The 277,527-nt window shown below is 54.0% G+C and overlaps 11 protein-coding genes across 28 annotated transcripts; 5 read left to right on the top strand and 6 right to left on the bottom strand.

Annotated features, from left to right (window-relative positions):
• The first annotated feature begins 15,486 nt into the window (after positions 1 to 15,486).
• IER5L (immediate early response 5 like) lies at positions 15,487 to 17,127 on the top strand. The gene has a single exon (XM_026514162.4). The coding sequence runs from the start codon at positions 15,687 to 15,689 to the stop codon at positions 16,905 to 16,907; it is 1,221 nt and encodes a 406-aa protein (XP_026369947.1). The 5' UTR covers positions 15,487 to 15,686; the 3' UTR covers positions 16,908 to 17,127.
• An 18,934-nt stretch (positions 17,128 to 36,061) lies between these two features.
• Positions 36,062 to 65,178, bottom strand: PTPA (protein phosphatase 2 phosphatase activator). Of its 4 annotated transcripts, none has more exons than XM_048223394.2 (10): positions 64,975 to 65,178; positions 59,999 to 60,096; positions 56,987 to 57,073; positions 52,672 to 52,797; positions 50,736 to 50,853; positions 48,723 to 48,822; positions 47,708 to 47,832; positions 46,538 to 46,638; positions 41,642 to 41,749; positions 36,062 to 37,580 (listed from the first exon to the last, which is right to left on the bottom strand). In XM_048223394.2, the coding sequence occupies exons 1-10, from the start codon at positions 64,979 to 64,981 to the stop codon at positions 37,503 to 37,505; spliced, it is 948 nt and encodes a 315-aa protein (XP_048079351.1). In that variant the 5' UTR covers positions 64,982 to 65,178; the 3' UTR covers positions 36,062 to 37,502. The 4 variants fall into 4 exon arrangements, with proteins under 4 accessions (XP_048079351.1, XP_026369945.1, XP_044245602.1 ...); XM_026514160.4 differs by lacking the exon at positions 64,975 to 65,178 and adding an exon at positions 64,571 to 64,920; XM_044389667.3 differs by lacking the exon at positions 64,975 to 65,178 and adding an exon at positions 64,408 to 64,465.
• A 79-nt stretch (positions 65,179 to 65,257) lies between these two features.
• On the top strand, positions 65,258 to 79,090 carry CRAT (carnitine O-acetyltransferase). 3 transcript variants are annotated; one of them, XM_026514157.4, is made up of 15 exons: positions 65,258 to 65,559; positions 67,118 to 67,256; positions 67,934 to 68,197; positions 70,916 to 71,034; positions 72,187 to 72,240; positions 72,770 to 72,935; positions 73,334 to 73,508; positions 74,346 to 74,524; positions 75,049 to 75,149; positions 75,516 to 75,635; positions 75,821 to 75,943; positions 76,076 to 76,211; positions 76,593 to 76,655; positions 77,345 to 77,482; positions 78,199 to 79,090. In XM_026514157.4, the coding sequence occupies exons 2-15, from the start codon at positions 67,230 to 67,232 to the stop codon at positions 78,412 to 78,414; spliced, it is 1,881 nt and encodes a 626-aa protein (XP_026369942.3). In that variant the 5' UTR covers positions 65,258 to 65,559; positions 67,118 to 67,229; the 3' UTR covers positions 78,415 to 79,090. The 3 variants fall into 3 exon arrangements, with proteins under 3 accessions (XP_026369942.3, XP_048079350.2, XP_026369943.3); XM_048223393.2 differs by having other exon boundaries at positions 65,258 to 65,765; XM_026514158.4 differs by lacking the exon at positions 67,118 to 67,256.
• Positions 79,091 to 83,253: 4,163 nt separating this feature from the next.
• DOLPP1 (dolichyldiphosphatase 1) lies at positions 83,254 to 92,573 on the bottom strand. Its single transcript, XM_026514156.4, has 8 exons — positions 92,300 to 92,573; positions 88,709 to 88,809; positions 88,342 to 88,426; positions 88,148 to 88,247; positions 87,813 to 87,911; positions 87,159 to 87,287; positions 86,631 to 86,720; positions 83,254 to 84,723 (listed from the first exon to the last, which is right to left on the bottom strand). The coding sequence occupies exons 1-8, from the start codon at positions 92,373 to 92,375 to the stop codon at positions 84,687 to 84,689; spliced, it is 717 nt and encodes a 238-aa protein (XP_026369941.2). The 5' UTR covers positions 92,376 to 92,573; the 3' UTR covers positions 83,254 to 84,686.
• A 6,364-nt stretch (positions 92,574 to 98,937) lies between these two features.
• Positions 98,938 to 124,422, bottom strand: MIGA2 (mitoguardin 2). Of its 3 annotated transcripts, none has more exons than XM_026514155.4 (16): positions 124,318 to 124,422; positions 121,467 to 121,693; positions 120,345 to 120,555; positions 118,202 to 118,314; positions 117,238 to 117,355; positions 116,733 to 116,869; positions 110,925 to 111,042; positions 109,253 to 109,353; positions 108,545 to 108,660; positions 107,513 to 107,585; positions 107,261 to 107,347; positions 103,170 to 103,268; positions 102,711 to 102,845; positions 101,949 to 102,002; positions 101,097 to 101,213; positions 98,938 to 100,901 (listed from the first exon to the last, which is right to left on the bottom strand). In XM_026514155.4, exons 2-16 carry the CDS (start codon positions 121,560 to 121,562, stop codon positions 100,695 to 100,697), a joined length of 1,782 nt encoding a protein of 593 aa, XP_026369940.1. In that variant the 5' UTR covers positions 121,563 to 121,693; positions 124,318 to 124,422; the 3' UTR covers positions 98,938 to 100,694. The 3 variants fall into 3 exon arrangements, with proteins under 3 accessions (XP_026369940.1, XP_044245601.1, XP_048079349.1); XM_044389666.3 differs by lacking the exon at positions 124,318 to 124,422 and adding an exon at positions 123,344 to 123,430; XM_048223392.2 differs by lacking the exon at positions 98,938 to 100,901 and having other exon boundaries at positions 103,170 to 103,287; positions 124,318 to 124,371.
• A 2,948-nt stretch (positions 124,423 to 127,370) lies between these two features.
• SH3GLB2 (SH3 domain containing GRB2 like, endophilin B2) lies at positions 127,371 to 145,186 on the top strand. 3 transcript variants are annotated; one of them, XM_026514151.4, is made up of 12 exons: positions 127,371 to 127,518; positions 132,123 to 132,264; positions 133,088 to 133,216; positions 138,371 to 138,504; positions 138,783 to 138,875; positions 140,955 to 141,017; positions 141,995 to 142,144; positions 142,546 to 142,569; positions 143,049 to 143,138; positions 143,441 to 143,541; positions 143,923 to 144,163; positions 144,483 to 145,186. In XM_026514151.4, the coding sequence occupies exons 1-12, from the start codon at positions 127,456 to 127,458 to the stop codon at positions 144,588 to 144,590; spliced, it is 1,338 nt and encodes a 445-aa protein (XP_026369936.1). In that variant the 5' UTR covers positions 127,371 to 127,455; the 3' UTR covers positions 144,591 to 145,186. The 3 variants fall into 3 exon arrangements, with proteins under 3 accessions (XP_026369936.1, XP_026369938.1, XP_044245600.1); XM_026514153.4 differs by lacking the exon at positions 141,995 to 142,144 and having other exon boundaries at positions 127,372 to 127,518; XM_044389665.3 differs by lacking the exons at positions 140,955 to 141,017; positions 141,995 to 142,144 and having other exon boundaries at positions 127,372 to 127,518.
• Positions 145,187 to 146,009: 823 nt separating this feature from the next.
• On the bottom strand, positions 146,010 to 192,413 carry NUP188 (nucleoporin 188). The gene is made up of 44 exons (XM_026514149.4): positions 192,340 to 192,413; positions 186,245 to 186,299; positions 184,508 to 184,581; positions 181,651 to 181,735; positions 181,004 to 181,084; positions 180,481 to 180,525; positions 179,632 to 179,724; positions 179,360 to 179,479; positions 172,690 to 172,901; positions 171,230 to 171,344; positions 170,388 to 170,588; positions 169,375 to 169,464; positions 166,698 to 166,763; positions 165,612 to 165,731; positions 165,006 to 165,132; positions 164,025 to 164,177; positions 163,720 to 163,846; positions 163,421 to 163,508; positions 163,254 to 163,330; positions 162,563 to 162,677; positions 161,437 to 161,557; positions 161,244 to 161,310; positions 160,178 to 160,306; positions 159,721 to 159,860; positions 158,769 to 158,875; positions 156,793 to 156,999; positions 156,505 to 156,674; positions 155,723 to 155,792; positions 155,258 to 155,325; positions 154,633 to 154,828; positions 152,641 to 152,718; positions 152,261 to 152,346; positions 151,877 to 152,022; positions 151,212 to 151,393; positions 149,867 to 150,067; positions 149,584 to 149,676; positions 149,012 to 149,170; positions 148,665 to 148,802; positions 147,859 to 147,933; positions 147,543 to 147,776; positions 147,316 to 147,447; positions 146,983 to 147,056; positions 146,720 to 146,849; positions 146,010 to 146,579 (listed from the first exon to the last, which is right to left on the bottom strand). The coding sequence occupies exons 1-44, from the start codon at positions 192,369 to 192,371 to the stop codon at positions 146,403 to 146,405; spliced, it is 5,256 nt and encodes a 1,751-aa protein (XP_026369934.1). The 5' UTR covers positions 192,372 to 192,413; the 3' UTR covers positions 146,010 to 146,402.
• Positions 192,414 to 192,458: 45 nt separating this feature from the next.
• DOLK (dolichol kinase) lies at positions 192,459 to 194,559 on the top strand. Its single transcript, XM_026514129.4, has one exon. The coding sequence runs from the start codon at positions 192,789 to 192,791 to the stop codon at positions 194,403 to 194,405; it is 1,617 nt and encodes a 538-aa protein (XP_026369914.1). The 5' UTR covers positions 192,459 to 192,788; the 3' UTR covers positions 194,406 to 194,559.
• Positions 194,560 to 196,738: 2,179 nt separating this feature from the next.
• On the bottom strand, positions 196,739 to 210,699 carry PHYHD1 (phytanoyl-CoA dioxygenase domain containing 1). Of its 5 annotated transcripts, XM_044389662.3 has the most exons (12): positions 210,589 to 210,634; positions 206,979 to 207,042; positions 206,430 to 206,588; positions 202,897 to 202,978; positions 202,706 to 202,753; positions 201,042 to 201,097; positions 200,901 to 200,963; positions 200,256 to 200,277; positions 198,667 to 198,795; positions 198,441 to 198,557; positions 197,246 to 197,372; positions 196,739 to 197,141 (listed from the first exon to the last, which is right to left on the bottom strand). In XM_044389662.3, the coding sequence occupies exons 3-12, from the start codon at positions 206,526 to 206,528 to the stop codon at positions 197,096 to 197,098; spliced, it is 789 nt and encodes a 262-aa protein (XP_044245597.1). In that variant the 5' UTR covers positions 206,529 to 206,588; positions 206,979 to 207,042; positions 210,589 to 210,634; the 3' UTR covers positions 196,739 to 197,095. The 5 variants fall into 5 exon arrangements, with proteins under 5 accessions (XP_044245597.1, XP_044245596.1, XP_057169787.1 ...); XM_044389661.3 differs by lacking the exon at positions 206,979 to 207,042 and having other exon boundaries at positions 210,589 to 210,699; XM_057313804.1 differs by lacking the exon at positions 206,979 to 207,042 and having other exon boundaries at positions 206,430 to 206,542; positions 210,589 to 210,690.
• Positions 210,700 to 213,683: 2,984 nt separating this feature from the next.
• LRRC8A (leucine rich repeat containing 8 VRAC subunit A) lies at positions 213,684 to 240,975 on the bottom strand. Of its 5 annotated transcripts, XM_057313801.1 has the most exons (5): positions 238,532 to 239,678; positions 237,564 to 237,670; positions 237,248 to 237,449; positions 220,713 to 222,877; positions 213,684 to 215,603 (listed from the first exon to the last, which is right to left on the bottom strand). In XM_057313801.1, exons 4-5 carry the CDS (start codon positions 222,867 to 222,869, stop codon positions 215,328 to 215,330), a joined length of 2,433 nt encoding a protein of 810 aa, XP_057169784.1. In that variant the 5' UTR covers positions 222,870 to 222,877; positions 237,248 to 237,449; positions 237,564 to 237,670; positions 238,532 to 239,678; the 3' UTR covers positions 213,684 to 215,327. The 5 variants fall into 5 exon arrangements, with proteins under 5 accessions (XP_057169784.1, XP_048079348.1, XP_057169783.1 ...); XM_048223391.2 differs by lacking the exons at positions 237,248 to 237,449; positions 238,532 to 239,678 and adding an exon at positions 240,891 to 240,975; XM_057313800.1 differs by lacking the exon at positions 237,248 to 237,449 and having other exon boundaries at positions 238,532 to 239,677.
• A 227-nt stretch (positions 240,976 to 241,202) lies between these two features.
• Positions 241,203 to 276,120, top strand: KYAT1 (kynurenine aminotransferase 1). The gene is given in 16 exon segments (XM_048223210.2): positions 241,203 to 241,847; positions 243,389 to 243,599; positions 247,037 to 247,200; positions 266,760 to 266,818; positions 269,367 to 269,514; positions 271,479 to 271,628; positions 271,710 to 271,796; positions 272,039 to 272,167; positions 273,627 to 273,747; positions 274,094 to 274,170; positions 274,279 to 274,368; positions 274,477 to 274,569; positions 274,571 to 274,664; positions 274,778 to 274,857; positions 275,373 to 275,459; positions 275,561 to 276,120. Coding segments are annotated over 16 exon segments (1,764 nt in total). The 5' UTR covers positions 241,203 to 241,739; the 3' UTR covers positions 275,627 to 276,120.
• Positions 276,121 to 277,527: the final 1,407 nt, after the last annotated feature.

The raw sequence follows: 277,527 nt of genomic DNA, 5'->3' as shown, positions 1-277,527 counted from the left end.
CTGGTGAGAACCAGCCCAGCCGAGCGCGGGGCCCCGGCCCCGTGTCAGCTCCAAGAACAAGCAGAGCTTAGGGCACGTGCCCCTGCCTAAAGCCCGCATGCCCCCTCCCCTGCCCCGGAGGAGTAGGCGCCAAAGCGGCCCCCCAACAGCCTGGCACTTCTTCCCGCATCTCCCTCCTGCCCTGCATCTGCCTTCCCACCTCCCACCCCATCCCCCCCACCCCTCCCATGCACTCAGCCGCAGCCCAGCGGGCAGGTGACCTCTGCCTCCTCATTAAGGAGAGGTGGCCTCGGCCATCTGGTCCGGAGGGGGGCTGCTTTGGGAGTGAAGGACCAGGGTTCAAATCCCAGATCTTCCACCCACACGCTCAGGGACTGTGGGTGAGCCACTGAGGCTCCGTTTCCCCCTGTGACGAACGGGGCCGTGCGGGCATCAGCTGTCTCAGGGGGGATCATGAGAGGTCTGTGAGACGGTGTGTGACAAGCACCTGTTCTCAGCAAAGGGTGCAGTTTCCAACCTGGCGGGCTCTAGGGCTCACAGAGGGGCCTCAGAGACAAAGCCTGCCACATGGAAGCCTCCCACAGAAGAGGAGGGCCTGAGAGGAAGGCCTAGTCTTGGCCACCCCTGCCTCCACACCCCACAGCAGCTCATTTACAGGGGAGGCACTGGATGAAGGCCCAACCTGAACAGCGCATAAGCCACCACCAAAGCTAGACTGGCTGATGGGAAAAGTTCTGGGAATACAGCAGTCTAGAAACTCCTCCTCTTTGTCCTGACATATGCTGATGAGTCCTACTGGGCGCCGGGACACTGCCTCCAAGGCTGGTGAAAGAGCTCCGAGGATCTCCACAGAGCACACACCAGCTGCTTCCTCCTTCTTACTACAGAGAAAAGGTCGGAAGGTATGTGGCCCTCAAATGTGGGCTCCTTGAGAACAGAGACCCTATTTTCTGACCGGGTGTCTTGTTCACCCTCTTCTTCCATCCTAACAGAAACTAGCTTTTCAAGTAGGTAAATATGCTCAGATAAAATATTCACCTCCCAGCATCCTTTGTAGGAATGGGGAGTCACCTGCTGGGAACATTCAGGTAATTAGTTGTTTTTCTGCTAAAAAAGAGAAAATCACGTGGCAGGGGCCTTTTGTTCTTTGCCCTTCACTTTTCCCCAATCTTCGTCCTAATTTTCCTGCCTGGGATGCTGTCATGATTCCTGGAGGTGAAGCAGCCATTTTGTGCCATAAGGACAAAAGCCCCATGCTAGGGATGGTGGAGCAGGAAGCTGGAAGGACATCTCAAGAGGCTGCACCAGGTCTGACTGCATCCTGCAGGACTGTCTGGGTTCTGTGCTTAAGCCATCGCAGTCGGGGTTCTGTGCCATGCAGCTAACAGCAAATCCTGACTCATCACCAGGCCGCCCGGGAGACTCACGGTGCTCCACAGACGGGCCAGTGCAGGGCAGCCGCTTAATAAACATGAGTGAGGGGGCGCCTGGATGGCTCAGTCGTTGGGCGTCTGCCTTCGGCTCAGGGCGTGATGCCGGTGTTCTGGGATCGAGCCCCACATCAGGCTCCTCTGCTGGGAGCCTGCTTCTTGCTCTCCCACTCCCCCTGCTTGTGTTCCCTCTCTCGCTGGCTGTCTCTCTCTCTCTGTCAAGTAAATAAATAAATAAAATCTTTAAACAAAACAAAACAAAACATGAGTGAGCGCCACAGCGAACGGATGGATGACGCAGACCAGACCTCGAGGTGCCCTGCGCCTGACACAGCATCACCTAAACTGCAAAGACAAAAGCGGGGGACTGTCGGACAATCCCATCAGATCGAGGAGGCCTGGGTTCCTGGCCAGCCTCCCTCGGAGCCGTGCTGTGTGACCCAGAGCAAGTTCCTACCCTTCTCTGGGCCTCAGTTTTTCTATCTGAAAAATTAATGTGTGGGACTTTGGGTGGGTCTGCAAGGACAGTGGTCCCCATGGTTCTTTCCTTTCATTGTGGAGAGGGAGGAAGGGGGCTCCTCTCACCTTCGAATCCAAATTCCACAGAGGGGACAATAAAGAAGCTGGCAGGTTGGTTACTATCTGGGAAGGGCTGGCCTTGACCGAGCTTGCCCCCTGTGCCGAAGGCCGTGCATCGTCCCACTGAATCTTCATGCCGCCCCATGGTGTCCCTAGTATCTCCATTTAGCAAATGAATACGCGGAGGCTAAGGGGTTAACTCGCTTGACCCTCTCCGCCAGGTGAGCCTGTGGCAGGGCCGGGACTAGCAAGCTGGAGGGATGAGGAGGGACAGAACACTCATCCCCAGTTATGGGGGCAGAGGGAGGGAGACCCACAAGACATGAGGTCATTTTTCCCAAGGTCCCGGGAGGGGGGGGAGTCAGCAGGCAGTCCTGGAACTGGGCCCCAGGTCTTTCTGCCTCCAAAGTAAGTGCCCCTGATCACGGAACCACCCTCCCCGGAGGAGCTGGCCACAGAGGGCGGAAGGACAGAAGATTCCACAGACACCAGTGTGAACCCAACCGGTGCAGTCTTTTCTCTGCAGAGATGCTCAGAGCCGTGGGAAGGAAGAGAAGTGAAGGGTGCTGATGGGGACAGTTTGAAGGGGTGGAGCAGGGACAGGCTTGTATTCCAGAGAGGAGCGCTGGGCACTGTTCTCTGCAGGTGCGGGAGGCTGATTGTGTGTGTGCCCCCCCCCCCCATCAGACCATGAGCTGCTCTGGAATCTTCCTCAGGACTTGGCCAGTGCCCAGAGGAGGGAGAAAGGCTGAATGAGAGCCAGAAGGGTCTCCAAGCACCTCGGGGTGAGTGGAGAAAGGTGGCAGGAGCTCTCACAGGGTCCTAGCGTGGCTTCCTCCCTGGTTGGCTCTCACCTTTTCCCACCTCTCCCACGACTGCCACCCAGGCATTTTCTCCCCTTCCTCCCCCATCCCACAGCCCGACTGCCCCCAGAGGCGAGAAGTGCTGGATGGCAGGGGAGACCAGAGAGGAGTCTGGGGGGTGGGGTGGGTTAAACTTATGTTAGAGTCAGTGTACCTTACCCTTCCCCCCAAGTTCTGCATGATTAACAAGCCCTTGGGGGAGGGATGGGGGGCGGCGCCCAAGGTGCAGCCAGGTTTGAAAGCCTCTGACAACCTACACGGGTCTCAGTTTCCTTATCTGGAAAATGGGGGGGGGGGTGTGAAAGCCCCCCCCCCCACCTCCCCGACCCCTCCACCCCCACAGCATAGCAGTGAAAACGGCGAGATGGCGTGCGGGAGTGTTTTGCACAGGGGAAGAGCCCTGCAAATAAATGATGGTGACTACTATTCCACACACTGGACCAGTAAGCAGCCACAGCAATGAGGCCATGGCCCTGACCTCTATGTGGCCCAGGAAACGGCCGGGGGACTGCACAAGACCCGGAGGATCATTTCATTTGTGACAAGCTCACTGTGACCAAATAGTTGTTCAGTATCTCCCAGATCGTTTTTTAAAATGCAAATTTGATCAACAAAGAGGACAGCCTAATGCAGTAATTAGCAGAGGGGAAAAGCAGAAAAAAGGATAAACCAGAAAACCAAAAATCAGCCTCCTCCACCCACCCCAAACACGCCCAGCAGGAGTCAAATATTAATTAACTGCTTCTTCCACCCGGACCCCCTGTTTGCAGGATCTGTTCGTGTTTGTTATAACAAACACTGCAGGAGCCAGCCGACAAAACGGTCTCTCCAGAGGAGCCCAAAGTCGCCAACGGAACGGACACCTGGCTGGGCTGGCCCGGCCCTTGGGGAGTTTTCTCTTAAAACAAATGCACCCAATTTTCAGTTATTTGTATGATCCCAAGGAGTGGAAGGTGGTTACATTTACCAGGATTCTAAGTATTTGCAGGTTTTCGGGGCTGTCCAAAACTTGCCCTCTTGAAAATAATAGTTCCACAGAACTTTTAAATAATGATCATGGTATTAGGGCAATAAGTTCCGAAGTAAAACACATTCTCAGCACAGTGAAATAAAATTTTAAATTAATAGCTAGAGGGTCCTTTTTTTAAATCTAACTTGGTGGGGATTTGGAAACTCCATTCCAAAAAACTCTTGAGATAAAGAAGGAATTCAAAAGGACATTACATACTACTTAGATGTTTCATACTACTTGGACATTAGAAAAAATGAGAGCACTGAACGCTAAAGCAGGATGCAGCCAAAGCAATACTCAAAGGAAAATTCATATCCATAAATATACCTAAAACTTTCCTAGGGAAGAGTTTCCTTTAAAAAAAAAAAAAGTTGACTTATTCATCAAGCAGCCCTCAATAAGGGGAGAAATTTCTGCCTAGATTGTCTTGCCAAGTTTCCTTAAAGCTCATAAAACAGAAAGAATGCTAATATGTGGTTTTCTCTTCAAAAACTCTCCATCTCCAGACTTGAGGGTGGTGATGAATGAAGTTCCGGGAGTAGCAGAGATGTGTAGATATGCTCTGTGTTTGCTAGGTGCAGTAGGCAAGCCAAGAAAGCAAGCCAGAGAGAGCCCGTGATGCCTACAGAGAAACTTCACCCCCACTTCTGTTCTCATTCTTGACTGCCTTTGCCTTTGCTTCCAGATATGCTCTGGATAAGGAGCGTGAGGCCAAAGTTCTAGGCCCCGGTGCTTCCGTTCATTAGCTGTGCGACTTTCATCAAGTCCCTTAACATTTATGTAGGAGTCAGCTTTTTCCATGATGATGCTGTACAACAAACAGCCACAGACTCTCCTAGGCACGTGCTGCTTCTCGCAGGTGGTGGTCTGTGGGTTGACTGCAATTTGGCTTCTCTAGGCTGGACTCTACCAGGTAGTGCATTTTTTTTTTTAAGATTTTTTTATTTATTTATTCGACAGAGATAGAGACAGCCAGCGAGAGAGGGAACACAAGCAGGGGGAGTGGGAGAGGAAGAAGCAGGCTCATAGCGGAGGAGCCCGATGTGGGGCTCGAGCCCACAACGCCGGGATCACGCCTTGAGCTGAAGGCAGACGCTCAACCGCTGTGCCACCCAGGCACCCCTGTTTTTTGTTTTTTTAAGATTTTATTTGTTTATCTGACAGAGAGAGAGCGCGCGCATAAGCAGGGGGAGCAGCAGAGGGAGAGGGAGAAGCAGGCTCCCCACTGAGCAGGGAGCCCCATGCAGGACTTGATCCCAGGACCCTGGGATCATGACCTGACCCGAAGGCAGACGCTTAACCGATTGAGCCACCCAGGTGCCCCTCCATCAGGTGGTTCTGTTTCACTCTGTGGGTCAGTTGAACCTGGTCCCAGGCTGTGGGTTGGGTTCGAGTCTGTTCCATCTGTCTCCTCGTTCTTTTTGGATGAGAAGCTACACGGGACGTATTTTGTCATAACGTATCACAAAGATGCAAGATGGATGGCAAAGACAAGCACCCTAGGTCTCCGCTTAAGCATGCATTCTCTGCTCCCTATAGCCTGTTGGCCAAAGCAGGTCATATGGCCAAGGCTAAAGTCAGTGGAGCAGGGAAATCTATTCTGCCTCAAGGAGAATGGGATCGAATAATTGCTGACCAAATGCAATCTATCCAACTTTCTTAGCCTCAGTTTTCTTACCTATAAAATGAGGTTGATGAAAACTCCTACCTCATAGGGACAAAAGTCCTGAGCCCTGTTCTAAGCTAACTGTACCTGAACCCTGTGCTGGTTGGCACTAGACTTGGGTTATGTCCCACTGCTGCCCAGTGGGGGGATGGGGCTGTGAATCCTGAAGCTGGGATTGGAGCCAAGGCCACCCGAAACCACAGGGCTGTTCCTTGATGGAGCAGAGCTGGAACCTGTATTGGGAAGTTCACCACAGAGCCCACTACCAGCGCCATGCATGTTCTTGTCAACCATCAAATCTCGTTCCTGAGTTTCCCAATTTGCTTCAGTCTCACTAACACGTTCACTACGGGGATCCCCTCCCATTATCAGGCCCCTTCGGGTGCTCCATGCAAGGCTGGCAGCACTAATTCTCCCAGCTGCCTTTTCGGCTTCATTGGTATCTGAGTCCCTCTGGCCTGAGACTAGCCTGGTGGGCGTCCTCATCCAGACCCCTGGAGACTGAGAGACTCATGCAGACTATCTTTACGCCTGGGTCTCAGGCTAATCTTACGATTCCCCCGTCAGTCCAGCCTCATCTTCAAAATCACGAGGAAGCCAAAGGCAGGAGAATAGAGTTGTGAAACATTTGGACTCTGGGGAAGAGAAAACTCAGGTGCAAACCCTACTCTACTACTTTCTGACTGAATACGAGCAAAACAGGTAAGCTCTGTGCAGTTCGGCTCACTCATCTGGGAAATGGGGCTCATGACTGTATCACGTGGGCATCTGCACGGGATGGTGGAAGGATGGTTCAGAACACGGGCTCTGGAATGGGACGGCATGGGACTGGAACCCCAGTTCTTCTGATGAGGGATTCTAGAAAAGTTTTGGTCTTTTCATCTGTAAAATGGGGACGATACAACAAGCTGCCCGATGGGGTGCACGAGATCCCATGCTGTGGTCAGCCACTCGGTGCAGTGCCTACTGCATACTGAGTTCTCAACAAAGAATGGTTCCCCTCCCTCCTCGTGAACCCCAAAACATCACATTGTCTACCTTAATCAACATGGGACAGAACTAGTCATTAAAAGTGAAATGATGGGATATATCACATGGTGTGCTTAATGTTAACCAGTCCAGTGAGTAACTAGTAAAATATCCAGATTTCAGAGGTGGAAGATACAGGGTGGGGAGTGTCTTAGAAAAGATTAATTCAGTGTTTGATATGACAGGTGAGAAATCAACTTGTGGTTTCATGGAATAATGTTGTCTGATTTCATTACCTTGGGGTAGCCTTGTCTCCATGAGGATATGCAGACCACTGGAGAACACACTGTCCTTTCCCGTTCTCCTATGTCCCGTAAACGGTTTAACACATAATAGATACTCAACAAATATCTGTTGAAAGAGTGAATCGATCTATCCCATCATTCATCACAGAACCAATGAACGAATCAACAGTGCTGCTGGTTGGTTTAAGAACTCTGTTCACCGGGGTGCCTGGGTGTTATGGGATCGAGCCCCACATCAGGCTCTTCTGCTGTGAGCCTGCGTCTTCCTCTCCCACTCCCCCTGCTTGTGTTCCTTCTCTCGCTGGCTGTCTCTCTCTCTGTCGAATGAATAAATAAAATCTTAAAAAAAAAAGAACTCTGTTCACCACTAGGGGAAGGATAAGGGACTTCCCTGCTACACTGATATTTAAATATGTTTTTGTACACAGCTGATACATGTGAAGCTAAAACACTTGTGAATCAGGATCCTTTCACACAGGCAATGTTTGTTCATTGAACAAACACTAGTTTGACATGTTATCTGCTGGACCCTAAGCTGCCAAGCACAGAAACTGATGTCCCTTCCCTCAGTTTACAGTCTAGAGGAGGAGACAGACACACATATAAAACAATAAATAAATAAACATTTGCTTGCTGGCTGTGGGATGCATGATCCATGGACTGGTCAAAGCTCCCCTTTATCTTTCATCAAGGACTTCGTGTCAGGGACAACGCTGTGCGTTTACGGAACCTGTTGGCCGGCCAAGCACCTGAAGGCCATTTCCCAGCCTCCCTTGCAGCTAGGTGGTGTCAAGTCACTCCATTCTGGCCAATGGAAGGGAGGAATGACGATTCAGGCTTTGCTATAAAACATTCTGCACCGTCCTCTGACGCTACCAGCAAAAAAAAAATACATTTGCGTGGAACCACAGAACGGGAGGAGCTTGGAGGAAAGCTGTCTGACCCACACGGGAAAGAAACTTGTATTGGGGGGCGACTGGGTGGCACAGCGGTTAAGCGTCTGCCTTCGGCTCAGGGCGTGATCCCGGCATTCTGGGATCGAGCCCCACATCAGGCTCCTCCGCTATGAGCCTGCTTCTTCCTCTCCCACTCCCCCTGCTTGTGTTCCCTTTCTCACTGGCTGTCTCTGTCGAATAAATAAATAAAATCTTTAAAAAAAAAAAAACTTGTATTGGGTCTAGCCTCTAAGATTTCGGGAATGATTTCTTCCTGCAGCGGAGCCTAGCCCAACCCCGAACACTGAAAACCAGTAAAATCAAGCTGAAAATATGAACCAAAACATCATGGAAACTTCGCGGGTCCGCACAGATGACCATAAGCCACAGCTCTCAAAGTCCCAGCGGCCACCTTCTTCTTCCTGCGAGGTTCCTCCCCAGGTGGTGGGTTAGAAGAGCAGACCCTGAAGGGCAAACCAGTCTAGATTCCAGTCATGTAACCTCTCTGTGCCCCAGCCTCCCCATCTCTAAAATGGACATGATAATAAAAGTACCTCAGTCATAGATTCTATCATGAGGATTCAACAAGAAGTTTCGTGTAAATAACTTAGTGGCTAGTACACAGTAAGTGCTCAATAAAAAGGCTAAGAAGGGCCACTGGGAGCCACGACCAAGGACACAAAGCAGAGACGCACTTTGCTGCAGGTCCCAGGGTCACTGCTGGAGAAAGGCTCTGCCCCCCAGCACAGACCACAGGGCTCCATTCTCCTACCTGGAGCCTCTCCCCTTCCTGTCCCGCTCAGCCAAATTAATCCAGCTCCTTTGAGGTCACAGGCAGGGTTCCTGCTCACATTTCCACCCCTCCTGAGGCGGAGCTGTGTGTGTGTGAGAGAGAGAGAGAGAGAGAGAGAGAGTGTGTGTGTGTGTGTGTATGTGTGTGTCTTGGAGGGGGTGGGGGAAGGCAGGTGGAAGGGAGGAAAGAGCTGGGCTTTAGAGGACCCAATGTGCATCCTGCCCCCTTCTCCTCCACTCATTAGGAGGACCCTGCTCAGAAGCTTCTTGTCCCTGTGCCTTGCTGTCCTCAGCTGTATGACAAAGGTGATGATAGCACCTGGGTCCCCAAGGAGCTGGACGGGTTCACCGACAACATGGACATCAAGGGTCCCGCGGGGTGCCCTTTCACCAGCACAAGGTCCAGAACTGAAATCCTATTTAGCCCCATGTTTTAAAAAATAAAATAAATAAAATAAAAAGAATCTCAGGAGATGAATTGAGGACAGATGATCGGTACTCACTGGGCTGTCTCTCCCTCCCACACTCTCTTCACACTCACACACTCACACACACACTTGAGAAACGATTTTTTTTTTTTTTTGAGAAATGCTTTCAAAACAAAAACAAAAACTCTGCTTTGTTCCGTGTAAGCAGCATTAAAAATTCACCAGTTGTGGGGAGAGAGAGGGACAGGAGTGCAGCCTGAGCTCGGCACAGATTGCTGGAGAGTTTGGACCAGAGATGCAAGGACTTGGGATCTGGGGAGACTGTCAGAGAGAGGGCTGAGGTCTTGGAGACCTCTGCCCAGGGGGCCTGTGAGGCTGGTCACTTTCCCCCCCTCTAGTCCCCATCACAAAGCCCTGTTTACTCCCTTTACCGCCCTCATTGCCATCTTGTTTATTTATCTGCTCGTTTATTTCTTGTCTGCTTCCCATCTGGTCTGGAATGTAAGTAAGGTCCATGACAGCTGGGACCTCCGTGGTTCCAGGAGCTGATGCAGAGCCTGGCACACAGTAGGCACTTAATAGTTGTGAAAGAACAAAAGGGTAAGTCCATAAATGAGCAAATGGATGAATGGACAAGAGAGCAAGGGCGAGGCACGGTGGGTCAAGAATGGATGAAGACAGCCTTTCCCAAGCTTGGACCAGGGCCAGTACCCATGCAGCAACCCGGGGATGTGTGGCCCCAGAACAATTCTCTGGGCCTCAGTTTCCGCAACTGTAAAATGGGGATGATAGTAATCCCTACCTCATTCAATTGTTCAGAGGATTAATGGGAAAAAAAATCCATGGTAAACGTAATTCTGTGTCTGGCACGACGAGGTATAGTTTTATTCACCGAGTGGGGAGGTGGAAGAGGCAGGCGGCTCCACCCTAGCTCCCACCACTCAAATGAAACAGAATTCGAAGATTCAGTTCCTGAGCTCCAAGGAGCTTCTCACTCCTTAGAAACTCTCAGCTGAGCCCAGTGAGGGGACAAAGGTCTGCACTAAGTGAGTTATAAAAACAACTCCTCGCCAGGAGCCTCGGAGCAGCCCCCCACCTACCCACCCACACACCCGGCCAGGGCCGGTCCAGGATTAACTCTGGCCTGCCCAGCATGCTCAGCTTCGGGCAGGATTTTGAGAAAAGAGAAAAGAGGGAAGGGGGACGTCTCCCATTTCATTTCAATACTAATCCCTTTCACTAGGCAAAGCACTGTGGAGTCCCTTGCTGCCCACAGGACCTCCTGGAGGAAGGTGACAAGTGAGGGGACCGAGCCCCAAGAGAGGTGATACAGGCCAATCTGGAGCTAGCACCCATATCTCCTGCCCCCTCCCAGCCCCCACTCTGCCAGCTAGACCACCCCAGATGTCCAAAGCCCTGAACACACACACACACACACACACACACACACACACACACACACACCATCCTCATCCCAAAAGCAGCTAACCAGCAGGTCGGCCATAAAGGCTCCCAGCTGAGCCCTTGGCAGACATCACTAATCAATTGGGGCACAAGCCAAATCCCTTCTGACCCAGAGCTCCAGGCAGACACTACCAATCAATTGGAATTGGCCTGGGAGATTAAGAGGATCCTCAGCTCCGCTCTAGGCTGTGCCAGCTGCCCAGTGTTTCCCCCAGGGCTTAGCACAGCGCCTGCATATTGGCCAGCATTTTTAGTCCATGGTTATTGAGTGAATGAATGAATGAATGAATGAATGAATGAATGAACAAACAGACATCCAGCCTGTCCAGGTGCTTGGGCAGAGACCCTCATTGAGAGATCGCATCTGCCCTCTCTACACAGTCCATCAATAAGTATAGAATTTGTTCAAAAGGCCAGTAAATCCAGAAGGAATAGCGGGGGTCTCCACTCCTCTCCTGCTGCTATGCTTGTGGTGCTCCCACCTGTCCAGAGCCCTGGGATTGGAGTCACTTCCTCTTTCTGGTATGTGACCCCAGGCAAATCACCCAAGCTCTCTGCGCCTCAGCGGCTCCATCTACAAATTGAGGATTATACCCAAACCTGCCTCAAAGGCTGGTGTGGGGACTCAAGGATATCACCATGGAAAGCACTGGGCCCAGTGCCTGGCACAAAGCAAGAGCTCTGAAAAGCAGAGTTTCCATTCATCTTTCTCATCACACTTAAGGACCCCGAAGCCAGGGACTGCGATGTCTTTCTGCACACCGAGTCTGACGCCGAGGACCATGCTGGGCACACACTGACACTGGTGGGTCATTACCATCCACCGGGAAGGGTGACAGAATACAGGTTCTACGGGGACAGGAGGTGAGGGCTCCAGGACCCCAGCCGAGCTCCCCAGTATCCACCAACCACAGAACAGCTTTCTTGGGATGTGAACATGCCTCCCCACCTCCAAGTGCCACTAGCCCCTGGGCCTTGGAAAGGACTCAGTGGTGACCCCTGAAGTCAGCAGCACCCCACCACCTTCTCTGGCACTGCCTGCAGTCCCCAGACTCAATCCACAGGGACCAACACTCCAAGTCTCAGAGACAGTGAACTGTGGCAGCCAGGCACTGGGCCAGGAGGTGGGAGAGCTGGGTTCGAGCACCAGCTCCAGGCCGACACTCTCAGTGCATCCCTCCTCCTCTCTGGACCTCAGTTTACCCATGTGGAAATTAGAAATGGGAGTAGTCTGGTCTCTAGGCCCTTCTAACCCTAACGGTATCTCCTGGATACTTACGTTCATTGACTGATTTAGTCCACAAGCAATTATTGAGAGCCTACTGTGCCAAGCCTTGAGCTGGTCTCTGCTGGAACGCCCCTCCCCATCCTTGGCCTCCAAGGCTCAGCTTCCTGCAAGAAGCCCTCCCAGACCAGCTTTGGGGGCCCTCCCTCGCCCTCCTGCAGCCCTGTCCCTCTTCCTATCACGGACTTATCACTCTGTTTATCTAGTCTGCTTCCCTCTGAATTGTGGCCTCCTGAGGACAGGATCACATCTTATCCCCTGAGCATTTGCAGGGATTCCAGAGGACCGTCCTGGAAATAACTCTTGGGCAAATGAACAATGAACAATGAACACCTGAATTCTAAATCTCCCCCCTCTGACCAGGAACCTTCCTAGCCGCGCCTCCCTCCTGCGATCTGGGTAGCCAGAAAGAGCTCAGAAGGCACATGTAGCACTTTCAAGGCGTTAACTGCTCCGGCGTGGGGCTGACACCGCTGGGGGTTTGACGGGAGCCCAGGTCCCGATGGGTTCTGTACCCTGCTCCATGCTGTCCCAGCAGACACTCAGTAAATATTTAGGCATTAATTAACTTCCTCCAGGGAGCGGTGACTCAGTGCCAGATGTATCTCCCAGCTCCAGGGGGAGAGGTGAGTACCCGAACCTTTCTCAGGTGCCCAGACAAATAAGGCCAGTCTCCATCCTAAGAAGCCTTGTCTCACTCAGACCCGCCCTCCCGCACGGGGTGCCTGTCTGAGGGCCCCTCCACCTCACGCGGATGCACACAGGTGCTCATACACATGGGTCCACACTCACTGCCTTAAACAGTCTCTGGTTCTCTGCTTTGAGCCATTGAGCATCCGAACAGAAGCCTTTGTGTGTGACCCACCCATTCTACAAACATTTGTGAATCCCTACTGTGTGCCCCCAGCTTCACGGCTCCCCGGGGGGCATCAAATAGCCCAGCTGTTCCATTGCCTCCTCCAGCAACTGTTTTGTTACAACAGCTGTGGCAACGCCCCCCTCCCAGGCCACCCCAAAAAAGATCAAGAGTTTTTACGAAGTTGGACAACTGCTTTGCTGTCCCCACTGGCCCATCTCGATTCTTGAGAAGGAAAGGAAACCAAAGGAGTGTGGGCCATAGACAAGAGGGCCCAAAGGATGGGGTCACACAGATGGGCTGACCACCTCTTAGCTGATCTCCAGGAGTGAAAGAGCCTTAGCAGAGCTCACACTTGCCTTGGGCAGGGGTGAGTGGGGGCCTGGGAAGTGCCAAGAGGAGCCGCCTAAGTGAAGGGCCTAGCCCCTGCCTCCCTCCTGAGGCTAGAGAACCTACCTCCATCCCTACACTGATTCCCCATCTGGGCCCCCAGAGGCGTGTTTTGGGGTGCAGCTCTGAGACTGGCTGTGAATGACGAGCTGTGTCTGGGACAGATACTTGCTTCTTTGTGACTCCTGCAGACGCTGGTCCCAGAGCAGTTGTCCTGGAAGTGGCAGGTGTCGATTACATCAAGGTCACTTTTGCAGTGCGTGCGCTGAGGCCTGGGAACTGGACTCAGATCCACCGAGGGCCGAAGTAAGCAGCTGATTTCAAAGAAGCTAGAGTAAGACCAGGCCCACAAACAGTCCTGGGTTCAAATCCTCCCTCTACGCCTTCTTGGCTGTGTGATGGGACCATGAGCAAGAACCATACACTCTTAGTTTCTTCCAGTAAATTCTGGGCAAGGACAGAAGGAAGACCTGAAATCAGCATTAATAATCCCATTCTTGGACTCTTGCAACAGGCCAGACACCGCGAATCCCAGACCTGACTGTTGTATATGGAGTCCTCCCAGCCAGAAAACCAGATAGGACCTCCCACCTCCCTCCATCCTTCTCAAAGGTGAACTCCAAAAGTAAATAAATGAAACTTTGTGTGTCTTGAAAACAGCCCCTAAGGAAGTAAGGCGGCAATGGATTTTTTATTCCTACACATATTATCTCCTGGACAAATTTCACTTTTGTGTGTCCCTATCACCAGACCACCTCTTCCACAGAATGAAAGTAAAATGCCCTTTCTCTGCTGTCACCCTAAAATGTCCGTCCTGGCTTCTCTGGGTGGGGGTGGGGAGAAATGCTACCCAGTTGAAGGGCTTGGAGCAGACTGAGACGGCATGGAAAGGACAGAGTGCCCACCCTGGAACTGTGGGACTTCGGGCAAGTCCTGTCCGATGTCAGTGCCAAGTTCCCACACCTGAAAAATGGGGTAAATGCTCCCTAATTTTGTTTTCACCCTTGATGCCTGGCCCTGAGCAGATGCTGAACAGGGTTTGTTCAAACAAATCTGGGGAATTATTGAGACCGAAGAGAGACCCAGAAACTGGAGGATGGACTGGCTGGGTCTCTTCACTCCCACCCAGGGACAAAATAGGTGCTGAGGACAATGGGCCCAAGGAAAAGAGGGCACTCAGAAGAAGTTTGCTCCTGGGACCCCCACCTCCACCCCAGCCCCCACAAGGCCTGCCTAGCTCTAGCAGTCTCTGTAAGCCCAGTCCTCCTTTACAGGGCCAATGCAAGGACCTCATCCTCAGGCAAACCTTCTGGACCTCCCCACTCGAGCAGCAGTCACTCCCCTTCATGCCTCCCCATCCAGATGGAGAGCCCCCAGAAATGGCAATCCTCTCCCGCTGTTCTCTAACCTCTCAGTCCCCAGCTGGGAGGAGGTGGCCCAGGGATGGTTCAGGGCAAGAGGGAAACGGTGTTAAGGAAAGTTAAGTTGGAGAGTTCCTGGGCCCTTGTTATCCGCCTCCCTTCTGGAGCTCACAGTCCTGGCACAAATCCTAGCTCTGCACCCTGGAAGCTGTAGGATTCCACACGTCACCCCACTCCTCCGAGACTCAGGTCCCTGCTGTGCAGGCAGTCGCAGGGAGGGATGCAGGGTGTTTCTGGCAGGGGTCTGCCCCACACCAGGCACATAATAATAGTCCTCATTGTCATTATTATTAGTTAGGAAGGAAAGGAAAGGTTACAGAACTGGTGATAAGGACACTCCGTGCGGCTCAAAACGCCTTCGGACCTCAGCTGGTCTCTGGGGCATGCCCTCGGAGACCAAAATTCACCATGTTTTGGGTTTTCCCGTCAGACAAATGGGGAGAACGGCGCTTCCCCGAGCACTTCCCGAGACCCCTTGGCCAAAGAGGCAAGGGAGTCAGGCCCAATATTCTCTGCGGTTGAGGTACCTCCAAACCTTTCTCCCTTGAGGTTCCCCAAGGTCAGGTGGGCGGCCCCACTAGTCTCCTGCAGAGGCCTGGGTCCCGCGGGTCACCCGGGGTCGACAGGTGAAAAAAGGAGGTGTCGCGTGGCCGGGCGTGGGGAGTTGCGCGCACCTGCCGCAGGTGAGGCCCAGCGGTGCGGAAGAGGGAGGAGCCGTCGCCGCAGCGCTCAGGTGAGCCGACCCCCGGCTCCCAGGAGCTAGGCCGAGGGCGGCTGCGGGCTCCAACGTGGCGGCTACGAGGTGACCCAGGGTGCACACAGCGGCCCCAGCGGCTCCGAGTCCCGCGCGGCACCGCAGCCCCAGGAGAACATTCGAGGCAGCGGCGGCGTTGGAAGCCCGGGGTCCGTTCGGTATTTGAATAGCACAAAGGAACCGCCTTGGTCTGATTGGCTAGCCGAGTGGCCCCGGGGCGGGCAACGCCTGTCACTCGGGAGGCTCTGAGCATTCCTATTGGCTCATGTGGTGTGGGGCGGGGCCCGGACGCCCGGCTAAATAGCTGGGGCCGGGGCCGGCCGAGGCTCATTGCTTTGGCGCCGACTAGGGAGCACGAGCCCGCGGGTGGCGCGCAGCGCATGGTGGCGGCTCCTCTCGGAGCGCAGCCGACCCGCTGACCCGGGCTCCGTTTCCCTTGCCCGGCGCGCCCCGACGACCGGCTGGAGGCCGAAACAACAGCAGCCTTAAGAGCAGCAGCGGCCGCGGCTGCTCCGCCGCCACCGTCTCCGCGGGAGCATGGAGTGCGCCCTGGACGCCCAGAGCCTGATCAGCATCTCCCTGCGCAAGATCCACAGCTCCCGGACCCAGCGCGGCGGCATCAAGCTGCACAAGAACCTCCTGGTGTCCTACGTGCTCCGCAACGCGCGCCAGCTCTACCTGAGCGAGCGCTACGCCGAGCTCTACCGGCGCCAGCAGCAGCAGCAGCAGCAACAGCAGCAGCAACAGCAGCAGCCGCCCCACCACCAGCACCTCGCGTACGCGGCGCCCGGCATGCCGGCCAGCGCGGCCGACTTCGGCCCGCTCCAACTTGGCGGCGGCGGGGACGCGGAGGCGCGCGAGCCGGTCGCCCGGCACCAGCTGCACCAGCTCCACCAGCTCCACCAGCTGCACCTCCAGCAGCAGCTGCACCAGCACCAGCACCCGGCGCCCAGGGGCTGCGCGGCGGCGGCCGGGGCGCCCGCGGGCGGCGCGGGGGCGCTCTCGGAGCTGCCCGGGTGCGCAGCGCTCCAGCAGCCGCACGGCGCGCCCCACCGCGGGCAGCCCTTGGAGCCGCTGCAGCCGGGTCCTGCGCCGCTGCCGCCCCCCGCGCCCGCCGCGCTCTGCCCGCGGGACCCTCGCGCCTCGGCCGCCTGCTCCGCGCCCTCCGCGCCCCCAGCGGCCGCCCCTCAGGCCGCTGCTGGCGCCTCCCCGCCCGCCTCCCCGGCCCCCGCCTCCTCCCCAGGCTTCTACCGGGGCGCGTACCCGGCCCCCTCGGACTTCGGTGTGCATTGCAGCAGCCAGACCACCGTGCTGGACCTGGACACTCACGTGGTGACCACGGTGGAGAACGGCTACTTGCACCAGGACTGCTGCGCCTCCGCCCACTGCCCCTGCTGTGGCCAGGGCGCCCCAGGACCCGGCCTGGCGTCCGCCGCCGGCTGCAAGCGCAAGTATTACCCTGGCCAGGAGGAGGACGAAGACGACGAGGAGGACGCGGGCGACCTGGGAGCCGAACCCCCCGGGGGCGCCCCGTTCGCCCCCTGCAAGCGCGCCCGCTTCGAGGACTTCTGCCCAGACTCGTCCCCGGACGCGTCCAACATCTCAAACTTGATCTCCATCTTTGGCTCGGGCTTCTCGGGGCTGGTGAGCCGACAGCCGGACTCCTCCGAGCAGCCGCCGCCGCTCAACGGGCAGCTGTGCGCCAAGCAGGCGCTCGCCAGCCTCGGCGCCTGGACTCGAGCCATTGTCGCCTTCTAGGGACCCCCGAGGGCACGGGGACCCGGGGCCCCGCGGGGCTGGGGCCAGACAAAGACTCGGCCAAGGGGCGAGAGGAGGGAGCGAACGGGCGCCTGGCCACCGGGGCTGAGCTGGGGGCGAGCAGGGGGAGGCGGCTGATGTTTTATAAATTGTAAAATAAAAAAAAAAGAAATCTAAGATCTTGGACTTTATTTTTGCAGAGAGAAAAAGCGCCTATTTAAGTATGCTTTGTGTTTCTCCTACTCTTTTTTTTTTTTTTTTCTTTTTATTGTAGTGATTGCAGTGGTGTTGAGCGAGGAGCCAGCCACGTGAGGGAGGGCTGCTGCCCGGAGGAGGTGCCGGGTAGCCGGGGGTGAGGCAGGGCGCCCGGACTGCCGGGGCGCGCCGGGGGCGCAGCGCAGGAGGGCGCGGGGCCCGGGACGCCGATTCCAATCAGTTGTCAGACCCGGGAAGCCCGGCGCTCGGTTCTCCCGAGTCCCTCCATGGGGTGAGGAATGGGTCTTGTGAAATCCTGAGCAAAAACAAAGGCAAACTCTCTATCTCCGAAAGGGACGTTTGGGTCACATTTCCTCTCTGGGGGCGGCCTCCAAAGTTCTCAAAATGAGAAGGCAGAAATGAAAACACTTCAACTTTTTTTTTTTTTCTTTCCCGGGGCGGGTGTCTTGAACCCCTCCTCTCCCCGCCCCTCTGGCTTCGCTCTCTTCCCCTCCTCCACCCGTCTCCCGGACTCGGGGGTGGCGCCCGACACCCCGACACTCCCGGACACCGTTTGGGGAAGGGGTGGGGGGCGGGCACGGCGGACTACATTTCCCATCATGCCCAGCACTGCGGTCCTCACTAAACAAAAAAGGAAGTCGATTCCTTCACCTGGATCCCCGGCGGCCCCGAGGGAGGGAGGGGCCGGGACCGCCGACTGCGTTGGAGACTTTTCACTAAGTTCCCGGTCAGATGTGGTGTTTGTGTGTGTTTCTAAGTTGCGCTGTCCTGGTGAGGCTTCGGTTGCATTTCATGAAACCAGCATTGTTCGAGGCTGTGAGAACCCTGTCCTGTGTCTTCAGCTCGATAGATTTTGTTTAATTTAAAGCCTTTTGTTGTAAAAAGGTGGGGTTCATCTGCAGCTCCTCTGGTTCTCTGCCATCAGCACCATGTGGACTCCCAAAACAAGTTGCCAATCCTTCCTTTCTTGGCCCTTCTCCCTCATTCTTCTGTATTTTTGTGCATACTGAATTGTATATCACCGGGTAAAACTGTTCAGATGATTTGTTTAAATTTATAATCTTAATAAAAAGTCGATTACAGAGGATGGTGGTGTCTTGTTTTCAGATGGGCCTGGAGGTGGTGGGTAGAACAGGGGAAGGTGGAGAGAGACCCCTACCACCATGCAAATCTCAGCTCTCTGGGGCCTGGGCGGGCTGGATCTGCCCACATCCGCAGGCCCGGGGGTGGGAGCGGGATTGAGAGTGAGGGGATGTTGGTTGTTGGGGATGAAGCTAGTGCTGTGCGCCTCCCTAGCCGCTCTCCCCAGAGGGGCCTGCGCCCCGCGGGAACGGCCGCCCCCGGGGTCTCCAGCAGGAAGCCGAGCCTGCCTTCAGCACATTTCCTGCTCAGCCAGGGGCGCAGGGCCTGGTCGGCCTCAAGTCTGAGCTTTCTGCGGCCGGAGGAAGCAGCCAAGGGACGCCGGGGGGCTTCTGGGCCACCCACGCTCCCCGCCCCGCGCCTCCTCCCTCTCGTCCGCACGTCTCGGGCTGCAACTTGGGGAAGTTTTTTCCTTTTCCTTTTTTTTTTTTTTTTTTTTTTTTAAGTTGAGTTTGTTATCACTGCTCGGTGCCACTTGGTGGTGTGCTGGCGGCGTCTCCCTCCCTCCTCGCGCCCCTCCCCTCTCCCTCCCTCCTCCCGCCCGCTCGCCTCTCTTCCCTCCCCAGTGGATGGAGGCAGGAAGGCTCCAGGCGCGCTCTCCCCTCTGACCACCTACGGAATGACCTCAGAGTGGGAGAATGTGCCAAGGCCCCGAGGAAGCTCGCGTTCTCCCCAATGGAACCAAATTCACATCTGGAGCCACGGCTCAAGCCCGGGGGGGGGGGGCGCGGGGTGGTTCCAGCTTTGCAAATAGGGGATAGGAAAGAAAGCCTGAAAAAAAAAAAAAAAGAAAGAAAGAAAGAAAGAAAAGGGAGAAGGAAAAAAAAAAAGCGAAGTGGCAGCTTGCTCTCTGTTTGTTTGACAGTGTCTCTCGGTATCCCTCTGTCTCTGGCCGTCTCCCCAGTGTTCTCGCGCTCGCTTTCTCACCCCTGCGCTCCCCTTTCCGGCGCGAGCCACCCCGCAGGACGACTCGCGCCCCCCGCTCAGCCTTCACGCCTCCAGCAGCGACAGGAGGGGCCGCCGCCGAGAGGCCCCACCCCAGACTCTGAGAGGAGGACGCATGCCAGTCCCAGGGGCCCGCTCGGCTCCGGGTCCCCGTGTCGCGCAAGGCTTAATACTCGGGGACACTCCAGAGCGCGGGGGCCGCGAAGGTCCGCGATGGGGGTGGGGAAGAGAGAGACTACGGAGGCGTGAGTTACGGGGAGGAACGGCACCTTCACCCGCCCCCCGCCAAGGGCTGTTTTCTCGGCCTCCCACGGGAAGAGTCTGGAGCTGCTGGGGAGGGGGAACAGTGTGTCTCCCCGCTCCCCATTTTTTCCCTGCAAGTACGAGGAATAGCTGTTTGATGCACGGTTTTGCTTCAATCCACCAAGCCAGTTGCCAGAGCTCCCCCTAGCGCCACTTCCCGGGCGCTGCAGCGGCCGCGACTGGGAGTGGGCGAGGCACAGCCCCGGACGGCGGGGCTGCGGGGGGGCCGCTCCGCGCCCACCTGGGGCGCAGCGTCGCGTCGGGATCCAGCCCTGGCTGGAGCGGGAGCCCGGGGCCACGTGCGTCCCCATTCCAGGCCTGCGTCGAGGAGGGGCACGTGGTCTGTCGCCTTTGTTGGGAGCGCCGACCTGGGCACGGGAAGGGACCGGCCAAGGGGCTTGGGATCCCCCATACGTCGCCTGGATGCCTACGGCAGAGGAGTGTGGGTGGTAAGCTGCTAAATAAGAGCTCTGAACCCAGCAGGACCCCGGGACCTGCGTTCCCCTCCCTTTTGCCAGGTTTTATGAGCTTCGGCAATGCCAGGAGACTCAGGCACATTGGGATCTAACCGGCGGAGGGATGGGAACGGAGGGCTCTGAGAGCACCCAGAAGGGAGGTACCCTTCCCCCGTTATCTTTTTAGGGCCCAGACGTCCACGCAAAGGGTTAATGCCCTGACCATAATAATACGCAGTGACCCAAAACACAACCCACTGGCCATCGACATCTCACACTAGGACATTCCGTACAAAACAGTAACACAGGCACTTGCTACTATGCTGCATACCACACCGGGGGCCACACCTGGCCACACGGTCCCCCAACACAAGACATGCTAAGCAGCATTTTCATTCCACTCAAACCCCCAGGGTATCGCACAGCACGCAGCATGCCTGCCCAGAGCACCCCGAGAGACTAATATTCCTGTGCATAGCACAACGGAAAGGCTGGGGGGTGTGGGTGGAGAATACCTGGCCATGACAGTCCTTGGAAAGAGGGAAGGGGCAGGCACTCAGTCCATCCAGGAATCCATAGACCCAGATCCGCAGACAAGCCCCTCTTTCTCCAGTAAAAAGACCAAGCCAGACCCCACAAGAGCCCCCCAGGCAGGAGCTGGGGTGCTGGAGACAGGGAGAATAGAAGAGATTGGGGGGCCCAGGGAGTGATAAGGGGGAGCTTCCAGAGGACAGCAGCTCTGGAAGCCAGAACTCCAGCAAGCCACTCATCCCATCCCCCCAGGTTAACCAACACCATCACCACTACTATCACCTCTCTCTCTCTCTCTCTCTCTCTCTCTCTCACACACACACACACACACACACACACACCCCAGCTCCTAGAACACCACAGGTCCTCTGCCCTTGATACGTGGTGTAGGGTTGAGCCAGGCTCCAAGCTGTGCTCCCAGCACTGTGGGGCTATGAGATGACAGCCCGGATCCTCAGGGAGCTACAGGCTGCCCTCCAAAGAAGCCAGGGGCTGGGATGCCCTGGGTTCCCACGAGAGCCACTGTGCAGGGCGCTGAGATCTGAATGCTTTTATCGAGTGACCGTGTGTGTGCATGTGTGTGTGTGTCCATGATCCGGTGCGAGGCAAGCACACCAGGAGCTGTGTCTTTCAGCATCACCACTCACTGGCCACATATATTTACAGAGCCCCCACGCGGTGCCTAGCCTGTGCAGAGCCCTAAGCTGACCGCCTCAAAAGATACAGCAAATAAAAGAACAGCAAATCCCTGTCTATGGATTCACTCGTTTGATTTTCTCTGAGATAGATACTATTAGCATCCTTGTTTTAGGAATGAGAAAACTTGCCCAAAGTCACAGAATTAAGAAGTGGCCAGTCTTCCCATTGAAGTGCAGCGTCTAGTGGGGAGGAATTTATAACATATTACACTGTGAGCCAGTAATATTGATTAGTTTCAGCTGAACCTCAACTATCAGGTTGGGAGCACCCCCCTCCCACCACTTCATTGCTTCATGCTCTGGGACCCTGGGCAATGCATCGACGGACACACAGGACTGTGGTGTCTGTGTCCCACCCCGCCCAGGGCAGGGACTGACATAGTCCTTGGATTTTTCAGGACCCTTATGGTAGGGGACAGCAACCTTACTGGAACCAGCTCAAGCTAGAGGTGGTTAGAGATAACCACTCCCCTAGGGCAGACCCGCTTCTCAACACAGCGGTAGATGGCAGCTCCTGGCTTCCCATCTCGTAGCTTTGCCACCCAACAGGGACTGTCCTCTTCTCTTATTTTTAAGTCAGAAAATCTCAAGGAGGGACCCTGTCACGTCCCAAGCCTGTGTCCTGTGCCAAACCTGTGGCTAGGGTTGGAGGGTGGTTGGAGACCCAGGGCACAGGCACAGAGGCTTCGGGGCGTGTGCAGCCAACACAGCCAACAAGGAACGTTCTCCTTGCTCCTAGCCAGGATAACGAGGCTCCAGGGCCATCTGGTACCTCCCAGGTTTGCCACTCAGGAAAGGAGAGGGGAGGCTGCAGGCCCCCAGGACAGGGGGCGGGGTTCTCCCAGCAAGCTCCACGGCAGGGGCAGTGACAAGGGCCACTGGGCTGGAGCTCATATGTGGCCCCTGCTGGTGCTCCCAGATACAACAGCAGAGGCTTTGTGGGGGAAGCCAGGGTGTTGAAGGGGTGCTGGCCAGCGGGATGGAGAGGGAGGGGCCGTGCTCAGGTTATCGTGCCCACCTTTGTACACCCTGCTTGTGCAGTCTGGGGACATCTGGGTTATGGGTAACATTATCTCTTCTCATGTGCAGGTCAGAAAGGCTGACGAGGAGCTCTAAAATACTAACAACTATTACTAGGCGGGGACTTTCCAGAAGACCTTTGCTTGATCATTCATACATTTCCATATTTTCCAAATTTTCTGCAATGAGCATGTATCACTTTTCTATTTAGAAGGAAAAAACACACACCACATTTTTCAGAGAAAAAACGTGACGTGACAGGTGCTGTAATCGATGTACAGCCTGCTACCGAGCAGAGAGGGGGAGCCGCTCTATTCAACCTGTCTGGGGCAGGCCTACCCCCTGAGAAACAGAATACACACCAAAAACCCTTGATTCACCAGAATTCAGCCTCCTGCGCTCTGTCTTTGTTAAAAGAAGCGTGAGACAAAACGACAGCTCGAGAACGTTGTTGAGGAGGCGTTCTAGAGGGAGCCTTGTTCGTTCTCACCTCTGACCCCTGGCCCAGCTCCGCCCAGTCCTACCCATCCATCATCACCGAATGATTTGCTCCGAGTTTCTAGATTACCTGGCAGGGTAGGGAAGTAAGAGGCAAATGCGCTTGGGAGATGTTTTCAGCAACTTAGGCTGAAACCAAAGAGCGAGTGGCAAAACTCGGCCCAAAGAGCACTGGATCAGGAGTCTGGAGGCAGAGGGGCAGGTTCCGGCTCAGCCACAGGCCTGCCTTGACACCTGGGCTGAGTCACGCTCCTAGCAGGCCCACATTCCCTCACCTGTTGAGACAGAGCAAGAGGAGAGAAGTCCCCAAAGTGGAAAAAGCTGCCATTGCTTCCAGCCTTCCGATGAGCTGAGGCTTTATGTCTAATCACAGTAAGAAAAATGCAGGCAGCAGTTAACAGATGCCACATCTACCTGTGAGCCTGGTCATCTGCCTCACTCACTCATTCAAGAAATCTGTGCACTCAGGGCACCTGGGTGGCATTGTCGGTTAAGCGTCCAACTCTTGGTTTCAGCTCAGGTCCTGATCTGCGGGTGGTGAGACCCAGCCCCACGTTGGGCTCTGGGCGAGGCGTGGAGTCTGCTTAAAATTCTCTCTCCCTCTCCCTCTCCCTCTGCCCCTCCTGCTCGTTCTCTCTCTCTCTCTCTCTCAAATAGATAAGTAAATCTTAAAAAAAAAAAAATGAAAGAAAAGAAAAGAAATCCATGCATTCCAATCATTCAAATATTTACCAAGCACCTCTAGGTGCCAGGCACCGTGCTTGGCACGAAGGATGCTGCCGTGAACGAGACAGACAAGGGCCCTGCCCTCAGGGAGCTTACATTCTAGCAGGGAGACCGACAAGGAGCAAAGGAACAAATAAACACTAAGTTATGTGCTACAGGAACATAAAAACAGGATTGGGGAGAAGGGGGTGGGGCTACTTCGGATCTGGTGGTCACACCAGGCGACGACGGCTCAGCTGAGACCTGGATGGCTCAGCTCTATTCGTCAGGATAGGACAGGCTCTGCTGTCATAACAAATTAATCCGCAAATCTCAGAGATGTAACACAACGGAGATGGAGTTCTTGACCACGCAACACCCAGCTGAACTGACAACCCTCCGCAGCTACCGTCCTCCGTGAGGTGATTCGGTGATTCGGAAGTAGGGTCCCGCGGTCAGGAAGGGACTCCTCTCACCTCTACTCACAGCCCGTTGGCCCCAATTAGTCCCGGGGCCTTGCCTACCTGCAAGGGGCCTAGCGGGGGCGGTGCTTTCAGGGGGCCTGGGAAGGAGAGGAAAAGCGTGGGTGGCAGGGTGCTAGAAATCTCTACCACCGCCGGCTAGACAAACAACAGTGGAGGAGAGCTCCAGACAGAAGCAGCAGCAAGGGCAAAGACCAAACACAGGGACTACTTGGGCGTGTCCGAGGACCGGGAAGATGGCTGGAGTACCTGAGGCAGAGGGCAAGGGGGAGAGTGGCGAGAGACGGGACTGGAAGGGAAGGCAGGGACAGGAGGATGCACTTATGACCCACGGAGGAACCTCAAGCTGGGTCTGGCACACAGCAAGCACTCAAGAAAAGGTAGCGATTCCTGGTGTTCTAGAAACTTCTTTCCTTTCCCTAGGTCAGTGAGGGGAGGGTGTCGTGGTGGGGGGCGGGGGGAGGAGATAAGCCAGTACAACCACAGTCTGGGTCAGCTGCCCCAACCAGTTTCCCTGGTCATGCTGGGCAGGCTGGGTCTCCAGGCCAACTGGAGCTCTGTCCCCCTGCCTGATGGATTGAGCCCCATAGACACACCCATCCAAGGGACCCTTACAGCCAAGAGGGGGGGTGGGAGGGTCGTCCCAGAGCTGCACAAGGCGATGTGTGGCATCCTCTCCCCGGAAGTTGTAATATCAGACGAGCAAAGGCGGCCCAGCGCTGGTAAGGCCAAGCAACACGGGGCCCCCCCGGGACCACCGCCCCCCAGGGGTGCCTGCCCAAAGCCCAGCCTTGTGGTTCCAAGCCCAGCCTCCAGTGCCACACAGACCTGAATGCGAAGGGGGCTCCACCGCTTTCTAGGGAACAACAGGCTCTTCGCTTCCCTCTGCAGCCCTCCAGTCCCTTGTCTACAAAATGAGGACGTGCACGAGTGAGTGCTCACCTGAGCGCGGAGCCTTCCACGGCACCACACCTGGCATACAGCAGGTGCCCAATAAATGAGAGTTCTGATATCGTCACCAGTCCGCTCTGCCTAGAAAATAAATCTTCGCTGCAAAATACAGGACCATTTTTCTACTGACTCTCTCCTGTTGAACAAACCGATGACCAAAAAGGTGAGAAGATGCCCCTTCTTCCAGAGAGATCCAATCAAGCTCTTTTTACTCTGGGGCTGGGGAAGGAGGCCAGAGCAAGTGCCCTATGAACTTTGTTGAATTGTTTTTTTGGGGGTCTTTCCATAACTGGCACTCGTGTTTTCAAAAAGGTTAATCTCCAGGAAGGTGTCTGGGTGTCTTTAGGGCCTGGCTATGCCTGACAGTGAACATTTACTCAGTGTGTGTTTAACGATTTCATTCAGGACATAGGCTTGGAGATTGAATGAAGGGATGGACGGACGGATGGCTGAGGGAATGGGCTGTTTGTCCATTCCAAGGAGTGGTTTAAAGGCGAAACGGTGGGGCGCCTGGGTGGCTCAGTTGGTTAAGTTAACACAACGGAGCTCAGGTCATGATCCCAGGGTCCTGGGATTGAGTCCCACAGTCAGGCTCCTTGCTCAGCCTGCTTCTCCCTCTCCCTCTGCCTCCTCCCTCCTCCCTCCTGCTTGCTCTCTCTCTCTCTGTCAAATAAATTTAAAAAATCTTAAAAAAAAAAAAAAAAAGGCCAAACAGTTGGTGAGAGATTGCTTGCCTGCCTTCCCCTAGTCAGGCCCTTCTCACCCCCTTCCTTCTCGGTCTCTAACTCCTCCCCCTTCTTTCCTGAAGTTTCTTGAACATTCCCATGCACCCTTCCCACATTTATTCCCCCCACCCCCAGTTGCCATCCAGGGCACTGCGCGCACACACACACACACACACACACACATACACACACACACACCCACCCCAGGGTGAAACTTGAGGTTTTCCTTCAATGCTCACTTCACCCAGCCTGGGGAACGCTGGGAAGGCCGAGAAATAAAGCTCTTCTTTCCCCCCGGGAAAGAACTGGAGGTCTGAGACAGATAAATGACCTGGCTGAGAACAGAACAGGTCCACGTGGGGAGGCCAGTTCGATCTCTGACCCGCAGACATGCCAACTGGATGGACAGTCATAAAACTCCTTTAAGTCAAGAAAGGAATCCAGGTATCCGGATAGCCGGGCCGGGATCCTCCCCTCTGGGGGTCGTGCAGCCTTCAGGCCTCCGAAACTCAACTATGGCGGGCTTGAGCCGAGAAGGGACTAACCGGCTCGGGAACTGGGAAGTCCATGGGTGTTTAGCTGTGGGCACAGCTGGACCCAGAGGCTCACGTGATGTCACCAGGGCTTGCTCGCTGCCTCTTGGTGCTTCCTGTCTCTCCTCGGCCTCTCCTGAGGTTTGCTCTGAGGCGCGAGCAAGATGGCCACCGGCCAGGGCCAGCTTCACAGGCCTGGGACCAAGTACAGTCATCCGGGGCCTCACATTCAAAGGACCCCGTGCTTGGGGTTGAACGCTCTGCAGCTGCTGTCTTGAAATCCATAACCACTTATCTTTGAATCTGGGTTTGGTAAGTGAAGTCTGATGGGACAATGGAGCCAAGGACTAGGAGCTTCCAGCCATGGACTCGCCTGCCTCCTGCCTCCCTGGGACGGGTTCTCAGCTCCCCAGCCCTTCGCCCTGGCACCCCGGCCCTGCCTGGCCTCCCCCTCCTTGTGACCACTGCCACCTTCCACCCTGGGCCCAGGAACAGGGAGGGTTGGGGGAAGGGTATCACGGGCATGCCAGCAGCCATCATGGCCCTGGATTGACAGCACCACAGCGGGTCTGGCAGGCAGCCAGAGACCCTGTCTAGGCAGGGGCGAGCCTGTCACCTACCCTCATCCAGGGCCTGAGATCCCCGGATCGCCTCCGCTGTAGGTTGGGGGGGGGGGGGGGCTGGGGGAAGGGAAGGTGCCCGGTCAACTTCTCCAAGCCCCATCCCTAGACCAGCGCTAGAGACAGTCTGGCGTTGGTGGGAGGGGTATTTCAGCAACTGTCAGGCCTGAGGGAACAAGGGAGCAGGCACTTGGGGCACCCACGGCAGGGGTGGAGCCTGGGAAGGTCTGCAGTAGCCCCAAGGCCAAAGGCACTCCCTCAGCCAGCTCTGGAGAGCTGAGGACCCCCTCCTCCTCCTCTAAGCTTCTGAGTGCTTTGTGTTTCTCTTTTCTGGCCCCCCGCGAGGCACCCTCCCGGACAAGCCACAAAATAAAAATTGTATAATTCGGGGGATTCTGCACAGGAATTAAAGGCTCTGACATTTGCATTGTAGAACTGGCATTGCACAATATAGAGGAAGGGTAAAATTCATGCTAATCATTTAAAAATTTTTATTTTTCTTTCCTTAGAATGACATTAAACAGCAAATAAAAAACACCATGACAAGTGGAGTGCGAGCCGGTAGAAGGAAGTAACAGCATTCTATGTACTCTTAACGGTACTTCTCCCTGCTTTTTGAGCAAGGGGCCCTGCATTTTCTTTTGGCACCGGGCCCCACAATGACGCAAGCTGGCCCGGCCACTAGCATCCCCAGGACAACACTGTCCCAGCTTAGCAACCCTGGCAGAAGGGGTATCTCCATGGGGTCCCAGAGCTCCTGCACTGGAGTTGGGGGAGGGACGACCTGGTACACGGGGCTCCATCCAGCACCTGGTGTCCAGCTTCTTCTAGGATAGCTCCAGAGACGGGGAGTCTTACCCATTTATTCACCCAGGTATTAGGTACCTGCCCACTGTGGGGCAGCCACTGTTCCAGACCCTGGAGATTTCAGTGGGGACCACAGTAAACCTGCTTCCTGCCCTCCAACCGAGCATACATTCTACTGAGAGAAGGGATGGTAACCAAGTAAGCAAATCAATAGATAATAAGTTCAGATCATGATAAGTGTCATACAGGCAACTAGAACAGAGGGCAGGATGGAGAACAGCTGGCCTGGGGGGAGGCTCGCTCAGCAGCAACTCAGAGAAAGCAGGGGGGGCCCCTTGGAGGTGGCGGCATCTGAGCTGAGCCCTGAACAACCAGACAGAGCCACTGCTCACCACGAGACCTAAGCGTCCTAAGCAGAGGAACAGCAGGTACAAAGGTCCTGAGGCAGGAATGAGCTTGGTATCTGAGAGGGCAGGGGAGAGAACAGTGTGACTGGAGGGCAGGAAGCGGGGGAGAGTACGAGGGAGCGGAGGAGTCAGATCACGTGGTGGACGGTTGCACGCCAGCAGTGAGAAGCCACCTGAGGACTACGGTGGGACTTACCTTCTAGCAGCTCAGGGGGAACCGGGGTTTGGAGGGCCGAGTGGAGTCAGGAGACCAGAGAGGAGGCTGCCACACTGGTCCAGTAAGACCTGACGGTGGCTGAGATCGAGGCAGCCACAGTGCAGGTAAGGGAGAAGTGGACAGATTAGGGTGACACTTCGGAGAGGGACCTGGTAGGACCTGTGTGCGGGTTGAATTTGGGGGAAGGAGGAGAGGCTCAGGTGTAGATTTGGGGCCTGATGAAGGCTGTCCACTGAGATGGGCTGCCCGGACTTGGAGGACCACCAGGAGCCCACTGGCCAATAAGCAATTCCCACTAAGGCAGAGAAGTCTTCCTCTTGCCCAGCTGGAAGTGCCTCGTCGTGCTGATGACGGAGGAGCCACGGCAGACAAACCGTTTCCATCCTGACTCACGGGGTGAGCCGGAGACCTTGCGCCATCTCCCCTCCCCGCCCCCCTCCCCGTTTCCTCTTCCTACAACGGGAAAGTGATGCCACCTTCTCCGCTCACCACGGGGACCCCACGAGGGCACAGGGGCAGCACGTCTGGCAGGCTGACACGTGGCTTCCAGCCAGAACTGTCGCAATGGTCCTTGCGACCCTGCCTCTTCCTTGTGTTTGTGTGACTGGCCCTGCCTCCCAGAGAGACGTGCGGCTCTGGAAGTAGGTGCCTCTCAGACACGGCCAGGGTCCAGGGCCCGTCCTGGAGAGACTGGCTCTGCCGCAGGCGGAGAGGGAGGGCTCTCGGGCCACCCGAGTGGAGATGGCGCGAGGCAGCCAGGGCCACCCTGAGGTTTCAGGTAAGGCCCCGGAGTGTGTGCTACAACAGGACAGAGACCAGCACCTCCCCATCCAGCCAGTGACTTCACCCACCAGGGCCTCAGTGTCCGCCTCTGTGAAATGGGGACAGAGTTGGCCCATAGTGAGGATGAAGGGAGACATGCTTTTAAGCACTTCACCCGGGGCCAGACACACAGGCTGGGCTTAGGAACCACCAGCTCTAAGGCCTCCTGGGGACACCCCCCAGGTCAGGCTACAGGCAGCTTCTGGGGCCGAGGACAGCAGTGGCAGATGAGGACGGGGGGCCAGGAACGTGCATGGAGGACTCACCAGGCCGGTGTGGTCCAGGCTGGAGCTTGGGCCCGGGGTCAGCAGGCAGCACGGGGATGAGCCCTCCGGCTACAGCTCACAGCCTTCCCAGGGGTTCTCGCGGCTTGGGGTCCTCGTCCCACCCACAAGGAAGCCTCCCCTACCCTGTCCTCTTCAGGCCCATTGTTCCCTAAAGGCTCTCATGTGTCGTCCTAAAACCTCCATGAAGGACAGAAGGCCATCACTGAGCTCAGCAGTGAGGATGTCTGTGTTGGGGCCCAACAGCCTCGGTGGGCATCCTTCTTACCAAGGCTGTCCTTACCCCTCTGTGTCTCCATCCACACCCACCCGTGGTGGCTGGGGAAGATTACATGAGATAATGCAAAGAGAGAGAGAGAGAGAGAGAGAGAATGCAGGCAAAGCCTTGCATGAGTGTTTCCCCTTCAAAGCATCATGCAGTCACCCCCGTAAGACCATGTTTATTTGTCCCCCATTAACACCTAAGGAAACTGAGGCTCAGACAGGCTAAGCAACTGGCTCAAGGTCACACAGCGGGAAGTAGAGCCCACACACACTTCAACCCCACCCCTTGCTGAGGTGAGGGGGCAGACTCTAGAAGGGTCTGCCCAGAGAGCAGACCAACCCCAAAGTCCCCATGTGGAGGTCTGAGCTGTCTGGTCCCACTGAGGCTGGACTCCGGTTATCTGGGGCTGGGGCAGCGGCACGCTGCCTGCCTTTTCCGTGTCCCTTTGGAACAGCCTCCCCCTAGTCCCAAGCAAATCAGGAGGGAAAAGGGGTTTGTCCACGCCCGTATCTAGAGCTCAGCAAAGGTCCAGCTGGAGAGGGTGCTGAGTGTCCCGGAGTGGTGGTGGTGGCCAGAGGGGAGAGCCCTGGGACCCAAACCCGGGGCCCGGCTGGCTGCCGGGTGAGAGGGATGGCCCGCCCGCTTCTCTCTGCTCGTGGAACGCCGACTTCATGCCACGCACTGTGGACACGATCTCAGTGCCACGGTTCTGGGCTGCCATCCACACGCGCACACGACAGAAATGAGAGACTTGGAGAGGTGAAGACCCTGGTCCCAGGTCACGCAGATTTGCCCGAGTCCTGAGGCCTATCTACCACTGTGTTCCCTAAAGAGCTCGTCCTGTCCCGTACGTCTGGGGTGCTGGGCGCAGCGCCCTCGGTACCCCCTGCTCAGAGGGGGGTGGCAGATGAAGCTGGGGCTCCAGGCTGTGCCCCTTGGCTGAGAAGGGAAACCACCTGCCGCGGTATCGCAAGCATGAGGAAAATGGAACCACCCTTCCCTTGGTTTATCACCACGGCCACCCCTGTTCCAGGCCGTGGGCAGGAGAAAGTGCACCGCAACTCTGGGGTTGAATTCTGGACCCAATCCACGTGCGCTGGGGTCCTGAGAGCGGGGGCTGGCTCCCAGGGGTCACCACCAGCCCGGGCAGGATGCAGATGCCCAGACGCCCACCAGGGAACATGGCAGCCTTCCCTTGCTGAGTCCAGCCTGCTGGAGTCCTCATCGTCGGTCCTCAGTCCTCCAGTAGCTCTCCTCCTCCAGGAAGCCTGCCCACATATCCGAGTAGGGCTTCTCCTCCCTTCTCTCCCTCCTGCCTCCCCGCCCAAGGTACACCAGACTCGGCGCTCTTTAGGGGAAAACCTTTTTTATCAGTTTTTTTTTTCTTATTACAAAATAACATGTGGACATTGTAGAAAGATTTAAAAATCAACTACGAAAACCAACAGGCAAAGTTAAAGCTTACCCACAATTACTTTCTTTTGTAGTTCACTATCGTTTAACATTTTCATAACTGTTTTGGGGAGGAAGCAGGACAAGCAACAAGGATTTCCCAAAAACCCTCCCATACCCACCACCCGGAGATAAGCCCATTACAACCTGAGAAACAGCCTCCCGGCCCTTTCTCCATGTAGACGGACAGAGAGACAGATGGATCAAATACGTAGGTTTTTGCTGTTTTACGAAAAGGAGATCTACTTTCCCCACAGTCCTCGGAGCGGTTTTACCTGCTCAGTAACAAGCGAGTCCTAAGCGTCTTTCCAGAAGAATAAATGGGTGAGCGCATCCTCTGACGGCTCATTGTGCAACTGTTCCGTCCTGCTTCTAATACTCCCCAACTGTTGGACACACGGGGCACTGGGAACGCTTCATTAGGGTAAGTCGCGCTAAAATGTGCTCCGGGAGGCAGGGCCCGTCTGTCCCGTCACCGTAGCCCCCTGGCACCCGGCGCAGGGCTGGGAGCAGGAAAGGCTCCGGCGATGTTGGCCGAGTGAGCGAGGCAACGCCGGCCGCAGGGAGCAGCCTGGCAGCTCAGCCTGGACCGGGGCCTCCCCAGCCCCACGAGGACTCCGGGGCCTCAGCTGCGGAGGCCTTCAGGTTCCCCAGGGCTCTCCTCTCTCCCATTTTTCTCGGCCACTCGAGCCACCCCCTCACTTCTCCCCAGCCCACCACACTCCCGTCTCGGCCCCCGTGCCCTCCACACAGCTCCGAGGTCCCCACACACCCCAGCCTCAGTGCTGGCTGTGCGGCCTCCCTGCTGGGCTCTTCCGGGGGACGTGGCCCACTTCTGCACCCCCACCGCACCTCCACAGGAAGGCCCTGACTCATCACACCATTCAGAGCTGCCCCGAGTCCTGCAGCGTGCGGCCCCCTCCTAGGGTGGCTGGAGACAGGACGGACACACGCAAGGAGCAGCAATGGTGGGTGCTGAGTGTAGGCGGAGGGCCTCACCCCAACCAAGGAACCCCAAGTAAAGAGAAGCTGTGTCTGCGAACAGTCCCTCACCGCGCCCCGTCTTCCAGTTCAGTGGCCGTGCCTCCAACGTCCCCCCACTAAATGTCCTGGGGTGCTGCTGCCATACATGTCGCCCCCATAGCCAGGGTGTGCTGAGTGCTGGGACAGGCGGGTGGCCACGGGAGGTCTGGGGGCCAGGGGAGGACTCTCAGAGGAAGCGAGGCCTCAGCTGAGCTCTGAAGGATGACCAGGGGTTCCCAGTGGGCAGGGGGCCAGACGCTACGATTGGGTGGCCCAGGGAATCTGAGGAATGGAATGGAGGCCAGTGCAGCTGGGACCCAGAGCGCAGGGAAGGAGGGGAGCTGGAGCACAGGCAGAGCCCGGCAACAAGGATGCCTGGCGGTCCCTGCAGCCCAGGTTCCCCCGCTCCCCCGGGACTTGGGTCCCAGCAGCCCTGCCCGCCTCACCATCAGCCAGGCCCAAACGTCCACCCCACAGAGCTCCCCAAACGGAGCAGCCACTGCTGAGCACAGCCACCCCTACCCCAGGCACAGAGGGGCAGTCCCCAGGGTCGCTGACAACTCACCCCTTCCCTCGGCACCAAATCCTACCTGAACCTCCCCCTGCCCAGCCCACGGCTCTGTCTCCGCCCTGCACAGAGCCTTCAACATGTCTTTCCTGGGCCAAGTCCCAGCCCCATCGCTGGCACCCAGCTTCTGACCCAGACAGCTGTCAGAGTGTCCTAAAACCCAGTCTGGGAGTCGCTTGCTCTCTTTCTCACGCGCGCGCGTACACACACACACAGAGCACCCATTAAACATCTTTGCTGCTCACTAATATGACGTCTCCTGGTGCCTACCGTGTGCCAGTCTGAGCGGCACTGGGATGCAGCACCAAGCAGGTCCCTGTCTTCCTGTGGCCCATCTACTGGCGGACAAGACAGACACGAAGCACGTGCATTTTGCGGATAACTCGGCGCCGTGTGTCGTGTCAAGGGGATGTGTAGTGTCATGGGAGCCTCTTACAGAGGGGGCTCAGAGCCCTCTGCAGACGAGCCCCCATCTGCTTTCCCAGCTCTGCCTCCCGTGACCCACACCCCCACACCTCTGCTCACAACAGGCCCCCACCAGAATGCCCTCTGTCTCTGCCCATCATTCCAGGCCCCACTCAAATGCCACCTCCTCCCCAGAGCCTTCCCCGAGCTCCCCCCGGCGTCGATCAACCCACTTCCCCCACAGCTGGTCCAAGATCCCTCTGTTTCCCCCACTAGGTTGGAAATTTCTTTTCTTTTTTTTGGATTTTTTAAAGTCATCTCTACACACAACGTGGGGCTCGAACTCACAATCCAGAGATCAAGAGTCACGTGCTCCACAGCCTGAGCCAGCCGGGCGCCTCACGTTAGAAGTCTCTCAAACGCAGGATTCTCACCGTTTTCATCGCCACATACCTGCAAATGCCGTGTACATAGCCTGTGCTTACTGCTTGTTAGACTCAAGAACATGTCGCCCAACTTGGGGGCAGGTCTCAGGCGCGCCCAGCCCTCCCCTTTGTTGGCCTTGCAACCCCAGTCCTGCCAAGAGTTCTGCTAGGAAGGGGCCTCTGGCACCCACCCCCACGCACCCCTGTGAACACAGCCTCGGGCCCCATGAGCCAGGAGCACAGGTGCAGAGCTCCACTTGTTCTCTGGGGCCTCTCTGGCCCGACGCTCCCCCCTCCAGTGCTGGGAACCAGCCCCACACTCAGCTTGCCTTAGAGCCCAGGGACCCCCAGGGAGTGACAGCAACTCAGCCACCCTCCACCGAGAGCGGCGGGGCCCGAGGTGCGAGTGCCCGCCCGTCCCATCAGCCGGGTCCTGAGCCAGCTTGCCAGCCTGCACTGAAGCCTTTACTCGTGGGCTCAGCGTCCAACTGTCCCCTGCACACCCCCATCTCCTGCCCACCCCACCCCACAGGCAGTTGGTGGCAGAAGGCAATCCAGAACTAGGCAGGAGGCACAAGTCGGTGCGAGGGTCCGCCTTCCCTCCGCTAAGAAGGGACAAGCAGCCTGGCACCCTTTCAAGGCCTCGCTGCCGTCAGCCTCCCCTCCTCAGCACACAATGGACAGAGCCTGCAAACCGGCCTGATCAGCAGCCCCTTTGAGCCTTCCTGGACCTCGAGCCCCCCACCCACTCCGCCCACCTCTGCTACCTTTATAGCAGAGCTCTGTAAGAGGGAAGTGAGCGGTTGTGGCCAGGGACCTCACCTCTGCGCTTCTGTGAGCCCCTCGTGGGGCCTCATGAGGACGCAGGAAGCATGTGCACCTCCACGTCGATTCCCATCCCCTCCCCAGCCCTCTGCCACCCTGCCACCCATCCCACTGAAGCAGCCCTGAGCAAGGCACAAACACCCAGGACCCATTCCGTCCTCGTAGCCACAGGCCCAGGGCTCTGACCTCAGGGTGTTCCAGCCCCCCTCCCCTGCTGGTCTGCCCAGAACCGGGCAGCCCTCTTCTTGCCTTCATCCCCACTCCTGCCTTGGTGACCCCGGGGACCTGTCACTTGCTGACCACTCCCTAGTCTAGCAGCCCAGCCCCACTCCTGGCTCGAGATCGGCAGACCCGGATGCCTACTCCACGCCTCCTCTTACAAGCTAACAGGCACCCCCCGGGGCCCCCAACAGCAAATCCCTCTCTGCACGACTGCCCCACCTCAGTAAAGGGCTTCACTTGAGCCGCACAAGCCAAGAATCGGGGCTGCCCTGAGCTTCCCTCTTCCTGTTGGCGGTAGCTCTAAACACAGCCGAAAAGAGACCACCTCTCGCCACTTCCACACTGGCCCCTGACCCAGGCCACCATCCTCGTGCCCCCCAGCGTCCACTTCTCCTCTTGACCCACATACTCCAGGCCCTTCTCACGAGCCAGACCCTCCAGCAGCTCCCAGATGACCCTCGGAGACTAAATCGCCCACCTGTCAGTAAGGGCCTGTGAGGACCCTGCCCACCCGACCCCCCTGCGGTGCTGGGCTCCCAGCTGCTCCCCCTGCCCCCAGCCTGCGGCTCTCTCCACGACTCACGGTCCTCCGAGGGGTCTTTCCCAACCGTGTCGTTCAAGCCAACCCCGCCCGCCGCGCTCTCAACGAATTGCTGGTATTTCCTTCATAATACCCACCACCACCTAACATCCTGGTATTTGGGGGGCTGACCACTGTCATCCCCAAGAGAATAGGGAATACGCAGCCTACTAACCACCTGTGAAATGACTGAGTCCTCACAATCCATGGCCGAAGTAGCTTTATGCCTGCTTTCCAGATGAGGAAGCCAGGCTCAGTGATGACATCAACCCTGAGGGTCCCCCAGCTGGTAAGCAGCGCCGCGGGCCTTAGGTTGGCTCGGGTGGGCCTGACTTGAGGCAGGGCTCCTGGCCCCCAGGCTGTCCTGGGCAAGGCCTCCGAGGCTGGCAGAAGGGCCGAGGGCTCATCCTCTGAGACTGATCTGCAGACACAAGCCCACGAACAGGTGTGTCCAAGAAGCCTCAGGTACGGCGGCCCCCCGACTCCCCAACTCCAGCACAACAGGAAGAGAAGGGGTGGGGGGAGGACGATATAGAAGGTGCACCCCTAAAAGCCACAGGTACATGGCTTGCAGCAAAGTCCAGTCCAAAGGCTCCCCCGTCAAGCCTGGAGTCCAGACAGGCTGCCTTCACCTAGGAAAGCTGTGGTGACCATAGGCATTTGCTCTGTGCCAGGCCCTGGGCTGAGGTCCTCACATCTTCCACTCACTCCTGGCCGTCACCCTGTGATGGTCCCCATTTTGCAGATGAGGAAGCCGAGACTCAGAGAGATTCGGTAACTTACCCAAGACCTTCCCGCTGGGGGTGGGGACAGCCACGACCCGCCAGAGCGTGCTTGGGCAACCGCCGCACGTTCACTGGCTTCCCGGGGAAGGCTCAGCCCAGACGCCCACTGAGCCGGCCCCAGCCCCAGATGAAGGGGACCTGATGGGGAGATGATGGCCCCAGGGAAGGGGACCTGATGGGGAGACAAAGAGGCACGTGGAGAAGGAATAAACACGTGGCATGAAAAGACACACCTCACACAGGTGACAGGTGCAAAACAGAGGCTTTAATCCAAACAGCAATGAAAGCGCATGGGGCTAGGGGGGCACAAAGGGGGCAGGGCAAGAGGAGTCAGGAAGGCGGTGGTCTGGACCCTGGGAGGGAGGCCAGCACGGGGCCTCTCCTAGGAAAATGATTTCTGTGACTCTAGTGGTTCCTGTCCTGGCCTCTGCCCAGGCCATCGGGCCAGATGTGAGGGTCAAGCCCCTGAATTGTGCTTCTTGGGAGCTCCCCCTTCCCAAAGGGGATGTGGACCCAGATAGAGGGCAGGGGTAATGGAGAAGGACAGGCCTGGGCTTGGGCCAGGGAGAGCCCGCAAGAGGCTGGCCCAAGAGCAGTCCTAGAAGAAAACTCAGGACCTGGCATGCCAGCAACCCCTCATCCAGCCCAGCCCCTGCCATCCCTCAGGGCCAAAGCCTAGGCTTGGAGGGGCCATGGCTGCCTCATCCTGGAGAGCCAGTGGGTGAGTTCAGAGAGAGGGGAGGACAAGGGGGCTGCTTAGTGCTCCAGTGGCCCCTGACCCACTGCCCTGAAGGGCAGGGAAACAGGGCCAAAGGGCCCTGGAAAAGCAAGCAGCAGGGAGGAGGGAGCAGAACCTAAGATTCAGGAGGAATCCAGGTTCCCCACAACCACAGTGGGCTCCAGCCCCTCCCTGTGTCTCTGCCACCCCCTCCCAGCCTGAGAAACTTTGGAAGGGCAGGCCTCACCCAATCAGCCAGTGAGCAAGCCCTGCACCCAGGGCCTACTCAAAGAGCAGCTTCCAGAGGCCACCCTTGTAGAGAGCAATGGGAGTGGCAATGGCCAGGAAACCCAACAGAGCCAAAGGCCAAAGAACAGAGAAGCCAGGATGAGGCACTGGACACAGGCGCCAACAGACCCAGGGGGTAGCCACGAAAAGAAGCTGGGAGGGTCGTGGGCCAGAACAGCCAATGCTTCTCGGTCCCCAACCTCACCCCAGGCTGGCCGTCAGCCTCAGCCTCCAGCCTTCAGAACCCCCCAACTCCCACCCAAACATGGCTTAGGAAACCGACCCACCCCATGGGGAGCAACTGCTCCAAGCCCTAAAAAGGCAACAGGACCTAGGAAAGGAAAGCAATGGAAACCGCAAACCCCTCCCCCTCCCAGTGGTGCAGACCAGCCCAGGTCTCGACCGGGACTGGACAGGAGGGAAAGGAGGAGAGGAAGGCCAAGCGCGGGACTGGGGCCCAAGCACAGCCTCCCGCCATGGGGAAATGGGCCCCACTTTGGTCACTTCTCCCTTCACTTTGGGTCCCTCAGCCTTATGCCCTGAGCCTCCCTCAACCCCACGCTCACCACCCACCGCAGCAGACAGCCTCTCAGCAAACAGAAAGAACAGAGGGAGGGGTCAGGGAGTGACCGGAGCTGGGGCAGGGGAGGGCAGGCACAGGAGCTCTGGCGGCTCAGCCCCTAGCATGAGGTGACCGGATGGATGGGCAGCAAGCTCCCGAACTTGAAGTGCTGGATCACAGGAAACTTCTCCAGGCACTGCGAAGGGGAGGGGGAAGAACAGAGGTGAGGACGGCACTGCGCCCCCGTCAAGACGCACTCGGCCTCTCGGGCCTCCAAGGGACCCCTGGACAACTCTGGAGCTTCAGACCAGCATGGTTCCCAGACAGCGTCCAGCCAGGGCCCAGGAAGGGGGCCATCATGGGGGAGCTCCCAGGCCTTCAGGGAAAGGCAAGGCTTCCTACCTGTTTCTGACCACCCGCTCCCATCCAAAGACCCCGACTCCACGACAGTCAGACCCACCAAATAATAAGTGAGGGAGAGGGAGAGAGGAAGGGAAAGGGAAGGCAGCCCAACATCACGGGGCGGGGACATTGGGGGAGGGCAGGGAGCTGGGGACCAGACATGAAAAGAACCCTCCAGACCACAGGGGAGCCCCTAGCCCAGGCCCTGGTCCTGGAGAAGAGGGTGGGGACATTTGGACACAAGCTTAAGAAGGGTCCAAGACGCATTTTTCTGCAATCTTCAGTTCTCTGGACTGAGAAAGGCACTCTGGCCCTTCATAGTGAGACAGTAAGAGACAGTTAACGTCCCCCGACTCCCAGGGCAATTCCCAGCAGCCTTGTGCGTGAGGCAGACACGAACACTGAACAGGGGTATGGCCCTACTCCTTGAACCCAGCCCAGCCAGGGCCTCAGCCCAGGGCTCTGGTAGAGATGGGGAGATTGGCAAGGCCTACCACAGAAGCTGGCCTGGCCCACAGGCAGCCAGGCCCCAGCCCACACACCTCTGCCCTCTGACCCAGGCACTGCTTAGCACTACACGGGACCAGAAAAGGCAAGGGGGCCCCAGCTCCCAGCCTCCCCACACCAGTTCTGCTGTGCCTAACACAGGCCCTGGTCACTGGCTAGCTCAGCTCCGGGCAAGTGAGGATCCACCTTCTCTCATACCTTTGACCACAGAAAACCACCAGGATGGCTGGGTTGGAACATGACTTACAGCTCCAGATAGGGCAAGTCCTGCTCTGTGACTGGTCTTAATCTCCTCCTAACTTAGGGGGACAAAGGTGAGCCACGACCGGCCCAGGTCCCCTCACCTCAACAACCAGACGTGAAATGAGGTCTGGACCAGCTTTGTGTATGTCAGGTGGGGGACGGTCAAGGCCTAAAGGGGGCCCAGGAGGTGAGCAGGAGAAGGAAAATCTTTCTGTGTCGTGGAAGAAGGATGGAGAACTAAGCTCAGCTGGGAGCTAAGCTCAGTGTGGGAGCAGAGCTCCAGGCCACAGCCAGGCTGCTGGGCCTAAAGAAGAGAAAGTGGGGAGCAGGCGGGGGGGGGGGGGGGGACACAGCAGCAGCTCCAGGCCAGAGGCACAGGCAGCTGCCATTGTGCTTATGTCATCAAGGAAGTGGTGGGAGTTTGTAAAAGGGGGCCCCCAGGGCCCTGGAATTCCAGAAAGGGTCAAAGGTCAACCAGCTTCTAGCTCTCATTCAAGAGGAGCTGCAAAGGCCAGAGGCTTAGCAGGAGGGGGCGGGGGCAATTCTCTGCACTCTGCCTTCAGGGACCCAGAACAAGCTTCCCCAGGGCCCCGGGACAGGATAGGGGCTGGGCTAAAAGGCAAGGGGCTACTAGGGGCAAAGGAAGGCTAAGGCTTTAGGACCACAGCAGAAGGGAGCCTCCGGTCAGGCCTCTCCCAGCTAGCGGTGCCCGGGGCCCCCCACCGTGGACTGGAAGAGCAGCTCAGCCCAACCCGCACAGACCTTTCGGCTGGAGGCCCAGAGCTGGAAGCCCTTCCGGGTCCCGGTGTTTCAAGGGGGAGAAGGGGTTCTCCAGGCCCTGACAAGTGACAGCCCTCGGGAAAGACAGGCCCTGCCACCCACAAGGGCGCTGAACACATTTGGTTCCCCACTTCAGAGGGGTTAGGGGCAGAGCATGGATGCACACAGTGGGTCCCAAATCCTGAGGCCACCTAATGCCAGGCCTGGCCAGGCGTCCGTGGCAGCTCAGGGGACCAACTCCCCTCCAAGAGCCAACTCTGACTGTTGACCATGGCCTTGCTAACCCTGTTCCGCACTTCAAGACTGGTGGGCCTCGCGGGTCCTCCCCACGGACTGAGAACTGACCTGAAAACCCAAGTCCCTTTCCTTGGACCTCTGGGAAGGGAGCAGGCGATCCCACAGGCTCTCGGAGACCAGAAGACCAAGGGCTACCTGCTAGCAACTTATAAACGAGCGCCAAACATCACAGAGAGGCGGTGCCCCGAAGCCCCCAGTCAGTGGGCTCCAGCGCTGTCCTACAGGGAAGTCTGGCCACCACACAGCCCCCCGCAAGGCTGTCAGCTCACACCGCGCCTGCGCACATCCAGAGCTGGCGTTTCCCCTGTGTTCGGGAAGGGTGCTCTGTGATCCACTGGCGTTCCCTCGGTCTGGGCCTGAGCTGCACGGGCCGTCCTCCCGCACCCGCAGAAATCCCACAGCTGTTACCCCTGTTCTGTTTTGTTCCTGCGGTTGCACCACCATTTGGAATCTTAGCTCGCTCCTCCCTCATCCCCGGCAGCCTGGAGCTCCTCCTCTGGAAGGGGCAGGTGGGGGAAGGGGGCAGGGGCTCCTGCTCTGCCCTGAGGGCCATGCCCCCCACCCTCCACCCCAACCCCAAGGTAAGTTTAGAGTCACTCAAGTAAGAGCCATGCAGGAAGGACAGCACTTCAGACCCCAAGCAGGAAAGGCACGGGAGTCCTGCCTGTGCGTCCTGCCTGTGGCGTCCGGGAGCGGGGGTGGGAGCGGGGGTGGGAGGCCGGAGGGGCCGTGCACTCCTCCCATGCTGCACACAGCCCCCTGCAGTGCGGAGGGCTCAGCAGGGGGGATGAGTTCCCCATTGGCACCCACTGTGAGTCTGGCGGGGCAGGGGGCCGGGTGTCAGGAACAACAGGACACCCAGAGGGCGGTGACCCCGGTGCGCTCCAGACAGGGGACAGCGGGACTGGAGGGCCCAGTGGGCTAGCCCGGAAGGCGCCTGCGCAGCCCCAGCAAATGCGCCTCTCAGATTAGAGAGGTATGTGGGTTGGAACCTAAACACAGGATGTGAAGTCCAGAGGAAGGGGACCAGAGGGGGAGGGGGCGGAAGGGAGAGAGAGGGCCAGGCCCGGTCAGTTCCAGCGCCATTAACCCCTTCAGGGCCATGCAGAGGGAACAGGGCCAACTGAAAGCATCTGTACTACCCAACCACATCCAAGCCTCTAATACCCTCTCCTCCCTGCACCCCTGCACCCCTGCCCCCGCTATCGGGCTCTGAATAAGCTTTGAGTGTAACGAAGTAGACCCAGAGAACCAACCTCCCTCCCTCCGTGGGAGAGGGATGGCCAAGGGTCAAGAGATGGGCACCCACAGGACAACGTCGAAGACCACCAGCCTGAGGGCAAAAAGAGGGGACTTTGGAGACTCGTTACTCTAGGTGAGGGACTTCACATCCAGGCCCGTCCCTGGCCAAGGTCACGCAGCTCTGGCATTGGTGTGCACAGATGTGAAAGGAGCTAGCGGAAGGGACAGAATGGAAAGAAAATGTCTCCTCCCTACTTGCAAGGGAAAAAAAAGCCACCTCCTTGGTGGGGAAAAGGTGCCAAAGAGGAAAGAGGGCAGAGGACACCCTCAAGAGCTGGGCAGCTAACTCCCAGCAGGGGGAGCTCAGGGAAACCACCTCCTCGCCCCGCCTCTCCCATCAGAGAGCAGGAAGACCACCTGAAGTGATTGCTAGAAATGTCAGCTCTGGGCCTTCCCAGAGACCTCCCACCTGCCCAGGGATCAGACCCACCAAAGTCTGAGAAACACCAATTTTGATGGTGCCTGCAAAGCCTGTCCACTTTCGTGCCCCCATGGGAGAGCGAGCTGTGAAGGGCCTCTGGCCATCTGACGGAGCCCTGAGCAGCACGGCCTCGACTCAGTCACAGGCCAGAGCCGGGCCTCAGCCTAGTGATTCTCTGACTGCCCATCCCACAGATAGAGACTCTGAGGCCTGCCGCATCAGACGGGCTGGACCAAGCTCAGAGCAAAGCAGCAGATGGGGGGGCGGCAGCCCCAGGACCAGGAGCACCGGCCAGCCCTTCTCACCTCGGCCTTGTACATGCGGATCAGGCCCTGGTTCACTTTGGACCAGGAGGGCACGGCACTGATGTTCCACAGCTGGTTGGAGTGCTCTGCGAAGGGGCCTGTCTTCATCTGGAAAAGAGAATCCACAGCTGGAGAAGCAGGGCGCCTGGGAGCTCATCCCCCGGATCCCCACAGCAAGGTCGCACACATCCATGTGCACACGTGTGCACGCACACACAAGCACGTACAAACATGCGCGCACACTAAAGCACAGATGTGCGTGCATATGTATACACATATACACACGCACACGTGCACATGTGTGCTTGAGGACTTGACTGCATCATCGGGGGGGTACACACACACACACACACACACACACACAGGCACACATAAGTACCAGAGACGGTCTCTCTTGGTCTACAAGACCCACTGGGAAAATATAACCCCCAGAGTCATCCTCTTTCTTCCACAACCAAAAAAAGAGGGCCCGATTCCCACCACCCACCATATTCAGCAGCCTCAGAAAAATTAAATCTCAACCCAAGCCCCGGCTGGGACTCCGAGCAATTGCCCCCCAGCCACAGAGCACCCCACCAGGCCAGGGACCCACTCCCATTCAGACAAACAGTGGCAGCAGCCTCCCCGGCCCTCCCCAGCCCCACACACGGGGTGGGCTCTACCACCAGGTACTCAGGCTGCACCTGCCACAGGCAGAGCTGCAAGAGCCAGGGGAGGGGTGGGTTTGGGGGAAGCGCAGGGTGGGGAAGACCAAACCAGGCATCCAACTGCCCTCTGCATGGCAGGCAAAAGGGAGGGAGGAAAAGAGAGGCAGACGTGAGCCGGGGGGGCCTGCAGCAGATTCGGCAGGAAGGTCTGTTTAGAAAGCCAGCCCGACCCGGCTGGGAGGGAAGGAAAGGATGGCATCCACAGCAGCAAGGGACAGGCAGGAGCAGGGACAGCTCCACTCCTGTCCCTCCTCTTGCCGAGAGTCTGACCCTCCAGGAGGGAGAGAGACTCTGCAGCAAGCCCAGTGAAGTTCCCATGACAAGAGAAACCACAGCACTGAGACAAGGAGCCTTGTGCGCCTGCGTGCACCCCTCCACACAAGGCCCGCACATCTGCAGCTAGCAGGCACTTCAATCCCCCTCAACACTGCCCCCCCCCAGCTTATAAACAGCACTGATGCTGGCTGGGGGAATGGGGTTCAGCACCCTGAGCCCCAGGCTTCAGAAGAAAGAGTCTGAAAAGCAAAGAGGCTGAGCTGGCAAGGAAGCAGAGACTTGGACCCTGAGTAGGTGGAAGGTTCCAGAAGAGGCTGTGAGTGGAGGCGGGGCTGGGGGAGAGCTGTTCCAGGGAGAAAGAATGGGCTCAAAGCTCTCTCTCCATATTGGGCATAAGAATAAGGGCCCAGGAACTCATAACACCCCCACCGTTTGGCTGTGGACTCTCCAGGTGACCCACTCCCACACGCCTCTCACTTCTCCAATAAGGGCCTTGTACCAAACTGCAAGATTTAAGTCCAAAAAGCTGCCATTTACTGCTGTCACCTCCCTCCCCTGGCTAAAGTTCCCCAAAAGCCTGTCTCAACCCCCAGGTTCAGTAGCAAGGACAAAACCTTCCTCCAGCAGTGAGGCCACAGCCTAAGGGGGTAGACAGAGACAAGACCCACCCTGGTGGCCACAGGGCTTTTCCTGGGTCAGTGCCTACACCCACTATCTTTCCCCACCTCTCTCTTTCTAAGGCTCCTTCCTCCAGGATGGCTGCTGGTACCCAAAACCTATGCGGCCTAGCCTTCAAGAAGCTTTGTTCCAACCATCCCACTCAAGCAGGCTCCACCCCCAACTACCGGCCCTCCCTCTCGCCCCACCCCTTCCCCCAAAGCTCTCTGCCCTTTGGGGACCAGCGCCGGGCTCCAGTCCTCTCCTGCACACTTCCAGGCCCAGAGAGGTTCAGGGATCACTGGAGATGTGTAATCAGTTTCACTCTGCATAAGGCCCTGTGAACAAACCACCCCGGAGGAGCCCTGCTGGCCTCATCCCACAGCACAGCTCCAGAAGCCTGCTCAGCAAGGGCCCCGAGGCCAGGGCCAGCAGATGACTCTGGGAAACCAGAGGCTCTGCCTCGTGGGCCAGCCTCACCCGCTAGGGGCATGGGAGGGGACCCCAAAAGGCCTCTCTGGCCTGCTGGCAGAGCCCCAGTGGCCCTGCAGAAAGGCCGGAGATGCTATTTCTCTAGAGGGGCTGCCCCACCCCCCACCCCAACACCCCAGGCCTTGTGTCCCCAGGCCTCCCTAAGTCCTTCAGAAGGAGACTTTACAACTCTGGGGAAGGAAAACAGACGAGGGGGGAAAAAGGAATCGGGAGCGAGAAGACAAAAAAAAATTAGCTCATTCTAGCCACAAAGGGAGAAGAGAAAGAGCGAGAACGAGCAAGCAAGCTGCAGTCCCGCAGTGACCCCAGGGGAATCGTGTGAGTCAGAGCAGCCATATTGAGCAGGAAATTACTCACAGACGCTGCGTTCCTGCCTCTCCACTCCCAAGAGAATCGGCCTTTTGTAAATGGTTCCTCTGTCAGTAACTGAGGGGGGATGGGGGGAGGCTCTGCACAGCGCCTTCCTGTCAGCTCCTTCCCTTCCAGCTGAAATCTGATCCCTCCCTTCCCAAAACTCCAAATTTAGAAGCCAGATTGAAACTGAAATTCTTTTCCTGCCTGCCCTGGGCTCTTAAAGGCGCCAGGGCTGCATTTCCTGAGACAGCAGAAGCCCTGCAAGGTGGGGTCCCTCATCCGGGATCCCCAGGGCTACCAGGGCAGGTCCTGGGAGACAGGGAGGAGATGCCCGGTTCCATTTCCAACTTCTTGTTTTGTTTTTTTTTTCTCCTAGTTGCACCAGCCGTCCTGATCCCCAGGTCTCCAGAGGCAACACCGCCCTCTTCCAGCCCAAAGCACACAGCACTCTGCACAGGCCTCCAGGTCCCCTGTGTCCCGGTGGCAGGCCTTCAGCCTCCCTTGGTCAGGGTGAGCCAGGCCAGGTCACTCATTCCCGAACTGCGGGGCGGAAGGGGGCTGGGGTGGGCGTAGCCCAGATTCGAGCTGGGGAGAACTAGCAGAAAGGCAGCAGTCAGCACCCTCAGTGCCAGCCACGTCGCAGCGAGGCCAGGTGGATGAAAGAGAGCCCTCAGCCCTGCTAGCATTCGGTGTTCACCACCATGCCCAAACACCTAGACCCAAAGTGAAAACCAGGCCTTGCAGAGAAGGTGCAGAACAAGCAAAAACTCTAGGGTCTGCCTCTGCCTCTCCCCCAATTAAGTTGCTAAAGCCTTCTCCGAGTTCCATGTGCCTTTGGCGCCACCTAGTGGCCACTTCAGGATTTCCTCCAGCAGAGAAACCCGGTCCCAAACTTTGGAAAGCTTTTGCGTTTTTATACCAGTATAACCAACCAAACAAATAAAAATACAAAATTTTAACCTGGAATCAATTCCCATATTCCCTGAAGCCCGCCCTGGCCTTCTTCCTTGTTAGTCACGGACAGGGACCCAGGGGCTTGGCCAGCCGCCAGAGGGAGCCAGAACAGCTGAGCCTTTCACCCCCTTGTGAGCAAAGCAATGGCTCAGCCTAGAATGTGCACCCCTTCTCCCCACCCTGCTCCTCCGGCTCCTTCCAGGGTCTCCCAGGGCTCCCCAGATCCTCGCATTCCACTCTGGAAAGAGCATCACGTGACTGGCTCTTGAGGCAGTGAGCCAGGCTGCCCCGAGTCCTTCCGACCTTGGGCCTGCTACATTGCTGAAGGCAGCAAATCTGAGACTGAAGCAGTGGCCATCCAGCCATTGGTCCCGGCTCCATTTGCTGACTTGGGAAAACGTGTCGCGTCATTCCCCTCTGGCCTCTGGAGTTTGGCAGAGGCCTGAGCCGAATGCTGACCATGAGGAGCCTGGGGCAATGGCTGCTTCACCAGGCTTCTCCGTTGGATGGGGGCTCAGAACCGGAGCCAAGAGAGCAGTCCTGGTGGGGAGGGGACCCACAGCTGTGCCAGGAGTATCACTGGGCCCAGACGGGCATCTGGGCATTGGAAAGAGAATGGTGGCAAGACCCTCTCCAGACAGCAGAACCAGGGCACCCTCTGAAAGTTTGGGGGGAGGGAGAGAGGTACGCAGCAGGGAGGATGAAAGGCCCTGACACCTCCTGTGAGAGAGGCCCTATGAGCAGTGAATCCCCAAATTCTGTGCGGAGTCACCTGGCAAGTGTATTTAAATACAGGTTCCTGGCTCTTGTCCCCCAATATTCTTGATTCAGAAAGCTGGGGCTGGGCACAGGAATGTGGATTTTAACAAGCTCCCTGGGTGACCTCGAGGAAGTGGGAGACCCAGCCTTAGTTGGGCAACAGCACCCAGTTAAGAAACATCCCCTGCCAGGCAGGCTGGGGCCCAGGCCTGCTTGGCTCACCTCCAGGACCTCGTCTGGCCCAAGTTCTCAGGCACGGACCGAGATGTGTCCCTTCAGCAGAAACCTATCCCTGTTGTCCACGTGAGTCCCTCCACCTCCTGCAGTGGTTTCATCCCACACAGCCACATGCATGTGTCGGACAGGCCTTGTGGGTCCCACCCCCAGCCCCTCAGCCCAGCTGCATCAGTCACCAAGTCCGCAAGCGACAGAGTCTCAGTCCCTCAACTCGAGTCTCACGGAGTTCAGGAGTAACCCCAGACCACTGATTTGGGGGAGGAGATCCTGGATAGTCAGAAGCTGGCTTAACCTTTCATAGGCCTAGTGGGGCTTCCTTGTCCATAACCCACCTACTAGGGCCAGCCCTGCCACCTCCAGGAAAGAGCTCTGGCTCCTCTGTCCCACCCCAAAGCTACCAGTGTCAGTTCAACTCGACCTGGAGGCCGCCATGGGCTTCTCCCTCACCCCAGCCCCTTACCTCAGTGATAAACAGGATACACTCCAGGAACATGTAGTCCTTGTGGTTCTCGTTCACGGCCTTCTCATCGACAAAGTGCCTGGGCTCCAGATATGGGTGGTCTGGAACAGCAAGGAGCCCCAGAGTTCAGAACCAGCCACTCGCACCCACCGAGAACCTCAGCCCAGGGCAGTCTACACTCACCCACCGTGGGGCCACATCCCACCCATACGCCCTTAACACTTGACCTGCGAGAGCAATAAATGACGGGTGCGTGTATGTGCGGTGCAAACGTGTGTGCATGTGCGTGTGTGTGTCTGTTCTAGTGGAATGAGTGGTGGCTTTGCCTTTTTCTAGCCATGTGACCCTGAACCAGTGACCTCAGCCCTCTGAGGCTCGGCTTCCTCCTCTGTGCAGTGGGGCTATGAACAGCACCTCCCTTATCCCGCCTGCTGGCCGGACCACAGGAGAGCCCCGCACGGCCCGCGCACGTGAAGCGTTCGTCAGGGGCGGCCAGTCTCCTGCAGGCAAAGACCCTTCCCAGGGTCCTGAGAAGGTTCTGGGAGATAAGCTACCTAACGGGCTCCGAGCAAACACTCCAATACTCATGAATACTACTTTGGAGGCAGTTAATCCTATGCTGAAGCGGAAGTCACCACCCGACCCTCACCCACCGGAGATGCCAGGGAGCCGCCCCAGCCGGAAAAGGGGTGGCCGAGTGTGGGGAGCCAGCCAAGAAGGCCCACGGGAAGCGGCTCCCTGCCCCGCACTGGGTGGCTGCTCCCCGGCGGGCCCCCTTGCACACAGCTCGATAATAACGGCGGATGACGCCGGTCAGCGAGTCAAAAGAGCCCCTCATTTTTAACATAAAACCCCGCCGCCGCTGTCAGGAGCGGGGGCGCATTTCACGCCAGTCCATGGATGCGCCAGGCGAGCGCCCCTGCTCCAGCCCGTGTCACTTTCCATTATCTCGGCACACTCTGCCTCCGCCTCCCCTGGCCTGCCAGCGCGGGCTCGCAGCACAAGGTCGACAGCAAACAGCCTCCGTCAATAGCCGGTCTAATGCCTGCTTTACAAGCTGTCACTGTCTGCCCTGAGCAGCAGAGGCGAGGCGGGAAGGGAGGACGGGAGGGAGGACGGCGGTGGACAGAGCACACACCCGGGGAGGGGGGGTGGGGTCCCCTTCAGTACCTATCAGCTGTGAGCTGCCCCAGATGAAAGGCAGAAACTGAAAGTCGTCCAGGCCCCACACTCCCTGGCTGCCGGCCGGCTCCATCCTGTACGTCTTCTGGAGTTTCCGCATAACCTCGAGGTACCTGCCCAGGAGGGAGGGGAAGAACGAGGTAGCAAAAAGCAGAGAGACAGTCTCAACCCTTCTGCCACTGGGAACTCATGGAGGCCAGAAATAACCACCTAAGAGTGTACCTGGTCTCTATTTTCTATTACAACCTACACGTGTCAGTTATGCATCAGCTGGTGCTCTCAAAATTATGTCGCTTTATTTTTTTCTCCCACGCTCAGCCTTCTTTCGGCCCAGGAAGGGGGGGTTTAGCGCCATCAACTCCTAACAATGTGAGAGCCAGGGCAGGAGCCCCACGCTCCCGAACTCTGGCCTGCCCATGGGAAAGCTGTGGGGGACAGAGCAGACCATCTCCTGGGGCCTTCTGGCTCCCACCTTCCCTGTTCTCAGGGACTGTGTCAGCGTCACCCAGGCGCCCTGGCATCAGCATCGCCAGAGTCGGGCCCGGAATGGAACGTGCTGTCTGAGGCCTCTGGCTGGGTGGGGGGGCGGGGGAGCGGGTCAGATCCCGACTGCAGTGGGGTTCAGCTGGCTCTGTGACCTCAGGGATCAGAAGACAGCTGATTTCTCTGGGCCTCCGTTTCTTCATCTATAAAATGGAAATGACAGTCACTACTGCCTAGAGCTGTTGGGGGAATATAGGGAGGGAGCTGCGCGTGGAGTGTTCAGGACACAGCTCGACACAGCGAACGCCACGGGAGCATCAGCAGCTGGCATGTGACATTTCCTTCACTTGTCATTACTTGAATCTGAACCCATCAGAAGGCTTCTTGGATGCCCCATCCACGGCCAGGGCTCCATTAGGACAGGCCGAAAGAAGCAACAGCCACTCAGAAGAGCCCTCCAGCACCCTGTCCCGTCCGGAAGTGACAAGGAGGAGAGAGCCCTGCTGCGCTTCTCACTCACCGATTGAACACCTTGAAGACAATAGCTATCTGGTCGTCTACCCGGAGCACCCCAATCTTGCAGAGGCAGCAGAGGAAAGCGGCAAAGGCTGCTTCATGTCCTGGGGGAGAAACACAGCCGAGGTCGACAGTCTTCCAGAAAAAGGAGTGGGACTGTTCTTGTCTCACCAGACTCCAAATCACTGGGAACTGCCCCTCTACAGAGGGAGGTCAACATGGAGATAATGGGGCCTCCGCCCCTTCCAGAAAGACCCAGGCCCTTTTGAGAACTACCACTACTGTAATTCTAAAAGGCTGAGGCTGTGGACTTCTTAAACAGACATTTGCATTTTGTTTTGTCGGTTTAACTCACTCGTCAATTCCACGCTGTCTACGGCGCACCTACCACAAGGGCAGCCACTGTCCATACCAGGCACTAGGGAGACTACCCATGCCTCTGCTTGATAGTTTATGATCTATCAGAACAAAAACATTAAATAGACAATCACTTCTATAATTCTAGCTCTGGAGAAGGACAGGGTGATAACTGGAGGATATCACAGTGGGACCCTGACATAAGGATTCAAGAAGGTTTCCCTAAGGAAGTAATATTTAATCTGAAAGATGAGGAAGAGCTGGGAAGGCACTGGGTGTGAGGAAAGCAAAAGAGCAACCTAGCCAGAAGAAACAGCATGTGCAAAGGTCCTGAGGTGAGAAAAAAAAATGGGACAGGTTTGAAGAACACTAAGAAGGCCAGTATGGCTAAAGCAGAGAGGGCAAGGGAGAAAGCATAACGAGATGAGGCCGGCGACCAGAGAGGCCTTAACTGCCACGTAAAAAGCTCAGACTCAGTATCCTAAGAGCAACAGGAGCCACTGAAGGCTTCCAAGCAGGGAACACATGGTCACATTACAGGGTCAAAAGGCAGCCCCTTCCACGGGCTCCCTGGCTGGCTCAGTCGATAGAGCATGCGATTCCTGACCTCGGGGTTGTGAATTCAAGCCCCACGCTGGGTGCTGAGATTGCTTAAAAATAAATTCTTTAAAAAAAAAAAAAAAAAGCACCCCCTTCCTTTCCCAGTCATGTCAAAGAGGAATGGTCAGCACTACAGACACCAACGATCAGAACCTTGACTGAATACCATGGTTCATAGCATTGTAAAAAACTGTATTTGGAGGGAGGCAGGGAAAGAATATTTCAGCGACTTCCTGTCCCATCTCCGTAGAATGAAGGTGCCTCCAGGGCCTGGAAAGCTTGTGAGCTGTTCCCCTCACCTGCACTGTTTCTGATCTCCACCCGCCAGAGTCCCAGCCACCACTGCTCAGGGGCTCTTGCACACCTGACAGCGGAAGAAAAACCCACCCCCCCACCCGCTGACCTGGCCAGTCTCCCTTCAGTGTCCTTCCCTGTCGGAGCAGAAGACAACGCTTCCCGAGGACCCAGGTTCAAGGGGGCCCTTCTCCAGGCCTGCTGCCGTGGCCTGTGCTCCTAAGAGAGCAGCCGCTCTTGCACCTGCCACCTCAGGACAGGTCAGAAAGGTGGGCCTACCAAAGCAGGGTCCTCCTCAGCTGCCCCCCCCAGGACAACACTGCCCCTCTGAAGTGCCTGCATGCGCCCTCTCTCGGGGAACAAAGCAGCACACAGACACTGGGCTAGGGAGAGGGAGGGCCACAATGCTGCCAGAGGCTCCCGAGCGCTTTCATTTCTCAAGGCTCCGGTAAGGGGTCGCCTTGAGCTATAGTAAGTGCCCAATAAATTATTTTGCTGATGGTGATAAGCTCACAGAGACCCATCTTTACAGAGAACAGAAATCAGGGCGGCCCAGAGACACCATGCACATGGCATCAGCTCCCCCTGGTGGACTGAGACAGAGCTGCAGGAGCCGCACCCGGCCTCCCTGCACCCCGGGGACTGCACCCCAGCTGGCCCCAGAAGGCTGCTTGCTCCGAGGGCCCCGAGATAACCCGGAGCAAAGAGGAAGCAGCCCAAGAGGAGACTGCAGGGAAGCCAAGTAAACACCGGGAGCGGCAGGTACCTGTGCCATAGTCGATGCGTGTGGAGTTCCCCACTGACTCCTTTAGGTAAACAGCCACCTCGGGCACGGCCGCTGCCAGATGGGTGGGGACCACTGTGGCCACCAAGTTTTCTGCTTCCTGATAACACAAGAGACACAAAGTGGTGACAGCAGATTAGGCAGCGTCCTGGTGGGCAGGCACCCAGGAGCAGCACTGGGCTGGGGCTCCGCTGGCCATGCCAGGCCGGCCTGGCTCCCTGCTCTGACAGGCTACAGAAAGGTGAAGAGGGAGACGTTGACCCTGACGCCACAGAGCGACTACCCTGGGGTGGCTTTCCGTCTGCTGACCCTTCCTCCAGGGGACAGGAAGAAAGTGCAAAGAAGCCATTCAACTCCCCCATCTGGTATCACTGCCGTCCCTACAGGCACAATCTTTCTTCACATTCCCAGGGTAGCAGGAACGTGTGCCGTACGTCCACCAAAACATGCATACGAGAATGTTCGCAGCAGCCACAAAGCGGGAGCAACCCTCCACCGAAATGTCCACCGACCACAGACTGTGTGTGGTCAGGCGCCAGAACACCACACCGCAATGAAAAGCCCCCGCTGCTCTGCACAACATGGGTGACCCAGAGACAGAACATGGAACAAAAGAAGTCAGACGTTCATAAGAAGTTCAAAACAGGTGACACTGATCTATGGGACAAATATCAGAAGAGTTTGGCGGGGGGTGGGGGGGAGATCAACTTGAAAGGGGCACAAGGGCCCTGTCAGCGTGCTGGGAAGTTCTACAGCCTGACACAGGTGGTGGTGCAAGGGCCGAAACACACGCTAAAGACCCAGCAAACTGTACAGCTGCGATGTGGTCACTTTCCCGCAAGTTATGACTCGATAAAAGTCTTAAAAAAAAAAAAAAAAAAAGACCATGCGCCCTCTTAGAGTCCAGGCTGCTCTTAGGCAGGGACAGCATTTTGCTAGGGCCTTGGGACTCCCCTCCGCTCCAGGCAGAAACACTGGGCCAGAGAAATGAGGACCCAAGTTTCTCTAGGATCAGTCCATGGACACCTGGCAAGAAAATCTCCCGGAGACCTGAGGAAAACCTGGATTCCCGGGCCCCACCCTAGCCCTACAGACTGCTTTTCTAAGGACAGGGCCCATGATCCTGCATTTTTATTTTTTGCTCGCTTTGAACAGGTATCACTGTTACAGGATTCAAAAATAAACACATTAAAAAAATAAAAACACACTGAATTCTACTCCAGAAACCAATATTGTACTGCATGTTAACTACCTAAAATTTAAATAAAAATTAATAATTTTAAAAAATCAAAAAAAAAAAGTGCAATACTAAATTCTTTGGGATTTGCCAAGAAAAAAAAAAGTAAAAAGGTAAATAAATACACACATTGCAAAAGGGATGCACTGAGAAGTTTCTGTCCCCCTCCCCACTCTCTCCTGCCCTCAGAGAAGTCACAGCTTTATTATCCTTCCGGTGAGGTTTCTTTATGCAAAGTGAACAGCACAAACATATCTTTTCATTTTTCCCTCTTTCCTACCAAAAAGTAGCTCATCACGTGTCAGACCCCAGGTTCCTCTTCAACCAAACAACAACTCCCAGGCCGCCTTCCCCCGAGCTCCTAGTGCGCTCCCGGTCTTTCTCGTCGCTGCATAGCACTCCGGCCTAGATCTGCTAGCTTAGCCGACGGGGCCCTGCACATGGACACTTGGGGCATTTGAATCTGTTGCTAATGCAAACGATGACCTAATTAACAGCCCCCTGCAGAGGGCTGGGCATCCGCAGTGGTGACTCCCAGAAGATGGCAGGGGCAGAGGGTAAATGCATTTGTACTTTTGGTAAGTGGAATCGCCATTTTCACAAACTCCCCAGTGATTCTGAGGTGCCTGAAAGCTCCTGCACCCCGGCCCAGCCCCCAAGCACATCCCGTGGCAGCCTCACCTCATCGAGTTTGCCATACCAGGTCCTGTAGGCCTTGTTCCCAAATCGAGAGGGCTGGTCCACTGGAGGGGTCTCATCAATCCACCTGTCCAGCGTGTTGAGAAGGGCGACCAGTTTCTCGATGGCCTGTAGTAAGCAAAATAGAGAGGGCCAAGCCACAGTGACTAGTGGCCCCCAGCTAGAGCCACAAAGGGACGTCCCAACTGCTGCTGAACAGTGACCCGTAGGCATAGCATTAAGTGGTTAGCTGGGGAGATCATGCATTCCTACAGGATCAAGTTTTGAAATCCAACTGTCTGGGGGCGCCTGGATGGCTCAGTCAGTGAAGCGTCTGCCTTCAACTTGGGTTATGATCTCAGGGTCCTAGGATCGAACCCTATGTCGGTCTCCCTGCTCAGCGGGGAGTCGGCTTGTCCCTCTCCCTCTGCCCACCCCCCCGCTCATCCTCGCTGGCTCTCTCACAAATAAATAAAATCTTCAAAACACAGGCCGAAGGGCACACACTGTTTTGTAGCCTGCTCCATTTCCTCACGAGCCTCATTCCATGTCAACACGTAAACATATTTTTACAACAACCTTCAGTAAGTTAATAGTACCCCATCAGGCCAACATCCTGTAATTTGTTTACTGAATCCCTCCCTGTTAGATGTTTGGGTTATTCCCAATTGTTCTCTCCCACAAGCAGTCTGGGCTGTCCCCCTCTGCAGAAATGCTGGGTCAGAGGTCCGAACCTGTGTAATGCTTTGTAGGGCCACAGGGTCAGGGAGCCCACCCCCCTACACCTTTCGCACAGCAGGCAGGAACCAAGGGGTGGGACCGGTGCCACATGCCGGGGAAGCAGTAGCACACAGAATGTCACTCAACGAGGAAATCAGGTGAGGCCGACGATCTGAAACACAGGTCTGGAAGGGCAGCTAGTAAAGGCTCCTTCTGGGTATGGCTTACAGAAAAAATAGGCCACAACGAAAGGCTAGCGGAGGGCACAAAGCAGAGAGCAAGGGTGTTCAGAGCCAGGCAGCCCTGGGAAAGAAGACCTCGCCAAGAAGCAGGTCTTGCCTGTGTCTACTGGGCATGAACAGCACAAAGAGAGACCTAGCAGGTCGGTGCCCACATGTGTCGGACCTAGCAGGGTGGTGCCCGCATGAAAAGGTGTGAGAAGGAAGGCAAGGCTCGGCCAGGTCCGCTGCTGCATCGCGCAGGCTTCGCACAGGAGCGGTCCAAGAGCTGTGCGGGGAAGGAACGCGGACTTGAGCTAGTGGGATACCTGGCAGCCAGTGCCCGCGCCCCCGCACAGCTCCAGGAGGCACAAATCGCACTGCAGTCCATGTAAACCATGCTCCCTGGCATTGTGCAATGTGACAATGGCCTGCATGTTGCCATCGCTGACTGCCCCTTTCTCTACGCTTGGGGTGCGAGAGAGAGGCCAAGTTACCTGTAAGAGAGGAAGGCTCCCCGAATACCTGGCTGAGGCAGAGGGCCCAGCTGACATAAAGCTGCCCAGCTGAAATGTGAAGAAAGTGCTGCCAGAGCCCAGCTTTGGGAAGAACCAGGTCACCAGGAACTGATGAGGACAGAACAATCTTGACCCCATGCAGCAACTGGGACTCAGGAGCAATGAGGTCGTAAACCTGGCCCCAGGAAGCAACAGCCAGGCCCAATTCCCAGGTGACCTCAGTCTTGGGCAAGGCGCTGAAGGGGATAAAGAAGCTGCTGGGAGGCCACAGAAGCCAGGCCCCAGCTGCCAGCTCAGCTGGAGTAATGAATAATTAAAAGGCTCCTAGCTCCTCTTTCTGGAGAGGGCTTTTAGAATACAGGGGCTGCCTCTATTGTCTGACTGGCTAGGGCAGAGGGGTTTGCCCCCCTACCCCCACCCCATGGGCCAAACCCTCAGGAAGCACAGATAATAATTTGCACTACCCTCCCGCTCCCTAAACAGTGCTTCCTTTTGGATTTCAGGGGCCAGTAAAATTTTCTCCAAACCATTACTTGCCAGTGTTTTCTTTTTCTTTGCCCCCAACTTAAATATCAAACAGAACAACAGCAAAAAATAAAATAAATAAATAAATAAATAAATAAAATAAAAAGAAATAAGCCTCTTATCTACTCACAGTTTGCAAAACTCAAAAATTTGAACCCCCCACAGATTAGGACAGATGTAATCTCACACTGAATGAGAGCCTTCTAACCATGGGTCTAGCCAGTCTCACCACATTGCCCCTGCTTGTTCCCTTTGCGGCTGGTAGCTGGGAAGCTGCCACCTAAGACTGCTCCGTCTGCCCTCTCCCCGGCTGCCATCCCTGCAGGCGGAGGCAGGAGTGAGAGGAAACGGGAGCCCCAAGCAGCTGTGCAGGGGCCGGCCCCCCATCTGTGGGCTGAGACCACGTGCTGTGAGCCCTGCCTTCTGCTGCCCTGCCAGCTGTGGGCAGAAGCTGGGAGACCTCTGGAGACCAAACTGGTCACCTCTGTCCACCAAGTGACCGCCCTGGCTCTGGGATGAACCCCAGCTCAGGAAGAGCCCTGAACTGAAGCAATCACACCACGACTAGCTCACGGTAACAGCTAATAATGATAAAGTCATCAAGTATGTACCAGGCACTGTCCTAACAAGCCTACGTGTGGGATCCCACTGAATCCTCCCCAGGGGCTGTGAGTCAGGCTGCTGGCTCTTCCCCTCCACAGACGAGGAGACAGAGGGTCAGAGGGGACGAAGCCACTCAGCTTGGAAGGGAAAGGTTATCCAAACCCAGTCAGCCTGACTCCAGAAGCCAAGCACTTAGCCATGCTGCAATCCTGCCAGGAGAATAGCTCCGGAGCTAGGGCAACAACTGGCCGGCGTGGAGTCAACTATCAAAGTGTGAGGGGAAACTACGGAACCTCAGGGTCTGCTGGGGTAATTAGAACATCCCCCTGTAATTAGCCTTCCCCCGCCACACTCCCCATGCACTGAGCACAGCCAAGCTTCCCTCACCACAGGCTCAAGGACAAGCCCCCTCTCTCCCAACCCACGAACTCAATGGAAGACCAGCCCCCAAGGGAAGGAGGTCTATCCCCAGCACAGGTCCAGCTCCCCTCCGGTGACAGAACAAGCCCTCAGCCACCCCACAGCCAGGTAGGGCCCAGGAAGAGGCAGCTCTCCTGGGGCGGGGTATGAGGGACAGGTGGAGAGACCAGGCTGCGACAGGGCCAGGCCTGACCCAACAGGGTGGGATAAGGCACTGAGACACAGCTCAGGCCCTGGTGTCTGAGATAAGTGCTTCAAGGTGACTGTAAGCCAACTGGGCTAGGAACCCAAGAGCCCATTGGAAGCCGGGGACGCAACCCTAGGAAATGGCATCCGGCAAGAGCAAACACCCTGCAAGTCCACACCTCCCCACAACTCTTGTCCTCTCTCCACCAACAACCTATCTCCGAAACAGCAGCCAAAGAGCACCCACCCTGCAGTGCGTGCCCTCAACTCAGCATCCCCACTTCTAGGAATGACTCCTTAGGGAAGACCACCCACAGATCTATACGTAAGGATATTCAGAGCAGCGACATTTAGGGACATGACCTAAAAGTCCACAGTTAGGGGCTGTTTAAACAAATGAGGGCCAGCTGGATGAGGCAGCCATTTACGTGGGGGCGGGGCAGCGGGAGAGGAGGAGCTCAGAGGACAGGTGGGGGTGACGTTCCCCAAACTGTTCCCAGGGCCACCCTAGGGAGCTGGGCAGGAGGGGGAAGACAGAGAGAGGTCAGCTTTTTGTTCAGACACTCCTATTAGTGATCCCTTCAGTGAGGCACATTTACTTCGTTTGTAATCTTTGCTCGTTTAAAAAGGTCCATAAAAACACAAGTTAGCAAAAACACAGGCTATAAAACAGCATATTTATACCTTGATCCCAATTTTATAAATATACATCTACTGACACATTGGGGGAAAAAAAAAGATTAGAAATACAAACACCAAGAAGCGCCTGGGTGGCTCAGTCTGTTGAGCGTCTGACTCCTGGTTTCAGCTCAGGTCCTGATCTCAGGGTCCTGGGGTGGAGCCCGACCAGGATCCAGCCGCTGCGTCGGGCTGCATGCTCAGCGTGGAGTCTGCTTGTCCCTCTCTCCCCCAACTCGTGCGTATGCTCCCTCTCCCTCTCTCTCTCTCTCTCTCTCAAAGAAATATTTTTCCAAAAGAAAAGAAATACAAACACCAAAACGTCAGCCACACGTGTGCTTGGGCGGTCTTCTTTCCTGCACCGGCCTGTTGCGGGCCGCGAGCACACGTGACTCTCCCGAGCTATTCTGGGCAGGGCCCTGCCACAGCAGGCTCCCCGCTTGGGCCTACCTCAGAGACTTTGTACTCGAAGGTCAGCTTCTTCCCCTTCACACCTTCGTTGAGGGTGAGGATGAATCCGATGTAGTCGGCGTAGGCCTATCGAACAAAGCGGGGAGTGGAGATGCGGATGGGGAGAGGGGTGTCAGACCCCTGACCCTCCACACCGGGGCCAGCCCCCAGCTCCACCCAATTTCCAAAGAGCTCCAAGCTGTCCCCGGACCCCGGCCTGCCAGCAGGAGAAGTAGAATACCCCACCCATACCCTCCATCCTTAACAGCTGGAGAGCTGATGACCACAAGGACACCTGGACCTCAGCCACAGTTCACTGTTTTCTCACTACTCCTGCCAGGTGCGTCTTTACACAACCTCACAAGGTAAACACTGTCACTGTCCCCATTTTATAGATGAGGAAACCAAGGCTTCAGGAGAGGTGACTTGCCCAAGGTCTCCTAAGACCAAGAACTCATTAGGTGTGGAGCTAGGACCCCACAAGTCCTCCAAGTTACACTATACCACCAGGAATTGAAGGAATAGCAGCAAGGGTTCCTCCCCTGCTAGTCTTCCAGGTGTTTCCCCCGCCAGACAGGCCAGGCTGTCAGCCTGCAGTGCAGACCCCCTGGTCGCAGGAGAAGAAACTGTTTTCTGCCCATGGCCAGGTCTTCCAGCACACCCATCCTCAGCTTCCAACTGGGCATTCTCTTCCCTGTTGAGCTGCAGGTTACAACCAGCACAGGGATAAGAAAGCACTGAGGTGCAGGGCCCAGGAGCAAGGGACTTCTGTTTGGTCTCCTTTCTTCTTCATCTCTGTTGCCTCTCATTCTCTTCCTTCCTCCTTATCCAAGATGCCAGCAACAGCCACAGCAAGCCCCGAGAACTGACCATTCAGTATCTAGAAGGGAGCACTCCTGTACCAGGACCTTCCTACAGCCCGTGGAATGGCCACAAGTGGAAATGAGGGGTCACAGGGCAGGTCTGGGCCCTCATCCTGCCTGCAGCCAGTGTTCACAGTCATGCCTACAAACTACACCGGGACGCAGAGACAGGAAGCAGCAAGGGGCACTGTCACCCTCCACGGTCTCTGCTCCAACGCGGGCCCGAGTCTCTTGGTGACCTAAAGTTCAGGTCATGATTATAAACAAGACTGTGTGCAAAGTCTCCACCAACGCCCCCATCCTCTTCCCTGTGACAGTAACAACCCTGCCTGCAGCTCAGGACGGCTCACAAATGCCTCACGCTGGGCCAGGTGCTTTTTGGACCACCCATCTCGCGGTAGAAGAAACAGGCTTGCTCAGCTTAGGTACATTGCCTAAGTCACAAGAAGAGGCGTAGGCCTATCGAACTGGGCTTCAAGCTTTGACCTCTCTGACCCTAAGTCCATGCTCTTGGTTGCTGCACCCTACGGCCTAGTGAAACTGTGTGGACCATGGCAGAGAGTCACAAGTCAGGCCACGAACTTCAGTAGTGAGCTTCAGAGCCAGTGAAAGCCTTCTATCCAGTCGTTCAGCATATGCTCCATTAGAAAAAGTAACCAACACTCCCCAAAAAGCGTTGGTGCCCTCAGCAGGATCGACAAACTGCCTACAGAGGGCCAGATAGGGACCATTTTAGGCTCTGCAGGTCGTACAGTCTGGTTCACAAATTCTCAACTCCGCCCAACTCTGCCAGTTAGTGCAAAAGCAGCCACGGACAATACATGCACAAATGAGCCTTGCTGTGTTCCAGTAAAACTTTATTTATAAAAACAGGCAGAGGCCCGGATTAGGTGAGCAGGCAGTCGTTTGCTGACCTGTGGCCTAGAGCACAGTGACTCAAGCCATGGCTGTCTAGAGACGGGACCTGGGCGTCAACCTTGAATCTCATCCCAACCGCTTGCTAACTGTGCCATCTTGCTAAATGTCTTTATCTCCTGGCCTCACTTTTCTCACCTTCAAAATGGAGATGACCACTGAGCCTACTTCCCAGAGTTTTTGCAATGATTAAATGAGCTAAAAAATACCTGGCACATCATAAACACCCCATCGTCCCTGGAAAACACCCAGGGGGAAAGCAAGGAACTAAAGCCACAATTGGATTCAGCAAATCTGCAGGTTTCAGGGAAGATTCGTCCTTCTCAACCCAGGCGATCTGGCTCCCAGGCAACTGCTGACGAGGTCTGCAGTGGGGGAAGGGGTGCCGCTGGCATCTAGCAGGTGGAGGCCAGGGAAGGTACTAAACGTCCTACAATGCACAGGACAACCCCTTACAACAAAGAATCAGCCACCCGAAAATGTCAACAGTGCTGAGGTTTAGAAACCCTGAGGAATAACAACCAAGATGACGAAAGGACTCAAACCGTGTCCTTTGAGCAGCTGAAGAGACCAAGGTGTTTATCCTGGTGAAGATTCAGGGGGAGAACATAACTCAGAAAGGACATGATAAGCATCTGCAAATATTTAGAAGATGGGCTAATGAAAGAGGAGCCGGAAAGGCTGGCATGGTGTGGGCCCAATGTCAGCACAGCAGACTCCCAAAGAGATCCTGCCCTTGGGTACAAGTGACCCTCCGCACCCCAGCTGAGCAGACCAGGTGTGGGCACCTGGCTGGAGCTGGAACCAAGGCTTTCCCTGGGGGGTTGAAACTGGCTTTCTTTTTCTCAGTCCCAATCTTTCCACGGCCTATGCCAGAAGCCCGGGAGGTAGAAGCTGTTATTTTCTGCCCACCATTGGACCAAGTAGGACAAAAAGCTGGTCTGCACGCCCCCTTGCTCTAGGTCCCAGCTCCTAGGTATTTTTGGGCCGAGCCACCTCCCTGGCCTACGTTCCCATGAGATAGATAACCTCCTCTCTCTTAGACACATTGGCTCCGAGACCAGCTGTAACTTCTCCCCCTGAGAGAGAGGGACAGCCGGCTCCCCTGTCAGCTCTCTCCCTAGCTTCTAAAGCTCTGGTTCCAAGAGCAAGAAAGGTCAGGAACTCACTGTCTTTGAAAAAGCCCAAGTTCTTCACCCCAGCTCTGGCCCTACAGTGCAGACACCACTGGTACCTGAGAACGCTTCCATTTGCCCATGTCTGGAACTGTGTGGATCTCCTTTTTCGGAATGATGAAGTTCGGAGTGGCCGGAGGGATATCCTCCGAAGAATCTTGACAAAGAAAGCGAAGAAGCAAACAGATAAATAGAATTTTTCTCCCAACCCAATTTTCTCCCTTCTCTCTCTCTCCCCCTCCCACTCTCTCCCTCTCTCTCTTTCTGTCACACACACACACACACACACACACACACACACACACCTTTAAACCAAGACTCCAACCCCCAGTCCCCAGGGTAAATCAGATGCGTACTCCCAGGACAGTCAAGCCAAACCCACTGACCTCCTGCCTTTCCACCCTCAGCCTGGAGCCCTGAGATACCGAGGTACCAACGATCCCCTCAACAACTGACACGTTCCGTTGCTCCAGGGTGCTCACCTCCTGCTCCCTCTCCAGAGAATGGTTAGAAAAATAAAACCAAGTTGACCTTTTAGACAGAATCAGGAAATTCAAAAAAAGGGGGGGGGGGAATACAAACGGCCACCAATAAACATTTGAAAAAAACTGCCAACCTCTGAATAAGCAAAGAAGCGTAAATTAGATGAGATGGTTTTTCCAAATCAGGGTGGCAGATTAAAACCGTCTGGGACGGACTGGGGAAGGGCAAGCGGGAACTCTCCTGCACTGCTGGGGGGAGTCCTGGTAGAGTCCGCTGAGCAGGCAACTCAGCACTGGCTTTTGAAGTAAAAACCACACAGACCCATGGAGCCAACAGTGCTACTTGTAGGCATCGACCCTTCGGGTGCTCACAGAAATCCACCACTATGTGTATTAAGGCGCTTACTGCACGGAAAAAAGGTAGAAATAGCGCATATATCAATTGACAGGGCAATGGGTAAATAAGGATATGCCCACATAATGGAAATCTTCATAGCTTTTTAAAATAAAACCTAAATTACTGACATAGGAAAAGAGCCTAGAAGTTGATACGTGAGGAAAGAAAATTAAGCTGTATTATATATAATCTCATTACTGCACAAACCTCTGCATACTCGTATAAATAACATGTATATCTAGTAGCATATGCATGGAAAAATCTGAAGGATTAAACCCCTGAGTTAGTTAATAGTCATCTCTAGGAGGTAAGATGTATAAGGGACTTCCATCTCTAATTTACATATTGCTGTTAAAAACTAGCATACAATTATGGGGTGCTTGGGTGGCTCGGTCGGTTGAGCATCCAACTCTTGGTTTCAGCTCAGGTCAGGATCTCATGATCTCAGGGTCATGAGATGGAGCCCCGCAGCGGGCTCTTCGCTGGAGATGGAGCCTGCCTGAGATTCTCTCTCTCCCTCTCCTTCTACCCACCCCCACATTCGTGAGCCTGCGCGCGCGCGCTCTCTCTCTCTCTCTCTCTCCTCTTAAAAACAACAACAACAATAGCAACTAACAGACAGTAATTTTGTAATCAGGTAAAAAAAAACCCTATTTTAAATGGAGTTTCTATATTTGCAGAAGTTGGGGAAAGGTAAACACAGGGCAGTTCCACGTGCTGACCTAGAGGCAAACTTTGCACCAAAGTGGACTGCTTAGTATGAGTGGTCTCTCTTGCCAAAAATATGGGGCCCACGCTGCAGGATTCCCCTTACTCTGTGACACTGGGAAATACAAGCCCTCAGTGTCTTCTCCATAATTCCAAAATATAAAAAGTTCTCAAAACCCCAAGTTTTTAAAATAAGTTTGGCACAAATTCGTTTGGTACAAAACTTAAACCTAAATCAACACGGAGACATTTATAGGCTTTGCTGTTCCCTCTTAGGGAATTTAGGTTTTGCTGCAGAAGTATTTTTCTTTGATTATGGGGTGCTGCTTTCTGAAATCTGGGAAACTCTGAATTCCAAAATACATCTGGCCCCAAGGGTCCTGGACAGGGACTGTGGCTGAATCTACTACTGCAGATCTGTTGTATTAGTTAACACTTTCTTTTAAAAACCCAAGCTCTCCAGAAAGAGTCACTCAAGACATATGATAAATGTGTCCCCCTGCTGTCCTCCTAAAACCTAACTGACATGGCCTGCATAGAGAAAGGGGACAGGGGCCTAAGACGGTCCTGGAACATGTGACATTTGGGAGAATGAGGCATGCCTGGAGAGACCCTGAGGAAAGGGAAAGCTCTAGGATACTTGGAGACCTGAGGAGTAGGACAGAGAATTTGAGATGAGAGGAAGGCAAACCTCTGCCTAATTCAAAATTCAAACCAGAGCCCAAAACACAAATCAGAAACTCTCTTCCTCCTCCCACCTGTTCTACAAGCCCTGTTCCCAGAACCCAAAATTGAGGCCCCTACTATTAATAAATTACTACTTTAAGATGCTATTAAATACCGGTGCCTTGGTTGCTCAGTGGGTTAAGTGCCACTGCTCAGTGGCAGCTGCCTTTGGCTCAGGTCATGATCTCGGGGTCCTGGGATCGAGTCCCGCTTCTTTGGGCTCCCTACTCAGGGGGGGTCTGCTTCTCCCTCTTCCTCTACCTCCTCCCTCCTGTTCATACTTTGTCTCTTTCTCTCTCTATCAAATAAATAAATAAAATATTTTTTTAAAAAGCTATTAAATTAAAAGCTTTATAGGTCAGGCTGGTAACCTAACATCATTGCTTTTATGGGAAAATGTGTTCCACATTTCAAATAATCAACTTGCAAATGATCATTAGGAACAAAGAGCTCTTCTGTAAGTTCCCTGCCAGGGGAGAGCCTTTCTGAAGCAATTTCACAGGTGGGAAACCCTCCAAGCCAGGCCTGGTGGCAGGGGAATGGCTACCTTGTAGGAAGCATTGCAACAACCACTAATGAAACGTACACACGTGTTGTTACTGGAACATGCAATCTCAAATAAAAGAAACAAGCCTTCAAATCAGGGACTGTGATTGAGTCCCTCTGGCCTCAGACTCTAACCCAGACAAAGGTGCCATGGGACAGGTGGATACCCCACAAGCTCACAGTGTAAGATGGAAATATCTAGAGTTTTAGAGATGTTTCCTAATACCCCCCAAAATTATAAGGTAATACCATCTATCATTTGAAAGCCAGCCTACATGTTCAACCTGTACCACCTTTTAAAAGGACAACATTTCCTGACCGCCCCCCATGCCCCATGTTTTGCCCACATCATCTCTGGAACACACACTACAACTCTGTGGAGAAGGTATTAACAGCCCCATTTTCAGAGAGAAGCAAGGCTCAGAGAATGTGATCTCCAGGCAGAGCCAGGTCTGTACAACTCTAAAATCCAAGGTTTTCATCACTACACTGTCTGAGCGAAGTAGTTCTTTCTACTTGTTCCAAAATGTCCTGTTTCCAACTTCAAAAAAGGACCACCTCCCGGGACCTGGCTCTTTCCAGCCACAGATATCCTCCCTGAGCCTTCATCTCTTCCAGTGCATGGGCTGCCTCCCCAGCCACCCAACTTCGGAGACACATTCATCTCACTGGGAATTCTGGTTGGCTCCTATCTCTCACAGGCATTACCAGAACTTCTAAGGGCACAGCCACAGAAGTTTTGTACAAAATGAAGTAAACGTCTGGTTTCAAATGCCCTAAGAGTCCATACCCAGTTCTTTGTTCATCTACTGGGAGGCGGGGCGGGGAGACAGATGCCTTTTTTGGTCTTATTTCTCCTTCCTGACACCTTTCCAGGGATCCCAAAATGCAAGACAGTTAGAAGGAATATTCAAAGCGTTCAAAACATTAGCTGTGTTTGGCCAACCTATTCGCCCTGTCAGCATTTTAAATTATCTACGGTCAGTCCTTCCTAGCTCGGTGCCAGCGGTGGGTGTTAGCAAACCGCCTTCCCCTTCTCCAGGAAACAGGTCTCTATAAGAAGATCCTTTCCCTAGTACTTCCATCCCAGTTATTTGAGATGAACTAAAGCCAGGCTACAGTGTAAATAAGTTACAGATCGTGATGCTAGGAAGAGACTCATCTTGCACGATCAGCTTTTTTAAATTAGTGGTTTACACAACCAAGGGCAGTTTCTCTCTATAAATTTTCAGCCACCGAAACGAACTGCACAGCCCCGCCTCCAAGAGGGGAGAGGGTAGGTGGATGTGCGGTGGGGAGGGTGCGGAGGAGTCTGGAAACCGGGTGGAGGCAGGCCCAGGCCCACAGAGCACCACCCCTCACCCCCTGAGCAGGGGCTAATAAAGAAGGCAGCCACCAAAATCACTTTCGCCCCCATCCCTAGCAGCTTCCCCACCAGCTCAAGAGCTGACTTCAGCACGCGCAGCCCAGATGTGGAAAAGGCCCCCCCTTTTGGCCACGGCGCTGCCCACCCGGCCCTCGGGCTCCCCAAGTTCAGGTGTTGCGCCCCACCTGCCACCCCTTCGCTTCCAAGGGTCCTTGCCCGCCCCCAAATCCCCCCAACACGTACGTCTTCGGGGCCCAGCAGCTTCTGCCACTGGAGTTCCTCCACCTCCCGACCCGCCCCCTACCCCATCGCGGAGCCCCCCCCACACCACACCCCTTCCCCGCCCCCACGCCGGGCACCGCCCCCACGCCCCTACCCGACCCCCGCCGGGCTGGGGTCGTCCTACCTGGCGGCGACTGCCGCTCGCCCTCAGCCATCTTCCTCCCGCCGGGAGCCGGCCCGGATGCCTGCAGTCCCCTCTCACCTTTCACCCCCGCACCCCTTCCCTTTCCCCGGCTCCACCAGGCGCTCGGAGCTTTCTGAAGAGAAAGGAGCACCAGCCGGCTATAACCGAAAACCGAGAATTAAAGTCACCCCCGTGAAGACGACCGCCATGCTGGTGCGGGGCACTCAGGGAGCATGCCCAGCAACGGCCGGCTTGCGGCTGCGGGGCTCACGGGGAGGCGGCCGCCATGTTGGTGCGGGGCAGCTGGGAGCATGCGCGCCAACGGCCGGCTCGCCTCCCTACCAGCCAACGGTCCGCCGGGCTGTGGGAGCGCGGCAGCCATGCTTGTGCGGGGCGCTCCCCACCTGTCATCTTTGACCCTATCCCGAGGCAAATTAGAGGACGTTCCCTTATTGACAGGGTTGTGTTTTCCTGCCGCTCTGAGAGTACCGCTCAAGGACACCAAAAGGACCGAGAAGGGTGCACGCTACTGCCTCCAACAGCTTAGATAGCATTTGGAGGTGGGACGGCGAGCTGGACAGCAGCCTTTTTTGCCTCTCTTCCTGGGTCCCACAGCCTCGCGGGGTCTCGCGACCACTAACTGCGCCCTCGGCCCCGCCCCTGGCCAGCCCGGCCCAGCGCTGTGGCCCCGCCCCGCGCTTGCGGCTAGCGGCCCGGGCCCGCAACCGGCTGGTGGGCCCGCCCCTAGAATCCTACTACCCGGGGCCCCCAGCCCGCCGCCCGCCCGACGCGGTGGGTGGGCGCCGGGCCGCTTCTACCGGCCGGCGGCGGTGACGCGGCGACCTTGGCCCGGAGGCTCTAGCGGAGACCCACCGACGGCGGCGGGGGAGGGAAGCAGCGGCGTGGACTTTGCCTAGTGCGGAGGACCGAGCGGACTGCGTGTCCGCGGGCGGGCCGCAGAGATGTTGGCTTTCGCGGCCAGGACCGTGGTGAGTGCGGCGAGGAACCCGGGCGGGCGGGCCCTGGACGCGGCGGGCGGGCGGCGAGTTGGGCCAGACACGCCCTGAGCCGGAATGAAGAAAGAGGCCATGGAGGCGACGCGGCCGGGTGGCCACTGTCCTACCCGGCCGACAGCTGCTGGGGTTAGATCGGCAGGTGGACTAGCCCTGCTTGGCAGAGGAGACTGAGGCTCAAGGTCAGAGATCCGATCGAACCCACATCGTGTGGCCCTAAATTCCAACCACCCGGAAAAGGCAGTGGGGACCCTGGCTTCAGGCAGCACCTCCACCCTTAGACCCAGAGCCAAGTTGCCGAGACCGGGCGTCTTCCCCGGTTATTCCCTGACTCACACACCTGTCGCATGCTCAGCCTGAGCCATCTATGCCCAGGGCAGAGCCACTTCTCCAACCTCATCCAGTTGGTCAGTCTCCTTGGGCTTATCACATGGCCCTTGGGGAATTTTGTGTGGCCAGAGAAATTCATGTGGAGGCCTCAAGCTGGGCTTCTTAGAAGATCCTCTGAAACGGCAGGAGGCAGCAGGTGGCAGCCCCATACCCTTCATCTTCACTGTCCCTCCCCACCAACTTGTCCATGTCTACCCCAGAATCCTCCCCACAGGGCACCAAGGAGTATTGCCACTCTAATTTGAGTTCTTTTCCCCTCTACTCCAAGCATATCTCTGCTTGTATCTCCTTCTGTCTGTGCCAAGAAGGATGTTCAAACAGACACTACCTGGCCCAGAGGGCTGAGGGTGCCCATCCGCTGGCCCAGAAGCTCTTCCAGATCTCCCAGAACCCTAAGGCTCCACGTCACCCTTGCCAGTGACACCCGAGCAGTGCCCCCGTCTCACAGACATCTTCTTGGTCATCCTCCAGGACCTGCTGGGTGGCCTGATCACTTTACTGCTAGGGAAACTGAGGCAAGGAGAGACTTGGCCAGAACCCCCCAGATCTGGTGACTCAAATCTAGCAGAATCCCAAAATCAGCCTTCTCCTTCGGTTTATTTTTTAGTGCCCAAAGCCCTCCACTCTTGGCCCCCAGCTGAATGAGCCACAGCTCAAGAGAAGCAGGCTTTGCTGGAAGGGAGGCCCAGAAGGCTGCAAGAGTCCTGGAGGAAACCGGATGAGCTCTTAGCAGCCACTGGCCACTTAATGGCCCTTTCCCAGCGTCTGCTCTCTTGCACCAACCCCAATTTACAGGACCGATTTCAGGGTTGTGGTGTAACCTCAATGGCCAGGCAGCTTCTGCCTCCAGCCAAGTTTTCCATGATTAAACAAACCTACGCAGATTCCAACAGGTGGATTTTTAAATCCCTCCTGGCCCTGGCACCAGGCCCACCCAGAGAAGAGAAGAGAACATAGTCCAGGTTTCCTCCTACTCTAGTGCCTACTACCGGCCCCTTCACCTGCTCCCTCATCCTGCACTTCTGGCAGCTAGGGAGGGTGCCTGCCACAGCCACAACCCTAGATGCCACCCTAGCCACCAAAGCCATTGCCACTTCTGCCTCTGCCTCCCCCCTGAATCTTGGCTCTTGTCTTCTTTTTCTAGCCCGGGCAAGTGGCTGTCTCTTGCTAGGTTCTGCTCGCCCACTGGGTAGCACAGTTAGGCTTAGAGGCCCAGCCCAAGGCAGACAGACAGGGCAGAGAACCTCAGTCCTGCCATGGAGGACGGGCAGCAGAAAGAGAAGGTATGGAACGATCCTCTGCCACTTGCCTGCCCACTGCTGCCTATAGCCTCGGATCTTCTGTCTCTCTTTCTGCCCACCTCCAGGGTCTCCCAAACTTTCTCTGCTGTCTCTCACCCACCTACCAGGCCATTCAGCTCTTGCTTACCACAGCGCTACCCCTGTGCCGACTCTGTCCCCATCCCACAGATAAAAACCAAGCCCTGGCCCTTGCCCAAAGGTGCTATCATCATCCAGCTCTTTCTTTCTCTTTTTGCCTCTTATTTCTCAGCTTGGCAAGGGTGGGAGAAAAGGAGGTGGGGGGCCCCTGGGGGGAGCAGTCACCTCACGGCCTGCTGACTGGCTCATCCTACCAGAGTGAGAAAGGTGGGGCCTTGTTGCCTCCAGACAGGTGAGAGGTCACTCTCAGCTCTGCCACCCCCACCAGGTGCCATTCATCCCGACTTGGTTCCCTGGAGCCTCACCAGGATCATTGGCCACACACCCCCGCCCCCTGCATCTCCCAGCCCCTGGGAGGTGGAGACATACAGTTTGAGGGCTGGGAAACCAGGCAGGCACCACCCAAGAGGCCATCTCTGACCCCAGGGATTAGCACATAAGTGCCCAGGACCATAGCTGTGGGATTGCCAGGGCCTTCCAGAGCCAGTGAGAGAATGAACAGGGTGTTCTGCTGCCTGCAGGTGAAGCCCCTGGGCTTCCTCAAGCCCTCCTCCTTGGCGAAGGTCTCCAGCCGCCTCAAGGCCCACCAGGATTCGCTGCCTCGGCTGCCCGTGCCCGCGCTGCAGCAGTCCCTGGACCGTTACCTCCAGGCGCTGCAACCCATCGTGAGCGAGGAGGAGTGGGCCCAAACCAAGCAGCTGGTGGAAGAATTTCAGACCGCGGGGGGTGTCGGGGAGCGCCTGCAGAAGGGGCTGGAGCGCAGGGCCAGGAAGACGGAGAACTGGGTGAGTGGAGCTCCCTGTTCCCACACAGGCTGAGGGGCCCGGGGCCCTCTCAGAGGCTCAGGTCATGAAAGGATCCCTCGCTGTGGCCCGTTGCGGGCCTCACGCTGAATTTCCCAGGAACCAGCGACTCTGGCACATCCTTTCGTGCCACGAGGTTTCTTGAGGGCTTCCTCTGTGTCTCGCACTAGGCAGGGCCCTGAGTGAGCAAGGAGGACACAGTCCACGGTCCCTTGGGGCTGACATTCAAGGCGGGTGGGAAGCGAGGTGATTAAACAGCATACAGGCGAGTGGATGGGTTTCTTTCAGGCAGTGAAATTTGCTGGGAGAAAAAAGGGAGGGAGGAGAATGACGGTGACTTTGTTCTGAGTAGGCGGAGAGGAGATGGTGTTGCATCTGAGACAGAGAACAACCCCTGGCAAATGTGGGAAGAGCCTAGGTAGGGTGCCCGGCAGCAGAGGCCGCAATATAGCGCAATGGTCTGGGGCTGGGTGGGGGGGTGCATCAGAGGAAGGAATCTGGACTTGAGCTCCGTGGGAGGCGGCCGCAGGACGGCTCCAAGCCAGGCATTGGTGTTGCTCGGTGACAGATCAGATCGCCCTGGTTCTTTGGCCCCATCTGTCACGCAGGTGTGCGCAGCTCGTGTAAATGGGTCCACACTGATGCTGCGTGCGCTTTTCTGTATGCGTCTTACACCTCAACACCGAAAAGGAGCACCCCGACTGCTGGGAGGGAAGCGGGCCTGGGGGCGGGAGGCATGGGATGAGGCTGGCGCCGGAACCCCCGAGGCAGATGCGGGCAGGGAGAGGGCGGGTGAGTCAGTTCCCTCCGTCAGTTCCCTCCTTGCCGATGGGGACTGTGGGGGGAGCAGTCCTGACCTAAAGCAACTGCATGGGGGGGAAGAAGAGGGAGACTGGCCAAGACAGGGAGGGCCGAGGGGAGAGCAGTTCTGTGGGAGAGAACCAGAGCCGGGTTCTGGCCGTGTAAGGTGGGAGATGCTCTGAGTGGGGCAGGTAGAGGGGTGGGGGCTGCACACAGGGGGTGGGAGTCATCAGCTGGCAGGTAGCATGTACTGAGCCTCAGCAGGCACTTAGAGAGTCTGTGGTCTGGCAGTTTCTCCAACATTTTTAGCCCAGAACTCCTTCCCACAGAAGCTTCTAGCTAAAGGGGTAGGGGTATCCCCTTCTCCACTCACAGAGCCCTCATGCCCAGCAGATTCTCAGTGGCGGAATGCCCACACCTGTAGGATCGCCCTTATTTCCCAGCTCTGGCCAGAGCCCCTGAGGTCCCTGGTGGAGTGGCGGCCCCCTGGCTGAAGGGAATTCTTGTCTGCCCTTCCCTGATCCACAGATGAGGAAGCTGAGGCCCAGAGAGGGAGATTGAAAGCCCAGAGCCACGCAGCCGCTCTCAGGGAGGCCCCGAGCTACACAGGACGGTCTGGCTGACCAGGAGCCCTGTCCTCAGCCCACGTCGGCAGAGAGCCGTTGCTAATGGCTTGCTGTACAACCTGGGCAGGTCGTCCTCCCTCACCCCTTGCCAGGGGCCCACGGCTGGTGGCCGGGTGCCACAGGCCAGCAGTTCCCCAAGCAGAACCTGTGTGGTGAAGAGGCAGGTCCCACTGCCGTTTGAGAGGGGAGAGGAAACTGGGGGGGTGCAGGGGCCTTGGGATGGAGAGACCGGCCAGAGAGGTGTTTGAGGCATGTGCTTGCAGGGGCGGAGTGAAGAGGGATAGTCCAGTCAGCACGTAAGGCTCAAGGATGACAGTCAGTGGCAGTCTGCACAGCCCGGACACAGGAGCCTTCAACAACCTGTCCGTGCCTGGGCCCCAGAGAGACTGCTTGCCCGATGGAAATAGCGCCCCTTGGGCAGAGGACAGACCACCAGGTGGAGACAGGATGTGGCGCTCACGCCTCCTCTCGAGGGCGGTGATTTACCCTCGCAGGGAGCTTTCCCCAGATGGCCCTGGCCTTGGGACCCAAGGGAGTGTCTGCACCCCAGTCTGACACCAGCAAAACCCAGGCCAGGGAGGACCAGGGTCCCAAGGGCTACACTGCACTGAGCCCATGCACTCCTGGCTCCCTGGAGAAAGTCTACCCGGGACGGTCAAAAACACATTCATCAGACTTTGTAGATTTTTCCCTTTTCCCCTTTTTTGTCTATCCGGCATATATTTTTTTTTCTTTCTAAAAGTAGTAAAATCATTGACCAAAAGTGTGTAAGAGGTGTGCCTGGGTGGCTCAGTCAGTTACGCATCTGCCTTCGGCTCAGGTTATGATCCTGGGGTCCTGGGATCGAGCCCTGCATGGGGCTCGCTGCTCAGCAGAGAGCCTGCTTCTTCCTCTCCCTCTGCCTGCCGCTCCCTCTGCGTGTGCTCTCTTTCTCTGTGTCAAATAAATAAAATCTTAAAAAAAAAAAAAAAGGGTGTGTAAGAGAAAGGAAAATGATTCCCATTTCTGCCTCACCCCACCCCACCCCCAACTGCAGGTTTCCTGCCCTGTCTTTCTCTCTGGAATCTTTGGCTTGGCAGTATTGCCTGATTTCTCTTGCTAAGGAGGATTGCCTCAGGAGACGGGGAAACGATGGGGTGCTGCTGGTGGGTTGAAGGGAGTGGGGGGCTCTGGATCCGAGCATTCACTCTGAGGATCTGCGCTATATGGAGGGGGCAAATGGGGCCCAGCCAGGTCCCTGCCCATGCCTGACAGGTTCTGGTCCTTTTCCCAGCTGTCCGAATGGTGGCTCAAAACAGCCTACCTCCAGTACCGCCAGCCCCTGGTCATCTACTCCAACCCTGGTGTGGCCCTGCCCAAACAGGACTTTGTGGACCTGCAGGGACAGCTCCGGTGAGTGGCTGCGGCTGGGACAGGGCTCTGGGCATGTCCAGGGCCCTGACGTCCAATCCCCCAGGAGACTGCGGGGGCCCCAGTCCTAGTCATTATCTTTCATCCCTACGTGCAGCCTTATGAAGTTGGGAGTATGATCCCTATTTTACAGATGGGGAAACTGAGGCTCAGAGCATGAAAGGACTTGGCTGATCCTTTCAGGATTGGCTGATCCAGGCGAGAAAGCAGGGTCTTCCTGGTTGTAGAGCTTCATAACTGGTCACCACACTGTGGACCGTGTCCCCTCCCTCCCTCTAAACCTGAGGCTATCCCTCACCTCAGTTCTGACACTTCACCCCCCTCCTCTCTCTCTCCAGCTGGCCACAGGGGTGACCTTTATACACAGTCCCCTTTTCCACATTCGGCCATGTCACTTGCCCTGGCCTCTGTTCCAGTACTACCAGGGATAAAAATACCAGTGACAGGGATCTCCTGCCCAAGGACCAGCCACTCAAGGCTACCACCCACTTCTCTTAAAGGGACCAGGGCACCCCAAGAATTCTGGCTCAGACTTCAGCCCATGGTCCCCATGTTGAGAGCCAGGGGCAGCCCAGGTGTCAGGCATGATTGGCGTGGCCCAGACCATCCAAGGAGGAAGGTCAGGTTGAGCGAGGTGGCCTGGGAGACACAGAGACCCCAAAACAGGAAGGTACCTATCAGAGGAGACACCCTGAGCCACTGCCCTCCCATTCATACTCCCTGTCCCCCAAGGTCCCAGGTCCCTCTCTAAGTGATGCTTCAGAGAAGGGTGACCTCCTCCCAGGCTCCGGGCTGTGGCTCAGGACTTCAGGCCCTTTGTGGGTAGAAGCTTCCAGCACTGACGAGTAAACCAGCTATAATCGTACCTCCGTTCATTACACCTACATCCTGCCAGGGCTTGGCCGAAGTATCTCCCTGGGCCCTCAAAGAGCCCTGCCTCTAGCGATAAGAGAAAGCTGGCTCAGAAAGGCAAGCCCGGACTCAAACACAGGTTTTCTGCAAGCCGTGATTCAGGAGTGAAGCAGTCTGTCCTCTCCTTTGACTAGGCCCCTCCCTTCACACCATGGTTGTCCCTGATCAGGGACCTCCCACGAAGAGTCCACACGGCTTCTGATCTCTAATTGATTCCCCCAGGTTCGCTGCGAAATTCATCGAGGGCGTGCTGGATTTCAAGGCCATGGTTGACAAGTGAGCAGCCCGCCCCCGCCCCGCACGCCTAATTACCACAGCCACTCTAGCCCAGGCCCGGCAAGTCCCATCAGCAGACCGATGCCGGGCTGGCCCAGAGCTCCTCGCTTTCCCTTCCTGTTGGCGCAGCCTCTGTTGGGGTTGGGGAGACAGAGTGTGGGGATTGGGACACCTAGGTCCTCTGCTCCAGCTGCTGAGACGGCCACCTGGCCACATGGTCCCTACGGACCCCTGGAACTGGGGTCCCAGCCAAAGAGGCCCACAGAGGCTGATTGAGTGCTTCATCTGTGGCAAACTGAAGCACAGAAGGGGAAGGGAGTTTCCAGGGTGACCCCAGCAGGGCCCACCCAGGGTGGGACCCAGGCCTCCTGACACCACCCCCCGGCTCCTGCTGAGTAGGGGCAGGGACACCGCCTGCGTGAGCCCCCTTCTCAGCTGTGCCCAGCAGCAGCTCCCTGTCGGTCTTGTCCTCTTCCCCGTTTATTTGTCTGGCGGCCCCCTCACTGTCCCTCTGCCCCCCCCCCCGCAGCGAAGCCCTGCCCGTGGAGTACCTGGGGGGCAAACCGCTGTGCATGGAGCAGTACTATCAGATCCTCTCCTCCTGCCGCGTGCCGGGCCCCAAGCAGGACACCGTCATCAGCTTCAGCAAGACCAAGAAGCCGCCCATGCACATCACTGTGGTGCACAACTATCAAGTGGGTGGGCTCCCAGCCGGCTGCAGGGGAGGCGGGGGGCAGGGCCAAAGGTCAGCCGCCGCCCCCCCCCCCCCCCCCGCCCCGCATCGCACATGCCCGCGCGGCCCCAGGAACAGGCATCTCCTGGGCGTCTCCGCTGGGTGCCCCTCGAGGCCCCAGCCTGAGGGCAGCCAGGAGGGGCCGCGGGCCTGCCCAGCCTGGGAGAGAGCCATGCAGGGCCCTCTCCCCCTCTCATACCTGTGGCCTGGCTTTGTCCCCTCCGCGGGGCCTGGGCCGGCCGGCACTGACTATGACTTCCGGGCTGCCGAGGCCAGGAGGAGGTGGGGGTGGGAGGTAACTGCTGCCAGTCTGAGGCCCCCACCCGCCTCCCTTCTCTCCACTTGCCTGTGCCCGGATAGTTTTTTGAGCTGGACGTGTACCACAGCGATGGGACTCCCCTGACATCAGATCAGATCTTCGTGCAACTGGAGAAGATCTGGAATTCATCGCTGCAAACCAACAAAGAGCCCGTGGGCATCCTCACCTCCAACCACCGCAACTCCTGGGCCAAGGCATACAACACCCTCATCAAAGGTACCCCTGGGTGGGGGTGGAAGAAAGAAGAAAGGCCCCCACCAGGCCCTGTGTGGCCACATTTCTCACTGAATCCTCTCAACTCACAGTGGGTGTTTGCCCATTTCACAGATGAAGAAACTAAGGCTTGTTTGGGTTTAGTTTCCCTCTATTAAGTAGCAAGTTACAGTAACAGTCCGGGTCCTCTGGCTGCAGACCCCACCTCTGCCTCCACGTTCCTTCCAGATCCTGTGTTGGTCAGGGGCGTCGTCCCCAGAGCCAGACCCCCTGTGTTGGCCCCTAAGCCACACTGGCTCTCCACGTGACATGAGACTTCTGTTTCCTCATTTATTTTTTTTTTTTTAAAGATTTTATTTGGTTATGTACGAGAGTGAGAGGAGGGGCAGAGGGGGAAGGAGAGGGACAAGCAGACTCTCCGCTGAGCCCTGGGGTTCCATCTTAGATCTCACAACCCTGAGATCATGGCCGGAGCCAAAATCAAGAGTTGGGTGCTTAACTGACTGAGCCACCCAGGCGCCCCCCCCACCTTTTTTTTTTAAGTTTATTTTTATTTTGTTAGTAATGTCTACACCCAGTGTGGGGCTCGAACTCACAACCCTGAGATCAGGAGTCGTGTGCTCTTCCATCGAGCCAGCCAGGCCCCCTCTGTTCCCTCATTTCTAATGGGGGTCCAGTATTGGGCCCTGCCTCATGGGATGCCGGGGGGTTGCAGGGCCCTGTTGAGGGTAAAGCTCTGACGCCCACACCCAGCCCTAGGTGAATGCTCTGTCGGCCTCCAAGGCCTCCCCAGGCCTGACATTCAGCCCCACCCCGCACCCCTCCCGCCTGCCTCCACAGACAAGGTGAACCGGGAATCAGTGCGCTCCATCCAGAAGAGCATCTTCACCTTGTGCCTGGACGCCCCCGTGCCTCGGGTCTCCGACGACGTGTACCGCAACCACGTGGCCGGCCAGATGCTGCATGGCGGCGGGTGCCAGCTCAACAGCGGCAACCGCTGGTTCGACAAGACGCTGCAGGTGAGGACTCGGCGGGGCCGGGGCTCCCGCCCAGGACGCACACCCACGCTTGGCCCACTGCAGCCTCGGGACTTCCTGCCCCTCGCCTGGGCGTCCCTGGCCTCCCAGCTAGTAAAGCAGGCGGGCAGCCGGCAGGTGGATGTGGCTGTAATTACCGGGCGGGCGGCCTGTCATTACTGGGCCTGGCCCAGAGACCACTGTCACCCCTGCAGCACATCAGAGAGAGCCTGGGCTGTGGGGCCAGGCAGAGCGCGCGGTCGTGGCCGTGACTTTCCCTCTCTGCACCTGTAAAATGACTCCCGGGGAGGGTACTGCAGGGACAGAGTGAGGTGTATGAGTGTGGGACGTGCTTGCTGTGGCCTGGAATGGGCCCGAGGCCCCTGCTGAGCGTTCGCTGTTACTAATCACAATAGTAAGTCCGCCTAACCCCTGAGATGGCTTCAGAGAGGCGCTGCCCACGGACCCAGCCCGCAGACAGTGGCTCCAGGGCCCTGGGCCTGACGGCTCCCTGCTCCCCTCCACAGTTCATTGTGGCAGAAGACGGCTCCTGTGGCCTTGTTTATGAGCACGCAGCAGCGGAGGGGCCCCCCATCGTTGCCCTTGTGGACCACGTCATTGAGTTCACGTGAGTGTGGGTGTCCCACCCTCTACCCGGTTCCTTAGCTCCTTGTGGCAGGCGACACACGTAGGGGAACGCCATTCTCCCTTGTGCCTGGGAATCTGTTTCTTCAAAGGAGGCCAGAGGAAGGCCTGGGCTTAGAGTCTGTCGGACCCGGGTTTGAGTTCTGGCTCTGCCACTTCCTGGCTACGGGAGCTCGGACAAGTCCCTTCCCCTCTGCAGGCCTCCTCCGTGTGGCCACTGGAAAGCTGGAGCGAAGGCAGTTTTCTAAGGAGCAAACCCAGGGTCTTCCTAGGCTGGCTCCCTCCAGCCTCGGGGACCCGTGGCCCAGGGGATGGACCCAGGCTCCCGAGGCCCCCGTGTCCCATGCAGGAAGAAGCCCGAGCTCGTGCGGTCCCCCATGGTGCCCCTGCCCATGCCCAAGAAGCTGCGGTTCAACATCACTCCCGAGATCAAGAGCGACATTGAAAAGGCCAAGCAGAATCTCAGCATGTGAGCACCGGGCACGGGTGGCTTAAGTCACGTTAAAGGCCCAGGTCCCTGGGGCCTGCCAGGCTCCTGTTCCGGGTCTATCATCGTACCCGGCTGCTACTGAGACTGCTCTTGGGCCTTCCCTGGGGTTGGGAGGGGCTGCCGGGTGCCTGCCCCTCACCCCCCCCCCCCGCTCCGCCCCCCAGCATGATCCAGGACCTGGACATCATGGTGATGGTGTTCCACCACTTCGGGAAAGACTTCCCCAAGTCCGAGAAGCTGAGCCCGGATGCCTTCGTCCAGATGGCGCTGCAGCTGGCCTACTACAGGTGCGCCCCGTGCCCACCCCTCTCCCCCCCCACCCCTCCACCCCCATGGAGGAGGCACGAGGAGGCCTGAGGGTGGAGGCGGGCCACCTGCCGGGGGAAGGGGGCGGTGCTCAGCTCCTTCTCCCCCCCCAGGATCTACAAACAGGCCTGCGCCACCTACGAGAGTGCCTCCCTGCGCATGTTTCACCTGGGCCGGACCGACACCATCCGCTCGGCCTCCATGGACTCGCTGGCCTTCGTCAAAGCCATGGATGACCCCAGTGTGTCGGTGAGAGGTCTGGGGTAAGGGTGGGCAAGCTGGCCTCCCTTCCCGTCCACTCGGTCATTACACCACTGATGGCGCATCTACCGTCTTCCAGCCCTCCGGTGGGCTCCGCAAATCTCCCAGAAGGTGGGGTCATGAATTTGGCCCTGAGCTTCCTGGCAGCCAAAGACAAAAAGGAACCATTTGTTCCTTCACTTATCTGCGGCGAGCATCTGCCCCGTGGGTCAGGCCTTGGGGGAGGACGGACGAGAGCGATGGCTGTTCCCGTTCCTGCTCTCAGGGGTCAGGGGCGGCGGACTCCAGTGCTGGCTGGGACGTGGGCCACTGGGGTGTGGGCGGCAGGAACAGGGGAGGAACATGTGCTCCACCCCCCTCACCCCCTAGGAGTACCAGAGGGTGGAGCTTCTGCGGAAGGCCGTGCACGCCCACCGAGCCTACGCCGACCAGGTGACCGAATGACCTCGTGTCCCGGCTGTCCGTCTGCCTGTCCATCCCTGCAGCAAATGGCTGCTCACCTGTAGCACGAACCCCTCCTCCCCAAACCTTGGGGCACTCGGCGCACCTGGAGCAAGGCTGAATGTCCCCCTTTTAAAGCTGGAGAAACTCAGGCCGGGCCCAGTGACTTTGTTGGTCCCGAGTTAGCCTCCAGATGTTGCATCGTGCTCCCTCCTCAGTGGCCCCGGAGCCCACGATGCTGAGGGTTTGCAGGATCTGGCCAACAGCAGCGGTCCTGCCCTCTGACAGCTTGGGCGGTGGTCGGGAGGGTTCCCATCTGGCCCTGAGCCCCTGTGTGTGCCGGGCTCTGCCCATGTTCCATGCGGATGTCCATCTCAATCTCACTGCCACCTTGTAAGGGGAAATTCAGTGACCATCCCCATTTTATAGATGAAAACAGTGAGGCTCCAGGATGGGGCCAGGTCACCCAGCTGGAGGCCTGTGTTCTTAAATCCCTGGGCAGGTCGCTGGGCCTCGGCTTCCCCATCTGTAAAGTGAGGGCTCACCTGCCTGGACCCTCTGGTCTCGTGATTCCAAGGGACCACTGCGTGGAAGTGGCGTTGCTGCCATAGGCTTTTGAGGAAGGTCGGGGCACCCTCTGGGCCTGCGGCCCCTGCGCCTGACAGCTCCCCTTCTCACAGGCCATCCGGGGGGAGGCCTTCGACCGGCACCTGCTGGGCCTGAAGCTGCAGGCCATTGAGGACCTGGTGAGCATGCCCGACATCTTCATGGACACCTCCTACGCCATCGCTATGCACTTCAACCTCTCCACCAGTCAGGTGGGCCGCTGCCCCGGAGCCGTCCAGGCTTTCCTGCCCTCCGGGCCCCTGCCACTGCCATAGGTGCCCTGGGGTGGGATGGAACAGACCCCTTGGGGCCGGACAAAGCCTACGCTGAACAGAGCCAAGGTCCAGAACATGGTCAGACCTTGGTGGTGGCATGACCCATAGAGGCCACCCCATGTCCCTGCGGAAGCAGCTGAGTTCCAGTGGAAGAGCTGGCGCCAGGGGGCTGCACGGCAGCTCAGGGAGACTGAGAAGGAGTCAGAGTCCCTCCACGGGGGAGAATCAACTTCATTCATCCACTGGTCAGACACGAAGGAACATCTGAGTCATGCCATCCATGGCTGGGCACTGGGACACAGCAGGGACAGACCACCATCCCTGTCCCTGGGGACTCACAGTGTAGGCTAGAAGCACAGGGACGGAGGCAGTGACACCACCCCCCCAGGAAGTGCTGGGGGTCAGGGGAGGCTCAAGGAGGGAGCACTTAAAGCTCCCTCAGGAATGGCAAGGAAGGCTCCATAGAGGGTTGACTCCAGAACTGCACCCCAAAGGAGGAGGAGAAGTAAGGCATCTGCTGGAAAAGAGGAAGGGGCACCTCGGGCAGGGCACAGTTCGAGCAGAGACACAGAAGGGCCGGCTGGTGACACCGCGGTGGGGGGGAGGGGAGCTGGTGGGGTAGGACAAAAGCCTCCGTCCTGTGCTGTCTCCAGGTCCCTGCCAAGACAGACTGCGTCATGTTCTTTGGGCCCGTGGTCCCAGATGGCTATGGCGTCTGCTATAACCCCATGGAGGCTCACATCAACTTCTCCGTGTCGGCCTACAACAGCTGTGCCGAGACCAATGCTGCCCGCATGGCCCACTACCTGGAGAAGGCGCTCCTGGACATGCGCGCTCTGCTGCAGAGCCACCCCCGGGCCAAGCTGTGAGCTGTCGGGCCTGCCGGTGTCACAGCCCAGCCAACCCCAGGAGTGGGCCACCCACCAGGGTTCCGCTCCTTTGCTCCCTCCCCGCTGGACCCTGCCGAGCTAATGCAGGGATGGCTTCCCCCACCCAGCAGGGCCTGCAGGCCTGAGCCAGTGCCTTCCATGGGGTCTCCCCAGCATGTCCTGGGGCCTGGAACCTGGGCTGAATTCAGAGGCTGAGTAGGACATAAGGCCCAGGCGCCCGGCCCGTCACCCATGAGCCCGCCTACAGGGAAAGGAACCAGAAGAGCCCATCCCTCACCAGGGCAGCAGGCTGGGAAGTCCTTTTCTTGCTAGCTCAGCTCTAGCCCACTCCCTGCCCTCTACGCTGCTGGGCCGGTGTCTGTACCCCAATCCCCAGGCTCCCAAGGATCTAGAGGCGGGACTCTGTAGAGCCAGGGGCTCCGGGCCTCCCCGAGACGGAGGCTGGGGTGCAGGGTGTGCCGGTAAGGGAAACCCAAGGCCTCGACTCGCCCTGCACGGCAGTACCGTCTCCCCCGGGGGGGCTGCTGTGCTCTTTGGGATGATGTGGCCCGTGAGCCCTGACTCGCTCGCTTCCATTCAGCTTGATTCCTGAACCATGTCGATGGTTGTATCACAGTAACACGCAAGGTGATTAATAAAGGAGAATTTGTCGGTGGAGAGGTATTTCAGCCGAGGGGGCAGGCAAGGTGGGGCAGACGCTTTGCGTTCCCCCAACTTGCGCTGCACCTGGGAGCTGGTGTCCAAGCAGCCAGCGGGCCGGGCCCAAAGGCTCCCAGAGCAGCCAAGAGGAGGGTTCTCGGGCTTCGGCTAGGGAGCCGCAGGCCAGCGCCGACCTCAGGGCACTCAGCCAGGAATGGCGCCAGACCCGGGGCTGTCATCTCCACTGACTTGGGCCTCCCTGTCCCGTGGGCTGTGGGTGGGAACGACTCTCCCAGGGGGCTGTGGGGCCTCGTCGCCGCAGCTGTGGTGGGCTGGGCAGTGTGTAGCTGACACTCAAGGCCTTGTCCTGCTGCCCACCCCTCGCGCCACACACACACAGACACACACCCCTGAGCCAACAGCGCTGGCGGCCAAGCAGCCCTGCTCAGCCCGGCCCAGCCCCTAGGCGCGGCCAGGGCCTACCAGACACCAGGTCATGCGGCCAGCCGATCAGATACCTATACGTGCCTCCAACCCCCCACACCTCGCAGGGCAGGGTGTTCTGCCAAAATCAAGTCGGCTGTGTATGCAGAGAAGAGTCTCTCCTCAGAGGCACCCGTGAGACCCCCAGAGCAGGGGCCGAGGGGGTGCAGGTGGGAGAGGCCACGGAGCTTGTAAGGTGACCCGGCTGACTCGGGACAGTCACGTGAGGGGTAGATCCTCTGTTTTTCTCCATTTTGCAGATGCGGAAAACAAGCTCAGAGAGGTTAAGGTCACCAGGTCACTAAATGGCAGAGAGAGATTTCCAGAGGAGCCCCCGTAGCCAAGCAGCCAGCCCCGAAACCAAAGCCACGCAGACAACCCCAGGCCAGCGGGTGGAGGAGAAAGGAGCCCGGGGTGGAAACCGGCCCAGACTCGGGCCCGGAGCTGCTGATGGAGGAGGACAGAGGGCCCCAGCCCGGGAAGCACGGGAAGGTGCCGGCTGGACCGAGGCACTGACAGGTGGAACCAAGCTGTGCTAGGCACTGGGGACTGTCCGGCTGAGCCTCCTCACAGCCCCACCCCCCACACGGGGGGGGGGGCTCGGCGTCCCCGTTCTCTGGTGAGGCTAGGAGAGGGGATGCCCCCTGCGCAAAGTCCCAGGGAGCAAGAGGTGGGGCGGGGACGTGGGGAGGGGGAGGGGGACACACTCCTCAGGACCCCAGCACGGCCAGTAAGGTCGGGTGATGCCAAGGGAGGGGGTAGGGGAGCACCCTCCGCTCAGGGGCCATGAGCTTGAAGGCCTCCAAGAGAACCCCGCAGCACACAGCCTTTGCCGCTGGAGAGCTTCGGCTGACCCTTGGCTTCCCTGTGCCTGGGTGTCCTCGTCCCTGCGATGGAGGTGGGCCTGCTCCCCGCCCCCAGTGGACACTGCCTGCTCAGACACCCAGGACTCCCGAGGCTCGAGTTCTAAGAACTGCATGGGTCTGAAGAGAAGGCAAAACAACCCTTGAGGAGTGACGGTGGTCCCCTGCGCTTGAGCTGTTTCGGGGCTCCTGCTACAGAGGCTCGCTCAGTTCTCTGGGGCCGAAAGCACTGCTTGGAGAAGACGCATTTGGCACAGACACCCCCAAACAGTGTTAGAATGCTGGGGGTGGGGGCGCCTGGGTGGCGCAGTCATTAAGCGTCTGCCTTCGGCTCAGGGCGTGATCCTGGTGTTCTGGGATCGAGCCCCACATCAGGCTCCTCTGCTGGGAGCCTGCTTCTTCCTCTCCCACTCCCCCTGCTTGTGTTCCCTCTCTCACTGGCTGTCTCTATCTCTGTCGAATAAATAAATAAAATCTTAAAAAAAAAAAAGAAGAATGCTGGGGGTGGGCTGGGGGTGGACAGAAGGCAAAGGAACACTGATTTAGTCATCATTCCTGAGGGCATGGCACGTGGCCTCACACTCTGTGAGTGTTGGATGGGGGACAAGCAAGTGTTCTGAAGGTCTCTGAACACTTCCGGAGGCGTTGGGGATATCACGCATTCCTACAGGATCGAGTTTTGAAATCCAACTGCCTGGGGGCTCGGTCGGTGAAGCGTCTGACTTCGTTCCGCTCAGGTCATGATCTCAAGGTCCTGGGAGCGAGGCCCGTTCATACCCCCCACCCCTGCCCCGTCCCAAATAAAGAATACCTTTAAAAAAGAAATAAAAAATAAAACCAGCTGTCTGAATGTTACGCCAATGGACACTTCCGTCTTATGATGAAATTTCTAGGGAGAGCATCATGGGCTTAGCTAGTGGACCCAGGGGAGTGCTGGCCCCGGGAGCCAGCAGGCCCCGATAATGATGCAGACGGAGAACTCGGTGTGGGGGTGGTAGTGTTTTTTTGTGGGTTTTTTGCGAAGTTTGAGCAGAAAAGAATGGGTCTAAATAGATTTTGTGCAATACATTATTAAATTTGAATCTGTGACGCAATGAATGAATCAAAGATGACTTGTTTTTTACCTAGATCCCCTAAAAGTTTGTCCAGGTTGGCACAAACTTGCTTTGGGCTCTTTTCACTGGGCAAGTGCAGGGGCTGGAGCCTGCCAGGTGAGGTGAGGGCCAGACCCCCTAGGGCCCCATAAAGGGGGACTCTCCTAGGACAGTGAGGACGGTGTTTTGGGAAGATGCCGAGGAATCTTTGAAGGGGGCCTGGCTGGGCTGCAGATGAGGGGGCCATGGGTGGGGACTTCGCGGTCTCCAAGGAGGGACTGGTGGGGCCCTGGACCCAGAGCGGCCTGGCAGGTGGGACAAGTCAGACATCTGAAAGATGTTTATCAAGTATGACATAGAGTCCGCTAAGCTGGGGGCCCAGACTGAACGGGACAAGTCAGGCCGACTGAAGGTGGGGATAGTGGGCAGGGGTGGGGGGCTGTGAGTGGGGGTGAGACAGTGAGTCCACCTGGGACTCAGGGAACCCCCAGAGCTCACTGGATCGCCCCTTTCCTTTCTCCTCCCTGCCCGCTGACTTTTGTCCCACCTGTCCAGTTGGCTTGCTCTCTTCTGCTGTATCCAGTCTGCCTTATACCTACCTATTGGGTTGTTTCTTAGCTATTCTATTTTTCGCTTTTGATTCATTTTAACATCTGCCAGATCTTGCTTTAGTATCCTGTCCCCTATAGATATTTTAAGTTTGTCTTTTATTTCCTTAAAACAATAGAACAATCTAGTCTGTGCCTGATCATTCCAGTATCATCCTGGTGTTTACAGGTCTGCCTCCGTTGCCTGTTTTCTGCTGGTTCCTGGTCATGGCGCCACTTCCTTTCGTACCTGGCCGTCTCGGTCTATATTTTGCGCACCGTAATTTAAAAACTTGTTACACGGGGCGCCTGGGTGGCTCAGTTGGTGAAGCATCTGCCTTTGCCTCAGGTGATAATTCAGGGTCCTGGCATCGAGCCCCGTGTCAGGCTCTGCGCTCAGCGGGAGTCAGCTTGTCCCTCTCCCTCTGTCCTCACTTATGCTCTAATAAACAAAATCTTCAAAAACTATGCATACAAATAACTGAAGTCTTGGATAAAGTTTCCCCCCAGATTTGTTCGCTTCTGCCACATACCTGGGGTGACGTCAACTAACTGTCAACGTTCTGTGGACCCAGCAGGGATCCAAACCCAACCTCCAAGCTCATGTGAGGACAGACAGTTCTGATTCACCCTGATCCTGACTGAGGTGCTTTGTGAATCAAGGAAGGAGTAGACTCCCTGCCCCGGGCCAGCCGTTGGGGGGGGACCTGTGCCCACGTCACTCCCATAAGGCCTCCAAGCACCCCGCTCAGTCTGCAGCTGTACTTCCAGAGCAAGACACTCACTGAGTGAAACAGGGAGTGGAGACAGCAGAGGCTTAGGAAGGGCGCGCTGGCCCAGTCCTCACGGGCTGTCCCACGGAGAGGGAGCGAGGCCGAGGGCAGAGCCAGAGCCAGCCAGGACCACACAGCGGGGCAGAGCGGGGTTACCCAGGATTACCGAAGAGGGGAACTTGAGGTCTCCTCAGACACTGGTAGGAAATGTCACAGATGCTGTTCAAACCCCAGGTTTGGGGGCTGGAAGGGACTAGATGTCTTGGAGATGCTCATGATTTTATGGTGTTCACCACATCCGTGCCCCGCAGGGTCACACGTCCCCACGGCCACCCCCGAGTCTCTTCTCATGAGCTCAGGCAACATATGCTCGAGCCGCCAGAGTTCAAGATTTTATTTTAAAACAATAGTAAACAATTTCATTGATTTTTCTTAAATCAAACCACCTCACACTTGGCTTGTCTCAGGCAAAAAGTAAAAAATAAAAATAAGAAAGGAAGGGGAGGAAAATGTGGGGACTGACCAACCTTCCCCAGAAATAGGCCCCTGGTCCTGGCATCTGGAATGGCTTTTGGACACGGTCTTTAACAAATGAGAAAAGAAAGCACCAAAATATTGTGCTTCAGCAGCAGATTAGGAACCTCCACAAAGAAAAAGGGTGGGGACGGGGTGTGGAACACAGGGCCCGAGCAGCCTCCTTCAGTTCTAGAAACTTCCAAAGAGTCTGGAAGCATCTCCTCTCCACAACGCCATTTGAGAGTGACTTAAGAGATCGGGTTCCTTCAGGAGAAGCCGCCCTCCACACTGGACAGTGGGGATCTGTGCAACCACACCCCGGACACAGGCTTAAAGATGCCCGAGCAAGTGCCAGGCTTCTGGGAGGGCGTCGAGGACAAGGGAGTGCTGAGAGCACACAGGGGGGCGGGGGGGAGGGGAGGGGATGGGAGGTCAGAGACATCGGGCGCCCACGGCTCCGCTCCCCTCACCCGGCTCCTGGTTCCTCTGCACTCTGGGTGGAGTGGACAACGAACTGCTATGGACGGCAGGACAGAAAAAGAGCTGTAAACAGCCTGGGTTTGCTTACCCACATGTGCAGGCTCTTTTGTCAGAAGGGGACCATTGTCTTGGGGACAGGGGACCGGAGAAAGCCCTTGTGGTGCAGGGTCGATACGGGGAGAATACAATGATAGCAGCCGCCAGATGCGCGCTCTCTCGGGGCCCTGCCCCCCAGACAAGGAAACACTGAACAAGGTTCTGGAATGGCACTGGTGGCGGGGAGGGCGTGGGGGTGCTCCCCTCCTCCGGGGCCCCCATGCCACCTCTCTGTCCCGGGCAGCTGACCTTGGCCCCTCCTCTGTATGCAGGGCGACCGCGGCAGAGCAGGCAGGCCCTTCCGGCCCCGTCTCCAAAAGCCCGTCTGCCTTTGACAAAACCCCAGAATAAATAGTGTGTATTTGTCACGCCACCTGGATTCCCTGGCCCTGCGATCAGAGGCGCAAGCCCTCCTCTACACCACACCCCGGTGCCCGTGCCGAGGGCACTTTCCGCCCGACCAGCGGCTGGCAGCAGCACAGCGAGGGTCTCTGGCCGTGTGGCCCCCTGGCAGCAGGCCCTCCAGGGTCCTGGGTTGAGGGGCTGGCTCAGCCCTTTGGTCCACCTTGTTCATTAAAATTAAAATAAGAAAAAAAAGGCTCCACTTGGTGACTTGGGTCTGTAGAGTTCTCTGCTTCATCCCTCTGTCTGTCATTCTGTCCGTCCTGCAAGGCATCACGCAGGCCAGATCTGGAGGCTGGACCCAGCCACACTCACCGGTCACTGCAGTTTTGTCCCCAGCTTACGCTGTCTGTTCCTACAAAGTGGGGGTGGGGGTCAAATGTCAGGATGCTTAGGGGTCAAATGAGGGGACCCTTGGCATTCAGGGACCCACACCCTCAGCTGTCCCCTCCCTATCTATAGGCCCATCCAAATGGGTGATTGCCCACCCTGGTAGCCCCCGTGATGGACTCAAACTGGGCCAATCAGAGCTCCCTGCCCTGGGACCTGGGATCTAGGACCCAGAGAGGATCACGGTCTCAGGCTGGGCCTATAACCCAGATGTCTCAGTTCTGGAGTTCAGGAACCCAGCCAAGACACAGGGCAGAGGTGGGCCAGGGATGAGACCTGAGGCCAGAGGGACGTGGCTGGAGTCCAGCTAATGCTGGGGATTACAGATAAGCTGACACAAGCAGGGTTCTGTTATATTAGCCAAAACAGACACAAAACGGTTCTCCACCTGGAGCGACACAAGCCAAGGTGCAAGCACGGACTTGATGTTCTACGGGGGATTTGAGTACCTGGTTGGGGGAAGGGCTACATCCACGATGGGCCCGGGAACCTGAGGGAAGCAGGGACAATCTCCCCCATTTTCTAGACGGGCCGGCTGAGACTCAGAAAGAAAAATGGATGGACTTATCTAAAGACTCATTTAAGACTCAGAAAACTAACTGCACCCACACGTCCTGCATGATGTGGCCCCAGCCCCATCCCCTGCTCTGTCCCCTCATTCCCTGGGCTCCAATATCACCTGCCTCTGTTTGGGGGACTCACCTTGGTGAGTCCCCCAAACAGGCTTTGTCCTGCCTTAGAAGCTTTGCAGGTGCTGTTGCCTCTGCTGAGAGCACGCTCTTGCCAACCCTACTTCAATAGGCCCACTCTTTCTCCACGCTCAGGCCCGCCTCCCCTGGGAAGCCGGCACAACCGCCCTGCCCTCCCCCAGCCCCCAATCAGGATCCTGTCACGAGCTCTCAGGCCCAGGACACAGATCACACAGACAGGTGCTCCATTCCTCATGTGCCTCCTGCCTGCCGTGACTGTCTCCTCTGTGCTACCCCCTCCCCCAGCACATGGCCTGGCCCAGAGCAGGTGCACGTGGAAATTCTGGCTGATGAGAGCAGGTGGCGGCCAGCCAGGTGGGGCCAGGTCGGTTGCCTGGGCCAGCTGGGGCCCTTCCATCATTAATGGGATTGTCGGCCCTAACCCCCTCAAATCCCCTTTCCTCATGGATCCAGGGGTTTACCCTTAAGCTCGTTAGGGTAATTTGGACCTTGATGCACCAGACACATTTCCTGGATGCTGCAACACCGCGCCCCGGGCCCACCCCAGGGTTCTTCTCACCAGCATGTCAGGACACCTCCCAGGCTTACTCTGGAGTCTCACCTCACCTCAGCTCCCCCTCTGAACATGGGGAGAAATCAGGCCTTCCCCAGCCCTGCTGGTACCCCACCCAGGATCTGGGGCGAGGGGAGAGGGAGAGCCGAGTCAGGAGGCTCCAAGCCCAGCTTTGTTCCAACTTGCTATGCATCCACGGGCAGCCCCGACTCCCTGTGCCTCAGTTTACCCATTTGTAGGAAAGTATCTGGACTGAACAACTCCAAGGGATATCCACATACAGCCACCCTGAGAATCTCGGCCGCCCAGCTCTCTGGTTCTGGGCCACAGAGGCTAAAAGCACAGCTCTGGGCCAGACAGCCAGGTTCCCCGCCCAGCTCCCACACCCACCATCTGCAAGTCCCCAGTCAAGCGACCCCTCCTCTCTTCTCTGAGCCTCAGTTTTTCAGCAGTAAAATGGGGCTCAGGGGAAGGTTCAGTGAGGCAGTGCAAGAAAAGTGCTGAGGCAAGTGGCTGGCTATTGGGGAGCCCTCCAAAAAGGGGGGCAGTGGCCGATGTGGGGCTCTGTCCCACTGAGGCAGGACCCAGTGACTGCTGGCCCCAACTCACCTGGCTTCTGCCCGGGTTACTGTGTACTCAAACCACAGTACGTTGGGAATGAGGCTCGTGTCTCGGATTAGGAAGAACTCAGAGACAGGCCTGGAGAAACAGACATCCAGAAAGCCAGGACCACATTAGGACATGAGCCTGTCACCAAGCCAAACATCCCCCCACCCCAGTGCCCAAGGCTGGCAATGCACCCTCCCCCACTGTTCAGAGAGTCTTTGCCTGGCCTGTGACCCAGGAGCCACCGAGAGACCCAGACGTGTCACCTGTGTGATACCCAAGCAGCAGCGCTGCCTCACGGTACACACAGCCCAGCAGGCCTCGGGCTGCTTCCTAGGTCCCTGAGAGCACAGGTGTGGAGGACGGCCCCTTGGCTTCTGGGCCTGAAGAAACCACCGGGGGAGGAGGACGCCAGGCAAGCAGGGCCCACAGCCCATGCCCGCTCGAGACGGGGACACTAGGGCCCTCCCAGGGAGCCGGAGGCTGGGGACAGAGGCGGGTGGGGCAGCCCCAGGGCCAGGAGGTAGTTACCAGGCTGCTATCCTAGGGAACAGCGGGGTGAGGACCTCCTGGGTGAAGGCGAACCAGGCGACGGCCATGAGGCTCCCAGCAATGCCCCCATAGAGCACCTGGCTCCACGTGTGGTACAGCAGGTAGACCCTGGGCCAAGGACAAAGGCAAGTTCATGAGACCCAACTGGGCACGGGCCTGCACAATCCCCCCAAGCCCAAGCGCTGGCTTCCCGGGGACCTGTGTGTGCAGACAGGACAGACTCCTGTGAAAACGCACAGCCTCCGATCTACTTCCAGAAGGAGCTGCTCCTTCCAACAGCTGCTCCCCCAACCACAGAAGTGAAGGGATGGTTTGGCTGGGATATGTGTCCCTTCTGCCCAGCCTTCAGCTCTGAGTTTGTCTGCAAGAAGCTCCTCCGGGACACTGGGAACAGATGGCTGACATGTGCAGGTGTCCCCAGAACCTTGGGCTCAGCCAGGAGGAGAGAGCAAGGACTGGGCTGGAAGGGGGAGCGGAGCCCTAGCCCTTTAAAACGAGAGGCCTGGGACCCCTTTCCCAGCCCCGCTCTACAGGCTCTGGAACTCGGGTCCATACGGAGGTCCAGTAGGGACCACAAATCCAGCAAGACCCCAGTGGGCAGGGTGGGGGTAGGGGCTCTCCCTCCCTCCATACCTGCTATAGGAGACTAGAAAGGCCGCGGTGAGGAGACCCAGGGAGAGCACGTGCCTCCACAGCAAGTCCAGGAACCTGGCGTTGTTTGTTTGGTGCATTCTGGGAAAACAGGCCTGTCAGACGGCCTCAGCCCACCGCCTGGAGCCCAGGCCCCCCAAACAGCCCCTGGTCCCATCCAAATGCTGCCTGGGCACCTTCTCCTTGTCTGCAGCTCCTCCCACCCTTGACAGAGGCCAAGCCCCTGTCCAAAGGGAGTCCAAAGAGCTAAGAGTGAGTCCCTGGCAGTGGCCAGCCTGGGCCAGTTCAGGGCCACCCCGGCCAGGGCAGACTCTCACCTTAAATACAGGAAAAGGAAGGAATAGACGGAGAAGAACCACATAAATTGGGAATGGCTGGAGGGCATCCCGTACTTGGTGCCCACTGCCATGTGGGGGCCTGGGAGAGAGAGAACACAGCAGGATGGGAGGATGCAGGCCTCCCTGGCATGTCCCGACCGGGGAACCCCCAGACCCCACGGCCCGGGCCCTACCTCCACAGGGCCGCGGCTCCTGGATGACGTGTTTGATCAGCCAGTTGACCCCCTCGTTCAGCGCCAGGCCCCCCAGGAACGAAATCTGCCAGGGAGACGTGTGGTCAGCCGGGCCTCTGTGTGCTTGCTGGCCACCACCCAGGCCCAGAGACTGCGGAATCTGCCCGAACCTCCCAGCCCAACTAGTGAACAACCCAGAACCGGCCAGGAGGCACTGCACACCTCAAGAAAGGGGGAGGCAGGGAAGGGAAAGCAAAGCACCCAGGATGAAATGGTGCAGCCCCCCTCCCCGGCGTGGGGGCTGGGGGGGAGCACTGGAGGAGCAGCGGAGGGCCGGGCAGGGACCGGCGGGGACCGGCTTACTCACCGTGTGCAGCTCCCGCTTGAATATGATGAGGGTCACGAAACCAACAATGACGAAGACAGGGCTGAGGCTCAGGTAGGCAAGGAGGTGGCCAGAGAGATCACCTGGGGTGGGGCAGGTGGGTACAGGGAGAACAGGATGACGACAGAGCACGGCAAGCAGAAGAGGGGCCAGCACCCCGCAAGTCAAGTGGGGCCTGAGCCAGAAAGGCGGCCCCAGGAGGGCCTGAAGGGCAGGACCAGGCAGCTGTGGAAGCCTCAGTCTACCAGGTGACCACACCAACCCAGTCATGGGCATGATGGGCCAGTGTCTGTTCACTGAGCCCTCCTGGTCATAGATCATTAGTTTAAAGCTGGTGCCTGCGCTGGCCCCATTCTGTAAATGAAGAAACTGAGTCCCACAGGGATTACAGGACTTGCCCAAGGCCACACAGCCAGAAAGAGGTGCGGTCTGGCCTAAAATCCAAGTCTCTGGCCTGAGTCATACTAGTAAACCCATTACCCTGCCAAAGCAGGAATTTGAACCCGGCTTGGTCCGACCTCAGAGGCCAGGTCCTGTACCAGGAGGCAGGCCGGCAGGCACATGGGAGCCTCTGGATCGCAGCGCTGTGCTGAGGCTGCCGCAGCCAAGCCCTGGGCCTCCCACGGAACCTGGGAGTCTCTGGACACTGCAGAGTCTGTCAGGGACCAAGTGAGGCTGCTTTGCCCAATATGGCAGCCTCTCCACTGGCAAGAAATTGGCTACCTACTGCCTGCTTTTTACCCTCCTTACAGGCCAGGAAAGGGGGCTGTGCAGGGATCAGGAGCCCCTTAGAGAGCTGAGGACACTGAAGCCAAGAGGCAAGAGCCACGTCCCCTCTTGGGTAAGGGCAGGGCTGACACGGAGCCCAAAGACTGCCCTCAGCATTAGAGACAAGGTGGCTGTGTGGCTGCTCCAGCGTCAGACGGTATGCATGGTTCACGGTTCAGTTCCTGGGCCAATGAAAAGGGGACAGGAGCACCCACGTTCTAAAGCTGTGGGAGCTTTGATGCAGCAAGGCCCGTGAGACCAGCTCAGCCCCTGGCACCCAGGACGCTTCCATGTTGGGAGAACCTAGCATGGGAAACAGCCCACACCACCAGCCTGGCCTCACACAGGCAGCAGGAAGGTGCCCACACGGGCGGAGCCCAGATTCCAGGCTGAAGAGATGGTGACACACCTGGCCTCACTCACATCTACCCACGGTACGACTGGCTGGGAACTGGCATGGGCTAAAGGGCCAGCAAGTGCCACTGCTGCCCCAGGCCCACTGGGTGACACTAGGTGAGGCCCTCCCCTTTCTGGGTGAGGCCTGTCTCCTCATCCCCATGATGGCCTGGTCCCTTCCAGCTCTAAGATTCCAGGTCTCTCGGCTGCCCAGCTGATGCCCCAAGCACCAGGTTGTGAGGACAGGGAGTAGCTGGTGCCCCAAAACCTTTGACCATCTCTATGGCCTGCCCCACAGCCAATGCTACCCTCGGGCCTTCCTGCAGATGCCATAGAGACTCTGGCCTCGCCACTCTCTGATCTAAGCCCCTGTGTGGCTCCCTCTGCCCTTGGGATGAGTCCCACCTCAGCCCAGCTCATCAGGCCCTGCACAGTCCTGGCCCTGCTTCCCTCCCACCTCTGCTCCAGTTCCCAGGAAGAGAACTCTGGTTCCCTGAATGCTCCCTATCCTGTCCCACTTCTGGCCTTGGCACACACAGGCTCCAACTGAGATGCTGTCTGGGTTAATGCAACATAAATTAAGTAGCCCCCACAGCAGCAAACAAAACAAAACAAACAAAACAAAACAACCTGTTCCTGCCATTGCAGAGCTGTCAGTCTGTGGGGGTGTCTGTAACCAGGGCATGGCTCATGAAGCACTCGCTAGCGTAGCTATGGGGCCAGTATCTGTCTCTCCCTCTCCACAGTAGGCTGCAGGAGAGCAGGGACGGGGTCTCTACACCCTGCTCAATCCCCCAAGTCCAGCACAGCACCTGGCACTTACCTAGGCTCAAAAACGATGCTACATGAGTAGAGAAGGGACGAAGGAAGCAAGGATCAGTGTGGTGAGGGCACAAAAGGGGCCACAGAAGAGTTAACAAGGGACCAGGCCTCGAACGAGGCCCCCAGGTTCACCCAGGTCCCTCCCCCAGGCACTCACAGTCCCAGCAAAGGGTCCCTTGTCACAGCCTGGGTCATGCTGCTCATGAACGCCAGGTTCCTTCTTCTGGTTTGTGAGCACTAGAGAAGCTACTCTGAGGCCAGGGAGGGGAAATAGGAAAGTGCTGAGGCCTTCAAGTCCCTTCCCCTCTCCAGGCCTTGGTTTCCTCCTGTAAAGTGGGTTTTTTTTTTTTCACAGTCCATAGGGCAGAGAGTATATGGGCCTTCACCATTCCAAACCCAGAGCTAGCCCAGGGCCTAGCACTCAGGAAGTGCTCAGTGAATACCGGCTGAATGAATGATGCATAAATGGTGGGCAGGCAGGCAGGGCACAGGCCTGACAGGGCCACCCTGCCCCCAATATAAGCCAGAACACCTAGCATCAAAGTTCCCAGGCATCCAGCCCTGGGGCCCTCAATGGGGCCAGGTACTCATATCTCTACGATGGAGAGCAGCGTGAGCAGGCCGTTCTTGGGGCAACCAGACCTCAATGAGGGGCCCCCAGCTTCACCCAACACTCAATCATCCTACTCAGGGAGGGTGGGATGGGTCCTGGAAAGGTGAGATGATATTCACTGCAGTTACATATTGAAAGTTCACTGTGTGCCAGGCATCGCACTCAACATGTCTCACATCACCGCTAGAAAGAAGGCACTGTGATCAGTCCCACTTTAGAGATGAACTAACCGAGGCACGGGGAGGTGAGGTCATTTGCACCAGGCCTCAGCCTGAACCGGAGCCCAGATACTTTTGAACCTAAGGCCCAAGCTCTGCACCACTCTACTAGCCTCCAGAATGGTCGCTAAAGGACCTCTCAGCTGGAAAAACCTGCACTTTTAGAGATGTATCTGATTGGGAAACTCCAGAAGTCAGATCCCACGGGCTGCCAGTCCCCTAACCCGGCCCGCTTTGTTGTGGGGCAGTACCCTGCTCAGGGCGTGGCACAAGTACTCAAACAACGAATAGCTTCCCGACCTCGGTTTGCACACTCCTAGCAGTGGGGAGCTCTTTGCAGCCTAAAAGCGCTGTCTGAAGGAAAGAGGCACTCCCTGCACGCCGAGGAGGGAGTCTGGCCTCTCGGCCTCCAAGGAGGGCAGGGAAGAAGGGCCCAGGTCCAGGCCAGTCATCCGTTCCCGCCTCACGCAGACCCCAGCCCCATTACAGCCCACCCGCGTCCCGGGACCCGGGGGAGCGGCCCGGCCGCGCAGCCGCAGAGTGCGCGAAAGAGCCGCTCACAATTTCGCCCAGCTCATCGCCGCACCACTGCGCCTGCGCGGCGCGCGCGCCGGCCGAGCCCCTCCAAGCCTCACTATTTGACAGTTCCCACCCGGGTCCCCCGGAGCCCCCTCCGCGGGCTCGCGCGGGCTGGAGCGCCCGGGTCTGACGGGCCGGCCCCAGGAAGGCGTTCTCCGAAACGGGGCCGCCTTTTACCTGTAGGATATTCGACGTGGGTGAGGGTCACCGGCCGCCATGAAGCGGGGAGCGAGCACTGTCCGTCCGCTGCCATCTTACCCGGAGACCGGGCTTCGCCGAGCAGCCAATGGGGAGTCAGGGGGGCGGTGGTCCTGACCTATCACGCCGGGGAGGCGCCGCGTGTCCAATCGGAGGCCGATACAGGTAGCGGCGCAGCCATTTAGCGTGCCGGCCCTGAGGCTGACCCGAATGGCGAATCAGGGAGCGGAGCCCCGGAGCATGCGAGCCGACTGAGCCGGCGTCCAATCCAGGGCGAGCACAGGTAGGAGCCTGGCCAATCACAAAAAAGGAGGGTTCCGGCACAAAACAGAGAGCAGAACAGCCAATCACAAGGTGAAGCGGGCTCACAGTGTGAGCAGGGCGGGCCAATCAGGCGCCAGCTTGGGGGGCGTGTTGAAGTTTGGTGGGAGTTTTGGTTTGGCTGGGACCTGTGCGGAGTGGAGGCTTCCCCGGTACCCCAAGCCCAGCCAGGGTTGGCTGGAGCTGGGCTCCCGTCAGAGCGCACGCTCGAAGCGGAGAGACAACCTCGGCAGGTTGGGGTCTGAGCCGACCCACTTTTAATTATGAGTAAACTGAGGCCAAAGACCCGGTTACTGACCGGCGACCGGTCAAGTCCCACAAAGCGGACAACCCTTGTGTTAAAAGTGTGTGGGGTGGAGGAAGGACCCTTAGTCGAACCACAGTCGGTGCCCTAAATGCTTTACAGAATGGAAGCTTAACTGAAATTGAGAAAGTCTCCTTCCTTCTTTCATTGAATTAACAAAGGTGTTTTGATTCAGTCACATTTTTTCTGCTTTAGGCGTCTTAGGAGCATTTTAAACAAGAAGCCGGTTTTCCACCTACACCTCAGTTTCCCCGAAACATTCCTCTCGGTGGCCACAAGGCCCTGCGTGAACAGCCACGCCTTCCCACCCACCTCTCCTGCCAGATCGAATTACTCAGCCCAGCCAAGATGCCCGGCCCCCTCTCGTCTCCCAGCCTTGGCACAGGCTCTTCTGCTGCCTGGAAAGCATCTCCCCTCCTGCCCCACTTCGCCGGGCTCAGGTGTCTGCCCCAAGTCTGGCTCAGGTGTCTGTTCTCAGAGGTTTCCATGGCCAGGTGAGAGGCCTCCACTGGGTTCCCAGTTGCATCTCCTCTTCGACCTCAGTGCTGACCACGCTGGACCACTACTGTCTGTCTCCCAGTAAGCAGTGGTTCCCTGATTTCATGCAGCACCAAGATCAGCTTGTAGAAATGCAGGTTCCTGGGTCCCACTGGGGCCTGGGTGGACCCAGTAGATCTGAGTGGGAGCCACGGAGTCTGCATTTCTATGTGCTCTGGGGGCTCTGATATACGTAGTTCCAGCCACAAGTGGAGAAGCCTGGGCAACATGAAGACAGGGCCTGGGGGCACCTGGGTGGTTAAGCGGCTGCCTTCAACTCAGGCCATGATCCCAGAATGCCAGGACTGAGTCCTGCATTTGGCTCCCTGCTCAGCGGGGAGACTGCTTCTCTCTCCCCCTCCCCCTGCTCTCTTGTGCGCGCTCTCTCTCTCAAATAAATAAAATCTTAAAAGAAAAAAAAAAAAAGACAGGGCCTGTTACATATTTGAGCCTGGCCCAGACTAGTGCTAGAACAAGTGCTCGATAAATAGCGTAAGTCCTCGTGAGAAGTGACAAGAAAGCGCGCAGAGTGGCTCACTCGGCCACAACCATGGGCTGGGCTGAGGAGTCGGGGCTGGGGGGGTGGTGGTAACTCAACCCACCAGCATGCCAGGAGGGCCCCCGGGGCCGTCTCAACGGTACTCAGATCCCACCCAGCCCAGCCTGGGCTTGTCTGGGTCAGCTGGCTTCATCAGCCTGTCACCTGAGCTCGGCTCCCTCAAGCACTGCCATTATTAGCCTGTGAGAAGCAGGAGGTGTGAGGAGGGGGCTGTGAGTTTCCCAGAATGATTCCCTGGCACAGGGCAGCCGTCCTGAGCCTGGCCGCGTTGCCCCTCCCTGGCTGGCAGCCATTCCACTGAGGAGCAAATAGGCCTAGAGGGGCAGCGCCCCTGAACCCAAGCCTGTCTGACGCCAGAGTCCTCTCACCTCAGGGAGAGTGTTCTGGAGGAAGTGATGAGGACAAGGAATTATAAAATGAGAGGGCGTTATTCAGAGTGGCATTTTCCCAGCAGAGGAAACAGTACAAGCAAGTGTCCTGACCCAGGAGTGTGGCGGGTGGAAAGGGCAAGAGAGAGGGAGGGGGACAGAGGCTGGGGGAGGAGGGCTGCCAAGTGCCTGGCCACCCCAAACTTTGAGGGTCACCACCAGTGGTGAGGACAAAGCAGAGCTCGGAAGAGTGGGTTGGTTGGTTGGTTGGTTGGGCTTTGCTTCTTAAAAAAAAAAAAAAAATTAAGGGGCCCCTGGGTGGGCTCAGTTGGTGAGGCAACTGCCTTCGGCTCAGGTCATGATCCTGGAGTCCCAGGATCGAGTCCTGCATTGGGCTCCCTGCTCGGTGGGGAGTCTGCTTCTCCCTGTGACCCTCCTCCTGTCATGCTCTCTCTGTCTCATTCTTTCTGTCTCATTCTCTCTCTCCCTCTCTCTCTCAAATAAATAAAATCCTTTAAAAAATTAAAATATAACATTCATATAGGAAATTCCAGAAATCGGACGTGTACAGCTTGTTGAAGTTTCACAAGCTAAGCAACCCTCAGACCAACAACCAGGACCCGAGGAGCCCTGGACACCCTGTCCAGTCATCCTAGTGTGACCGCCATCCCGATTTCTAACCCCGTACATTAGGTGGGTCTGAATTTTGTACTTTCTATAAGCAGAATCATACAGCAGGTACTTTTTGCTTGGGTCTTCTTTCGCTAGCATTGTGTTTGCGAGCTTTATCCACGCTGTGTCCTCTAGTTCTAATGCGTTCCCTCTCGCTGTGCGGCATTCCATGGTGTGAACACACCACACACCACACTTTATTTTCCATTCGACTCACGACGGACGTTTGGGATGTTTCTAGGTTTAGGGAGTTAGGAGCAGTGCTGCTCAGAACATTGTGCATATCTTTGGTGTACCAGTTAGGACCTTTCTGATGGAGATATGCCTGGGAGCCATGGCAGGGTCCCAGAGATGGCAGAGATGACAGGTCCGACCTGCCAAGTGGACGAGAGGCTGCGCAGTGCAGATGTGCACGCTGCAACGAGACGCACGGGAGACTGCAGGAACCTGAGCCTCCTCCCTGAGCTGAGAGGTGGACCAGCAAGGTCCCTGCTGTCGCTCTAAGCAAACTGGGAGGTGTCCCACCCTTAGTCACTTGCACTATTGTCACGACACCCAGCAAGGCAGCGCTGAATGGTCCCTGTTTATAGCTGAGGACAAGTGAGGCTCTTGACAGTCCCCCCAATTGCCAGGTCACTGGGCTAATGTGTGTCAGAGGCAGGATTCAAATCCAGGTCCTCCTGATGGGCAGGTGTGGGTTCTGAACCGGCATCCCGGGAGCCCAACGGCTGGCTTCCCCTTCCCACTCGCCCCAAGGAGTCCTCAGATGAGTCCTGAGACCCAGGCTTTTCCAGAGTCCCCAGCTGTCCCAGGCAGGGCTGGCCTTTCCTCCAGCGGGGAGTTCACAGACAGGGCAGCCCTCCGGTTAGAGGCACAAAGGCGAACTCGGGGCACCGTACCCCACCTGCAGTGGTTTGTGCTTGAAGTCTTTTAGGAAACTCCCCATCTCTGGGCCTGTTTCCCCAAAATGGATCTGTTGCTGGCCGCTAGATGAGAGGTTCATTCATTCACTTGAGAAACGGAGCTCCTGGCCAGTGCCAGGCCAGGCATCAGGGATGAATAGTGAACGTGACTGGTGGCGCGCCGTCCTCAGAGAACTCATTCCAGTGGAGGCTGTGGAGGCCGAAGATGCCAGTTACAAAGACAGATGGTCTCAGGGTGCCTGGCTGGCTCAGTCGGTAGAGCGTGCGACTCTTGATCTTGGGGTCGTGAGTTCGAGCCCCATGTGTGGTGTAGAGTTTACTCAAAATTAAAAAAAAAAAAAAAAAAGACCAATGCCTCAAACTACGAGTGACATTTTGGTTGAGAGGAGCCATTCTAGAAGTGATGTTTTGGCTTTAAAACCTCTGGGACGAGCCATCTATCATCTGTCTCCTAGAATGGGAGATTCTAGAAGCCAGGGTCTGGAGTTACAAGCACCATGGTGCCTCGTCCTCGAGACAAATTGTCTGGCTCATCCCTTGTGCTGATGGCATTTTCTGATTTCCGTGGTGCACATACTCTCTCCTGTGGCCACTTTCCAGCTACCACTGGGATGTTCCCGAACGGAGAGTGGAGAAGAGACACACAGGCAGCTCTCACATCTGCCACTGCCCATGCGGTGCCTTGGAGCAGTGCTTGGCATACAGCAGGTGCACAATAAATACTCGAACAAATGAATGTCCTGTCACAGTTGTGTGTACATCCTGGGAGCCATTTATATTGTAATTCAAACTACTGTTTTTTGGGCACTTGGCGTGAGCCACATCACAGACCCAAAAGCCCTTCGAGATCTCGCCCACCACACCCCTCCTCACGCTGTGCGAGAATCAGTCTCGTCTGACAGAAGCCCCTGATGTAAATACAGACGACTCCAAGGTGAAGGACAAAGGGCGTGGATAGAATGCCGGGGTGGGTTCAGGAGACCTGGGCATCCATCCCGGGGCTGCCACGGACTCACTGTCTGCACTGGAGTGGTCACCCCCCCGCCTTGTGGTCTCCCCTTTGATCAACAAGGACTTCGGAATCAGTTATCTACCACCGTGTCATGAGCCGGCCCCAAACGTAGTGCCTTAAAACCCTCACCGTGTTATCGCTCGAGATCCACGAATGTGGCTGGGCTCAGCGGGGCGGTTCCGCTGGGGTCACTACTGGGCCCATGGGATCCAAGCAGCCTCCTCCAAGTCTGGGAGTTAGCTGCGGCTGGTGGGCAAGGTGCCACGCTCTCCTCCACACGGCCTCCCGAGAAAAGGAGCCCGGTCTCCCTCATGGCAGCAGCTACTTTCCAAGAGGGCAAGTCCCAAAGCTCCAGTGCTCGAGGCTCAGCCTGCATCACGCTGCTCTTGTCCCCCTGGCTGAAGCAGGTCACACAGCCAAGCCCAGAGCTGTTATGGGCGAGGCCCATACAAGGACATGGATTCCAAGAGGCATGGTTTGTGGGGGCCATGATGTCACTGTCCATCTGCCACAGAAATGGGCCAGGGTTCCCCACGGCCTTCCCAGCTCTGGTCTCTGGGATCCTGAGCTTCCTGGGACATCTTACCCGGGAAGGAAGTGCTCAAAGACAGATGGGGGCAGGGGATGTCAAAAAGACCCGGGAGCCAGCTCAAAGGGGCTCCTGGGGGTCAATTCTGTGACCGTTGGAGCATCAGAAGGATGATTGCAAGTTTCTGTAAATTATCAAATAAATCAAAACTCGTGAATCCACACTGGTGGGGAAAACTCACTGCGGAACGCTGTTCAGCAACTGAAAAATAAAATACTGAGACATGCCGTGCAATGGACGTATCTCAAAAGTATGATTCTATATGAAGAAGCCAAGCACAAAAGACCACGTATTTATGATCCCAGTTACAGGAAATGTCCAGAAAAGGCAAGCTGAGAGAGAAAATACATGGGTGGGGCCCTGGGGGTTAGGGGATTTACTGCAAATGGGCACAAAGGGGTTTTTTGGGGCATGATGGGATTGTTCTAAAATTATATTGCGGTTACAGTTGCCCACCTCTGTAAACCTACTTTAAAAAATCATTCAAGTTAGGGCGCCTGGGTGGCTCGGTCGGTTGAGCGTCTAACTCTTGATCTCAGCTCAGGTCTCAAATCTCAGGGTCATGAGTTCAAGCCCTCTGTTGGACTTAAAAAAATTTAAGATCTGCCCGTTCAAGTATTTAGGGGTGAAGTACGTGTCTGACACTCTGAAATATTTTAGAGAAGAAATATTTACATGAAGTTAATACGGTAAAATGTGTATTAATGATTCAAGGTGTTGGTTTGATGGGTGTCCTTTCCAGGGTTTTCCTTTTAATTTTGACATACATTTTAAGTTTTCAAAGGGAAGGCTTTTTTGAGTACCTTTCCAACAAACCTCCTGAGGTCTGACTGCCTGTGAAAACATCCGCAGATCTGGCCAGCTTGGATCTGGTCCGTTCCTACCCATTCCAGGCTTTCGCCCCAGCTCTACAGGGACCGAACCTGAGCCTGACCCTCACCCCCACAGCTGGTCCAACACCGGTATCTTACAGATGTGGACACTGAGGCCCAGAGAGAAGTGACCTTACCTAACTTGGCCCGCCGTCCTGGGGGCCCTCCCTGCCTCACTACTCACAGCCCCCACCAAGCTTCCCTCCACCTTTGCCCTCTTGGACACTCCACCCACTGCACCCCAAGGAGCGAGTCCCCAGCAGTGGCCCAGGAAGCCAATGGCCACACATGTACCCATCAGCATGGCCATGTGGAAGGACGTTGTTTTTAAACCTTTTTTTCTTTTTTTAAAGATCCCACCTGTTTTCGAGAGAGAGAGAGAGAAGCAGACGCCCCATGCAGGACTCGATCCCAGGCCAAAGGCAGACGCGTAACCAACTCAGCCACACAGCCCAAGAAGGACATGTTTATGTCATTTATTTGGAAATCGATGCACACACTCTACCACACAAAAGTTGGAAGCTGCAACAAATCAAGTGCCCGAGGCAGTGCATGGACGTGTAAACAAAGACAAGATGAAAATGCCACTCCGACTGATTCAGGAGCAAATCAGAGTGGCCGGGGCCCAGGCCCAAGATGACATTCACAGCGCAGGGTAAGTGCAAATGAATGGAATGTGAGGATGGAGGGGAGGAGGGCCACCCCGGGCCTTCCCACCCAGGAGGCTGCACCTTCCTGGGCACCAACCTCAGAGAGCGGGGGGTCGGAGCCGGAGCCCTGGCTCAACACGGGGTCCTCCAGTCTGGGGAGCAGGAGGGAGTGTGCAGGCAGGGGAGTGGCCTCAGAGCTGATGGGCCCGGCTCACACCACCCCTCTCTTGTTTCTCCTCTCTCCCCGTCCCGGGACCCCTCTGCCATCCAGGGGAGAGGGGCCCTGGTCTGGGGAGCCAGTCCTCCAGAGTACGGAGACCAAGGCGGCCTCAGTGTCTCTGGGAGGCTTCTCGGCCTGAAAGGGGCAGAACCTCAAAGTAAAGTGTTAAGGCAATAAATAGAACATCCCACCTCCGGTGAAAACACTGAGAGGGTTAAGTCTGCAGGGCTGACAGCACCCTGTAGATGTGGGGACAGGTGGGGACAAGGTGGGGACGATGTGCGGACGGCTGTAGGACCAGCCAGTGCACAGCTAGAGCATTTGTGCGTCGAGCCGAAGGCAAAGCGCCCGGCAAAGTTTCTTGTCCTAATGAGGGCAGGGGATTCGGTCCAGCCCTATGCATCCTCTGACCTCCTTGATGTGGTCCCTGGGCCCCCGATGGGCCCTGGTCAGAGCCTCCAGCTCAGCCAGAGCACCGCCCAGGGGGTTCCAGGCTCGCAGAGGCAGGTGGGTGGGGGGGGTGACCAGCCCCACCTCCCCCATCTTTGGTGGTGGCAAAGAGGGAAGAGAAAGGACAGTCTTTGGCAGGACGAGGGCATGTCAGAGGACCGCATTCTGGTTTCTTGCTTGGGTCTGCCAAGGGCCCAGTCCCTGCCCAGACGTGGCACAAGGAAAGTAGACCCGCCCCTGTCCCACCCTTGGATGGTTGAGGCCTGCCACCCCCCAGGGTGCTCCCCAGGCCCTCTGTGACCCCACCTTCCCTCTCTGGAGCTGCAAGCTCCCTAGGGTGGGGGCAGGGGCGGGGCCGGCAGGACCGGGCAGCCAGAGACCGTCTAGCCCAGGTTCCTCCCAGCTCAGGACATCGTGGCCTTCACCACAGAGCCCCGCCACCCTCATCTTCCACCTCTACCCTCCCAACCCCCCTCATCAGCAGCCCTGGGGTGGGGGGAGGTTCTGGGGTCCCACACCGAGGGCATCCCGGCTCTGCCTGTCCCACGTTTCCTCACAATACCACCCCCTCTCCCCCACCACCTCCTCTCCCTCAGCCCCGCAGGTCCCTGGTCCGGCCGCTACTTCCCCCAGGGACAGCTGAGGGCAGTCAGGCGGGCTCCCAGGGGCTCCGGCCCTCCCCAAGGCTGTTGGCGGGGATTCCCAGATGATGAGGAGGGACAAGGTCAGGGGCAACGACCCTGGGCCACCAAGGCCCAGGCTCTGCCGCTGCGGATGGCCATGGATCCCCGGGCCCTTCAGTGCCGACCCAAAGGAGGGGAGGAGACGGCCTTCTCACGGCCGTCGCCCACGTGGACGAGGCCCGGGCGGCGCCCCTCCCCGAGCCCCCACCCGCCACTACGACAGCTCCTCCAGGGGCCCGTTCTCTCGGGGCAGTGCCCCGTTGAGGCCGGCGCTGCTGGCCACTGGCGCCCCCAAGTAGCCGAGCAGGATGTCACTGCGGCGCCGGGACAGCTGCAGGATGTCGTCCGCCAGCGCTGGCACGGAGGTGTAGCGCACGTTGTCCAGGTCGAACATGTCCCTCAGGTACTGGACGATCTGGTGCTGGGGACAAGGCTGGCGTCGGCCAGGGCTTCGCCCCCCCCCCCCCCCCCCCCCGCCCGCACGGACGCCCTCCAGACCACCCAAAGCCCCGCCCCGCCTACCGGAGCCCCGCCCCGCCCCCAGGCTCCGCCCCCCAGTGCTTCCTGCGCACCCCTGCTCCGGGAACAGCCCAGGTCGGCTGCGCACTCTGCTTACCTTGAAGAAAGCACAGACTTCTGAGAGCTGGGGCTTGGGTCCGAGGAAGCCGAAGGCTAGGACGGGGCTAACGTGCTCCGATACGGAGTAGAAATGGGAGATGAAGCCATCGGGCACCTGCAAAGGTGGCGAAGCTGAGAGCTGGGACGCCGGCAGGGGGAGGCGGCAGGGCCCTGGGGGAAGAGCTGGGCTTTGGAGGGAGGCCTGGCTCAGTCGAGTGCTTGCTGAGTGACCCTGCAGAATGGGGGTAACCTCGAGGCTGCTGTGAGGCCTGCACGAGGAGGGGGCGGGGGGTGCTCAGCACAGAAAGCGCCCAGAGGACTTGGCAGTGGCAGCTGGTATCAGCCGGGCAGCAGAGCCTGGCTGGCAGAGGGGAGCAATGGATCGCAGCTCAGACAGAGCAGCCAGTCGCTGCCTGGGAGCGCAGATAACAGCAGCAGCCTGGTGGGGGGAGGGAGGCCGCTCCGCCCGCTTCCCCTGCCCCCACCAGATGCCTCCACCAAGCCAGCCACCACCCCTGTGCACCAGCCCTTCCTCCCTCCAGGATGCCCCCTCCCCTCTGGGTCCTTCAAGGCTTCCCAATGGCCCGTGCTGTGCAGGGTCCTGGGGAAGAGATAAAGCAGACCTCCATGTGCCTTTGAGGTCCTCCTGGTCAAGGGAGAGATAACAGCAGGACAGGTGCCAAGAGCTACGGCAGGGCCTGGGGGCTCAGCAAGACCTCCCTGCACCGGCCCAATTCCTCTGCCCACCCCCCCCCACCCCATCCCACCCTGCCCCCAGACCAACGGCTGGCGCATGCCGATTGGTCAGCTGAGGTGGGTACCACACCCCGGGCCCAAGGGGGTCACTCACCATCAGCAGTCTCCTCTTGGCTTTCAAGACTGACCAGCAAGCAGTGGCCAGGGCCTAAACCAAAGATGGGACCCCACCGAGGTTTCAGAATGAGGGGCAGGGCCCGCAGCCTCTCTCTGTCCCCCGCTCCCCCCACCCCAAGCAGGAAGGTGTGGCCTGGTGCCTGAGCTCTGCTGCTTCCCTCCCCTCGGTGAGGAACCAGCCACACCTAAACCTGAACCTTGATCTTAACCCTTCCAGGGGCAGGCCCCTGGACTAGCCGCTGAACTTCTCCAGGCCTCAGTTTCCTTTTCTGTAAAGTGGCCATGACCCACCATCCCCACCTCATTCAGAGGTTGTGGGGGTCCACAGTCATGGCCTGCAAACTTCGGGAAGACCAGCCCCAGGTCATGCCTGCCCCACAGGGCCCTGCACTCCACTTCTGCTGTTCCTTTCTTTTTCCTCTGTTTTAACTTAATAAGATGCATTAAAACTGAGTAGAATTAACGGAGACCACAATGCAGAAGGAAAATGCCCACCATGCGGGTTCTAAACGGGCACAGAGAACAACGGGGTCCCCTGGGAAGCGGCTCCACAGCAGACACCTGGTCTGCCCGGGTTCCGGAGCCGCACATCATGCGGGGGAGGGGAACCTGCCCAGGGGGGTGACTGCTGCCTGACGGGTGAGGGGCCCAGGCCTGGTACCCAAAGCCAGGGACGGAGGAAAGCAGAGTCTGGGCCAAAGTGTGGGGTGACATGAGTGTGCGGAGGGCAGCCACCCACCGTCTCCTTGAAGCTGTCTGACAGCCAGCGGTTCCTCAGGACGGCGAGCACCGAGGACGGGGGGTTCTCCAGGTCCTCGAAGGCGTCCATGAGGATGAAGTCCAGCACAATATCGAAGAAGCTCATACACACCACCTGTGAGAGGGCAGGGATGCACTGAAGGCTGCAGGGCCATTGTCCAGATGGGAAGACAGTCCAGAGAGGTGCGGGTGCATGGGGGCCTGGGTGGGAACACATGGGTGAGTAGGCCCATCTCCAGACCGCAGTGGGGTGCAGCTGGGGCTGTTTCCCCGACAGCCTGGGCCCGTGGCAGGGCAGGAACTGAGGCCTGGCACTAGCGATAGGCCCATCTCAGGCCTCAAAATCAAGGCAGAGCTCTGCACAGGCACCCCCTCCCTGCTCGAGAATCTCGGGTACTAGGGACCCCACGGCACTGGGACTCGGCATAAACCAACTCACCCCACGGCCCTCCAGCTCCAGCCGCGTGGTGGCCCAGGTCTCGGGCCGCAGGGCATAGCCCATCATCTCCTCGTAGCTCTCCAGGAAGCCTTTGGGGCTCTGTGGGGAGAAGCACAGCCTGTTCTGGTCATGAGAGAGGCTCCAAGACTCACTGGGACGAGACCCACAGGAACAGGCCCGTGGCTGGACAGCCAAGGCAGGGCTGAGGTTGATCCCTGAGCAGCGGCCATGGAGAAAACCGGGCAAGACGTGTCCTCTGCCCACCACGACGTGCCTCTCAGAGGGCAGGGCACGTCCGGGACAGATCCAACGACAGCACACCCCACAACGTCTCAGACCAACTCACAACTGAGCACCAAACGCTTCCCAGGAGATGCACACACAGGCCAGCATGAGCTCACTTTGCAAAGATGCGTTGAGCACAGGAGGCCGAGTCAAGCAGCCGAGGATCAAGCTCTCCATGCCCCTGGGTGTCACTGGTGAAATGGGAGAAGCTACAGTCCACACTCCTGGGCCTATTCTGGGGGAGTCCGTGAGCTCATGCACGGGACACCGTCAGCCCAGTGCCTGGACCTAAACGACCAATAGTCTCTAAGACCTGCCTGCTGCTCTCGGCACACAGGACAGATCCTGCGCTCTCGGGGGCCGTAGGTGGAGCTGGGGCTCGTGACACGATGTGCGCATGCGGATGAAGCTGGGGGGGGCGGGGTCTGTTCTCATGTGGATCAACGCATCTAATTCACGCGGTACTAAGAGGGACGATCCCCTAGTACACCCACTTTACAGCTAGGCATACTAAGGCTCTGGGAGATCAGTGATGTGCCCAAGAGCCGGCAGGGTGGAGCTGACAGAGACGAGCACAGGCCAGTTGATGCCACTTACACAGAACCCTGGGGGGAGGGGCCGCCAGACAGGTGTTCACCCAAATGTGAACACAGTGGAGTCGGGGACAAGTTTTCATGTTGCTTTTATGTGTCTGCGGGGCTTTGCTAAAATGAGCATGAATATTTTTGTAATCATGAAAAAAAAAATAACTCTTTTAAGCTGTAAAGAGAATTTGCTAGGGTGACCCCAGACCATGCCTTAATCCCTGAGCCTCAGTTTCTTCACATGTCAAGGAGGATGATGCAGGAGGGCTGGCGGCCAAGCATGTCTGACACCGTCTCCCAAGGTCCCGGGACATGCCCACACATGCGTGAGGAGACGAGGCTTGGAGAGGGCGCAGGTCCGGCCCACGGACATGCAGCGACAACAGGGGCTGATCCCGCAAGTTCAGAGCCTAGGTGCCGCCCCCAGAACAAGCACCCTCCCCGGAGGGGCCCTTCCCAGCTCCGCCTGCCTACTACAGTCTGACAGCATCCGTCCCTGCCCCGGTCCCAAGGCTGAGTGCAGGCTCCACTCTCCAGAGCTGCCACCCAGCCATTCACAAAACCCACGTCCCACAGGGATGGACGCAGAGCGAGGACGCAGAGCGAGGACAGCGCACCTCCAGGCCCGTCAGGGAGCAGCCACAGCGAACGGGCTGTCGGCGGAGCGCCCGGGACCCGCTTTAGCGTCACCTGCCCTCCCTTCACTTGCTCGTTCCCACCCTGTCTTGGGAGGCCACAGAGAACAGGCCAATGGCACAGCTGAAGTCAGGCCAACCTGGGTTCAAATGCCAACTCTGCCCTTCCCTTGCTCAGGGACCGGGCAAGCCCCTGACCCTCCCCAGGCTCGGGTTCCGTATCCACTGAGTGGAGACTGTGGTCAGGACCAAATGAGCTACTGGAGGTAAAGAAACATGAATAAAGCGCCGGGCTCGCTGCTGGCTGAACAGCAGCTGCTGGGACAATGATTACAAACACTTAGGGAGCACCTGCCCCGTGCCAGGCCCTGGGCTGGGCACATACCGATGCAGGGGCCGCTGCGGTCCCGGCCCTCAGGGAGCTCAGCGAGTAGTGAGAGAGAGCAACCTGCAGACAGGACGCCGGGGCACGGGGCCGTGCTGGCAGGCCGGACCCACGGGCTCTTGGCGCAGGCCTCCTGGGGACACAGATGGCTAGCAGCGACTTGAAAGACAGGGAACCAAGGAAAGGGGGGGGGAAGGGGGACCGGGGAGCTTCTAGACACTGGTGGAAGTTCCACTTCCTGGCCTCGGTGCTGGGTACACAGGGGTTCAACCTTTTCATTCGTTAAATCCGAAGATTTGCTTTTATACTCCCGTGTGTGTATTTTACAATAAGGTAGTTAAGGACAACAGCACTGAGCACGAGGGTGCCAGGCGCGGAGGGACCAGCACAGGCAAAGGCCCAGAACAGGAGAAAGTCCGGTACAAGTACACACTGACAGCCTGAGTGCTTCGGGGCGCCTGGGGGGCTCCGGCACGTAAGCATCTGACTTTGGCTCAGGGTCCTGCTCAGTGGGGAGCCTGCCTGTACCTCTACCCCTCCTCCCCTGCTCGTTCTCTCTCTCTCAAATAAATAAAGTATTTTAAAAATAAATAAATAAAGCCTGAGCCCTTCATCTGGACAGGGTGAAGTGTGTGTGGCAGCTGGCTACAGAACAAAGTCTGGTCTTTGACCTCAAGGGCAGTGGGAGTGAGAGAACATTTCAGGCAGTTGGGTAATGAGGTCAGAGGTGTGTTCTTTTTTTCATTTATTTCTTTTTAAAAGTTCATTTATTTAAGTCATCGCTACCTCCAACATGGGGCTGGAACTCATGACCCCGAGATCAAGAGGCTCGCGCTCCTCTGACGGAGCCAGCCGGGTGCCCCCAGAGGTGCGTTTTAGAACCACTAGTTGGATGGGTGAGGTGAAAAGGACTCGGGAGAGGCGTTTTCAAGGGCTTTGCCCCAACAAGGGGCCAACAAACATGAAAATTCATGCAGCCTTATTAATAATCAAAGAAACACGAAAGAATGGATAACACAGATTAAAAGGGTTACTAACATCCAATTACCAACACTGTGCGTTCGGTGTCATGGAAGGACACACACGATGACACCTGTGGCAGGGACTGTGGCTGTTCAGGCACTTCTGAGAGCAGACTGGCAGAACCCAGAAGTCCCCGAGACAGGGTACCGTCACCTCTGAGCTTGCCCACGGAAAACTACAGGTCCCTAAAGAGGTCTGCAACAGGCGGATTATAACAGCAGTGTCACAGCGGAAATCAGACACAACCCAAATGGCCCTCCACCGCAGGACTCGATGAACCACAGCCAGGCTGCCCGAGGGAGGACGACGCAATCGATAAAAGCGAGTGCGTCCGCTAATGCGGACCGATGTACAGATAAACTCTTACACAACCGAACAGTCCGTAGGGAACTTCGGAAATTAAATAACCATGTTCAAGGGTTAGTCTGTGAAACTGGGCAGGAGAAGCAGAGCCAACTGTGGCAATGGCTCCCTCTGGCAGGTGGGGTTCAGAAGGACCTTCTGAGGTTTGCATTTTGGAGTCACTGAATTGTATAAAACTGGGTGAGGGGCGCCTGGGTGGCACAGCGGTTAGGCGTCTGCCTTCGGCTCAGGGCGTGATCCCGGCGTTATGGGATCGAGCCCCACATCAGGCTCTTCCGCTGGGAGCCTGCTTCTTCCTCTCCCACTCCCCCTGCTTGTGTTCCCTCTCTCGCTGGCTGTCTCTCTCTCTGTCAAATAAATAAATAAAATCTTAAAAAAAAAAAAAACTGGGTGATGGTACCATCAGAAATAAAAAGCAATACAGAACCATATTTTTCAGAATCAGCACAGGAAACGCCCCTTACGCCTTTTCCAGCTCCCTCAGAGCCTTCAGGATGAAGTCAAGGTTCCTCAGCTTGATTTCAGATTGGGGTTTTTGTTTTTCTTTAAGATTTATTTATTCATTTGAGAGAGGGAGAGAGAGAGGGCACCACTGTGCGTGGGGTGGGGAGGGGCAGAAGGAGAGGAAGCCCGATCGAGGGTTCAATCCCATGACCCAGGGATCATGACCTGAGCCAAAAGCAACAGACGGACACTTAACTTACTGAACCACGCAGGCATCCTGGGCTTTTTTTTTTTTTTAAACAAAACCAAATAAAAGTTACAAAAATTAAAATTAAAAAAGGCGAGGTGGGAAGAAGACCTGAAAAAAACTACCTTCTCGGCTTTGGTCATCAGGCCCGTCACCATCTGCCGGCCAACCTCCCCGAAGAAAAGCTGGTTGCTCTTGTCTTCCAGAAGACCCTAAGGAATGAGAAGGGAGGGGAGCGAGCTGGCGGAGAGGACAGTATAACGGAGTGGGCAGGTGACCCATCCGCCCAGAGGAGCCCGGTGTGGGAGCAGGCCTGGCAGACTGCCCGACTGTCCCCAGCCCCGGCTCCGTCCTCTCCAGGCGCCCCCGACACCCACCTCGAAGGCTTGCCGCACACAGTGCAGCTTGGCCAGAAAGTCCTGGTCACTGTAGCAGCCCAGGAGCTCAGTCCTGAGGAGAAGCACAGTCAGTCACCGCCCCCGGGACCTGCCCAGCGATGCCCTCTGGGGTCGGGCTGGAGTCCCGAGTGGCCCTACCGCAGCCGGGCAGTGAGACCTTGGGCAAGTGCCTGCCCTCCTCTAGGCCTCAGTGCTCCCCAGGCTGAAGGGAAGAGGCTGACTGGATGCTGAGGCAGTGCTGTACTCAGAGTCACGGAGTGCAGCTGCCAGGTCTGGGAGTCGGGCTGACCTCGGCCTCCTTCAGGCCCCAACTGGCAGACGACTGGAATGACCCCCCTGCTCCCAGCTGCCAGGACGCCAGGGCGGGGAGCTGCCATCCGTTCTGGGGCACCTGCAGGCACCCCGGTCTGCCTCCCCTCATCCACGTCGGTAACCAGGACTCTCGACCACTTTCAGTCAGTGAACTTTGAACACCCCTACTCAAATCCAGAGTCATGGCCAAAAGCCAAGTTCGAAGCATCATATCAAACAGCAAAATTAATTTAAGATGAATCAGAAACCCTAACTATGCCACAGACGGGGAAGCTGAGGCTGAGGGGGGGGTTGCGCAACTCGGCCAGGGCCCCAGGCTCTGAAGCGGCAGAACCTGGAAGGAATTGGGTCTGTCCGTCTCCGGCGCCCGGCTTCAGGGCCACCACTGAGACAGATGACTTCAGGACACAGGGCTTTGGAAGAGAGCCCACTGTGTTTCTGTGGTTAGATCCCTCTGATAACTTAGAATAAGCAGAAACAATTGTTATTTAACTAATTAATTATATTAATTTGCAGCTGTTAGTTGTAGGCCTGCCTGTCTTAGAACTCCAGGCCTTTCCAGACCCTTCGCGGCTGGGGCAGGAGCCACCGCCAGAGCCCTGCGGTCCTCACCAAGCACTGCTGGCCTCTCCGGCCTCCGAGCGGAGACAGGGCCCACCCCACCTGCCCCTGCTCCCCGCCTCCTTCCCCACAGCTCGCCTGAGGGTCCGGCAGGGCACTTTCCCCTCCTTCACCAGTTGCAGGGCCTCCTCATAAGCCGCGGCCGGCCTGGAGAGTGGGATCAGGTCATCTCCCGCCTGCAGGGACTCGAAGAGCTGGGGGAGGAGGCCCAGGAGGGGGAAGGCAGTGTTACCGCCTGTGTCCGCAGCATCCCAGGGGGTGAGGGTGCCCGCCCAGGGGACGCCCTAAGGCCAACCTCTCAGAGGGGGTGCCAGAGGGAACACTGACCCAACAGGCAAGAGGCCTTGATCTGAGTCCAGCTTGGCCCTCAGCATCCCCATCTCTGCCAGGGGCCAGACCCAGAGGGATCTACTGGACAGGTGCCCACATCTTCTCACGTCAGGCAGGCGGCCGGGCCTGACACAGGTGGCCATGGCAGGAGACTGACGCCAAGCGATGGGCGTGCAGTCTAAGAAGGGACAGGTTTGCGTGCGCTGGAGCCACGGGGTTGAACACCCGACCCTCACCCACAGGACCCAGGACTCCTGGCTTCTCACGCCTCCCTGTCCCCCGCAAGTGCACGGGGTCCCTGGGGAGCGGCACTTGGGGACTGCCAAATTCTGCTCCTGTCAGAGGAAATGCCTTCACTTTCCCATGACCCTGTGCTCATGGTGAGAGTCCCACAGGGGCCCGGGCTTCACTCCACCCCGCCCTCCCTCTCTGCCCCTCGACCCCGCCCCCCATCACCTCGGTAGCAGAGAAGAAGGAATCCTCGGAGGTCAGGCTGTCCTCATCGTCCCCCCGGAGACGCAGGGAGCCCTCGGTCAGGGGCAGCATGAGGGTCCTCTCTGGGAAGAGCAGGAAGAAAAGGGCTGAGCTGAGAGGCCGAAATCACCGGGCTTGGAATGCACGCAGGCAAAGCGACCAACACCGATTCTGGGCTGGCTCACCGCACAGCGCCTGTGTACTAAACACGTACGCACGAAGATTCTGGGCTCACCACCTCAAAGGAATGGCTTCTTTCGACGCTACAGCCTCCTTGGAGGTGGGCATAGCTAGGTGTGGAATGGGGCTGCCAAGGGCGCCCACCCAAGGCCACACAGCTGCCCCCCGAGGCCCGATGGCCCCTGAACTCTGCGTGGGCAGGCTCTGCCGTACTGGGTGGCCCTGGGCAAGCTGACTCCCCCCCGACAAACTGAAACCTAGCCACTCATGACAAACAGCTCAAGGGAACGCACGGGCCACTGACGGTGTTTCTAGCCTCACCCGCTCAAGGGCCGTGGGAGTCTGGACCTTCAGGGCACCTAGGAAGGGTGTGTCGAACAGATAAGCAGAGGCCATGTCCTTAAAGGCCCCACCAGCCTCCTCTGCCACATGGGGAGGCCAGAGGAGGCCAGGATTCCTCTTCAGGCAAAGCCACTCGGGGAGAGGCCGTGAGAGGGTCTATCGCTGCAGCTGGCCCTTGCCAGGCCTGTGTCACCACTGGCAGAGCCGGGGAGCCGGACACAGGAGTCTGATGCCGCCCCTCAGGGCTGACAGCACCCAGAGAAGGGTCCTGTGGTCCACTCACTGCACGGGGTCTGGCACACTGGGGACACCAGGACAACACTGGCTGTCCGGCTGAACAGCTTCATTCTCGCTCCCTGACGTCACGGACCTTGACCTCGGCGGGGTGGGCAACAGCAAGACCTGTTTCCGACTAAGCTCCAGGAGCCATCCCTTATGAAGAGGGCATCCCACAGAAGAGGGCTCAAACCAAAGGCCCAGGACCCGTCAGGGGAGATGTGGACACACACGCCTGAAGGTCTGCTCCCAAGGGGCTGGGCCAAGGCACAGTGGCCAGCGACTCCCGGGCCCTCGTCAAGCCCTGCTCCTGCCTACTACATATAAAAGAACACCTCTGGGGCACTGGGCCGGCTCAGTCAGCACAGCACGTGACTCCTGATCTCAGGGCTGTGAGTTCGAGCCCCATGGTGGGTGTAGCGGTGACTTAAAGATAAAATCTTAGGGGCGCTTGGGTGGCTCAGTTGGTTAAGTGTCTGCCTTCGGCTCAGGTCATGATCTCAGGGTCCTGGGATCGAGCCCCGCGTCAGGTTCTTCACTGGGCAGGGAGTCTGTTTCTCCCTCACCCTCTCCCTCTGTGCTCTCTCTCTCTCTCTCTCTCTCAAATAAATAAATAAAATCTTTAAAAAAACAAAATAAAATAAAATCTTAAAAAACAAAAACAAAACAAAAAGAACTCTCCTCTGTCCCTTAAGGCCTATTTCCCCATCTACGTATAAGGCACTGATCGAAGGAGGTCCAAAGGCTCTGAGGATTCTGAGGGAGCCACACCCCAGTTCTCTCACCACCTCCCACCTCCACCCTGCTAATGCCCCTCCCCCCCCCCCCCCCCCAGCCTGCAACCAGGCCAGCTCACCAAGGTCCAGCAGCACGCTGTCGGCCGGGAAGGTGGACCCAAACTCCTCCTGCAGGTGGTAAGCCCGGTGCAGCAGGGACTCCAGCTTCTCTGCAAACTCCCTTCGCTGTGACTCGGGCTGCAATTAAAACAATAAACATCAGCCCGGGCCCTCCACACCCCCCAGGCCCATGGTCCCCCCACCACCAATGATGGGGGGAGAAAAGGGAGCAGGCTCGGGGGCCCAGCAGCAAGGGCCCATGTCTGGACCTGAGCTCCCCAGTACAGGAGCCACCAGCCACATACAGCGAATGAGCAGCTGAAATGGGGTCTGTCCCAATGCAGGGGTGCCCTAAGTATAAACACATGCTGCATTTCAAATACTTAGGACCCAGAAACCGCAAACCAACAAAAATACTCTAAAATATCTCAGGGGCGCCTGGGTGGCACAGTCAGTTAAGCATCTGACTCTTGGTTTTGGCTCAGGTCATGATCTCAGGGTCCTGGGATCGAGCCTCACGGCAGGCTCTGTGCTCAGCGGGGAGTCTGCTTGAGTTTTCCCTCCGTCTGCCCCTCCCCCATTGTGAGTGTGCGCGTTCTCTCTCAAATAAACAAATATTTAAAAATAAAATGAGGGGCGCCTGGGTGGCCCAGTCGTTAAGCGTCTGCCTTCGGCTCAGGGTGTGATCCCGGCGTCTGGAATCGAGCCCCATGTCAGGTCCTTCTGCCGGGAGCCTGCTTCTTCCTCTCCCACTCCCCCTGCTTATGTTCCCTCTCTCGCTGGCTGTCTCTCTCTCTGTCAAATAAATAAATAAATACAATCTTAAAAAAAAAAAAAAAAGCGTCTGCCTTCACCTCAGGTCATGATCTTGGGGTCCTGGGATCAAGCCCCATGTCAGGCTCCCTACTCAGCGGGAAGCCTGCTTCTCCCTCTCCTGCTCATGCTCTCTCTATCTCTGTCTCTCTCAAATAAATAAAATCTTTAAACAAATAAATATCTCAGTGATGCTCCATGTTGATCACACGCTGATACGATAATATGCCCCATACACTAGAGGACATAAAATGTATTACTAAGGGACGTCTGGGTGGCTCAGTCGGTTAAGCGTCCGACTCCTGATCTGAGCTCAGGTCTTGATCTTGGGGTCATGCGTTCAAGGCCCACCTACTTGAAATAAACAAACAAATAATAAAATGTATTATTAAAATTGATTTTACCAGTTTCTTTTTTGCTTTTTAGTGTGGCCTCTAAGAAATTTTAAATGAGCTCTATGGCTTTGTACTGAACAATGCTGACAAATAAATTATTTCCTCATTCTAAGCCTCTGTTTCCTTACCTATCAACTGAGATGAGAGTACCTACTTCCTAGGATTTTAGGGAAAATATGAAGGAGAGAAGGTATGCAAAGCCCTTCATACAAGGCTGGGCTGTGGTGATACCAGTAAGTACTGGCTACTATAATAATCATTAGAATATAATATATAACATATATATAAAATATAAAGTATAACATAATACACATAACATATCTTATATATATATATATATACACACACACACATATAAGATATCATGTACGATGATGATAACATCATTATAGTAACAGGGCAGTCAGATTCCCAGAAAAAGCTGGGTTCATATTCCACCATTACTATAAACCGTGTACTTGGGAAAGTATTGCACGGAAGACACAACGGCCTACGGTTCAGCGAGCTCCTCCCGCCCTTGGCCTCCAGGCTGGTATGTGGAAAGAAGCAAGCACTGCACCTTTCACCCCACGAGCTTCTCGGCCAAGGGGCGAGACACAGGTAGGAAAACTCTGTTTTCCACCAAGGCTGCCAGATCCCGCACCTGTATGCAACCCGACCCCAGGGACGGGCCGAGGGCCAGCTCAGGCCCGAGCCACGGGGGACGGAGCTGGAAGCGCTCGGAGGAGGACGGCAAGGATGGAAATAGCTCTTTCACCAAGGGCTCGCTCTGGCCCAGGCACCCCGCTGTTCGGCCTTGCGGCACCCTTGAAGGCAGATATGGCTGTGACCCCGATTCACAGAGAAAACCCAAGGAGGCAAGTGGCCCAGCTCACTCAGCTAGAGCCCCAGCGGAGCCCATGGAACCCCAGGACCCAATGTCCGCTTTGCCAAAGTGGCTGATAGGACCCGACCCCACACAGCACGGCCGGCACAGCCCTGTAGCTTTGGCAGAGGTCTGCCCGCTCTTTCTCGGTGACGTGGCCTCGGGTTAGGGACCAGTTTCTTGGACGTCACACCCAAAGCACAAATGACAAAAGAGAAAAGATACACTGGACTCATTGAAATTAAAAACGTTTGCGCTGCAGGGGCACCCGGCTGGCTCAGTCGGAGGAGCGTGTGACTCTTGATCGCGGGATTATGAGTTCGTGCTCCACGTTGGCTGCGGAGCCTACTTAAAATAAAAAAAAATTTTAAAGAAATACAAAAGATTAAAAAAAATTTTTTTGTGCTTCAGAGGACGCCATCGAGAAAGTGAAAAGACGATCCACAGAATGGGAGAAAATATCTGCAGATCCCACCTTTGATAAGGGACTTTTATCTAGAATATATAAAGAGCCCTTACAATTCAATAATAAAAACACATAACCACTTGCCTGTGGAAACACACTGGGGTTGCTTCCGTGTCTTGGCTATTGTAAATGAAAGTATCCATCCACAGATGAATGGATAAAGAAGAAGTGGTATCTAGATACACAATGGAATAGTATTTAGCCATAAAAAAGAACGAAATCTTGCCATTTGCAACAACATGGATGTACCTAGAGAGTATATTGCTAAGTGAAATAAGCCAGAGAGACAAATCCCCTACGATTTCACTCATTTGTGGAATTTAAGAAACAAAACAAACGAACAAACAGAAAAAGAGACAAACAAAAAAACCAGAGTCTTCAATATAGAGACCAAACTGGTGGGCGCCAGAGGGGGGAGCGGGGTGGGGGGATGGGTGAAACAGATAAAGGGGATGAAGAGGGCACTTGTCGTGATGAGCACTGAGTAATTTATAAAATTGCCGAATCATTAAAAAAAGATAAACAGCCAAACCAAAAATAAAGGATCTGAACAGACACTTCTCCCAAGAAGACCTACAAATGGCCAACAAGCACGTGAAAAGAAGCTCCACACTGCTAGCCCAGGGAAATGCAAATCAAAACTACAGTGAGAGAACCATTTCACACCTACTGGGATGGCTAGAACCAAAAAGACGGACGAAAACAAGTGCTGGCAAGGATGTGGAGACACCGGAACCTTCCTACACGGCTGGTGGGAATGTAAAACGGTGCAGCTGCAAAACCGTCTGATGGTTCTTCCAAATGTCAAACGTAACGTTACCATAGGACCCAGCAATTCCGCTCCCAGCTGTACACCCGAGGGAGTTAAAAACAGTGTCCACACAAAAACTTGCACACAAAATGATCATGGCAGCATGACTCATAAGAGCCACAAAGTAAAAACAACCCAGATGTCCATCAATGGATGAATGGGTAAATAAAATACAGTCCGGCCATACAACAGAATATTACTCAGCGATTAACAGAAATGAGGTAGTGATCCAAGTTATGAGAATGAACCTTGAAAACATTATGCTATAGGAAAGGGGCCAGTCATAAACGGCCACTGATCATGAGTCCATTTATAGAAATGTCCAGAACAGGCCAATCTATAGAGGTGAAAAGCAGATGAGGGGTTGCCTAGGGCTGGGGCTGTGTCTGACGGAGTATATGGGACTCCGTGGGAACAGGAGATGAAAATGTTCTAAAATTAATTGTGGTGATGAACACACAACTCCGAATACACGAAAAGCCAATGAATTGTACAATTCAGAACTGAACTGAAATGAATTTTATGGTATATGAGTAATCCTCCGATAAACCTGTTAAAAAATTTTCTTAGGATAGAAAAATGCCTGGAAGGATACCAAGCGGTTGTGTCTGGATGAAGGGTTGTAGGCATCAATGATACTGACAACAGAGATCATTTACTGAGCACCTACTTTGCACCAGGATCCCAGGGCTGGCAGTGGTGTCCCGCCAAGGGCCCCAGTGCTCAGGGAGGCTGAGGGCCTTTGCCCGCATCACACGACATGAGCTGCCCAATCAAAGATCAAAGACTGGGGGCTTTCCTCCCTGACTCTTTTCTATTTCTGTGGTTCTCACTATCCTGTGAGGAACACTTCATTGCTTTCACGATAAGAACAATGAAAGTTCTAGAATTTTAAGATGTAGTATTAGCAATCGATACCACTTTGGAAACAGCTGGCTCCCTTCCTTCCATGATCTAGAATCCTCCTGCAGGTGTCTGCTGTCTGCCCACAGACAGCGGTGACCTGATGTAGGTGTGCCCTTGGGCACCGGAGGCTCTGTCTCCCCACCGGGCATTTCTCCGATGTCCTCTGTCTGTAGCTACCGTGCTCCTGCTTGTGTGGTGTGCTCTGAGCTAAAGCCCCCAGCTGGGGGAAACAGCACCAGATCGTCCACTTGTTACCAGCTGTGCCAGGCATGTCCTCATCCTGGTGCCGCAAACTGTTTCCCAGGCTCCCCTGCCAACTGGCTCATGGCCCACAGATGCACAGGTGGAGAAATCATGGGACGGGGCAAGGGGGAGACAAACCCCTCCCAGTCCTGCCTCACACCGTATCACTGCCCCACCCTACCCAAGCTGGGGGGACGCCTGCCAATAAGCCCCCACCATGGTTCTAGGTTCTGTGGCTCCTACGCTCTGGACACACCCCTCACCTGTGCAACCAATTCCCTGGGTTAACCTCCCTTTTTGACGCCCGAAGTTGACCTTGACAGACTCCCCAGATACTGTCAGAATGCTCCCCGAAGAGCCCCAACTTTGTCCTCGCTCCAGCAGAGGACAGGAGCTCATAGGGCTTTTTTTTTTTTTTTTTTAATATATAAAAGCATAAAGACTAAAATAGAAACAGTCCACCACCCTACCACCTATATAAGCCCTGCCCATAAGCTTAGCTCGAAATTAAGAAGGCCAAACAGTAAGTACCATCAAAACCTTTTTCCACCTTTCCCTTTCAACCCGATCCTCACAGATCACTGTTAAGCTTCCCCAGTTATGTGTCCAGAGGAAAGTAAAAGCTCACATACACACCAGCAGTTCCCCATCCGCACACATACGCACGAATAGATGTCCTTCCGAACACGTACACACACGGGTCCTACTATGCACATTCCACACCTTGCTTTTTTCCACTTAATGACGTACTGCGAGACAGCAGCCTATCAGCCTATACAGGTTTCCCTCACACTGTGCTCCAGACCCCTACCGACGGGCATGCAGATCGTTTCCAGCTTTTTCTGGTTTCTCACTGTTAACAAGATGATGCGTCAGTAAACGTCCATCCTGGACACAAACATTTTTTATGTTAGCTTTTTTATTTTCTCTTTTCTGATGTGGAAATAAATACTGACACTGCCAAAAAAGTGTCTAAAGACAAGACAAGACAAAGGCTGTGGGATCCACTTAGCTGAAGGCAGGCTGTTCCCCAACAATCCTTCATAAAATCCACCTTTTCCTCACCTACTTGGGCCTGGGGTGTAATCCTCACCCTGGACTACTGAGTGATTACCAAACATCAGGTGTGTGCTAAGCACCTTACGTGTGGATTTTCCTTGGGTGGACGGACACCCTGGTGGAAGGGGAAGCTCCCATCCAGGAGCATGAGGGACGGCCCGGCAGAAGGCAGGGTGCTACTCTGTCTCCCAAAGGCTGGCTGCCTCCCTGCCCCACCTCCAGCTTCTCCACGGCTGGGAGCTAAGAGAGCCGCAGGAGAGGACCACCTACCTCCAACAGTACCTCCGAAGCAGTCTCAGGGTTCCGCAGGCTGTCCCCTGGTGTCGGGGTGCTGCTGCTGTCCCCTCTCTGCCCCACGCTCAGCGCCTGCTCCCACTTCTGAAGAGCCTCCTCGAACAGCTCCATGCCTGCGCACGGGTGGGAAGACAAGGGAGAGTCTGACCTCGGCAGAGGAGAGCGGCCAGGCCCCACACTCAAGACGGGGTCAGAAAAGCAAGGAGGCAGAAGGACATGAAAGCATAAGAATGGGCAGACTGCGTGAGCCGGCTCCTAGTCACTTTTCCACGCGGGTCAGTTTACAGCCTCCATTCAGACCAGATGTGTTCCTGGAGACTGTGCCCTATCCACAAATGGCTGCAGACCACCGAATCACGGTTCTGGGGTTGGGAGTGGGGTTGCAAACCAGCACCTGGGAAGGGGTCCTGAGCCCAGCCTGGGCCATTCTTCCCCCACCTCCACCCCAGGAGAGGCCCACGGCTGGCCGGCTGGCCAGTACCTTGCATGTAGAGACTCTCTGCGTTGCCGTCACTGGTGGTCACGGACTCTTCCAACCCTCTGGCGTCCCATGGTCCTGAGCACGCAGCCGTGGGGCTGGATGAGTTCACTGCTACCATCTGGGCACCAAGTAGCACAAGGACCCAAGGGCAAGGGGTAAGGCCCTCCCAGACCCTTTGTAGGACCCGAGCCCCTCCCACAGCCTGGTCCTCTGTCACACGCCCTCTCCGAAGACCATCCCTGAAGCGGGCCCCCGGCACACGGCCAAGCCCTCAGCAGGGCCTGGTCCCACCAACTCTAAGCACTGGACGGCACTTCACAGAAACTACAGAAGCAGGAGGAAAGAAGCCAACGGCCAGCCCAGCCTCCTACAGAAGCCGTCCCGGCCTGTTCCCTGCTCTGGCGCTCTGCGACTAGGGGGGTGGGGGGGGGGGACTAGGAAGACCGAGGGAGCTCCCACCACTTCTCGCCCTGCCGGAATGTGGGCTCCTCCAGGGCAAGCGCCGTCTCTTGCTCACCCCTGGGTTCCCAGACCAGAGCCGGGCTCAGAGCTCACTGCACCAACGGGTCACTAGATGAGCGAATGAGGCCAAAGCCACTCCCCAGGAGAAAATATGCTTCTCTTTGTCTCATTTATCTCTTTATCTCCAGCAGAGTGCCTGGCACAAAGCAGACGCCCGCTCTGTGTCTGATGCACGAATGAATGAACTTTCATAGACGAGTGTCTTCCCCACACGGGACCGCCCACCTCTGTTCTGCCCCTCTCCAGCTCTCTCACCGAAGCCCGGCCCTCACTCGGTAAGTGACCGGCGACAAGCTCGGAAAGCCTGTGTGGACGGAGGAGAGACCGAAGGAAATCTCTTCTGTCTCCTTCCAGGCTGTCCGCTCCCCGAGGGCAGAGACTAGAGCCTCCTCGGTAGCAGGGCCTGAGCCCAGCGCCCCGGTGCCCTCCCCCGGCTGTTTACCGAAGCCAGGCTGTGGGAGGAGCCTGAGTGCTTGCTGGGCTCGATGGACGAGATGCCACTCAGAGTGTCGTTGCTCTTGCTACTGGGGCTCTGCATCCTCCGGCTGGAGTAGCCTATGAGGAACAGGAGTGCAACGGTCACGCAGGTCACGCAGCCTTCGAGTCCGGCCTTTGCACAGGCTGTTCCCACCTCCAGACGACCCTCCCCCTCCTCATCTGGGAGCGTCCTGCCCCCCCCCTAAGTCAGGCAGAGCGCCCAAGCACATGCACTCAGCACAGTGCGACGCCTCTGCCTGTCGTCCGGCTCACCGGCGTGTATCCCTGTCGCCCGGCAAAGGGCCCGGCCCAGAAGGCCCAGGACCTGCCAGATAAACTGGAGAATGAGGTCTGGCGATTTCTCCTCCTACTTCTCCCTCAGTCTCCCCTGTGTTGCTAACTGATTTGGAATTCTCCTCCTTCCAAAAAGAATTTGAGAAGAATTTTTTTTTTTTAATTTATTTATTCGACAGAGATAGAGACAGCCAGTGAGAGAGGGAACACAAGCAGGGGGAGTGGGAGAGGAAGAAGCAGGCTCCCAGCGGAGGAGCCTGATGTGGGGCTCGATCCCATAACGCTGGGATCACGCCCTGAGCCGAAGGCAGACGCTTAACCGCTATGCCACCCAGGCACCCCGAGAAGAATTTTTTTAAATACACACAAAACTTTTTTTTTAAGTGAGAAAAGCAGGGAAGGGAAAAGAAGGTAACACTAGAGGTGGGGGTGGTGGGACGGGGTAGGCATGGGAGCAACTCCAGGTATCCCAGGGGCCTGTGAACACAGAAACCCAGCTACCTCAGCACTTCTCAGGTCCTGTTCTAGACTAGTCTTAAAACTTCTTTTTCTAGTTGTAAAGAGAAAACTTCCCTTTTGCAATGATAATTCCCAATTAAAATTCATTTTCATATAAGGGGATTTTTCCTCCTCCTCCTCCTTCTTCTTTTTTTTTTTTTTTTTAAAGTAGGCTCCATGCCCAACGTGGGGCTTGAACTCATGACCCTGAGATCAAGAGTCGCACACTCTACCGACTGACCTAGCCAGGCACCCCCAGGGGGATTTTTTGCTTCTTAAACCAGATTTCTCCCAAGATGTGAGCCTATGAGGACTTCCTGCCTCAGGAAGGGATCCATGTGATATTCAGTCATGGCGAACACTGGGTTGCTGGGTTACAAAATGAGCAGGGTCCATAAGGGTTTTGAAAGCCACCCCAGAGGCACCTGGGTGGCTCAGTCAGTTAAGTGTCTGCCTTCAGCTCAGGTCATGATCCTGGGGTCCTGGGATCAAGTCCTGCATCCAGCTCCCTGCTCATCAGGGAGTCTGCTTCTCCCTTGGGGCGCCTGGGTGGCACAGCGGTTGGGCGTCTGCCTTCGGCTCAGGGCGTGATCCCAGCGTTATGGGATCGAGCCCCACATCAGGCTCCTCTGCTATGAGCCTGCTTCTTCCTCTCCTACTCCCCCTGCTTGTGTTCCCTCTCTCGCTGGCTGTCTCTATCTCTGTCGAATAAATAAATAAAATCTTAAAAAAAAAAAAAAAATGAAAGCCACCCCAGCAGACACAAAATGGCTCAAAGGCAACCAGGGGCTGCGGGGGAGGTGAGAGGGGCTGACTACGCAGGACGTGGAGGGACCGCGAGCACGGCGGTACAGTTCTCGATGTGGTGTAAACAGCACTACGGATGCTACACTGAACTGCATAAAGAACTGTTTGCTCAAAAGGCTGAACTTAACTTTAAAAAAAAGGAGGGGGGATGGGGAGAATGCCATCTGGTTCAGGAACCACAAGGCCCTTCTTGCTCCTAAGCCAGGGGACTTCCCTCCCTGGGCAGGGGAGCTGTGTCCCGCCAGCCCCCTTTGGACGCAGGTGTTCCCAAGGGGTCCTCAGATACTGAGAACTACCGCTGCCGACAGGACATGTGCCTCCGGCCCCATCACCCACCAAATCCTTGACTTGGTGACGACTCAGGGCAGTGTCTACCGCCATCCCCGCTTCCCGGAGGAGGGGAACTCAGCTTGGAGACAGGACATCACTAGCCCGAGATCCGACAGTGACCAGGGGTGCAGCTGGGACTTAACTCCAGGTCGAACCCTCCCCCAGCACCTCACACCTACCTTTCTTCACTGACGGGACCTTCCTGGCCATGAGGATGGGGAGGGGCACCGTGCCCAGATGTGCGCCTCCCATCTCGGGGCCGACCTGCTTCTTCCTCCGCCGTCGCCTCTTCAGCTGATGGGCGGCCAAGGCCAGGGCCACCGTCCCCAGGGCTGTGGCAAAAAGGACCTTCCGCAGGCCTGGTGTCAACCGCAGCTGGGAGAAGGCAGACTGCAGGAAAAGAGGCAGGCAGCTGGGCTACATCTCCCTGGCAGAGCTCTGAGGGGGGCAGAGTTGTGCTGGGGAGCACCCAAGGGACACAGGAGACCTCAGGCACTCAGGGGCTATTTGCTGACCAGGAATGATGGAGAGCCACCCCCCCCCCAGGAGGGACCTAGCCAGCACCTCTGAAATGTGGACCGCGGAGACGTAAAGAGGGGGATTGGGGACAGCAAAATGACAATGCCAAAGAGATCACATCTGGGCTCTAGTAGGTGTCCCTAACTCCATCGGTCATGATTCTGACAGCTGCTGCGACTGAGCCCCACTATGCCAGGCACGGCACTAGGATTTTACCCGCGCCACCTGGCTGAATGAACGCCTGTCATTTCCCAGGTGAGACTATGAGGCTCGCTCAGGTTAAGACGCGTACTCAAGATGATGGGGAGTCAGAAATCAAACCTGGGCCTCCTGACCCCATTTCTTAACGACTCCCTGCAGTCGATAACATTCACTCCACCTAACTGCCCCATCTGTACAATTCCCTGCTCCTCGCGCTCTGCCTGCTAAACTGGGAGCCCCTCGGCTAGGGCCGCACCCCATGTGGCAGGGCTTTAGAAGTGTCGAAGGACCTGGTCAGCCACAAACATCTGAGGTTGGCAGGGAGGGCATTACTGACCCCTTTGATAGACTGAAAAGCTGAGCCCAAGAGTTCACACAGTCCTAGGGTGAAGACCAGGCTTGGGGTCCTAGATGCCTCACGTAGTCCTTCCTGTTCTCCTCAAAGAGGAGAGAGACCCCAGAAATTCAGGGCAATAATGAGGGATGAGCTTTCCCAAATGCCAGGGACCCTGGGATGAGTGGCTCAGCGTTTCAGAGGTCGGAGGGGTAAAGGCAGGACCACAACCCACCCCAACCTTTACCTGCCCAAAGGTCGTGTACAGGAACACAGGGATCTCGGCCACCGTCATGGCTAGTGCCTGCATCATGGACATGCCCTCAGTCCTCCGGAACGCCATGGCAGGACCAGCACCCTCGGGTCTAAGAGCTGCCAAGGAAAATGTCTTCAACTGGCCGCTGGCTGGGTCCCAGGCACCATCCACGCCTCGGAAAGACAGGGACGCACATACCAGAGGGTCCTTCCACAGAGCTGGGAGACAGAAGACCAAGTCAGACACAAGGATTTGCTCCTGTGAGCACAGCGAAAAGCCCATAAGAGTGCCCTGGGGGGTGAGGTGGGAGCAAAGCCTACCTTCGGAACACCAGGCCTAGAACCAGGCCCCTGCCTTGTGGAACCACCAGCAGGAAGGCAGCCAAATGGAACTTCTAGGGCCCACACACCCTCTGCCCACCCTGAGCCCTAGGAGCAGAAGACAGCATCTCTGGTATGTTGGCCCAAGAACAGGCCCAAGGCCTGGGAGATGGACAGCTCACCCTCCAACCTGGGGCCTTACAACACACTTGCACAAGCTTTTTAAAACCCGTGGTCCGCTGGCTATACGAAAAGCTCAAGCCACGAAAGGGTCAGGCCCCTGACTGAGAATTGTTCCGTGGTTTCTGTCTCCCACAAAGCCAAGAATGTTTTTATTTCCTGTGGGCTGTATTATGAAAGCAGCAGAGTGTCCGCTCAAACACGAAAGCCACTACACTCTACGTGGGTGTTCTGCACTGGGTTCCTTACATATGCTATTTCCCGGGATCGTTACAGTTCTGTGAAGGGGATGCTATCTAGCCCCGCACCCCATCTCTGCCAGCTTCCAAAGAGGAAAGTGAGACTCGGAGAGGTGAAGTCAGGAGGAGTCCGCCGTCATGCAGCTAGTACGAGGTAACATCGGGACTTGGACCAAGGCCCACTGGACTTCAGACTCTGTGCTCAATGCAACCGTTTCGCTCTATCTGACATGCAGCAGGAAGTGGCCAGCCCCAGCAGAACCACAAACTACAAGGGCAACTTTCCCCTGGGGCCTTCGAGACCCTCAGGGTGCCCCGCTGCCCCATTCCAAGGTCAGTAAGTGGCTTGAGTCCACGCTGCCCAGTCCCTAAGGTCCTGCAGAGCATTCCCCAACGTTGCCACCGCAAAGACCAAGGATGCCTTCAAGGTCTCCTGGGACCTCAAGCGGAAGGAATACACAAGCCAGGACAGACCCTATCAACCTGGGACGGCGGCCAAAGTCACTGGAGCAGCACAAGAAACAGCTTATCCCCAGTGAGTGGGAAGGATGGACATCCTACCCACTACATCCCACCAGTGCAGCCCTAGCGCCGGGCTGCGTGCATGAGGGGGCCGTGCCGGGGAACAGCCAGTCTAGGGCCAAGGAGACAGTCATGCTGTCAAGATAGGAGACATCCTGCCCGGAGGCTGTGAACTGAGCTGTGACCTCCAGTGGTCAGGGTCCAGGTTCGTATCATAAGCCAGCCCCTTCATCCCCCCAAACCTGGCCCAGGCCTCAGAATCCCAGAGAATCAGCAGCCACTATTTCCCCAGCACTTATATTATTGGCCAGGCTTGGAACAGGCTCTGGCTGGGAGTCTAGTGACTTAGAGACAGATGGGGAAACTGAGGCCATGAGAGGTAAGCTGACTGACCTCGCTAACTGACCAAACTGGGATGTGACCTCCGCTGCAAGGGATCCTGAAGCTACGGTGTTTCCCCTGAGGCGCCTGCTACAGCCGCCACGTCTCCCTCCTTGCCACGCCTGAAGGACTTCTGGGCCCAGGTAAGAAGCCCATAGGGAGCTACAGCAAAGAGCCTGAACACGTGCTCCAGGCTTGAGACGGGGCTGGGAGGCCGGTTACTTGCCTGCAGGAGAGTCAGGAGCAGCCTCTGCTGCTCCAGTTGAGAGGAAGAGTGCCAAGTGCAAGGTGACAACACTGGCCCCCAAGTCCGCTTCACTCCAGGCTCGGATCCCGGCTCAGCTCGACGGTGCCCTGTTCTACCCCCACTGACACAACCCGGGGAGAAGCCTCCTCTTCTCCACAATGACAGCCTGTAGCAACGTTTCCCACCCTGTGCACACTTCCAACGCCATTCCCAGCTGGGCAAGTTACCCTGTAACCTTGGGCAAGAAGCTCCTCATTCCGCCCTGCTGTGGCATTTACAACACCCTCAGCCTGGATGTCCACACTTTCCACAGGGGCACCTCCTCCCGTGCCCTGAGCAATCCTATTCATGACTCTGGCCTGGACAGCCCGTCTTTCCTCCCTGACCCCAGCATGTCCCGGGCCCGGGCACTCCTCTGAAGCACCCTCTGCCCAGTCTCTGTCCATTCCACCCTAGACGCCTTACAAGTCTGACCAAGCTGGGTACTGGGCACTCCCGCACTGGACCTCGGCGATATCCCCTTCTTCAGAATCTGCTCATCCCATCTCGGTCGTCTCCCTGCGCAGTCCCGGTTCAGGCCCCCTTTTCTCTTGCCCGACCCCTGGACTATCCTTGAGGGTCGTCCAGGTGCCCATTGGCGCCACCCACGGCCCGCACACCTGCTCCCTCCGTCTCGGGTACTTTCCTAGCCCAGGTTCGGGAACCTGCGACCCTGCAACGTTCCAGGCCCGAACATTTCCTCACTGACCTGGTACCTTCCATTCCACCTCTCGCGCCGCCCACGGCCCGGGTACCTGTTTATTCCAACCCGGGCCCTTCTAGTCCGTCTGAGCCTGGACACCTGCGCTCCCACCCAGTTCCTTGCTCAGACCCAGCTCCCCCACGCTGCAAGCCTCAGTCCCGGGCCCTGCCGCGTCGCCCACCGCACGGGCTCATCCCGAGGCGCCACTCACCCACGATCCCATCGCTGCGGAAGGGCAGCGTCTCCTTCCCCGGCGCCCGCGCAACCAACCTCGCGGCCACCGCGGGGGGGCGTGGCCTCACGCAGGGCCAACCCTCCTTTGCCCAATGAATGTCGCCGAAGCCTTCTTCGCCGCTCCGGTCTCTGGCCAATGGGCCGGATCACGTGACCAGCCTGGCCGCACCTCCCTCGGCCCCTGCACCGCCCCCTAAGTGCGGTTGAGGCGCGGAAGTGCTCTCTTCTCCCCTACTATTGGCCGTCGGGATTCGATTGACTCCCGTGGCTGAGTGGGGCGGGGCCACCCTTAAAGAGGCTGAGGCGGAGCTATGAAGTCTCTAAGGGTCTTTCTGGGAGGGACCTGCCATCGGTCTGAGACCTCTTCGGCTTCTCTGCTCCTCCCCGTCCACACACAAATTCTGCCCGCCCTTCAAGGGCCCATTTTCAAATGCCACTGCCTCTGACTTCCCACAGCATCTTTTTAAACCAAACTTGGCACTCCCCACTTTCTTTTGGAGCTGTTTGCAAACTTCCGCTACCAGTCCTTGTCTCCCTGAGAGTTGAAGTCAAGTGATGACGTTCCGACCGCCCAACGGTGCCTCGAACGAAACACTGGGTTTGAACAGGGCTGACTTGAGCTGGAATCAAGTTCAACCACTTAAGCTCTCTGGAGTTCACGCTGTTTCCCCCTCTGTAAGTGGGTGTGGAATTCCTACCTTGTCCAAGTCACAAGGCTTTGGTGAGGCTTGGAGAAAACTGTGGCAAGTCCTTTCATAACTGCAAAGAGCTCTTTTTGTTTGGTTGGTGTTTGGGTTTTTTTTTTTTTTTTTTAAGATTTTATTTATTTGAGAGAGAGAGGAAGAGAGAGAAGGAGCAGAAGGAGGGGCAAAGGGAGAGGGAGAAGTAGATTCCCTGTTGAGCAGGGAGCCAGACGTGAGACTCGATCGTGGGACCCCCAGATTATGACCTGAGCTGAACGCAGACGCTTAACTGCGCCACCCAGGCGCCACTGCAAAGAGCTGTTTTTAAATATAATTATCAGCAAGGTCACATTCCTTCATTCATTCGACAGCTAATATATCTGTGTGCCAGCCTCTGCCCACCCCACGGGTACGCAGTGGTGGGCAAGATACATGGTGGCCCCAGGGAGCTCAGAGGAAGCAGATACTTAATTACAACCTTGTGTGATAGTTTCTCTGATGGGAGAAACTCAGGAATGTGGGGAGACTGAGGAGACACCTGGGCTTGCAGGGGGAGACAAGAAAGGGAGACATCTTTCATCTCCCGAAAGAAAGGGATGTCCAGATGCAAACCTGAAAGATGAACAAGAATTAGCTGGGTAAAGGGGAGAGGACAGAGCATTCCAGGAGCAGCATGGGCTGTGACCCCAAGGCAAGAGAGAACCTGGCATCCAATGAGCCAAGGAAGAGGGAGCCAGAGCAGAGTGGTCTCCACAGTTGAACTGCCTGGGTTCTGGGCTCAATCTGTCCCTCTCACTCTGTGTTCTGTGACCTTGTGCAAGTCACTTCACTTCTTGGGTGCCCTGGTGGCTCAGTTGGTTAAGCATCTGCCTTCAGCTCAGGTCATGATCTCAGGATCCTGAGATGGAGTCCCGCATCGGGCTCCCTGCTTGGCAGAGAGTCTGCTTCTCCCTCTACCCCTCCACCCACTTGTGCTCTTGCTCTCTCTCATGCTCTCCCTCTCAAATAAATAAATAAAATCTTGAAAAAAATCAGATAAATTCTTTAAACCTCACCTTCCTCGCCCCTAAAATGAGGAGGAGGATGGTTTCAGAGCTGTTATGACCATTCTAGGTGATTATTCACTCAAAAGTGCTCAATGCTGGCCCTGGCATGGTGTCAGGACATTTAGACCATTGCTAGTTAGAAAACTGCAATAGGAAATTGTAAACCTAGATAAATAGATGAAGCATATAGACTGGAACAATGTAAGTAATGCTGGTTTAAGTAATAACTACTGCATACTGTCTCACTCTTTCTCCTATTTATTTATTTATCTTAATATTTTAGCAGGCTCTATGCCCAACACGAGGCTCAAACGCACAACCCTTAGAGCAAGTATCACGTGAGCTACCGACTGAGCCAACCGGGTGCCCCACTTTCTCTCCCCTTTATCCTGCTGTGTTTTTCTTCCCAGGACTCATCACCTAACATGTTACATATTTGTTTGCCCAAGAAGGGAGGGGTCATGTTTTGTTTACCTCTCCATCCCTGGTGCCTAGAACAGTGCCTGGCTCACAAAGACTTTCTCCTTGACCAAACCTGAGTCAGGCTCCTCTGAGCCCTCTGCTCAATTAAGTCGACCGTGGACTTCCATCTATGTTCTCGTAGAGTCCAGTTTTAGCAAGAATTTCCCACCCTTGGTATCTGATCACCCTCCATATTTAAACAAATTCCTCATTTTCTACCCTCAGTATCAGGGAGAATCCCCCTAGCCTTGATGTTTCCACTTAGTCATTTTCCATTCACTGACCTGACCCTGCTCTTTAGCTATAAATCTCCACTTGTCCTTGTATTCAGAGTTGAGCCCCATTTCCCTCCCCTACTGCAAAACCCCCACTGCAGTGGTCCCTCTTGAATAAAGTCTTCCTTACCATCTTTAACAAGTACCATGAATACTTTTTTAAAAAAAGATTTTGTTTATTTATTTTGAGAGAGAGAGAGACAGAGAGAGAGAGAGAGAGGGGGGGGAGGGGCAGAGGGAGGGGAAGAGGGAGAGAAGCAGACTCTCCTTGACCTGAGCTGCCATCAAGAGTCGGACATTTAACCAACTGAGCCACCCAGGTGCCCCTGAATTATTTTTTTTTTAAACAGTGCTCAGTGTGAGATATTGAATGAGTGAACATATAAGTATATTGATATATGGCTGTTGAAGATGATAGGCTGGCTCCTCCCCCGATGCCCGCGCCCCGCCCTGCGCGCTCCGGCTGGCTCCTCCCCCGATGCCCGCGCCCCGCCCTGCGCGCTCTGGCCAGCTCGGCGGTGTCGGCTGCGGGCTGGCGAGCTGAGGGAGGGCGCACCGGCAGCAGGTGGGCGGGGTGCGGGCGGGCGGCGGCGGGCTGGGGGCTGCCAGGCTGCGCTCCGGCTGAGCGCGGCCTGCCGTGCGTCTCGCCATGGACTTCAACATGAAGAAGCTGGCGTCGGACGCAGGCATCTTCTTCACCCGAGCGGTGCAGGTGAGGCCGTGCGCCCTGGGCCTCGCGGCCCGGATGTGGGGCGGGCCGGGAGCACCCCTGTAGTAGAGCCGGGGGGCGCAGGAGAAGCCCCTCGCGGCTGCCTCCCCCCTCCCCGCTGCGAGGACACCCTAGCCCCCCACATCCCCTACTGCTGCGCTGCCCAGAAGAGAGAAAGAGCCCGGGGCGGCCGGCCACTCTGGCCCACACTCAGCGTAGCGGTAGCCGCGGGCGGGGGACCGAGCCGGGCCTCGGCCCTGTTGCCTGGGGAGAGGTATCAGGGCCCACCGTTTCGACTGGCTGGGTTACCCCGCTGCCGCGGCTCCCGCCCCAGGAGGGGAGAGGGCACCGGGCTGCTCCTGCCTCCCCACCCTTTCCCGGCAGTGACTCTGGCAGGCGTCTGGAGGCCTGAGCCCCAGGCCCAAGGACCATGCACCCGCCACGAACCCCCCTCTCCGAGCCTCAGTCTCTGCACCTGTCCAATGGGCTGGTGGTACTGATTACCTCGGGCCCCCTTTACACGCTTGGATGGTCAGTCCGGAAGCCAGGAGGGCTGGGATTATTTCCTTTCTGCTCCATGGGAGGCCTGTTTCCTCTTATTTCTCCAAGCCTGGGGGGTGGGGAGAGGGCTGAGGTCTGGCTGGGTGCCCACCTTGGACAGCTGTCCAGGCTGATGATGCTGGGATTGGAACAAGTCCTGTCCACATTCTGGGGCCAGGAGAGAAACTGAGGCATCTTAATGTAATGGTGAAGACCTGGTGGCAGCTATGGGCATGGATGCTCCCTCTTGTGACCTTGAGGAAGGGGCTTCAGCTCTTGGCCTCGGTTTTTCAATCTGAAAAATGGGATTAGCAATGCCTCCCTCCCAGGATGGATGTGAGGGTTCCTTGGTACTTTGCATGTACATGTCCACTAAAGGCAAGCTTATGGGGCGCCTGGGTGGTTAGGCTGGTTAAGCATCTGCCTTCGGCTTAGGTCATGATCCCAGAGTCCTGGGATCAAGCTCCATGTCGGTCTCTCTTCTTAGCAGGAAGTCAGCTTCCCCCTCTCCCTTGGTCCCTCCCTGCACTCATGCTCTCACTCTCTCTCACTCTCACGCAAATTAAAAAAAAAAAATCATAAAAAAAAATAAAGGCAAGTTTACTAGTGGTGTTAATGTAGTTAGTATGGCACCTGTGCGGCATGTGACCTTGGGCAAGTCACTTTTCCCCCTTCTGTCAATCGGGTGTAACGCCAGTCTGCCTCCAGGGGTGGCTGCAGACGGGGCTTGGCCTGTCGCAGTGCTCTGGGAGCCGGTCCTATTGTTTGTCCTTGCTGTTGTCGTCTCTGTTCTCTGGAGAAGCCCAGCCCCAGACAGTCTCTGGGAAACCCATGTGCTCATGTTTACTAGAAAGCACCGTGTCCGTGTCCCGTTGAGGATTAGTGCCCCAGTGAGGAATCGCTGCTTGGTATTTCAAACCCTGCGGGTGACCCCAGCCCTAGTGGGGATACTAGGACCCTGGAGCCCCTTGGGTATCCTCAGTTCATCTGGAAGGTGGGAACCCTCCCAGTGTTGGTATGGCAACCACTCTATCTCCCACATCTGGGAAGAGCCTGATCTGCCAGTTTCCTGCTGCTGTGGGGCCCTGGCGCCTGACCTGGCCAGGGCCTGCAGAGCCTGGGGTGGGGGGTGGGGGGGCTTGGGCCCTGTGGCCTCCCTTCTCCCGGTGGGGGCAGGCCCACTGGGTCACCCATACTGGAGTGGGAGCCAGCGCCCAGGCTCCAGGCTCTGGGGTGGAGGAGGGAGCTGGGAGCTTTATAAATAGAGGCTTTCTCTGGCTCTGCACGCCCACCCCCTGCTGCTGCCATCTTGCAGGGAGCAGCCTCGGACTCTGTACACATCAGCCCCTGAAGCGTGGCACCCTTCCTCTTGGTAGGGATGGGGCAGGGTGGCAGGCCAGAGGAGAGAGGGGCTTGAAATGTCTCCCGCGTAGGAGAGAACCCTCGGGACCTGCCGAGGCCAGGCTGCCTGGACATAGGAGTCAGTCAGGAGGGATGGGAGGGAGTTCTTCATTATCAGCGTGTGGGCAGCTTCTCTGACTCGGTGCTGCCTTGCCATGTCCCAGGACATGCTGGGTAAGCAGTCAGCCCCTCCCTGTACCAGGGACACTTTCAGAGCCTTGCCCCTCCCCCATCCAGTAGGGAACTTGAGTTTGACCCTGGGAGAGCAGGATCCCTTTAGCATGGGTGATTCTGGGATGGCTTCCCGGTCCCTGAACTGTGCCTTGAAAGTCAGGAAGGATTTGTGAAGTTGGTCCAGGGGCCTGGGAAAGGCCCAGCTACGGGCATCAAGGTAGGAAAACCTAGGGCATATTAAGCAAGAGGCCAGTGTGGCTGGCAGTGGGCCATGGAAGCCATAGTACTAATACTATTAGTAGTAACTGCCGTAATAGTAATAGTGGTGGTAGAACTAGTAATCATAAAGGCCAGGAGCAGACGGTAGCACTGTTGTCATCAGAGCCAGGCAGGCAGCACTGGACATGGGATGGATGCCCAAGAGGTCGGGAAAGCCCTGTGGGACACTGAACCTAGGTGGACGTGGCGTGTGAGGGATGGGTACCCTGAGGCTCAGTGGGGAGTGGCTGCTGTTAACTTTGCACATTTGGGTGACATAGTCACCTAAAGCAGGGTGCCTGGTACCATTGGGGTTAGGGGCTTCCTAGGTAGCTCGGAGGAGGAACATGAAGGAGGCCTTCTATTCATGGTGATGACAGCAGCTAAGGTTTATGAGGCCTGTGCTGTGTGTTTCGAAATATTCTGTGACATAGGTCCTGTTATCCCCCTTTCCCAGGGCTGAGAACTGAAGACCAGAGAGGTGACTTTGCCTCTCTAAGCCTTGGTTTCCTTTTCTGGAAAATGGGGCTAAGGCTACCCCTAAGAGGCTGGGTGAGGTGAGGCCTGCTCAGGGCCTGGCTCTGGGAGGCCCCAGTTTAGGGAAGAGGGGGAAGCCCAGGAGTGGGGAGAAGTGGGAGGAGGCCAGGAGCGGCTGGTTCCCGGATAGGGAGCTGCAGGCCGCAAGCCTGGCCCACCCAGGCCTGCAGCGAGAAACCCAAGCCCTGTTGCATAATTGATGGCTGCCCAGTGACTGTCCGCGGCTGCCTCCCGCTCCCTGCAGCTGGGCTGGAGCTGTTGGTGGCCTCTGGATGATTTATCGCTGCCAAGCAGTCTGGGAAGGGCCTCCAGACTCCCAGCCCATAATGACCCTGACTTGAGCCCCATCTGCCCCTTGCTTAGCCTCAGTGGCATCTGTGACATGGGCAACTTGACCCAATTGTCTTGAAGGGCTCTCGGAAAAGTCGGTGGGCCATTGGTGTCAAATGCTCAGCCCAGGGTTGGGCACCACGTGATCAACAATACTGCTGTCGTTACCACTGATCTTACTCCTGCAGGTCTATGCCCTTTTGCTGTTTGGCTATGACCTTGAGTGGGCTCTTTGTAGCCTTCTAGATCAGAGGGGCCAGGACTTGGACCAGTATCCGGTTGTTCCTGTGTGGCCCGCACAGCCTCTGCCAGCTCTGACTCGTAGGACATCCTGGTTCCTGCCTGGCCTTGGGGCGGGGCTGCCGAGCTTTCAAGGCCTTGTGCATGCCCAGCAATTGGCTCTGATGGGCTAGTGTGTTCCCTGTCCACCGCACCAGGCGACCAGAGGCCAGCCATGTGGCTGTCCTACCCACACACACTCCCTTTCCTTCCCAGCTGCCTCTCCGGCCATCAGCTCTCCACAGCAGTGGCACCGACTCCCTACCAGACTCCGGCCTTCATGGCTTACCCACATCTTTCTTTCTTTCTCTTTTTGTTTTTTTAAGTAGGCTCCACACAGCATGGGGCTCAAACTCATGGCCCTGAGATCAAGAGTCGCACGCTCCACTGACTGAGCCCCCCAGGCGCCCCTTACCCACATCTTTCTTACTTCATCCTATTTCAGCTATGAGGGAGCAGCTATTATTTATTATTCTCATTTTTCAGCTCAGGAAACTGAGGCCAGAGAGGCAGAGCCACTTGCCCAAGGTCACACTGCTCATCAGCGGCAGAACTGGGACTCGAATCAGGTCCCTCTGATTCTGGGACCTGGGTTCCTCCCACTCGCTCCCCTGGCACCCCCTCCGCAGTGGCTCCCAGTCCCCCAAGGAGCCCCGTGATCACCCTAGACTTTGCTTTGTGCCCCGTTTATTCCCCGAGCACCTGCTACCAAGTGCTTTGCTTCAGAGTCAGGCTAGGAGGAGCCCTAGGAATAGGTTCCCAATGACTCCTTATCCCTCTAAGTAATATGCTACATTTTGTACAAATGTGCATGGGGGGGGGGGGTCTCTAGCTTTCTGGATTTCCAGAAGAAGTCATGATCCCCAGCCTCTGGTCCAGCCTAATTTTACAGAGGGGCAAATTGAAGCACAGAGCAGGCTTGTAACTTGGTCAAGGTCACAGAGCAGGGTGGGGGCAAAGCCAGTTTCTTGACCTTGGGCTTGGTTCTAGCTGGGGGGAGGGGGAGGGAGATATAGAAGCATCGGGCTTGGGCAGTCCTCGCTTCCCCCCTTCTGAGTCCTCCCCACCCCTCAACCCTACATCCACAGTTCACAGAGGAGAAGTTCGGCCAGGCTGAGAAGACGGAGCTGGATGCACACTTCGAAAACCTTCTCTCCCGGGCGGACAGCACCAAGAACTGGACAGAGAAAATCCTACGGCAGACGGAGGTGCTGCTGCAACCCAACCCCAGTGAGTGGGCAAGGCCGGTCCTGGCCGAGGGGTGGAGGCCACCGGCAGGAGGCCCAGGGCTGCAGGTGGGACCGGGCGGCAGGCGGGATTCGGCTCAGGTTATTGGGGCTTCCAAAGCCTGCTAGTTGGGGGGCAGCTAAAGAGGACGGCAGACTCGGTGATGGGCTCCAAGATGCGCTCTCTGGGGCTGCAGAATTGTGAAGAGTTTTGCACCGAGGAGTTGAAGAAATGCTTGAAACTAAAACACGCTGGGGAGAAGAGGCAGGAAAAACATGAGCCAGGTCTTTTGAGAGGGCGGCGGGGCCCAGAGATGGACGACGCCTTGCCCAGAGTCACATTGCAGCGAGCGTGAGCGAGGAACGCACAGAAGCCACAAGCAGGAGACCCCGGGGGAGCGAGGGGTGTCTTGGGGCTGTGATGCCTCTTTGCCTCTAAGTCTCCTTTATAAGTGGGGGCCCCAGGAGCTTTCTGGGGCCCACGCCAGAGCACTGTCCGTATGCGTGTTAGAGTCTGTAAATCGGTATTGTACAGATGGAGAGGTGAGTGGGTCTTCACTTTGGGCCGCCAGCCCCAGCTGTGTGACCTGGGGTAAGCATTTCATGTCTCTGAGCTGTGGCTTCCTCCTCTCTAGAGTGAGGGGTCCTACAGAGTCGAGTGCCAGTTTCTCTGGGTTGAGATGGGCACCAGAAAGAGAATATTCTGCCAGGCACCAGGCCAGGCACCCCACGGGCGGGCCCTGGTCTGGGTCTGTTTCCGTCGCCGTGGCTGCCATCCTTGGGTTGTACCGAAGAGCCCCGTGGCTTTGGCTGCTGTCTCCCTGCAGGCGCGCGAGTGGAGGAGTTCCTGTATGAGAAGCTGGACAGGAAGGTGCCCTCGCGGGTCACCAACGGGGAGCTGCTGGCACAGTACATGGCAGAGGCGGCCAGTGAGCTGGGACCCACCACTCCCTATGGTGAGCCAAGCCCCACAGCCAGGGTCAGGGGTCACGGTGTCCTGCTCTCAAATTTTCCTCCGTCCCTCCCTTCCTTTCTTTCTTCGTCTTTTCTGAAGTACACAAATAATATCTCCTTGTAAACACTCGTGAAGTGAATGAACGAAAATGAAAAATGAAAAAGGTTTGAAATAAATGAAAATAAACAAATGAAAAAATTCATTCTCCTTGTAAACACCTCGAATCAATGCAGATGAAAATAGAATGAGAAATGGAATTCTCTCTTAAGTTTCGGTCTGTGTGTGTTTGTTAGTGGGATCGTACCGTGTGTACCATTCTGCAGCCTGATTTTTCAACTTGGTATTGTGTTAGCTGCCGCTTCGCTGTGGCACATAGAGGCCCCCTCCGTCTTTTTTTTTTTTTTTTTTGTAATTTTAAAATTTTACGGAGATATAATTTATATACCAAAAATGCACCCATTTTAAATGTGTAATTCAGTGCTTTTTAGTAAATTTACACAGTTGTGCAAATATCCCCCCAGGCCTATTTAAAGAACACTTCTGACACCTGCACAAAGTGGCATGTCTGCTTTGAGTCAGTCCCCCGTCCCACCTGCCAACTGCTCATGTCCTATGTGTGCCCATAAATGTGCTTTTTCTGAACCTCTCGTATAAATGGAATCCTATGGTGTGTTGGGTGGTGGTTTTTTAAGATTTTATTTATTTGAAAGAGAGAGAGTATGCGCCCATGAGGAGCAATGGGGGAGAGAGAGAGGAAGGGGGAAAGAATCCCAAGCAGACTCCGCGTGGAGCGGGATGCGGGGCTCAATCCCATGACCCCGAGATCATGGCCGGCACCGAAAGCAAGATCTGATTGCCCAACTGACTGAGCCGCCCAGGCGCCCCACCGTGTGCTGTGTTTTGCGTCTGGCTTCTTTCACTGAGCTTAGCATCTCTGAGGTTCACCCATGCTGTAATGTGTTTTAGGATTTCATTCGTTGTTACTGTTCGATAGCGTTCCATCGTATGGCTAGACATTTGGGTTACGTCCTTATGCACTTTGCACACAGAACTTTGTGAGGACGTATGTTTTCCATTCTCCTGGATATCCACCTAGGAATGGACTTGCTAGGTCATATGGTGAACTTATGTTTAGCTTTTTAGGAAATTAACCAAACTGTCTTCCCAAGTGGCTGTGTGATTTTATATTCCCACCAGCGGGATGGTGGTTAATTTCCATGTATTTGTGGATTTTCCAAGTTTCTATTGTTGACGTCTAATTGATTTTGTGGCGGTCAGAGGACATGCTTTGTATGATTTTTATCCTTGACATTTATAAAGACTTGTTTATGGCCTGGTATATGGTCTCTCCTGGAGAATGTTGGTGTTCGCTTGAGATCATATGTTACGTTGTTGCGGATGGAGTGTGCTAGACACAACAGGCCAGACTGGTTGGTGGGATTGTTCTAGTCTCTAGGCGCTTGCTGATTTTGTCTCGTCCTAGACATTACTGGGAAGCATTGAAGTCTCCAACTATTTCTGTTGAATTATCTATCTCTGGCTTCGGTTTGTCAGTGTTTACTTGATATATTCTTGGAGCTCTGTTGTGAGGTCTGTATGTTTATTACTGTTATATCTTCCTGATGAATTGACTCATATCATTGTGAAATACCGTTCTTTGTCTCTGGTCACATTTACATTAAGGTAGAGGATAAAAGTATCATTTTATCTGATAGCAGTTCACGTATCCTCTTCTTCTATGGTTATTGTTTACATAGTATATCTTTTTCTGTCCTATTTTCAGCCTATTTATGTCTTTAAATCTAAAGTCTGTCTTTATAGACACTATATATTTGGATTTTTTAAAAAAATCCACTCTGTCTTTGATTGGAGTGTTTAATCCATTTATATTTAACATAATTATTGATGTGGTTGGATTTACATAGGCCATCTTCTTATTTTCTCAATGTCTCAGATCATTTTCGTCCATCTGTTCCTCCTTTATTCCTTCTTTTGTGTTAAATATTTTCTAGTGTAACATTTTAATTTATTTGTTGCTTTTTTAAAAAAAGATTTTTAATTAATTTATTTGACGGAGAAAGAGAGAGCACAAGCAGGGGAGTGGCAGGCAGAGGGAGAGGGAGAAGCAGGATCCCCACTGAGCAGGGAGCCCAATGCGGGGCTTGATCCCAGGACCCCAGGATCATGACCTGAGCCGAAGGCAGATACTTAACTGACTGAGCCACCTAGGCGCCCCTCTTTCTTGCTCTTTTAACAAAGTGTTTCTTACTGGTTTCACAATATGATTACAATATGTATTTTAACTTATCCCAGTCTGCTTCAGAACAATACTGACTTAATTCCAGTAAAATATAGACACTTTACTCCAATATAACTCCATCCTCTCTCCCTTCCTTTGTACTATTATCTTATATATATCATTTCTATTTTATATGAGCCCAACAATACAGTTTTATAGTTATTATTTTATATAGTGGTCTTTTAAAGTCAGTTAAGAAAAGAAAAAGTACATTTGTATTGCCTTTTATGTTTGCCTATGTAATTACCTTTATTGGTGGTCTTTATTGCCTTATGTGGATTCAGCTTACCATCTGCTGTCGTTACCTTTGAATCTTAAGTATTTCTTCTATGGCAGGGTGGCTAGCAATGGATTGTTTCAGTCTTGTTTCTCTGGAAATGTCTTTATTCCATGTTCACATTTGGAGGACAGTTTTGCTCTATGCAGCATTCTTGGATGAGAGTTTTTTCCCTTTTTGCTTTGAATATATCATTTCACTGCTGTCTGGCCTCCTTTTTTTTTTTTTCTTTTAGGCTTTGTTTTGTTGGGTTTTGTTTTTTTTGTTTCGTTTTGTTTTTTGTTTTTTTGTATCTTTTTTTAAGTAATCTCTATACCCAACGTGGGGCTCGGACTCATCATGACCCTGAGATCAAGAGTTGCGTGCTCTACCGACTGAACCAGGTTGGCGCCCCAGCCTCCATTGTTTCTGACGAGAAGTCAGTCATAAATCTCATCATGGCTCCCTTGTATGTGTTGAATTGCTTTTCTCTTGATGCTTTTGAAACTTTTTGTCTTTGTCTTTCAGCGACTTGACCAAGATGTCCTGGCTGTCTGTCTCTTTGTATTCATCCTTTTGGGGTTTGTTGAGTTTCTTAGATATGGACGTTAAATGTTTTTCATCAAAATCAGAAACATTTTCAGATGTTTTTTCTTCAGATATTATTTCTTCAGAGATTTTTCCTGCCCCTTGCTCTCCTCTCCTTCTGAGACTCCCATTACTCATATGTTGGTTGGTTTCATGGTGTCCCCGTAGGTCTCTGAGGTTCTGTTTGTTGTTATTCATTCATTTCTCTCTCTATTCTTCAGACGGGATCATCTCTATTGATCTGTCTTTAAAGTGGCAGAGTTTTCCTTTCTTTTTAATAATTGTCATCTCTCTTGATATTTATTTGATGAGTCATTGTCATCACATTTTTCTTTAATTCCTTAAGCATTTTTAAAAAAACGTATTTTTTTTTCCTCTCCTTAGAAGTCTTTGCTAAATCCAGGGCTCCTGAGTGCCACAGTGGTTGGGCATCCAACTCTTGGTTTCGGATTGGGTCGTGGTCTCAGGGTCATGAGTTCAAGCCCCACATTGGGCCCTGCACTCGGTGGGGAGCCTGCTTGAGGATTCTCTCTCTCCCTCTCCCCCTGCCCCTCCCCCCCGTGTGTGTGTGCGTTCTCTCTCTCTCAAATAAATAAATCTTTTTAAAAAAAGAAGTCTTTGCTAAATCTAACATCTGAGTGTCCTTTGAGACAGTGACCATTGATTGCTTTTTCCTTCTGCGTATTGACCATACTTACGTGTTTCTTTGCATGTTGCACAGTGTTTTGTTGAAATCAGAACATTTGAGATAATACAGGAGCTTTGGATTCTGAATCACTTGGGGGCTGTTGTTGCGGTTTGTTTGCGGAGAGACTTGCCTGAGCTCATTGTTTAGAGTCTGTGCCCCTCGCGGTGGGCAGCCACCGATGCAGCTACTGCTTTCACATTTTTTTCGTTTTTTATCATTCTTTTTCTTTTCGTGCTACGCTTCCTAGGGGTCACCCCTGGGTTAGCATATGTTACTAGTCGGGCCGTGCTAGATTAGTCAGAGGTTGCCCCTAAACATTTTGCAGCATCAAGGCTTTACGGATGAATTTGTGGGTGTGTTAGGGAACGCATTCAAAGTTCATTCAAAGTTCAAGTAGTTTGCAAGTCTGCCCAGCTTTTACTTTGCATGCGTAGCCTCCCATTTGGCCAACTATGGGTAGATACCTGGGGTTCTCTCCAGTCTTTCCTGAGTGTGTTACACACACGTGTGTAGCCTTCCAGACCACCAGAGATACACTGGAGTTGGTCAGGGCCCACGTGACTGTCTCATTTCCAGATCTCCTGTTAAATTTCCGGCAGATCGGTTCCAACCAATAGTCCCTATTCAAGTCAGCTATAACGTTGGTCTTTCTCAATTACTTGCCATCGAGCTCACAATTGGTTCTGACAGGGGCCCCTGGATTTTTCTGTGCTCCCGCCCGAACCAAGTCAGCCCCAGTAGCACTACCCTCCCCTGCAGCCCATCCCCCAGCCCTGCCCAGCCCTGGCCCACCTAGCAGGGAGGCTGCCCACCTCAGGACTGGCCCCACCCGGGTAGAGCTACACCACCTCGGAGCTGGCGAGACGGGAGCCCCCCCACCCCCACCCCGGCTGGAAGCCACAGGCTCCCACTGTTCTTACCAAGGTCCGGTCGTGCTTGAGTAAATATTCTCAGTTTATTCGCCTTTGGTCCGTTTCCAGAGTCCAGAAACGTTTGCTTTTGACAGTGATATACCCACTTTTACTGTCGCTTTTTGGGAGCAGGATTTGTTGAGGTGCTTTCTGTGTTGTTCTGGAAGTCCCACCCCCGCCCCCAACTTCTGAACGCGGTGTCGTGTTCCACGTTTGGGACGTCCCGCGGTTTGTCAGTCTCTGGTTGACAGACCCGCAGGTCGCTCCACGGGTTTCCGGGCCAGCCGTTCCGCGCTGAGCCCCCTGCGCACGTGCCGCCCCAGCGTGTCTTTCTCGGGGCGCTCCCTTACTTCTGGGGGCCGGAGCAGCCTGAGCCTGAGCCTCCTCCTCACCCTTAAACTCCATTTCCTCAGGGAAGACACTAACCAAGGTGGCAGAAGCTGAAAAGCGCCTGGGAGCCGCAGAGAGGGATTTTATCCACACAGCCTCCATCAACTTCCTCACGCCTCTGCGCAACTTTCTGGAAGGGGACTGGAAAACCATCTCGGTGAGAGCCCCGGGGCCGCCCCGCTTCCTGGTCGCCGGGGCTCTTCCTCCTCAGAGCTGCTGAGCACAGGCTCTCCTCCCATGCTGGGCACCCAGCTCTCCCAGGCCTCCGCAGACGCGGCTCCTGTGGGCTGAGTGACGCAGAGCGGCTGACCTCCCCCTGTCTGGGCCTCGGTTTCCCCTTCTGGGCCCGATGGCCCTGTGGGCCAGTCCTGCCACAGCCCAGGATCTCCCAGGGCTTCCCAGGGTCTCACTCTTCCCTGTTCCCCCACCGCACAGAAGGAGAGGCGTCTTCTGCAAAACCGGCGTCTGGACTTAGATGCCTGCAAAGCACGGCTGAAGAAGGCCAAGGCGGCGGAGGCCAAAGCCACGGTGGGTGTCCCTGCTGGTCTCCTGCCCGCCCCAGCTCAGTCTGGAGCCAAGGGAGGGTGAAGGGACCTGATGTCTGGCATGACCTTTCTTCCCTGTCCCTGCCTGGAGAGGCCTGGCTGGGGGGTGCTGGTCCTGGCTGACCGCTTCAGGTCACGTCTCTCTGCCCCTCCCCCGCAGGGAACCCTGGCCGCCCAGAGCTCTGGGCCCCAGGGCAGACATTTATGGGGTGGGCTGACCAGCAGTGCCCCGACCTGGGCTCAGGGCACGCCACAGCCTCCCCAGACAGACAGCCAGTTGGAGTTTCTCGCATGGCCCTGCCCCGCCCTGCCCTCCCTGAATGCTCGGCTCTGTCCCCCGGCTCTGCCCGGGCATGGCTCCCCCTTACTAACTCCCCCACCTGCTGCTCCCGCGCTGGTCCCAGGGTGCCCTGATGGTGTGAAGCCCGGAGCTGGACCACCGACTTGCTCAGGGGCGTGACTGAGGGCCCTTTCAGGTAGTCCCATGGCCCTGGGGCAGGCCGGGGCCTCTCCCTCTACTCTCCGCGCACTAAAGCCTTGCTTAGCCCGGCTGGGCCAGTCAATGCGGCATGGCGCAGCTTGACCCGGGCTTAGGCCAGGGTGGGGAGAGCCAGCCTGAGGGGGAGCACTCTCCTGGCATGCCAGGCTGTTTGTGGGTGTAGAGGCCTAGAGGCCACCTCGCACCCAGGAACCCCCAGATCGAGGGCAGGCTGGGGGTACCACCCCCTGTGCCTGTCCAGGCTCTCAGCTGCCCGTGAGGGTTCAGGCCCCAAACACTCTTTGCGTCCCCCTCCCACAGTGTGGCCACTCTGGACCACGGAGTCTGGGCCTGTGCAGCCTCTGGTGAGAGCCGAGGGCAGGGTCTCAGCCTATCCAGGTGTGTGGGGTCCAGATCAGAGGCGGGGGCTCAGCCACTGGAGTCTTGTAGTGTTTGGGTAGGATGACCGATGGCTATAGGGATGACCTCTCTAAGTCACCGGACAGGACAGTCTGTCCGGAGTACCTTGGCCAGAACCACTCATCCTCCGTCAGCCAGGCCGGGGGAGCCTTTCCTGTAACTAGAGCGGCACGACCTCTTCGGTTGTCTGGCCCAGACAACCTCAAGCCCTTGGGTTAGGCCAGGTACCCTCTGCAGAGCTAGGCCCGGGGCAACCCAGGTACAGCAAGCGCCCCAGAGGACCGCAGCCCGGCCGGTCATCTCTCGCCCTCCCCCGGAAACACATGCACACACGCAAGCCGGACTCCTTCCGGAGGGCAGGGTCGTCTGCTCTCCCCTCCCGCCAGGGCCTGGGGGGCCTGCTCCCGCCTGCGCTGTGGACTCACTAACCTCTTTGTTTTTGTTCCTTTCCGTTCTGCTTTGGGTAACTTGGCTCAGTGTGAGGGAGATGTGAGTATACCTGTCCCCTGTGCTGTGCTGCTTCTGGTCTGCCCATCCCAGCCTCGAGCCACAGTGGCGTGGCCGGCCCAGGGGACGTCCTGGGCATTTTGCAAGCAGCTGGTCTCCCCACCAGAGCCTCTGCCCGTGTAGCCTCTGGTGTAGGGGGACGCCAGGCATTGGAGCCTGTGAGTCAGCTTTTTGCAAATGTGGAAAGCCTGTCACCCTGTCCATCCATGCATCCATCTGTCCACCTTGTTGTGGGGGAGGGGCCTGGTCCTTGCTGCAGGAGTGAGAGGTGGGCCGTGTGGAGATTCTGGGATGGAGAACACGGGGGTCGGGGGAAATCGTCTGGAGGACTGTGGCTCTCACCGGGGCATCTGAGCAAGGCTGGGGGCCAGGGAGGAGGGGGGCCAGGCTCAGTCTGCGACTCACCCAAAGGCTCCCTGGCGTCTGCTTTCCTGGGCTCCCAGCGTGACACCACCCCCACCCCGGTCTTGGACTCTCCATGTCCCCAAGCCCACCTTGTCCCCAGGAGGTTGGAGCGGGGAGAAGGGGTCTGCGTGGTATGTGTCTGCAGCCTCCTGTCCCTCGGGCAGGGGCTCCTAGCCTCTCCCCTTGGGAGACTCTGGGTGGCGCCTGGCCCCGTGTGACCCCCCTCCCCTCCGTGACCTCTGTTCCCGCCAGACGGTGCCTGACTTTCAGGAGACTAGACCGCGTAATTACATTCTCTCGGCCAGCGCCTCCGCGGTAAGCGCCCCACCCCGGCCGCCCGGCCTCCCTCCGCCCCCGGCACCAGGGGACCACGCAGCACCAGGAGCATAGGGCGCGTCCCCAGAGCTGGGAAGGCAGTGGCCCCACTCCTGGCCACCTGCCTGCGCCCTGCGCCCACGTCACTGCCCTTGCTTCTCTCTGCTCCGCGCTGGAGGTGGGGGCCGGGCCAGCTGCCCCGGACAGCGCGGGGACAGCGCGGGGAGCTGGGCAGCAGCTGCCCTGTCTCCCGGGACCCTGAGGTCTGCCCGTCACCCCCTGGCCCACCTCGGGTTTGCAGACCGGAGACCGGTGACAAGGGGGTCACTCTTCACCCAGCTGCCTCCCTAGCACATCTGCCCGGTGTCCTGGCAGCGAGGAGAGACCCAGAGCCCGAGCAGGGAGGGTGGCGCCCGCGGGCTGGGGGCAGGGCGAGTCCGAGGACGCCTGGGGCAGCCGTGGGGGCCGAACGCTCCGAGTGTGGGGGATCTTTTCTCCACGGCTGTGTTGAGCTACTGGGTGTTTATCGTTCAGTGTGGGACACGGGCCAGTCACACCTTCCCCATTGTACCTGTCGCCACCACTGCTGTGCCTTTTCTGCCTTCTCTGACCTTCCATTTCCACCGGGGGTGGCACACGCTCGCACAGACCCTCTGGCTCTCTCCGCCCCCGTCATAGCACGTTGCCACGTGTGTCTGTGTCCTCACGCGGCGGCCGGGCCATCGTCCCTCGGGGTCGAAGCCCCGGCGCCCTCCAGCAGGCCCCTCTTGCTGGGTGTCCTCCCGCTGTGCGCGCGGAGGTCACACCCCACGTTTTGGTTTTCTAAATGGCGCTGTGGTGGGACATGTCGGTCCACAGGGCTGGCCTTGTTCTGCTTTCCATCCTCAGGTCATCATCTTAGGCTAGACTTCCCGCACTGGGCAGGAGAAATGGGTCTCCTAAGTCGTGGTGGGGGGAGGGGGGTCTTTCTTCTTTAGACTCTGGATGACACTTCCTGCCCCCCTTCTTGGGCCGAGTGGAAGGAGGAATATCCTGGAGGGTGGAGACCGCCCTGTTTTTTTCTTTTGCCATTGAACCCCAGTGTGACTCGGGCACGAGGCTGCCTTTCTCTGCCGAAGGACAGAAAGGTTCAGTGACTGGCCTAGGGTCACATGGCCCTGCGTCCCAGCCCACCAGCCTTAGCTGATTGTCAGGGTGGGATGGGGGACACTGGGTCTCCCATCAGGGCCTGGGGGCTTACGCTGTAGGAGAAACCCAAGCAGGACTTCCCGGCTGGCTGTCCCCGACCTTCCCTGCATGCGGCATGTTGGGCTGGACTGTGGTTGTCAGTGACCCTGCTCACTCCAGGCCACGTCCCAGCCTCAGCTCCTCGTTGGGTCATGGGGAGGGAGTGAGGAAGGGTATGGAGGGGGTCTTGGGGAGCTGGGGCAGGGCGTGGGCTCTGGGGTTCAGCTGTCCTCACCCGACTCCCCTGCTGACTGGTGCCCCCTCCCTCTCCTGCTGCCTGGTCCTGTTGTGGTCTCCGAAGCTCTGGAATGATGAGGTGGACAAGGTGAGTCGGCTCGGGAGGCTTGGGGGCAGAGGCTTGAAGTGGGTGGGAATGGGGTAGGGGTCAGATTGGTTTCTGGTTCTGGGCGCTGCCACTGTGGGGGGATCCCTGCCCCTCTGTGGGGAAACCACCTCCACCATTCCTCTGGGCACACAGGGGAATGGCAGTGTCACATGGTAGGGGACGGAGGGTCACAGGTTACGGCCGAGCACCTGTGGGTCTGTCTCTGACCGCTTGCGACAGAATAGGTCCATCCAGACGGGTCCCAGCTAGGGGGCAGGGCTCCAGGCCCGAAGTCGGGGGTGAGAAGGGCACCCCTGCCACCACGATATGTGTCCACGTCCCCAGGGGAACGTGTCATCTGCATCCAGAGTAGGAGAGGAGGCTGCTCCCGGGTGGGCCTCTGGGCTGCAGGAAGAGGCTGGCGGGAGGGAAGGGGGGCAGCTGTGGCTGGCTGACGCTCCCCCATCTGCCCTTGCCAGGCTGAGCAGGAGCTACGAGTGGCCCAGACGGAGTTTGACCGGCAGGCAGAAGTGACCCGACTGCTGCTGGAGGGAATCAGCAGCACTCACGTGAGTCCTGCCGCATGTTACCCTTCCTGCCCCCCCACCCTGGGCCCCCCACTAAACTCCTCCACAAGGAGGCAGGCCGTGAACTTGGATCTCAGAACAGGTGGTGAGGGGCAGTGCTTGAGCCCATGGTCCTCGGGGCGCAGCTTTAGCTTTGGTCCGAGTGCCAGAGGCTGGGGAGCCCTCCCCTACCCCAGGGAGCAGGTGGCTTGGGGCTGAGGACTGAGCCCTACAGGCCCGGGTCTGGGGGGGGTCTGGTGGGCTAGGACACCTCCCACCGTCAGCGCCGCCCTCCACCCCGGCAGGTGAACCACCTTCGCTGCCTCCATGAGTTCGTGGAGTCCCAGACGACGTACTACGCACAGTGCTACCGCCACATGCTGGACCTGCAGAAGCAGCTGGGCAGGTGCCCGCGGGGGCCCCCTGGCTCCCAGGCCCCACGAGCAGCCCGCCCCCCGCCACCACAGCCTTCTCCCCAGGCTCAGCAAGCCCCCCGACATGCAGGGCGGGTTAGAGGGCTGCCAACCGAGCCCCTGTCGGGGGCATCACACGCCTCTCCGGGTGACAGGGAGGTGGCTGGCCCGGGTGCGAGGGTGGCAGGGGCGGGGCGGGGCGACTCATGGTTCCTCTTGCCTTGCTTTTCCCCTCATGCTGCCAGCTCCCAGGGAGCCATGTAAGTCGCCGGGGTCTCCTTGCCTCTGTGGCCGTGGGCCCAGGTGGTATTTAGTGGAGCACATGGGACTCCCGCGGGGACACAGCTCCCAGCTGAGATGTCACCCCTCTCCAGATTCCCAGGCACCTTCGTGGGCACCACAGAGCCCGCCTCCCCGCCCCTCAGCAGCACCTCGCCCACCACCGCCGCGGCCACGATGCCCGTGGGCCCCTCTGTGGCTGGCCTGGCCCCTCCAGGAGAGGCGGCTCTCTGCCTGGAGGAGGTGACCCCACCTGCCAGCGGGACCCGGAAGGCCCGGGTGCTTTACGACTACGAGGCGGCCGACAGCAGCGAGCTGGCCCTGCTGGCTGATGAGGTGGGCCTGCACCGCGGGGGTGGGGGTGGTGGCCAAGGCCAGGCTCGGGAGCACCAGGGAACCAGAATGGGGAGCCCCCACCCCTGCCTTCAAGTCTCAGAGGGGCCCTGGGGGGGAGCTGCGGCTGGGGGGGAAACAGAGGCAGCTGCAGCTCTGAGGAAGCGGTCTCTCCGTCGAGCAGGTGGGGAGGCGAACTCCTGCCTCTGGAGGTGCGGACGCCCGGGTTTCCTGGGGCCACGGCAACCCTGTCCCCATGCCGTCCTGGCGCCAGTTCTGCCCCAGCTGTGGTGTGACCTCCCCTCTCTGCCCTCGTCTTCAGCTCATCACTGTCTACAGCCTGCCTGGCATGGACCCTGACTGGCTTATCGGCGAGAGAGGCAACAAGAAGGGCAAGGTCCCGGTCACCTACTTGGAACTGCTCAGCTAAGAAGGCCCCCTCCCAGGCCCCTGCCCACTCTGGCCTGGGCGGGAGAGGATGGGGGACAGCCCTGCCACGTGTCTGTTGGGGACTCAGCTGCTCAGGGTGGGGAGTCTAGCCCCATTCTGTCCGTGCCCCCAGTAATCCAGCTGTGAGGGGACCCCTCCCCCAGCCCCGCTTCTGGAGCCCCCCACCCTGCCTGCATCCCCTGAGCACCCCAGCTCCCCAGCCCTCCCGGCTCCTGCTAAGGGGGGGGGCTGGCCACAGTGCTGCCCTAGGCACCCCGGCCCCTGCAGGAAGCCTGGGGTGCACCCTTGGCCAGAGAGCACCTGCCTTTTGGTTGCCAAAAGCAGCAAGGTGGGGGAGGCAGGCAGGTGTGCAGCAGGCCCGGGGCCTGGGTGCCGTCCCGTCCCGAGGGCCCCGGTGGGAGGGGCACCGGCGGAAGCAGCGTCTCTGGGGTGCTGCGCTCCCCCTCCCACGCGGACCGCTCACGCCAGTTTCCATGGCTGCAGCCTGCGCCTCTCCACACTCACTTTTTAACTGATCTTTTTACTCTGTCTGCTTGCTCTCTAGCCGGTGACAAATAATAAACCATCCTTCACGCGCATGTCGCCTGGGCTCCTGTCGGGTTCGCGGACCCCCCCCCGAGGGCTGGCCCTCAGGGTGGGCAAGGGAAGGAAGCCTTCGCGGCTTCCTGCTCCCTCCTTCCAGGGGCCACCCTACCTCCCGCAGGGCCAGTGCGGCTCCGGGGGAAGCCCTGTTCCTGCACGAGGCCGCAGGGGAGACGTCTGGTTCCTAAGAGAAACTGCCTAAGCGTGGGCTGAGCGTGGTGGACTATAACGTGCGCGGGGGTTTCGGCGGGTAACCGGTGGCCGCTTCGAGTCTCATGTCATCCTCGCAGACGAGGGAAGAGAGCAGAAAGACAGTCACCTCCTCAAGCTTCCGTAACTGGCAAGTGGCCGCGCGGGGACCCTAGCCCAGGTCAGTCTGGTTCTAGAAACTTCAGGTTTCAGGGGAAGGCCCCTAGCCAGGCCCAGCTCTCTTGTGATGAGGTCCTGAGGCGGCGGGAGGCCCCACCCCCGGGCCTCTGAGGGAGGGACAGGGAGGGAGGCAGGGGCAGGGAGCTATTAATAGGAGTGGAACTTCAGGAAAGCTACACCCCGTGATAAGCTCGGCCAGCTGGTAAATGGAGTGTGGCAGGGGTGAGGGGACGAGAGCCAGGCGAGCCAGGGAAGGGAAAATTCAAGTGTCCACCCAGCTCCCCCACTTCCTCAGACGTTAACGGAGGGATGTTCGCGGGTCAACCGTCCGTAGATACCCTGCTTTCCCTGAACCTGCACTGCATTCCTGGGCGCCTGGCCCATGAAGACCTGCTCGGCTCCGAGCGCGCGATGCTTATCCGCAGGCCCTGAAGACACATCGCACGTCTGTCTATAAACAGTATTTTAATATTTGTATAAATAGACCACAGTATTACCAAAAACTGCAAGAACAGAGCATGGAAAACAGATCTTCAGACCCGTGCACACAGCCTCTCCTGGCCTCCACGGGGCCGGGGCAGGTGCAATGGGGAACGCTTGAGGGAACGACCACACCCCTGGGACGTCTGAACTTGAGGGCGCGAGTGCAGCAGACTCGTGGCTCCCACCTGGCTGTGGACCTCTTGATCTATTATAAAAATAACGCCAGTGGGTGGGCAGCTGGAGTCGGGGCTGCTGGGGGGCGGGAGACAGTGCTGCTCTCAGTCCCACGCGGGGCGGCCGGCAGCACCCCTGCTGCCCGGGGCGCCACGCGGGCTGGTGGAGGGGGCGGGCCGCCGTCCTATCTTTGCACGTGCCGCACGAAGGCCTGCACTAGCTGGATCAGAGGCTCCTGGCTCTCCGGGCTGGCCTTGGAGAGAGAGGTGGACTTGCCCTGAGGCGAGGGGAGGACGCCGGCAGCAGGGGAGCTGGGGGCCCCCCGGCGGAAGTAGCGGGAGAGGCTGGAGAGCAGCGTGCTCTATGAGAGAAAAGGTACTAGATGAGGCCCGGAGCCCTGGGCCCTCGGCTGGCCCTGGGAGGTGGGGGTCCGGGTGGGACCCCACGGGCTTGTCCCCATCAGCCACCCCCCTCTAGTCTGAGCCCACTATCCGTCTGTACCAACTCCGAGCTGAGCTCCTGCTTCATCCGCTGCTTGTCCCGGGGGTGCACAGCCGGGTCCCTAAGGTAGCGCACGGCCTGGGAGATGAGCAGGTAGAAGCAGTTCTCCATGGTGAACATCAGGAGGGACCTGGGGAGAGGGCAGGGCAGGCTCTGTCGCAGGGGGCCAAGCGGGCCAGCGGCAGGAACGGCGCCGAGCCAACGGGATGGCTGACCCACAGCGGCCCTGACCCCAGCTTGAAGCCCAGGAGGGCTTTTCTTACTTCAGCGTCCTGGTCCCTTCCGCTTGTGTGCTGAGCCCCACAGCCTGGGTGAGGGGCTCCTTTTTCTTGTCCAGCTGGAGGAAGAGAAACGGGGTAAAAAAAAAAAAGGTAACAGTAACAGGTGTGACTCACTGTGAGCCTCCTCCCGGCAGGTCCTGCGCTAAGCAGCGGTCTGCTACCTCACTTGGGCCCAGGCAGGCTGTCACGTTCGTTCGGGAAGAGGAACAGGCTCGGGAGGGCTCATAACGGGCTTGAGGCCACAGTCAGGCAGTGGGAGACCGGGAGGAAGCCTGGAAGGCTGGAAGGGCCGGAGTCTGACGGCCCCCAACTTACCTCTCCAAGCATGTTGAGGGCCACGTTCACTGTGGCCAGAAGGGTCCCGAAGGAGGGGGCCACTTCAGAGTCAAAGGTGGGCGTGGTAAAGCTCAGGGCAAACAGGAAGTTGTATTCAGCGAGGTCCAAGGACTGCAAGGCAAGATGGGAGCCATGCGGAGCCCCGCCAGGAGCCCGGACAGCTCCTGGCGCAGAGCCGGGTGCGGGAGGGCCGGCGCGGCCGGTACCTGGTCCAGGAGGATCTGGCAGACGTCGGGGGTGAAGTGGCGCAGGGCCGCCAGGGTCCTGCTGAGGATCCTGAGGAGCCCGTACTGGACTGTGCGTAAGGCCCGCTGCTCTGAGGCCTCCGCGTCAGCGCTGGGCTGCTTGGTGGAGGGGCAGGAGGGGGGAGCCGGGGCAGCAGTGGGGAGCCGCTGAACTCGGGGGGCAACAGCTGAGGGGAGCCCGTCCCCATTTTTGCTCTGAGGGAGACAGAAACAGAGGTGGAACCACGAGACGCCGGGGCGAGGCCGCAGCCAGCAGGGGTGGGGGTGGGGGGCTCACCTGTAAGCAGTGCTGCAGCATCTTGCGGCTGTGCAGGAGGGAGGCGCAGGCCTGGCACAGGTAACCCAGGCTCACCTGCAGCGGACATGGGGCCGAGGCGGGGGGCACTCAGCAGCAGCCCAGTGCTGCGCTTCCTCCATCTCTGAGCGCCTGCGGGGCTCACCTCCCACGTTCTCGGGCTGCGGATCTTACAGCCACTAAGGACACCTGCCTACGACCTGGGGCAAGAGGGGCCTGGGAGGTTTCCCTGGGCCCCAGCTCAAGGCCTAGCACATACGATGGGTCCTAACTGAAGAACTGAGATGGGGAGGGGTGCCCGGCTGCCTCAGTTGGTAGAGCACGTGGCTCTAGATCTCAGGGTCGTGAGTTCGAGCCCCACGCTGGGTACAGAGATTGCTTAAACTTTTTTTTTTTAAAAAAGAAAGAAGATGGGGATCATTTTCCCATCTTACAGAAGAAAAAGGCTCAGAGACCGTGAAGTGACCTGACCAAGGTCAGACAAATGACAGGTGCCTGTCTGACTCCAGGACCCGTTCTTTCCCTACCTTCCCTACCCCCTGCTCCGTTGGCCTATCGTCTCCAACTGAGCCAAGATCTTAAGCTGCAGGGCTGCCCTTTACTCTGGAAAAAAACTTCAGCTTCAGAGAAAGCAACACGAAGAAACCAAAGCGTGTATTCGCTGAGCGAAATGCCCACGTCCCAGGAATGGGCCTGCAGTTCCCCAGAGGTGCCCCAGAGTGCCCGCTGCCCCCGCACCCAAGCACTTCCCCAGACCCTCACCCCAGGAACCAGGTCCGAGGTCCCACCTGCACGTCCCGCATCAGCTGAGGCAGGTGGAAGTGCCACTCCTTCATGAAGTTGGAGAGCTGCAGAATGAAGCCCACCGTGTGGTCGGCCTCCTCCAGGCAGGCCAGGCTCTGCACTGTCCTCACCGCACTGAGGCACTGGGAGGGGACAGATGGGGAGGACGGGCTGAATCAGGGACCTGACCCACCTGCTCCTGCCCTTCTGCTGGGAGGACAGGTCCTGAGCCCACAAACGCAGCGGTGCTGGCACAACCCGCATCTCGGCTAAGAAGTTTCTGAATGGTCCTGAATGGCCCAGACCCCCGTATTACCCCAAGCCCCCCCAGACGATGCCGGCAGCCCCGTACCTGTAAGGTCCGCTCCTGGTGAACACCCACGAAGTCCAGGGCCTCGGTCAGGAAGTTGTAGCGCAGCGTTTTCAGGAGCCGCTCCATCAAACACATGGAGAGGCGATAGACCCCCGGCCAAGAGGGGGCATCCACGGACTTCCGAGAGGTGCTAGGTGTCTAAGACACAAACAGCAGACAAGACGGGGACACACACCAGTGACTCCAGCTGACAGGCACATCAGGGCCTCCTTGCGACACAGCAGCTAGGGCAGCCGGACTGCTTGGAGGAGAAAACCCAGAATGGCCACGGCCACTGCCACGTGACCAGCAGGGCCCCAGGGGCCCCAGGCCAGTGGTTACAAGGAAAGAGCACTCAGCAGAGATGTAAGAATCCTGGGTTCTAGACACTAACTAGCTATGTGGGCTTCTCGTGCTAGGAATCAGGGTGGGGGCAGGGACGAGTCCACACCGACAGTGCATCAGACAAGCCGCTCATTTCCTGGGCGAGTAAAAGACCAAAGACAGGGAGGCTTTTCCACTGCCCCTGCAGTCCAGCGCCAGCCCAGGCCCCCGCGGGTCACGGCCCTCACCTGCACCGTCCCATTGGAGCTCAGCTGGTACACGCTCAGGAGAGGCAGACAAATGCTCTGGGTGATGCCAGCTCCAGCTACGGCCGTGGCTCCCTGGGAGGGAAAGAGCAGGAACGCGATGGGCCTTACCCAGCCCCACCACTCCCGGGACCTGCCCCCTGCAGCCCCCCTGCCCAGGGGCAGCTGGCGCGCTAGGGCAGACCAGAGCCCCCGGGACCATCGCAGACGGCGCCGCACCCGCGCAGCGCAAGCAGGCCCCCCGCGGCCCGGGCTCGCCTCCTACCTGCTGGGTGCGGGCCAGAGCGAGGAGCAGGTGCAGCGCCGCCTCGGTGAAGTGCAGGTTCTGCTTCATGCGCAGGCTCACCTCCAGAGTGGTGGACAGGGTGGGCAGGACGGGGAGCCTGCGGGTCACCTGGAGCCACGAGTCGCCGTCCTCATCCACCTCACACAGCTCCTTGGCCAGGTGCAGGCCCAGGACACACACCTGCCGGGGCCCAGGGGCACAGATGGGCGAGCGTGAAGAAAGCAGTGCAGGGGGGAGGGGAGGACGACGACAGGCAGCCCTGCGCCAGGCCATCCCCACCCTCACGTGGGTCACACACGTCTAAGTGAGCTTGACTCGAACAACTTGAGGGCTCCCGCGACCCCTCACAGGGCACAGAGACTCCATCCTTGCTAACGAACCACCCCCTAGCGATGGTTCTCGACTCCTCTCTCTCCTGTTACCAAACTTCCCGAGTCACACCTGCTCACGGCACCCACCTCCGCCCCCCTTGCAGCACTACTGCCCCCGCCTCCCAGACGGTCCTTCTTCACCCTCCTGGCCCCGCTCCAATGGATTCTTCATGCCAGCGGCTTCTCCAGCTTATTTTTGACCATGACTGCACAGTAGTAAATACTTTCTACACCGTGTCCCCGTATACACACGCGGATGTATTTTCCTATCCTTCCAACCTGCAAAGCACACTGAACTTTCTTGTACGCTTTATCCTGCTTCATTAGGAAAATGCTGGTGGTAACCAAATGAGCTCAGTTTGAGGCCCACTGTAGCAGGTCATGACCCAGTTTAAAAAACGCTCCTCTATAGTGCGGCCGGGGGGATCTTCCCAGAGTCCGAATCTGATCATTTCTCTCCCCTGCTTAACTCCTTGAGTCCTTTCCTCTCTCGCTTAGAAGCCAGATCAAAGATGCTGCTAGGCCCGCTGGTCATCCCGCCCCCCCGCACCCCAGCCTCACACAGCTTCGCTCACCCCAGCCTCTCCTTTGGGCTCCAGGGGACCACGGCTCACCAGCCCTGTTCTCGCCCCCAGATCGTCCCTGCTCCCTGTGCCTGCCTGGCTCTACCAATGCTTTACGTCACAGCTGAAAGGGTGGCTTCTTGCTGAGTCCCTAGGTTAAGTGAGACCCCAAGCTGTAGGTTCTCCTGGTATTTCTCCCCTGCGGGACTTGCCATGATGGAATCCTGACAGGTCTCCGTGTCATCTCTGCTCTGTTAACGTCCTCCGCCAGGCTGCGAACTCTAAGTGCAGTGACTACATGTCTCCTTCACTAATCACCCCTGGGGCCTGGCACCGCACTTGCTGGATGTGCGGGGGCAGGACACACTACTCCCCAGGGCGCTCCCTCACCCCGTCACGCTGGTCCTTGTGCCGCGGCCTCGAGCAGTCATCAGTCTCCATGCTGTCCTTGTCCTCTGTGGCACCACCCGATGCCAGACTATGGCGGGTCTGGTCGAAGAGCGCGATCACCTCTTCTTGGAGGGTCTCACAGACGTTCAGCACCAGCTGCGAGTACTGGGGGATGTCACTCACTGCAGAGCACAGGCAGGGAGGGACACGGTCATGCTCACCATGTCAGTTCTCAGGGCACACCGACGTTCCCTCCCCAGAAGGGCGGAGAGAATGTACGGTGCTGAGAGGAGGGGATCTGCCCAGGCTGAGGGGACAGATGGGAGAGGAAAAGAGTTTTGTTTTTAAAGATTTTATTTATTTATTTCAAAAGAGAGAACACAAGCAGGGGGAGCAGCAGAGGGAGAGGGAGAAGCAGACTCCTGGCTGGGCAGGGAGCCCGATGCGGGCTTGATCCAAGGACCCTGGGGTCATGACCTGAGCCAAAGGCAGACACAACCAACTGAGCCACCCAGGTGCCCCGAAAAAGAGTTTTCTTGACACTTGTTCAAGACTGTCAGCACAGACCACAGAGAAATATCTGGCTCAAAACCAGATGAAGCCCCTCCAGGCCGGCTGTCAGTGGGACGGGGAGACGGCTGTCCCCACTCCCCTCTGCCCCTCACCTCTCATCTCCTTCATCTGCAGCACTGTGATGAATGCCGAGAACACCTTGGCCTTGGTCTTCTCCATGAGCTGCTGGTCTGCCTGCAGCACTCCTTCTAGAATCTCCGTCAAGGGCCCAAGGATTTCATCCACAGATCCTAACTCTCTAGAAACAATAAGGGGCAGAGAGGGAGGGAGCACACACCCCACATAAAGGCCACCAAATGCCCCCGCTTCATCTCAGGAGGCCCACCGGGCAAGCCTGCCTTACCCCCTCTGTTTGCTAGGTCAGTCCCGTTCCCTGCGATGCAAAGCTAGTCTGTTTCACACCCATTTTCTCCCCTTCCGGCAAGTGAAGGGGGAGGCGACTGGAGAGGGAGGCCCCTCCCCTGGCCCAGCCTCACCTCTTCCACTGCCGGAGAAGGATGAGCAGCAGCGTGCAGAGCATGGAGCCCAGGCGGAGGCAGCTCACGGAGGCCGGGACCAGTAGCTGGGGCGAGATAGCAGACTGGTCAGAAGTCGGGTTTCCCATGAGCCCACGGGGCTGGAAGATCTGAGCTCCGCCCACAGGACCCCTTTTAGCCTCATGCCTGTCCTTCCCAGCAGTGAGCTCACAGGGCTGGGACGGAGGCGAGAGCCCTCGGAGTGGCACCGCGGCCTCAGGCCTTCCAGGCCGCTGGAGCCCCATGACCCGCCCGCTGGGCCGCTACACACTCGTGAGCTGCTCCAGGGCTCTGGAGACCCTGTCCCTAGAAGGAACGTGGACTCCCCCAGACACACTTACTAAGGCTTTGGTCCCCTCAAGCACGTCAAGGAAGAGCTGGCGGCGCACCGCAGAGTCCGTCAGGTGCATCACCTCCGCCTACCAGGGAACGGGAAAAAATGGCATCGGGGAAAACTTTCAAGACTTCAGAAGCCACGAACTGTAGGGGCCTCTGTCAGGCAATTAGTCACTGGTAAGTCAGTCTTCCTAATTAATTGTCTCCCTGTGGTTTCTTTGTCCACCTTGAGATGTGGTCAAAATCGGATCAGGTTCACTCCTCCTCCTGACAACGTCCCTCTTCTGCTCAGACCCTTCAAACGCTTCCTTCCCAGCGCTCTGGAAATACAAACGAGGCCAAGAGACCGCCCCGGGATCTGGTCCAACGGACTCCGGGATCACTACCACTTGTGCTCGTGCCATTCCGGCCTCCTGGCCTCCTCCTTCCCGCGTGAACACAGCACACCAACCCTTTTCCACTCTGGACCCAGCACATGTGATACCATTTGCCGAGACTACTCTTTTCCATGGGTTCTCGGAAATGCACCATGGAAAACGCCTTGGTACATTCAGGTCTCAGTGTGGACATCACCTCCTCGGAGAGGGCCTCTCTCACGGCTCCTGTCCTACTGAAGAGCTCACTACCCTAGCACCCTTCACAGTGAATTATCACAACCTCAACCTAGATTTCTTTGGGAATTTGTTTACAATTTGCTTCCCTCGTGGGCCACTCTCCACAAAATCAAAGACCTTATCTGCCTTATTCACTGCTGCATCCTCGGGCGCCTGACACGTGGTGACCATTCCACTAGTTTCTGTTAAATGAGTAAGCAAACGGTCAATATCCTAGACTGAATCAGCTAGTTCTCCTAAAAAGAAAAAGGATGGCAGAATTTCCAGAACTACAATTCAAGACCTGTTGTACATCTCGTACTGCCCGGGGACACAATTAGGAAGACTGTCACGACTTTGGGTGGTAATGGACGGTCACTGGACTCATCGTGGGAATCCTTTCGCAGTGTATAAAAATACTGAATCATTCTGATGTCCACTTGAAACTAACAGAACATTAAATGTCCGTTATGCTTATATTAAAAAAAAAAAAAAAGCTGCTGCCTCCCAGCTAGGGCCTAAAGGCAGGTGACACACAGGCTACCCGCGCAGGAACTGAGCGTTCCCCAAAGACCACCTTGCCCTCTGCAGTGTCTGCAGTCTCCGGGGCTGCACCCATAGTGACACAGCAACGTCCCAAGGTCATGGGCAGCCTGGCACAGGGAACGAGTCACCCATGGAAGATACAAGAGCATGTTTGGAACAAGGGACATCCGTCAAGCCCAAGTTATTCATGAAGTCAAGATATCAATCTGGATTCCCCAGGGAAGAACAGTTCAACACTAAGTCCCCACTACACAACACGATGGGGTGAAACCACACACACACACACACAGACACACAAAGAAAAAAACGCAGACTCTTCTCAAATGCTAACTCTCTCTCTCTAAAAACCAACTCTCAGTAGACACAGTACATAGACAATGCCTCTGTTCTTTTTCTAAGACCAGGAAATGCAGTTTCTAGAAGCAATAAAAACACACTGCTCTCTCGAGAGGGTGCTGCTGCAGCTGTCCCAGCTGCCTGCTGGCCAGTCCGCAAATATTTACCCAGAGTGCACAGGGCACACACCCGAGCAGGTGATGCGACACGTGCAGGAGAAGCAGATGAAGGAAGGGGGCCCCTGAGACCCATCCAGGGCCGGAAGGCCAGCTCCGGGAGGCTTTTATGAATGTCGCAAGAGATTTTAAGTCACTTCTCTGCATTTTTCTTCAGGGTCCCTTGTTGGATCCAACACCCTGAGCAGCCCACAGAAGCCCCCCGTCTATCGGCACAGAACTGTCACATCTGAACTCTCAGGGAATATCCCTGGTTCATCCTTCATCCCAAGGGGCTGTATCCGTAAGGCATCCCGGCAGCCGGCTGCTAGGGTACCCAGTGAAAACCACTCCACGAGGCTCTTACGTGACTGGTGGCAATGATGAGCAGCATCCTCCAGGCAGACACCAGCATCTGATACTCCACGAGGCAGGTGCAGCTGCTGCCCTCCGTGTCGGCTGTGTGCACGGCCAATGACTTGACGTATCCTGACCAGTAGGCAAAGCGTTTCTCGCTGGAAAATTTCTTAAGCGTATCTTTTAATGACTGATCTAATGAGCCCCTAGGGTGTCAAGAAAAAACAAAGCCTACAGTTAGGTTTTGAAAGCAGACGGAAATGTAATGGGCACAGACCCTTGTCGAGGCAGAGAAAGCGACCTCACTTGGGCTTAAAGGCAGACGGCTCCGGTCACCTCCACTGTGTGGGGCTCATACTTCTTGCTCAACATAATGGGTTAGGTTGAGGCCTTTTCCAGGATTCCTCCTCCATGAAATCCCAGGCACATGGAGTTTGCTTCACAATAACTCTCTCTGACAATCATAAATGCCATCAATGGACTGGCCAGGGACACAACTCAGTGGCCCTCCATAAATGGCTCCAAACCAGCTCTCTCCTCTGCCTTGGCTCAAAGAGCCACGCACCCAGTGGCAGGCCACCACGCACCCCTCACCCAAACCTTAAATTAAAATCTCAAAAGGGGAAAGGACTCACTTAACTACATAGTATATCTCCAAGCAAATTATCTTCATGATGAGGGCACAGGTTTCCAGGATGCTGGGCTGTGAAGGGGGAGAGCAGAGCAGACACCAATCAGGAGGAGAACCTATTCCCTGGTGTCCCCCATGACGGAACAGAGCAGGGACCTGATACTTAGAAAACAAGGAAGCCCAATCTCTGCAGATGCAGGTGGGCATCTGCAATGTGGGGTCCACAGGGTCTCCAAGTGAGTGGAGAAGACCACAGAGCCGTCAACGCAGAGCAGGCCATGCCGCTTTCCTTCCCAAGCAAGATATCAAAAGGAGAGGAAGCAAGCACACCTCTGAGAAAGAAGTTTCCAGTGAAGAAAACACTCTTGTTGCTTAATGAGGGGACGTATCATTTCCTACACCTCAGTCTCACCTCCCAGCCTGTCCTCCCAGAGACTCTCCGCCCGTCCCACCCTTCACCCCGGCTTACCTCAGAGGTTTCTGAGGGAGGAGAAAGGGTTCCAAACAGTGGACTGGTTAAATTCTCCCAAAACTTGGGTCTGCAAGGAAAATACATTTGGAAATCATACTTTCTCTCATGCAGGACTTCCTGAAGTTCTGTCCACCCGCCTCAGCTGGTTACTTGTCTATACTGTACCCGTCTCAGTCCTAACATGTGTCTCATGGGTCACCTGCTCCTACATAAATGTAACGGGTTCCACAGATAAAACCATGTTTTCTTGTTAAGAAACACAATTGTACGTATGTTTAGAGTTGACCAAAAAAATTGTCATGATTTGTGCCGCCGTGCATTTCCCACAGCCCCACAAAGACAGTGGGGAGGGAATAAGGACGCAGACTCCCGTGGTCAGCCTTTCAAATGTCCCTTCCCTTTGTGCAAACTGGGTCCTGGAGAAGAGGAGGAGTTTCATTCAGTTCAAGGGCTTGAGCAAGTCACTCTCATCTGAAGCTACTATTTCTCGAGAACAATGGTTTTGAAGGGGTTGGCGAAAGGGAAGAACACACAAGGCAGGAAAAGGAGGGCACCCTAAAATAAACACGTCTCTGCCTTCGGGTAAAGATGATACTTGCTGGCGGCGGCAGCAGAGAACGACTAAGAGTCACGCTCCCGCACAATGAACCAGGCACTAAGCGCTTCTTATGCGGCTGCTGAGTGAGCTGTCACAACAAACCTCGAAAGTAGAAACTACTATTACTCCCATTTTGCAGACACAAGCCTTGGAAGGAAATCCCTCCCAGAGTCAGACTCACTTGGTTCTAAGGACCAGCATGGCACTGTCCCGCCGGTCCTGCCACAGGGCGTGCAGAAAGGCAATGGCCGCCCGATGCAGCAGGGGCGGACACCAGTAGCGGTCCTGCTGCTGCGAATCGATCAGCTCCAGCACCGCGTGGAGGCAGCTCCAAGCCCCAAGGCTGAATTCCTGCGAGAGGGCCGAGCAAGAGTTCAGTCCCTCAGCCGCCACCGGCAAGCACACCCGTGGGGCCCGCACCCACCTCCCAGGGAGCCGCCTCCCAGCTTCGTCCCAGGCGCGGGCTCACCTTGGAGCCATCACTGCCATCCTTCACCTCCAGATTCAGAAACAGTTCAATGAGGCCTGGCTGAGTCTCCACCGCAACCGTGAGGAACTCCAGAATCATGACTTTGATGCGCATGTCCTCAATCTTGCTCTGCAGTCGGGTCAGGAAGGCATCTCGAATGGCAGCCGCATCGTTGCCCAGGCAGGCGTACACCGACATCGGGGCCACCTGGTGGAGACCAGACACACAGACGTAGAGCCTACTTTTAGAAAAACCTCGACAAGCTCCTGCAGAAGGGTACTGGAGAACTCACAGAAAACGCGCGGAAAGGGAAACATCCAGATGGATAGCTCCAGGTTAGAAGGGACAATGTGTCAAACTACAGCACGAAGTGCCCAACAATTCACAGAAGAAATAGCGACCAACATAAAAACATGCACAACCTCTCTCGTGGTTCAAGAAATGCAAGGTAAAAAATGAGACGATACTGATTTGCCTATTAGATTGGCAAAGATGAAGAAAGTGATGGGGCCACTGTGGCAGGGATACGAGATTTGGTGTTAGGAGTTCAAAGCGTCGGGCCGCCGGGCCGGCTCAGCACGTGGAGCGTGCGACTCCTGATCTCGGAGCCGTGGGTTCAAGCCCCACGATTATGTTTAGAAAAGAAAAAAAGCATAAACTGTAACAATCCTTTTTAGAGGACAATTTAGAAATGTCTAAAAAATTTAAGATGTTCACTAATACCTAATCTTTAGGAACTGAAAACAGAAGTTTATGGAACTCTGTGGACAATAGTCCCGCAGCACTGCCTGTAATAGTGAAAGATAAAAAAATAGCCCAAATCAATTAGGATGCATCCATTCTGGGGCATACCATGTAAGCATCAAAGACAATAAAGTAGCCCAAATGTGCCCACGTGGAAAGACTACAAGATCTGGTGTTCCGTGAGAAAAGCTAGTCATAAAACAGTACGTATGGGGCGATTCTACTTTTGTAAAGAACAAAAGAACACACCAAACATCCTTTAATACCTAAGCACAGATAAAAAGAAATCTGCCTGGGAGGCTCAGTCTGTTGAGCGACTGACTCTTGGTTTCAGCTCAGGTCACAATATCAGGGTTGTAAAATCGAGCCCCACACTGGAGCCCGCACTGGGCATGAAATCTGCTTAAGATTCTCTCTCTGGGGGCGCCTGGGTGGCACAGCGGTTGGGCGTCTGCCTTCGGCTCAGGGCGTGATCCCGGCGTTATGGGATCGAGCCCCACATCGGGCTCCTCTGCTATGAGCCTGCTTCTTCCTCTCCCACTCCCCCTGCTTGTGTTCCCTCTCTCGCTGGCTGTCTCTATCTCTGTCAAATAAATAAATAAAATCTTAAAAAAAAAAAAAAAGATTCTCTCTCTGCCCCGTCTCTCTCTCTCTCTCAGTCTCTTAAGGAAAAAAAAAATCAGGAGCAATGCATACCAATCTGCTCCTAGGGATTCGTGGAATGAAGAGATCATAGCGGACCTTAATTTTCTACGTCACATTTATCTGCAACGTTTCAATATTTTAAAATAAATACGCATGTCTTTCATAATCAGGAAACAAACCCTCATAAAACACCATTTATGTGTGGTGTGCATGAAAACACAATTTGTGTGTTGTGTGTATGACTACGTCACTTTAAACGTCAGAGAAGTCTTGGGGTGCCTGCGTGGCTCAGTTGGTTAAGTGTCTGACTCTTGATTTCAGCTCAGGTCGTGATCTCAGGGTCATGGGATCGAGCCCCGCATCAGGCTCCATGCTGGGCACGGAGCCTCCTTGGGATTCTCCTTCTCCCTCTGTCCCCCCTACATCCTGGCTCATGCACAAACGGGCATGCTTGCTCTCACAAATAAATAAACAAAATCTTTAAAAGTCAGAGAAGTCCAAGTTAGCTGTTTCTCTTGAAAGAAGGCAGGCGTGGCCTGAAGCACGAAGTCAGCTTTCTGGGGCTTGGCTGGTAAGTGGGAACATACCGTGGCCAGACGTTTCAGCAGCTGGATGGCAAGACGCGGCAAAGCAGGATCGTGTTTGTGGTAGATGTATTTGGCAAGAACAGCAATGAGGTTGTTCCCATGGGCGCCTGCAGAAGCACAGGAAACAGGTTAGCCATCAAGTGTGCCTACGTCAAGCTCTAAGAGAGGCTGTTAGTCACAAAGGCTCACACACGTGAGGGAGTTTACGGCCCTGAAGTACTTGGGAAGGCCAGAGCAAATCCAGGTGGCCATACCATTCTTTTTTTTTTTTTTTTCAGTAGCCAAGGGGACACGCAGGATTTGGAGGTAAACAGCCCAATCCAATTCATTAAGAGCAGAGAGACATTTTGAAAAAAACAGGTAGTCTCTTAACAGGTTAGAGAAAGACATCATCCTGAAGAGCTGCACTGAAATGCAAAAATTATCAAAATCCCAAAATGATCCAAGTAGAATAGGTCGTAGACGTGACCCAACCACCTACTTAAAAGTGAGGTAACAGGGCCCCAAAGGGATTAAATGAACAGTGCACGGCCAAAGAGTACAGCAGTCGGTATTTAACACGTACTATGAACTTCTCTCCATGATTTACAAACAGTAATCTTACCTCCAGCGTAATCCTATAAGGTAGGTCCTACTATTATCCTCATTTTACAGACGAGAAACCCGAGGCAGAGTTGCTTAATAACGAGCCCAAGGTAACACGGCCGATTAGAGCCAAAATCTGAAGGAAGGCAGTCTGACTGAACATGGGCTCTTAACTGTTATTCTGTCATCAACAGGAGGCAGACGTGAAGGACGTTCCAGCCCTCGTTTCTAAGTCCAGGATGGGAGCTGGTGATCATTCCCAAATCCCCTCCAGGAATTAGTCAGAAAACACTGCCGGCCTCTAACGACACAGACCGAAGGATGTCCTTGAGGGCAGAGCCCTGCCGCTCGGAGGAGCGGTACGTACCGTGCTGGGTGAGCGCCTGCTCCAGGGGGGACACAACATTGGAAGGCGGTTTCAGCCGGATAACATTGTTGGTGACGGAGAACGCCAGTTTCACTGTCTTGATCAGCAGCTGGCCCTGCCCCTGGCCCTCTGCCCCATCACTAGGGTGCCAAACGGAAACCAAAGTTGATTCAGACAACATGACTTCATTCGCAACATATGTGCTCTCATGAATTAGATTCCAACAATAATCCCAGAGTTCAACAGCTTCTGTGAGAGGCCCCAGTCCAAACTAGGAGAGAGGAGGAGCAATCAACTCCCTTTGCTACGTGCCAGTCCACACAGCAGCTATGAGGGTATATAAAGGCTACGGGTAACAGGACTGTCTTTAAAAAGCTACCGCACAGTAACTTACACTGGAATTCTTAGAACATGCAGGCACATAAAGACAAATGGGGAAGGGCGGAGGGAGCCCTACCTGCGGGGCTGAGCGGCCATCACCATGTCGATGGTGTCCACGCCAACGCCCATGATATTGATGACTGTCTGCCCTGCTTCTGTGTAGGCCAGGCTGCAAATGCAGAGAGACTGCAGGCTGGGACTGTGGCTGCAAGACAGACATGTTCCAAGTCACCAGGGAGCCACCAAGTTTATTACTGGAGGGGAAGGGCCCTGTCCAAACCGAACCAACTGGACATCACTGAAATAAAGCAGCTCTCTGACAGATGAAGACGCTCTGATCACTTTCCTTAAACAGACTTGATCTTAGGGGCGCCTGGGTGGCTCAGTTAAACGTTTGCCTTCAGCTCAGGTCATGATCTCGGGGTCTGGGGATCGAGCCCCACGTAGGGCTCCCTGCTCTGCAAGGAGTCTGCTTCTCCCTCTCCCTCCCCCTCCCCCGCGCGCTTCTCTCTCTCAAATGAATGAATAAAAATCCTAAAAAAAAAAAAAAAAATAGACTTGATCTTGGAAACCACCCTGAGAAGCTATCTTAATGTCTTATCAATTAATGGATATATTTACTGAAATGAATAATTATTAATCCATACAACGGACTGCACGGAACCATTAAATCAAGATAGATCTGTATGAAGTGGCATGGAAATGAAATTCCAGAGCAGACAGTATAAGCAGAGGAAAACATCTAGCAGAAAACACACTAACGTCATAGTCATCTCCAAGAAGCAGGTGTAGGAAGGGCACTACTTCCCAACGAACATGGGTGACTTTTGTAAAGATCATAAGAAATTATTTATATGTGTGTGTGTGTGTGTGCGCGCGCGCACGCGCGCCCGTGCTCTGGCACACACACAATCTCACTAGGGACAAGCTAGTTTCCACTTCATTTCTCTTCTCGACCCACAGGGAGAAAGGATACAGTCCAGTGGCAAGCAAATCGGAACCTCAAGAGTACTGAGCTCTGGGCTCAAGCAAGCTGAGTTCTCTGGAAGGACGAGGTGGCCCCGCACAGCAGAAGCCCCTGTCCTCCCGTGGGGAGTGGTGGCATCCGGGCATACCCGGCTCGAGCAGCCCCCCCCACATACCTGCCGTGTAGGTCTGCCTCATGGCACAGGTTCAGGATGGCGTGAATCAGCTCCAGGATCAGGCAACCTGGACTCCAGAAAAGACACAGGAATGATGTGGCCTTGTGTGATGACCCTCATCCCAAGAAACGGGGGACAAGACCTCTAGGGAGCCAGGAGCTGCTCAGGTTGTCCCTGCGCATGCCTTCCTTACCAATCTGTTCTCTCACACCGTGGGAGTTGTAACGCCACTTGTGATAGCCGGGAAGCATCTCCTTCAGCACAAACATGACACAGGGCACCAGCCCTTGGCTCTGGGTACTGCCAAGCTGCCCCTACAAGAAACCATGCTGTGAGGACTTATGCCATTAAAGGAAGTGTTTTAGCTACCAGAGATTTAACTCGAAACCTACAGGTCCACAGGATATCTTGACAAACCCTGGCAAACGTTAGGGTTCAACGGGGCCCAAGCTGTAGGTTTCTCGGAAATAGAGAAAGAGACTAACGAGACAATGTCACAATGTCCCAAAAGGCAGCTACGTGAAGGGTACGGAGGAAAGTTAAAACTGCGGAGGGGAGAGGTACCGTAAACATGAAGGACGTGGGACGGGGAAGGCTGGTTTCACGGTCACGTGCCAGCCACACCCCTGACCTCTGCTCTGCCCCTGGAATCCCAGAAAGGAGCTCTAATCCTCGCAATTCTGTGTCTAATGCTACGTTACCATCAGCTTCCTCACCTCTAAGCGGGAATTCTTTACTTCTGCTCTTCATCCCTATCTCCACACAGGACTGCTTCTACCTTTGTAAGCACCTGTTCATTGATCCTTGCAGGCAGGAAGTGGGCCGAGTGCTTTTCGTGTGTGGCCCTCTCCACAACTCCGTGGAGGAGAGACCATTTAATGACTCCTACTTTACAGAGGTTCTAAGAAATTCTTTACTCGCCCAAGGCTGATGCAGTAGGCAGGTCAACCTGAAATGTAAACCTAATTCTGTCGGACTCCAAAATCTATTTCTCAAACTGAACTATGATCCATTAGTGGATTGTGAAATCACCTTATTAGAAACTATCTGAGTGCCCTTTGCATTGTCAGAGTAGTGCTGAATTGTGAAACGCTGCTTCAGGGGTCCACACACACAAATGCATATACTGAGTCATGATATAAAATGTATGTATTATTCTGGGCGACATATAAAGTACCCATTACAGGCTCTGACACAGAGTCAATACTCAACACACAGAAACCGTTAACGCCGTAACCTCAGGACAACTGTTGCGCCTGCAGACATGAGGACGACAGGACAGAAACTATTTCAGGTGATTCCATCTGACCAGCTCTCACCTTGACAAGAGTGGTGATCAGACGCAGAAAGGCCACAGTGACCCCATACTCGCCCTGGGGCTGCTCGCTGTTCATCAAGAGGCTTCCGTACCCTCCGGCATTCATCCCCTCCGCACTGGAGAGAACAGAGGCAGGGGAATCAGGGTGGGGCAATCTCAGGGTTTCCAGAAACCAATCACAGAGCATTTTTGTTACTACCCAGATGGCTTGGGCCCCAACAGGAATTCTCTGCAGAAGAATTCATCAAATCTAGGCAATTCTCTACCCACGCTGAACATAAAGAACGTGTTTTATTGATGTACAACCTCAAGAGGTTTAAAGAAACCAAATAAACACCTGAAAAACATCCTTTCGTCTTACAAGTAAGAGAGGGCAAAGAGACAATGCTCAGGTAGGAAAATGGAGCCTGTGCATTAATAACTGTCCAGCAGGTGAGCCCAAGTAGCCACGAAACAAAGAAAGGTACAGAGTGACTACGGCCTAAGAAAGAGAAACCAAGTCTCTGGATCTAGACACTTCTGGGTTCTCCAGCCTGGAGAGTTAACTCCCACGCACCTCGGGTGGTTGCCGCTGGATGAGAAATACATCCGTGGGGAAGCTTCTTTAAAAGGAAGGAAGCTGCCCTGGACCTGAAATGTGTATGGTGCTCCCAGGGAATACGCCCTAGCCAACCTAAGAAGACCTGGCTCACCTAATCATCTGACTCATGTTGGAGACCTGGTGGGCCACGAATGGTAAAAAGCCTGTGTGACGAAGATCAGTCCAGACCTGAGAAGGGAAAAGAAGAGCCCAATGTCCACGTGTCCCGTAATCCTAACCCTAACCCTTTCTGTGCACCCTTTTTTGGCTATCTCTCACCTTTGCCGGGTTCCGGGCAGCCAGAACGGTTAAGCAATTGACACAAGGAGCAATGACGTCCACCGGCGGGGAGACCACTGCCGTGAGCCTGGTGGGAGAACAGTGCACTCTACTCGGTAAAGTGAACACTACAATTTGTCCCGCCACAAATATTCTCCAGTCCTCTCTGCACAAGTCCCTCCTCTTAGCAGGGACAGAAACACAGGAAGGCCCTCAGCTGGGGACAGTCTTACACCAGGGTTTCCCACAGAGGAACGAGCATGGACGTGAAGCCAGCGGGTGTGCGACCAGATGCTCACCGCTGCAGCAGCATGTAGATGCGGGACGTGATGGGCAAGAGACAGTCCGCTATAGACAGATCCGTGCTGATGACCTTATGGACCAGATCAATGATGGGTCTGACCCGCTGGCAGTGCTGGATCACATCTGTGCGGAAAGAAAGCCAACAATTCCTTTAAGATCACGGAACAGTCTCTGAGACCCAGATAAACTACACTTATCCCAGTCTGAATGGTTTTCAATTTTATCTTGAGATTCTCTGTCCTCCAAATCTAAGCATGGCCGTTTTTCTTCCCTGCAGTCACGCCCCCCCAGCGGACCTCACCTGCAGTGGACACGACATGCAGCAGCATTTCGATCTCGCAGGTGAAGAGGGTCCAGCTGCTGTAGGAGTACTCCCAGCGCACCAGGTAAGCCCTGTCGTCCAGCACCACTTGGCCCACGGTGCCCTGAGGTATGCGAAGGTTGGTCTGACCCCCTAAGGGAGAGAGGAAAGGAAATGACTCTAACATCTGAGAATACAACAGGAAAAAGTGACTCCTCCACCAGACACCAATATTTAGTCACACAGAGATGTACACGCTCTCTTCCTAGTGGCTAACACTGATACACTGCTTTCACCCAGGTTATAGCATGTGTCGGAATTCCCTTTCTTCTCAAGGCTGAACAACATCCCACTGTATACATGTACCACATTTTGCTTATCACTTTCATCTGTTGGTGGACCCTTATTTAAAATTGTTTTTGTATATGCCCTTTTACCCAACAGCCCCACTTTGGGGACTCCACGCACTAAAAATAAAAGCACCAGTGTATAGGGGCACATGTACCCAAGGCAGCATTGTTTGTAGTGGTGAAAAAAGTGACACAGCCTATATGTCCTTTAGAAGGAAAAACATATAAGATTCTGGAACATCCAGAATAATTCTGTAGTTACTAAAAAGAATGGGTCAGATCCGTATACAAGAAAAGCAACTTGCAGGATGAATCTAGGAGAGCATACACAGCATGTAAAAGGACACACACCAGCTCTTAACACGGACTCCCCAACAGACAAGTCTCCACAGGCGAACTCTGTAAAGTGCAGATTGGTGCCATTTCTCTTGTTGCAATGACTGTGAATTATTTTTTAAATAAAACAATCTAATGATGCGAATAAGGGAGAAATGCACTAAGTTATCAACAAGCATAGTGGAGAGAAGGAACTGCTTTAAAGGCAGCGTGCATGAAAAAGTTAAAGCAGTCAAGATGACGTCTAAACAGAGGCTGAGGAAAAGGGCTACTGGACCCGGTCTCTCCGTCTTACCAAGAGGATAAAGGAGTTTGGACGTTTGCCTCCGCCATAGAGTTCCATCTTCATGGGAGATCACATCATGGGGCTTGTGCTTATAAAGTTCATTGTAGAAAGACATCTTATCCAAGAAACTATACACCTGCCAACACGCAGAAAAAAATCCAGCCACATGCTTACCTGGAGGACATGCAAGGGGTCCCACGTCCTCGTCCCTGCTCTTTAGCCAGACTGGGTATATGGGGACTCTCCAACTTCTCACAAACCTTCCTCCGCACTCCTTGCCAGCCCTCACCATCCTCTAACGCTGAGCTCGAGGACCCCTCCCTGCACACAGCTGGCTCTCCTGAACAGTGGGTCTTCACTACTCAAATGACATTGACTGTGTGGCTTTATTAGTTACTCCCTCCTTGTGTCTCTTATTCTCTGCCAATGTGATAGTAAGGGACTTTATATTTTGTCCTACTCCCCCAGCATCTATAACAGGTACATGATTTTATAGAATTGAGGCACTATCTCTGGCAGTGTTCATTCAACTTCAGACTAATTCTTGCTGTGGCAGTGGCACCCCCAAAAATATCTCCCACACTCTGAATTCAGGCATCTAACCAAACCACCTACCTTTTTGGCGGTGGACTTCCCTGATACGAGGGCTCGTAGCAACTGCAGGAGTGGGGATAGGAGATGGGGGAACATTCCACAGACACTGTCCAGAATGATGCCAAGCCCAGAGGTTGGCTCCTATGGTGAAAGGAGAAAAGTCACTGACCTTCGCATTATCCATGAATTAACACATCTCTGAACTGCCCAGTAATCATAAGAAAACCTAAAACCAATCCTTTCCTTTAGGCAGACATCACTCCTCCCTAACAATTTAAGAGTTCCATATTTCCACTGAAAATGGCTATCAACAGATTTAGTCAGGACCTGAAAAGAGAACATCACTGCCTCAAGTGACCTTTCCCTGGCCATCCTCCCTATAGGAAGACAACAGCATTCACCTCCTCGTGACACGTTTCCAATAAAGTGAAAAGCACCAAATAACATGCCAGCATTGAGCCGCCACACACGAGCAACAGATCCTCAATCTAAATATTGTTTCATACCAGCTTCTCCCAAGAACAGTGTGAGTCGAGGCTGGAGAGCAACTCAGGAAGAGGCTAAGACATACATGTCTATCAGTCAGGCCACAGTACAAAGGAGAATGGATTTATTCATCAGCTGGACCCTGGGGCTTCAGGCTGCTGTCAACGCTAAGCCTGAGTACTAGTGAGAAACTGTTCTCTCCAAAGCCAAATTCTTATCTAACCAGTTACAATACTCTGACAACTCAGAGTTACAATCCCCCAGTAGCATGTTCCAGAGTTACAGTGATACTGGTATCTGAGACTGTCAGTGTGAACAGAGACTTGGTGTAGGACAGCGAACACGCTGGTTAATAACACAGGCTACACACTCAAGTCAGCCAGAACTGCTTCCTGATCCCGGCTGTTCGTCTAGCTGTATGATCCTGGGCAAGTCACTTCACATCTCTGAGCGTCCCCTTTCCTCATATGCAAAATGGGGATGTAAATAATTCTATCTACTTCACAGATTTTTGTAAAGATTAAATGTGAAAAGACATAAATGCTTAATATCAGACCTATCACAAAGTAAGTGCTTGAAAAATTCTTTCACTACAAGCATAATTCCCTCTGACACACTTACTGTTCCCCAGAATAGTTCTGGAAGAGAAGGGTCCGCCAGGACTTCACAGGCTGTGTCAATTACATCCTGTTGGGGGAGGGGGAAGAAAATAGCTTATTTTCCCTAGTTGAAGCAGCCTTTTCTTTTTTTACTGTATTCTATTCAAATAAAAACACCAACGATACTTTCACATACTATGTCAGAAAAAACCCTGGGTTCAAAAGGAAGATTATACCCTGTCTAGGGTGTACGTTGTATCTGTTATATGGTGTTAGGCAAGTTAACCTCTCTGAACTTCAAAATCTTTATCTATAAAATGGTGACCATATTATCGCTTCACAGTACCGTTGCAAGGACCAAATGAGATAATGTACGGAGAAGTGGACTGTAAAGTTTAAGACGACATGTAAATGTGAGGTATTACTAGGCTCAGCTAAACTGTTCTCCTAGAGGGCAAGAATAATGCCTTTTTAAGCTTCTTCATCCTCACCCCTAGCACAGTGCTCAGCACACACTGGGAATGATTTTTTTTAAACAACCCAAGTACTAGGACTCCTGCAGTCTGGATATGTTAATACTGACCCTCTAGGTACACGATGAGGTCCAAATGTGACCAGAATTTTGGCAAAGGATGCAAAGCTTACTCTGTGCCCCTAGAGCTTAGGAAATTGAGCTTTCCAGTTAATACCAATTTCTTTTATAATGGTAAGAAATTTTCATTTTTAGGGGCGCCTGGGTGGCGCAGTCATTAAGCGTTTGCCTTCGGCTCAGGGCGTGATCCCGGCGTTATGGGATCAAGCCCCACATCAGGCTCCTCCGTTGGGAGCCTGCTTCTTCCTCTCCCACTCCCCCTGCCTGTGTTCCCTCTCTCGCTGGCTGTCTCTATCTCTGTCAAATAAATAAATTTTAAAAATCTTAAAAAAAAGGGGGGGGGCGCCTGGGTGGCGCAGTCGTTAAGCGTCTGCCTTCAGCTCAGGGCGTGATCCCGGTGCTCTGGGATCGAGCCCCACATCAGGCTCCTCCACTAAGAGCCTGCTTCTTCCTCTCCCACTTCCCTAATTGTGTTCCCTCTCTTGCTGGCTGTCTCTCTCTGTCAAATAAATAAATAAAATCTTAAAAAAAATAAATAAAAATAAAACCCCTCTTTAAAAAAAAAAAGAAATTTTCATTTTTAGCAACTTCACCAATTTCCTCAATTTCCAAAACAAGTCATTAAAAATGAATACAATGACTTAGTTATAAAGAACTCCTCAAATAGCACTTTCCACTGCAAGGAACCAGGGTTCCTTGGAGAAATAGCATATTCCAGGTCTGAGGCAAGAATCTTGTGAGATAATCCTACAACAGTGTGTTGTACCAGGAAGCAATTGAGCTATCAAAGTACAGAAGCACTGTGTCAGACCCATTCAGGAGCTCATTAGAAAGAATTCTTACTGCCCAGAGGTGGGCGATATGAGCATAAGAACAGTAACTGCAGTGGATCGAAACACAGCAAACACGTTTATACCCAGGAGTTCGCAATGACATGTAAAAATTTAAAAACCTCACTAACCACCTTTGCAGGATGGTAGGGAAAACTAGTAAATATAGGAAAATAAGCATGTATAGTATTCGATACCAGAGTATCGGACAGCTAATAGCCAATGAGAGCAAATTTTTTTGAGGTATTACTGACATATGTTACATTAATTTTAGGTATACGACATAATGATCTGGTATTTGTATATACTGTGAAACAAACTTCTATAGCAACGTTCTAACCAATAAACAAAAGAGGAAAAAGAACAGTGCCATTTTGTAACTCCCAAGGAACTAATGGATCCAGGCGACCATCATCTGGACAATGATGTGGCTTGTGTCCACCACAGTGCAAAGCACGGGTGCAGACTAATGCTTGACAGAGTTACCAACTGATAACGCATGGACCTTACTTATTCAGATCCTGATCAAAACAAACAAACTTGTGACAAATGTACGACATTTATAAGATAATTAGAAATTTAAACCCTGACTTGTTATTTGAAGATACGATTTGTTTAGATGTGCTGATGGTTGTAAAGTTTTACTAGCTCCTATTCTGGCTCATCAAATATTCATAGACGAAACTAAATGATGTCAGGGATTTGCTTCAAAATAATCAAGGAGGGAAAGAGCACTAAGATCTGCTGTCAGGTGATAATCTGGAAGCTGGTGAAAGGACCGTTTAAGAGTTTGCCACATAATTTTGTCTTCTTTGATGTAAGTTTGAAATGTTTCATGTTTTAAAAATATTGCAGAAGAATGTTTATTAGCACCCACAGATGTTTGGGACAGATGCTCTATCCCAAAATGAGATTACAAAGCAGTATATACATTGTGATTCTGCTTTTAGAGAAGAATTATTGTATTTTTAACACACACACACACACACACACACACACATATATGCAGAAAATGTTTGGAAGGGAATACAACAAAATATTAACAGAGGTTGTCCTGTGTAGTGTGATTACATTTTTTTCTTTTTATTAGCACTTTCTGATTTTTCTGTCATTAATATGTATTGTTTGTATAATATAATAAATGAAAAGAAACAGCAATAAACAAATTAACACCTGAGGTATGTGGGTGTGCGTGATACCAGCTCCAAAGGAATATCTTAGGGATACGACTGCAAAGCCAGGCACTGTAGACAGCCTCACAAAAGCCAGATACTGACCTGCTGATTGCCCAGTGTGTGCAGCTCCAGCGAGGTCAGAACGAAAGAAAGGAGTCCGTAGACACACATGCATGCGGTGCTGGTGGTGCACTGTAAGGACAAACAAGTCAGTGACTAATTCTGAATAACCAAACTCTTCCCCTAGATTCAGCATAATCCTACACATTAATATAGTCTCTGTAAACAAATGGGAAGGGAATCCAAGGCTTTGTAATTTTCCTAATTTAGAACCAAGATCAGGAAGACAAGGGGAGAAATGAGAAAGCAGGAACCATAACTACTGTTAACACTGCCAAGAATAAAATCAAAAGGGAACCATTTTCAAAATGATCAGTTTTCGTGGGGAAGAAAACCACACCCAGTCTAGAGAAAGGATAAAGGGTCTCTACATGCTGATAGGAATGATGCAGCTGCTTGAACAGTCACCAAGATAAATCACCCAGTGCCAGCCGGTGGGGCCTGCAGGCTGAGGTTTCCTGCTCGCATGTCAAAACAAGCTCACTAAACAGTGCCTCTGAAATTAAGCCCCAACACAAGACTCAAGAGAATGGCTAATTCATCCTGCTATGGTTGAATGAGTAAGCTCCCAAAAGAGATTTCTCCAGTCAATGTGGTCAAAGCTATCTTCCAGATTACTCTACTGGCACAGTATGCTCTACTGGCAAAGAGTTAGACACCACTGGTTCAAGCCATACCTACCACTAACTGGCGGTTACTGTTTCGCCAGTAATTTGTGGGCAAATTATATCTCCCGAGTCTCAATCTCCTAATATGTAAAATAGGATTTAAATTCCTAGTGCAAGAAGCATTGTAAGGATGAAATAAGAGAATGTGCAGAAAGTGCTGGTAACAGTGTCTAATCATACTAAATGCTCTACAAAGTTGGAAACAACACTGTCATCATTATCCACGTCACTATTACAATTCTTACTACTACTCTCGTGATGCATTAACGAGCTTCTGCCCTGCTCTCTGGCATTCTCATACTCAAACACCAACAGCCTGAGCCTCACATCATTTCCCCCGCTGGCCAGTGAGCGGAGCAGTCGGGTCAGGTACTGAAATACGTTCAGCTGGATGGCTGTGCCACCTATCTTTCGGACAACACTGCTTGTCTCTTCTGGATGCAGGGTGTGACGGAGGAGAGCCCAGGCCAAAAGCACTGGGGCGTGATGTGGAATGTCCCCGAAGGTCAACATCAAACGGTCCATATCCTGATGAAAAAAACAAAACACAAAACCTGTGTCACTGAAAAAAAGGGTCAGAGCCCTCCACGGGACCCTTCGTCACATTTAGTATGTCTTCTACTTGCCCACAGTGGCCTCCTGTCCCACTCTGATATTCTACCCTTCCCCAAACCCCACCTAATAAACCCCTCCATTACTCTTCCCTTTCCCCACAATTTTTTTCTTCTAATTGTAAGTAGTCTTAATGTAACATTATAAAATACATGTTCAAATGGAATTTTCTTTAGAAAATTTCCTGACCCTTCTTGAACTTTTTCTGATCTTTCCCCACTTTCTATCTAAGCATCAACCCATCTCAATGTGCTTCCCCTTTGCTGTTCTTGCACAAGGTCCATAAATAAAGACAAGCCCCAAGGTTCTGTCCTTGGGCCTCCTCTGTCCTGGTGCCAACTCTGAGTGACTCTACTCATTCTCACAGACTCAACTATGACCTATGTGCAGAAAAATGAAATCTGAGATTTCTTCCAGATCCAATTAACTTCTTAACAATGTAGGACCTCAAATTCCACCACAAGGAAAATTTTATGCGGCAATCTAGTTGAGTGGTTAAAAACATACTCCTAACTATAAATTGTCTAAAAAGAGAAAGGAAGCCACTCCAAGTTCACCTGACAAATAAGCCCATCCTGGGCAAACTGGTGCAGCTCTCTTCTGTCATCCAAAGCACACTTATGCAAGGATTCAATATCCATGCCTTCCACCAGGATAAGGGCACTGAAGTAGCTGGAAAGAAAAATGGTATCATGGTGTCATATGTGCAACTCTGAACCTTGTTGGAGAATAAGGTGAAACAGAAGACGCTTTAGTATCAAAAAAATTACTAATGGTTTTTTCTGCATTTTTTTTCATACTAAGTCTCTAAACCCTGTGTGTGTTTTATGCTTCCAGCACACCTCAATTCATCCAGCCACATTTAAAGTGCTTGGCAGTGCTTGACAGGGGCTTGTGCCTGTCAAAGCACAGATCCAGTACTCAAAGTTTCTACAGCCACCAATTACATGTGACCCAGATAAACCATTTCACCACTCAAATGTGTATCTTTGTTCACAGAGGAAACAGTTCTCAAAACGTGGATCTATCCATTCGAACCACTGTAACACCACTGTTTTTTGAAACAGAGCTGAATCTCCTCCCCGCAGACACAGACACGAACAGGCAGTTCACCCCAGAGGATATACCAAGAGCAAGTAAGAAAATGCTCAATGTCACAGATAACCAGGGAAAGGCAAATCAGTGCAGCAAAAGGGATCAAACTGAGGGGGATGATAATAACACGGGTTTGCAAGATTGTGGGGAAACTGGTTCTCTCCTCCCACGGTCAGTGAAGCACACATTGGTGCAGCCTTCGCAGAGGACAACTTGGCAATATTTTATACCACAAACGCACATACCATTTAACCCAACGATGCCATTTCCAAATCCTTTACAGTCATACTCGCCCAGATGTACAGACAGGCTTATAAAGAGTGTTCTTTACAGCACTATGTGAAATATTCAAAAGAGCCAACTGCCTACCATTAGTGACGTTGTTAAATAAACATCCATCCCACGTACTAATATGCAGCAGCAAAAAAACCATCCTGAGGTAAAAAGAGTTCCAAGACATCCAGTTATGTGAAAAGTTAAGTCGTTAAAAAGTATACCATTTTCATCAAAAAACAAAAAACACAAACAATGTATTTTTGTATATATGAAAAAAAGATGTGGATCTATCCATTGCCGTAAAATTCAAAGTCCACAGACAACGGGGAAACATTCGCCTTGTCGTTGTCTTAGCGTTTGCACTGGCTTACCACAGACGCTCCCCAAATTTTTTCTTGAATGGATGAACCTCTTAGATGAAGACAGTAAAATACCAGAATGCAATACTTATTTTGAGAAAACATGGCCCTCTAATCCCAGTCTTTACTCCCTGTAAGACTTGGAACGTGGTAATACATCGATCTGCTTCCCTATCAGCAGATGAAAAGTACATCTAGACCGTCCCCTCACCCATTCACAGGATCACCATAGCACCAATGCTCTGAACAGTGTACACGTTTTGTAGCCTCAATTCATTCAGACTTACCCAATCCGGTCCACAAAAGGATCCATGGTCTCATCCACCAGGTGCCTGTTGGTCTGCCTACTACCAAATCCTTGCTCTTTAAACATCTTGGTTAATGCCAACAGGTCACTAGGTGCCATCTCAAAGTAGGCATAATAAAGGAAAATAATTTCTAGCAGCATGGACTGTTCCCGAAGGCACTGAACAAACCAGCGAGACACCTGGCGCTCAGTCTGCACAACCAATGAAGAAAAAATGGGAGAAATAAAGTCAGATTTAAAAACCTATAAGTTATTTTTTATTAGATAATACATGTATAAGAATAGAGTAAAAAAAAGTCTCCCTCTTTGCCATATATTAAGGAATCTGTTAAAAGCTGAAAGCAAAAGGGTTTGGGAGAGATACCAAAAAAAAAGTCTCCCTCCCTACAATTCCCACTGCCCAATTTCCTAACCTATCCCCAGAGGCAACCACTGTTAGAGGTTTTTGTTTCCCCTCCCAGTACTATGGCATATACACTCATTCATTCATTCATTCTAAGCTCTGTCTACCTACCGACCCATTCACGCACCCATCCATCTCTAAATCAAATATTCCATACAAACTATTCTACACTTTACTTTTCTCAATTAACAATGTATCTTACAAATCATTTCCTCTAACAGTACATTAACAATTTCCTTATTTTTCATTACCAGTCCCCTCATTATTTTTAATGCAGCGGAGTACTCCACTGCATGGAAATGCCATATTTTTATTTATATATTTTGCCACAATTTAACCAGCTCCCTTGTATGTACAAATAAGTGTTGGTGCAGATGTGGAGAAAAATGACCCCTTGTGCATTGTCGGTGAGAATCTAAATGGTGCAGCCACTGTGGAAAACAGTATGGAGGTTTCCTCAAACAATTAAAAAACAGGGGCGCCTGGGTGGCTCAGTGGGTTAGGCGTCTGACTCTTGGTTTCAGCTCAGGTCATGACTGCAGGGTCGTGAGATCGAGCCCTGCATCGGGCTCTGTGCTGAGCATGGAGCCTGCATGGGACTCTCTATCTCCCTCTGCCCTCTGCCCCTCTGTGCCTTGCTCATGCTATCTCTAAAAGGTAAAAATTAAAAACAAGAAATGCCATATGATCCAATAATTTAACTACTGGGTATTTATGCAAAGAAAATGAAAACACTAATTCAAAAAGATATATGCAGGGGGCGCCAGAGTGGCTCGGTCAGTTCGGTTATGATCCTGGAGTCCCAGGATCAAATGCTGCCTTGGGCTCCCTGCTCAGCAGAGAGTCTGCTTCTCCCTCTCCCTCTGCCCCTCCCACTGCTGTGTTCTCTCTCCCACTCACTCTTTCAAATAAATAAAGTCTTAAAAAAAAAAAAAAAAAGATACACGTACCCTTATGTTTACTAAAGATTATTTACAAGAGCCAAGATATGGAAGCAAGCTAAGTGTCCACTAACAGATGAATAAAGAAGATGTGGTCAACATGCACCCATGCACGTGCAGGTGCAATGGATACCACACCACCACAAAAAGGATGAGATCTTGCCCTTTGCAACATGGATAGACCTAGAAGGTCTTACACTAAATGAAGTAAGTTAGACTGAAAAAAATAATACCGTATGATTTTACTCATATCTGGAACCTAAAAACACAAAACAAATGAAGAAACAAACAAAAAACAGAACCAGGCCTATAAATACAGAGAACAAACTGATGGTTGCCAGAAGGAAAGGGGGCGGAGGACAGGCCAAATGGGTGAAGGGGAGTGGGAGACATCCAGCTGTGGAATGAGTAAGTCATGAGAATAAAGGCACAGAATAGAAAGCATAGTCAACAGCACTACAATAACACTGTGGTGACAGATGGCAGCTGCACTTGCAGGGAGCACAGCACAACATGCAGAAACGGTAAATCACTATGTCGTACACCTGAAATGTGTCCACCACACTCCAAAAAATTAAATTATAAATAAAATGTACAACTGACAGAACAAATATACAAAAAAATTGGCAAAAGTCACAGATCTAGACAATCTCAACCTGACTGGTATGTCTCACCAGCACACCCAACTACCTCCAAATACACATTCTTTTCATGTGTACGTGGTACATTCACCAAGATAGATCATATGATGGGCCATAACCCATGGGATAGTAAATTCTAAAAGATCTAAATGATACAGAATATGTCCTTTGATAATAATGGAGTTCAAACTGAAAATCAGTAAGATATTCAGTGTTTAGAAGTTAAACAGCACACTCGTATTAGTAATACAGGGGTCAAAGAAAATCACAAGGGGAATTAGAAACTATTTTGAACTGAATGACAGTGAAAATGCAACATATCAAAATTTCTAGGATATAGCTAAAAGCAATACTTAAAGCAACATTTATAATTATACAATAGGAATGTTCTAAAATCTGTTATCTAAGTTTCTACCCTAAAAATCAGAAAAAGAGAAAGTTAAATCCAAAATAAATAAATAGAAATACTGAAGAGCAGAAACCAACATAATATAAAATGAACAAGCAACAGAGGAAACTGAAGACAAAACTACCATTATCAGAAATCAGGCGACATCACAACACATTCTTCAGAGAATAAAAGCATGACAAGAAAATAGTATCAGCTTTATGCAAATAAATTTGACTACTTAGATAAAATCGACATATCCCTTGAAAGACACTAATTCCCAAAACTGACCCAAAAAGAAACAGCAAGTGTGAACAGCTCTCTAATCAATTATAGAAAACTGAATTCTAAATTAAAACCTTGTGAACACCTGGCTGACTCAGAAGAGCATAAAACTCTTGATCTCAGGGTCATGAGTTCAAGCCCCATGTTGGGCTTAAAGATTACTTAAATAAGTAAAATTAATTAATTAATTAATTTAAAACTTGCCCACAAAGAAAACTGTAGGCTGAGATGTTTTCACTGGTAAATTCTGTCACACATTTAAGGAAGAAATAACACTAGCACTACACAAATTCTTTCAGAAAACAGAGGAAGAAGGAAAATTTCCCAACTTATTTTATGAGGCCAATATTACATTAATACCAAAACCAGACAAAGACATCATAAGAAAACTACAGACTAATATCGCTCATGAACACAGACATAAAATTCATTAACAAAATTTTAGCAAGTCAAATCCAACAATATATAAAAAGCAGAATATATCATAACTAAGTGGAGTTTATGCCAGGAATTCAAGATTGATCTGACACCCAAAAACTCAATGTAATTCACAAGAGAGTAAAAGAGAAAAGTCATAAAGTTACTTCAATAAATGCAAAACAAAATGGAGAGGATTTAACACTCATTCCTAATAAAAGCTAAAGCCCTCAGCAAACTTAGAAGGTGACATCTTCATTTTGATAAAGAACACTACAAAAATACTTTACAACTAATAACACATTCAAAGGTAAAGGACTGAATGCTTTCTACCTAAGATTACGAACAAGGTAAGAATGTTGGCTCTCCTACCACTTCTAGTCACCATTGTACTAGAGGTCTTGATCACTTAATAAGGCAAGAAAAAGAAATAAAAGGCATATAGATTTGAAAAGAAGCTAAGCTGTCCTTATTTACAGACAACATGATCATATCTATTAGAAAAATCCTATTAGAAAAAACCTACTAGAGGGGCACCTGGGTGCCTCAGTCGGATGAACGTCTGACTCTTGATTTCAGCTCAGGTCATGATCTCAGGGTCGTAGGACTGAGCCCTGCATTGGGCTTTGCACTCAGCACAGAGCCCACTTGACACTCTTTCTCCCTCTCACTCTACCCCTACCCCCCGCTGTCTCTCTCTCAAATAAATAAAATCATTACAAATAATAAAATAAAATAAATGATTAAAATTATAAATTTGAATTATGTATTATTTTACCAGAATTTAAAAATCATAGTTAAAAAAAAGAAACTATAGTGACAGAAAGATTAATGGTCGTCTAGAGCCAAGATCACAGATTGACTATAAACTTTCTAGGGGAGACAGAAATGTCCTATAAATTGATTGTGCATCTAATTACATACAACTGTCAAAGCTGTATGCTTAAAATCAGTGAATTTTATTTTATGGATATTATACTGGAATAAAGCTGGGAGTGGGAATGCTACAGATTTGTCATTTACACAAGTCATTTCACACAAGTGTGAATGTATTTGTAGGATAAACTCTTAAACTGGAACTGCCAGGTCAAGTAATACGCACTTTTCAACTTTTAAATATTGTCCTATTTTCCATTAAAAAAATACTGATTCAGGGGCGCCTGGGTGGCACAGTCGTTAAGCGCCTGCCTTCGGCTCAGGGCGTGATCCCGGCGTTCTGGGATCGAGCCCCACATCAGTCTCCTCCGCTGGGAGCCTGCTTTTCTTCCTCTCCCACTCCCCCTGCTTGTGTTCCCTCTCTCGCTGGCTGTCTCTCTCTGTCAAATAAATAAATAAAATCTTAAAAAAAAAAATACTGATTCATACAGCAAAATATGAGTACCCATTAACCCATCCCTTGGACAAGAGTGTTGTCATGTGAATATGTTCACTGCAATTGACTGTTCTTCTACTGGGTCTTAGTGATTTATAGGAGTTCTAGTTTAAGAACCCTTTATGATATGTTTGTATTACTTTGTTTACTGCGCTATTTTTTTTCCTTGCAAAAGTATTCGATTTGTTGTTTCTGGGTTTAAAATTATTTTTCTTTCATGGCTTTTGAGCCAAGACTTTAAAAAGTCTTCTCCACTCCAAACAAAACAAAACAAAATAAAACGACTTCCCATGTTTTCTTCTAATACTTTAATAGTTAAATTTTTGTTTTCTAAGTAAACCCTAGACCCAACATGGGGCTTGAACTCAAGACCCGGAGATCAAGGGCTGCATGCTCTACTGACTGAACTAGCCAGGTGCCCCTATAGTTAAATTATTTTTTTTTTTAAGATTTTATTTATTTATTTGACAGAGAGAGAGCGAGCCAGCAAGAGAGGGAACACAAGCTGGGGGAATGGGAGAGGAAGAAGCAGGCTCCCAGCAGAGCAGGGAGCCCAATGCAGGGCCCGATCCCAGAACCCTGGGCCGAAGGCAGACGCTTAACAACTGAGCCACCCAGGTGCCCCTATAGTTAAATTTTTAAAATTCAAATCATTGCTCTATCTGATTTTCTTTTGGTAGAAGGTAGGAGACGAGATACAGTTCAATTTTTCTCCCCATGGTTATCCAGTAGGTTCAACACCATTTATTGAAAAATACAGTACTCCCCACTGACTGAAATGCCGCCTTTATCATACACTAACTCAGTTTTGGGTCTATAACTAGAACTTCTATAATGCTCTATTTATAAGTCTATTTACTCATGTGCCAATACCATGCTTTAAATTATTATAGTAATAATTATTAAGTAATAATTAATATTTAAGTATTAATTAAGACTAATTTTCCTTTTTCAAAAATTTCCTGACTGTTCTTATTTTTCATATTAATTTGAGAATCAGCTTGTCCAGTTTCGAAATAAAAGGCAAAACAAACACTGGTTAGTATTTTTTTGGTATTGCACTAAATTCATAGGTTAACATAAGAAGTACTGACATTTTTATGGTACTGTCTTTATATTCAAGAATGTGGTATCTTTCCATCCGGTTATGACTTCTTTTATACCTTTTATAGCACTGGGACAGCTGGGTGGCTCAGTCAGTTAAGCATCCAACTCTTGATCTCAGCTCGGGTCATGATCTCAGGGTCGTGGGCTTGAGCCCTGCATCGGGCTTCACGCTCAGCGCAGAGATTGAGCCCCATGTTGGGCTCCATGCTCAGCATGGAGCCTGCTTAAGATTCTCTCTCTCCCTCTCCCTCTGTTCCTCGCTGCCCCCAACTCGTGTACGCTTTCTCTCTAAATAAGTAAATAAATAAATAATAAAATAAATGTCCATACCCTTTATGACATTTTAAAGTTCTCTTCATTTAGATTTTGGATTGTCACAAGCTTATTCCTGAGAAATTTATGCTTTTATTGCTATTACAAATGGGCCCTTTTCTTCTACTAAATATTTTCAATAGTTACTGTCTGTGTTTTGGCTGAATTGGTTTTTTTTGTTGTTGCTTCTTTTTTTTTAAGATTTATTTGAGAGAGGGAGAGAGAGCACAAGCAGGGGCAGCAGCAGAGGGAGAGGGAGAAGCAGGCTCCCCGCTGAGCACGGAGCCTGACTTGAAGCTTGATCTCAAGACCGTGGGATCATGACCTAAGCCAAAGGCAGATGCTTAACCAACTGAGCCACCCAGGCACCCTTGGCTGAATTGTTTTAATAAACACAGACTATTTTCAAAACAAAAAAGGGCATGTTCTAATCTATAAATCCAGACTGCTTTACGATTTAGGATAAAATAATCAGGCTAGTGTCACGTACTTAATAGATAATGATAATAAAGAAGATGAAATCTTGAGTTTAGAGTTCCATTAACCACTAAGAGAAGATTTTAGGTAAGAGAAAGTTGATTAACTGGATAGACAAAGTCAAGTGAAAATGTCCAGAATTAAGTAACATTACTTAAAAGTCATCAATGTTTTGATCCATGACATGCTTAAAATTTTCTGAAGAAAGATTATCTATAAATATTATAAGTTAATAAATGAATAATTTAACTATGTGCAAGGTTTACAATTCTCCTAAGAGTTACAGGAGGGCCCGGTAACCACATACCATGAGGTTTCCGTGTGTCTCCCATGTTGGTGCTTCAGCTTTATAAAGCTCTTCAAACTGCTGTCTGTATTTTGTGACTAGCTCCTTCTCCAATTTATCAACACAGTCTGCATATTCAACCTTAAAACAAACAAACAAATCCAAAACAGAGTAACTTATACCTAGAATAAAAGGTAAATATTCAAATGAATGTGAAAATGAGTAACATAAAATTATTAAAAAGGGCTGGATTTTATAGGATACAGAGAACCACAAGGACTAAACGGGCTTACCCTATAGGGGTGTCTTTCATCTTGGAAATAAGTAAGAAGGTGTAAGACACAACGAAGAATACAGGTTCTTTCTTCATAGTAATAATCTGCAATCTGGAAAGAACCCAAAGATGCAAAATCAGTTACTCACCTTTGCACAGAAGACACAAAATTTTAAATTTATTGATAAATCAATTAAAGATAAGAATGGAAAAGTCTGATTTCTACAAGCAATCACAGAAACAGAAAGATTGTGTTAGGCCAAAAGAAAGCAAAAGACCTTTATGAAATAGTACACAAGTAAAGCCATGCAAGAGCAAAGGAATTTTTTAAAAATATAAACAAGTTGTCTTGCATGATTTCTCAAAGCATTCAAATAACACACAATACAACTATAACTGAAAGGCCAAATACATGAAAGCAAATATAGAAACACCACTTGTATATCTCCTAACCGCTTATAACTAATCCACTTGGTTCTTGCTAAATACCAAATAGGAAACTACTTCTGAAGTCACAGTCAAATTCCATTTTATATGAGATCCTAAATGAGAAAGCTGCTTTGGGGGGTAGGGGGAGATAAAGGAATAAAGAAATATAAATTAACCTTCTTGCATTTAGACCTAGAAAAAAAATACACATGAAGCAGTTTTCATCCCCGATAGCTGAAGAGTCTCCCTTGGAAAAGGTCTCAGCTGGGGCCAGTGGATAAAAGCCTCTTGTTTCACAAGTATGTTACTTAGCTACTTCATTGAGACCTCAATGCTTACTCAGCAAAAGAGTCCAAAGCCAGCAATGCCCAGGAGAACAAGGTCAGGAAGCCATCACCCAATTTCACATCAAAGAATGAAAACACTGACTACTACTCACCTTCAAGATTAAGGCCTGGCTCTGCCTCTCGTCTTGCAGTACCGTCTGAAGGAAAAAAGAACAGTCAAGCAGCCCCCTTATAAGCAAAGCTCAACTAACAAAGAAAACGGTAAACATCTTCACCTCACCTCGCACGACTGTAAGTGCCCATTCATTTCTGGAACTATTTTTTTACCTAAGTGTATCCAAATCTGTGCTCCAATCTCTGCCCGCTCCTCTGGACTCAATTTCCTCATATGTAAAATGAGGGACTAGACAAACTAGATATGGTCCCACGTTGTTTTCAGCTCTGATGTCCTGAGATTCTAACATTAACATGTAAATCTTTGACCTCTCCAGCCCCCAAAGTCTGAAGAAAGACCTCAGTGTAAGTACACGTTTTTTAATCCTTTAGAAAGTCTCTCCAGAGAATCACTGTCTCTGATCACCTACCTCTGTTGCAAAGAACCAGCACCCTTAATCACCTAAAACCAACATGGAAAAAAGGAGAAGGCGGGAGAAAAGAACCGACATAACTACAAACCTTTAGTGAGTCCCGAGTACCTCTATAATCCTCTTGCAGGTAACACTGGAGTAACTGCACACTCTGCTCTTCGTCAAGACCCTGAAATACAGGGGTCATAAGTGAGGAACAGCCACCTCTGGTCAGGAAACACACATAGGATGCAAAGCATTCTAAAGATCTGTCCTCCAGAATGAACACAGAACTTGAATAAACAAAAATCCTTTTAAAAGATTAAAAGACACAACAATTTAACCCCAAATAGGAGAAAAAGGAGCCAGCCACAGACATGTAATTTACATGACAATTAAATTTACAATGTCAGAAACAACTGTGCTTCTTTACCAAGTCATTTTATACAGTCGCAGGAAAGATCTGGGTTTCCAAAATTAAAAAGAAACAGCTACATATTTAAATACGATCTAGGCAATTTAAAGAACACTACACGCACGAAGAAGAAAACTCTGATTTATACAATAAACAGGCGACAACTTAATTTGTGGCTTTTAACAAGAAGAGTTACAACTTGGATATTTTTGAAACCCAATATGCTCAATTTAATCTCCAAAACTGAAATAAACGGAATTTTCACTAACAATCACTAACAAGAGAACGGTGCACATCCACAATGCAGGTAGTAAACTGAGCCCGTGCTAATTCTTACTCACCAAAAACTTGCTGATTCTTAAACCCAGTTCCTTCAGCGGTGAAGCCACATCTTTATTAGCTTTCACTTTTTCAGCTGAATTTGGACTATGAAAAGAACAGTGAATCATTTCCTCATTCTCAGTGACCCTCTAAGGCTTTTAAATAAACATACTTAAAGATATTTTTACAACAGACCTTTTCTGCCCTTTAGGTGCCTATAAAAATATACACACACACACAACAAGTTCATCTCTACAGACTTCATAACACAGAACTACTTACGCCTAAATAATAAATATGGTATATATCTGTTACAAACTATAGTTACAATAATATTATATGTGGATATATTAAGTTACATTATTTTTTATCCTTACAACTATGAAAGGGAAATATTACTATCCCCATTTTACAAATGGAATTACTAATATTCAGAAACAATAACTTACCAAAAATCCCACAGCTAATAAAAAGTTAAGATGAAATTTAAAACCAGGTCTGTTAGTATACATACATATCTTACCTAGCTCTACCCACTGAGAAGACCTAGAAGCTCTAACACCCCAGTAGCAGTGAGCACACCCAGCCCCCAGATCTTGGTTTCTAGCACCATTATCATCTAATAAAAGTTAGTAGGACTTCTTAGAGAAATAACTAATTCTAGAGATGGGGAGGAGAAAATACTAGATGAGCCTGGAGCATCCTGTAATGCCAGAAAGAAAGGAAATATTCAGAAAACAAAAAGATGGGGGAATGTCAAGAGGACATAAAAGTCAACCCGAAAGAACTCCCAGTGACCAAAGCTAAAACAAGGTATAAACAAAGTATAAAATAAATATACATGAACCCATATGATATAAATAAATAGGGAGAAGGGAAAAATCTTCCTTACACAAGAAGTCCAAATAATATATATAGATGCCACTCCCTTCATGAAGTAGAGTTTAATTCCACTATACCCCCACCCAGAGAATGGGCTATACTTAGTGACCCACTTTTAAAACACAGAGTAGGGAAAAGGGAAAAAGTGACTTTACAGAAGAGAAACTTGGCAAATGCCACCTTACCCAAGTGCGCAAGGTTAACATCACCAGTAATTTCATGTGGATAACCACATCCTCTGTTATGATAAGAATGGTACCTCACTTCTGTGCATTCTTCCCAAAAACCCACAACCCCAATCTAATAATAAGAAAAACATGAGACAAATCCAAATTGAAGACATTCTACAAAATACTTGACCAGTCCTCCTCAAAACTATTCAAAGATCATGAAAATTAAGGGAAGACTGAAATGCTGTCACAGCTATGAGCTAAGGAGACATGACAACTAAATGCCATGTGGGATCCTGGACTGAATCCTGGGACAGAAAGAGGACATTGAAGAAAAAGAAAAAAAAAGCTGAATTCAAATAAAGCCTGAAGTTACCAAAAAAAGTCTGTCGGACTTCAAATATCATGCTACTTATAAAAGAAACTTTTGTCTTTAAAAAAAGAAAGTAATGCCACAAATGTCCATTGTGTGAACTACAAGCATGTTGTTGTTGTTGGATTTTTTTTTTATAGAGACTCACACATTTCACAGGAAATCCACAACACAAAGGCTAGATAAGGAGAAACAGGCAGGTCTGAAGAGGCAACACAAAATGGTGATTAAGAACACAGACACTGGGGGCGCCTGGGTGGCACAGCGGTTAAGCGTCTGCCTTCGGCTCAGGGCGTGATCCCGGCGTTATGGGATCGAGCCCCACGTCAGGCTCCTCAGCTATGAGCCTGCTTCTTCCTCTCCCACTCCTCCTGCTTGTGTTCCCTCTCTCGCTGGCTCTCTCTCTCTGTCGAATAAATAAATAAAAAATCTTAAAAAAAAAAAAAAAAAAAAAGAACACAGACACTGGAGTAAGACTGCCAGGTTCAAATCCTGGTTCTACACGTACTAGCTGTGTGACCTTGGGCAAGTTACTTAACCTCTTTGTGCCTCAGTTTCCCCATCTGTAAAATAGAAACGATAATAATAAAAGTACCTATATGTGATAATATAGTGATTATCTACTTTTGTTTAAGTCCATATATTTTAGATACACGGTAGTTACAGATGAAACAACATAATGTCTTGGAGTTACTTGAAAACAAGTATGGGGGAAGGGTTAATGAACAAAAAAAAAAAAAGAAAGTTCTTCATTAACCTAAGGAAATGAAGATGGAAGGTGAAGATGTAAAAAAATCAGATATTCAGAAGTAGAAAGGAAACGACGGTGGTTTGGCAACTACAATGCACCACAGAATGCAATCTGGACTAGGAGTTAACATAACGCAGTCTAATCCTACAAAACGTAGTCTCTCCTTTTTTAAACTAGTTTATATGTTGTTACCGTTGTTTTTCGCTGCCCGGTAAAAAAATCTATATATTCAAGCACAGAATAAAAATAGCATCTATCTTAGCGGGCTTTTATGAGGACTGAATAACTTGCTATGCATGCCCAGAAGAATAACTGGTACACAGTAAACACGCTGGAAGCGCTCAGCTGCCCTTATCACTGCTCACTGCCCTAACCCAGCACCTAGTGCCGACAGCACCTCACACAAACACGGAGGACTGAAATAAACATTAGAACTATTAATTGAAGAAGAGTTAATGACTCCTCATCCCCAGACACTACGGTCATATAACTGGATTCAATAATACTGTATTTCTAAAAGGAATTTCCCCTTCTTTCAACAGACAGAAAAAATGTGCCCAACTCTCTTCCACTGGTAACCAAATTGTATTCTCTGTAATCTCCCTAACCCAGCAGTATCACAAAATCATACACGAAGACGGTTTCGCTACCCCAGCTTCCTCAGGGAAATTACCCGAACCAGACACATGGAATAGCCATACCTGGGTGGTTTATAGTAGGACAGCCCCTCTAAGAGCCGCTGCCAATGTTTGTTCAGTTCTGCCTCAATCTGATTCTGAAAAAGAACAAAGAAATTATATAAGGATTTATATAATCCTGAGTCTTTTTAATGTTTTTCCCCACAGTTGAAATCATTTTGAAAAGAGAATTCTGGAGGCGCCTGGGTGGCTCAGTCGGTTAAGCATCTGCCTTCAGCTCAGGTCATGATCTTGGGGTCCTGGGATCAAGCCCCATGTCAGACTTCCCGCTCAGCGGGGAGCCTGCTTCTCCCTCTCCCTCTGCTCCTCCCCCCATTTGTGTTCTCTCTCAAATTAATAAATAAAATCTTAGGAAAAAAAGAGAATTCTGTAGCCTCCTTTTCCTTGCTTAACATTCTAACAATGATTTAATCTTATTATTATTTTAAAGATTTTATTTATTTATTTGTGAGAGAGAGCAAGCATAAGCAGGGGGAGCAGCAGGCAGAGGGAGAAGCAGGCTCCCCACCAAGCAAGGAGCCCAAAGTGGGACTCAATCCCAGGGTCCTGGGATCATGACCCAAGCCAAAGGCAGATGCTTAACCAACTGAGCCACCCAGGCATCCCTTAACTTTATTATGAAAATCTTGATAAACATCCTTTCTAGTGGTTGCATTATATTTTATCAAGTGGCTAGATAATAATTTATTTACCACGCCTCTAATATTAGATATACTTAAGCTGTGATTCCTTATTAATATAAATAACACTACCGTAAAGACCTGTGTGCAAAACACTTTCCAGGATTTCTTTCTTGTAAGATACTTTCCTAAAAGTAGAATTATCAGATGAAAGCATATCAAAAATGTTAAGGCTCTAGGGGCTCCTGGCTAACTCAAATGGTAGAGCATGTGACTCTTGATCTCACGGTCATGAGTTCAGGGCCCACGTTGGACGACGTGGAGCCTACTAAATAAAAAAAAAAATTAAGGCTCTAAAAAAGGTATAATACTCATTATGTTAAATGCCATAATAACAATAGTAATAATTAGGGGCGCCTGGGTGGCTCAGTCGTTGGGCGTCTGCCTTTGGCTCAGGACGTGGTGCCGGCATTCTGAGATCGAGCCCCGCGTCAGGCTCCTCTGCTGGGAGCCTGGTTCTTCCTCTCCCACTCCCCCTGCTTGTGTTCCCTCTCTCGCTGGCTGTCTCTCTCTCTTAAATGAATAAATAAAATCTTTAAAAAAAAACAACAACAACAGTAATAATTAAACGTCATCTTAACGCTTTACCCTCACAGGGTGAGAACACTCAAGGATCAACATGAAGAACTCCCCTTTACTATACTTGGAAATGTCCTAGAAACCACAGCTTCTGTGACCTATGGAGCTCACAACATGGAAAAAGAAGAAAAGGCAAGTAAAGTAGGAGACAGAGAAAACGACTGAGAATTTTCCTTAGCCTGAGGCAGCAAAACAGTATTTGTCCCCCAACGCTGAGCAGCCAGTCAAGCAGCACTGGTATCTTTTCAGATAAGGAATCACCAAAGAACAAAGAGAGGTAGAGGTCTGGAAACTTCAGCAGCTGGGCCAGAGGACACACCACATTTCAGCACAGGGAAGCAGAGAATGCATAATGTTTATAAAGTTTTAGGAATTAAAAAAATGGGTTTACTTCCTCCTTCAAAGACAAGGCAGTTTCAGGGGTTTGTAACACAAGCTACATAAAAACTATAGAATCCACTCAAGAACACCACACGCTTACCAGTTCTCTCAGAGCTGACCTTCCGAGCAGAATAGTCCACAGTTCCCTGCTGCTCCTGAAAAATGACAGAAAGCAGGGGTAATTTTGTACTTTCAAATTATACAAATTTGACTAAGCTGTCTTGCAGCATTTCGTCTATTCTCTGAAACCAGGAAACTCAATGTACAAAACAATGTGTTAAGATTCTGGATATTAATCCCATTACATTGTTCTTAGAAGTTTGATGTTCAAAATAAAAATTAAGAAATTAACATATAACCTAAACAAGCAGACGCTGTGTTAAAAATGAGGATGGCCACCATATTTTAATGCATTTAAGATGCTGTTAATTGCAGGATACATGATTATTTATGTTCTACCAGCCATCAATAATAAAATGCATTGCAACATCAGAAGCATTAAAATACGAAGAGGTGTAAATTTTAGAATGAAATACAGTAATTAGTGAATTATCTTACATTTTCTATGCTAAGAAGACACCTCAGTGTAGTATTTCTATCTCCTCCCTTTTCATTAAAATGTAGTGAACAAAAGGGAGAATGAAGAAAAGGACTGTGTATATTTCAAGCCCCCTCATCACCTCCAGAAATTTTTTTAAATATTTTTTTATTTACTTATTTATTGAAGTAATCTCTACACCCAGTGTGAGGCTCAAACTCATGACCATAAGATTAAGAGCTAAATGCTCTACTGACTGAGCCAGCCAGGTACCTCCAGAAAATTTTCTAAATGCATGATACGATTCACTTTCTCAACCAAGCAAAGTCAAATGGTCATTATGAATGGTAGTATATTTGTTCATTTATTAATTGCCACTAGGTGCCACATACCATGCAAGACACATAAAAACACATCATAGTTCCTGTCCCCTGTGAGCTCTTCAAACATACTCTCCACTATGTGCTTACCCAAGTTCCTTCCCTCATCCATGCCTCTGGAACTTCAGGGAACATGTTACAGGGTTTTTTAAAGTCTAGAACTAAATTTCAAAATGTAGTCATTAAGAAATTCTCCTAGAGGAGCCTGGGTGGCTCAGTCAGTTAAGCATCTGACTCTTGATTTTGGCTCAGGTCATGATCTCAGGGTTGTGGGATCAAGCCCCGAGTTGGGCTCCAAGCTCAGCATGGAGATTTTCTCCTTTTCCCTCTGCCCCCCACCCACTCTCTCCTTCTTGCTCTTAAAAAAAAAAAAAAAAAAAAAAAAAAAATTAAAACTGCTTAGAAAGCCTGCCAACAGAGAAGATAAAAAAGTCTAAGAATATATACTAAACATTTAACAAAAAGGATACATGCTCTCTTAACTATGAGGATAAACTGAAAAATGTTTTTCCCATGAAAACTAACACCAAGCACTAGCTCTACTTAAAAGTTTTCTTTCAGGGGGCATCTGGTTGGCTCAGTGGGTGGAACATACAACTCTTGATCTCAGGGTTGCTAGCTCAGGGCCCATACTGGGTGTAGATTACTTAAAAATAAAATCTTTACCAAAAAAAAAGTCAAGATTTTCCCATCAAAACAGGATTAAACACACTTAAAATTATAAATCTCTTTTCTAAGGGTTAATGCTTTTAAGAAAACACTTGAGTTCTGCTGCATCAATAGACACCAGCTCCCACAATGACTCTGTGGGATCATTAATCATTTTTCTGATGACAAAACAGCATTCGCTATTCAAAAATCAGAAGATTAGACCTAGTTAATGAAACAAATAGGATTCTTTATTGACAATGTATATTAAAGGGTCTGAGTAAACGAAGCCCTAACTAATTAAAAACAGTGGCCAGTTCACCATTTAAAGAAATTTATAGTAAAATTTTAAAGTAAGACTGCCTTTTGTAAAGAGAATAATTATCATCTAACTTACTTGTTTGATAAATCTGAATTAACAAAAAATTAAGGAAGAGCTTTATTTAAAATGGCATATACTTGAACTTTACAAAGGATAGCTTCTGACTGGCACAAAATGTATTAGATTCCTACTATATAACACATAGCTAACAATAGGGCTAACAGTACACCAAAATTAATGGAAAGAAATTTATCATTAATTGAAGGCATTTGTATGCCCAGGCAAATAAATCAAATCACTCTTGATCATCCATCTCCAATTTCAGAAAACCTGGATATCACTTAGCTTTAATTTATCCACATTTGCTTTCAGAACTTAGGTCTCTAGTTAGCTAGGTAGCAGTGTTCCCAGAAGAAACTACGAAGATCATGGCCCACACTCGAGGACCTGCTGCCAGGGCCCAGAATTCCTTGTTTTGTCAAATTCAAGCTGTGGGTGTTGATTACACCAAAACCTATAGATTTTTCTTTCTTTTTTTTCTTAAGATTTTGTTTTTAAGTAATCTCTACACCCAACATGGAACTTGAACTCACAACCCTGAGACAAAGAGTTGCACACTCTACTGACTGAGCCAGTCAGGTGCACCATGCTTCTTTTTTTTTTTTTTTTTTTTAAATAAAATATCTTAAAAGAGGGTTTCTCAAATATTTGATCTTCAGATCATATACAACAAAATCACCCGGGAACAACCCAGCAACACCATGGAATCCTGGTCACAACCTAGCGCTACTGTTTCTCAAAGGTTGGGCATGGGAAATCTACTTTATTTATTTATTTATTTATTTATTTATATTTTTCTTTATTTGAGAGAGAGAGAGAGCGCATGAGCACAGGGGGAAGGGCAGAGAGGGAGAAGCAGACTCCCCGCTGGGTGGGGAGCCTGAGACAGGGCTTGATCCCAGGACCCAGAGATCATGACCTGAGCCAAAGGCAGACACTTAACCCACTGAACCACCCAGGCACCCTGGAAATCTACATTTTAAAACAACTACACAAATGAATTCCTAAATCACCACTGCTCCAGGGTATCAATTTGTTTCAGAGGAGCAGGTAAAAGACCGGGTCAATATAGACCCTATCTTTTATGTTTGATATTATTAGCCTTTTCTGGGCCAAGAGTGGGGGAGAGAAAGACTATGCTACTAAACAAGATTAGAGATCACCATCCTAGAGTAAAGCAGTAACTTTTATACTTACTACTCAAAAAAAAAAAAAGAAAAGAAAAAAGAAAAAAAGAAAAGAAAGGAAAAAAGGTGTCCTTTAGAAATTAAAATTTTTATTGGCAAAAAAAAAATTTTTTTTATTGGCAAAACCATGTCCTGTTATACTCCTTTTGTTGTAAGATGTCAAAAACAACAATCTCTATTGAAAAGGAGCTTCTGATAATAAAAACAGCCAACATTGAGATTTTATAATATGCAAACACTGTGTTAAGAATTAACATTAATTGATCATTTATAATACGCAGGAACTGTGTTAATCACTTTACACTTTAACTTACTGAGTACTGACAACTCACTTATGAAGCTGATCCTCTTATTATCCCCATTACCTCATCGGGAAACTAAGGTTTAAGAGTAGTTAAATAATTTGTCTAAGGTCACAAAGCTAATATATAATGGAGCCAGGGCTTGAACCCAGGTTTGCACGACTCCAGAGTTTAACCATCACATTACACTGCATCAAGTTGCACTCAAGAATTCATCCTACAAGCAGGCAAAGGTGGAGGTGAGGCTCTCTGTTCTCCAGGGGCAAAACATACCCTTAACACAGTGGCTGACACAGAGGGACTCAAAGAATACATGCTGATGAAGAGGTACCAAAGAAGGAGAATGACAGGAGTCCCCTTTAGACCTGCAATGCCTGCAATCCAAGTGGAACAGAAACATCAGAAAACCAGTATGATATGCAGAAATGCCAAGAGAAGGCAGAATGAAGGAGAAAACGGTAGGCGGCACCTGGGTGGCTCAGTAGGTTGATCGACCAACTCTTGATTTCAGCTCAGGTCATGATCTCAGGGTCATGGAATCAAGCCCCGGTCGGGCTCCACGCTCAGCAGGGAGTCTGCTTGAGATTCCCTCTCTCCCTCTCCCTCTCTAACTCCTCCCCCAAAAATAAATAAATAAATCTTTTTTAAAAAGAAGGAGAAAATGGTAATTTATCAGGAAGGAAATCCTTGTGGAAATAAGCGTCACTGTTTCTTCGATTCCTACACATTTTCTGGTTTAGGAATAAAGGGGATACGAATAAATCTAAGACCCTCCTGATACTCATTTAGCGTTGGGAATGACAAAGGACGTTAGGCACACATTACATAATCAGCGAGAAAGCAGAAAGTCATAAAAAGCATGATCCTAAGAATTAGACACTACGAAGAACTATAACCATGTTAGACAGAAAATAAAGGAGAGAGAGATCACTGGGAACTGATCTAGGGATTGATGGAAGACTTCACCTCAAATCGGAACCTGAAGGTTTAGCAGGAGATAACCTAAAAATGCCAATATTCAAACTGACTGTCTGCCAAACCCTGAGGGACATTCCCAAAACCCTGAGTGATTTAAATGTATTAATCTATTTTTAACTAGTGCCAGCGCTCCTATCAACATACACAAGGACTCTCCTACATGCTCAGAGCCACCTCAATACTACTGTGAATAGGACTCATTTAGAGAAACAGGTTCCAAAGGTAAAGTGGACTGAGGTCACCTGCAAAGCACAGACACCAGGAACAAATTTTAAGTTTTCTCTTAGTGCAGACCTCGAGGCATTTCAAACAGAAGGCGGCTGCTCAGTATAATCCCAGCTGTTATAACCTTCTTTCCAGCACAAAAAGAAAGATCACGCTAATACATCATGCTCCGAGTAAAGTGGTGCCTAAAAATCTAGAAATCGTAGTGTCATTTCTTCCATCTTCAGGTGTGAGTTGGTAGGTACCCAGGGATGTTAAAGCATCTTTCAAGCAAACCAACCCCTCCCCTTCCCTTGTTCTTGTTCCTTGAAGAGGGTGCCTTACCCTGCAGGAGCTAAATCTGCCCAACCTCCACAATGACTATGAAATAAACATAAGAAAAGGAGGGCACAGTGACCACAATGCTGCCAGACGAAACAGCTAAGGAGGAAAAAGCAAACTCCTCCTCGCAAAGTTCAGAAGCAGCCCAGTGGAAATTCCAAAGAAAATCTCACTAGAGCCGAGAGGTGAAGTGGTAACAGAGAAGATGAGCAATGTTTGTAATAAACATTTACTGAGCGCCTATTACATGCTCCTCTGGGTGTTGAGGATACAGCAGTGCATAAGACAAAAATGTGGGGAAACAGTGCTGGCACAGTAAGTGACAGGGATGTTAAATTTTAGGACGGAGGGTGGTAGGGACAATGGAACACACTTCAAGCAGGAAGGTGGAAGATGGAGGTGTGGTGATCTGATTAAAGCTTCGGAGTCCTCACTTTACCACCTAGCTAGTTCTTAATTGGATCTGTGAGTCGTCTGTAAAAGAGAAGGTGCCTCACGGACTTGTGAGAAATCAATGAGCTAATGCATAGGAAGCGTTTCGCCAGTGTCTGGCGCTAGTAAGCGCTCCCTAAAGTAAGAACGGTCTCTTTCTTTTTAACATTTCATCTTCTCGTCCCCAAAGTCCAGTACGGGGCCTGGGATCTCCTAAAGGAATCGGGCACGTTCGCTGACAGAACCAATGCATAAGAAAATGAATAGATGGATGAATGAAAGGCTGCGCGGAGCAAGAGGGCAGTGACCACAGGGAGGTAGCTCGGCGACACACGGAACAGACCTCCTAACGAGCACATGGAAGAACCTGGGAACGTCGCCGGGGCAGGGCATCCGGGCTGCAGCGGGGACCGAGGTGGGGGCTCCCGCGGGCGACCGCGAAGCGCCCCGTCGCGCCTCGAGATAGCGTCACGCCAGACGAGGAAGCGCGGGGGGGGGGGGGCGGCGCGGAGGAACGCGCCGGTGGGGAGGAGGGAGGAAGGGAAAGAGATGGGTGAGCAGACGGGAGGCCGGCGCTGAGGGAAGGGGTGAGGCACCGGCCCCGTCTCGGAGAAGTCGCCTGAGATCCCCGCGCGCGGGGACCGTTTGGACGTAACCGCCTCCCGCCTCTCGGCGCCCGTCCACCTAGCTAAGCTTCGCCCCGCTACCGCCGCCACATCTCGCCCGCAAGTCCCGCCCGGCTTCCGCTCGACTTCGACCCCGCGCCTCACAGCCACCCCCGCCGACTCGGCCCGCTCCGTACCTCACACACGGCCCGCCGGCGGCCGCCGCCATCTTCGCGCGCGCGCGCCCCAGCCCCGCCCCCAGACGCCGCACCCACGTGACCGTTCTCCTCCGGCCGGGCTGTGGGTGGTGCTTCTCGTCACGTGACGGCAGGCGGGGCCAAGATGGCGACGCCCAGAGAGGTGAGGAACCAGCGGCGAGAGCAGCAGGGGCTGTGAAGAAAGCGGCCGGCCGAGCGGCAACGTCTACGTCCTAGGTGCGAGGCGGTGGAGGATAGCTGGGCGCCAGTTCCCAAGCCTCAGAAAGTGGCTTGCCTACAGTGGAGCTTCCCTCCTCACAGCTGGAGAACGGAAAGAGAAGGTGCTGGCTGTGTGAAACTGCCGCTGTCGGCTTGGCAGGGCTTGAGGGACCCAAAGGCCAAGGCGTCGCTAGTCACCCCGGTTTCCCCGGAGTCCCAGGTCTAGAGACATGACCCGAGAGCACGCTCCCCCGGCCTCGGAAACCGGGGCACCGCTGAGCGGGTCGGTGCTGGCGGAGGCAGCGGTAGTGTTCGCAGTGGTGCTAAGCATCCACGCAGCCGTGTGGGACCGATACTCGTGGTGCGCCGTGGCTCTCGCAGTACAGGCCTTCTACGTCCAATACAAGTGGGACCGGCTGCTACAGCAGGGAAGCGCTGTCTTCCAGTTCCGCATGTCCGCGAACAGTGGGCTGCTGCCCGCATCAATGGTCATGCCTTTGCTCGGACTGGTCATGAAGGAGCGCTGCCAGTCTGTGGGGAACCCATACTTTGAGCGCTTTGGAATTGTGGTGGCAGCCACTGGCATGGCAGTGGCCCTCTTCTCTTCAGTATTGGCACTGGGCATCACCCGCCCGGTGCCCACCAACACTTGTGTCATCTCAGGCTTGGCTGGAGGTGTCATCATTTATATCATGAAACACTCCCTGAGTGTGGGCGAGGTGATCGAGGTCCTGGAGGTCCTGCTGATCTTCGTCTACCTCAACATGATCCTGCTGTACCTGCTGCCCCGCTGCTTTACCCCTGGGGAGGCACTGCTTGTATTGGGTGGCGTCAGCTTCATGCTCAACCAGCTCATCAAGCGCTCTCTGACTGTGGTGGAAAGCCAGGGAGACCCGGTGGATTTCTTCCTGCTGGTGGTGGTGGTCGGGATGGTGCTTATGGGCATCTTCTTCAGCACCCTCTTTGTCTTCATGGACTCAGGTACCTGGGCTTCCTCCATCTTCTTCCACCTCATGACCTGTGTGCTGGGCCTTGGTGTGGTCCTGCCCTGGCTGCACCGGCTCATCCGCAAGAACCCCCTGCTCTGGCTTCTTCAGTTCCTCTTCCAGACAGAGACCCGCATCTACCTCCTAGTCTACTGGTCTCTGCTGGCCACCTTAGCCTGCCTGGTGGTGCTTTACCAGAATGCCAAGCGGTCATCTTCTGAGTCCAAGAAGCACCAGGCCCCCACCATTGCCCGGAAGTATTTCCACTTCATTGTGGTGGCCACCTACATCCCGGGTATCATCTTTGACCGGACACTGCTCTATGTGGCTGCCACCATATGTCTGGCAGTCTTCATCTTCCTGGAGTACGTGCGCTATTTCCGCATCAAGCCCCTGGGCCACACTCTGAGGAGCCTCCTGTCCCTTTTCCTCGATGAACGAGACAGTGGACCACTCATCCTGACACACATCTACCTGCTCCTGGGCATGTCTCTTCCCATCTGGCTGGTCCCCAGACCCTGCACACAGAAGGGCAGCTTGGGGGGAGCAAGGGCCCTAGTCCCCTATGCAGGGGTCCTGGCTGTGGGTGTGGGCGACACTGTGGCCTCCATCTTCGGCAGCACCATGGGGGAAATCCACTGGCCTGGAACCAAAAAGACTTTGGAGGGGACCATGACCTCTATATTTGCCCAGATCATTTCTGTAGCTCTGATCTTAATCTTTGACAGTGGAGTGGACCTAAACTACAGTTATGCTTGGATTTTGGGCTCTATCAGCATTGTGTCCCTCCTAGAAGCATACACTACGCAGATAGACAATCTCCTGTTGCCTCTCTACCTCCTGATATTGCTGATGGCCTAGCTGCTGCACAGCAGTGATGGAGGAAACAGGGACACGGGGAGGATGAATGGTCCCCACAGCAGCCAGCCACTGGGGCATGAAGAGCCAAAGGGTGAGAAGCAGATTTAATTTTTCAGTTGATTCAGATTCAAAATAAAAATCAAAGCACTCCTGGTTTTAGTTTTGCTGATATTTAAAAAGAAAAAGGGTTAAAGAGAGCACAGCAACACAAAAAACTTGAGTGTGGTGTAGGACCCCCCACCCCCATCTTGCGATCCTCGGAGGGGACCTGATGGGACCCTGGAGGCAGTAGAGTGTAATGGTCACCACCTCAGGTTCTGGAATCAGACTAACCTGGTCAGAGTCCTTGGCGGCACTATTTACCTGTGCGACTTGCTTAACCACTCTGGGCCTCAATTCTCCTGTCTGCAAGATGGGAATAGTAAGAGCCCACATCTCACAGGTGAGGATCCAGGGAGGTGAGGTTTGTGAAGGGTCCAGCCCACAGCCCACGCATATTGAGCAAATAGGGAAAGGGTCACTATTAGCCAAGGCCAGCCCTCATGTCAGCAAAAAGCCAGGCAAGCCAAGAGGTTTCATGGGTTGTGCTTGAAGACCAGCGTGACCTTACTCCCCTGGCTACATTTGGAGGAGAACCCGAGAGGAAAAGAGCTAAGCGCATGTGCTTTCTCCCCTTTGGGCTGAAGGGGAGAGGTGAGATCATCTGTTGCATGCGTGGAAGGGCTGGAGGAAGAGTTAGGCGTGGGCCCATTTCCTGTTTCAGCCAACTTCTCTCCTGCCTCAAGACCTCTGCTGCCTGGCTGAGTGGTACCGAGGAAGGACAAGCTGGATGGCACGGGGTCCTTAGCAAGGGGTCCCTCCTGAGACCCTCTCACACTCCAGTCATGTCCGAACCTGTGTTTCTTCTCTTGGTAAGAAATTAGAGACCAGGGCCTGCGGGGGTTCACTGAGAGTTCAGAATGGCTCTCCTGTGGGGCCCATGCTGTTATCCTGGCTCTGTGAGGGCAGAGTCCAGGGCTGCCCTCTTCCCCAGTGTACCCCCCAGTGCCGGCAGAGCCCGGCATTGTAGCGGGAACCCAGTGGACATTTGCCGAGTGCATGGAACATTTCCCATCAGTGGGAAGATAGCACAGTGAATTGCCTGAGGATGGACAAGGTTCTCCCCTTCTCACCCAACCCAACAGCGAGGGGCCTAGCCGGACGACATGAGAACTTCGGCCCACCAAGGCCAGAAGCCAGGAGCAGAGCTCTAGCAAGTTTGTGCTTCAGGCTAGGGATCGCTGCCAAGCCCTGTCCCTCAGAGGAAAGTATTGAGACATTCCTCTGGGGCTCGAAGAAGACTTAACAAACCCATCCCTTCTCTCTGGCTGCTTTCTACTTGCTAAAAGAGACGGCAAAATGCCAAGGAAGAGCTTTGCCTCCCTGACTCCCTGGGCGGCCTTTGGGGAAGGGCTCTGTCCTCCGGGCCTCGGCTTATCCACAAACAGTGGGGACTGAAAATGAAGGTCACCCATGCATATGGCTGCCGAGGCCAGGCCGGTAATGCAGTGGCGGGCGGGAGGGGCGGAGGGAGGAGCATAGGTGCCTTCAAGGAGGTTGCCTCCGGGCATCACCACGCTCGGCCATAGGCCCAGAGCTGCAGACCTGCTCCTTTCAGGAAGCTTAGAAACGTGCATTGTTATATGAAACCTCCCAATTTTAAAACGGTTTTTTAAAAAAACACTGAGGCCCAGAAAAAACACATCTGCAGCCCGGGTTTGCAACCTTTGGGCCAAATCTCAGCTGTGCAGGTCTTGAATGTCGACCACATTGCCCCTACAGAGGGCCTGGGTGCCCGTCACGCGTGCCCACAGAGAGGGACCATGGAGGCCTCCTCTGGCCCCTCGATGGTACAGGTGACAAACCGGGCCCAGAGAGAAGAAGGGCCCGGCCTGGGACCAGAAAACAAGTTGGTCACAAGGCCAGGACCAGAATCTGGGACTGTATTCCCAGCCCTGGTCTTCTCCCCTCCTAAGCAAGGAGTACTAGGGACCAAAGGTTAGAAGCGCAGGCTGAGTCACTAAACTGAACAGCCCAGTGACAGGAGCAGGTCACTGAAACTTCCCACACGACATCTCAGCTTCTCCATCCGTAAACCCAGATGACAAGAGCACCTCGCCGGGAGGTGTGAGGACACAGTGAGACAACACACTTAAAGCTCTTGGCACAGCGAACGTCCACGGTGTTATTAAAATCATGCAGACCTCACCAGAAGGGCTGGGACACCTGGGAAGATTTTCAGCAGGGCTGTCATCTTGAAAGCAAGGCTGCTTGGGAAGGAAGGGCCGAGAAGCTGCATTCAGAAGTCGCTTTTATTGTATATCTTGCACCATAATAATCAGAATTGCATCTGAGAGAACAGTGGGAAGCCAGCAGAGAAGTAGCCAAGACGCTTTCATGGTGAGAGGCTGACTCCAGGGGGAGCTTGGGGTGGAACAGGGGAGAGGCAGAGAGACAGAGGTCTCTGGAAAGCCATCCGTCCAGGGCTCCGGAGCTCCTGTCTGCAGGGCTGAGGGGCACAGACCCCGGCAGGGAGACAGTGCAGGGGGAGAGATTTGACTTCCCCTTTGCAGCTGGGCACCCAGGCGAGGCGCTGATGCATGCGGCCCGCAGCTCCACCCGGAGCGGCCAGGCCCGGCCCAGGAGGGCGTTCATTTGTACAGTGGGACAAAGGGCAGCTCAGCTGTTGGCTGGAGCCTGCGGAGAGAGAGATGACCTTGAGGTGCCAGTGTCACTGTTCCCGGCCTCCAGAACCGCTTCAGGAGCCTGTCCAGGGCGCGCACACACCCGCTGCCACCTACCAGTTATCCGGGCTCCAGACGGTGTCCACACTCTCCATGAGGTGGAAAGTGTAGGCGTGGCGTGAGCGCTCGGAGAGGTTCTGGTCGCTCTTGTGTACCACTTCCCCATGGATTAGGATGAGGTCCCCTGGCAGGAGTGCAGCGGGACAGGAGAACACTCGGCAGGGAGGGACAAAGGCTCCTCCTCCCTTGAGTGGTTCTGCTGCCTGTTCATCCCCAGTCCCATTCAGGAAAGCTCAGGGGCCGGCAGCCTGTCCCAGGGTCGGAGGCTATGCCCTTGGTCAGAGCTTCCCCTGGGACCAAGTCCCTTCTGCTGTGACCTGTGTCCTTGGCAAGCCTTGGCAAGGACATCCCCTTCTGTGGTATTTGCCGAACCAGGCCAAAGTGTCTGTACTATGCCAGGCAGCTGGGACCTTGCTGTCAAAACCTGGGCCAGGGTAGGGGGAGGTGCCTGGGTGGCTCAGTGGTTAAGTATCTGCCTTCAGCTTGGGTCATGATCTCAAGGTCCTGGGATGGAGCCCCACGTTCCTTCTCCCTCTCCCTCTGTCCCTGCCCCCCTCCCCTGCTCATGCTCTGCTCTCTCTCTCTAATAAATAAAATCTTAAAAAAAAAAAAAAAAAAGGCCAGGCTGGACATCAGGTTGCTGTGTTTTTTTTTTTTTTTTTTTTTAAGATTCTATTTATTTGACAGAGAGACAGCCAGCGAGAGAGGGAACACAAGCAGGGGGAGTGGGAGAGGAAGAAGCAGGCTGCCAGCGGAGGAGCCTGATGCGGGGCTCGATCCCAGAACACTGGGATCACGCCCTGAGCTGAAGGCAGACGCTTAATGACTGTGCCACCCAGGTGCCCCAGGTTGCCGGGTTCTAAAAGGAACGGCCAGCTTTTGTTCAGCATCTGCTGTGTGCCCCATCTTATAGACATCATCTATCTCACTAACCACCCCACTTTACATTTGGAAAGACTGAGGCTCAGAGAGCTCCAGTCATTTGCCCAAAAAGACAGCAGAGTCTGGATTCTAGCCTGATCCAGGAGGCCTTCCGGTTAATGGCACAGACTTCAGACTTCCCAGTGCCCATACAGCCCCACCTTCCATTCTGTGACTTCACGGCCCTCGGGGGAGCTGGGTGGACAGAGTAAGCTCAGACCCACAGGCATGGCCTTGCAGCCTGCCTCCCTGCCCTCTGCATCCCACCTACCTCTCCGCACTGGGGTGGGCACAAAGAGGCTGGCATCCCGGACAGGCTCTGATCCGAGGAAGCTGATGTCAAGCTTCGAGCCAGCATAGGTCCTGACCAGCCTTCTCGACAACCCACCTGCAGGCCAAGGTGAGCCTTTAGCCTCTCTTTTGCGGGGTCTCTCTGCCAGGGGCAGCGGGGGTGGGGGGTGGGATATGAGTGGGCGGGGTGAAACAGGTGTCCTTACTGGTATGAGAGCCAGGGATGAACCAGAGACAGCCATTCTCCAGAGTGGCATCCTCCAGAGCTATCCATAGGCCCAGCAGCCGGCCCAGGGGCTCCGTGTGCAGGAAGGTGGAGTCCTGGTGAGGGACGACTACAGCAGGCCCCCCCCCACCCCGGGGATGAGGAACCTGGCCCACCTCACCTTGGCCTTGTTCCCCTCTCCGTGGCGCTCTCAGAGCATCCCTGGGTCAGTTGGAAACCCACACATCCTGGCCTGGAGACTCAGGGCACAAGATTTCTCCTCTCAAAACTTCTGTTTCCTACACCATGAAGTGGCCTCGGCAGGAGCCCACCTCAGAGGACCCACGTGGCTGGAGGATCCACGACACAGTGTGAAAAGTGCTTAGTACCAGGCCTGACACTAATTGCTAAAAAGTGGCTGCTATGGTTTGATTCCAGGCAGGCAACGAAAGCCACCGTCCTTCACAAGCCCCTCCAGCCACCAGAGGGTCCACCGGGCGGTGTAAGACTGGGGAGTTGAGTACGAAAGGAGAAGAGGGCACGCGACTGACCCCCATCGACACCTTCACCCCCTCCACGTGATGCTGCAGCCCAGCCAAGACGGAGGACCACTGAGGAAAGGTCTTCAGACTGTGGATGCTACTCTCCCTTCCTTCCTGGGGAACTGTGTGTTTTCTGAGCCCCAAACTAGAAGAGGGACTTGAACAATCCAGACAGTGTCCAGAGGAAGGTGTCTTAATGGTGGGCACTCCAAAGCATTTGGAGGAGGACTGACTGAAGGAGGTAGGGGTGCTCAACTCTCCCTTCAGGAGACTGTCCTCGGGCTGAACGGTGGGGAGGAGTGGGCAGGCACAAGGAGGCCGACTTGGGCTCATGCAAAGAAGGAAAGGGCTGGCTGTGAGGGGATGAGCCCCCTGTCACGGGAGGCATTTAAGCAGAAGTAGATAATCGCCCACGAGGGAGGCTATAAAGGGTATCTGTGCATCCAGAGGGGTTTGAAATTAGATCGGCAGTTTCTCTATTCAATCAGTCTTCCAGGGAACTTGTGAAAAATACAGGTTGCAGGGTGCCTGGGTGGCTCAGTCGGTTGGGCTTCCAACTCTTGATTTCAGCTCATGATCTTGGGGTCCTGGGATTGGGCCCTGAGTGGGGCTCCGAGCTCAGCGGGAGTCTGCTTCTCTGCCTCTCTCTCTTCTTCCCTTTGCCCCTCCCCCCACTCACATGTGTACCCTCCCTCTCTCTCTCTCTCATGAATAAATCTTTTTTAAAAAAAAATACAGGTCCGCAGTTCCTTGCAGCCCTACTGACTCAAGATCTCAGGGACTGGGGCCCCAGAATCTGTATTTTTAACCAGCTAGGAGTTGCTGCCAGGCTCAAGGACCACTGTGCCCAGGGCTCCAAAATACGCTGGAACTGGCCCAATGGACAATTCCAAAAAGGAACCAAAGGTAGCTTCTCCTTCCTGCCCCGGGCTCTTGCCCACAGCACCTCAGCAAGTGCCATCCCTCCCTCCAAAGCCCCGACAACCACGAATGCCCCGGATCTCCCACTGCGGCGTTTGCTGGACCCCACAGCCTGTTCTCAGCTCACCTTCGCCACCGAAGTGAGGTTGCTGCAAGAGAGAAGGAGGGCCGGTGAGGCCAGAGGAGAGTGGGTGGGAGCAGAGGCCGCTCTGAGTCCTGTGGAATGCTCTGACCCGGCCACAGGTGTTTAAGGATTCCACCCAGCTATGGAGCACCCGCCGTGTGCCGGGCCCAGGAGGGCTGCAAAGAGAAAGAGCACCCAGGGTGCTCCAAGTCCAAGCACACGCATGCCTACCGCAAGCAAAGGCAGAAGTGAGGGGCGGCGAGAGTGGCTGGGGCCCGGGCTTGAGGTTAAGCCTCTCGGCCCCAGGATCGAGGGGGGGGGGGGTCCCTCTCTTCCCAAGGGACAACTGGAAGGCTTCGTGGAGGAGGTGGCTCTGAGCTGGGCCTTGAAGCTGGGAGCAGAGCATTTCAGTGGCAAAAGAAGGGAGAAGGGAGTCCTGGAAGTCTCCTTCCCTCCTGCCACCAAATTTTACCTGAGCACCACCTAATGCCAGGCGCCTTACCCAGAGAAGGATTTTGCACGTTCTCCTTGCGAAGTAGTAATTCTTCAGGGAAGCAGCTTTTGGCCCATCGTAAGGAGGGGCTTGGTCTGAGTACTCTGCCCATATTACAGAGGGTAAACTGAGGCCCGGGGGGGATGGGGGCTCACCTTGAAGATGTACATACTCTGCACGATCACGGGCACCTGGAAGCCCAGACTTCTGGCCAAGGCCTGGAAGGGGACCAAGTCAGACCACCAGCCCGCCCTCGCATCCGGGCCACCCCCCCCCCCGCCCATACCCCTGCTCACCTGCACCTTGGGGGAGTGCGTGACACGCCTGAAGACAGGGTCATAGGCATGCAGAGCTGCAGGACAGAGGCAGGCTGATGGGCCAGCCTCCCCGCCCCCACGCATCCCTCCATGCCTGGCCCTGGGCCCCGGATACAGGCCTTGCTGTGGCTTTTCACCTACCGGTATGCATCGAGCCTTTCGCTGGTTTATAACCAAGAGATGGGCCCACAACCTTATTCTCGACCTTCCAGCCATCTGGGAATCTCATTCCAGACCTGACTCAAAGGGCCCAGAACTTGCTAGCAATCTGGGTCCTGCCATTTACTCTGTGCTGCTTCAAGTGGCCGTTTCTCTCCTGTAAGCCTCAGTTTCTCCTCTGTACCACAGAACCAGAAGACCAGCCTCTCAGGCCGCCCCAAGCCTGGATGGGCTAACACATGTGCAGCCTCAGGCCGGGGCCCAGCACCACAGACCTGATCTGCTCGTTATTATATTACAAAAGTGAGGGATGGGGGCGCCTGGGTGGCTCAGTCAGTTAAGCGTCTGCCTTCGGCCCAGGGCCTGAGCCTGGGGTCCTGGGATCGAGCCCCGCATCAGGCTCCCTGCTCAGTGGGGAGTCTGCTTCTCCCTCTCCCTCTGCCCCTCCCGCCCCTGCTCGTGCTCTCTCTCTCAAATAAATAAAATCTTTTCTTTAAAAAGTGAGGATTGGATATACTTATTGCCACTGAATTGTGTACTTCAAAATGGTTATGATGGCAAATTGTTTTTAAGGGAAGATTATACTTCGGTGTTTTGTTTTGTTTTGTTTTGCTTTTTAAGATTATTTATTTATTTATTTGACAGAGAGAGAGACAGCCAGCAAGAGAGGGAACACAAGCAGGGGGAGTGGGAGAGGAAGAAGCAGGCTTCCAGCGGAGGAACCTGATATGGGACTCGATCCCAGAACGCCAGGATCACGCCCTGAGCCGAAGGCAGACGCTTAACGACTAAGCCACCCAGACGCCCCATGATGGCAAATTTTGTATTATATGTATTTTACCACAATTCTCTTTACAAAGTTCCCGTGATATAACTTTAAGTTTAGAAATGAGTGGGGCATCTGGCTGGCTCATTCGGTTGAGCATCTGACTCCGATTTTGACTCAGGTCATGATCTCAGGGTCCTCGGATCGAGCCCCCACGTCGGGCTCCACGCTCCGTGGGGAGTCCACTTGAGAGTCTCTCTGTCCCTCTCCCCCTCCCCCTGCTCACACACTCTCTCTCTCTCTCTAAATAAATAAATAAAATCTTAAAAAAAAATAAGCGGTCTGCAAAATAAATTATAATGTACGATCCTGGGGGGGGGGAAGAGGACATCCTAGCTTCATTTTGGGGTCTCAGAATAGGGACCAAGCCAACATGTTAGGTGCTCCTGAAGGAGGCTCCGGGAAGCAGTGGGAGCCAGGAGCCCCCCATGCCTGAGGCCTGGATCGTCTGCATGGGCGGCTCGGGTGGTCCCTCTTCCCGGTGCTGTGGTGAGCTTGTAGGAATAGCATCATAAGGCCAGAGGAGCCGGCCCAGAAGGGGAGCTGAAGTCAGAAATGCCATGTGCTGGGCCACTAACTTACGGTGGGCCTTGGGGTAGGCCCCAAGGCTCTTCAGGCCTCAGTTTCCCTGTTTCCTTTCCTCCAGGTGCCTGCTTACCGTGGCCAATTTTATTGACGGACTTCTCCGGAGGGAACAGGAAATTTCCTGTAGCACAAGGAACAGGTCAAGGCAAAAGAGCTGGCGTCCACCCACCCCTGGGCAACTGGCCTCCGGGGCTGGGGGAGCAGCCCTGGGGGGAGATACGCCAGCCCGGCCCTTCCCACATCCCGGGGGCCCCAGCTCCGAACCTTTCTCGTCGAAAACATCTTTCTCAAAGAAGAATCGAATCTTGTCACCACTGTTCAAGAAATAGTCTTTGTTGCTCTCGCCCTGTGAAGAGGGGATATCAGAGCGACTGAGAGGGAATCCCAGGGTCAGGACTGCGCCTGGCCAAGAGAGAAGAGGACCCTCATGCTTCCCATCCCCGCAGGGCTGCAGCACCCACCCCCCGGCACTTCTCGAACTCATCCACTGAGGCACAGATGGTGAACAGGAACCCCAAGTGCCTGGAAGCGTGACAGGAAGCCACAAGCATAAAATTTCTTAGAAACCTCTTAATAAGTCACAGAATTCTTATACTCGACACGGTGTGATTCTGAACCCAGGCACCGTCACCAAACAGGCGTGCTTCCCAGGTAGCCTTGGGTCACTTGTTTTCCTGCTCGACGCCTGTTTCCTCATCTGTAAAGGGAACCCTCCTCTGGATTAGTGGAGGCTTCAGGCAGAGGCTGAATCTTACAGTAGTTGAGAGCACAGTCCGTAGAGCTAGAATACTTGGGTTCAAATCCGGAGTTGCTGTGTGACCACACCCACACTACTGAACCTCTCTGGGCTTAGTTTCCTCATAAAGTAGAGATGTGGTTGCAGGGATCCCATAGGGCGTTGGGGAGATTATGAGCTGGCACACATGAAGCACTAGAACAGTCCTTGGAGTGCGGAAAGTGCTGCATGAGTATCTGTGTTTAGCACCATCGTTACTGCTGCCGCTTCTAAACAGAAACCAGGGCGCAGCTAAATGCTTGATGAATATAGCCCCTTACTCACCTTTTTCTGTTTTCTTAATAACCTTTCCTTGTTAATTTTAACATCATGTTTTACGTTTCTTTTTTTTTTTAAGATTTATTTCTTTTCTTTAGAGAGAGACAGGCGCGCTGGGGGAGGAAGGGCAGAGGGAGAGGGAGAGAAAATCTCAAGCAGACTCCCCGCCGAGCGCAGAGCCCGACATGGGGCTCGATCGCACAACACTGAGATCACGACCTGAGACGAAACCAAGAGTTGAACCCTTAACTGACTGCGCCACTCAGGTGCCCCCACGGTTCACATTTCTTGGTGTCATATGAAAATGACGCTTCAGGAAGATGCCCGATGTTTTCCCTGTGGTTTCCCTTGGCCACCGTTGTGTAGATCTCCCTACCTCCCTCTGCGGTTGCACGGCTGGAGCTGACGGCGCCGACCCTTGGGATTCTCCAGGTGGCCCAGCCCCCCTCACCCCCGCCCCCGCTCCCTCACACATGCACACCTGCTCTCACATGTGCCTGCGGGTTCCGTGGTGACCTGCTGGGCCCTTTCACAGCGCTTCCCACTGAAAACTATACGTTTGTTTTCCAACGTTCACAGCTGTTCTGTATCAGGATTAGGATGAGGGAAACAGGGAAGCATAACTGATAAATAATACTATTAAAGATGATGAAGCTAGGGATGCCTGGGTGGCTCAGTTGGTTCAGCGTCCGACTCTTGATCTCAGCTCAGGTCTTGATCTCAGGGTTGTGAGTTCAAGCCCCACGTGGGACTCTACGCTGGGCACGGAACCTACTTAGAAAATAATCATAATCATCACCATCATCATCATTACAGATAATGAAGCTGAACATGTCAAAGATTCTCCTTGACTCCTTAACTCACAAGGGAACCAGTAAGATGTTCAAAGAAGTCCAAGAACTGTGCACAGATAGGCTGTAACAAACGCTGAAATGAATTTGCAGATGGATGGGACACGGATTGATCGCCAGGTGATAACTGCATTCTGCTGGACTCACTTCATACCCATTTCTGTGGACATTATTATCAGTTCTTTTTTAAATGTTTTTTTTTTTATTTTTAAGTGATGTCTACACCCAACATGGGGCTCGAACTCACAACCCCAACATCCAGAGTCGCAAGCTCTGTCGATTGAGCCACCCTGTTATTATCAGTTCTATACAACTTACACAGTTGGAAAATAATTCAAAGTAAGCTGGAAGGGAGAACTGGATGGGACACCCACTGATCTTTTTCCTTTTTTTTTTTTTTTAAGATTTTATTTATTTATTTATTTATTTGAGAGAGAGACAGCACGTGCTGTGCACACATGCCCATGGGTGGGGGGAGGGAGAGAGGGAGAGGGGCAAGCGGACTCCCCACTGAGCAGGGAGCCTGATACAGGGCTCCATCCCAGGACCCTGAGATCAGGACCTGAGCGGAGGTCAGATGCGTAACTGACTGAGCCACCCAGGCACCCCTGGTCTTTTTCCTTTTAATACCCACTTCAAAGTCTTAATATCATGGTGAGTATTTAGGGTTTACCAAATACCAGGCACTGTGCAGAGCTCTTTGCAAGCATTATAAACCAAGAGACATACACTTTATTCTCCCATCCTCCCACCAACCCTTCACTGGTCTCTGGAACATTCTCAGAAGGCAGCTTGGAGGGCACAAGATTTGCCCCCTCATTCCTTGGGAACTTGAGTGACGTTTCTCTAGGCACTGGACCCCCATCTCTGCTGTCCCCACCTAGAAGGCGGGAGTGAGGCCAAATGAAACCCACTCTTTGGAGGAAATTATTCTCTAATCCTCAGTCCTATTGAAGTGCCCGAGCCGCGCTCTCTGGGTTCCCAGGCTTCGGGCCATTGTAATTCCCTTTGTGCCCACCAGATGGCAGGAGCTCCTCAGCAAGAAGGAGCCGCGTTAATTGGGCGGGGACCGCAGCTTTGGCTCCAGGGCCACACCGCAGACAGGCTCTTTTTTTCTTTTCTTTTCTTTCTCTCTCTTTCTCTCTCTCTCTCTCTTTTTTAAGATTGTATTTATTTATTTGAGACAGAGAGCGAAAGCGAGAGAGATCACAGGGAGAGGGAGAAGCAGACTCCCTGCTGAGCAGGGAGCCCGATGCAGGGCTGGATCCCAGAACCCTGGGATCATGAGTTCTGGGATCATGACCTGAGCTGAAGGCAGACTGAGCCACCCAGGCGCCCCCACAGACAGGCTCCTGAAGGGTTAAGTGAACTGTGTGGGAGAACCTCGAGTCTCAACTTACCCTATGTCAAACTGTATTGAGTCCTATTAAGTCACGAGGGGTGGGGGTGGAAAAGCTGAGTTTCCAGTCTCACTGGGGGATAAGGCTGACACAGGGGGGTCCATCAGAATCACTTGGCTCATTCTGGGTTGCTGGCCACAAAGGAGGCCCTTGTGGCAGGAGAACAACTGAGGAAGTACAGTAGAGCAGTGAACAGTCGATCTGGGTTCAAATCCTCATTCTACCAATTACTAACCACGTGGTGTGGGGCAAGTGAGCCAGGCCTCATTCCCCCCACCCCCAATAACACCAACCTTATAAATCCGTAGTGGGGAGTGAGGGAAATATGCAGATAAGGCACTTAGCCCGGCACAGGGAGCGCTCAGGGCCTGATTTGTTATCAGAACGAGCCCATGGGCCTTGGGGCCCTCCCTTCCAGGCTGCTGCTCCGGCTGGGGACTGAGTGCCCCCATCAAAGACCAGATCCCATTCTCACCTGCCCCAGACACTTACTTTGGGTCTCAGCTGCTCATCTTCCCGGGTGGAAAATTCTATGCGGCAGTGGATAGGGACATCCATGTCAGCCACTAGCTCCCCAATCCTCTGTTGCATGGCGACACACTCATCTGCAGATAAAAATCCTTCCAGTACCAGGAATCCATCCTCCTGAAACTGAAGGCAAGAAGTAAACTCAGGCTTCCCCTTCCCAAACGCTCTCTGTGAGGACTGACGTTACCCCTCCCTAAAACCCAAAGCTGTGTGAGGGCAGGACCAAGTGTCCTGTTCATTGCTCTGTCTCCCCCTGCACCGACACCCCCACCCCAGCCATGGTGTCTGGAACCCAGTGAGGAGCAGCCAGTATTGGTTGCTTGAATGAAGGGAGGAGGAAGGGGAGGTGTCCCCCCCCACCCCCGTCCTTCCCCTCCAATGGGCTTGGGTCACATGGGGATACAACCTCATTCATTTATTCGGCTAGAATTTTATTGAGCACCTACTGTGTGCCAGCATGGTTTTAGGAGCTAGAGTGACAGTAGTGAGGAAGCCTGCCGTCCTGGAACTTACAGTCTAGCGACAGAGGCGGACATCAAAGAAACCAGCGTGCAGGGAAACCTGCTCTCACCAGCCGCTGTGTGCAAGGAGGGAGAGGGCAGATTCAAGAGCAGAGGTGTTTAACGTAAACCAGATGGGGGGAAGAGGAATCTCGGGGCAGCAGCTCTGAGGAGGCGGCACTTAAAGGGGACCAGCAGGGGCGTCTAGGTGGCTCACTCAGTTAAGTGGCTGCCTTTGGTCTGGTTATGATATCCAGGTCCTGGGATCGAGCCCCACATTGGGCTCCCTGCTCAGCGGGAGTCTGCTTCTCCCTCTCCCTCTGCCCCTCCCCCTGCTCATGTGCTCTCTCTCTCATAAATAAATACAATCTTTAAAAAGAAAAAAGAAAGGAGACCGGCAGGATAATGGGTGTTGGAGAGACAAGGATGAACATTCCAGACCAAGGGAGCAGGATGTGTGAAGTCCCCGAGCATGGGAGGGACACAAGGATTTGGGGGCCAGATGGAGCAAAGTGAGGGTGGGGGCAGAAGGGAAGCAGGAAGGTAGGGGGTGCAGGCCAGGCAAGGAGGTGGGCTTTGTCCTGAATGCAGTGGACAGCCAGGGGGGTGGCGGGAGGTTAAAACAGTGAGCTTATTCTGATTTGCCTCCAGACCTCTTATTCCGTAGCTATTAAGAGGAGTAAGGAGAGAAAGAACATCTACGTGTTTGCTTGCAGACCATTATAAAATCTTAGTGTTGAAAGTCACCTCTTGAACCCACTGTGAAGTATCCGATTTCCAATTACGAACCCTCCCCCCATTCCCTCCCTCACTCCCCCATGGATGCCCAGTTCTGGCTCCCACGTGTGGGAAGTTGGGACATTCATGCCCACCCACCGCGGGCCATTTGGTCTCTGGACCGCTCTGGGTGATAGATACTTAAACCTCCGGGCGCCTGGGTGGCTCAGTCGGGGGGGCATCTGCCTTCGGCTCAGGTCATGATCTTGGGGTCCTGGGATCGAGCCCTGCGTCAGGCTCCCTGCTCATCGGGGAGTCTGCTTCTCCCTCTCCCTCTGCCCTTCTCCCTGCTTCTGCTCGCTCTTTCTAATAAATAATAAATAAAATCTTTTTTAAAAAATGATACTTGATCCTCACATCAGTGTCAAGTTGAACACTTCCTCCTTGGGAACTGGGTCATCCACAGCAAACCGTATGTACGCGTGACCCAGCAGACACACTTCAGGAGAGAGCTTGTTGAGGTAAGAAGTTGGGGGCTTAGCAAATGGGAGAGCAAAGACGTATTAATGGGGGTATTCACTGAGGCTAGTTGAACAAGAGCAATAAATCAGAAACAGCGTAAATGCTCAGCTCGAGGAGAGTCATTCAACAAAGCATGGTTTATCTATCTGGAACACACACAGCTGATAAAAAAAATCATGTGGTAGAAAAATACTTACTGACATGGGCATATGTGCCTGATATACAGTGAGATGGAAAAAAAAAAAAAAGCTGAACACAGATGAGTATTTTAGCCATTGTGAGATCTTGGGCGACCCCCTTCTCCTCTTCGGCCCTCAGACCGTCAAGTCGGAGGCACAGTAGTGCGTCCTTTATACAACGGTGGGCAAGCACGACAAGAAGGCCACAGCAACTTCTTTCATGACACATCTCCAAAGGCAAGAGAAACAAAAGAAAAAATGAACTTGTGGGACTTCATCAAGATAAAAAGCTTCTGCACAGCCAAGGAAACAGTCAAAAAAACTAAGAGGCAGCCCACGGAATGGGAGAAGATATTTGCAAATGACACTACAGATAAAAGACTGGTATCCAAGATCTACAAAGAACTTCTCAAACTCAATACATGAGAAACAAACAATCAAATCAAAAAATGGGCAGAAGATATGAACAGACACTTTTCCAAAGAAGACATACAAATGGCTAACAGACACATGAAAAAATGTTCAAAATCATTAGCTATCAGGGAAATTCAAATCAAAATCACCTTACACCAGTTAGAATGGCAAAAATTGACAAGGTAAGAAACAACAAATGTTGGAGAGAATGTGGAGAAAGGGGACCCCTCTTACACTGTTGGTGGGAATGCAAGTTGGTACAGCCACTTTGGAAAACAGTGTGGAGGTCCCTTAAAAATAGAGCTACCCTATGATCCAGCAATTGCACTACTGGGTATTTACCCCAAACATACGGACGTAGTGAAGAGAAGGGCCATATGCACCCCAATGTTCATAGCAGCTTTGTCCACAATAGCTAAATTGTGGAAGGAGCCGAGATGCCCTTCAACAGATGACTGGATTAAGAAGATGTGGTCCATATGTACAACGGAATATTACTCAGCCATCAGAAAGAACGATTACCCAACATTTGCAGCAACATGGACGAGACTGGAGGAGATTATGCTAAGTGAAATAAGTCAAGCAGAGAAAGACAATTATCATATGGTTTCACTCATTTATGGAACATAAGAAATAGCAGGGAATCAGTAGGAGAACGAAGGGAAGAATGAACGGGGGGTTAAACAGAAGGGGGAATGAACCACGAGAGACTATGGACTCTGGGAAACAAACTGAGGGTTTCAGAGGGGAGCAGCATGGGGGATTGGGCTAGACCGGTGATGGGTAGTAAGGAGGGCACATATTGCATGGAGCACTGGGTGTTATACGCAAACAATGAATCATGGAACATTACATCAAAAACTAAGGGTGTACTGTATGGTGACTAACATAACATAATAAAAAATTAAAATTAAAAAAAAAAGAAGTAGCTATTATGATCGCCTTTTAAAGATTCTAGGGCTGTCTACCAAAATGCTGGCTCGGGGTAGGAAATTATGGGTGGTTTTTCATTTTCTTCTTTGAGATTTTCTGTGTTTTTCAGCATTTCCTTCTTGTCATCAGGAACAAACAAGGGTCACGTTTTTTAAGTCTGTGTCGCTCTAATTCCAAGCGTTAGCCTTTTGTGTTTGACCGCAGGTGGACCGGGCCACCCTCCCCGGGCTGGGGGGGGTGGGGGCGGCGCGGGGCGGTCCGCCTCCGTTGACCCTGCCCCCACCCCGGGCCAAGGCTCCCCGCCCGCGTTCCCCCCTCCTTCCCTTTTCGCTCTCAGGGCCCACTTCTGGGCCCGGACTGGCTGATCTTTACTCTCTCTCTCTTTTTTTTTTTTTTTAAGATTTTACGTATTTATTTGAGAAAGAGCACGAGTGCGCCAGACCAGGAGCAGGGCGGGGAGGCAGAGGCAGACGGAGAGGGAGAAGCAGGCTCCCCGCTGAGCAGGAAGCCCCATGCGGGGCTCCATTCCAGGACCCCCCCCCCCCCAGATCATGAGCCGAGCCAAAGGGAGATCCTCAACCGACTGAGCCACCCAGGCGCCCCTGATCCTTACTCTTTATTCTGGTTTCTGTCACATGTACACATTCCCACCTCACCCCACACCTGTGGCCCTGACGGCCCCCTGGCTGCGTGTGCCGAAGTTAGGGGTCCTGGTTGGACACTGACCACTGTGGATTTCAGTTTCCTCTTCTGAAAAACGGCAAGGGGTGGGGTTGAGTTCCCAGGGTCTACTAGAGGTCCCGAGGGACCCCCAACTCTTACCTGACCCTCTCGGACCCCCACCCCACATGGCCCTACCTTCTGGAGCTGCGAGGGGCTCGGGCAGGCCATGAGGAGAGGCTCTGGGTGCGGCGCTGCTGGAGGCGGGGAGGAGAAAGTACAAATTACGGTAGGAAGTTCAAGTTCAAGTTTGCAAGTTGGGGGGGGCAGAGTAGCTGGGAGCCTGGGAGGCCCAGGAGGACTTAACCCTTGCCTACCTGGAGGAAACCCAATCCCAGCCCCCAACCCCCCCCCCCCCCCCCCCGCCCCCAAACACACACACCAGCCTGAACAACCTGGTCCCCCTTAACTTCTGTGCCTGGATGTGGCCTTGCCTATGACCCAGCTCAATCCCCTGGGTCCATCCCCCCAGTTAATCTAGGATTAGCCCTTTCCAATCTCCTTCATGGTTTTTAATGGCTCCCTCCCAGTTGCTTTGCAGAAACCACCCCCTTCTGGCTGCGTACCAGGTGCCTTGAAATTGTATTCCAGGAGTGTCAGAGCAACGGAAGATGGGTAGGCGGGAGGACCTGAGTCCCAGTCCAGGCACCATAACTCACTGTGACCTCTGACGAATGTCAGCCCCTGTTTTTTAGTCTATGTACTGCTGAAGCAAGCACAGATGACAGCCTGTCTGGACTTCACGCATGGATTAGGAAGTCCCCAGGCCACCAGCATCAACATGGGGTGGGGGGATACAGCGTGGGCCTGGGGGCCTTGCACATCAGACCGGTCAGACTGGCCAAGTGGCTTTGCATTCCAAAGGTGGAAAAGGTCCTCAGAGAATTGTCTGGGCCCTTCAGCTCTCATCCCCTGAAACTCTGTCAGTCTTGGGAGGGTCAGGGGAAGATGGAGGGAGCACCCTACAGCTCTAGAGGAAGACAGCAAGCAGTTAAAGGGAAATCTTAGAAAGGGGAAGGGGCTAGGGGTACCTAGTTGGCTCACTTGGAAGAGCATGTGACTTGATCTCTGGGTCCTGAGTTCAAACCCCATGTTGGGTGCAGAGATTACCTAAATTAGTAAATCTAAAAAAGAAAAAAGAAAAGAAAAAGAAAGAAAAGAAAAGCAAAAGAGGAAGGGGATAGAGTTGGGGGCCTGGGTCTCCAGAATGAGGGAGGGAGAAACCCTCGTTCCTGTTCCCCACCCCCACCCCCTGCCCAAGATGTTGGGTGTCTCAAATCCAGCTGGCACAGTGGACGCCACCAGCCAGGATAGCAGCCACCGGCCCTGCTCGGCAGCTAACAGGGCCATTCTGGCTGGAGCTCCTGAAGACTGGCCACTGGCCTTCCCTGAAATGGTATTTTTCTGAATGGTGAAGGGACAGACTGTCTTGGGACTGAGCATGGGGACATGAGCTCAGCCTTCAGGAGCCTTGGCCCCAAGTCGTGTTTTCTGGGCCACCGCACTGGGAGTGACTGCTTGGTGCCGATTCCTGAGATCCAGGGAGAGGGGCAGCCAGGCTCCTGAGAATGGAGAAGAGGTTCTGAGGAGTTCGGCTGGGTGAGGAGGGCAGGCAGAGAGCAAACCGTGCAGGAAATACAGTGAGACTCAGCGCCCCTGAGGCAAGGCTCATTCCCAGCTGTCCTGGCCCCATCTGATGCAGTTACCCACTAAATACAGGGACACCAACCATGTGTCAGGGGCACAGCGAGGGTCCCATCATGCTGGGCTAGCAGCTCCCCTGGGAACCCCCACCAAGGACTTGTAGTGGAGGCTTACTGAGGCAGACTGGGTTTGAGTCCAGGCCTGGGTTTTGCTTTCCCCATCTGTAGTTTGGGGATAACCCCTCATAAGGAGAAAGAGGCATGCTTTACTGCCAATAAAGAGCTTGGCACGGGGCCCAGCACTTACTAAAAGTGCCTATCAGCTGTTCACCAGAAGTTAGCTGGGGCTGTTCTGGGTGAAATCTAAGTGTATTTTGATTTTTGAACTTACCCATTTTCCAAACTGCTATTGTCATCAGTGGAAAGACTATACCCCTGAGGTTTGGGGTGGACAGTCCTGGGATGGGAGGGGGAGGGAGTGAGCCTCCAAGATTTGTTCATTCATTCTGCTCAGGCTTTGGGAGGTGGGTTTTTTTTTTTTTCCCCAAAAGCTAACCAGCTCCACTTCCTGGTGGGCAGCCCCAAGACTGGGTGGGTGAAGTGGGAGTTGGTAGGGAGGTACCACCAGACAGGAGGGGAGGACCTCCACTGTGGAGACACAGGAGGGTCTCAGAGGGATCACGGCCCTGAGGTCACCTGGAGGGGTCACAGTCCCATGGAGGGAGGAAGGACAGACTCTGGCCTGTTCCAGAGTGGGTGCCCAAGCAGCAGCTAAGGCCTATTCGCTAAGGCCGAGGTCAGAGACAATGGCCTTTCTTCTTCACCCCCTGCCCCTGGGTGCCCATGTCAGCCCAGCGCAAACCTCACTGGTCCAGGAGGAGGGTATCAGTTACTGGGCACTAAAAGCCAACTCCACCTGCCACATGATCATGAAGCAAGCCTCAGAACACTCCTGCAAGGTTGCCAGTGCTGCCTGATGTTACAAACGAGGGAACTGCGGCCCCACATCAAATAAACGGCAGAGCTCCGATCTGAAGGCAGGTCCGCCTGTATCCCTAAGCCTCTGCCCTTGACCCCAGCAGGCTCCCAAAGGGGCTGGGAGCCAGCTCCCCCACGGTGACTCTCAGCCCCACCTCTGCGGAGCCCGGGGGAATGGCTGTCGGGAATCACGAGGGACCTATGAGAGCACGGAGTGGAAATGCCCATTGCACAGATGGGGATATGGAGACTGTGGGAGGGAAGGCGTCGGCCCGGCTTCATGCAGGGAATTACAGAGCTGGGACAAGAGTGGAGACTACTGGCTCCCATCCCAGTGTCCTCCTCCCCACCCCAGGCCCCCCACCCCAATCAAAGCTCATGAAGGCCCAAACCACAGGTGACCAGACCCCCTGGCCCAGGCCACGCGTGACACATAGCGGGCGCTCTGTCCAGCCCATGCCCAGTAGCGGCCTCCAAGGGGCAGGAGGGGGCAGTGAACTACCTTCTAGGGGCTCATCGGTGGCCATTCAACAAATTAGTCCACGGGGCCCAGTGGGACTCAGAGAGCTGAAGGAAGGGTCTCCCCCCCACGACACGGAGACCTCCAAAGGCTACTTCCTGTTACAGATTTATTTGATATTTGAACGGAGTCTACAAGTTCAGACCCTCATGTAACGGATTGCTTCATGGTTGTCAAAGGCTAGTGTGCGTTATTTCTGAGGATTACACCCGCTGACGTGACGCAGAAAACACAAATGGACAGACAAAGGGACATAATCGTTAAGACAAGAGACGCTAAAACGTGCCTTAGTGTCCAAGTGATTGATCTAAGGCGGGGACCCTTCTAATGCGGGGACCCCCGTGACTGATCTAAAGTGAGGTGGCTTCTCGCCACCAGGCGCCGAGAGGGCTGCGTGTGTGCCTGGCGCCTGGGACAGAAATCAGAACCCAAACCTGGGGAGACAGCCCTCCCAGAGGCGACCTCCCCACCCACGGCCCCGCCTCCAAGCGTCTCTTCTGAAGGACCAGGCGGTGCCAGGGCTGATGTCGGCGGCTGGGGCTAGGGGTGGCACTGGGCAAACTCATGACACATGAGGTGGGAAAGCAGAGTCCGGGCGAGGTAGCTCCTCCTGGCTCCTTAACACTGTGACAAGAGACGGACGGGGAGAATGGAGCACCGTTCATCCGGGGATTAGCCAACCCGAGTCTCCTCCTTTCTTGGCAGCTCCAGAACATTCCCTTTGGCCAACAGCCACAGAAATGAGTGCCTGCCAAGACACATGGAGGAAAAAGAAAACAAGACGCCAAAAACAAAACAAAACAAAACAAAAAAAACCCGCCCTAGGAGAGGAGAGGAACAAACAGAACTCCTGGACCAAGGTCACACCAGACTCGAAGACATCCTGCAGCCTGCACCCCCGGGGGGGAGGGGGGAAGGAAACATAGTTCAGTGTCCTGCTGCTCTGCTCAAGGGAAAGCTGCCATCCTGCCCTGAGACCCCAACTCACTGGCCTTCACTGTCTTTTGTGGGTTTTTTTAGTTTTTTTTTTTACTTTTTTTTCTTTTTAATACCCAAACCATCAATTTTCAAAGCTTTAAAAAAAATGTTCTTCTTTTTTTTTTTTTTTCACTTAAAAAAAAAATCTAAAACTGATGAGACAAGTCCCAGGCCTGGCGTTTCCACCTGGCAGGCCTGCCGTCCCACGGGCCACACCGCCAGAGCCCAGACCAGCACCGCTGGGGCGACTGTCGCGGCTGGCTCTCCCTGGACCCCTCCGCTCAAGTCTGGGTGGTACTGCCGGTGGCATCACCAAAAAAAGGGAAAGGGAAACGGCCCATCCTTCCTTACACAGCCCCCCATCAGAACTGCACTTTGTTGGGAATGTATAAGTTATCCAGAGGGAGGGGATGGGAAGTGGAGAAAAATAAATACCAAAGGCTAGGTGGGCGTCCCGGGCCTCTGGCGTCAGCTCGGCCTCTCGGGCACAGATGGCCTGGGGGAGAGGCCCTGATTGTCCAAATACTGCGCTCTAAGACATGGGTCTCTGATCTCCCCAACAGGCGCCCGCCCTGGGGCGCGTGAGTCTCAGAAGGAGGGAAGGGGCCAGCCCCTCAGGTACGGTCCCGCAGCCGCAGCCCAGCCGACCTCCAGCCCCAGGCTCCTGCCCTGGCAGAGGTCCGGCTGGTCGGCCCCGGCTATCTGCGTCCCGGGCCCCGAGGGCTCCTCGGACCCGGTGCTCAGCGGCCGGCCGGCGCTCAGGCCTGCTCCTTGTCGGCCCTCCACAGCCGCTCCTTGACCTCGGGCGGCAGCGTGTTGAACAGGTCCTCCTCCACCACCAGCCCGCTGCGCTTGAGCAGCGGGCACTCGCCCAGCTCCACCGGCAGGCACTCCAGCCGGTTGCCCCGCAGCTCGATCTGCGTCAGGTTGGTGAGCTCGCCCACCCTCGAGGGCAGCGACTGCAGCACGTTGTTGCCCAGGTGCAGGGCCCTCAGCTTCCGGCACTGGAAGAGTTCCGGGGGCAGCGCCTCGATCTGGAAGGGCAAGAGCAGAGGGCCAAAGTGAGGGGCGCAGCCCAGACCTGGGGCCTCGGCCGAGGCTTCTCCCCACCGCCGCCCTTCTCCCCAGGCACCAGCATCTCCTCTGAAGCCCGTTTCGGCTCCCTGGGCCCAGGCCGCAGCACGGTCTGGCCTGAAGCCTGGCTGACCTCCACCTGCATGTAAAGTCTCAACTCCGCAGTCACTTCCTCCGGGAAGCCTTCCCTGACCTCCTGGGCAACCTAGGGCACCCGTGGCCCCCAGCGGCACCGATCCCTCCGTGGCGAAGCTGCTCGATCACCTGTCGCTCCCGGACCAGGCTCTGAGAGGGCAGAGCTGGGGCCCCCTGGCTCCCCACTGTCTCCCAGCGCTTGGCACCCTAAGAAGCAAGTCACACTGGCCTGCTACTATTAACTCCACTCCCTCCTCCACTGTCCAGGGCTCATCAGGAGCCAGGCTGTGGGGTCTGCCCGGTTTAAGAACGATTTACGAAAGAGAGCGGCATGCTGAGGAAATCACACACCCCAGTTGCTGAGAACTGCGGGGAGCACTCCAATAGGGGTGGGGACCCCAGCTCTGTCACCTCCCTGTCCTGGGCCTCAGGCCCCTCATCTGTCAAGTCACACCCTGATCATGAGTGCAGGGAGCCTAGTATTGGCTATTCTCTTCCTGAGTTTGCAAAATCCGAATGATGGGCAACCACCCCACGCAGCTTCGTACGCAGCGGGCTCGCTCTGAGCACTGACACTACTCACTCATCCACCGTCAGAAGCACCTATAAATACCCTACAAACACCACTTCTGCCTTACAGATGGGTAACATTTGACCAAGGGGGCGCTAAAGAAGCTAACTGGCCCAGAGGTTCACAGCTGGAACGTGGTGGAGCCAAGACTGAACCAGGTTCCGCAGCTCGTGCTCTGGATCCGTCCACATCGTCGGCGGGGCCCGAGTGGGGACCCGCTGCGTCTCTGGCACACGGGAGAAGCTCCCTAGATGCCACCTCCTTCCCTGCCCTTCTGTGAGGGTCACCTCTAAACCCATGTTCTTACTGAACCTATTTGCCAGAACAGTCTCTTTTGGAAGTGCTGCGCGGCAGGGACCCCGCTCAAGCCCACGTGAGGATGACGGACAGCCTGTTTACTAACCCCTGTAAGGCGGCTCTGTCACTGTCCCCATTGTCCTGCTGAGGCCTGCAGAAGTGAAATGCGTGTCCAAGACGGCACGGCCAGAAAGGTCAAGAGAGGGTGTAAGTGAGCCTTGCTTCCTCTGATTCAGAGCCTGCGCTGTGCTTCCGTTCTGCCAAATATGGCGCTAAATGGCAAGTCCCTTTCCCTCCCTGGGCCTCAGTTTCCCCCTCTGTGGAATGCAAGGCAGGACTAGAAATGCCTCTTGCCTTCAGTGCTCTGTGGCTGAGGGCCTTCGGGCAGACTCGGATCTTGGGTGACTTGTTTTAAAAGAGTCCCCTGACCTGGGCCTCCAAAACCAGCCACTGTTGTGCCCATTGGGCAGGGACGGAGCCAAGGTGGCCTCCAGGTGAGCAGGACTGAAGGTTGGGGACACGAAGGTGAGAGGGCATGACGGGAAGTGGGCTCTGGCAGGACTGAGGGGCCTGAGCCTCCCAGAGAGCCCACCCCCCCCACAGTGGACTCCTCTGGTGACTCCAGACAGGGGTCAGGGCAGCACGAAAGGCCTAGCTCAGTGAGTGGCACAGCTGGGGTTCACGCCCAGAGCTCCCTCCCTAAAACACCCCCTCCCCAGCACCCCCTGCCCCAGCCAGTGAGCTCTCTCCAGGTCCCACAGAGAAAAGAGAAGGTGCTCCAGGGGCTCAGCGCCCCACCACAGCCACCCCTGTCCTTTGGACCTGTCCTCTTCCCGAGTTGTCACTCGGCTGCCGGAAACTTGGGGTCCTGTCCCATCACCCCGCTCCTGCCGTCTCCTACCTCCCAGGGACCTGGCTGTCTCCCCCATCAGCGCTGGAGTAGCCTCAAGTCCACCTAGTCTTTGAAAAAAGAGATGATCCTCCCAGAAGCCTCTGCAGCTGCTCCATCGCCCCATCCCCGACAAACCACATGGAAAAAAAACACGGTCTCTCTTCAGCTGTGATCCACCTTCTGCCCCTGTCCACCCCCGAAACTGGCCAGAATCAACAACAGTCCCTCCTAATCCAGTGGACCTGAATCCGTCCTTCACCCAACTGCCCCACGCACTGCAAGCCCACATACTCCCGCCTGGCCTCGCTCTTCCCCTTCGACCCCAAAGGCTTGAGCCAGACTCCTCTCTCCCTCCATCCTCTCCCCCGGTGATGTCGACAGGGACCCCTCTTCATCCAGGAGCCCGGGCGGGGACAGGGAGGACTCCTTGAACTTCAGGATAACTCAACATGGTCCCTTGGATGTCCCAGAGGCCCCGGACAGCCAACATGGGACAGACGCTCTCCTCTGTGAAAACCAGTGACGGCTCCTACATTCTGTTTCAATGACCCATCTTCCCAAGCAACCAAGTGAGAAACCCCGAGTCACTCAGACCTCTCTCCTTCTCCCCCATCCGATCCAGCCCCAGAATCTGGCTGATTCTCCCACCAAAGTCTCTCCACCCAGGGCAGCCTCTGTCAGTCCAGGCCTCACTCCTCCCAATGGCTGCACCCGGGGTTTCTGCCAGCTCTTGACCCCTCTCATCTTGCCCCTCAAACCCACCCCCTCACACTGCAGCGAGAACAATCTCTCCCAATTACAAGTTAGCTCGTTTCTTCATCTACTCAGAGAATTTGGTGAACATTTGCTGTGTGTCAGGCACTGAAGAAAAGAGCCAAGATCCGCGTCAGCGTCACCAGACGAGGGGAACAAAGAAGACCCGATGGAAACAAGCGGGAAGAACAGGACCCTCTTCCAGCCCTGGCCTCAGGGGCAAGTCCGAATTCCAGGGGCTGCTCAGCTCGTGCTCCCCCCTGCCCCGACAGAACCTACAAGACTCTCCATTTCCTCTTCATCCCGCTAACTTCCCCTCGTCCTCAGGGCCAGGGCAGTGTCCCTTCCTCTAGGAGGTTGGCCTGCCCGAAATCTGGGGGGATACCCCTGCTGTATGCACCCAGGAGCCTCCAGACGGGCAGCCAGTGTGTCCCCAACACCTTCCTTGACCCCAGGAGGGCTCAGAAAACATCTGCCAAACTGAGGAAAGGATGAATAAATGCATCCGTAGACAAATGAACACGTCTTCCGTGTCTACTGTTTTAACCTGGGGAAAGAGCCGCTAAGGGCCTGAGCCGGGTCACACCGACCCCGCCCCGTCTACCTGCAGCCATGGCTGGCTCACCGAGGAGGACGAGAGCCGCTCCAGCTTAAAAGGATGGGCCTGACAAGGATCAGCGCAAGTGAACTTTTTCCCCACCAAGGCCTCTGGCATTCCAGGGGTGGAGACAGGATGTGATTAAGCAGTGTGCTCACAGGGCTTGTGGAGGGTCCCCTTCCTGGGGCCAGCGTGCCTGTCTGTCGTGCCTGTCGCCAGCTCCCTTCCTGAGGGGTGACCTCAGCCAGCAGGGGGGACCTAACAGGCCTGCTGGGGGTGAGGAGCTGGGGGTAGGGGAAGGAAGTGCGAGCCAGGCTGGAGGCCTGACGCACCGTCCACCAGGAAGGAGGGCCCAGCAAGCCCCGGGTGCCTGTGCAGAGCCCGCGCAGAGCCTGTGGGCACCTGGGACAGAGCAGGCAGGTTACAGCCGGTCATGAGGTGCCTTCATTGCACCCAACTCCAGGGGCAATGTGGCCCCCACACTGTGCTCTGGGGGAGGGTCTGGGGTCTGCCTGGGGCTCCCCACATGTGGCTTCCCCCCAGGAGTCCCATTTTCCCGATCCGTGGCCTGCTCCAGGCCCCGGGGGCAGATTCTCCCACGCGAAGTGATCTGGGCTCTGACCTTCGTCCTTGGAAACTCACAGTCATAATCTGGGGGAGGAACATAGAGTTTGTGACTCTGATCTAGGAAGAGTGAGGTTGGTTTTGCAGGAGGAGAGGCTTAGGGAAGAGGGGAGGGGGCCCAGACCCTCCAATCTGAGCGACGCTGGAGAAGGTGTGTCCTTTCCTGAAGCAGGGGGCATTTCAGGGACCACCTGCCTCTGCATCTGAAGCTGCTGGAGAGTTCCTGTCGGGAGCATCGTGCCCCGCACAGCGTGGGCTGCTTCGGGCCTCGGGCTGCAGGGAGGCACAGACGTGCCGTCTGAACCAGGTCTCCAGAGTCCGCACCCCGGGCTTTGGGCTCCCACCACCACCTGCCCCACTGTGTCTCCACCCTGAAAGTAGGAACTGGGAACGGGTCCCCGGGAGGGGTGGGCCGGGGGCGGTCCTTTGGCAACCGCAAAGGCTGCGGCTTTGTTTACACTGCAGAGGCTACACCACAAAGCCACAGGAGCACCCGGCCCTCAACCCCACCCGCCTGCCTCTGAGAAGGGGCCCGTGGGTGGGGGGCTTCCCTGGCCAGGCAAGGGGCTGGTACTCGGGGCATACCAACGGTTCCCAGGGCGTCTCCAGGGCGTGGCCTCCCATACTGCGGGCCTGAAATGGTTTGCACAATTTCCTCTCCGGAAAGGCAGGTGGTGACAGGCAGAGGGGAAAGGGTGTGAGCGGGGCCAAGGGCTGCAGAGACCACCCGGCTCAGCCTCGGTGAGCACCAGCCACCCACGGTTTCTGTCCCCAGCGGACCCAGATTGGTGCTTCGGCTCCAGATGTGGTCTAGAGCGGGCTCCAGGCTAAGTCCCGGCTCCCACGACCCGGCCCTTGGACCTCTTGTCCCTGCACATCCCCAGTCTACAAGAAACCCGCCCCAGGTCACTTCGGGGGACAGACCCTGCCTGACCACACCACCCCTCCCAGCAGGAGAACCCTGCAACATCCTGTGGCAAAGACAGGCTCCCCGGCCCCCGAGATCCCGAGTTGGCCGGTCTGGGGCGGGGCGGGGGGCAGAATCTGGATTCCCCACGAGCCCTTCCCGGGTGGTTCTGGGAACCACGGGTGAGGACCCCCAACCCCGGAGCATGAGACGATCCCAAACACCCCGAGACGCGGCGCCTCCCAAGCCAACCCCCCGCCCGCCTCCGCGGAGTGGCGGCCAGGCCACTCACCCGGTTGGCCGTGACAGCCAGGTTCTGGAGGTTCTGCAGGAGGCCAATGTCGGCGGGGAGGAAGGTCAGGTTGTTGTGGCTGAGGTCCAGGTAGCGCAGCTTGCGGCAGTAGAAGAGCTGGGTGGGGATCTTCTCGATCTTGTTGCGGTTCAGGTAGAGACGCTCGAGGTTGGTGAGGTTGCCGATCTGGATGGGGATGTAGGCAATGTGGTTGTACCAGAGCTTCAGGCAGGTGAGGCGGTGCAGGTGCTGGAAGCTGATGATCTCCTCGATGGTCTTGAGGTTGTTGTCCTTGAGGTCGATCTCCTGCAGGTTGTGCAGGCTGAAGATGGAGTGCGGGATGCGCTCCAGGTCGCAGCGGATCAGCTCCAGCTCGGTGAGGTTGACCATCTTCTTGAGGCTGTTGAGCACGATGAGCTTGGTGCCCTCGTTGTTGATGGATAGCTTCTGCAGGTGCACGCCCACGTCGGTGACCACCTGCGGCAGCTTGCTCAGGTTGCTCTTGAGCCGCAGCACCTTGAGGCGCTTGAGCTCGCGCAGCCCGTCGATGACGATGTAGCGGTTGTTCTCGGCGCTCAGGTTGCCCGTCAGGTGCAGCTCCTCCAGGGTCTTCAGGCTGTAGATCCACAGCGGGATCTCCTTGATGTCCGTGAACTTGATATGCAGGGCGCGCAGGTTCTCGCGCAGGAAAGCCAGGGCGGGCGCCTCGATCTTGGCCGCCGTGTGGTACAGCCACAGCTCCTTGAGGCCCGTGAGCTGGGCGATGCTGGGCGGGATGGTCACGTCCGGGATCAGCTCCAGCTTCAGCACCTCCAGCTCCACCAGGTCGAACACGGTGTCGGGGATGCCGCTGAGCATGAACAGGTGCAGTTCCAGCTTGTCCTGCGCGTTCTTGGTGAGCCGCTGCCGCAGCTTGTCCAGCGTCCACTCGTTGTTGAGGTTCAGCTGCCGCAGCTTGTTCTCACTCACCTCCGAGAGGAAGACGGCGAAGCGCTTCGAGTAGAGCGGGTCGTACTGGTCGATGAGGTGCAGCATGAAGGCGAAGTCGTTCTTGACGTCGGGGATGTCGCTGTAGCTGCTCTCCTCGCGGATGGACTCGAACGAGTACTTCTTGAGGGAGCGCCGCAGCATCCACCAGAGCGTGTACACGCAGATGAGCCCGTAGAAGATGACCAGGCTGATGTAGAAGGACGCCAGGATCTTGAAGAGCGTAGCCAGGGGGTGCGCGCAGCGGTAGGTGCGGTAGCCCGTCAGGCTCTCGATGTCCACGGTGCAGTCCACGTCGAACTTGATGTTGTGCACGTAGTAGACGGTGTAGCAGATGATGAGGATGAACTTGATCACCTTGATGATGGTCTGCCGCATGTACAGGCGGTACACGATGTCCCCCTCCTCCACGTGCGTGCGGAACTTCTTCACCTTCTCGAAGAGCGCCTTGGCCTGCTCCCCCTCCTTCTTGTCCAGCACGCCCGTCTCCGAGCGGTCCACGATGCCCTGCTCGATCCGGGACTTGGTCCGCTGCAGCATGGGTACGGTGGCCTCCACGTCCTCGCTGACCGTCGACGACTTCTTGTCCATGGAGCCATTCATCTTGCTGAAGGCCGGCTTGGGGTCGCTCTCCTCCACCACCGTCTCGGACAGGGCCCGGGTGGTCCAGGGCGAGTCGAAGCACTTGAGCAGGATGGACACGAAGTGCTCCAGCTTCGAGCTGGTGCGTGGGAACTTGAACCAGAAGTTGCTGCAGGCCAGGAAGATGAGCGTGTGCAGAAGCACCAGGTAGGGGAAGTACTTGGCGAACCAGTGCAGGCGGTTCTCGTAGCAGACGGCGTCCACGTAGTTGTACTGGTGCCGGTCCAGGTCGTACTTGATGCCCGTGGGGCCCGTGCCAGGGGTCGGCAGCACTGTGGCGTTCGGGTAGGTGGGCTCCGGGCCCGGGGCCGCCCAGCCCCGGAACGAGTCATTGCACGAGTCCTTGGTGACCCACTTACAAGGCAGGCAGATCATCTTGTCCTGGGTGACCTGCAGCGTGCCCCCGAAGACCGCAATCATCAGCATGACAATGGAGATGTAGTCGGTGAACACGTCCCACCACGGCTTCAGGATCCGGTACGCTGGCTGCGTGTCCGCGAAGTAGCGGAGCTCTGTCACTGGAATCATGGCTCAACCTGAAAAGGACCCGCAGGAGGGGGTTACCACAGGGCGGCCTGGCTGTCCGGGACCCAGGAGACAACGGACCCGTTGTCCAAAATTCCACCTTGAGTCTAGCTGGAAGTCACGGCCTTGCCACTCACAGGGGGGCCCCACTGATCAGCCTCTCTCCGGAAACCATGTGGTCACCAGGTAGCTGGGAAACCACCACTGGGGAAGGCGGGAGCCTCCCCACTTAACAGACTTGAAGACTGAGCACTGAAGTCAGGAGCCACGCCGACAGATTGCTAAGGTGGCCTCCCCCTGCAATCCGGAGGGAGCATTCGGGAATTCCTGTCCGGACTCCATCCTAGTCATGATCAGACTGACCAGAAGGGCTTGTTGAAAACTCGCAGTTTACTTGGAACCAGCTGCCGTGACGCTGCCCCAGTGACCGGAAGACGTTCCCTCAAAGTGTGGGAAATCGAAATGTACAAGAGGGGGCTCGATGCAGACTCACTTTCGTAAAACAAATAGGGAAGTTTAAAAAATTCTGCAAAGGTGCATGTAATTATGTACATATAGGATTCTGAGGGGAGAGACACACACACTCCCCCCCCCCACACACACACACGCGCGTGCGCACACAAGGCAGGGGGTGGGGCCAAGCAGAGAAAGGACAAGAAAACAAGACTGGTCTCCGCCCCACGCTAGATGACATCACATTTATGATTATCATCGCTGGCTATGTGCAGCTACATGTGCGTGTAAGGCACTAAGCTCAGGGAAGTAAAGTCACCCGCCTGACGTCACTCTACTACTCAGGAAGGGTCAAGACCAAACCCAGGCCTCTCCTGAGCCCTGCTGTGCAGGCTCGCTGTCTACCTGACTATGCCAGGAGTGCCAAGAGACCACACCCCGGAGTCCACCTTCCCTGTCCCCTGGGTTCCCAGAACTCAGGTCACCACGGGGCCAGCAGACGCCACCACCCGCCCTGGGCCACCGGCTCCAGCCCAGAGGTCAGCCCTCCTGGTGAGGCCGGGACTCACAGGCCAGGGTGAACGGCCACCCCACAGGAAGGCCCGGGCCTCTAATGACCGGCTGGCTCCTCATACCACCCACACTCCTGGGAAGGGGGCACTCTAGGGGAGGGCCCGCTGAATCATGCAGCCGGCCTCCAGCTGAAAGAAACCCGGACACTTGTCCCTCCTTTCCCGGTTCCCCAAGTCCATATCCAGGCAGGCACCCAAAGGCTGGGGACAGGAAGGGAGGAGGGGCCAAGACAGAGGGCCTGAGGGCGTGCAACAGCCTGCCCCTGGAGTGTCCAGAAAGAGACGGCCAGGGCAGGATGCCAGATGCTGGGGGCGGTGCAGTTTATGACCAGGCAGGATGTGGTCGCAGCCTCACAGTTTTGGAGGGAGGGTGGGTGTGCCAGCCCAGCGGGGACACCCAGTCTCCCGGTGAGGAATTGCCTCTGGGCCCCTGCTGTCCCAGGGCTTGCTTTGCACATGTCGCCTCTTGACTTTCAAGATGGAAACTGTTCACTGCTCTGTGTACGGGTGAGGGCACGGGAGGCCGAGAGAGGGAGGAAACAGCCCTGTCCATTCCGTGCTGGTATGTCTGGATCTTACCCTCCCCCCACCCCAAACACCTGGTCTCAAGCACATCCTGAACTTGCTGCCAGCCCGCCCTTGGCTCAGCCCTCCGGGGACAATAAAAGTGACCAAGGTGTGTCCACGCCTCCGGGGCCTCTCAGTCCAGTGTCAGCGTGTGGGCAGCAGGGGGAGAGGCAGAGGAGTGTCCCAATAACCGAGCCTGAGACAGGGCGAGGGGCAGCCGTGGCTACAGCCCGAGAGACAGATGCCACCTGCCTGCTGAGAAGGGCTTCATGGAGGCTCAGGGGGCAGAGCCAGGACCCCTGGCTTGGAAAGGCAGAGCCGGGAGTCCAGTGCAGGACCGGCCTCGTGGGGGTGACCTGTCTGGTGGGTGGGGGTCACCCTCTAGCTGCACCGTGTTTCTGCCTCACCTCTGCCACCGACTCCCTGTGGAACTCAGGACAAGTCACGGCCCCTCCCTGATGGGGTTTTGGGAGAAAGCTGGAAAGATGATGCAGGCGCCAAACGCCAGTACTTAGTCCGCAGGGATGCCAGGGAAGGGGTGCCCGGCCCATGACCAGGCCCCGACAGGAAACAGCCAGGTGGCTGGGGCGGCCCACCCTCAAGCAGCTCTCGCGGAGGATGAGGGGGGAAGCCAGGGGCCCACAAGACTGAGCTGGCTTCTGCCTGCCTTGACCTCACTGCGGGGCCCTGGGTGAGGACCTCACTGGCTCTCGGCCTCCGGTTCTGCACAAACACCTCACGGCATTGCTGCGAAGCGTGCACAGAATCTCGGGCTTCTGTGGGCTCTGCGCAGAGTGGGGCCGGCAGGCGGTTCTGGCAGCTCCTCGTCGTGCTCCTTCAGGGCAGAAGTCTTCGGAACACAGCAGGTGCTCAATAAAATCAGGGGGTCTCAAGAGAGGGCGTGAGAGGGGGACAGGGCAGGAGCAGGGCACAGGGAAGGGCAGGGCCCGGGTGTGGCGGGGAGCCGGGGCAGCGGGGAGTTTCAGGTGGATGTGGGCAGGGCTGCACATCCTGACAGGGAGGAAGCGGGGTGGGGCCAACTCAGAGGGCCCCGGAGAAGGAAACAGACCCCCCCAGGTAGGAATCCCCACTCAGGGACCCGCCCCAGGAGCCAGTGACTCAAGGGCACTAAACACCCACGGGAGGGGCGGTGGGGGGTGGGGCGGCTGCCGTTCCTAGACTGAAGACTCACGGCCAAGTCAAGTCCAGGACGTGCACATTGTTCTGGCACCTTTTTTTTCTTTTTTTTTTTTTTTTTGAAGTAAGCTCTACACCCAACGTGGTGAAGTCATAGTCCTGAGATCAAGAGTCACGCTCTACCCACTGAGCCAGCCAGGCGCCCCCACCCATTTCTCTTCTCGAGATTTTTTTATTGCGGTAATCTCTACATAGCATAAAATTTCCCCCTTTAACCTTTTTTAGGTATGTAATTCAGTGTCATTAAATATACTTCCATCGTGCAGCCACGACCACCATGAGTCTCCAGAACACTTCCATCTGGCTAAACTGAAACCCTGTCCCCACTAAATTCTAGCTCCCCAGTTCCCCTTCCCCAGCCCCTGGCCACCACCATTCTACTTTTTTTTTTTTTTTTTTTTTTTTTTTTTGAGAGAGAGAGATGGGGTGGGAGACAGAGGGAGAGGGGAAGAGAGAAAATCTTAAGCACGCTCCATGCCCAGCGCAGAGCCAGATGCAGGGCCCGATCTCCCCACCCTGAGATCAGGACCTGAGCCGAAATCGAGAGGCGGACGCTTAACCCACTGAGCCACCCAGGCACCACTCTACTTTCTGTCTCTATAGAGTTGACTGCCCTAAGTAATTCATAAAGGTGGAATCGTAACAATATTTGCCTCTTGGTGTCTGGCTTATTTCGTTTACTAGAATGCCTTCAACGTTCATCCATGTTTTAGCATGGATATCAGAATTCCCTTCCTTTTTAAGGCTGAAATATTCCCCATAACCATTTTACAGATAGGGAAACTGAGGCACAGAGAGAGAAGCCATGTGCCCAACTTCACACCACCTGTAAGTGACTGAGGCCACCTTCAAAGCCAGCCCGCAGGGGAGCCGAGGCACGCAGCGGCTCCAGGGGGCCACACCAGTAGAGCAGATCCCCCGCACATCTGCTTTGGGACACAGCTGGTCCGGTCACGAGAGCACCATAGGGAAACGGGGCAGATCCCTGGAAGTGGGGATCTTTCTTCCCCGTTTCCTGCAGGCAGTGGGTTCATCCCACCCTGCACTGAGCCCTCCCTAACAGGTATGGCCTCCTAGCTGAGGCGTGGAACAGCTTCTCTCCCAGGGCCTGTTTCCCTGTCCCAACAGGAGCAGAGACTCTGCCGTGGATGTGACCACATTTTGTAAAATGTGGTCACGGTTCCCGGGGCGTGTGATCCCAGTCCTGTGCCCACCCTGGATGCCGCCCTCCCAACTGCGTCCCATCCCACGGTCAGCCAGTTGAGGCCACCAGACACCCCCTTGTCCTGGTCACCCCTGCCTGAAGCCGGCAGGGAAGGAATGGTATGTCCAGGAGCCAAGACTCCTTTTCTAGAATGTGGTACGTTGGTTTCCCCATCCTTAAACTGGGGGGGGGGGGGGGAGGAACAGGTGCCCTGCCAAGCTCTCAGGACTATCAGAAGTCACAGAAATGACGCTTCCCAAACTGCCTGTGTATGGCCCCTGGGTCAGGTGGAGAGCAAGCCCTGAGCTCCATGATGTGAGCTTAGCGCTGGAAGGACAGGCGGGCCAGTCGGGGTTCCGCCCTGGGTGGTGAGAGACCCTGGGCAGGGCTCTTCATGTCTCTGAGCCTTAGTACCACCCCCATCTGTGGAAAGGGGCTAAAGCAGACATGAGTCCGGGCCCCCAGAGCAAACCTGACGTCAACAGACAGTCAGGGGTGATTGAAAAGTGCACAGAACAGGAGCAGAAAGGAAGGAAATGGAAGAAGGAAAGCCACCCACAGGGCTCGCAGATACCTGGCAGAGACGCAGGTAGGCAGGGCCTGGCCCACAGTAGGTGGGTCGTAAGAACTTCCTGCCACGAGAATGCAACATGGGCTTTTCAATGGAACCAAGTAGCTCTGTACGTAATGCCACGGTGGAAAACAGCAAGATCCAGAAAAATAAATAAATACAGTCCCATGCTGATAAACCCTTGACCAATAGTCCCTGCACCGTGGGGAGGGACACCCTCTCAGAGTGGGAATAAGAAATAGAATGAAAGAAAACTGTGATTTTTTTTTTTTTTTTTTTACCAGCGTGCATTATCTTTGTGATTGAAAAAATAGTAGAGTTCCAAAGAAATAGAACAGAAAGCAAGCAAGCAAGCAAGCGGGAGCCTGGGTGGCTCAGTCAATTAAGTGTCTGCCTTCGGCTCAGGTCCTGATCTCAGGGTCCTGGGATTGAGCCCCACGCTGGGCTCCCTGCTCAGCAGGGAGTCTGCTTCTGTCTCTACCCACCCCTCTTGCTCATGATCTCTCAAGCTCTCTTTCTCTCTCAAATAAATAAAATCTTGAAGAAAGAAAGAAAGAAAGAAAGAAAGAAAGAAAGAAAGAAAGAAAGAAAGATAGATAGATCAGCCCTCAAGTATGGGGATCAGGTGTTCTTCTGAAGCTCTGAGAGGGCAGTTTGGGGAGGGCAATGTGATGTTGGGTCAGATCAGGTCAGGTCTCTGCCCCAAGAGGTGGGGAATTTGGAGAGGATCCTGAACAGAGGACAAAGATGAACGGGCTGAACTCAGGCAGCTGAGAAAAGACAAGAAGGCAATGTGCCTTGCTGTCCTCTGAGCTCCGGTCCGACTACTTCTCCTTTTTCTAGAACAGGGGCCTCACTCTGAACCGGAGACTGTGCCCTCCTAGAAGTCAGGGATTAACATCCACCAGTGAGGTGGGAGACCCCTGGCTGCACCCAAAAAAAGCACGGGAGGCCGTAAGAGGCCACGTAGGGGCCGGGGCACTCGGGAGGCTGGGAGTCCCGCAGGACAGCGGCCACTCCAGATTCATCCAAGTCCCGTGTGCAGAGCCCAGAATACGGTGGAGAGATCTGCTGAACGGGGCGGAGCCCAGGAAGGAGGTAGTAGGACAGAGGACGGCAATTGTCTGGGAAAGATTCTAGCACGAGAATCAGTTACAGGAATGTTCATCACAGTGTTATTTATGCCCTAGGAAAATTGGAAACCACCCAGATACCCGTTATGGGCTGACTGGTTAAATACTTATTAAATGACCAGATGATAGAATACTATGAAAAAATGAAAACACGTTAGAGCAAGAAACCCGATGACTTGGTAAGAGGAAAACTGTCCGGAGTACGTTACCTGCAAAAGTAGGTAACAGGGGCGCCTGGATGGCTCAGTCAGTTGAGCGTCTGACTCTTGATTTCAGTTCAGGTCATGATCTCAGTGTCGTGGGATCGAGCCCCACGTGGGGCTCCGCACTCAGCACAGAGTCTGCTTGAGATTCTCTCTCTCTCCCCCTCTGCCCCTCCCCCTGCTCATGCTCTCTCTCTCTCACACACACACAAATAAAATCTTAAAAAAAAATAGCTACAACAATTTGGAAGAATGAGGTGGGAGGAGACTTACTACAAAGCTACAGGAATTCAGCCAATATGGTGTTGATGTAGGGATAAATGGATGGACCACAGGAACAGAAGAGCAAGCCTAGAAACAAACCCTGAAATGTATGGAAATAGCGATAACAGTGTTGGCCTTGCAGGTCAGGGGGAAAGAACAGGCATCCGTGAACGGAGCGGGCTCTCAGCTACTCACGTAAAAAAGTATAGCCTCATCCACTTCCTTATATGAAAATAAATTCCAGGGAACTGACCTAAGCCAAAGCCTGAAAATGTTTAAAGAAAGAGCTAAGAGATCAACTTAGGACAGGAAAGGATTTTCTATCACAAAGAGTACAAATCCTTACAGGAGAAGATTGATATTTTGATCACATGAAGTTAAATGTACACGCATCAGAGAACGTAATAAGTAAAAAGAACCCACAGACTTGTTAGAGATATTTGCAATGTGCGTAAGTACCAAAGGATTACTATCCGGGACAAAGACAGAACTCCTACAGACCCAAGAAAGAGACAATCTGATAGAAAGAAATGGCAAAATACACAAATAGGGCATCTGGGTAGCTCAGTCGGTTGAGCACCTGACTCTTGATTTCTGCTCAGGTCACGATCTCAGGGTCGTGAGATAGAGCGGGAGTTGGACTCCGTGCTCAGCAGGGAATCTACCTGAAGTTCTCTCCCTCCCTCCCTCCCTCCCTCCCTCCCTCTGCCCCTCCCTTCAACCCCCCATGAGATCGTGCACACGCATGTGTGTGCACTCTCTCTCTCTAAAATAAATAGGGGTGCCTGGGTGGCTCAGTCTTTAAGCGTCTGCCTTCGGCTCAGGTCGTGATCCCAGGGTCCTGGGATCGAGCCCTACATCGGGCTCCCTGCTCGGTGGGAAGCCTGCTTCTCCTTCTCCCACTCCCCCTGCTTGTGTTCCCTCTCTCGCTGTGTCTCTCTCTGTCAAATAAATAAAGTCTTTAAAAAATAATAAAAATAAAAAAATAAAATTAAGTAAGTCTTGGGGGAAAAAACGAATAGACAGCCCATAAGAAAAAATGCAAATGGAAATTCATATATGAAATTCATTCTTAACCTTATAACTAATCAGGGAATGCAATCAGATGCCGTTTCGCTCCCCTGTGACGGGCAGAAATGCCGAATTCCTACATGAGGTTAGGATGCACACATCCCACAATCCAGCAACCTTTCTCCTAGTTCGAGATCTCAGAGCATCCTTTCACACACACATGGAGCCAGGGACAAAAACGCTCACTGAAGCGTTGTTCCTAATAGCCCCAAATCAGCAGCCAGCCAGCCATCAACGGGAGAAAGGACAAACCATCATCATTATGCAATGGAATGCTAAAGCCATGAGTTACCTGCATGTTCCAACGTGAACAGACCTCAAAAGCCATGCTGAGCCTAAAACCGCGCTACAGGATAAGACCTTAGGTATTATGTAAGGGTTTCTATAACATATGTAACCAAGCGCAGTAAAGCACGCACGGAGAGCCCCAAGTCAAGACAATACCCTCATCCAGAGAGGGAAGAGAAAGGGATTGGGGAAGAGGCTTCATTGTGTCTCAAATATTTTGGCAGAGAGAGAATATATCCGAAGCAATCAGTGTAAAACATTAAGGTCTGACAAAGCTGAGCCCTGGATACAGAGATATCTGCTCTGGTTTCAACCTTTTCTGTGTGCTTAAACGATTTCATACAAAATTTATCAAAATAATCATCTGTTTCTACCCCTCCTGGCGGGTCTTCTCTCCGGTCCTCACACCTGCCAGGCTCAGATGGAGGCAGCAGGTCCGGACCCATTGCCAGGGCAGCAAATTCAGCTCCTCCTTCCAACTGGCCTGCTCCTGACCGGCCCAGCAGCACCGTTGGTCTCTGAGGATCTGGTAGAAGGCAGTCCACCCCCGCCTGGTGCTGCCCTGCCCCCAGGGAGCTGCCCAGGTCGGTAGGAGGCAACCAGACCCTTTCCACAGCGCGGCACACACGGATGGGGAGAAGGCGGCCGGGTTCCAATGGCAAGGTTGGAGTATCCCTTCACCTGGGGGGGGGAGGTGGTCAGAGAAGCAACCCGGGGAGCCCCTATCTTCCCCTTGGTGGCAGGCAGATCTCGGGGAGGGCAAAGAGCAAGAGCTTTGGAGCTGCGAAGACATAGGTTCAAAGCCAGCTCTTGCCTGAAATCCTTCCATGACCCCGGGCCAATTATTAACCCCAGGCTCCGTTTTTACAACTTTCAAATAAGAATAGTGCTCCCTACCTCCTATCTCTGGATACAAGGACCCAAAAGATGTCCAAAGAGATATTAAAAAAAAAAAAAAAAAAAGATGCCGTGCAGTAGAGGAAATACACGCTTCGTGAAAAGAAGCCACTCACAAAAGGACAAATGCTGCCAGGAATCCACTCGTATGAGGTAAGCAGTCACATTCATTAACACAGAAAGTAGAAAGGTGGGTGCCAGGGGCTGGGGGAGGGGAGGGTGCGGAGCTAGTGTTTAACGGGTATGGAGTTTCAGGTTTGCAAGATGAACACAAAGTCTGGAGATCAGGGGTGGCTGCCCCTCGACGTGACGGCATTAATGCCACTGAAGCGACACCTGAAATGGTTAAGATGGTAATTTTCAAGTTACGTGTATCTTACTGCAATTGAACAAAATTAGGAAAAGAGAAGCATGATCTCATTCTTCTTTAAAAAAAAATTGTATCAGTAACTTATTACTGTATGCACAGAAAAATCTGGAAAGCTATACATAGAACTACGTGTAGTTAAGTCTGAGGGTGGATCAGATTGTAGAGGGTTGTCTACACTACACACTCCTCTACCATTTAAATTTGGTACTTCTATGAGAAGGAAAAATACCTGGGGAGAAAAGACCTTTCTCACCGTGTGGTTTCCGAGGATTGTAAAAGTTTACGAGAAGGACCTGCCATCTACTGTGTTAGGAGAAGGTTAGCCCGCCCTGCCTGCCCCACCCGGGTGACAGACACTCCACAGGGCACCGTCCTCAGTGGAGGGAAGCAGTGCTCAGGCTGGGTAAGCTCAGACCCCGGGGACAAACGACCTTTCCTCTGAGCCTCAGTTTCCTCAACTGCAAAATGGGAATATTGCCGAACCTACCTCAGAGGCTTACTGTGACTACTTAAATGACATGACGTATCCTGCCTGCGGCCCAGAGGAAGGTGTGCTATGGTTACAACCCACCTGCCACCGCAGAAAACTCTCCCGGGGCTCAGTGGGGGAAGACACCTGCGTGAGGGCTAAGCCACAAGGACACGCACCTGCAAGCACAGGCCAGACCACCCAGAGCCCTCCAGGACCTGACCCGTCACACAGGCCACACTCAAAAGCCTTGTACTTCTGGAGCGCCTGCCAGGCTCGGGACCCCAGGAAAGGATGGAGGTAGACAGGTGGCGATGTGCTCTCAGAACCACCCCTTAGGTATCCCTCGACATGGATCATTTCCCTCTGATGCTTCTTCCAGACGGGGAAGGGAGTCAAAGAAATGACCCGCTGCCCAGTCCAGCCCAGAGGGGGACCACCCAAGCATGCTCCAGCCCCCACGGCAGCCTGCAGGCCTTTGGCTTTCACACTCGGGCCATGGCAGGCAGGCTGGGCTGCGGGGACACAGGGCACAGAGAGCCTTTTGTTAAAGCCCAAACAGAGATGCTGGGCAAGCTTCCCAGGCAAGAGGGGAAGCAGGAGGCTGGCGCCCCTCCTTGTACCACACTTGGGAAGGCTGTCTGTCCCTCCAACGCTCTCCCAGGGAAGGGGGAAGGGCCATTCCCCAGAGGCCTGAGGAAGACAGCCAGTCAGTGGCCCTGTCCCGGAAGGGCTCCGGGCCTGTGAATCTGCTCCTCAGTCAGCACCCCCAGGCCTCCTCGGGTCCCAGAGCCAGGAGTGGGAGGAAAAGGCTCACCTCGTCATCGGCTGCACACAGCCCGCACCCACTCAAGAGCAGGCCATTGCCCTCTAGGTCCCCACACCCACTTGGGGTGAGTCAGCACCGGGCTGGGGGCACTGCCTGGCTTGGCACTCGCCCTGCAGAGAAAGGCACACCCTCACTTCCCGGGAAAGGAAGAGGGGAGATAGTCAGGGCAGGAGGGGGAAGGCACATGTTTCATTTGCAAACTCCTCTCACATTTGGGCTGGGCCTCCCAAACAGGTCCGTCCTCATGCAATCTTGCAAGGCTGTGGCCTACCTTACGGGGTGAAGGGTGACAGGTAAGAGACACCCACCTGTGGCTCCCAAGCCAAGCTCATGGAGCAGCAGGCCAGGCTGGAGGCCCAAGCCGCCCCCTCGCTCCACCAGGCCGCCATTAGAGCCCCCAGCTACTGACACGGACGACGGGCCAACCCTGCACCCAGCGCTTCCTGTGCCCCAGCTCCCTGTCACTTCACCACTGGGAGACCTTGGGAAAGTCATCTTACCTCCCAAGGCTCTGGTTTCCTCGTCTGTAAAATGGTTCATGGCTTGTAGTGAGGGCTGAACCACGGAGTCCGCGGAAAGCTCTGGCCCAGTGCCTGCCATGTATTTAAGACTACGATGGTAGCTGCCGTTATCGTTACAGCTGGTTTCACCAGTCCCTTTATGGGAGAGAGGTTAAGTGACCCGCCCAAGGCCACAGAGCTAGAAGGTGGTAGGACAGATCCCCACGGGGCTGACTTTCCACTGTGCAATCTGCCTCGAAGGCGAGCAGGTCTCCCTACCTGAGCACCCAGAACGCCAGAAACGCTTCCTAGAACAAGACCCCCTTTTCCTGAGGGGCACGTGAAATCAAGGCCTCTGCAGGGAACCCTACCAGATGCCTCTGGTATCTCCGGGATAGTTTTAAGGAGACTCAAGAAGGGAGCCCCACTCTGTTGGGTCTGGGCCCACAAGCCAGGCACCACATCTGGCCCCTGGGGGCAGAGGAGCCTCGGTCTGCTATGAGCACCAGCACTGCGTGCCCAGACCAGTTACGGAATGTGGGCAGGAGCACCCATGGGAGGCTGCAGACACAGCTACTGAGACCCCAGGGGACTGGGACTAAGGCCAAGGGAAGCTGCCCTTGGCCCGGCTCTCTAGGCTCAAGGGGGGCTGCCCCCAGAGATCGTGATGCAAGGTGCTGGGGGGGGGGAAGGGCGGGATCCCCATGTACCCAACCCCCGGTCAGCACGTTCGCCAACAGCCGACCCTGTCAGAGGGCGTGAGTTTGGTGGCGGCGCCTCTGAGGGTGTCCAGGTGGCACGTGAGGACTGTGGAATTTTACAGCCACTTTTCCTCCAGTGGAACACCACTCCGGGCAGGCGATGCGGCAGCAGTCCATTTAATTTTGAGGTTTTAGGCCCTCAAGAGACAGTTAAACATAGAACTTGCTACGAGATGCAGTAGGAACGCACTGGGAAAGAGAACAGGGGATGTTTGTGGCTGGGAGTGAAAGCCGTTCTAGAAACCTCAGTCCCACACATCCTTGAAGAGGGACGGTTAACCCCCCGCACGTACTGGGAAGTCACTAGAACTCCCAGTCCTGAGGGCAGCTCGGCCCTGCTTCTACACCAAGGGCTGATCACAGGGACGCCTTGGCCAGAGGCGGGGACCAGGGCTGAAAGCATCGCCCTGCTCAGCGTCTCCCGCCACAGTCTGTGGACCGCCAGCCTCGCGCCAGCCTGGGAGCATCCCCAAAATGCGGATTCCTGCCCCCTCACCCCCATCCCCGGCTTGGACTCCGCAGTTGTGTGGTGGGGGTCCCAGGGAACTCAGCACTGTACGCAAGACCCTGGGCAGCTCTAAAGTGCCTCTGAGCCTGAGAACCTGGAGAAGAAGAAAAACAGAAGGTGGAGTAGAAAAAGCAGAGGCTGGCAAGGCAAACAGATCTGGGTCCAAGTCCCACCTCTGCCACCCACGGCAAGAGCCCTCGTCCCTCCGAGCCTTGGCCTTGAGCCTGTAACACGGTGGAAGCACCTTGCAGAGGAGAGCTGCTATGTGCCCGCCCAGGGTTCAGACCGCGGCCACGGAGGACGACCGGGGACACGAAGGCTGCTAGGAGGAGGGAGAAGGTGGAGAGGCCAACTCCTGGGGCCAGAAGTGTCTCGAGCGAGAAGAAAACGAGACTGCGGGGAAAGAACAAGAGGAAGAAACACAGGTGAGGAAGACGGTCAGGCCAGTGAGCCCAACAAGGCCACCAGGTAAGGACACCTCGTTTCCAGCTCGACCCTGCCAGGCCGCAAAACCAGGCTGCCAGGCCTGAAATCCCTCCTGCCCCAACAGAACGTCTTTAGACCCAGGTCAGGGGGTAGCCTTCTCCTCACCCGCCCACCTTCAAGGTTAAAACCCGAACGCAGGGGGCGCCTGGCTGGCTCAGTCGGTGAAGCGTCTGCCTTCAGCTCGTCATGATCCTGGGGTCCTGGGATCCAGCCCCCCACCCATCGGACTCCTTGCTCAGTGGGGAGTCTACTTCTCCCTCTCCCTTGGCCCCTCCCTCCACCTGCTCATGCTCTCGCTCTCCCTCAAATGAATAAATAAAAAATCTTAAAAAAAAAAAAAAAAAACCTGAAAGGAGAGGGGCTCCTGGCTGGCTCAGTCGGTGCAGCGTGTGACTCTTGATCTTGGGGTTGTGAGTTCAAGCCCCATGTTGGGTGTAGAGATGACTTAAAAATAAAATCTTAAAAAAGAAAAGAAACCTGAAAGGAGCATTCCAAAGGGACTAAGACTTTCTCCGGGGAATGGCCGGGATAAATGAGTCAGGGCCATACTCAGGCCACGCAGCAACTCATGCGTGTCCCTCCCAACCCCCAACCTGGCCCCTGCCCTAGGCAGACAGCGGAGGCTGAAACCTCTCAGGCCGGCCCATGCCGTTCCCTCCAAGCTGTCCCTGGCACGGAGGAGGAATTCTGATCTCAGATAAGTAGGACCTGCTGCTTCCTGCTCATCCCCAGCCAGAGAGACCTCAGCCCAGGCAGGCCTCCCCTCTCCTCTCCGGGAGGCAGAGTTCCTCAAAACCAACAGGAAACTCCAGCAAGGCAGGGCTGGGGTTTGCTGACCTTGTCCCAATAAACAGGAGAGTCAACAAAATCACACACCAGGCACTTCCTAACCCCCCTCTGTGCTGCTGTAAATGCCTTCACAGACAGCTCCAAACCCCGGAATGGTGAGGAGGGGAGCAACAGGGGTGTGCCAACCGACAGGACTCACACAGATCCCCCCCTGCCTGGGAAAGAGGTCCTGGGGGGGCCAGGAAATGAAACGGGAGCAAACTGTGAACCAGCAGCCCTAACAAGACTTGACATGGGAAAAATAAGCAAATAGTAATAACACATGTGAATAATACACTCCTCCCCATCCATATCTGTGGAGATGGGGATCACAGGAGACTTTCGCTTTCCATGACATCAAAATCAAAACACTATAAAAACCTACAGCGAACATGCAACTATGTTGGTTAATTATCCAAAAAAAAAAATTACTATTTCTTTAAAACTCCAAGCTGGGGAGGGCCAGGTCTTCCTTACCCAAAAGCCGAGGTGACAGGAGGATGCAGGGAGGCCTCAGGCACAGAACAAAGGACCCTGACCCGGGAGTCTAGGATCTGGTTCCAGTCCCACAACCCTCCTTCCTTCCTGAACCCTTGGGCAAGCTGCTTCCTCCCTCTGAACCTCAGTTTCCACATCTGTAAACGAGGGACCAAGGCCACTGCCTGAGCTTCCTCAAATGGTCAGAGGAAATCATCGATAAGATGTGTTTTATAAATTATAGAGTAGTCCACCCAATGCCGCTCAGGTTCCAGAACACATCCTGGGACATCCTCTGTTAAGTGCCTTCCCTCTATCAATATATTTCACCTTCAAAATACCCTACAGGGAGGTAAGGTGCTAAAATGATCACCTCTTTACAGCTAAGGAAACTGAGGCTCAGAGAGGTAGGGTGACCGGCCCACAGCCCCTCACTGAACACATGACAGCAAGGACTCAAACCCCGGTCTATGAAGTCTGGGTCCTTAACCAGTACACTCTCCTGCCTGTGGGAACCGGTTTCCAAAGTGCAGGCCAAGGAACCCCAGTCCCCATGATCAAATAAGTGGGGGGACACACAACGTGCCGACTCCCTCTCCAAGGCTCTCTCTACAAGCCACCTCGCGCTCCCTTTGACGCAGTCCAGGCTAAGAAGTCCTGCAGCAGGGATAACTTGTTTCCCAGGGCTATCCAACCACTGCGGCCACAGAAACTGGTGTTCCATGGAACACACCTTGGGAAGTGTGGTCACAAGATGGTCTGGTTAACAACCCAGACTCACAAGATCTGCGCCGAGAGAGAAAAGCACCGGGATTCACAATGAAACTTAACGCTGGCATCTGAAGTCCAGCAGCCACATCCTCCTCAGCCGGCCGCTGAGTCGGGAGAAGGAAGAAGCATTCTGTCTCCTGCCACCTTTGTCCGATGCCCTGGATCTACAGGAAGAAGAGCGAAGGACTGCAGAGATGGAGACACTGCCCTTTGGCCCCTCAGCTGGGGGAGGCACCTGACTGGAGGCTGGCCTGGAGGGAGAGGGGCCCCATCCTTACCCCGCGCACGGCTCTGCTATCTGCGTGCTGGCTGTCGGTGCTGAGGCTGGCCCCCGTCTGTCTGGGCAGGGTCTTGGCATTCCTCTCGCTCCATGGAAGCTGCCTCCCTATGAGGAAGTGAGAGCTACTGTCAGCCGGGATGTGTGACCGCCAGTTACCCGCTGTGCTGCCAACATTTTCTGAGCACTTGCTTGGTGCCAGGCCCTGGGCTGGGCTCTTGGGGTGACAAGAGGGAACCAGACAGGCTACTGGGAGAGGCCGAGTCACCAAATACCGTTGGCTGTGGGGAGCCCAGGGCTCTGCTGGGGGTCCCTGGCAGCTATGGGAACACGGGAGAAGCACTAGACCCAGACCAGTGGGGTGAGAGAAGGCTCCCTGGAAAAGGTTTTGCCTGAGTTGACTGCTGAGGAAGAGCAGAAGCTGGAGAAAAAGTATTCCAGGCAGAAGGAACAGCACAAGTCTGCCTAGAAGGAAGAGAACGTGACATCTAGACAATGCTGAGTGGTTCAGTCTGGCTAGATGTCGGACCGGAGGTGGGAGGTGGTGGGGACAGGAGCCGCGGTGGGGCGAGTCGGGTCCAGGCGAAGACAAAGCCTCAGCCCAGGCACACGAGTTCGACTCAAACACAAAATCCAAACAGCACCTATTGGTCAGGGAACATTTAGGGAGCATCTGCTACATCCCAGGCACTCTGCTGGGAACCATTCACAAGATGGAAAAGGACAAGTCAGCAGGGTGGGGAGAGAAGTGTGATCAGAACACAGTAGGGGTGAGGGGCGGGGAGTATCTGAACCACCAGGAGTCGGTATGGTATAATGGTATACCGGGACAGGTGAAAGGATAAGTAGGAGTTAAGAGGAAGGAAGGAGTGCAGGTAGGGAGGGCACAAGCAGACAAAGGGACCTGAATGGCTCTGGGAGGGACTGTGGAGCCTTTTAACCACGTGTACCGGTGAGCATTTCACGCACCTATTCAGTGCTAGGCATCGTGCTGGGAGGAAAGAAGCAGAAGACTGTCCCCAGCCTGGAGGAGAGATAGGTCAATAACCCAGCAAACCCACACAGGGCGCTGGCAACTAGCAGGAAAGCACCTAGAGCTGTGAAGGCACAGAGGCCACTGAGCCAGGCTCTACCCCCACCCCGCGCTCCTCAAGGACGGGTTGTCCGCTGAGGCTGGGCAGCCCAGTCACCTGCCCATGGCACAGCCTGAACCAGAACTCAGGCCACCAGACGCCGTCACTGATTCTTTTAGTCCTCCCTCTTCCAGGAAATACACACTGACCACCCCCAACATATTCACCCAGAGCTAATGCCTCCTGCTCTGTAATATTTCTATTATTACAGTGGCCACCATGTCAATGTTTTCCTGCCGGCCTCTCCTCCCAGCTTGCAGCTCAGAGGAGCCCAGGGGCTGTATTCTCTCACATCATTCCTGGTCCAGGCCAGGCACTTACTAAAGAATGGCTAAATGGATGAACGGACAAACGAATGATTGAAGGATCAAGGGATGGAGAGATGGTGTGCTGGGCTCTAGGGCCCCACATCCATCCCACCCGACTCCTTTTGAGGTCTTAGACCATTAACCTGTGCCTCAGTGTCCCCATGTGAAAACCTGGAATCACCTGCACTCTCAGGAGAGTGAGTCAGGAACGAGGCTGACCCCTTCCCTCCAGCTCTTACAGGTGAGGTCCAGCCCAAGCCAGGCAGCAACCCAAGGCTCAGCCATTTCCCCAAGTTCTGACCCAATAGGGCAATCCTCAGGAGCCCCCTCTGCCCAGAAGGGCCACTCAAAGTTCGCAGGGGAAACTGCTTCCTACTGGATGTGTCCAAGGGATGGAGTACAAAAGCACATCACAGGGTTGGGGGGGAGGGGAGTCACAAACATTGCTGGGGCCCCTGCTCTGTACCCTGGAAGGCAGGGAGCGCTAGACCAGACCCCAAAGCACCTCTAAGACTGGGAAGACAGGAACGCAGATGCCAGTCATTCATGCCCCAGCATCTCTTCAGTCCGCCAGCACAAGTCATCTGTCCTTGCCTCCCCTCCCAAGCCAGAGGAAGACTTGACCTTCATGAAGGCAATGCCAGTGTGAATGAGCCATGGGCACTACCCAGTCCCTCTGAACAAACTCCCACTCCCCCATCCCCTCCACAGGAAAGATCACCAACAGCACTCCCCCTCCTCCTCCTTCCAGTCTGTCTGCCTGCCGGTCTGTCTACACAGAGAGGTTAAAGAAACTCCTAATGGAAAAGGTGGGTGAGGCCCATGGGAGCCTTTCAGCTCCACCAAATCCCTCCTCCACAATTTAGGCCCAAATTCCCTTTGCCTCACAAGCTCTCTCCCTCCTCATCCTCACACCTCATCCTCAAAAGGCTTCCTGGGATAAAGCCGAGGAAGAAGCATCAGGGGAGCGTGGTCAGCCCCACCCTTCCAGCCAAGTCCTAATCAGAAGGGTGTCAGGCACCCCCCAACCATCTCTCCTCCTTCCCAAAAAAGGCAGTCTGTAGCTGTATCAGCTGAGCACCAGCCCAATCTTGGTTCACTCCAGTCCAAACCAAAGGGGGAAAGCAGTCAACGAAAGACACAGAATCATCCTGAACCCCAACCACCCTGGCTATGCTCCTTCGGCCTGGGAACCAACTTTGCTGGGTCTCCAGCCCGGACCTCATCAGATCTGGCTCTCAGGCCCATATGGATGCACAGGACATGAGCAGGGCCTGGGGCCTCAGACCCTGAACCGGTCTTCCGGGGAACCCGCAGTCCACACGGGCCCCAAGATCTTAGCCAGGGATCCTGTCCCCAAGTCAGGGTACTGTTCCCTCCGGATCAAGAGGAGGGAGGGGTCCAAGGGAAGTGAAGGGGGCCAGGAGCCCAGGAGAAGAGAACAGGGAAAACCTTTGAAAACGGGGGGGGGGGGGGGGGGGACCAAAAAACTTGCCAAGGAGAGGCTCCCAGGTGGAACCTCTAGGAAGTGGGGAGTGTGTGCGTGTAGGGGTTAGGATCTGGGGGAACCCAGAGGATGACAAGGGGACCTGGGGGAGCCCAGGCGGAAACTCCCGGTATGTAGAGCGCAGGGAGGCACTGGGGTGCCTGGGAGGGGGCTCGCGCGCCGCGGCACCGGGGAGAGGGTGGGGCCCCGGAGACCTGGAGTACGGGGGAGCCAGGAGGTAGGCCAAACTGAGCTGCCGCGGGAGGCCCCCAGGGAGCCAGCCGCGGTGGGCAGAGCCCGAGCTGCCCGCGGCGCCCGGGGCAGGCAGCTGGCCGGGGGCGTGTAGGAGTGGGTTTCGAGAAGTGACAGCTCGCGCCCCTTTCCCCGCCCCACCCACTCACCTGGTCCCGCCCGGTCCGGCCGCCCAGCAGGCAGCCCCGCGCCCCCGCCGCTCCGTCCCGCCGCCGGCCGCTGCGCCCCTCCGGCGCCTCCTTTTGTTTGTCCCTCACTGCACCACTCAGCCTCCTCCGCCCCGGAAGTGACGTCACCACAGGCGCGAGCGCGGCTAGGGCGTCGCCATCTTTTTGATGGGCGTTCTCTTCGCGCCTTCACATCTTCGGCTCCCAGGTAGCGCCATCTTGGTTTGGGGCGGAAGTAGCGGAGACCGAGCTCGGCCCCCTTAAAGGGGCAGGGACGGCTGTAACCTTCGGGGTGCTCTGGGGCACGGAGAGGTGAAGTCGCTGAGGCGGGGGTGAGTAGCTGGTGCCTGCGCGTTGCTGCCCTGAGGCCGAGTGCCGAGGCCGGAGAACCTGGTGGCCGGTTCCGAGCTCGTTTGTGCCAGAATACTCGCTGCGTTTGATGCTGCTGATACGGCGGAGTGGCTGCGCCGAAATCTTAACCCAGCCTGGAGCCGCCCGCGGGGATAGATTGCGCGCGCTTGACGCTGACCCGCACTCGGATGCTGGGACCCGCCAGGCTGTGCTCTCTGCACCCACATCCCGCACCCCCACCCCCGCGACAGTATCCTGGGGAGGAAGAAGCCCAAGGTAGCTTGGCCAAATATTTAGGGGCAGAGCCGGAGCTGGAACCGGGACACCGCTAAGCGGAGCCCGAGTCCTCGCAGTTCCCACAGTGACAGTAGTAACGGCAACCACGTTAGGAAATAATCCATAGAGTGGAATGCTGTGCAGCCATTAGAACGAAAAATGTTCAATGTGAACTAACGTGAAACGACTTCCAAGATACCTTAGATGAAAAAATGGAAGGGGCAAAAGAGCTGCGTTGATCGGCGCTACAGTTTGTGGAAAAGAACGTGTGTGAGAGTGTGCGTGTCTGCGGGTGTGCGCACCAGCTGTCTGGTAAGATGCACAAGAAGTACTTAAGTGTGGTGGCCTTGGACAGGAGAACTGGAGTCCTGGGTACCCGGGCAAGGGGGGAGAATTTAATTTTTAAATAAGATGATGAGGATAGAAGGGCTTGCACCATCAAGACTAGAGCCACTGCCTGGGTTCCGCCCTCCTGCTGGGAGGTCTCATTTTCCCTCTCGCTCAGAGATTAGGGACCAGTAATACCTCTTGGCCAGGAAGGGGAGAAGCTGGAATTTGAGCCCTGGAGGGTTTTACAGTAATGGCCAGGGTCTCCTTATCCTACTTCCCACTGAGAAGGTTTTTGTTATCAACCACGTGACACCCAGCGTGGGGTCTGGCACACCGCTAGTATCCAAGTAACCGTTTATTGGCTGAACATGTTGCACAGACCGGAGACAACACGAAGTGTAGAATGAAGAGAGGAACACTGGAGGCCAGAGCCCAGACTAGAGTCCAAGGCTTGCCCCTTTCCAGCCTCGAAACTGTGAACCTGACACATCCCTCCCTGAGCCTCCACGTCCCCACCTATAGAACTAACAAGCATGACCACAACTGCCACCGGTGCCCCACGTGCCCTACTTTGGGCTTTGTGTGCAGATTAGCCCCATTTTACAGATCAGTAAGTGAAGCACAGAGTCATTCAGGAAGTTGCCCAAAGGAGGTCCCCATGAGGCCTTACTCCCCCTCTAACAGAGAGATTGCTGGGCTCCTGGGTCTCCCTCGGCCTCCAGGGATCATCTGCACTAATGCTTTGGGAGACCTCCGGTCCTAGTTGAGCTGCCAGAGGCTGAGGATCTGATGGAGAACAGGACAGACACACAGTTCCTGTCCCTGAAGTCTAGTGAGGGTGACGGACAACCCAGCAGTTAGCGTCTCTGATGAGCTCTGTGGCGGGCAGAAGCTCAGCCCTTGGGAGCACAGTAAGAAGAGCGTCTGGCTCAGCCCAGGGGGAGTCAGAGACGGCTTCTCGAAGTAGATAACTTTGCATCTGTGTCTGAAAAACACGTAGGATACCTAGAAGGAAGAATGATGAGGCTGGAGACCCAAGCAGAGGTGTGCTCATACCTCAAGGTAACTGACATGATCAGAGACCATGCAGGTTAGAAATGTTTCAGTCCAGCATCTGCATGAATCCCTCCTTCCTGGAGAATGCCTTCCCATGCCAACATCTGTGGCTTTCCACCCTCCGTCCTCGCTTCACTTTTGCACCTACTCCAAAGAGTAGGACTTCCCGATTGTATAATCCAGGTGGGGGCGACAAAGGAACACAGGAAAGTGAAGAACAAGGAGGAACTTCTTTACTGACACGCCCACCTCCCACCTGGACACCCCCACCCCCGCCCCCGAATTCCTTCCCCCTCCAGATTGGCAGCCAACTTGCTCAAACAGGAACTCTGCCCTTGTGAATCAAGGCGTCAGTGCTGGCAGCTCCTGTGTTTCCTGCTGTTTATGCTCACATGGGTTCTCAGGTTCCCGGTGTGCGGGGACATCCAGTTAGCCGTGACCCCTCCCTCCCCCTGCTCGTTGCCCAGCAGGTCAAAGTTGCTCCAGCTACAGTGGAAGAGGAATCACTGCCAGTCCTGTTCCAACAGACCTGGGGCAGTATCCCACTCCCAGATGGCACTGCCAACTCCTTGGAAAAAATAGCAAATGCTTATCCTACTTCCTCATTCCTGGACAATGGTATAAGCTTTGGATTTGCAGCTGAGGTCCTTTTGTGCTTTTCTGGGACTTTGACTTTGGGTAAGTCATTTCCCTGCTCTGAGCCTTAGTTTCTGTAAAACCGATTGGACTCTCTTTAATGTTCTTGCCAGGCATTAAGCATATAAATGTATATATATTTTCCCCCATGTGCAAAACTGCCTTAAAGAGTGAGATTTCAATTTTGGATCTGGATCCTGTGCCAGGAGGAGTAAGGAGTGGGCTGCCTACTGTGTGTCTCACTCAGGGTCTGCACTCACCCCCCCCCCCAAACCTGCAGTCTGGGCTCCACAAGTCATTTCTCTCCTTTGCTGATTCCAGGGTCAAGGGAAACAAGGTGTAAGTCACTATGCTTCCTAGATCTCTCCAGACAAGCTGTCTTCTCCCTTGGGGCAGAACCATTGACTCAACAAGTTTTTAGGAAACAATTGTCTTATAGGGACTCTCTGTTTAGACTGAGAAAAGAAAGAAAGAAAAAAAAAGAAGAGAAGGAAAAATCAGGATTCATTATCTGGCAAGAAACTTTCCTATATAGGTTTAAATCTCAACACCTTTTTTTTTTTTTTTTAAGATTATTTATTTATTTATTTAGAGAGAGAGAGCAAGCATAAGCAGGGGGGAGAGGCAGAGGGAAAGGGAGAAGCAGGCTCCCTGCTGAGCAGAGAGCCCAACACAGGACTGATCCCAGAACCCTGAGATCATGACCTGAGCCAAAGGCAGACGCGCTCCACCGGCCGAGCCACCCTGGTGCCCCATGTTAACGGCTTCTTCTTGACAGGTTCCATGGGCCAGGGCCTGTGCTGAATGCTTTCTGTGAATGACTGCATTGTGGTTACCCCTTGGACAGACGAGGAAGCTGAGCCTAGAGAGCTTGCAGCATGGCGCGACCAAGATCCCATAGCTGGTTCACAGTGGAGCTTGGGACCATTCTAGCCACATCCAAGCTTTCATTTTGGGGATTGTTCGTGTAACAGGCTGGTCTTGCCTGGGCATGGTCCTCCCCTCCCTGGGCCCCTTCTCCAAAGGCGGTATGGTTTGTGTCTTCTCCATAACTGGGGGCGCCTGACATTTTGAGCCCAGGGGATACTAAACATCCTTCCAGACACCAGATACATCTGCCCAGTAGAGAACTGACTCACCCCAAATACCAAGTGTGCCCCTTTTAAGAAACTCTAAAACCAACTCTCCATATTGCAAAGCATTGGCTTCGATGGCATGGGGCTAGGCGGCAACGCCGAGATTCCCTTGCCTGCCCTCGAAAGCTGCCATGTGGGGTGGAAGGGGCATGGCTCCAGTCCCCAAGGGCAGCTGGTCTGCAGGCAGGGGAGCTGTTAGAGGCGGTAGCACCCACCTCCTGAAAGAGGGATGTTCGGGGAAAGCCTTTGGACTATTGGGAACTGGCAAACCAGGATTTGAATCCCAACTCAGGCTCTCAGCTAAGTGAGCTTTGTTTGTTCTCCTCTGAGCAAAATAGGGATGATAATGCCTTCCTAGTAGGTTGTTTTGAAGATTAGGGAGCGCAGCACAGGGATCAGACATATAGTCTGAGTTCAGAGGAAGGCCCAGGCGGACACAGAGCCAGAGGAGGAGGAGCTGGGACTGCGTCCTGCTAGGGAGATGGGACTGGGGGGCATGCCAGGCAGGGGCACAGATGTCTATCCAAAAGCAAGCAAGGGGTACCTGGCTGGCTCAGGTGGTAGAACGTGCAACTCTTGATCCCAGGGTGATGAGTTCAAGCCCTACTTTGGGCATGGAGCTACTTAAAAAATAAAAAAGGCAGGGGGGTGCCTGGGTGGCTCAGTCGGTTAGGCGTCTGCCTTCGGCTCAGGTCATGATCTTGGGGGTCCTGGGATCCAGCCCCGCATCGGGCTCCCTGCTCAGCAGGGAGTCTGTTTCTCCCTCCCTCTCTGCCTGCCACTCCCCCTGCTTGTGCGCGCTCTCTCTACCAAATAAATAAATAAAATCTTAAAAAATTAAAAATTAAAAAAAATAAGAAAGGGACACCTTCCTGGCTCAGTCAATTAACTCTTGATTTCACCTCAGGTCATGAGCTCGGGGATGTGAGCTAGAGCCACTAGAGCCCGGCATCAGGCTCCGTGCTGGGCATGCAGCCTGCTAAGATTCTCTGTCTCTCTCCCTCTGCCATCCCACCCCCCTTCTCTACCGATCTCTAAATAAATAATGATAAAAATAATTAAAAACAAAAACAAAAGCAAAGGATTTGTATGTTCGGAAGAGGAGGGAGGTGGAAGCTACAGAGTCTAGACTCAGGTCAGCTCCAAAGGCCAGCTAATGAGGCTTTGGATCGGGTATCAGCACAAGCTGCTTGGCAAGGTTGGTCCGACGGGAGGTGTAATTGACATCAGCCACCAGAGGCTTGGTCACTGAGGCATTTCCTTAGGGGTCATTCACCTGCTGGCCAAGAAGGTGACCCAGTGGCTGCCATGGCTGATGGAGGCATGTGTTTTGGGAGGGCACTAACCCCTGGCAGCCGGCCCCTGGCCTGGCAGTAAGGAAGCCTGAGACCTTAGGTGCCTGGGGAGCTACCCTGAAGGTGTCCTCAAGGTCATCTGGTACATTTCTGCTCCCCCTCCAGGCGGGACTGGCTCCCTTGCTGCCCGCACTGCAGTACTTCTTCTCCAACTAATATTGGAGGAATAACAATAACGTGGATGGTGTTCGTGGAACACTGACTCTTTACCAGGCACTACGCTAAGTGATTTTCATGTGTCCTCTCACTGACTTCTCACGACAACTCAATGAGGCGGGTGCTATCATTATTCCGCATCAGAGATGATTCTCAGAAACTTTAATAATTTGGGACGCCTGGGTGGCTCAGTCAGTGAAGCATCCACCTTCGACTCAGGTCAGGATCCCAGGGTCCTGGGATCGAGCCTTTTGTCAGGCTCCCTGCTCAGGAGGGAGTCTGCCTGCCCCTCTCTCTCTGCACTCCCCCCCCCGGCTCGTGCTCCATTCTCACTCTCTCAAAGAAGTAAAATAAAATCTAAAGAAAAAAAAAAAGCTTTAATAATTTGCCAAAAGTCACCCAGCTAGTACATGACTTCAGTCCAAGATCTGTCTGATCCCAGAGCTGCACAGCCTCGGGGGGAAAAAAAAAAAGTTTTGAAGTTTATAAGACCCAACCCCATCCCAGAGGAAGCCACTATTAATAATTTAGCAGTGTCCCCGGAGACAGCCTTATACATAATCAAGCAGCCCTTGCTTTGCACAACAGAACGAGTTTCAGGCACCAAGGTCCAGCTCAATAACACCCGTTCCTCAACAACATGGTTCCGATTCCAGCTGCGATGTTCTGTTAACTATGAGTAATTGCACCAAGTGTGGACTCTGCTACTCTTTAGTCCATGAATCACTATGGAAATAGCACGTGTGCTTTGTGGTCCGGTGACTAATCACGTCACTCCTTTCAAAGCCTGTCAGTGATTGGTCACCGTGCATCCTATTCCGTTTACACACAGACACCGAAGCTCAGAATGAGTTGTGTTGCCTCCTGCCTCCCAGTGATAAACCCATGCGACAGGCTACAAAAATGGATCATCAGAAGAGGGAATTGGCCCCCAAAGACGAAAGCGCTGCAGAGAAATGCAGAGCGATAAGACAGAATGGGAAATGTGCATGGAACGTAAGTGGAGTGATGAAAGAAAGCCTGGCTGTGGGCAATGTTGACAGCGCAGTCCTCTGCTGTTCCAGAAACCAGATACACAGCCGGAGAAACTTAGTGAAGGCGGATTGACCAACGTACATGACGCACGTGGCTCTAACCAAAAGGATGAAGGTGTCCCAGAGGAAGGGCTGCCAAGCAGAGAGGTCACATCAAAGGGACACGCAGATATATTTCACAACATTGATAAGAGATGAAGCGTTCGAAGTTGATGCAAACTCAGAAAGAAGCAGGTTAACTCATCGATGCTGGGACAAGATGCTTTGTTCCCTATCCTAAGTTATGCAACTAGAAGGAAGCAAGCGCTGTTCACACTACTCTGGATAATTTCCCCCCAGATTTTTTAGTTACAATTAACAAGTAATATCGTCATACATTTAAAGTGTACTACGTGATGAGGGGACACCTGGGTGGCTCAGTCGATGAAGCGTCCAACTTGGTTTCAGCTCAGCTCGTGCTCTCAGGGTCGTGAGTTCAAGCCCCACGTCGGGCCTGGAGGCTGCTCGAGATTCTCTCTCCCTCCCTCTCTAAAAAAACAAAAAAACTTTAAAGTGCACAACGTGATGATTTGATACAGGTAGAGGTTGTGAAGTGACTCCCACCATCAGTTAGCACATCCATCACCTTACAGACCTACCTTGTGGGAGTGTGAGAACGTGGAAGACCTCCTCTCCTAGCAAATTTCAATTCTACAGTACAGTATAGTATCCTAGAGTCCCCATTTCCACGCTAGGGCCTCAGAACTTCCTCATCTTATAATGAAGTTTGTACCCTTTTATCAACCTTTCCCCATTCCCCTCACCCCGTGGCCCCAGCAACCATCCGCCTACTCTGTTTCTAGGAGTTCAACTTTTTTTTTTTTCTTTTTAGATCCCACATAGAAATGACAGCTCACAGTATTTGTCTTTGTCTGGTTTATTTCTGTTTATTTCACCAGGCATTACACCCTCCAGATTCATTCATGTGGTAGCAAATGGCAGGCGTTCCTTCTTTTTTAAGGCTGAATAACATTCCATTGTGTACGTACGCAGCCCACATTTTCCTTATCCATCCATCCATCCATCAAGGAACATGTAGGATGTTTCCAGATCTTGGCTGTTGTGAATAATGCTGCAATGAACACGGGAGTACAGATATCTTTCGAGATAGTGATTTAATTTCCTTTGGAGATCTACCCAAAAGATCATCCTTGATACTTTTTTTTTAAAGTAGGCTCCATGCCCAATGTGAGGCTCGAACTCATGACCCCAAGATCAAGAGTTGCACACTCTACTGACTGAGCCAGCCAGGCGCCCCATTGATACATATAATTTTGAAGATTTGTTTATTTATTTGAGAGTAAGAGAGAGCACCCATGCATGCACAAGCAGGGGCTTCAGAGGGAGAGGGAGAAAGAATCTCCAGCAGACTCCCTGCTGAGCATGGAGCCAGCCCCACAGCCCTGAGATCGTGACCTGAGCCGAAATCAAGAGTCAGATGCTTCACCGACTGAGCCACCCAGGCGCCCCCCCCACATTGATTTATTTTTATAAAGAAAGAAAACTTCCTTTCTTTAAAACTTTCTAAAACACTTTAATTCTTTTTTTTTTTTAAGATTTTATTTATTTATGTGACAGAGAGACAGCCATCGAGAGAGGGAACACAGCAGGGGAGTGGGACAGGAAGAAGCAGGCTCCCAGCGGAGGAGCCTGATGTGGGGCTCGATCCCAGAACGCCAGGATCACGCCCTGAGCCGAAGGCAGACGCTTAACGACTGCGCCACCCAGGTGCCCCTAAAACACTTTAATTCTTAGTTTCTAATTTAAATGACATTAGTAATTTAATAACTACTGAATTTATTATTTTTAGTTTTACTTTTTTTTCCATTTCCCTGTACATTTGTAACAAACCATTAGAGAGTTTTTAATGTTTGACAGCAACAATCATAATTTGTCCCACTAATTATTAACTTCTCTTTGAATGATCTCAGCTTACATGGTCATTTTTACAGTCCCGTGCTGCAGTGGGAGTGAGGACTGCCCGTGTGTGTGGCTGTGTACACACTATCACATACGTGCCTTCCGCTCTGCGATTTAAAAAAGGCAACTGGGGTTATATTGTTTTTCAGCCAGCTGTTTTTTTATTACCATACAATTTAAAAATTGAGGTGAAATTCACATAACACCCATTCAAGTGTTCTAAGGCGTACAAGTCAGTGGCATTCACGGTGTTCACGACATTGTGTGACCCCCACCTCTAGTTTCAGAACTTTCTCGTGACCGCAGAGAAACACCCTTGCCCATTAAATAATCACTCCTCATTTTCCCTCCCGTCTCCTGGTAACTACTAACCTTCTTCTGACTGTAAGGATTTGCCTAGTCTGGATGTATCACATGAAAGGAACCATGTACTATGTGACCCCGTGTCTGGCTTCTGTCCCTCAGTGTAATGTTTCCATAGTGCGGCCAAGTTGTAGAATGGATTGGTATGTCCCTTGTTCCATCGTATGGATACCACAACTTACTCACCCATTGATGGACACGTAGATTTTTTTCTACCTCTTAACAATTATGAATAACGTAGCTGTGAACATCCGTGTATGAGTTTCTGTGCCCACGTGCATTTTTATTTCTTTTCAGTATATACCTAGGAGGGAAATTGCCAGGTTGTAAGGTAATTCTATGTTTGGACTTCATACAAATTAAAATTCATGCATCAGAGGATATTATCTAGAATATGATCAAGGTCATTGATTATTTCGAGTCAATTTTTGTGGATGGGGTGAGATAGAGGTCCAACTCCATTCTTTTGTATATGGCTACCCAGCTGTCCTAGCATATTTGTTGAAAAGACTGTTTCTTCCGCCATTGAATCATTTTGGCACCCTTGTCAAAATCAATTCACCAGGGCTCCTGGCTGGCTCAGTCAGTGGAGCAGGCAACTCTTGATCTCAGGGTCCTGAGTTCAAACCACATGTTGGGTGTGGAGATTACTTTAACAAAAAAGACATATGGGGACACCTGGGTGGCTCAGTCGGTTAAGTGACTGCCTTTGGCTCAGGTCATGATCCCAAGGTCCTGGGATCGAGCCCCATGTCGGGCTCTCTGCTCAGCGGGGAGCCTGCTCCTCCCTCTCCCTCTGTCTGCCTCTCTGCCTGTGTGTGGTCTCTCTCTCTCTCTCTCTCTCAAATAAATAAATAAAATCTTAAAAAAAAATACCTATGTTTAAAAAAAAAGTCAATTGACCGTAGATGTTTGGGTTTATTTCTGAGCTCTCTATTCTATTTAAGTGGTCCGTGTGTCTATGCCAATACGGCACTGTTTTGCTTACTGCAGTGTTGTAGTCAGCTTTGATATCAACCTGCCTTTTTCATGTAACCTATATGTCTTTCCATGCTAGAATGCTAAGGGCAATCTCAATCTTACTCCCTTTGGTGGCTGCACCATTTCTCATTGCGTGAATAACTCGTAATATAGTGAACCCGCCCGCAGCTGATGAACATTGGACTGTCTCTAGGTTTTTCTGTCTCACGCGCAATGCTGCATTGATCATCTGGAGGTATATCTCTTTGCGTATATGTGTGAATATTCCTGTAAGATCAATTTCTAGAGAGAGGAAGTATCTCTAAAGTCAAAGAGTAATGTATGTTGTTATTGTGAAGTTGCCCTCCAAAAGTTACACCAGTGAACACTCTCTAACTTGGTGTTTCCCGGATCGTGGATTATAACCTCTTAGTGCATGGTAGTATTAATTTGGTGAGTCTCAATCTTCTTCTTTTCTACCCTTCTGAGAGGCAGAGAATAGTGTTTCATTTTAATTTGCATTTTGCTAATTATGAGTAATGTGCAGTATCCTTTCAAGTTTATTGACTATTTTCTTTTTGTGTGAATTTATAGTTCTTGCCCACTTTTTGTTCTGTTGAGATGTTGGTCTTTTGTTATTGATTTATAAGAACTGTTTGTATATTGAGGCTCATGCTAAATTAAAATGGCCTCATTACTTGTGTCCTTCATTAGACGGCGCACTCCTTGAAGAAAAGGAAGGTATCCTATTCACCGTTATAAACCTGGTGGCATAGGACATAGACATAGTGTGTAACGGAAGTTCAATAAATATTTGCTGAAGCAATGAAAAGATATGCATCTACTATGTGACGGGCCCGGAGCCAGGTGGTGATGATACAAAGATGAACAGAGTGGAGTCCTCATTCTCATTCTGACCAAGCTCACTGTCTGGCCAAGCTCACTGACCAAGCCCACTGTCTGGTGGGAGCAATAGACATTCGTTCTCTCACTCAACAAAAGTTTATGTAGCATCTAGTACTCTCTGCCTGGTGCGTAATGTCCATTGGAAGAGCCAGCCTCCTGGGATGAGAAAAATGCCAGGACTGTGACTCAGGTGACCATGTCCTGGTGGAATCTGGGCTGGTCATTTCCCCTCCCTGGTCATCAGTATCTCCATCCATAAAATGTGAGTGACTGGACCAAAATCCCTTATTTCCCATTGAGTATCTGTCTGTCTGTGCTTCTTTTCTTTCTTTCTTTCTTTCTTTCTTTCTTTCTTTCTTTCTTTCTTTCTTTCTTTCTTTCTTTCCTTTCTTTCTTTTTCTTTCTTTATTCTTTCTTTCTTTCTTTCTTTCTTTCAAGATTTTATTTTATTTATTTGAGACAGAGAGAGAACATGAGTGGGGCGGAGTGGGGGGGAGGGTCAGAGGGAGAGGAAGAGTGAGGAGCAGACTCCCCACTGTGCCCACTGAGCAGGGAGCCTGACATGGAGCTTGGCTGGATCCCAGGACCCTGGGGTCATGGCCTGAGCTGAAGGTAGATGCTTAACGGACTGAGTCACCCAGCTGCCCCCCCCCCCCCGTCTGTACTCCTTTCTGAAAGTAGAAATCTGACCCAAGGGGCCATGATGTCACTGCTCAAAGCCTGCCCTTGTCACACAGTGGCAGTGAGTATGGGCTTTGAAAAATCAGAGTCCTGAGTTGTTGGTTTTTTTTTTTTAAGATTTTATTTATTTATTTGACAGAGAGACAGCAAGAGAGGGAACACAAGCAGGGGGAGTGGGAGAGGGAGAAGCAGGCTTCCCGCTGAGCAGAGAGCCCGATATGGGGGCTCAATCCGAGGACCCAGGGATCATGACCAGAGCTGAAGGCAGACGCTTAACCCACTGAGCCCCCCAGGCGCCCGTCTCATAGGTTTTAAAGTGATAGAACCTATGGACTCTGAGAAACAAACTGAGGGCTTCAGAGGGGAGGGGATGGGGGAATGGGATAGGCTGGTGATGGGTAGTAAGGAGGGCATGTATTGCATGGTGCACTGGGTGTTATACGCAACTAATGAATCAATGAACTTTACATCAGAAACCAGGTATGTACTGTATGGTGACTAACATAATATAATAAAAAAATTTTTTTTAAATAAATAAATAAAGTGATAGAACCTCTATGGTGCTGGCAGGCTGCCTGGCACAGAGAAAGTGTGAAGTAATTAAAAGGCCACTGTCATTACCCTTAGGACAGACCTCAGGGCTATAGGGCAGTTGGCCAGGGAAGACCTGCTTCCCAGAAGTTGAGGGGTGAGGCATGGGGAGCTGAGGTGTGTGTGGCTTGGAAAGACAGCCTGCGGACCCCCCCCCACCCCGGGTGCCTGTGAAAGAGGTGTCTGTGAGGTCCCTGGGTCCGCCCAGGCAGTGGGAGGACTCTGGTCTGGAAGGCCAGCAGTCCCACCTCACCGTAGGCCGGGACCAGCACCCTCCCTGCTGTGCGCCTCCTCTGTGAAGTGAAGCCACAGCCTCCTGTTGAGGCGCAAAAGTCGCCCTGTGCCCAAATGTGTGGGGTTCCAAGGTCAGCTTAGCCAGAAGTCTAGACAGAGCTGGTTCCGCGCGCCCCCTGCTGGCAGCTTTCGGAACAACAAGCCCCCGGCCCCGTCCTTCTCGAGGGCACCACCTGGACACCTGCTGGTGTTTCTGGATGAGCACAACCCGCAGGGCCACCTGTGCCTTTCCTGCCCTCTGCTGGGACCCCCCAATGGCTTCTTCCTCCCCTTCAGATTTATAGAAACTGCTCCCACTACACCCGCATGCTCCTAGACACAGAGACGTGTGTATATGCTCAAAGGCAACTGCCCACATTTACACACGATATCATATCCACACACAATTGACCTACGTTCAAGGTCATAGTCTTACTTTCATGGGGGGGCCGCTTTCGCCATTAAAAAAAGTCAAAGTTATATATATTTTGGGGGGGGAGAGGCAGAAGGAGAGAGAGAATCTTTTTTTTTTTTTTTTAAGATTTTATTTATTTATTTGACAGAGAGAGAGACAGCCAGCGAGAGAGGGGACACCAGCAGGGGGAGTGGGAGAGGAAGAAGCAGGCTCCCCACTGAATAGGGAGACTGATGCGGAGCTCGATCCCAGGATTCTGGGATCACACCCTGAGCCGAAGGCAGACGCTTCATGACTGAGCCACCCAGGCGCCCCGGAGAGAGAGAATCTTAAGCAGGTTCTGTGCTCAGCACAGACTCACAGCGCGGGGCTCGATCTCCTGACCTTGAGATCATGACCTGAGCCAAAATCAAGTCAGATGCTTAATTGAGCCACCCAGGCACCCCAGTAGAAATTACATTTTACAACCAAGTGGTATAAAGGACTATCATCCAGGCTGGATTCATTATTATACAGTCATCATTATTATATTCCCCCTTTTTTTCTTACTTTAAAATGAATTTAAATTAGGGGCGCCTGGGTGGCACAGCGGTTAAGCGTCTGCCTTCGGCTCAGGGCGTGATCCCTGCGTTCTGGGATCGAGCCCCACATCAGGCTCCTCCGCTATGAGCCTGCTTCTTCCTCTCCCACTCCCCCTGCTTGTGTTCCCTCTCTCGCTGGCTGTCTCTATCTCTGTCGAATAAATAAATAAAATCTTTAAAAATAAATAAATAATAAAATGAATTTAAATTAAAACATTTTAATGGGCTTCTCAGAATATTGTGGGTCCTTAGCACTTGCCTACTGAGGAGGCCTTAGAGAAGTCAGCCCTGCCAAACATGAGTGAATTCACACACATCCAGCCCCACCTGTCATCTTATAGTGATTCATTAGTATTAACAAAGTGCCCACTCTGTTATGAACATCTGTCATTTACTGGCACCCTTTATGTGCCAGGCACTAAGGGATATGTTTTCCCTGAATTGTTTTCGTGGTTTTTTTTTTATTTTTTATTTATTTATTTTTAAAGATTTTATTTATTTATTTGAGAGAGAGAGTGAGCGAAAGAAAGCACAAGCCAGGGGAAAGGCAGAGGGAGAAGCAGACTCCCTGCTAAGCAGGGAGCCCGATGCGGGACTTGATCCCAGGACCCTGGGATCATGACCTGAGTCGAAGGCAGAGGCTCAACCAACTGAGCCACCCAGGGGCCCCTATTTTGTTTTTTTAATAGTCATTTTTATTTATTTAAGTAATCTCTACACACCATGTGGGACTCAAACTCACAACCCCAAGATTGAGAGTTATATGCTCTTCTGACGGAGCCAGCCAGGAGCCCCTGAATTATCTTATTTTTATTTATTTTATCCACAGGGAAATTGACATTCAGAGAGGCGAAGTGACTTGCCTCGGCTCATACAGCCAAGGTCTGAGTGATACCAAAGTCTGTGATCAAATCCTCTCCCCAGGGGACTATTCAGGGCCCAGTCCTGGGCAGGCACCGAGTTTGGCAACAGTAGGACAGAGCTGCCTCACAGATGGAACAGTGTGATGCTCGCTCCCATGCCCCCAAGACACCCCGGCACACACCCCAGCCACTCCCTGCCTGGGCAGTCTCCTGCAGTGAAAGCCGGCTCCTGGGTTCCAGCTCCAACCCCGAGGCAGTGAGACTGGGTAAGCCCATCCTCATCCAGCATGGGCTGTCTTTGCCTTCCGTGGAGTCGAGGGTGGGGGTGTCCAGGCCACCTTACCCCAAGGTACCACCTTTCCCCAGAGCAGGCAGTGCCCAGAGGAGGTGAGGGGCTGAGATTGTGGCAGAGGAGAGGGGAGGGTCGTGAGCTGGGCTCTTTTGCCTTGTGAGTGTGACCTTCTGCCCTGTGCTGGGCATTGGACGGCACCGACCTTCATCCCACCTCCAGGAGCTCAATATGAATGTTAGCTGCTATTTTATCATGATTACCAGTGTCTTTGCCTATTAATGGAGGTGAGAAAAGCACCTGCTTTCCAGGACTGTTAAGAGGGTCCGATGACATACGGTCCTTAACGCGGTGCCTGGTACAAAGTAAGCATTTGGGAGGTTAGAGCTGATGGCTGATTGTATTACTATTATTCCAGTGAGATGATAAAGGTGTAATTTAGGGCAGAGGCGGTACAGTCACTTTAGGAGAAAGGACAGAATTCATAGACGTGGAATGATGTGGGTGAGGGTGTCAGAAAATCAGCCTGCTGGACATCCGTAGATTTTGGTCAGGAGACAGAAGAGGGCCCCTCTGGAGGAGTCAGCAGGACATCAGGCCCAGAACAGGGGCAGCCATCCCTGCATTCGGCCAATCCGAGGGGACCAACGATCCCCATTTGCCCAGGATGGTCCCAGTCCCGCGAAACCCCTCACTCCTGGACAAGCAGGACGGTAGGTCCCCCTAGAATATGCAACAGGCTGCAGGTGCCTCCTGTGACCAGCACTGGACTCGGACCTGGCCATGGACTTCATGTCCCCTGGCTGAGTAAGGCTGAGGCACACCGACGCCTTCCCCCCGATGTGACACACGGTGGAATGTCCCTCCGTGGAATGTCCTTCCTCAGATAATAATCGCACTACCCTTTGTTGCTCCAAGCTCTGGTTCTTAGCTACAGCCATCAGGGAGTACTTCCTGCAGGGTTCCCCTGGGAAGTGACTCAGTTCTGAGAAACGAGAGCGTGAACTATGGCCAGACTGACTTCTCAGCTCCTGGCATCTCCCAGCCCTCTTCTACTCCTGGGCCTTTGCATCATCCCCTCTGCCAGGCACCCTTTCCCTGCTCTGGGACTCCGATCCAATGCCACATCCTCCAGGGAGCTCTCCCGAACTCCCAGGTACCCAGGCAGATGCCTAGAGCGCCCTCTGGTGTCCCATTGCGTTAGTTTCCAGGAGCTGCCAGCGCAAGTATCCCAAGCTGGGTGGTTTTACCCAACAGAGTTTTTCTTTCACCGTTCTGGAGACTAAACTTCCCAAATCAGGGTGTCAGCAGGGTCATGCTTTCTCTGCAGGCTCTAATGGTGAATCTGTCCCATGCTTTTCTCTTAGCTTGTGGTGTTAGCGACAATCCGTGGAGCTCCTTGGCTTGTAGATGGCTCCCCTCTGTCTTCACATGGCCTTTTGCCTGTATGTCTGTGTCTCTTCTCCCTTCCTCGAGGGACACCAGTCATGCTGGGTTAAGGTCCACTCTAATCCAGTATGACCTCATCGTACAGGGATTATAGGTACAAAGACCCTATTTCCATTCACAGGGACTGGGGGTCTTCAACATGCACTTTTGGAGGACACGGTTCAAACCATAACACGTGTCTTTGTGCTTGTCAGGAAATACTTGCCGGATGAATGAAGGAGAGAGTGCTTGAGAGCATCTCTCCTCCCCCCAACCCCTGACCCCCACCCGGGGAACGACAGCGCCTGGTCCCTACTGTAGCCTCAGCCCTAGGCCAGGGCCTGGCCCCAGAAGACGCTCTGGAGAAGCTGATGATTGCAGAACATTAGGAGAAAGTGCCCCACCTTTGGACAGATGGCTGATTGTCAGCGCTCTGACATGCTTTGGAAGACCCTGGGGGGAGAGGCTGGGCTGCCTCGGGGTTTAGGAGGGACTAGCTGGAGTCCTGGTCAGGCTGAACTTACTTCTTATAAGCAGGTGCAAGCAGCTATCTACTTCATGAAATATTCTAGAGTGGGCAAGCCTGGTTATGGCATTATAAATGATTTGCCTTTATTTCTCCTTTATAATTAAGTTAGAGCATTCTACTGATAATGACGAAATTCCGTGAACAGGCAGGTTACGTTGGACTTCCGGTTTCCAGTCGTGTGCGTAAGGAGCTCGGAAGTCATCCCCCCATCCTCACCAGCAGAAAGCTGAACAAACCGAAAAATCAACACTTCTTCTTAGGCCCATTTGAGAAGGGAAGTCACGGGGCAAACAGTTGCCCCCCAAAATTAGAGAGACAAACCAGCAGATACAGAGAATCATGACTTAGCAGAGCAGAAACCTCCCCATGGACCAGTTCAGGGGGACGAAAACCTAAAGATAGTGGACAAATTGCTGGAAGCTCAGTGTGGACACGTCTGAGAGTTCAAGACGCTCGGAGGGTCCACAGTCCGACCCTGGTCTGCCACCAGGGTTTGTCAATACAGCGTTATTTTTTTTAAAGATTTTTAAAAAAGATTTTATTTATTTATTTGACAGAGAGAGAGACAGCCAGTGAGGGAGGGAACACAAGCAGGGGGAGTGGGAGAGGAAGAAGCAGGCTTCCCACTGAGCAGGGAGCCCGGTGGGGGGCTCGATCCCAGGACACCGGGATCACTCCCTGAGCCGAAGGCAGATGCTTAACGACTGAGCCACCCAGGTGCCCCCCCCTTTTTTTGAGAGAGAAAGCGAGAAGAAGCATGAGCAGGGGAGGTGAGAGAGGGAGAAGCAGACTCCCCGCGGAGCAGGGAGCCCACGCGGGACTCGATCCCAGAACCCTGGGATCATGACCTGAGCAGAAGGCAGACTCTTACACGATTGAGCCACACACCCAATACAGCATTAATGACACACAAGCACACTCATTTGTGTGCGTGTGGCCCAGCCTGCTGCCCCAGTGCAACGGTACAGCTGAGGAGCGGTGACAGACACCGTGGGTCCTGCAGAGCCCACGGCATACACCCTGGCCCCGTACAGAAAAAGTTTGCTGCCCTAGAAGGAGAGTGGATAGAGGGCCGCAGGTAACAGGTAGGCAGGAATGGCGAGTGTGGCTGGGGGAACAGCAAGCAAAAGGGACCGTGGCGGGAAATGACCTAGGACAGGTGGCCTCCCATCTGATTTCAAAGGGTCTTCTAGTACATGGTAAAGACTTTGGGTTTTATTCTTAGGATGAGGATTTGGGAAGAGAAAAGCAGCCTCCGGAATCCAGGAGCTGGCCTGGCCCCCACAGATAGGACTTGTGCTGAACTGCACGGAGCATCAATATCAGACAAGGCCATGCCGTGACCATAATAAATCCAGGGGGAAAAACAGAACAAAACACCCTGCAGTACGTCTGAACACAGACGGACACGAACACTGTCGAAGCCACAGCAAACCCAGCGCGCCCCTCTCCTGGCACACGTAGGTGGCTGCTTCTCCCCCAATTACACCCAGCCTCACTTGAGCCTGCCTCCCTGTATAAATATGATTATTGTGGGGCACCTGGGTGGCTCAGTCGGTTAAGCATTCGACTCTTGATTTCGGCTCGGGTTACCATCTCCGGGTCCTGAGATTGAGCCCTGCCTTTGGGCTCTGTGCTCAGCGGGGAGTGTGCTTGTCCCTCTCCCTCTAGCCCCCCTGCCATGTGCGCGTACTCTCTCTCTCTCAAATAAATTAATAAATAAAATCTTTAAAAAAACATTAACGATCTCCACCCATAAAGTGATCCCTGCTTCTGAAAGCACCAATCCAGAGCAAAGTCCGGCTTCCCTGGACCCTCCCCCAAATCACTCCACCAAAGTCCAACCAAATCCCATAATAAGTTCCACCAGCCTCTCGCTGAGACCCCACAGCCCCCTGGCATGCATGTTCTCTCACTGCAACTTTTCAGTCTCGGCTGTGCTCTGGTGGTTTGGGGCCGAGGGCACAGACAGGGTTTACAGTTAGAGCTGATGTCCTGTGAATGAAAGAAACCGAAATAACAGCAGCTTGAACAAGATCCATTCCCCACCCCACCCCCCGCGCCCCACCCCACTAAGTCCAGAGATAACTGATGGTTGCTCGATCATTAGGGGCCCAGGCTCCTTCCGTGTTGTGGCTGTGACTTCCATCTCACGCACATGGAGCATTCGAAATATATACAAAACTGGAGAGTAGAGTATCCTGACCCTCCCAGTCTCAACCCATGGCCTGGCTTACTTCATGTGTTCCCCCATCCCCTTCCTACATCCACCACCTGGATCATTTGGGATTATTCTGAAGCAAATCCCAGATATTATGCCGTCCGTACTTCAAGAGACGTCTCTAAAATCTAAGGACTGTTAAAAGGAAAGGAAGAAATCCCCAATCCCATTAGCACAGCTAATACAGTACTGATTTCTTCATATCATACAATAGTCCGTCAGTGTTCACAAGTGTCCCTCAGACTCACCCCTAACGTTTGGCTCCTTGATGGAGCCCACACAGCGGATGTCTAGATATTTACAAGTCTAATGCACCTTTCCTCGGGCATTCCCACCCGGAGCAAGAGCCGGCTCCCCCGGGGACCACCCTTGAGACATAATGGCTGAGGATCCCGTGCTCTAACCCAACCTTTCCTGCCTGGCACAGATTCGAGCCCGAAATGAGAACTAACGAGTCCAAAGTAGTCAAGCTTCCAGGGGCGGGGCAGGTTTGGGAGGGTGGAGAGGTGTCCCAGGGCAGGTTTGGGAGGGTGGGGAGGTGTCCCAGGGAGGCCGGAGCACCATTTCCTGGGGAATCTGGGGTGGCTAGCTCCAAACCAAGCAGCCTCTTTCTCTCTGGTTCCCCCGGGGCAGAGGTGGGGTTTTCTCCACATGCAACCCCCAGGGTGTTCATTCTCTCTGTCTCTATCTCTCTCTATCTCTGGCTCTAAGCCCCACATCCTCAGGTCAAAGTCCAGTTTAGCTCGTTCTTCCCTTTCCTGTAACCCTGCTTGCTCAATCAGTTACCAAATTTTCCAGACTTTCCTAAGAGATTGATAAGAAATAAGCACCTTGTGGGGTTTTGTGGCGTGCTTGCCCTGCAGCGGGGGGTTGGGGGGGCAGGATGGGAACGGGGCACAATTTATAGCCAGTTTCTTGGACTCACAACCCCAGATGTCCACGCACTGCATTCGGTTGCCTCCTTTGCCTCTCAGCTTTCTGTTTTGACGAAGTCAAACCTACAGAAAAGGTGAAAGAATCACGCGGTGGCCACACGTCCACCCAGCACCCAGATTCAGCCCTTGCTCCCGTCGACCGCATTTGCGAATGCCTGTCTCTGCCCTGCCCCTGTATATGAATGTCTTTGCTGAATCTTTTGAAAGCAAGTTGCAGACATCCCGACCCTTCACTCCTAAATACTTCATGTGGCTCCTAAGAATGCCATCCCCCCCACATAAACACCCCTCACCATCACCCCTAAAGAAATTGACTAGTGATTCGGTCATGCCCTCTGACGGACAGGCCATATTGAGATTTCTCCAGCTATGCCACAGACACCTTTTGGGAACTTTCACTCTTCTTGTCGCCAATCCCAGATCCAGTTAAGGGTCAAATGTTGCATTTGCTTACTGGGTCTCTGACACTCCCCGCCCTGGGCCTCCAAACCCTCACCTCTTTTTCAATGCTGTGTTCTGACCCCCCTGGAGGAGAGAGGGAAGGAGGGAAGGCTTCAAGGAAAAGTCTCACACGGCAGTGCAAGTCTCAGAAAATTTCAGCAAGGCCCCCTGGGTGGCTCAGTCGGTGAAGCGTCTGCCCTCAGCTCAGGTCATGATCCCAGGGTCCTGGGATCGAGTCTCGCATCGGGCTCCCTGCTCAGCAGGGAGCCTGCTTCTCCCTCTGCCTCTGCCTCCCTCTCTCTCTCTCTGTCTCTCATAATAAATAAAGAAAATCTTTTTTAAAAAATAATTAAATAAAAATTTTTTTAAAAGAAAATTTCAGCAAAACCAATGGGAGTCCTCTGGAGTGCCCTGTCTCCCAGCAACAGCCTGTCTCGCTCTGTTTCAGACACTGGCCGAGCAGCCAGGGAAGCGCATGGAAACACGGCCTTAGTGCTAAGGACCTGGGGTGTATTTCTGAGCACACCTGTCTCCTCAGTCAGGCTCCTGCCGGTCAGAGACACACATTATTGTAGGCACCACAAGGGTACTGCCTTTTTTTTAAAAAACCTTGGTGATTTGTATTTTATTTTACTTTATTTTTATTTTTTGAAGGTTATTTATTTATTTGTTATTATTATTTTTTTTAAGTAGGCTCTGCGCTGGGCTTGAACTCACAATCCTGATATCGAGACCCGAGCTGAGATCAAGAGTCAGACACCTAACCGACTGAGCCACACGGGTGCCCCTAAAGATTTTTTATTTTTAAGTAATTTCTACACCCAGTGTGGGGCTCAAGCTTACGACCCAGAGATCAGGAGTTGCACGTTCCACCAACTGAGCCAGCCAGGCGCCCCTAAACCTTGGTGATTTTTAAAAACCGTTTTATTGAGATATGTTGATACACACATACTGTATAATTCAACCATTTCAAGTGTACCGTTCCCTGGTTTTTAGTATGACCACACCACGATCTAACTTTAGAACATTTTCATTTTTTTTTTTAAGATTTTATTTTTATTTGACAGAGAGAGAGACAGCCAGCGAGAGAAGGAACACAAGCAGGGGGAGTGGGAGAGGGAGAAGCAGGCTCCCCGCTGAGAAGGGAGGCCAATGTGGGGCTGGATCCGAGGGACCCTGGGATCACGCCCTGAGCTGAAGGCAGACGCTTAACGACTGAACCACCAGGTGCCCCTAGAACATTTTCATTTTATGCCAAAAAGATACCCAAGTAACTGTAGCGGTCAGTCCCCATTCCTGCCCCCAGACTCCCACCCCCAGCCCAAGGCAATCACCGATCTACTCTCTATCTCTAGAGCTTTGCCTATTTTGTGTAAATGGAATCATGTAATGTGTGGTCTTTCGTGATTGGCTTCTTCTGCTTAGCCCAGTGTTGTCAAGGGTCATCCGTGGTGCAGCAGAGGTCAGAACCTCATCCCCTTTTATTGCCGAATGGTATTCCATCACATGGACTTACCACGTTTCATTGATCCAGGAATGTCCATCAACAGGGTTGCTCCCACTTTGGGCTACCGTGAAATGCTGCTATAAACGTGCACGTACAAGTCTTTGTGCGGACGTATGTGTTCATTTCTCCGGGTACGTACCTAGGAGTGGAGTTGCTGGGTCATGTAGTAAGTAGCTCTCGGTTTATCATTTGGAGGAGCTGCCGGACCGTGTCACATAGCAGCTGTGCCATCTTACATCCCCAGAAGCAAAGTACCGGGGTTCCAGTTTCTCAACATCCTTGAAGCATATTTAAATATTCTCTGACTTTTGTGTTTGTCTTTTGCATGTGTTTTTTCCGGGTGCCCAAGAGTATTCAATGCACCCTCTGGCCATTGGGCCAAAGAAAGAGAAAGACAGCTTTTGGGGGAGGGGTGGCAATGCCATTTATTTTCGAAGTTTGATATTAAATGTAGCCACCTTGCTGAGTTCGTTAATTTTACCAGTTTGTATATTTGAGTTATTGTGTGTAGTTAACTGTATCCCCTTGCAAACAGTGATGGTATTATTTCTTTCGGGTCTCGTACATGGAAGTTCCTTTTCTTGTCCCACCAGCTAGGACTTCCAACACAGTGTTGAAAGGAAGTGGTGATAGAGATTTCTTTGAATTTTGTTCCTACTTTTCAGGAAGTTTGTGGGGGAGCTGGGCGGCTCCGTGAGTTAAGCATCTGGCTTCAGCTCAGGTCATGATCTCCAGGTCATGGGGTCAAGCTCCACGCTCAGCGGGGAGCCCACTTGTCCCTCTCCCTCTGCCCCCACCAACTCATGCTCTCTCTCCCTCTCTCAAATAGATAAATAAAATCTCTTTTAACAAAAACAATGGGGCGCCTGGGTGGCACAGCGGTTAAGCGTCTGCCTTCGGCTCAGGGTGTGATCCCAGCGTTCTGGGATCGATCCCCACATCAGGCTTCTCCGCTGGGAGCCTGCCTCTTCCTCTCCCACTCCCCCTGCTTGTGTTCCCTCTCTCGCTGGCTGTCTCTCTCTGTTAAATAAATAAAAATCTTTGAAAAAATAAAATAAAAAATGAAAATAAAAGGAATTTGTTTTGCCATGTAAGTTTCTAGCTGATAAACATAAAAATCCTTGAGACACGGGATTATCCCTGATATTTGTTGTAGACATCCTAGTGCGCAGGGAGTGGCATTTGCCCGATGACTAAGGATGTTGAGCGTCTTCTCATGTGCCTTTTAGTCATTTATGTATCTTCCTTGGAGAAATTCAGATTTATGATTCGCAAATATTTACCCCCATGCTTTTAGGTTTTCACTTTCCCGACAGTATCCTTTGAGGCACAAAAGTTTTTAATTTTGGTGAAGTTCATTGTATCTGTTTTTTTCTTTTGTTGCCTGTGCTTTTGGTGTCGTATCTAAGAAACTGTCTTCTAATTCAAGATCACGAAGATAGACTCCAGTTTTCTTCCAGGAGTTTTATAGTTTTAGCTCTTGTATTTAGGTCCATGATCCACTTTGAGTTAGTTTTGAGTATGGTGTGAGGTAGGGAGACAAATTCATTCTTCTGCCTGTGAATATCCAGTTGTCCAAGCACCATTTGGTGAAAGACTGTTCTTTCCACATTGAATTTTCTTAGCAGTCTTATCAAATGGCAAGTGACCATATGACCATTGACCATGACAGCGTCTTATTTCTGGACTCTTGCTTTGATGCCATTGATTTATATGTCTGTCCTTATGCTAGTACCATCCTTTCTTGGTTCTTGTAGGTTTTCAGTAAGCTTTGAAATTGTGCATTAAGTCCTCCAACTTTTTTTCTTTTTCCTTTTCAAGGCATTCATTTTTTAAATGTACGTCTTTTAAGTCTCTTTTAGTCTATCATGCCCTGGACCAAAATTTTTTCCCTTGCACCATATTTGTTGAAGAAACAGGGTCATTTGTGGATCACCTCTCCGTGGTGTCATTTAACACGTTCTTCTGTCCCTTGTGTTTTAGTAAACCAGTGGCATGATCTGATTTAGATTTGGTTTTAGCACAAGATTTGGATGTTGGGGGTCATCCATGATCTTCACCTGGATCTTTTTTTTTTCCCCATTAGAGGTAATTTACATTTTGAAAGGGTCACTCTGATTGCTGGGGGCCAGGGGGTTGTAGTTGTGAGGGATAATCATGCAAGAAAGCCCTTGTTGCCATGCCTGGCACACAGTGACCAGTCAATAAATATTAGCTCTTATTGTTGCTGTTGTTGTTGTTGTTAGAGCTGTGTGTGGGGGACCCACGCCCTGGCCTCAGAGCCATTTTTTGGCCAGTGTTCTCCTCCATCTCCTCTGCCCCTGGAGGAGAAGTCACCAGTGTCCCAAGGCTCTGGGAGGCATGTTCAGGAATGTGGCAGCCATCTATTTGCACCTGGCTGGGCTCCTCCAGAGAAAGAAGGCTGGAACTTCTCTCACTCGGTGCTTGCACCAGACTGTAAGTGCTCTAGCCCCATGTGTTTTGCTGCCCCACCCAGGGGCCCTGTGATCTGGCATGGTCCTGGCTTCAAAGCTATGCATGGCGCTCCTCTTTCTGGATGCCTTCCCTGACTGTAGCCTAGAGGGGACCCCTCCCTTGCCCTTTCCTCTAATGTCGAACTTGTAGCTCTGCACCCGAATGGTCTGCATGGTGCTGCTGCTCCCCATCATCCCCTAAGCACAGCCCAGTGTTCAGTACACAGTAGGTGCTCAATAGATGTTGGCTGAGGAATACATTATACATAAGTCCAACAACAAGCACTGTTTCCTCACTTACACAATTACTGTGACATCCTTGAAGGTCACGCCTTTGAGTTCCCCCACGTTTCTGTGGTCCCATTATATTTACCTCCTTCCTGTACTCATTCACCTCCATTCACCTCCTGTGTTCTCTCTCTCTATCTCTCTCTGTGCCTCTGTACCCCCTCCCCACCCCAACCTTCTCAAACTTCCCTCCCTCCAACCTGCATCCCCCATCTCCCCTCCCCCCCGAACCTCATCTTCACTGTATATATTTTTTAAGATTTTATTTTTGTCGGGGCGCCTGGGTGGCACAGCGGTTAAGCGTCTGCCTTCGGCTCAGGGCGTGATCCCGGCGTTATGGGATCGAGCCCCACATCAGGCTCCTCCGCTGGGAGCCTGCTTCTTCCTCTCCCACTCCCCCTGCTTGTGTTCCCTCTCTCGCTGGCTGTCTCTATCTCTGTCAAATAAATAAATAAAATCTTAAAAAAAAAAAAAAGATTTTATTTTTGTCATCTCTACACCCAACAGGGGGCTTGAACTCACAACCCCAAGATCAAGAGCCACATGCTCTACTGATTGAGCCAGCCAAGCGCCCCTGTATTTTTTTTAAATATGCTGCATCCCCAATTCAAAAGTAATTCCTTATAGCATTGAAACCATGATGCCATCAATGGAAGTTACACCGTTATTGTATGGACTAGTAAAGTGGGGTGGGGAATGCCAATGAGACTCATGCTAGAGATTCTGAGATTCCGAGAACACGCAAGGCAAAAAAAAAAAAAAAAAAAAAAAAAGCACATATTAGAATCAATCCAATATGGTGTGCTCACCATACAAAAACTTTGGAACCACAGAAAAGCACACACATGGGGCGCCTGGCTGGCTCCATTGGAAGAGCGTGCAACTCTTGATCTCAGGGTTATGAATGAGAGCCCCACATTGGGTGTAGAGATTAAATACATTAACTTGAAAGAAAGAAAGAAAGAAAGAAAGAAAGAAAGAAAGAAAGAAAGAAAAAGAAAGACACCTGAACTTAAATCACCTATAATTCCACCACTCAGAACCTTTGTTAACATTTTGATGTATTTCCCTTCCAAACTTTTTTTTGTCTGGTCATATATGGTCGTAGAAAAATGTGCGTGTGTACAAATACGTAGTAGGGTATATTTTTTACAAAACATAATCATACTGTGCCTACAGTTCTGTAGCCCCTTTTATTGATGTCAACATATCACATTGATAAATATTCTTCTCAGATGTGATTTTCTTGGGTACCTGGGGGGTCCAGTCGGGAGACCATGCGACTCTTGATCCCAGGGTCGTGAGTTGGAGCCCCATGTGGGGCATAACGTTTACTTCAAAAGAATTATTTTTAAAAATGTGATTTTTCTCATCTATAAAATGGGCCCAGCCAGATTGTTCTGAGTTTAGCCAGACCGTCCTAAAGGGAAGGTGCCGCAGTCACGTTGGTCACGGGGCTTCGCTTGCTGTCCTTCTCCTTCCTCCCTCCCTCCCTCCTCCTCCTCCTCCTCCTCCTCCTCCTCCTCCTCCTCCTCCTCCTCCTCCTCCTCCTCCTCCTTCCCCCCCCCCCCCCACCTGCGGGACTGGTTTGAATCTGGTCGGAAGCCGGTCTGAGTCTCAGGGCACGTGGAGCCCAGGCCGGTGGGTGGGGCCGGTGAGGCCGCCGGAGTGGGGCGGGGCCGGGCGCGGAGGCGGGCTGGAGCCCGTCGCGCGCTCCGAGACTGCTGATCTGCACCTTTCCCTCGAGGGGGCGGGGGCTGTTGTCAGAAAAGAGCCCCATCGCCACCGCTCCGACCTTTTGCTCGCTCTGTCTCCAGTTCGCCATGGCCAAGCGGCTGCAGGCTCGCAGGCTGGACGGGATTGACCACAACCCATGGTGAGCTGCGCAGGGCTGGGGGAGCGTGTGGGAGGATGTACGGGACAGGAGGGGGGAGTGCGGGGGGATGAGGGCCATGGGAGTCAGGACAAAAAAGGGCCTCGGGTGTGAGGGCGGGACAGGGCTGGGGGTGCCTGGCTTTGCAGTAACTCGGCGGTACCCAGGACGGCCACCGTGCCCGGACTGTGAGATTTGAGCAGCCACAGCCTGGGAGAGGTGAGACCGGGAGCAGCAGGCTGGAGTTCGAATCTCAGCTTCCCCCCACTTGGCTGTGGCTTGGGGGCAGTGACACACCCGCTCCGAGCCTCAGCTTCCCAGCTGCAAAATGGAGCTAATTACTTCGCCCTTGAAGGGCCTTGGGAGGGTAAGGCGAAATGCTGTCTGAAAGCAATGGCCATTACCCAAGCCCCAGGCTGGGGGCTTTCCAGGGATTGTTTTATTTCCCGCTTAGTACAGAGTAAAATAAACTAAGTAAAATAAGGTAAAATACAGGCAGCTCTGCACTGGACATGTGCTGAGGTTAATTTCTTTTCTCTGTTGACTTGTTCTAAATATCAAAGAAGCGTGTGCCCATTGTAACTTCTAATACAGTGGATGCAGGGGGACGGTGTGTAAGAAAAATGTAGGGATTTTTCCTAATCCCTCCCCAACACCTTCGGCCAGCAGCATAGAGGCTTAAACTCAGAAGATCCAGAGTCACTTGCTCTCACTTGCTCTCCCGACTGAGCCTGCCGGGCACACGACATCCCTGTACTTTCAAAAAAAGTTGTTGGCTGTTGTTTTTACAAAACATGGGACCATTTTTTTCTTCTTCTTTTCTTTTTTCTTTTTCTTTTTCTTTTTTTTGTTTTAAAGAGAGAACAGAAGTGCTCACGTGGGAGGGGTGGAAGGTGGGGGGGAGGGGCGGAGGGAGAAGGATAGAGAGAATCCTAGGCAGGCTCCATGTCCAGCACAGAGCACGACGCAGGGCTCAGTCTCACGACCTGGAGAGCAGAACCTGAGCCGAAATCAAGAGTTGGATGCTCAACCGACTGAGCCACCCAGGCCCTCCCCCCACCCCATTTTTTTCTTTCAAACTCCCCTCGTGTATAGCAATTTGTGTTTTGCAAAGATCTTCCACCTGATTTCCATGGTGTTTGGGACAGACGAGCCAGGCCCCAAACCCCTATAGCGTCCAACTGCCCCCTCGACTGCCCCCTCGGTTGTATCGCCTTCCGTCCTGTCTGGGAGGGAGGCTGGGCAGCCTTGTGGGCCTTTGCAGATAAGGTAGAGTCCAGCTCAGAGGGAGGAAATGACAAGGAGGCAGGCTGGGAGAGGCAGCAAGACTCTTTCCTGACCCACAGACCTGTAGACTGTTGAACCCTACACCCCCATTATACAGAAGGGGAGACTGAGGCCAAGAGAGACCGAGTCTCATGCAAAGGCAGGGCAGGGCAGAAGGAGGCCTGGGGAGGATATACGGGACAGGAGGAGGGAGTGCGGGGGGATGAGGGCCATGGGAGTCCGGACAAAAAAGGGCCCCAGGTTCTTGCTAACCCCAGAGTGGTGGCCTGAGGATCGGGACCTAAGAGACCCAACGAAGAGGTCAGCTGGTCTCTGCGGGGCACTGGAGCCTGGTTCCCCTGTCCCAGTCACCGTGAAACATGCCCCACCTGATTTTGCGTCTCAGCTCTGCTCTCAGCAGCTACGTGACTCTGGGCAGGTCACTAGCCTCTCTGAGCCTCAGCAATTTCAGAGGTATTGTGGGGCTCTGGGGAGAAAATGACAGGTTTTAGATGGAACAGTATTATTGTTATGCAAATTCAACGCAGCCTGGGTTGACTCCTCTAACCCCAGCCAACCCGCAGCCACGCCCCAGCCTCCTCTTCCAGCCTCTCAGCCTCTCTCTGTTTCCCTGAGGACATGGCCACCAGCCAGGGCCGGAAGAGAGGTTGTTGGGGGCCACCAATGGCAGATGGAGGGGCTGGTGGGTCGCCAGGCTGTCCAGGCTCATGGTCTGGAGCATAAGCTCTAGACTCACAGGCTGGCTGGGCCATGCGCTAACTGGAGTCCTCGGGCAAATCACTGCCAGCCTCAGCTTCTCCGTCCCCATCGTGACTCAGGAATAGGACACTTGTCATATGGATGGGAAGGTTATTGAGCATGCATTTCAAACTGCAGTTTGTGAAATCCACTTAGGAAGGCTCAACAAATATTTCTAAAAAATGGAGTAGGATAGGGGCACCTGGGTGACACAGTCGGTGGGGCATCTGGCTCCCGATCTCAGCTCAGGTCTCGATCATAGGGTTGTGAGTTCAAGTCCCATGCCGGGCTCCACGCGGGGCATGGAGCCTACTTTGAAAAAGTAGGACTCGGGATTGGCACAGTGCTCGGCCCACGTAATCCCAAAGCAGGGACCGGTTTTGACCCTCGCGCCTATCTCAGGTGGGGCAGATGCTAACCATCCAGTTTTTCTGGAATGAATCCAGTGCCCTGTTCATCCTACCCTGGGAACAGGTGGAAGTCCAGGTCTGGGTGGGCTGCTGTCAACTCTCCCTTTGTTGCTCAGGGTGGAGTTTTCCAGAATGGCCAGTGAGTATGATGTCGTGAACTTGGGCCAAGGCTTCCCTGACTTCCCACCCCCAGACTTCGCAGTTCAAGCCTTTCAGCTCGCCCTCAGCAGTGACTTCATGCTCAATCAATATACCAAGGCATTTGTGAGTCTCTCAGCCTCGCCCCGGGGCCCTGGGACACAGGCCTCAAGGAGGCCCTGGGGGAGGAAGGGTCAAGCCTGTCGGAGCATCAGGCCCACATGGGTGTCAGGGTTCTGGAGCAGAGCTCAGAGAATTTAGTGTGGCTGTAGTTCAGTGTTCACTGAGTGTCTCCTCTGTTCCCTGGGATAGCTCCTGGTTGGGGAAAGACAGACAAAAAAACCATGAGCTGGGAGCTCAGGGTCCAGTAGGAAAAGCGGGGGGTGGGGGTGGGGGGAGGCAGAAAACAAAGATATTTGATATGCTGTAATAGGGGAGGATGGAGTGCTGTGGGAGCAGGAAGAAGGGAATGAAATCTGGGGAGACCAGAGAAGGCTTCCTGGAGGAGGAGACACGTAAGCTGAGTCCCGAAAGACAAGCTGCTGACTGATCTGACTCTAAATCCAAACTCTTCCTGTCAAGGTCACAGAGTAAATATTTGTCAGTCCTTGGTTTAGTAGAACAATAAATGCTTCTTAAACGTTGGTATGCATCAGAATTACCTGGGGGAAGTTTCCTCCAGTTCCAGTATCCAGAGATAACTACGACCAATAGTTTAGACTTTTAAATTTTTAACTTTTTAAAGTGCTTATATAAACACACACACACACACACACACACGCATATACCTAATATATGCGATTTGCGTTTTTTAGCACAAATGGACTCATAACTGTAATGCTCTGTAACCTGTTTATTTCACTAAACAGCATGTCATGGGCAACTTTCCATGTCAGAATAGCCTCATTCTTTTCAAGGGCCACATAGTATTCCCTTGTCTAGCTGTGCCATAATTTATTGACCCAGCCCTGCGCTGATGGGCTGGTTTGGCTATCCCACTATATAAGCAATGGCACAGTGAATATTTCTGTGTGTCTATCTTTGTACACATGTGTGAACGTTTCTCTCAGACAAATCCCTGCAAGTAAAACTAGAGAGTCCAAGGGTGTAAGCATTTAAATATGTGATGGATGTTGTCAGACTGCCTTCCAAAAAGATGTACTCAACGCCCCCACCAACACACGGGGCTCATACTCTTGCCAGCCGTGGGCATTATCAATCTTTTTAATATTGATATATTCTTACAGCAATATTTCATTGTTGCTTTTATTTGCTTTTCTTCTATTATTATCCTTTTCGTATGTGCATGGGGCATCGTCCTTTTTCTTTCAGGACCAACAACATTTTTTCGTTTGGGTCTTTATCTTCGTCTTGTTGGTTTATAACAGCTCTTTATATATTAAACATCTTACTTCTTTCTCTTAGTTTGCAATGTTTTGTCTTTTAACTTTGCTCCTGCTATATTTTGCCATGCAGAAATTTTTAATTTTTACATGATCAAGTCTGGTTGAGTGAATTCTTTAGTGAAGTTCTAGACCTTGGGGTTTCAGTCCTTTGGCTTAGCCTCCAGTGTTTTCTAAGTGTCCTCAGCAAACGAGCGTACAGATCCAACCTTCCTCTTAAAGTGGGGTGCTTCCATAAAGTCCTGTTCCTGCACCTCAGCTGTGCATGACCTTGAGCAAGCCATTTCCTGTCTGTGGGTCTCTGTTTTTCTATCTGTCAAATGGCGGGGGTCAAATAATACGTGTCTCGCAAGGCTGCTGGGATAAGCAGGTGCATGGATGTGCTCCTTAAACTGAGAGGGAGGGGGTTAAATCGTGGAGCTGCCACTGCTGCGGGGCTCCTTCCTACTGTGCTCCACGAAGGCTTGCACTCTGTCTGGTTCTCTGCCAGATTCTAGCCCTGGGTGTTGGGCCTGCACAGAACAGGCTCGATGGCCAGCGCTGGTGGAGGACATGAAAGGACTCCCCCTACAGGAGCCCACTTTGCCTCAGGCCTGCTGCTGGAAAGTGCTAGAAGTGCCTGGACACAGCTGAGCAGGAGGCTGGGCCCCAGCTGAGCCAGGCGGCTAACCGCTGCTGTCTTGGCAGGGTTACCCACCCCTGACAGAGATCCTGGCAAGTTTCTTTGGGAAGCTGCTGGGACAGGAGATAGACCCGCTCAAGAATGTGCTGGTGACTGTGGGTGCCTATGGGGCCCTGTTCACAGCCTTCCAGGCCCTGGTGGACGAAGGAGATGAGGTGAGTGAGCAAGGCTCGGGCTGGGTAAGGATGAGGGGCAAGGGGTGATACTGACCCCATCTAATCGGATCCTTTTGCCAGGTCATCATCATAGAGCCCTTTTTTGACTGTTATGAACCCATGACATTGATGGCAGGGGGTCGCCCTGTGTTTGTGACCCTGAAGCTGGTGAGGATGCTGGTTGGGGTGTGGGTAGGCAGAAGGGGTCCAAGGAATGTGTTGTGTTGGCCCCTGGGAGATGGGAAAGAAGGGAGGAAGGAAAGGAGACCGGTTTCTCCAGAATGGGGAGGGGTATCCGGAGCCCCAGAGGAAAGAGAGTGGGGACAGATGACAGTGAAGGAGGACCAAATCCTTGGAGCTGAATGTCAGGTGGGTAATTAATTGCTGCCCCCTTCCACCTCCTCTTTCAGAGCCCCACCCAGGATGGGGAACTGGATTCTGCCAGCAACTGGCAGCTGGACCCCACAGAGCTGGCCAGCAAGTTTACCTCTCGTACCAAAGCCCTAGTCCTCAACACACCCAACAACCCCTTGGGAAAGGTACCTGAGAGACCTCCTCCGAGGGACCCCTCCAGATTGGGTTCAAGTCCTTGCTGTGTTGGGCCTCAGTTTCGTCATCTGCGAAGTGGGAGGGCAACTTGTAATGACCTCTGAGGACCAAGGCTCCCCAAGGTCCCAGGGACAGGGGCAGGAATCCCCTTGGAAGGTGTAAGTGCTGGTTGGTGGAGCAGGCTAGGGGCTTCCATGACCCCGGAGACCCTGGGAATGGTGACCCCACCTCTCGCTGTTTCTTCTCATGTGTAAAATGGGAACACGACAGAACTGAGGTCGAGGAAAATCCAGTTGCCCAGCTGGGTGTCTCTGCCCTCATATGACCCCTGCACTTACAACACCGTAAGTGGGGAGCCCCACACCCAGCAATTGTGCGACACCAGCTGGGGTAGCATCAGATCCCACAGGTTAGGGCCCACCCTTCAGATGCCCGTCCAGCTGGTCACCGGTGCTTCTGACCGATGGGCTGTAAATTTGAGGTTCCCACCACGCCCTCCTCGGATCCTATTAATTTGCTGGCGCAGCTCACAGAACTCAGGGAAACACTCAGGCTTAATAGTTTATTAAAGGAGTTGGGCAAGGATGCAGATGAGAAAGCAGACATCAGCCAGGTGAAGAGATACACAGAGCGAGGTGTAGGAGGATCCCGAGGAGCTGGGGTGCGTCACCTCCCAGGATATGACTGTGCTTACCAATCTGGAAGTGCTCCAAACACTGTGCTCTTGGGATTTTATGGAGGTCTCCTTACATAGGCATCATTAATTATTATAATTTTTTAAAGATTTTATGTATGTATTTGAGAGAAAGAGACAGAGGGTGCGCATAAGCCGGGGGAGGGGCAGAGGGAGAGGGAGAAGCAGACTCCCCACTGAGCAGGGAGCCCGACACTGGGCTCCATCCCAGGACCCTGGGATCATGACCTGAACTGAAGGCAGAGGCTTCACCGACTGAGCCCCCCAGTGCCCTGTGATTAATTATTATTAACCCCATTTCCAGCCCCTCTGCTCTCTGTAGGATGGAGGTGGGACTGAAAATTCCAAGCTACTAATCATGGCTTGGTCTTTCTGGTGACCAGCCCCGGTCCTGGAGCTACCCACGTGCCCACCCAGAGTCACCTCGTTAGAACAAAAAATGCTTCTAGTGCTCTTTTTGCTTAGGAATTTACGAGGGCTTTAGGAGCCCCGAGTCGGGGGTCAAAGACCGAATATTAGACCAAGAGATGCTCCTAGTGCTTCTGTCACTGAGACATTTATGAGGGCTTTAGGAGCGCTGCCTGCAACGGGGCAGAGACCAATATGTATATTTTCTGTTAGTTCAGAGCAGACCTCCCAGGGTCAGTGTCGCAAGGGATTCAATAGGATGAGATGGAAAAGCCCTTTGCAGCGAACTCGGTGGTGTCCGTTCATCTCTGTGAGCAGGTTTCTCTGTTTGGGGGTGGTCCCCACAGGTGTTCTCCAAGGCAGAGCTGGAGCTGGTGGCCAGCCTGTGCCAGCAGCATGACGTGATATGCATTAGCGACGAGGTCTACCAGTGGCTGGTGTACGACGGGCACCAGCACATCAGCATCGGTGAGCCACGCCGGCCGGGGGGCCTCCAGTCCCCTGCACACTTGTGGCGGGGCCCCGAGCCCAGTCTGGGAGTTGGCGCAGGCCCCGGGTTTAGGTCCCGTGGGTCGGGAGCCACGCAGGTCGTGTGACCCGGGGCAGTGGCTTCACCTCTCTGAGAGCGGGAGAGCACAGCGCCACTGCCTCCCGGGGTTGCCGTGAACGGGAGCTGAAATGAGCCCTGTAAATAGCTTAGCACAGAGCAGGGTCCGGGGTGTCGAGAGCCCGAGTGCGCGCGGGGGGTCCGGCCACCACCCCTCCCCTGCCCCTCACCCCCATCTCAGCAGCGACTCTCTTTGGCCTTGGGCAGCCAGCCTCCCGGGCATGTGGGAACGCACCCTGACCATCGGCAGCGCTGGCAAGAGCTTTAGCGCCACTGGCTGGAAGGTGAGTGGGCGAGGATCGGGTCGACGCCTCCCCCCATGATCCGGGGCGGGGGATGAACGCGCTGAATGCGCCGAAGGGCCTCACCCCCTCCCTGCGTTTCTGGTCCAGGTGGGCTGGGCCCTGGGCCCGGACCGGCTCCTGAAACACCTGCGCACGGTACACCAGAACACGATCTACCACTGTCCCACGCAGGGCCAGGTGAGCAGAGCTGGGTGAGCCGGCCGTGGGCGGGGGGGGGGGGGGGGGGCAGCCGCGGAGCCCCGGGCCTGATCAGCCCACCCCTGCGTGCGCACCCGCCCTCCGCAGGCCGCCGTGGCGCAGAGCTTCCAGCACGAGCAAGCGCGCTTCGGCCAGGCCAGCAGCTACTTCGTGCAGCTGCCAGAAGCCGTGCAGCGCTCCCCGCGACCACATGGTTCGCAGCCTGCAGTCGGTGGGCCTGAGGCCCGTGATCCCCCAGGGCAGCTACTTCCTCATCGCAGACATCTCAGACTTCAGTGAGTGCGACTGGCCAGGCTGGGCCCGCGGCGGGGTGGGGGGGGGGGGGGGAGGCGCTGGAGGGGCGGGGGCTGGAGGCAGCCCAGGGCTCAGCGTGGCTTCCGTCCCCCAGAGAGCAAGATGCCTGACTTGCCAGGCGATGCGGAGGAGCCCTACGACAGCCGCTTCGTCAAGTGGATGATCAGGAACAAGGTGGGCGGGGCTCGGCCAGGGCCCCGTGGGTGCTTTTAGAGGCCGGGCCCCCAATCCAGCCCAGCTTCTGCCATCAGCCCTAGTACGGGGGTGCATCCCTGTCTGGAATTTGCAAAAAGATGCTGTGCGGGCGTCCCGGGGCCTGGGCCATCTCGTCTATGCATCCAGCTCATCAGGCTCAGAATTCTGACCCTAAGGCTGATTTCTTCTCTGGCTTTGCCCTGACCGGCCACGTGCCAAACCCCCCCCCCCCCCCCCCCCCCCCCCCCGGCAGCCTCCACCTCCCCACCTCCCCACCTCCCCACCTCCCCACCTCCCACCTCCCCTCTGTACACAGGGAGGGACTAGGAACCATGCTCTGCCGTTCTTTTCCTCTGACCTTGACCCAGCACTGGGAGGTGCTGCAGGAAGCTAACCTTCCCTGCCCGGCCCATCGTGGGAAGCTCTCTGTCCCCCAGCGCCAAGGCCTGCCATGCTGTGGGGTGGCGTTGACACGTGGGCTTCCTCCTCCCCAGGGCCTGGCGGCCATCCCAGCCTCCATCTTCTACAGCATGCCACATCGGAAGCACTTTGACCACTATGTCCGGTTCTGTTTTGTGAAGGTAAAGGACAGGGGGCTGGAGGGGAGAGAGGGCCTCCTCAAGCTCCCCGTGGCCCCCTGGTGCTGCGGGGAGAGGGGTAGGACCGATCGGTGTTGGTGCAGGATGAGTCCACGCTCCAGGCCATGGACGAGAAGCTGCAGAGATGGAAGACTGAGCTCAGGCCCTGACGTCGCCGTTCGGCCCGGCCCCACCTGGCTCCTGCGTGCCCTTTGTCCGGGTGTCAGCCCTTCCCAGGTTGGCCGTACATGGAGCTGGGGGGCCCCCTTCTCTGCGACACAGGATGTCCCTGGGGAAGAGCCCTCCTTCGTGGTCTTGGTGGATTCAGGAGCGCTTCCCACAGTACCTGTAGTTGTGTCACGGTGGTGCGGTGGGCCTGACCTGGGCCTCCCCCTGCTCCTCGCTAGGCTGGGTCATAGAGTCTTGGGTCCCCTCTGTGTTCTCCCCAGATTTACCTCTTGACTCAAAGGACAGAGTCCAGCAGTGTACTGGCCTTGAGCCCCAGCCCTGCCCCGGCCCCAGCCCTGCCCCGGCCCCAGCCCAGGCTGCGGGATCCCTCCCTCTCCTTATCTGCTTAGATAACCTTGGGAAGTGGTCTTTCGGCTTGAGTCCTCAAGCCAGTACTTGGCACCCATAATAAAGTCTTAAGTTATTTAGACCCTTATTGGCTGCTTCTCTCTGCTTCGCACGGTGGTGCTGATCGCTGATGGGGACTGGGACGGAGCGGAAGGCACCTCACTGAAACTTAGATCCCAGCCCCTCTTTGTACAAATGTGTTTCGTGGAGTAAAACTGAGGCCCAAAGCAGGGCTGGGACTGGGGACTTGTTCGAAGTCACGGTTAGTGGTAAAACCAGGCCTAGAACCCAGGGCTCAGATGAGGGGGTTGTGCCTGTGGCACGTGTGCGTGTGCGGCCTCCGTGGAGTGTCTCACAGGGAAACACAGGGGTCAGAGTGCAGCCCAGGGGGGCCACGGAGTTTAGGCAGAAGGGGAAGAAAGGAGCTCATTTAATTGTGCACCCCCCCCCCCGTGTCAGGGGCTTAGATGCCCACCATCTCCTGAAACAAGCCTCTGAGGGGCGCCTGGGTGGCTCAGTCATTAAGCATCTGCCTTCGGCTCAGGTCATGATCCCGGGGTCCTGGGATCCAGCCCCGCATCAGGCTCCCTGCTCAGCGGGAAGCCTGCATCTCCCTCTCCCACTCCCCCTGCTGGTGTTCCCTCTCTTGCTGTGTCTCTCTCTGTCCAATAAATAAATAAAATCTTAAAAAAAAAAAAAAAACCAAGCCTCTGAGATGGGAGTTACTGTCTGTATTTTACAAGTGAGGACGCCACTTTGGAGGTGATGTGACTTGCCCAAAGCCATCGGGCTGGCAAAGGGAGAAGCAGCTTTGTTCCCAGGGGTGAGTGTCTCCCTGGAAAACCACAGTAGCTCCTGAATTCATTCGGAAGGTGGTGCTGGGGACTTGAGGTGGCCTTACATTGCCGGCCCATGTGTTTGCTCATACGATACATTTAACTGGGGGAGCTGATGGGAACATATGATATAATAAAATGTATTTAGTCTTTGTCCCTGGTTCTTGGCACAGAGCTCCTAAAACCCTTATAATTCCGTAGGAGATAGGACTGTCTTTTGTTTTTGTCTTTTGTTTTTTCCTTTTTAGAGATTTTATTTATTTGAGAGAGAGAGAGACAGAGAGAGATGAACAGGGGGTGGGGAGAGGGAGAAACAGGCTCCCCGGAGTAGAGAGCCAAGAGCAGGGTTTGATCCCAGGACCCTGGGATCATGACCCAAGCCAAAGGCACACACTTAACCGACTGAGCCACCTAGGCGCCCCTAGGACTGTCTTTTGTATTCACAATAAGCCCCTTTGAGTATGTCATTAGAGGGTCAGAGCTTTCAGTCCCAACCCCAGGCCTGATGGAGGGAAGAGGGACCAAATAGTGAGTTCAGTCACTTCCCTTGGCCAATGCTTTAAGCAATCATACATATGGAATAAAACCCCACCTAAAAAAACCCTGAATCAGTGAGGCTCGAGGAGCTTCTGGGTAGGCGAACACATTGACGCGCTGGC

Source organism: Ursus arctos, unplaced genomic scaffold (genome assembly GCF_023065955.2).
Source record: "Ursus arctos isolate Adak ecotype North America unplaced genomic scaffold, UrsArc2.0 scaffold_18, whole genome shotgun sequence".
NCBI lineage: Eukaryota > Metazoa > Chordata > Mammalia > Carnivora > Ursidae > Ursus > Ursus arctos.
Note: the sequence above shows the minus strand (reverse complement) of the source record. Positions and strands in the feature narration are given on the sequence as shown.

Bases quoted from the DNA above. Each gene is read 5' to 3' on its own strand.
- SH3GLB2 (XM_026514151.4), top strand. From the start codon at position 127,456: ATGGACTTCAACATGAAGAAGCTGGCGTCGGACGCAGGCATCTTCTTC. The intron at 141,018-141,994 runs GTAAGCGCCCCA...TTTCTTCTTTAG, and splicing joins TCTCGGCCAGCGCCTCCGCG to ACTCTGGATGACACTTCCTG. The intron at 144,164-144,482 runs GTGGGCCTGCAC...CCTCGTCTTCAG, and splicing joins TGGCCCTGCTGGCTGATGAG to CTCATCACTGTCTACAGCCT.
- DOLK (XM_026514129.4), top strand. From the start codon at position 192,789: ATGACCCGAGAGCACGCTCCCCCGGCCTCGGAAACCGGGGCACCGCTG.
- CRAT (XM_026514158.4), top strand. From the start codon at position 65,533: ATGTTGGCTTTCGCGGCCAGGACCGTG. The intron at 72,936-73,333 runs GTGGGTGGGCTC...GTGCCCGGATAG, and splicing joins CTGTGGTGCACAACTATCAA to TTTTTTGAGCTGGACGTGTA. The intron at 73,509-74,345 runs GTACCCCTGGGT...CTGCCTCCACAG, and splicing joins ATACAACACCCTCATCAAAG to ACAAGGTGAACCGGGAATCA.
- IER5L (XM_026514162.4), top strand. From the start codon at position 15,687: ATGGAGTGCGCCCTGGACGCCCAGAGCCTGATCAGCATCTCCCTGCGC.
- NUP188 (XM_026514149.4), bottom strand. From the start codon at position 192,371: ATGGCGGCGGCCGCCGGCGGGCCGTGTGTGAG. The intron at 154,829-155,257 runs GTGAGTCCTTTC...TTGACACCCTAG, and splicing joins GAGATATACTATGTAGTTAA to GGGCTCATTAGATCAGTCAT. The intron at 152,347-152,640 runs GTAAGTGTGTCT...ATCTCGCCCCAG, and splicing joins TTGAGGGGACCAAAGCCTTA to CTACTGGTCCCGGCCTCCGT.
- LRRC8A (XM_048223391.2), bottom strand. From the start codon at position 222,869: ATGATTCCAGTGACAGAGCTCCGCTACTTCGCGGACACGCAGCCAGCG. The intron at 215,604-220,712 runs GTGAGTGGCCTG...TTGCCCTTCCAG, and splicing joins TGGCTGTCACGGCCAACCGG to ATCGAGGCGCTGCCCCCGGA.
- MIGA2 (XM_026514155.4), bottom strand. From the start codon at position 121,562: ATGGCGTTCCGGAGGACTGAGGGCATGTCCATGATGCAGGCACTAGCC. The intron at 118,315-120,344 runs GTAGGTGTGAGG...TGTTCCTCATAG, and splicing joins GGTCCCGTCAGTGAAGAAAG to GCTACTCCAGCCGGAGGATG. The intron at 117,356-118,201 runs GTAAACAGCCGG...CTTGGTGCCCAG, and splicing joins CCTCCCACAGCCTGGCTTCG to ATGGTAGCAGTGAACTCATC.
- PTPA (XM_026514160.4), bottom strand. From the start codon at position 64,601: ATGGCTGAGGGCGAGCGGCAGTCGCCGCCAG. The intron at 47,833-48,722 runs GTGAGTGAGAAG...CCTCCTGGGCAG, and splicing joins GTCTTCAAGGTGTTCAATCG to GTACCTCGAGGTTATGCGGA. The intron at 46,639-47,707 runs GTACTGAAGGGG...TTGCTGTTCCAG, and splicing joins GGGCAGCTCACAGCTGATAG to ACCACCCATATCTGGAGCCC.
- PHYHD1 (XM_044389661.3), bottom strand. From the start codon at position 210,621: ATGGCCTGCCCGAGCCCCTCGCAGCTCCAGAAG. The intron at 198,796-200,255 runs GTGAGCTGAGAA...GGCCTGCTGTAG, and splicing joins ACCTCACTTCGGTGGCGAAG to TCGTCCCTCACCAGGACTCC. The intron at 197,373-198,440 runs GTAGGTGGGATG...CACTCCTGCCAG, and splicing joins GCCCACCCCAGTGCGGAGAG to GGGACCTCATCCTAATCCAT.
- DOLPP1 (XM_026514156.4), bottom strand. From the start codon at position 92,375: ATGGCAGCGGACGGACAGTGCTCGCTCCCCGCTTCATGGCGGCCGGTG. The intron at 88,810-92,299 runs GTAAAAGGCGGC...GCCCCACCCCAG, and splicing joins CCACGTCGAATATCCTACAG to GTGATCTCTCTGGCCACCTC. The intron at 86,721-87,158 runs GTAACTACCTCC...CTGTTTCTCCAG, and splicing joins TTCCCTAGGATAGCAGCCTG to GCCTGTCTCTGAGTTCTTCC.